Source organism: Chelmon rostratus, chromosome 7 (genome assembly GCF_017976325.1).
Source record: "Chelmon rostratus isolate fCheRos1 chromosome 7, fCheRos1.pri, whole genome shotgun sequence".
Lineage (NCBI taxonomy): Eukaryota > Metazoa > Chordata > Actinopteri > Chaetodontiformes > Chaetodontidae > Chelmon > Chelmon rostratus.
This window is the reverse complement of record NC_055664.1, coordinates 21733141-21953882: the sequence shown is the minus strand read 5'-3', so window position 1 is coordinate 21953882 and position 220742 is coordinate 21733141. Positions and strand designations below refer to the sequence as shown.

Sequence of the window (220742 nt, the reverse complement as noted above, 5' to 3'; positions counted from 1 at the left end):
ACATGTGGCTGTGGCTGCTGTGTTATCGAACTTACTGCTGAACGGTACTCTGTGTGAGCTATGTATGTGTGAAGAAACTGTTCTCTGGGACACTGGTGGAAGACCTGGGTCAGGTTTGGACTCTGCTGGGTCCTGAACCTCATTGTTTGGAAGCGTCTGTCTGAGCTGATGGTCCTTCTCTCCTGCACAGCCCATGAAATGGTCCAGTTTCTTCAGGAAATGCTGAATGCTGCGCGGAGAGAAGAGCTGCTGTGACCTCAGTCCAGGTCTCACTGTAAACCTGGACCTGGTGACAGACCCTCTGCAGCTGGAGCCATTTGAGCTCCTCGAGATGTTTTAGCTGCTGTGGCTGCTGTGCTCTGACAGGGTTTGTTTTCTTACTTGCCAAAAAAAGTGGGAGAACTACATTCCAGATCATTGCAGCAGGAGTGCTGCCACTTCTCATCCACGATGAAGGCCAGCTCCAGCAGTCTGGAGTCCACATGCTGCCTCCTAATGGGCCTTGTGGCGACGTGCCCACTCGTGAGAGATCTGTTCTGCAGCCCCTTCAAGCTGGTTTGTGACCAGATGTTTGGTACAGCAGATGGATTTGCTTTCTTGGTCTAACCTCCTGGTAGTTGTTTGAGTTTTTTTCATACACTGAAATCGATTGATCGATCGATTGGAAACACGACATCATGTTCTTTCTCTGAATTTGGGGAAATTTCATGTGCAATATCCAAATCACAGGAGCGCTGTTCTCTCATAATCTCCAGATGTAAGGGAACATGCTTGTTAACATATTAACCCTCCACCCAGGGTCAAAGCTTTACCATGAGGCCAGGTAGGCATCTGCTCGGGCACCTAAATAAAAGGGCCCCTAATAGCTAAAAAAAAAAAACGTTGAATTTTAATGTCACAATCATTGTGTTCACATATAAAATCATGTCAATCATTTCCTGCAGCAACCACTCAGAAAAGGCCTGAAGGTGATTATTTTATCATCTTCCTCACCTTCACCCCCAGAAAGATTAGTGGACTATTCCGGCTGTCAATCAAGCGCACCTGAGCTCACTTCCTGTCGCGTTTCAGCGTTTAACGCAGCAACTCCAAGCAAGTAGCCAACAAATACTGTCCAACAGCGAAACGATGCTATTCTGTGATATTAACAAGCGGATAAGCCTGCAGTCGGGCCGGAGTTTGGTGAGGAGGGAACACCTGGAGGCAGGTAAGACGCTGCGGCTGCGTGTTTGTTGATGACAGAGTTGGAGAGGCGCCATGACTGTTGCGCTGCTTTCTGTGACTGTTTGTAAACTCAGGAGCGGCTCAGAGGCCTGCAGTGTGTTGTCATGTCCCCCTGCTGCATGTTGCATCCTGCACTGACACAGTTTATGGGGCTTTGAGTGGAGATGCGCGGAAGCAATCTGATATTATGACTTTTTGAACATCCTTCTAAAGCTGATGAGTCCTGGGGGTGAGGGTGGTGTGCAGGGGCGGCATCTCATCTCGGTGTATGTCAGGTTGGTGCATGCCACTAGCTGGGATCTTTCAACATGTGTCTCCTCATAGAAAAGTTTAGAGACATTAAAGCCTTTTCCAGCCAATCGTGATGCTCCTGTATGAAAGTGGGCCCCACTTGTATTCAGCGGGTCTTTGAATGTTGGTAAAGCCAGTTTCGGTGGAGGGGTCTGCAGGTGAGCTGTCTATCCATGGTGACAGCTGATTAAATTTCACCTGCTGTCTGGTGCTTCTGCAAGAGGAGCTAGATCTGCTGTGCTTGGTGCAGTGTGTCCCAGTGTGGAATACGTAGGGTGGAGAAACGTGGGTGGTGGGGTCAGTCCTAATGCTTGTGGAATCTGGTCACTTTGGTTTGGTCTTGATTACAGAGCTCATCTGAATCGGCTCTATCTGTAATTTCTCCCATTATTTAGTAAACATGAGTGTTTTTTTGTGTTCTGGAAGCTTTTGTGCTGTGTGATTTCTTCTGCGGGGGCATTAAATCAGTGTCATTCCTCTCCATGACGAGTGATGGAGATTTTAAAGGTTACTCCTTCGCTTTCAGTCTATTAAACGAGACAATCTGCCGGCATTAGTGAGTAATGGCACGTGTGAAGCTGCCCGGTTAAGCACAGATTCAGTTTTCTTCGTCAGTTCCTCATAAAGATCACCTATTACTCATGTTAGTTTTCTGTTTGCTGGCTCTCATCTCACACTCACGACCCCCCCTCAGCTTCACTGTTCTTGGCTCGCCTCCCTCTGCCTGAAAAACATGTTTTTGCAAAAAAAAAAAAAAAAAAAAAAAAAGCAAGCAGATTTCTCCCCGACTCCCGTCCTTATTTTTGAACCAAGGCTGGCGTTTCGGGGTGACATAAAAGAGCGTATTTATGCACTTGTTTATTTGTTAGCTAATGCATCAGAGCATTTGATCTGACGCTGCAGCGGGGGGGGCGTGCTCTGTAGTCAGAGAGCACGCTGCTCTTCCTTACCGCGCTTTAAAAATAGCCTCCTGTTCATCCGTGCAAACCCGCTTATTTACACTTGTTTACTTTAGAGTCGGGTTTAATTTTAGCTGGATTTAATTAAATTCGGATACAAGGTTGGGCTGCGTGCAGTTGTGATCTTTCCTTCCCGGCCTTTTCACTGCCGTCATGGTTGTGCCTTTTCTCTTTAAAGTGTGTGAAACTGTTCTAAGTCAATCACATGTTTCTCTGGCAAAGATGTAGCTGTTAAGAGCTCTTTGTCTCAATCCTTTATAGCCCAATTATGAGACATTTTCTTACATTATGTGAAGGAACCCAGATAGATCCTTTTCTTTCTGAATTGGGTTCATTAATGCATAAAACGACCCCCGCGCGGGTCAAACAATAATGTTGCCTGAATAAGTCATTTTCATTACATTTCCATGGAATGGTTGGGGGGTTTCTTGCATTCACATTTAAAGAAAAGGTTCAGCGATCTATCGTGACCCTTTAAACAAACCCATCACTGCGGACTAGCGAGGAGCTGCTCCCATTTCACACCTCCTCCTCTGCCGGTGCCTGGGGGCCGGGACGAGTAATGACTGCTCCGCTCCTTGCCAGCAAAGCAACTTTCCCTCTCCGCTCCCATCTTTTATTTCCAACTGTTTACCAGTGTGCACTCATCCACCTCTTCCTCATTTCTCACCTCCGCCAGAATGTGCAGCAAATATGCAGTTTGCGGTGATGTGCCTGTTTGTCTGCGTGCTCCCAGAAGCCTGTGCTTTCTTGCGGCCGCGTGATTGTTGCATCAGGCGTTGGTGGAGGTGGTCTGTGGAGAGAGTAAGAAGCTGGTTAGCCAGGCAGACGGAAATAAGCTTTGCTCAGCAAATACTTCCTGCAGTAAGATACAAGTTAGCTGTGTGAGTGTGTGCATATGTGTGTGTGTGTGTGTGTGTGCGCTTTGATGTTTGTAGCAGTGTGTTTGCACTGGTTGAAGGAGCTGCTGCTGTGTATGTGCTTGCAAGTAGCTCCGTGTGTGTGTGTTTGATGAAAGGAAGCATCTACTGCTCGTGCTGCAGGATTTTCCCCCCTCCCACTTCTCCTCGCCTTTGTTTCTGGACTGGTGACAATGAGTGGAGGTGAGAGGGCAGCAGCACCAATGCAACACCATTCATCACACATGTCAAACATCCAGACCAGCTGCTGGGGACGAGCAGCAAAAATTAGCATTTCATCCCTCGCTCGCTCTCTCCGTGTCTGCCTTTATCTCTCTATATATTTCCGTCATAGCTCCACATTTGATAAATGGCTTCAGAAGCCACATCATTTTCCACCTGTTTGGAGGGAAACGCGCCGTTATTGACCAACACTTTGCATTTATTGAGCTTTGTGTCACAGAACAGACAGTCATTCACTGGTAGGACTGCGAGCCCAGAATGATATTGACCATGATGCTGGTTAATGTTGAGAACAGAACTGGACAATTTCTGCCTTAACATTTATTTTCATGGTTGATTAATCAGATTTTCGTCACTTTAAACATCTGAAATAGTGACAGATGCTTATTTCCCAAAGCCAAAGACCACACCTTCAGATGTATTATTCGGTCCAGCAAACAGCTTCAAACCTGAAGATATTGAATGTTTGCCATTTCTGCTTAAAAATCAGTCAGTTATTATAATCAAGAATAGTTAGTAATTCATTTTCTGTCAATTGATTAATCAGCTGATCGTTTCAGTTGTTCTCTTTTCTCACCTGAATATTCAGCTTCTGCACAGATGCTTTGCGTTCTGCATCCTGCACCACACAGTAAAAACTTTAAAAACTCCAGCTGTGATGGAGTGATTTCATGCTAGCTGTTAACCAACAGGAAAACCATGTTTCTATACACACACAGAGTCCAGAACATCCTCACACACACACACACACACGGAAATCTTGGAAAAATAGAACATTTTCATTTCTCAGAGCGAATCTGAAGCTTCGCTACACTCCGCTGTGGCGAGCCCACTCAGGAGGCGTTTCAGCCTCGTTTCTCAGGCGTCCGTCTCACGAGCGCCTGCTGGAACAAATACACTTCTAATTCAATGCATTCAGAGAATCTGCTCACATTAGCACACATTATCATACACATTTTTATACTTTAGCTCTTTTTTTTCTTCCCTTTTACCCGCGTAAATACAATGATGGTGTTTCGGGCTCTGAGTGCTGCCAAAATACAGGTGACCTACGACTCGGTGCTGCGCCTGAACGCATCCTGTGCAGCCGCAGACGGACGACTGACGGGGTGTGAATCCTCTCCATCATATCGTATCAGCTGTGAATCTATTTATGCGATCACGATCTTTCAGACTGTTGCTTCTGACATTTTAAGCGATCAGATAACTTTGCAGTTCACTCGCAGGTGATTTGGCCTCTTTGGAGCCCTGTCACTTGTTTCATGTTGCCTTTTTATAATTTGCATTTTAGAGTGCTCATTACCAGACCTCTTTGTGCTGCTAATTGGCATCATTGTCACCATTCTCAACCAAATGAGAACTCTGTAGGATTGTGTGTAATTCTCTTGTAAGTTTTGTCATTTTGCTTCTTCGGGAGTTATTTGAGTTTAAGTCATTTTGCATGAGGTCTTTATGTTATTCTGTGTGGATGGATGGATGGATGGATGTGGAGTGGGTGTGGGCGTTACATTTCACCTTGCAGTCCTTTCAAAGGGGACTATTCATACAGGCTGGGAGCAGGGATGTGCATGAAAGCAGAAAAGGAAACAGAAATAAGCAGTAATTGTCACGTATTGTAATGGCATCCAGGCAAGGTAAAAGCTGAAAATACTGCGTGCATGATTTTACTCTGTTGACTGGATCAGTGTGTGTGAGTGTGTGTTAGCGCCACACGTCGCCACTAGATGCTTTCCACTGTTTCTGACTGCAGACTTTTAGGTGCCAGGCGTCCTGTGTGCTTTTAACATGCCGTTTGCTGCTGGTGGGGATGGCTTGATGAACAATCTCTTAATCAAAGCTTAATTGTTTAGCATGATCCTGAGTGACCTGCATAATGGAACACACCCCCCCCCCACTCCTTCCCCACCCTCAACCCCCTCCTTGATTAATGATGTGTGTTAACGAACACAGTGGGAGACACCCCAAAACCTTGTCTGCCTCTCGTTAATTAAAGACTGGGTCCAACAATTATACCGTATAATATCATGGAAATAAAAAGAGGAATCTGTGAGCTCACTAATGTTTGTGCTGTAGCTGTGTGACTGCTGTGTGTGTGTGACTGCACTGTTTTATTAACATTACACCATCTTCAGCTGATGTCGGTGAGGTTTTTGGATGTTCTGTAAATCGCCAGAAACAAGAGATTTTCTTTAGCATGACACGATGATGTCCTGTAGTGTGTATCCAAGGAAATCAAAGAGTGGATGGAGTAAAAAGATGGATTCAGAAATGTTTTCTCTGACTGTGAGCCCAAACTACACGTGTCCCTCTGCCTGTCCTTCAAAAAGAAGTGTTTCTAAACCCACGCTCTGCCTTCTGCTAGAAAACCACACTGAAGGAAAAAACAGCTTTGCCAAGGCCAGCTTTTGTCTCTGGTTGTATGAAGTGGAGCGGAAATATGCAAAACTATCCTTTTTTTGCCTTTCACACACACACACACACACACAGATGCACAGGGCTAAGATGGATGAGACTGAGATATATATTTCTGAGCCCAACTTTAGTGGAAGCTCGCTCACGTTATTCACACAGTAGCTCTTCATCGTGTGTGATGGACAGACAGGAGTCGTTGCCAAGGACTCGCACTGAAAATCTGCCCTCGTCTGTTGGACTTTGCAAGGCTGTGGCTGCTTTCAATGGCGCTGCCACATAATAAACTTTCAAAAATAAACATTAAATTTCAGAATTAAAAAAAAAAACAGATTGAATCCAGTCAGAGTTTTTGGAGCACGCTGCACATGTTATTTAATTTCCACATATTCATCCTCTGACATATAACACGCTTGATTTCCTGCTGCAACATTTAACATAGAGCACAGTGGTGGAGAGGAAGCCCGGGTCTTTTTAATCCCGATAACATTCTTGCTTCTTCACCTGCTGCACGTTGCTATGAAGTGATGCGGCCGGGGAGGAGCACAATTACTGGCCTCGAAGCATGAATGTCACCACTCTCTGAGGCATAATCAGGTAATCACCCCCAAGGCGGGCAAGGTCACTGTGGATGCACGCTGCCCAAACACTTATCTTCTCCAGCTCAGGCCACATAGGAGGCAGGAGAGGGGCCGAAAAGGAGGAGGAGGAAGGGATAATGGAGATTATGTAAAAGGGATATTTCATATTATCCTGCATCTGTAATCTGTTTTTGGAGTTAAATGTCAACTTTGCTCAATTATACATCAGATATACTGTATAGGCTGCAAACCTGAGCATGGTTTGACCGCTCTTAGCACTCATGGATCTGTGGATCCCTGATGAGGCTTAAGATGTACCTGCACACCTTCTCAAAATCCCTCTTCAATTCCTCCTCTTTCCACTCATTACTTCGGTCACGGACAATAGCAGATGGTGCAGCTGCCGGTTTAATTGTCTATATTACCGAGGCATCTGCTTTCTGCTTTTTTAATCCAGAACACAGTGGCATTATGCAGGCAGTTTGTGAAATAATCATGAACCAACAAAAAACCCCTCTTTTCTCTCCAATTGTAGTAACGGCACTCTTGTAACTCTCGGCAAATTACAGCAAATTGTGCGTTTCCATTCGATGCCACAGTAACCTAAAATCTGACACCTCGGCTCGTGTTGCTCTGATAAAACGGCAAAAATAATATTAGGCATCATTGTGTGGGTTTGTTTTCATCTTGCCATCTGCCTCACATGTGTTGCTTACACCTGAACGTCTGTAAATGAGAGAGGGAGCATCCCTGTGGCTCTGTTCAGTTATTTTCTTAGCTGGTGAGATGTGTTGCAGCGAGCTGAGGCTGAGGGAGGAAACAGCAGATGTTAGACTCTGACAATCCTTTCTGCCTTGGATCTGCGACAACAAAGTAGCTGAGGGAAAATGTCATCTGCGCATCATCCCTGACAGCCCGGCATGAATGAATAATTACTCTGCTTTGACTCAGGTCAGGGAGAAGGAGGTTTAGGAACCTCTAACCCTCTTACCTTGAAACCCTTTCAAACAGGAAGCCCCGCATCATGGCATGTGATAAGACGCTGACACTGAGGAGGCTGTGACATGCCGAGATCCTTCGGAAATAAAAAGATTTTTCTTGTGGCGAAACGCTCGGGGAAATGAAACGATTCACCCCAGCGATTCGGTACGTGCTCTTCCTCAAAACGCAGAGATGGGGACACGGGGTTCATCTCTGAAGAGGCGGGGGTGAGGAAGACTGACGGAGGATTGGTCGGCCGCGTTGAGCTAACTGCAGTGGTGTCAGGAAGAAAGCGCGGCTCCACGAATGCATCATTGTCACCATTATGCTTAATAATTTGAAAGACATCTCTGTGCATGACTCAAAGGCACTTGTATAGGGGCTGGCGGGGTTATTAGAAATGACTCCCCCAATGATGCGTGTCACTGAAGCAGCAAATTAACACGAGGAGATGGAGGCATGTTAAAAGCAGCGGAGAAAGGGAGGGAGAAGCGGAGATGGAGGCAGCAGGGAGGGATGTGAAGGGGAACAGTGATAGATGCGGAGAAAGATGTTGCTATTTTCACCCTCTTTGTTAGCTGAGACGCTCTGGTTGTGGTGTTCCAGCTCCTGCTCTGTTAAGCTTTTTTTTTTTTTCTTTCTGAACACCAGGTGCTCCTATTGTGATAAATGATTCTCAACTGTGCCGAACAATAGCAGAGGCACCCAGACATATCCCTCATCAAATAGTTCCACAGCTCCTCTTCCACAAACTACACAATAAGCACACTGGATTGTGCCGCCGCTTGTTTTGTCTTCCCACCGCACAAGACTGAAGGCTGTTTTCATTTCCTGTTTGCCATGTTGCCCATGAGGTACCTGACAGTCACCTGGAAGCTCATTCATTGGCCGGTTTCTTGTCCGTCACCCCTCGTTATCTAAATTTCCTGCTCTCCTCTTCCTCTCTGCCGCTCATCTAACATCCCGCTTCCTCCTTCCTGCTCTTTGCTCAGCTCCTTTGTTTCCCTGTCTCCCGTCTCTGACAGCAAACAAGGCTTGATACATGTACAGTGGCTTCACCTTTTTCCACCCAGTAATTTATGCTGTCAGGAGTTTTCCTCTGTTTGGATGGCCGGGCTTTCATGTGTGTGCAGAGCAGTATCTTGGGGTGTTGACATGTTCCTCCGTGTTCAGCATGAAACACACTGCAGCGGGTAATTGATGGAGGTTTACTGCCACAGGCTGCACAGTGCAAACTGGGAGGAACCCCGTCAGTTTTTAACCCCACCAGTTAGATTAGCAGGTTGGGAACAGAGATATAAACATCAGCAGGGACCACACCGGTTTGCTGAAGATGCTGCACTGTGACACAGATGCTGGTTTAACACAGAAGTCCTGCAACAAACCCTTATCTCCACGAAGGGTCTGATCTTCAGTGTTTGCTGTGTCTATCAGGGAGAGTAGACTGAATATTAGAAGCACTTCTCAGGATAACACAATGCATCAAACTGAGCGTTTATTAAGTAGCTGTTGGCAAGCTTTCGATTACATCACATGATCTTCCTCAGCAGATGTGTTTGTCCAGTTGTCACTGGATTGCAGATGTGAGAATTTCAGTTTTTTCGAGCATTTTGAGGATTTCATGTTCATGTTTGCGAAGTCAAGTCCTTTACTGACCTCAGAAAAAAAGTTATTGAAGGTATATCAGGGCTTTATTAGATGTTAGCAATGAAGAAAAGGCAGAAAACAAAAAGAGTGAGAGATGCCCAAAAGTCTTCGGCCACATGCGAACCAGCGATGTTATTGTTTGGCGCTCTAGTCCCACAGGTGCCACTTTCCATCTTATCCATAAAGAGCCGATGCATCACAGTACATTTCTTACACTAATAAACCTGTGATTGAGGTCATAATGGTATGTGATATGACCACCTGTAAGTATGTTTTTCAATCACAAAATGCCTCGCTCGCTCCATAGCGCAGTTCCCTAATAATGAAATGCAAGAAAATATCAGCTGATTTTACCATCGTCTGATTTTTCTCAAATGTTGACATCTGTATTAACATTTAGAAATCCAGTATTTATTTGGTTCTTGGAGTTGTGCTGAATTTACTCGCCCATATAAAGGTTAGTCCCCCAGCTTTTCGTTTACAAAGAAAATGTGAAACCTGTGCCGACTCCAGCTTCTCAGGTTTGCTGCTTTGCTCTGATTTATGTTATTGTGAGTTGAATTTTCAAATATCACTTGAGCCTGTGGTCACATGTTTGATATGCCATCAACTAAGCAGCAATAATCAACAGGTTGTTGCAGCTGAGATCAAACCCCCCATCGCCTGCAACTTGTTGATCCTGGACTTGCACTATGTTCTCGACCCCCCCCCCCACCTCTATATATCTATGAAGGAGCTCGTATCCATCTTTATGTCACCTACAGTATGTGCTTCTAATGACATCAGGTCTCCCACACCCACATCTCCCATCCGCCCTCACTCCACCGCCACACAATAGTCCCGTTCAGCATTCAGCCGAGCACGCTGGCCAGGATTCTGCCGAAGTGATAAAACCCCATTTATCAGCTGGAAGTGTCCGCAGACTGCAGATATATCCAATCTCTCTGCTTTTGATGCCAGGGTCACGCCGGTATGATTCCGGCTGACTTACTGAACCCCCAGTGGTTACCCGCTCAAGCTCAAGATCTCATTACCAAGTGGTGTTACTTGCTAATGAATTTGTCTCTAATCATGTTATTTGTAAGTGCCTCACACAACTTTGGGTAAAACACGCCACCGCTCTCCCAACAGGAACAAAAATAAAACGTCTCTCTGTGGGATTTTTTTCTCAGAAAACAACTCTGCAAATACATATTTTTTGTGGTTGATTTGGCAGTTTATTTCAGACACATCTAATAGGAATCCTAATTGGAACAGTGTTGAAACAGTTGAGTGATGAAAACCATTTGGATTTTATTTTCATTATTTATTCATTCTCCATTCAAAGCAGCCAAAGCCACGGTTGTAAACTACAGATTTTCTCTTCCTCCCATCTGAAGCTAAGCTTCACGTACTACCTCCCACCTTCAGGCTGATTACTAGACCTGTTAACATTCGATCATAAATGTTACATGTATGTAATAAAGCTTTTGAAATTGTGCAGCAGCAGCATTGTTCTAATCGCTTTGCAAATATTGCCCCAGAGGAATAAAAATCGCATCACGCTTAGATCCAATTTGCGCTACACTCACCAATTACTTTCACGGTCCACTTCCCGTCTAATACAGAAAGGCCAGATTATCAGCTGGATGTCTGGGTGCTGCACACCCTAATTACAAACACAAATTGGAAAAACGCAACTTGTGACAAAAAATGTAGCGTGTGATTTGTCCTCTTTCCAAGAAAAATATTTGCACGACTTCAACTCTGTGTCCTCAAGGAGATGTCTGGCCTCCGAGAAACGAAGGCCCGCTTATGTAAACTGTGACGAGTTTTTGATCTTTACATTGTTTGTGTAATCAGATGAAGCTGTGGTATGGATGTGCTGCGTCTAATTGGGCTGATGTATAATTAATCCAAACAGTACCAGCAGTTCATTACATGACTGATTAAGAGGATAAACAGAAGAAAAGAGAACATTAGGTTATCAAATGTAATGAAGTGTTGCTTTGAAGAGCTGTGTAAATCTCCAAAGAACTAGTTTGAGTAGACTTTACATACTTTTAAGGCACAGTGACCCAGTGTAAAGTGACTGCTGCGCTCCACTTACAGCCTGTTTTACTCTTCAGAATCAGTAGCATTGAGTATAACATTAAGGCATGTGAACTGTTCTTAATGTGGACTCTAGTAGAGGGACACGTCCAGTCTACACAAGCTGAATCTGTGACACGGCTGAAGTGTTATGAGGAGCACATTAACAGTTCTTAGGTGGTTCTTGCAGCAAGTGTTTTAATCACAAAGGGTATTTGGGGCTGCAACTAATGATTTTTTTGCATTAATTATCAATCTGTTGATTTTTTTTTTGTATTACTCAATTGATTATTTTGTCTATTAAGTGTCAGAAAATGGTGACGATGCCCATTTCAATTTCTAGAGTCGAGGAGACATCTTTGAGTTCCTTGTTTGCAAAGTTTAGCTCCAGTAAGTTGAAATCATCGCTCGGAGATGAAGCCTGTCACAAACTCTTCAGGAATGACTTTGTGCCATGCTTCTCGTTCTGCGGAACTGAGTTCACACCTGTCAAATTCAAAGCAAACCCTCCTGAGACAAAAACGTTCAGATGGAGTCGCAGAGAGCCCAGGGCTGCAGGAACGACTGTGAGCGAGTCAGGGAGCTGCTAGAGACGGCAGACCTCCAGGAGATGGATGCGTCCCGCCACTGGATAAATTGGCTGCCAGAAACTTTGTGCGAGGAAAAGCTTGGATGTTAGCGTGGCAATGATGGAGAGATGAAGAGGAGGGAAAGATGGGACGAGGGTCAAAAGGGAAGAGGTAGTGAGGTGAAAATTTGGAGGAGGCCAAGGTCAGTGTTAAATGTCCCATAGAGGGCTGGAGATCGGCAGAGAACAAAAGACCTTCAGAGAGAGGAACTAATGAAGATAAAGATGGCTTAGATCCAGTTATGCACAAAGAAAGCCACACGGCATGGCTGGATTTATATTCTGGAATAAATCTACTGCACAGTCAACAACAAACGGTTATTAAAGCTGCTACAACTGCGACCATTACCATATTTATAATGATCGTGTTTTTGTTTTAAGTGCCTTATATGCTTCACTTGTGCCGCATATCTCCTGTGAACTACATCGTAAACACTACAGCAACCTCCGAGCCGAGCAATGACTGGCTCTCATTCAGAACAATAAAAGAAAGAGCCACACTCTAGAATAGCAATTATTCAAAGGATCTGGCAGGTCTGATAAAATGAATGAAACCTTATGACTTGGCAAACTAGCTTCATGGTTAATGCAGGACTTCCTGGATGGAGGGGGAAGTTATTGGAGGACCGTTCCCCCTGTGGGATACTGAAGTGATTTGGCCATACTCTGCAGATGTCTGCCATATAGAGGAAGAGATAGTAGCTGTCTGCTGCAGGATGGATGAGATGAGGAAATGAGAGAGACATAGACCAGGGGCCGCCCAAGACTAGTATGCCAATGACGGTATTAAAGGGGCAATGCCAAGAATGGCGACGGTTGCATCTCCGTTTCTGTTCCAGTTGCTGGAAGCAGAAGATCCTATCTGAGCAATTCAGAAGATCACCTAGTATAGACAGAAGATAAATTGGCGTCCCTGTAATTGCCTGAACCTTTAACCTGGAGGCAGGAAGTGATCACTTTACCCTGGGAGGTCTAATGTTTGGCCTCTATCATAGACCAGCATCAGCTATTGACACACTGCAGTAATGGTCTACCTTAGGGCTGGCAGCTTCGCACAGAGTAATGATGACCCATGCTCGCCTGCAAGGCACTGCTTTTCTTCTCATTGATGCAATTACTGCACTGAGGCATGGCTGGACAAAAGCCCCCATAGCAAGGCGAAGAAGATCACAGTTCCCTGCTGTTTCTCTTACTGCCGGTCCTGAAGCAGGAAACACCTCTGAGGACCACAGTGGCTTGGTGTTACAGTGTGAAGCTAATTGGTTAATCTGTAACATTGAAATGGATATAGGGGATGCTCTGCGCGCAGGTTGTCGTGATGCATTAATTATTGTTGACGCTCATCCGTGTTTAGCCCCCACCGGTGAAAAATGAGATGACAAAAGAGGTAATTTCCTCTTTCTCTCAAGATGGTGTGTAATTGTGTGAGCTACAGTGAGAGGGGGGGGGGGGGGGGGTGTGTGAGACCTCTCCCTCCCCATTCCTTCTGACAAAGACTTTAATTCACCGTAATTATACAGATGGATTGAAATATACAGCAAGACAGGGAATCACTCCAATTATGCGGAGTTGATTAAAACTTGGACCCCATGCCAGGGTGCTGCAGGAGCATGGGAGGAGTCGAGATGTGCACCGTGGAAGCGTCGAAGGCATGCGACCAGTTCACATCTGCACCAGGAGGACCAAAGTGTTTCTCTCTCTAAGCCTGAGCTGAAAAGTAACAATATACAGTTTGATGGTCCGCCGCATAAAGACGAGTTTCTGCTCTTGACGGGAAGCAAACTCCTCCCGTTGAAATCTCGCCGCCTGCTAATGAAGATGGATCAATGCTATTCATTTGCTGACAGCCACATACAGTGCACGGCACAGCCCATCTCCTGCGTTGTGTCACTGCGTATTGCCGCAGCATTTACGTGCAGTGGTGGGAATAACTCCTCGGCATCTGGAGACCACGGTCAGCGGAGGAGAACGAGGGAGAGACAAAGGCAGGGGGGAGAAAACGAGAGATGGAGAATAAAAGAGAGACAGACACAGAGACAAAGAGAATGAGAGGGAGGGAGAAAAAGATCACAAATAGGGAGGAACGGAGTGAAAAGGGCAAGACATTTGTCACCCTCTCCTACAGGACCATAGGAAGAAAGAACAATATCATTAATCTCCTGACATTTCAATATTGTATTAACCTTTCTTGTGGAATTCTCCGGGCTCATTAGTCTTTTTTTGAGGGGGAGAAAAATAATAATCGATAGAACAAGCGCTGGACACGATCTAGAAATATGCTGCAGTCAAATAACATACAACCTCAAGCCAGTCATGTGACGCCCTCCTGTCTTCAGCAGCCACTCCCTTTGTCCGCGTTTAAATCCGCTGGTTAAAATACAAACATCTCAAACGGAGAGATAAATGGAGGCGAAAGGGTGTAGCTGTTGCTCTGCAGCAGGTCATAAAGGAGAAAAATTGCCGGGCTGTAAAACAACAGCTTCAGATGGCGACGCGAGCGCATCAGCCGTCTCACGTGAGGAGGAAAAAAAAGCCCCAAGGCCACACAAAGCGTGATGAACCCATGTCTCATCTCCGCCGCTCAGTCAGTCAGCAGCCTGTCAGCAATGCAAAGATAGAAAGAGAAGGTGGGATAGAGGCGGAATGGTGCCCACACCCTTTAAAACTCCACGATCCTCCCGTCCATGTAACACCTCCGCCGCTTGCTCACCCATGTCCTCACCTTCCATCCATCAATGCCTGAAGAACACCAGCCATTCAAATCGCCGGCACTCCCCAGCTCGTTTGACTAAGAAAACAGCCTAATTCATCCCCATTATGTGCCCTCGCTGAACATCAAGCACCGCCGGCCCTTTTGTCTGTCATCGTTTAGCCTCTGTGATTGGTCGCATCACTGTTTTGTTATGAAAACATGGTGCGATTGTATGTTTGCATTCCTGGCCTTGGGGTGGAGTCACCTGGTTCAAGGCTTATTTCAGTGCTGTCATTACAGGTGCACCAAGACAAGAGCCTTCTAATTGGTTTCTTTGGATTCACATGGAAACTCTGTGTGTCTTTTAATTAGTGCTCTATTTTGTAATTTAGCAGAAATCAATCATATTTGAAGTGAAATAAATTTGGTTTTGGACAGGAGCCTGACTGAGAATCCACAGGGGGTAGACAAAATAACATGAACACTTAATGGAAAGAGGACTCAGAAGAGATGTCGCTGTGTAATCTGCACTGAACTGTCCATCCCGGGTTATTAGACCATTGCAGCCCTGTTGCAAAGCAATGAGCTGCTGTTTTTATGGCAGTATGGGATTAACAGAATGTTTGCATGAATGTGAAATACCTCGATAGGTATTTAATTTACTGCATTAACCCCCAAAACAGACTTTCCCATCTGTGTTTTTTTTTTCCTCAATTATATTTCAGAGAATGTGGATGGTCCTGTAGGTAGTGCTTAATCGATTATTTGAATAATGACAGAAGATTTCGATAATCAATGGTTTCATTTACTTCTGAAGCAAAAAAGCTGCTTAATATTTGCTGGTTCCAGTTTCTTAAATATGAGGATTGTTTTCTCTAGTCTGTGTCAGTGTACTGTACTCAGTATATTTGGCTCTTAACTGTTGGTTGGAGAGTGTGTCCAAACTGATATTTGATTGAATTCCATTCACTGTGTGCGTCAAAGCTTTCACTCCTGACCTTAATCCACTGAAATGCAATATGAAACCTAACTGGCCTTGAGCTAACTGCTCTTATTGAGCAGAAAAGTGCAAAGAAAATATTTTTTTGCTTCGTCCGACCAGAGTTTGTTTTGTAAAGTGTTGCAGTCGGTCAGCCGGCGTCGTTTGTTGGTGCAGGAGTTCGGTGATGTTGCTTTGTCTTTGCGCTGTGCCTGTGTTTTGAATATATTTCGTACATGTTGATCGATGAAAGTGTTCCTGTCAACACGCTGAATAATTCAGCATTATTTCCTGTCTGGTATTTGCACTTGCGCCGCCGATGATGTGGCCTCTTTGGCTTTCTGTTAGGTGCCTTCTCCACACCGTGTGCATCATTAGTGCAGCCAGTGTGGCAAATTAATCTGCTAATCAAAACGCTTACAACAGTATTCATAATTATCATGAGCACTTTGATTAAGAGCATTACTCAGCGGTGATATTGAGTGTTAGATGGTGAGATCAGCTCACAGATGGAAAGAGGACAGCAGAGAAAAAGCTGAGGGAGGGAAGATTCCAGGGACGGCGCGAGGAGGCTATATTCCTCTGGGTTAATTGTGCGGACCCCATCGGCACTAAATAAGGATGGTTAGAATGACTGGCTAAGTGACAAATGGATGTACAAATCACCCAGATTACTTCCCAGTTATTAAAAAAAACTGGGATTTGGCCGGCTTCCACACTGCCTCTCTCATTACGTCTGGCAGTCGCTCCAGTGACGGCTATCTTTTACGATAACTCATCTCAGTTCAGTTTTCGCAAGTCGAAACAAGCCTAAGTGTTTAACATTGATTAAAAACAACTTTTTGTAACGACGTGAAATTGCAATGAGTTGCTTGGTGAGCTCATTAAACGTAAATGAGTTTTGATTGATCGTCTGAAGAGGTGGCGTTTGACCTGCAGCTGTAGTGTAAATGGCTGTGGAGAGGTGCTGGTAAGCTGTCTAAACACTGTGCACCTGTGATGGCGGGTTCCTCGCTGGCGTTCTCGCGCAGGGGAAGCGACAGTAGGATGAGTTGTCAGATAGTGCACAGCTGTTCACTTAATTACCTCCTAGTTTGGGAAGGAGGTTAATGAAGCAGTTTGGCGATCAGAAATGAGACAGCCTGAATGTGCACAAAAGAAATTAGTTCCTGGCTGCTGGGACAGAGTTGAAAGCAACAGCAGTTTAAATTATTGATTGCAAAACAACTGAAACAGTGAAGGCTTAAAGAAAGAGGAAGCTGGAAGAGAAGGCGAGGTTAGTGTGCTTTACACATTCATACATGTTTAGCATATTTTTGTACAGAGTGATTAGGCCTCATACTGACATTGGCACATTAAATCGGATGAGTCTTTGTCTTTAAATTGACTTCCTTCTGAGAAATTAGACTCATTCATTCTCTCTAAACTTGCATTCTCTTGTTTGTCGGCTGGGAAGAAAATGAACCTCATTGATGCAGGTGCCATTTTTAAGACCTGTCATTTTTTTTATTTTGCCTCTTTAATGCAGTCTGATCCGCTGGGGATTATTTGTTGTTTTTAAGTTTGTAAAGGTTATTATTTATATTTTAACCTTGACTATTTTCTGCCATCTCTTTCCGTTTCGTGGTTAATCTACCGTGTGACATTTTTTGCTGTATTTTAGATTAGATTAGATTTTAAAGTTGTTTTTTTCCCCCAATATGCAGGAATTATACATTCGAGGCATATTTATGCATCTTAATAATGTGTTAGATGTGCCACAAATTGTGAGGAAACAGGCTAATTAGGGCTGCAACTAACATGATCCGCAGATTATCTGATTAATTAATCAGTTAACAGAATAGTTAAAATGTCCATCAGTATTTTCCACTGTAAGAAAAGCACATGCGTAGTGTTGCTGTTGGTTTATACTCTGAGTTTATTTACGAAATTGGTACCATAGTGCAGGTATTTTTCACACATAAGAAAACCTTTGAAGTCAGGGAGGAAAATCTATCCATATCGCTCCATTTTCATTCCCCTTCCCCCAGTTTTAATGTTGTCGACATGCCACTACAGCTGCGAGCCTTCCCCCGAGCACACAGGTAGTGTTTCTGTAAGGACCAGACCAAAGACCATCCAGCCTCATCCTGCATATTCATGCCATTATGGGGCGAATAACCCTGGCAGCCAGTGTATCCGCTTAATGTCCTTAATCACCTGCATCTCATTGTGGGGCCTGGACACACCTCCACTCATTAAAATGATGGATGGAGGCATAAGGGGATGCTCTCCCCTGTTCCAAATTTGTACTTGTTTAGAAAGGTGCTTATTAGAGAACACCTGGGGGAGTGAAGGGGGGGAAGGGAGCGCCAAAAGCTGAGGGAGCTGAGGAGAAGAGTGGGGATTCAGGCCCCACAGTTGTCATAGCGATACCATTATGAAAACATTACTGAAATACACTGATATGTTTCTAGTAGTTCATTTGTTATAAATATCAAAAGTCAGCAAAATTAGATTATTTTTTTCCTAAAGATAACAAGAATGCATTTTTGTAATTTATGTAAAAATGCAGCAAAAAGGTTGCTCTAGCTTTTGCTTAATTCCTGGATTTTTACATAAAAAAAACCAAATGTCTTTAAACGGCAAAAAGTCCACTAATTGTTGCAGTAAATGAGTCTGGTAGAGTCTCTCATCGCTCTGGTGGCTTTCAGCGGTCGGTCTCTCGAGGCTCCGGGATGTTGAGGTGGGCAGCACCAGTCATTAGCTTGTAAAAACAGGACTTCCATTCCCGTTCTTTGAGGCTCAGGAGGGAGTACAAAAGGGAGGAACCATCGCTCTTTCTTCATCACTGATGTTTGAATAAGCCAGACAGACAGCAGTTGACATTAAGGACTCCCATAGGCCAGGTTATTGCCTGTGTGAGAACAAGCAGTAGGCAGGTTAGATGTAATAAACTGGAACAAATGTATTTCGGTCTCCAATTAGGATAAGTCGCCGTCTCAAGTCGATCTGTGGCGACAATGTCATCTTCTGTTTTTATGGATATTTTGTTTAGCTGCGTCAGCAGCTCCCCCACCGACTAGTGAGTGATGAGAAATAAGATGAGCACAGTATCCGCTCTCTTATGTAACCTCATTGAAGCCTTCTTCCGCCTAATTGGCAGCAATCTAGGCCTGTCAAATTGAATATAATCCCTTCATCGTTGGTCTCGCTTCCCTCTATGGCTTCAAATGCCTCCCTGAATGACATGGGATGCTGATATTGTTAGTAATGGCGGACACTAATGGACTTGGCATCAGGTAATACATTTGAATAGCTACTGTATGGAACAGTAATCGCTGGTTAGCCTCAGAGCAAAGATATCGACGGTTCCCTCCTTCACTGCGATGTTGAAGCACATTGTGTCCTTTCGTGTGAGGCCAGCGCAGATGATTTAAAATTAATATGCAATAGATGCACTGAGCTTTATTATGATGCTTTTCAATTATAGCTACAATAACTGTGTCAATAAAAGACATTTATGAGTTTTATGATTAGTTTTGCACATCGCCACAAATGTTAGTGTACTTTTCATATATTGCTAATAACGGTCAGATAAATCTTTAAGATGCTTTCTTGTGTTTTCCACAATGTACAATGTTTTCCAGTGTCAGGCTGCTGTAGTTTTACATCAACAAATCTTGTGAAAATCCTAAAACCTGTGATGAATTGATCCTCCATTGCTCCATTAATTAGCCATACTGTTGCACTGGGCACCATGTTCCTTCATTACTATGAACATCTCTTTATGTTGAAAGTAAATGATGCACATGCACAAGATCCATCAATATGCTGTTGTTTTTTGGTTAGTGGGTTTCTGTCTGATTGACATGTACTAGATCATTACTTGTTTTAAAGACGATCAACGACAGTGATCACTGGTCCAGGTACATGTAATGTAGTTGTGATATGGGCTCTTTGAATACTCACATCTGTTTGTAATAGTTGCACATGATGACAGCTGCCTCAGCACTCAGATACAGTGCAATCAGTGAAATTGCACTACTTCTGTGCTGTTTTTCATGCACAGGTCTAAAGCCTGGAGCAGGTTGATAGTGTGTGTTGATATGCGAACAGGTGATTGAGGATGTATGTGCATCCACTTATGGTATGGCTAACTGTGTGAATGGATATGAGGTTTCCTATGCATACAAACAGCTTTATAAGTACGGTTAGAAAAAAGTGTGTATGAATGAGATTTTTAGTCAAACTAAAGACGCTTCTGCTGTTGCTAGTGTGTATTGATCCCCAACAACTGTGAAAAATGACTTTCTTCAAATGAAACCTTTTATCTGAGACCTGATCTTAAAGATATGCTTCAGTGCCACTGACGAGGTGCAGAAATGGTTAAATATTGTGTGACACATTGTTGGCTTTGCCTGTTTTTTGTGGGATTTGTTGAGATTAAGATACGTATAGAAGTCTAATCTTTCCCTTTTAGAGATTCTTTACAAATGACAAAAAGCACATGTATAGTTTGAACTTTTTTATTCATCTTTTTTTTTAGTTCTTTTTACTTTTTTTGCTTTACGAAACAAATGTTTGCAGATGTCCTATGAATAAACAACAGCACCCTTTCTCCTTAAAAAAAAACAGGGGTCCGTCACCCCTGCCTTATCAAGAAAAGAGACTCTTCTTGTCCAATTATAACCTCTCCAGATTCCCAAAGTGACTCTTATTTCCTGTATTTGACATTCGTTTAAGTGCATTAGTAGACAACAAAACCATTTTGATTAATGTGCAATAGCTGAGTTTATGGTCAATGCGAAAAGTTATTTACATTGCAGCTATGAATCACATTAACTGTCTTTTTCATCACTTGAGCTTGCGTCAGAACTGGAGAGGGAGACAATCACAACGCAAGGAGTCTCCTTTCAAGCACAGCCTTCGTAAACAGCAACCTTTACCTACATCATCATCATCATCATCATCATCAGGATTAACTAGACTCTTTTGTCATACCTGTTTTCCTCCAGTAAGACAAAAAGGTTAATAGATAGAATGGTTTAAAATAAAGTTTAGTGATTGTGCTTTTAAAACCAAAGTAAAACAAATAACAAACATTGACGACAACACGAAACGTAACAGTGCATTACAAAAAAACAAAAGAAAAGAAAAAAGAAATCCCAAAGTGGCACTTTCTTGGGGCAGCTAAATAATATAGCAATTTACAACATGGATGGAAATGATAAAATAATAATTATATTTACTGGCATAATAAAATTAGAATTCGCAAAATAAACAAGGAAGACAAATTTGAGGTACCACAATGGGTAAAACAAGAGGACATCATGTATACAAGTCTATTTACAGACAGTCCACCCCTCTCTGCTTGCAGCTATTTTATTACAGTAACCTCTGACTGTGGGGCTCCCAGTTCTTGTCAAGGCAAGCTGAGTCATGTCAATGTCTGGAGCAGGATTTCACTCCATATTGCATTGGAATTAAACATAAATATACTACTGCGTATTTTGTTTTGAATGCACCATTCTTTTATCTTCAGACACTCTTTCCTTTTTTTAATGGACATAGAAAATGATAAGTTAGAAAAAGAAACCATTGGTCTGTTTTTCAGATGTAAAGAAACACTACTGATGTACAGTATGATGGCAGCCAACATGATGGTGAAATACTGAGATATTTAAAATTGTAAGAGAAACAATGGTGCTCCACTCGGAAAAATCAGGACAGTCCCTCGTTTTCCTCTTCTGTTCTTCAGCTTTCTACCATCTGGGTAAAAAAAACAAACAAACAATAAAAACAAACATGTTGGTTAGCATCCATCTTTCATAACTAGAGCCCACTGATGTAACAGCTGATCAGCTTAATGCAGATATATTAGCATCTGTATACGCAGTATATCCACTGATATATAGGGGATTGCAGTACAGAAATGGCTACAACCCAGATCCCTGAAAAGCTGCTGTGTCAATCACAAAAATTAACAGACTGCAATGATTTTCAAATCATGTTCAGCCAATTCAGGCGTGCACCTGAAACCTCTACAGTTAATATACTGTACATACTATCACCTGTTACCAGTCGACCTGTTTACCTGTGGAATGTTCCAAACAGGTGTTTTTGCTGTCCCAGTCTTTTGTTGCTAGTGTCACAACTTGTTTGAAACATGTTGCTGCATTAAATTCAAAATAAGCAGATATTTACAGAAAACAATAAAGTTCATAAGTTTGAACATTAAATATCCTATTTTTATACTGTATTCAATTAAATATCGGTCAAAAGATTTGCTTTGTTTCAATTACATTTTACAAGCAGCCAACTTTTTTTGGACTCACAATTCTGAATCCCCGGAAAGCACTGACAAGTTGATTATTACTGTAAAATATTCTGCTTATTTTCTATGTGTATCTTGGTCACAGTTATGATAAATACCAGCGTATATTGGGGCTATGTTCATAACTGTCAGATGTGTTGAGGGTTAGCCTGTACTGTAGATGACAGTTTGTACCTCTAGCTCTTCATCTCCTGGTTGGAAGGCCCCCGTGGTGTTGAGGCCCATGTCTGCAGGGTTCCTGCGGCCTCCTTCTCCTCTCCGCCGGCCCCCTGAGCCCCTGGAGGACATGGAGCTGGAGGAGCTGGGGTCTCGGGGGCTGTTGACTGTGGGGAACTGTGGTCGGCTGTAGGGCAGAATGTCCTCTGAACCTGTGTGGTAAGAACAGTTTGCGAGTTGAGACTCAGAGCTCCTGCACACGGCGTCGAGGGATTCCCTCACATTGTACTCATTGTTGTACCTGCTTGTTGGCGTGCCTTGCTGCCGGTGCTGCCCTCGTTTTTATTCCCTTTCCCTCCATGAGCAGTCTTTTGTCTCTCCTGCGCATCTTTGCGTTCGGACGAGCTGGTTCTGGGGTCCGAGCCCTCTCTGGGCCGATAGCTCCCCGTCCCTCCTCTCTTGTCTCGACCCTCACCCGCTTTGGGGGAAATCACTCCCCGGCCCTCCAGGGCTGCCTTGGAGGGGTGTGTAGGCGACTTAAGCACTGCTGGAGGTGGGATGGGCGGAGGCGGGAGATCTGAAGGATAAACACAGGAAGTAAGAACACATTAACCGCCGACATCAATAACCAGGGTTTAGATAATTACACGAGACTGAGGAACAAGAATCTGCGTACTCTTGAAACTTTAGTGTGTATCATCTGTCACTCAGTTGTCTCACACCTGCAAGGTGATACACAAACACAGCTGCGGTGTGTGTACATAGACTCAGATCTGTACACACGGCTCCGCCGAACGGAAACTCCTCCGTGCAGACAGTAAACAGAACAGATGACATTAGAGATGCCCAATCTGGCCCGAGAGTTATGAGATTTGCGCGAGAGGCAAGAGAGGAGGAAGAGGGGAGCGTGACGGTCAGCAGCTGGCTCTCTGACCTGCTCGACTTCCCCTGTCGATGAATCAATGCTGCATGTCCTTGAGCCATTATTCATATGAGGCCAGCCAGCGGGCCGCCTAGCCTCTCACACATCACACAGCCATCTAAACAAAACGGCGAGAGAAAAGCCTTGTCTGCCTGCGATCGATGGCTTTTCATCTTCTAATCAGCTTCCGACCTGAACGATGGCTTTATCGGCGGGCAGACCCGTAATCCACAAAGGATTATAAAGTTAATAAATGTAAGAAAGCACCAACTCTCACACTTTGCTCATAGATCCTGAAGGCTACCTTAAGAAACTTTGCGAAGAATCAAAGCTTTCATTTTTTATTTTATTTTATTTTTTACACAAGATGGACTAATGGGGCAGGTGATGTCTTTGCTGTCTCTTGTTGGCAGAATGAGGCACTCTTCTGATTATCCTCCACCTCCGTCCACTCCTCCTGAATACAAAAGGGGGGCCGTCAATACCATAGAGCAGAGAGGCGTCTGCAGTTTTTTAATATCTCTCTTGCCTCCTGAGTCCTGCCTCAGCCCGAGTCCGATCAATGCCACAGTCTGTGAGATATAGCTCACTACACTGCAGGAGCAGAGCGCCTGTTAGATTTATGAGGAAATATCGGTGATGACAGAGCTCAGGTCTGAAAAGTGTCTCTGGGCTTGCCAAGGAGGGTGCAGCAGAGGGCCCGGCGGTTAATTAGGCAGACGAGGCTGAGACAGATGAAGACAGACAGGCAAGGGTTAAGTTCAGAGAGGAGGCAGACAAAGGCATGAGAGTCAAATGCAATATGAATCGGGGGGGGGGGGTATAACTTGGGTGTTTCTGCATCCACTGTGCAAACAAGAGAGAAATGAGTAGGTCAAAGAGGGCTAAAGGGTGGTGAAGGGGGGCTGCCTCCCTTGTTTGTTGACTTGTTTTTCTGGCTTTTTTATTGCCGTCTTAACTGATGTTATGTATGTGTATTTATCGTGATGCTGCCTCAGTAGTCTCAGTCAGAGAGGTGTGAGACATAAAACACATTATAGAAACACACATTCCAGCATATTGTGTGTGGGTGTAGCAGACGTGTGTTTTCATTCCTTTCTTCCTCCTTTAAATTTCATGAAATCACCTTCCCTCACCTATCACCTCAGCGCTAGTCTTCCAGACCACAGACGTGATGTGTAGGATGGGGGCTGAAGTGGAGACAGGGGTGGGTGGGCGGAGGAGGGAGGCAATAACCTCCAAATGAAAAACAATCCATTCAGATCAAATGCAATCAGCAGGAGGGCTGATGGACAGACAGAGCTGCAGAGCTGTCAGTCCGCCCCCTCGCCGCTCAAACAAAGACTGAGGAGAGGGTAGCACGGGAGAAGAGGAGAGGGATGGAGAGATCACTCCAGAGGGAGGGGCAGCGGATGGGGAGGAAGCCAGATATAAGGATGATGGCAGGAGGGGAGGGGGGGCTGGATTTTCTGCAGTGATATAGCTGGTCTGGCTCCCAGTGAGCTAGATATTAAATCTCCCTGCCAAGTGCTTCCAACACTCAAGGACACCTGACACTAAGAGGAGAGCCAGCTCCGGGACAGCACAGAGTGTACACAGCACAGCGAGTGTGTGCACACACTCACATACAGATGCGTTTAACAAAAAAAAAAAAAATCTTCCCACAACATCAAAGCAGAGGCGAAAGAGCTAGAAAAAGCAGCTTTCTGCTGGTATGCTGTGTGTTGTGAAGAATGATGCTGTAAAAAGTCAATTGCTCTTTTACTTAACAAGGTTAAAGCTTTTCCTTCTGTGTGCAGCTGCTCCTGTATTTAGCCCCGGTTTGGTTTACGTTCGGGCCCTGCTCAGTAAAAGGTGGCGCTTCAGTAGGAGCCACAGCACCTGGATCAATTTCATTAGTGGCTAGAGTGGAGAGACATCCCAGTGTCAGCACAGCCAAGCTGGGCAGAGCTCCCCCGAGACCACCCCCTCCACCACCACTCACCCGATCTGCTCAGCACCGTCACAGATTAGGAGTGATGCCATGTATGCACATGAGAGAAGATGATTAAAACTCTGGCTCCAAGCACACGCAAACTCAGTTGTTTACGGACACTACATCACAGTAAACTGCACTTTTCCCTTCGATATCTGTTGAGGGAATAGAGGGGGCACCACTGACACAAACTGGCCATCTGTGGACTTGTGGGATACGGCTAACCCGCTACCACATGTTTAACTCTCTACCGGTCTGTTGGCTCCATTGAGTCACTCATACCATTCACAGATAATCATGCCAACTGCAAACTCAGTTGATAGTAGAAAGTTTTTAGGAAATTGAGATTTAACTTGTGATTTCTCTTGAAATTGAACTCCATGCCTGAATTCAAGGTCTACTGCACATAGTATTGAACAAGACATGTTTGTACCAGCATCATCACAAACCTAGTGACTGTACAGTATCTAGTTTCTACTACTTAATTTCTTCTTTTTCTAAATCCCCTTTCCATTCTTGCTATTATTGCTGTCAGTACCAAATCATACAGTTGTTTTTTGTAAGTAACCTTACGGTATTCTATAGAAAAACACTTGAGCTCACTAATTAATCAACACGTACACAATTCCTTTCTTTTAATGCTGAAATGTAATCATATGTGCACCTTCATTATAGGCTTCACGTCGCTGGTTCCCTGGATGACCTGCAGGATGCTGTTTCTGCTTCTTAGGAGGCCTCCTGTGTACAGCTGCCATACTCATGTTACTGTCTGTGGACACCGGGCTGCCAGGACGGTGGCCTGACGGGTTTATTTGGTATTTTCGTGCTGAGAAAAGAAACAGGAACAGTTTGCTTTTACCATTCCTCAAACTGCTTGCGGTAACACTTCTTATGGATGTGGCCGACCGACCATATAAAACCTACCTGAAGCTCCTCCGACGTCGAGGCCCTGTGTGTTGGGATATTTGGCCACTCTGAGGCCTGAATACTCTGCAGCTGCAGCGACCGCTTGAGCAAAGTCAGCATCAGTGAAGAAGGATCCATCTGACGAGCTGACTGCGCTGGACCTCCCTGAGGAGACATTATCCTCCTCAGAAGCCGACCCCCATCCGTTGATCATGGAGCCGGTCACCGAGCTCTCCAGGTCGCCCATGCTGGACGCGGGCGTCTGTTCAAGCCCTCGTAGCAGCAACCTTCGCGGATGCATCTGGGGGTGGTGAGGGTGTGTGTGGGGGTGGGTGTGGTGGTAGTGCATCTTGGCCACCTCTGCATCTGTCTCGTCACCCTCCTCCTCCTCCTCTTCCTCCAGTATGTCCTCTTCCTCCTCCATACCGTCAGTGTCCAAGGCCAACGGGCTGGTGATGTACCCATATGTGTGTGAAGGAGAGAGGGGCCTTGGAGGGGGTGGGGGGCTCACAGCATGGCGCCTGCAAGAGGTGAGAAACACATGATATCAGGATCCCATCAAATTTTGAATATTTTGGTTGAATTATGTGGTCAAAGTTTGTAAAATACACCTGGCAGTTTTTACAGGACAATATGTTGATTCAGCATGTTTTAGCCAATTAACTACAAATCACATGTACTTTACATTAAATTCAAATTGGAGAGTTTACGGCTATGTTGTGCAGACATCAGATCCAGAAATTAATCAATGGGAAAACATAAATGCAAACAATAATGTGAATTTGATAGTTTCTTCTTGTAAAATGTTGAGTAGTTCAATCCTAAATTTATGATGTTGTGGTTCCTGTCCCTGCACAGCTGGATTACCACACAATGATAATATCACTCTGACAAAAAAATAAAATGGACTAAATTTAAACTGTGATGTATTGCAAACAACGTTCAAATCGCTGGTAGTTTATTTTTATGCTGTACCGAAATGAACCGAAACAAATGGCTCCCTGGAAGGTAAGAAATCAATCTAAAAACTAAGATACGCTTTTGAAAAATGGCCAACAGTGCTGTATAATATACAGAATTTGGAGTTAATGGGCTAAAACATGGAAAACGCTTGTGAATTTCAAATACTTGAGAGACTTCTCTATGAGGCTTTAGAAAATAGATATATTTCGTGAACATCTTTACAAAGGCCAACCGCTTCTTCTTTTGCTCTTTAGCTACTTGTTACGCTTCCAGTACCTGCGTTCATGGCTGTCATGTGCATCCTGGAGCATCGGCTGCATCTCCTCCTGGGGTGAGGGGGTGAGAGTGGCTGTGGACTGGTGACTGTAAGATACAGCAGCAGGGGAAGAGGCTGCCCCTCGGATGGGAGGAGTGGGTCCTCTCTCCATCTCCTCTTCCTCCTCCAGCTCATCAGGCTGCAGGTACATGTGAGAGGGGGGCATGGGGCACTGCATGTCTGGGTCACAGCTGCCAACAGAGAGAAACAAGCCTCATTACCTTCATATCGCTCACAAAAAAACATGAATGTTTTCATATACTGAAGCCAGGAAAACAAGCACTAAATATTCATGCCACCCTTCTATCAAGGTTTGACATGAGTCTAGCGCTAATAGATAGAAAACCCTCGGGGGCGCATGATTGCAATGAACGCGAGAACCAAGAGAAAAGGCAGGAAGACTGAGCTCGTATTTAAATACAGTGTGTGCATGCCTGTCAGATTGTCTTTGTGTCTGTGCAGACATGTCCCACCTTTCTTCCATCGATAGAGAGTACTCCTCTGTGCTCCGACTTGGGGGTGGGTTTGCAGGGGGAGGGGGCAGAAGGTCAGCCCAATTCATTGTGCTCTGTTTGGGTAGTTTGGGGGTGCGCACTCCTTTCTTCTGACCCTGACTCCCTGCTCAAAAAATGGGGGGAGAAAAGCACTCCATCAGTCACAAGACACCTACAGAAACACGGACTTACATTCACTCTGTCTCAGAAAAACACATCAATTATTAATGTTGAAGAAATCGCAAGGTAATGAGTAAGGAATTGACAGCGGATAAAATGCATTAACAAGACCGGCTGACAAAGAAAAGATCATTTTACATGTGTGAGTGCAAAGGCTAATGCAACCCTCCACTTTATGCAAGTGTGCTCACATACCTCTCGGTTATTAAATGATGAGAAATACTATAAAACGCAGTCATTTCCCTACAGCGGTATTAACCAGCACCAAGAGAGAAGGTAGGAAGAAAAAGGCAGAAAAGGGGCCAATTAATACCAAACTATTAGAATGGTGAACCAATGAGCTGTGAGGTGCAGTGAGCATTAAAGGCTTCTCCTTAATGGCTTGAACTTCAAACGCAATATCAGAATGGATACATGGCATTAAGGTGGCAGTGTTGCATGCCGTCTGCAATGTGTTATCATTTGTCCTTGTCCACAGACATTGAGGCCCTGATGAAATTAGGCTGCTCCATACTGGAATTAAAGTAAAGCCAATTAATGAAAGCAATGGAAACTATGCAAGGACAAACAGAGAAATGAAATAGGAAGCACAAAAACAAAACAGTACAAAAATATCCTTTTATCGAATTTTCTTTAAACATCCCTTGGATGACATTGCACCCAGACAACAAAAGACACAAGGAAATGCTGGGTATGGTGTTCACGCCTTTGTTTTGAGGCACTGTTGTCAGTTTCCTCTTCTCTTTATATTCAGCAGTTTTCCACTTTCTGAAGGCATCTCCCTTTCAATTTCTCTTCAAGATAGGCTGACATGGAAATTAATCAAATTACCATTTTAAAGCATGCATATTAGCGTCTCAAAGAGATTTATTGCTTTTGAGCAAAAATGGGATTTTCAAATGGAGCTGGGGGGGGGGGGGGGGGGGGGGGGTGTATGTGATTATATGGTTCACAACAATAATACGCTGGGAAAATACTTTGGCAGTTAAATTAAAAAGAGCACAAAAAAAAGAGTAAAACTCCAAACAACCTTAGGAGAGAGAAAAAGCCTTTGGATGTGTTGATTTCATAACCTCTCAATGCCCTTCTCCTCAGCGCCCCCACCCTCTTACCGGAGGTACTACTGCTGCCTCGGTCGGAGCTGTTGTAGGAGCCTCCAGTGTGGCTGTCATGGGTCTGGTTGTAGGGGATGGTTGCTGGCATTGGGCTGTCGCCTCCTCTGTAGCGGTCTGATGGTGAGGAGATGGCGTGTATGGTTAGTGCCAACTCGAAAACTTTCAAGCAAACCAACCACTTCGTAATGAACATGGAAATGCACTTTATCAGCTGTAGAAAACCACCTCTCAATGGGAATGAGCACAGTGTACAATGCTAAACATGACAAGAGGCGTGCAGTTCATGCTTCATCATTTCAGGTGAGTATGTGAACACATGCAGCATCCGCACACAAATCTCAAAACTATCACCCCAGATGTGGTTCCTCTCTGCAGGTACAACATGGTGATGATAGCTTTGTTCAAAGCGTCTAAAGATCCAAGAGTTATCTGTCTTTCCTTTAGAAATCTAACACCAGAGATAAACCCTCACACCTGCCTTCATTACAGAAAGACAACCCAGATACCGTTCGACGACAGCGACTCAGCCCTGGCCCACAGAGATTAAACATGATTGCATGGCGGGTGATGAGGGGTTACATGAATGCCATACAGACAGGCAGAAAGAAAGAGTGATGACGCCTATGTTGACTGAAAAGGAGCGAGACAGAACCAAGGAAAATATGAGCATGAAGCTCTTCTACAGGCTTCCACAGTGAGGCTGAGAGAGCCGGGAGAGGAGAGAACAGAGGGAAAAATCAAGTGGAGGAAGATCATGGCTCGGAGTTGACCTCTTTAACCATGGCTGCTGGGTATTCCACACACTCACCCTTGTTCAGCTTGTTTTGCTCCATGATGTTGTATTGCAGCTGGGAGCCCATTTCCTGTTTCTGCTGTTGGACTGAGGTGGGCTTCCAGCAGTGTTTTTCATTCACCTCCCCTCCAACCCCGAGTCCGCCTCCACTCCCTCCGGTTCCTCGATCTGAGTTCATGTTGTTGCCCATGATGGAGGACTGGATGAGCTGAGTGGTGGCGTACGGTGTCGGCTGGCCCCCCGGACCCACAAAGCGGCCTTCTTTCAGATTTGGGCTGTTGAAGGTCTTCATCTCATTGATCTTGTTGGACAAGTCTACATCTCCATAGACTCCAGAGTCTGGCACAATGAGGTTGGTCTGCTTGTTTTCCATCTGGTTGTTATAATTGGCGATGCAGTCGGCTGGAGAACATGAGGAGGGTATTTAGTCAATCTCGTCTACTGCTGATCAGCTTAGCAGCAGAATACCAGTTCGGTAAAAGCTTTGAAACAATAGGGCATCATCTGATCTACTGCAGAGCTGAAAGCACTTATTTGAGGAAAGTGAAATACATTTACATATTAATTTCAAGCTCTTGAGACATCGCTGTGCCCACCAGAGAGACATTTCTATTTCAGTTTAAAGTCTCAGTTTTGTTTGCCAAATGATGATCTACTTAAGGTGAGTGACACAGGTGGTATTACACCTTCTCAGTCTCACCCGTGACTCAGTGTGGGTGTCATCTCTGTTCTTTTCCATCTGACAGTGGGAGCGTCTTTGCTCATTGAGAGGGACAGAGAGACATGTCTGTATCAAAGACCTGGAATGAGGCGTGCAGTAAAAGCACAGCTCCACTGACAGATCCAATTTTCCCTGGCTCATAAAATATTCAAATCCTCCAGCAGATCTGAGAGCCAGCCTTGCAGTAAATACCAAGGACGGCCATAGGTGCATGCCGCTCGTGCCATGCGCCTCACATTTCAGCAGCACGGAACAGCTCGACACTTCAAAGGTTGATGTGTGAAAGCGCCCCTATGGCTGAGATAAAGGGACATTAACTCCTATTTCTTTGCTCTGTCACCTAGTCACTGATCCTCTTAATGTTCACAGAGTTTAGGTTTGGCACACACACAAAGCATGCGTCTGGCAAGCTCCTTAGTGTCATACAGCGGGGCGTCATGCGAAGAGTGAGGGCTGCCTTTAGCCTGTTATTCCCTGTTAAACATCTCGCACCGTGTTAAGGTAGGGTTAAACATTTCAACCTCAGAAGGGTGATTAGCACAAAGAAAAAAACGAACCTGATGACTATAAAGTGTACAAAATGAATTATTAATCCTCACTGGGAAAGGTTTTGATGTGAGAAGAAACTATTGCATGGCTGGACGGATATTAGGCCGAACAGCTGGATAGGAATTATGGGCTGCCCTTAAAGGCACAGTCCCAAAGTGCATAATTTAGAACATAAAGCATTTCATTGCAGTCCAAGTTTCCGAGGATCGAGTCGTTTAAGAGTTGGGTCACAGCTAAAAATTAATAACATTAAGTTCTGTCATCCAAGCTGAACTTTTTGGCTGCAAGTGTATCTGTTGAGATACGTCACTGTGTGTGTGTGTGTGTGTTGTAGAGTATAAGATCTTGAGGCCAGATTTGCTCCCTTTTGTTGACAACTGTACAAGTGCTGAATAAACTAAAAGGCCACCTGGTAGTGTTCCATAAGTCTCCTTCCCTTCTTTCCTTTCTTTCCTCTCCACCTACCCGGCTTTACTTCATCTCATTCACGCTCTGTACTTCCACGCATACATTTCAGTGTATGCCTGAGCATACACTTATTCTTCTCTCCCCCTCCTCCATCTGGTCTTCCAGGTGCACCTTTTTCCCCTCTATCATCCTCTCTTCCTCTGCTTATGGCCACCGTCTGCAGTCCAGCCTTGACCTCTTCGCCCGCTGCACATTTCTTAAATAACTGAGCACTTAGGGGAAATTACATTACCGGCTATAACAACAGTATGGAAATCAGCAGAGCAATTCGATTAGCAACAGAGTAGAGCCATAAGCCCCTCTCAGTGTGCTCCTTTTATTTCCTTCCTAAAACAGCTCTACTTTAACCTCGGATAAATCAAACACACAAGCACACAGCCACTCTTAATCCTAATATTTCTTCAGGTTTTTCGTGTGGAGACCTACAAAAAGGAGAGATACACGGTACAACTCTCCGGGGAGCTAACCCAGATATCAGATTTTACTTCCTTTTGCACTGCAGATTCCCCCAGCTCCTCCATTTCTTATCTCTACAGTTATTTTGTCAAGGACTGCACCACTGCGTTTGAGGGCAGTGTTTATTCTGCTTGTTGCCTATGCATGGTAGTGCCGACACTACGTACCTGGGCGGCTGTATGTTGCCAGGTTGCTGTCGCTGTTGCCATTGCCTGCAGTGCAGCAGTTGATGCTGCAGTCATTGTGGTTGGAGCAGGAGTTGGGCCATGTGTCAGCCAGCCAGGGCTGAGTGGCCGATTCCCCAATGTTTAGCAAACCAGGCCTGCAAAAAAATAAAAATAAAAACAGGAAAAAAAAGGGACCAAATGGTTTACAATAGTAAGAGACTAAGCCAACACCACAATGACATTTATGTGAATGAACTCAGACACCCACAATAACATAATATTTGAAATAGAAGATTATGTTGAGTTTATTTATCCAGCAGCTGAGAATAAGAAAAATAGAAATCCGGCTTTAGTGCTTTTTGCCTTTTGGATACACACACACACACACACAGGCCCAGGGAGCACATTAGAAAAACGCCCAGCTAAATAAATTGTGTGTGCTTGACTTGCCCACAGCCGATGACACTTTCCCTGAGCCCCTCGTGAACATTAGCGATCCGCCTGGATTAGACAGCCAGATAAAATTCACTCCCAACGTTGCGAAATGCGCGTCCTGAACAGCCAGTGAACCACAAACGCTCCCAGACTACATTCCATGGTGTCGTACAACGTCTTTATCATTTTAAAAGCTTTTTTAGCTGTACAGAAGGAAAGAAAAGAAGCTATGCGGTCCACTCCTTCACATCATCCTCTGGCGAGCCATCTCCATTGTTTCCGTGTCTTGCTCCGATTTCCTGGGCTTTAATCCCGACACAATACAAGATCAGTTGTTTAACAGGATTCTACTGTACAACCTGACCTCAGGCCAACCACTGAGTGTTAAAAGAGCTGAGAATAAATAGCTTCCTATTGCTCATGAAATGAATCAATCTAGCATACAAAGAGCATGCAGGCTACTCTACCAGGGCCATACATTGTTTCGGTATTCAAATCGCCAAAGAACGACTCCCAGTTTGCATATCCCAACACTGAATTAGCATTGAATTACGTTTCCTCATTCCCTCTCAAATGACTCATTTCTTGGATTCATTTTTGGTAATGAACACATTTGTCTTGTACAGCCAAATACGATCTCACAATAGCTCCTCAATCACCCCGGCAGTCGCGTGTTGATATTGAATAGCCATTGTCTTTGTGCAGAGCTGACACAGCCATGCTGCATATGGGATTCAATCACACAACTGGATAATATAATGAATATGGATTTACTGCTGATGGCTCCAAGCTAACTGTTCATTAACACATGAACAACACACACAAATGTACACTTACAAGTCAGTATTGTGTACATTCTGTACTCTCAAGAAAGAGGGGGCAACACATTAAAAATGTTTCCTCTTTTTGTGTCTGCATACTCAATTTTCACCATATCCCAGCTGTATGAAAACACGCCAAATGCCATCCAGTGGATATAAATGTGGATGTATTAGCAAATAGATGCAGTGTTTGCCATCCCTAATTCTGTACTGTCTCGCTGTTTGTGTACAGTGCACCATTCCTCAGCACCAAGAGGTGTGGCTTTACTGCTCTGTGTGTGCTACATTTATGTTTTATGGTGAAGCTATGGCACAGCCTTGTGGTTGGATGTGGCTCTCCACCATATAGGATGAGGATGGGCTCCTGGCACACTCCATGGGGCTTTGTTCCTGTTAGCATAACATACTTAATGCACCTCTGTACCCCTCCTCAGCTCCCTGCTGCCTAAGAAAGTCACAGCACTCCCCCTAGTGTTTGATGAAGAAAAGTACACTTGCCCAACCCTTCTCATTCAGGAAGGTTTGTATTTGTTTTTTAATTAGAATTGTTCATTTTCCCAAAATGTGTTTTAATATTTGAAATCATACAGGCTTTTACAAAAAAACAATAAATGAACTCTCACCTTCCAGCGCTGCTTACACCTTCTCCACCTCTCTGATATGCCACTGAAAAGAGAGAAAATAATGAGTTTCACAACTATAACTAATCACATCGCCATCTTTGCCATTGTTATACAAGGTCAGCATGAAATTACTCATTGTGTGTGTGTTATTGTATCAGTTGAAATGAGGCTATGAAGGATTGTGTGTTGCATCACTTCGGGTGAGTCACGCACACGCAGCAACAGGAGCAGGAGCAGGAGGAGGATATGTAAGAGGCTTATGAGGAACAGAGATGCAGAGCTCTTTGGTTTTCTGGCTCGGGGTTCAGTGCGTTTGAAGCCCCACATGCTGGAAGTTGGACTCTTTCAAGGAGCTCTAAGCTGCTGGTGTGTGAAGGAGAGATAAACTTCCAACTTTAATTACAATCTCTTCCCTGAGAGGAGAGAAGGTGGAAGAGGGGTAGGTAGGGCCTTAGCTGTGTCGATTCCCTGTCTCTTTTTCAAAACAGGAAGTGTGGTTTTGGTCTTTGCATGCAGCCAGAGGAGCTCATAGATTCGCTCTCTCTAATGCAAACCAAAGCATCACAACCTGGTTTTAGATTAAAATCAGCATAATGCACTGTAACGTCCTGGTTTTACACTGGGCAGGGCAGAGATTTTCTTCTTAAAGAGACACAAACCTAACCACACAAGCGAGGAGTGTTTCACCTGAGAGATTTCCAACTGATCATCAAACAAGCCTGCAACTGCAAAGTTATTCTAACCTGATTGCAAGCCTCGAGGCAGACAGAAACAACGCTGCCACTGTTTAGATACGACCTCCGCGTAGACAGGATCAGCCAGCATTGCCACAAACACGAACTCTACAGCATTATCTCTCTCACTCTTCTCCTCCCGCTCTCACTTTTACTTCCTCTCAGCTATTCCATGGCACGAAGCACTGCCAACACCCCTGACACACCTCTAGGGAACAAAGAAGTTCAGGCGGATGAAAGTCCACGAGAGAAAGAAAAAAAGGAGGGGAGGACTGTACATACAAACTTGAAGAGAGGCACAGAGAGCTTTTCTTTCATCTGTTTTGTGCTGTGTCACTTCAGTTCACAGATAACCTCTTTAGCTCTGCTGCCACTTGCTTACCTAATTGGTGTGTTGGAGTGCTGCTGGTGTGTCATTCTCTTAAATCCCATCTGAGCTTGCCAGCAGCCCTTTGATCAAGTTAGCACTAGTTTTAACAACTCCTCAGTAGAGTGGCCTGCTGCTCTGTAAGCATGACGCTCTGACACGGCCCAAACATTTGGTGGAACATTTATTTCTTGGTAGATGTTTAAGCAGTGCCAACATCGAGCCCCTTTCACTTACAGTTAAATGTTCTCATCTATTAGGACTGTGGCTGTTTCTGGCGTTAAAGGAATTGTTTCACAAATGTCAGGACAAGGCAAGCGCTCATGTACTATAGAGTAAAAATAGCTTACCTGTTGGTGTGAAAGTAAAGGATGGCACTGTGGGGACAGAAAAAATAAAGAAATCAAATTAATGTACATCAGCGCTATCTGGGATTAGGTCCTGCGACATCATGTCTCTGCTTCATCACCACATTGTTTCTGTGAAAGTACATAAATCCACGAAAAGTAGTTTGGCCTGTATTCACACGCTACTCGCTGCCCCCCAGTCTTTGATCCTGGCAGACATCTCCGGACCCCAACTGGGGGAAAGTGAGTGTTGAGCCAGCTGCTGGTCCAAATCCTTCCCCAGACTGTCAGAGGCCTGCTGGGCAGGGGTCACACACTGGGGAGATATCTGTTGCTATCTCTAACACTCACATCATCACCCACCCAGCTCAATTACTCACACTTTGGCATGGAAGGGGCCCTCATGCAGAACATCAGCCTACAGTAGGCAGGTTTAGATTCTATAATGGCTGTTGTGGTCTCTGGATATTTTCTATAAAGAGTACTTTGTTTGTTGTTGTCCTCTGAGAAGAAGTGAAGAATGCTCCAGTATTCACTGCAGTTGATGCAACATTGCACCATGCTTATGGTCACCCACTGCACTGCCTTAAATATGTGCATTTTAGAAATGTTGCTGCCTGCCTGCAACCCCCAGTATAAGCATCTGAGAGGGACGTCTGAGAAGAAAGACACGGCTGTTGTCAAACAAATCATTCATACAGAACCTGTGCCAACAAATGTCCTCTAAATGCCACAATCATCTTATCGTGTTCTCCTCTTGACGCTCAAACAAGTCTAAAGATATGAGCAGTATCTCTTTCATGCCTGCCTTTGAAGAAGAGACAGAGTAACAGTCGGTGGGCAAAACAGTCTGTGACAAATGTAAACGTGACTGAAATGCATAAATCAGGTTTCTGTTCTCACACAGGCTGCCACATATGTTTAATCCCAGGCTACATGAAGCTGTAACCGGGCTACGACTCTCTGTTGAGTAATTATTTGGATGCTGCAATCTCAGGCTTTTAGCTGATTTGCTTGGATTATTTCGCTTATGACATTTTTTACAGGACTTCTGCAGCATGGCATAAAATTCATATTGCACCATGTTGAAATTTGCATGAGTTTTGATCAACACAAGACTCCCATAAGGTGTGCATGGTTGCATTCATCGGCAGGGAAAAGGGAAACAGCATCTTTTGAGTTTCCACATTTGAATATGTAGTCTGCTAGAAGCAGCACGAGGATTCACTGCAGCAAGTCCCAGTTCAACCTATTTCACCCTGAGTGCAGACTGTTGCTTCATGTGGTTGCAATTATACTCTTTTCAAAACATTCTTAGTTACCAGTTCCAACAAAGACCATGGCCTCTTGTGGTCTGGGTGAACGAGGAGAAGGAGGAAGAAGAGGAGGAGGAGGGGGAGCATGTCTGCCTACTGTGCCCCTGAAGAGATTTGTGAGTTTATGTGAGCAACCATCAACATATAGAATCACAGAAAGTCGGAGGGTAACCTCAGTCTACACAGTCGGCTATACCGCCTGGCCACAGGTCGTTACTGCACTCATGAAGTCTCCAGCGTTGCTGTTCTTTATCACGCTGAATAACCTGTTTGTAAATTACTTTGATTAAAAGAATACAGGCACTGTTTGATTTTTTTTTTTTTATGAGGCTGTTTGGATGAAGATTTCTCAGACTGTATATGGTTTCCAGAGCAAAACAAGCTCTGTTATTGTATATTAACATTAGTGTGTTACCAGCCTTAAATACAATTCAATCAAGACATCATTTAAAATGTTCTGACCATCACAGACCACACGGTTTGCCTAAAAGCTACAAAAGAACACAGAGCTTACGGAAAAGCTTTGCTGACATGTCTCTGTCACATGACTTGCAATTCCCACTGTTAGAAGGACTGCAGTAGATCCAGAACACGGATAGCCTGTGTTTTCTATGTGACAGTCACAGATTAGCAACACTTAAGTCAGTCTATTGTCTGTGTGTGACTCAAGGTTGAAAAGTGGATCTCCTCTAACCCGAGTGGCAGCGGTAAACCTGAGCCCATGAGTGGAGCCAGTGCAGGTAGAGCTCACAGGCAGCAGCTGCACAGCCCAAGGCCACACATTAAGCCGGCTCTCACATAAATGAGACTCAGAAAGAAAGGCTAATAGCTCTCTTTATACTCCAACTATTGTGGGCAGAGGTTGGGCATGTCATGAACCCTGTCACTTCGACTCAAGTCAGGTAAAAACCCACCGGGTTACGCTGCAGCCCAAGCACATATTCTTTGATTTTTTTAAAACACATGTTGGGTAGACACTTTTAACAGGATTGCTCAGTGCCCAACTCCTCCATATCTAAACGGCCCTCTCTAAAAGGACAGCAAGAGCACTTCAAGCATGTGAAAATGTCGGTATGTCCTTGATAAAGAGGCATTACGGCGAGATATTCTCTCTTTCCCTGCACAGTCAGAAGGGAGCTGCTAAAAGGGGAGTTGTTGGACCTCAAAATGTTCTTTACAGAAAACACTCTTCACACACCCTTGCAGAATCAGCGTGACAGAGGTACGAAAAAGAAATAAAAGATGTCTTCATGCAGCACTCTCAGCGGGAGCTCACATCACATCTTAAAGTACTCTACTGGAGAGTACTTTCAGTTAGACTTCACCTAGAGCGCTCTACAAAGACACCTTTCTGTGAGTGACAGGCAGGATGTGAGGTGGGTTGGCAGCATTTGGGATGAAGAAGATGGAGGGGACTGGCTTGAAGCAGCAATAAACACAGAGCCACACTTATAAATAGCGATTTTCTCACCAAATTTTGTAAGTGTGGAACTTCTAACCATAAAACAGCGCTGCAAATCAGAAACTCGAGCGGACGTTCCTCGCAGCGTCATGTACTGACCTTTGCGTATGCCTGCATAGCTGCTGGAGAGGCCATTCCTCTTCTTTCGGTGTCTGTACAACCAGATGCTGAAGACCATGAGGATGATCCAGCAGGCAGCTCCTATGCCTGCTATAAAGGCCGGCTGCTTGACCACATCTGAGATCTGCTGGGACAGGGGGTTCTCCTGGCTCACAGACTCTGTCATTCGCCCAGATGCATCTGAGGATGGGAAGGATTGGAGGACATGAGAGAGCAGGATTGCAAAGGAGGCACATTTAGCAAATTAGGAAATAAAGGCAGTTAGGATTGTGACAAGAGGGGAGAGAAGAGGACAAGATATTATTTAAAACCTAAAATCAAGTGGAAAAACACGAAATAGTGAAAATCTGTTTTAAATAAACGCAGTGAGCGCGACACATAAATACGAACATTCCTGTTTTTTCAGACGCACAAAGCGATTCTTCATCTCAGTGGGTGCGTATGAAGCCGGGCTGCGGAAATGGAGACATTTCTCTCTATTATTCAAAAGGCTTTCATCGCAAATCCCACTCAACGGTGGCAGGTGAGCAGACGAAAGCAACCAAAGACATTCAAACACAGCCTGTGTGCCACACGAGCCTGATGGAGCCGGATAGGAAGACACAGAAAGGCATCATTTACAGCGAGCGATGGCTGGTTTCGTAATCATATAAATAAATCCAATGAGATCATCCCTCAAACACAGACACCAGGGTAATTAGCAAACTGAGGCACATCTGTGAAAAGCCGAGGTGCGAATGCCTTGAAGCTGTTTCTACTGTGAAATGCACTGTAAAGGCACCGTCTGCACCGCGGCTCACAACAACCAGCTCTCGGTCTGTTTTTCTCATCTGTCTATTCTCTCTGTGCTTCTCCCTCATGCGTGATACATGAAAGACTTCTCCGGGTTGCCCCACCCCCTGCCATTCTGAAATTTCTTCATGTTTGTGTTGCTTTGTCTTCGTCTCTTTTTCTCAAGTCTTTCATGCTGTAGCCACTCGTCTCTAGCAACTTTCTAAGCCAGAGGCAAAAACACTCCCCCCAATGAAACCGGCTCCCCGCCTTTCCCCTTCCACATCCTTCTGTCTTTGTCTCAGCCGCTCAGTCCATGTCTCCATTCCGCTGCCTGTCTTCTCAATTTGTGGTTCTGTCTGGCCGAGTGAACGGAGCATGCCAATGTGACTAAGCAGCCCACAAGGGACTGTACAGGTATCTAGGCGGTGATGACGCATACGAGCTCAGAGTGTGACAAATGCATTTGGGTGAAGCGCTCGTCCCCAAGGCACATTGTTCCACTCCAGTGTTGGAACATGGCAACAATCACCACAGGAGCTCTTCAAGGGAGAGAAATTGTATCAGTCACAGCCAGTGCTTCTTCATGCCCATCCCAGCCCACTCAATCACACATTAAAAACCAGATGGACTTCTCCCTCGATCTGCCTCATCCTGCTATTCATGTGTTTTCCATCCCCTCTCCAGTGTAGGCCAGCTCAGCGCTTTGGGGAATAAAACTGACAAAACATCTCAACACGTCTGTCCGTCTAGACTAAAAAGGACAAAAGACAAGAAATAAATTATAACAACTGGCCACAAAGCAGTCTGCACAGTGTTTCTTAGCATTAACAGCATGTCATGTCTGAGCCCAGAGAGCAGGATTCAGCTTTGCCTTTTGTTGTTTGCGGCGAAGCAGAGGCAGAAAACAGTGCATCCTTGACTGGAGAGTGGAGCAGGGCGTGGCAGCCAGCTCAACAGCTCCGCCACACAGGAATTTAATGTGCTGGTGTTGATCACGCTGCCAGCTACCGGAGCGAAGACGATTCAGAGTGCGCAGAAACTGTAAAAGTTCCCCGTCATTCAAACTCATCATGCTCTTCCGTGGCAAGGGTGATGATGTTTGTATAACAGTAATCACCTTGATTACAGTTTTTAAGCATCGCTGTTGATAATGAAAGGGAAAGCAGGCAGAGGCTTGAATCATGTCCGCTACTACAAAGAAAGGAATTACATAATTGTCTGAGCACTTGGCAGAAAGTCAAATTACTGAGAAGCTCTTAATTCGAGATGACTGGATTAATGCCATAATTATTTGTCAGATGATTGGGTTCCATTCTGTGTGCGGGGATTGCCAGAGGACAAACACACTGAAACACAGAAAATGCATCCACTAGAGGGAAAAAACAAAACAATTGTATGACCTCCAGTGAGAGAGAAATAAAGGTTGTTTCAACCCACCAAGCTGGAAGAAGGTGATATCGCTCTTGACTCCGGGACCCGCCCCGGTGCTGGCTGCTACCTCCACGCTGTAGCGGATCCCTGGGGCCAGGCTGGGAATCAGCACGGATAAGGTTGAGCCGTCAACTGTGCGGTTGATGTGGTACCTACTCTCATTCCCCAAGCACCAAATCTGCCATAACAGAGACAAAGAGACAGCGGAGATTGAAGCAGTGTTATGAGGCTTTCGTGACAACATTCAGCTTGGTAGCTGCCGCCAATCTGTGTCCTTATAATTGGTTGGCGCTGCTATTGCGGCGATTTGGCGCACTGTGGGTATTGTGTTACATCTCTGAGGTAGGAAAACATTTTACAGCGTGGCTTTATGTTTTACAGGCTGTGCTCAACACAGGGTCAGTATTAGCTGGGGTAGCCATAACATGTCTCGCTGTAGCCTTAAGCCCATGAAAACAAATGGGGATCAGTAATCACCCCCATAACCCAATTTCAGCAGAAGCTAAGTGCTGTCACTCCCAGGAAGCAGAGCGGTCTCGCAGGCCGACTCCAACCAGGGTCACAAAGAGAAGTACACATTCGCCTCAGCATGAGACCCGGAGTCCTCCACGTCCTGAAGCCCTGACATTCTGCTTTCTTTACCCCCCACCTCCTCCCACCAGTTAACCAGGTTAACATCCACACTTCCTTGGGTGTGCGCTGCACATGTGTGCTTGTGCGTGTTTGCACTTCTGTGATGGAACTACAAGGCCCTGAAATTTTCTGTGTATCTTAAAAATTGCGGTGAGTGCAAGAGCCGCTAGGGACCGGGCTCAGTAATGAGCAGGGAACGCTCTCGAGCTGGACTTAAAAACCATGAAATTACTCTAAAGCCTATCACCAGAAAACATTTACCTGGAAAATTAACAGTGGCTTAACTTTTTTACCAGCTCTGCCTCATCTCCCCTTCTGCCACTAACCTACATTCCCTGCAACACAAAAAGGCTTTTCAATTAAAATACAGGACTTCCACAGCATAATGTATGAGACGACAGCGCTGTCCAAAGTGGGGCCATTACAAAAAGAGCATACATTATCAAGGATGGAGGAGGACAACGGGACTATAGGTTGAAGGATGCATTAGCACAGACCCAGACCAAACAAATGACCAGAATTATAATAGTCGTCTGTCTCATTGTTATGTCCTTGGTCATACATCGCTTGTTGTCCTCCACACTCTATCACCTGCCTCTACATAGATGTCTCTACTAAATCATATAATACATACACTGTAGGTCACAGTTATGTAGGTTTTTAATCTCTACATGCTGAATTCTTTTTATTTCAATTTGTGTCAGTACAAGTAAATAGTTGAACACACATCTGTAAATGTCATAAAAGCCACACAATGATCTGTAATCAGCAACAACCATTAGAAGAAAGAAGGAAATCTATCACCACAGAAAATTCTCCTTACTGCTGTTCCCCTTTGGAGAGCCACAAGCTGTGTGAGTCTACCATCGCCACCAGATGGCACTGTTTCACAACAGTTCCCACCAGCGCCACTGATTTCGACTCCTTCACTCTCCTGTCTGAGTCTCTTATCCAACAGAGGAGTGTACAAAGGTGTGCCTCAAACAGGAATTCATTACCTTTCCACATGCATTGTCTCTGTATCTGCTACCCATTCTGTTTGTGTCTCCTTTGTGTCTCCACAATATGTCGCACTTGCACAGACCTGAGGTATCTGCTAGTTCTATTTTTTTGTTACCTTGTACTCCTGGACCACCCCATTCTGCTCCTCTTCTGGAGGTGGTTGCCAGGAGACCACGATGGCGGTCCCATTGTCCCCGCTCTCCATCACTGTAACCTCACGAGGTGGGGCGCTGGGGGCTGAGGGGAGTAGACAAAAGATTTTAAAAAACACCATATATGAGAGGGATTTTTGTTGATAACTGCATGTTGTCTTGCCCTGCCTCATCCTGCTTAGCTGCCAGAATTTGTCCTTTTTATCTCTGTGTGGGTCTGAAGCTGAGGTGAGAACAAAGGACTGATAATCAAAATTATGATGCTTTTATCTGAACACGGAGTTTATTTCACACAAGTGCTTTTGCGGCTAAACATAAGCAAATAACTGTTTACTCAAAACAGACAGGGAGTTATTATGGTGGCGTGTAGGATGGTGTGTGAACGTCAACCTGTGGTCCACCCGTAATTAAACTGAAATAATTATGAATGCAACATAAAAGACGTAATCACAGTGTGTCTGAATGTTGTAAAAAACAGGGTTTTTTCAGTTTATGGGAGAGCAAACATTATGTTAAGAGCTACGAAAACAATTATCAACAAAATTGAGAACAAAGGAGAATCCAGCAGAAAAAGATCAAAACACTCCCACACATGCAACATGCACAAAAACTCTATGGTAAACACTCACATTTCTCTGAACTGTTCGCTGCACATTAAAATTTGCAGTTGGGTTTCAACCAAACCTCATGAGAGTGCCACAACCACACCCTATGACAAATTAGTGTAACACTTGCACTGGAGTGTTGTGTATAGGTTTCCATAGGCCTTTTAAAGAGCTGAACATGCACCCTAGCATGCTTGAATACACCCCATTTGAACATAACATAATCCTGCCCTCGCTGCCTGCTGTGAACAGCTGCTGTATGCTCTCACACATACAAGCTGTGCATATAAAATTGTGTAAACATGAAAACATGCATGCACACACGCAAGCACTAAAGCAAGCTCGCACACGTACACATCCCCCCACCTTCCTCCAGCGTCTTGCCAATTTTAACGTCGCTGTCTGTCCCCTGGAATTCATTGAAGAAGGGGCGGACTTTGAATTCATATGTGACTCCCTTCCGAAGCTGTGGCACAACAGCGCTGTCCTCCCCGGGGGTGCGCACCTCGAACACAGCCCACTCGCTCCTCTGCAGCCCCTCCGGTGAAGGCCTGTACATCACCTTGTAGCCCTGGATATACTGCGACTGCTGCTCCACCTAGTGAATGGCACGGGAACGCAGACAGTGTCAGCTTGACTTGATTAGCTGCTTCACAGTTCACAGAGGAAAATGATACAGTAATGTAATGGATTGTAGCATCACTGGGCAGCGATGAACTGATACACCAGGCGCTGCGTGGAATGGGGTGCTAACTCATCATATCGCCCCTCGGTTTATCCATCCACATCTACATCTCTTTTTGACCGTCTGTCTATGCGCCATTTGGAGTAGCAGCGATTTGTGCAAACCACAGTATGAGGTCATTGGCCAGAGGTTCCTCTAAGTCTGGAGCTGGTTAAATAGGGCCCAGGCTCCCAGAACAGCCTGTCTCATCCTGTCCTGCTCTCCAGCGCACTGACTGGCTGCTGAAGAGGGGGAAAAGTGGACCTTTATACAGAGCACCAGAAGTTGAGAATACAACAAGTTAAGCGGCATCAGCTAAACAAAGAGAATAAATGTAATTGGAAAGGATTTGACTGTTGGTTTAATCTAAGGATAATTAATGTTGTTTTGTGATCCCACATGGTTAGAGAAAAGAATAACCGCTAACCAGTATGCTAATATCCCTACGAGTCCCTGTGGAAGGCAAGCAGCACCGACTTGTAAAGATTTTAGTGATTTCTTTATCCCCTGTAAAATATGCTGCCGGCTCAGGTGGTCTTCATTAGCCAGAGAACCGTGCAACCATTTACCACAACACAAAGGAAAATGTAAAACCAAGAAACTCCACATTGGGAATAGATTTAACCCACAAAACAAGGAAACCGTGGCGCTTAAGTATAATGTCAGTCTCCGTCTTGTCATGTTTTTTTCTGGAACATTCCAAGGAGACAGGGTAACTGGGCAGTAATGTTTTAAATCAGTCTTGACATGTCAGTATCCTTTTTTCCGTTTCCTCAGTCCCATTCATCACTCACTATGGCACTCCATTTTACCTGGGAAAGCAGGCCTTCCGTCAGAGGCCTTTCATCAAAACAGGGACCTTCAGTGAGCCGTCCCACAGACTAAAATCTACTATGTAAGGTGAACAGCCGTAATGTATAATCATGTATAACAATAATAAAAAGATACATCAACAGGTGAATGTTAGTACTTCATATCCAGCCTGTAACAGCACAGAAACACCACTATAAGCTCCCAGTTCGACTTCTTCCTCTCCCACCTATCCCTTTCAACATCTGTAAGCCATTTCCACTTAAGAGCATGAGTTGGCCACCTCTTCCTTCTCACTTGTATTATTTTAACAGCCTTCAAGTGTTTTCAATCTGAGAGGGCACAGACTGGCACGCCACACACTGCTATATGGTACTACATGGCCAACAGAAGGCTGGGCTCTGTAGTCTGGCTTTTGGGCGGATGAGGGGTCTACTGTGGGCAAAGCTGCAGGTTTTTGGGCTCTGGCCAGTCCACCAGTTCAGGCTCATGCCAGATGGACACTAAGAACACTTGGACTGTGTTCCAGGCTCCTCTCTGCAGTGTCCTTCCTCTTTAGGGCGCTAGGACGTTGGCACATTCGCTCGGCTGAGTGGCCTGACAAATTGACCGTAGGCATATCACTAAACTAACCTTGGAGCTTTGGTGACCAGCTATACCAATGATCCATCTGGCAATCTATAGCTGGCTGCAGCTGTCTTAAGAAAAAGGCGTGACAATAGTGCATTCATGGAGAAAATTATACTCACTGTCCACTGCACCCTGACAGATGAGGAGGAGAGAATAGTGGGATTGTGCAGGTGGATGACCACCTCTCCCAACTCCCTTTGGATCTGACGATGGTCCACACCCTGGCTGGTTGGAGGGATATCTGCATGCAGAAGAGCAGACAACAAAAATTAATGCTCTTGTCTCACACTAGAGAAAAACCAAAATGTTGTTTAACTGTACATCCAATTCAAGTCAGCAAGAAGGCAGTTCTCACCTTGTGTTTTCACAGCATCAGTGATAGGACTGGGATCACTCAGCCCGTAGGCATTGGCTGCCCGTACCAAGAAGAGGTAGACTGCGCTGGGCTTCAAGCCCTTCAGTACAAATGACTCAGTTTTCACATGCTCTGCCAAGGTCTGCCAGCTGCTCCCTGATGCATGACTGCGGACACGCAACAGAGAGAATTAAGGTTTAAAAAGTCTAATTCAAGCCATGCAGTTATTTTGGTTTATTGATCATCGAGCTGATTCGTTTTACCTGAAGGCCTCTATTACATAGGAGGTGGGTGTGGCTCCAGCATTAAGATTAGGTTTCCAGGAAAGGGTGGTGGAGGTGCGGGTAACGTCAGTGACCTCAGGCTTGGAAGGGGCACTGGGGATCAGGTTTGGGTCAGTAGGCCTGTTGGGCTGGACTGGGACTCCAAACTCTTAATGCAGAACAGACAGAAGGAAAAAAAGAGGAAGAATGTGGTTTATTGCTATTTCCAAGCAAAGGCATGCAAAACATCACCAATGGAAAGTAGAATAAGAATATTAGAACATATCAAGCAATTCAAAAGATGGACATGTGTCATTAGAAACCTGATGATGGACACTTAACGTCACTATTGTGCTTCAGCTTACCGTGGACCTCTAAGAAGGCTTTCCATGAGGCCTCTCCACTGGGTGTGGAGGCGATGCAGGTGTAGGTACCAGTGTCCCCAAGCTGGAGGAGGAAAGGGGAGGGTAATTGGTCACATGGAAATGATTAAAATGTGTGCCACAGTTGCCTGAACTGGTAGCTGTCTCTTTCCACCTCTTGCCCACAATCACTGCTCTGCTTATTGACATTCTGGTGGCGTCTGTAGCAGGCAGCTGTCACTGCCTGATAATCGCAACATTATCTCTTTCATAGCAGAAACTGGGAGAAAGCAGCTGGAAAGGCCAAGTGGCAGACGATTCCTAGTCAAATGGAAAAGACTTTCATAGGATCATAGACTAATTGGAGACCTTTTCTCTTGCTACAATCCCCTGCGTACCAAACATGGCAGCTCTGTGTAACAGATGTGGTGGCGAACTGCGCTGAAGATATATGGTTGAACCTTGATTTCTGCAGAGAAGTGAGGCTCACTGAAATTTTAAAGTGCCAGAATGCATCGCTGAACTACGGTGTAGTGATTTTGTAGCTTACTTACATTTTAGTTCAGAAGTTCAGAAAGTACTTAGAGAGCTTGTACCTCTCTCTACTAAGGCTGACATTTGTTATTTTTATAATAGAAAATCTGCATTAGATCTGGATCTGCTTCAAGACACATACAGTAAGGAGAGACAATCATGTGGTACTTTGTCAATGAAAGAAAGCTGGAAAAAAAAGTCCTTTCTCTCACTAAATACTTGGATTGACACCTGGATTTTGGATCCAGACCCAAAACAAACCATTTGTTTCTCAGCTCATAGCCTACATTTCCAGTTTTTCAGATATTCCTCCAGCCAACAGGATAACAAACATAACACAAAACATAACCCTGTTGGCAAACGTATACAGCATATTGTCACACTGCTGCATTTCTAAAGATGTCAACTGCAGTCAAAATCTGCGGGTACAACAAATAATTCTATTATGGTTTGTGGGTGATGCATAAGTATGCTAAGGGCTACTGTGCTGGTGTGTAAGCAAACTGGAGAGAGAGAAACAGAAGGAGATAAATTGTTTGAATAACTGAGTGTGAACATGACCCTCAAGGTGTGTGTTTGTCTGGGAGGTGAGAAAACGCATGAAAACTCAATGACAACGACGACACTCACGCGACCACATTAATAAATTACCTCACGCGTCAAAAACGTCTTCATTAAAAAGGTGTCAGGGAGAAATGACAAGTTCATTAATGTAAAGCGCCTGCGGAGTTTGCTCGGCTCCAGCAGGAGAGCGGCTCAGACGCATCGCCTCCTGCCTGCCTCGCACTGGCGGCCCAATCACACTGCAATCTTGTCGCCACAAGACATGCCAGCATTCATCAGAACGCCGCAAACTGACGTGAACTCTGACCCCGTGACGCCTCCATCTGGAAGACACGACAGCACCCCCTACTTCTCTCTCCCTGAGAGTGTGTTCAGCAATAGCTCGCTATTACACACACACATATGCTCACACATAGAATTACACACAAAACCCACTGTGCTTGCTGACTGACAGGAACTACAGACTGTTCGACTTCACAGACTCCATTTCAAACCCACGACAACTAACTGACAGCCCACTGAGGGCTGGTTGCTGGCAGGGAACACATGCTTTATTTACCAACCAGCAGGGATTTGCCCAGCACATTATGGATGTGATGTGGGCTGAATGAAACTTTGAAGTTTATTTGAATGGATTTAGACATTAAAGGTAGCCTAATAAAAACAAATCTTGATTAAAAACATAATTACATTTCCTTATAAATATATATAGAAATGCCAGGCAGGTTAGACATTCACAATCAAATTACAAACTCCAAATGCCACTGCAGAGTAATGGGTGCTGTGTTGTAGGTTTGATCGCAGTTCAAAAGGGATCTGAGCGTGTTTGTGCATGTGTGCAGGTTTCTTACCTTTGCGTAGCGTATCTGCAAAGCGCCCGTGTCCAGCTGTTTGACCCTGGAGTCGTGCGTGGACACCAAAACACCATCCTTCCTCCACAGGATGGTGGGGGCGGGGTTTCCTGATGCCACACAGTTGAGGACCACTGTGCCGTCCACAGCTACTGTCTGATTGGTTGGGCCCTGTCGGATAACTGGTGGCGGGCGGTCGGACACAACTGCGGGAGGAGGAGAATGGGCAATTATGTGGAGAGGTGGGAGAAGAAAATCTGTGAAGGTATTCGCATGCTGTAGCAGGGATTATAGCCAGCTTGTGTAAGGAAACGCACAAAAGGCAGAGCATCTGACAAACAATGTGTACCAATGTAAGCATGAAAAAACGACAAGGGGTGGGGGAGGATGATTGAATCCAATTTCAAGAACTGGAAACAATTTTCTAATCATTCAGCAGCAGGAGACAAACTTAGCCAAATAAAAGCAGCGTAATTAAAATGAAACAGTGTCGGATGCTTCAGGTTCCTCGCTGTAGCTCTACCAGACGCCTGGCACTGCCCACATGAACGCTCGCGGCCAACAATCCCCCAGCCCTTCCCCCAGGCGTAAAAAACACAAAACGAGGGAGAAAATGCTTACAAAAACATCCAGCCGGAACAGACAATGCGTATTAGCATGAGGACGTTTAAACTCCTCCTCCCAGCCTCCCTGCCTGTGAACCTTTAGTGTTCAACCAGTCGACACAAACAACAAAGTCAAAGAGAGAAAGAATGCATTTGACAGAAAGAGAAAGACTGTAATGCGGAGAAGAGACGGGAAGATGAGGCAAAGGGAGAAGATGTCAAAGAGACTTTATAATTACATGTACCCTGTTTACACTTTTATTTAGTCTCTGCTGTGTGTTATTCATCCTTGTTCCTGTTATTGGTTGTTTGCCTCGCTCTGATTATTAGTATCACTCATAGCACTATTGATGAGCATTGCTGTCAGCCCCACTGATTTAGTAGCAAGCTACATTCAGTGAGGAGCAATTTAATTAATATCAAACACTGTGTAAAGGCAACACATAATGATGTATGCATCCATGCATAGATCTTCAGAACGTTGCTGCGGTGTAATCTCTGGGCCGCTTTGTATTTGCTTTTGTGTCGGGCTGGTGCAATTACTAAAACATTGTCAGCACGACCTGTAATTACCAGATCTGCCTACGGAGAAGTGGTGGCCTCAGAGCGGCCTGCTCACTTTAATAACTGTTATTATTATCCAGAGAGCATGACAGAATGAGAGAGAGAAGAGGGGAGAGAGATATAGAGCATTGTAGGGCTGACATGAAGAAGGACATTTGGTACATGAAGAGATGAATCTAGGTGTGTTGTAGAAAGAAATAGTAGCTGCCCAGATCTCTGTGGGAATGGTGGAAATGAAGCCAAGGCTAGTCCACCAGGCTGAAAGGGATTGGCTAGTGGAGTAATTAGAGGACCCAATCCAGACCTCACCACACAGCCACAGTCTTCCAACGGTAGACAGCAGCAAGCCAGCCATGGAATACCAAAGGAGACATTAGCCAGCGTGAAGCCAGCGAAGCCAAATACTGAGCCACGGTCTGGGTGCACAGGCACCAGAGAGTCTCTACCTCTGACAGGAACACTCTGAACAGGCCAGACCAAACCTCACAAACCTCAATTTGGATATTAATATGCTCTGCAGCACTACCACAGCATTTCAGATGAACGGCATTATCCTCATGAGCCAAAGATTATCTGAAATACCAACATTTATCCACTCAAGTTTTCTTTCAGCGTTCCTACTGCCTCTGAGGCTTTTGCTGTGTGCAGAAACTTACTGTTAAAAGAAAGGTTGCTTACCATCAGTTACTTCGAGCAGAGCCTTGGTAATTACGCTGCCAGCGATGTTAAGGGCCTGGCAGCTATAGTATCCCATGTCTGAGCGTTCAGCATCAGTGATGGTCAGGTCCCCAGTCTGAGATACAGACAATCGACTGGAGGGTTGAGGAGGCTGGTAGGAGAACAGCAGGTTCTGTGGGGGATAACACAGATCACATGATGTCAGATTTTTATTCACAGCTATTTTGCTAGAAGAGGTCACTGGCCAGCTATATGCATGCATGCATCTGTCTTACAATATCAGCAAACAGTTCTTTCCAAAGCTTGGAATGAGGACGCTAGCATATTCTCTAAATGGATAAAGAGCGATTTTGAAATAAAAACCTTTATTTGAGTTTATTTTGTTTACCTGACTGCCTTCCTGCTGCCAGAAAATGGCTGGCTGTGGGTTTCCAGTGGCTTCGCACTGGAAGGTGACGGTTCTGCCAACCCCAACCACCTGGTTCCTTGGTCTCACCACAAATGCCGGGGGCACTGGAGGGCAGCCATGAGAATGGTTAGCCATTGAATAGACAAACATGCCATAGTATATTATTATAGCTATCATAATATTACAGTTACATGTGGTCTGGCTTATTTGAATGAAAGACAAAAGAAATTTGACTGCAGCTATGGTGCCTGTATTCAAATCTGTAACAATTCAGGCTCTCTTTCAAAACTTTGCATTGTGTGTGCACAGCAGATTAAACAGTATGCTGTGCTGAAAAAATGCAGGCATATTATAGATGTAATGACTATAAAAAAAAACAAAAAAACAAGGGTTACTCCCATGCCCCCTCATTTGCATGGGCAAGGGCATGGACCATCAAAATTTACATGGAAATGGGAAATAAATTTGAGCCATCTGTCCATGCTGACACCCTCCAATAGCGCAGGCCTCAACCAGGATGCAGTATCCATGCATCTTAATGACGAATTCCATCTCAGGCTAAGTGTGGTGTCGTAGCCCAATGTCATCCATGCAGCTCTACGGTGGTGCTAGGCCTCGCTGGTCTAATAGGCCATTTGTAGAATGTAGAGGTCCAGGGGCAGGCCAGCTTACACCTTCACTGTACTTTAAAAAGGACCCTGGATATGTCCTCAAATAACATAAATCAGCTAACATTTTAATTATTTCTATACAGCAGCTGTGCAAAGTAAAGCAATCTAAAAACTGTCATTTGAAATACAGACATAATCTGTCCATGAATAAGAACGGGGTGTTTGGTAATGCATAAAAGGAGAAAATAATAGAATGAAATGATGCAGCTTTACCTTGGAGGCCCAAGCTGAGCATATTTTTACCCATTAATGTCCTTTTGTCACTGTTGCCCATGACAACAGAAACATGAGTGCTGATTGGAAGGTGGAGAAGTGATGGGAGGAGGATGGAGGGGGGTTGTGACAGCTTCCTGTCTCTGTCAGGGCGGTGAATAGGTGACGGGTGACATTTCAACTTACCAGACACGACTAAAAAGGAAACAAAAACACAACAACAAAAAACCCGAAGATGAATAAATAAACAATAAACAGCATGACATTAAGAGGAGAGATAAGGAAAATAACAATGTGATGTCCATGGGTACAAGTAATCATGTTGTTATTATTCTATGAATAAAAGATATGTCATATTTCACCCTCAGCTCAAGCCCCAAGGGACCACATGATACACACAGCAAGGAATAATTAATAATAGTAAGAACATACTGAAGAATTCAACATTCCTACTAGTCTTGGGGTGTGTTCAAGGACAAGAAAAATGTCAGATTAAGTAAAAAGTCATAAAAAAAAGGACAGACAGACAAGACCATGAAACACACGAGACAGATGTTTGATGCTTAGCAACATCATGCTTTGTTTGCTTTCCTCCTCTCTTTCCAGGTGTTGTGTGAAGGTGAGTCTCCCCTGTACCCTTAATGAGGTTTAGAGCACCCAGAGGAGCAGCTAGATCACAGTCCTTCAAACACAGCCTTGCAAATATGAGCCCGATTCATAAAACCAAGGTGAATGTTAACTGTCGGTCTTTGGCCATAAATCTCCCCCGGCCAATCACTCACCTTATCTAATCTGTCTGCTTCAACGGCTCCCACGGAAACATAAATGCTGTCAGTCAGAGTAATGACCCACCCCTCCCCCCTCCCTCCTCCCTCCCTCCTCCCCCTGCTGGCCTTTAAAATGCAGATAAGACTCAGATCAAACACCCCCAGAAGAAGACACTCACCACTATCCGTGTGCGAGAGGCTCTAGACGCACACAATCATGAGAACGGCCACACCCACAGATGCACAAGCCCCCTAAAACACCGACGCACATCCATTCATGTGTGTCTGAGCCTTTAATTAGGTAACCCTACCTCCCCCATGCTGCTGTGATCACAGTCGTGGACCTGGAGGGAGAGGTGAGCCTTAAATCTGACCGGGCTACTTTGTTGTGGGCTTTCCGCTAGCTTACAGCGCAGAGGGGAGTCTCTATCAATAAGCTAATCAGAGCGGCTGAGGAAAACACACTGAGCATTGTGGCCTCCAGCCCAATAGGAGGCAGGCTACGTACCAAAGACCACAGCAGAGATATTAATGAGGATTTGAGCAGCGCTGCTGTTCAGTGGGCCTGACATCAACACGAGAGCAGGACTGCATGCGGAGGATTTAGCATGATTAATAGTAGCTCCCATTGGGGAGGCCTGAAGCATGTTTTAGATGTTCTGTCCCTCTCTCAGATTTTGTGTACTGTCCCTCAGCTGAAATGTGATGCATGTGACAGAATGTAGAACACAATGAGGGTCTATTTGGTGGTTCGGATAAATCTGATGCAGAGATACAGAGATAGAGCGACTTGAATAGTTCGACATGTGGCACTGAACCATGCTTTGGTGTTTATCATCTCGCAGGCTGCAGACAAGAAAGTTCCTCGCATTCACTCTCTTTTGGCACCAGCTCCAAGTCTCCTTCCAGACACTTTACATGGGTTATTAGCAACGCCGCTCTGGGGACTTCCATTCCATTCAAGACCTTTCTATGCATGAATCAGTGCTCATGGCAAACTTAACCAGCTGTTGACTCTCTGAATTCTGTCCAATGCAGTCTGAAATATTTACATTCCTATGGTTGAAGTCCACTGGTGAGGCTTAATTAAGAAAATACAGTATAAACATTATCTAACCACACCAGACCCAGATCAAAATGCCTTTGTGTTCTTACATCTCTAAAAACACACACTCGCATGTTCACACACCCTCAGAATAGCTGCACAGCCTGTCTCACTGCTACATTCTCATGTGGCTTAGATTAATGATTTTACGACGAAACTATAAAAGCGGCTGGTGACTTGGCCAATTATGACTGTCTTCCATCAATCAACGAAAATATTTTACTCGACATATTTATGAGTCCAGAGGAGGTGTAGTAGACTGACAAACATGTGCGTAAGACAATAATTCACTGATTAAGTTAGTAACGAGAGCAGAGCGCATTGAAAGAAAAACAGCCCAAGGCACCGCTTCCACAATGTCGACATTGTTCGCTGACAATCTGACCATGGAAGGTGTGAAAATCCCCCTCTGTCCACACAGCGCTGGATTCAACTCAGAGACTCTTAAAAGGGATTGGCTTTGTAGGAGAATATCTTCAACACTGTGTGTCTTGCTACATGTTTAATATAATCTGCACATACCGTATTTCATTGATAAACAAATTGCATAATAACACCACAGGGAAAGGCTTCTAAATTTAACCAGTCTTTTAAGAAGTCCTATTTTAATTCCGCTGGTTTTACAGTCCATTTACACTGCAGATTTAGCAGAAAAAGCTGAGTTCAAAGAGTATTTACATTAATTCCACTTCAGCCTTCAATATCGGATCACTGAAATTATATAATTCAGATGCTCAGTTATTCTTATGCAGTGGTTCGGCAGTCTTGCCATAGTTTAATGTAGGGCGACGGCATTGCCCGCTAAACACACAGGCTAAACTCCTGCCCCCCACATTACTGTTGTCTTCACTACTACAGCGACATCTCGCTACCTATACATCGTTTCTGCTACTTTGGCTTGTTTAGACCTACAATTACCCGTCTTTTCTTTCCTTTCTTATGCCCGCGTCTGTAATTAGAAGCATGTCATTTCCGGGCGTGGGACTGTGGCCTGCTTGTCTTTAATTAGCTGGACTACTCAGTGCCCACAGCCTCCCTGGCCTCCTCATGTCCTGGTCTGGTTCTGAAGCTCAGGGATCTGGAGACTAGAGGGAAATGGTTCTAGGAACTTTGAAAGCTTGGAGGTTCAGGCATCAGTCAGATTTAACCATAAGTAGAACGAAAATTCCACTGATTTATGTTATGCCTTTCACCTGATCTTAAACTGTAAGAAAGCACTGACATCCGTCCTCCTAAATCTATGACAGAGGTTTTTCTTTGCTGAAGTAAAATCAGTTTAAGTGCTTTTACTTCCGTTTTCACGCCTCTCTAACTCTTCTTATAACACGAGGGGTTGAAAGGTGTAATCTATGAATAAAGGGTCAGTGCTTTGCTTCTGCATGCAGGCAGCAGGGAATTGGCCTCAGGTTAAGACATTTCATTTCCACAGAGGACAAGGGAGGTTTTAGCATTTCAAATATGTTTCTAAGCCTGGAGAGGAGCTTATTGAACCGGTGCATCAATGCTGTTCCCTTTCATTAACTAAGCTTTCATCTGGGAGAGGGAAAGAGTGAAAAAAGGCAATAAGAGAAGTAGATATATTGATGGGAGTATTGACAGGTGTGCTTAATCTTGCTGTTCAAACCAATCTGAAGATTGTTGTCTTGTGGAGAAAATCAAGAAATAATTGTAAAGAGTAGCGATGTGAAGATGAGGTATCTGTGTGTGCGGGAGGAGGCTGGCAGAAGAATAAAACTGCCTTGTCTCTTTATATCTCTGCTGTGCTGATGGCTGGGAGTGACATTAATATGACTGAACTCACCACAGAAACCTCTCCCCCTTCATCCTCTTCACCACAATCACCCCCCAGCCCCAGTTCCCAACCCGTTCTGCATCAGTGGTGAGCTGCCACCGAGACCAGCGTACTCACTGTCCTTCCATCCAATCCTCAGCTCCCGTGCGCTAAGCCTCCGCCTCCTTCCCTCCATTCTTCTCTCACGCGACTCCTAACATTCCCATTAGTTTGCCGTTAAATGGCCCCTGTGTTCCTCTGAATCTCTGGAGGGTTCGGGGGGTGATCCCAGCCCCCGGTTCCTCTGAATGGTGTCTTTCTGAATGTTCGCACTGTGTGACCGGCTGCTTTATATTCCAACTGTGTTAATAAGATGTCCAGTGGAAAGGGCCACAGGAGACACAAGGATATTCCATAGGTTCAAAAATAGTACTGTGTGTCTTAAAACATGAAGGAAGACAGGCCTCCGGAGAAATGCCACTTGTATAGGGCAAACGAAATCGATTACTGTTGAGCTCCCATGTGCACAACTCTACAGCTTTTATGGATTTTTGCGTTTCATTTTATTAGAAATCAATCGGCTAATTGAGAGAGAATAGTTGAAAGTGATGACCGTGTAGTACTAAAGCTGAGGGCTATTATCGCAATGCGGCTGGGCTAAATTGCATTTGAATCAAGCTGCACAATAACCCAAAAGTGGAAATGAATTCAGAATAGCTGTGCAAGGGGCTGTAAATGAAATATTCGGCCAAGCAGAAACAGTATTTTGTATTACCGTGGACGGTGAGCGTGGCCGACGCCTCCGCCTTGCCCACCATGTTCTCTGCCACGCAGGTGTAGGAGCCGACATCCGCTGAGGTCAGGCGACGGATCTTCAGGGTGTGGTCTTCGCGAATCTCATATCTGGATTAAAACAGGTTCACATGTATCAAATGTTGTCAAACACACAAAAACTTTGCACACACGGCAACGTGCGTCAGCTGACGACAGACAAAAGCAGGCAGAGGAACAAAAAAAGACAGGGAGAGGGTGAGGTAGGAAGGTATTGTGTGATGAAAGAAGACCAGTCGGTGAGTCATACCTTCCTTTGGGCAGGTCACCATCGTCTTTCCTCCAGCGCACGGTGGGAACTGGGTCGCCACGGGCCTCACACCTGAACTCTACACTTTGGTCCACTAACACCACCTGGCTGCCTGGGCGACGTACGAAGCTGGGGCGCTCTGCAAAGATAGAAGCAGAAAGTCACAGAGCAGCAGTACTGGACTCATGTTTTGATTAAGTTAGAGTCATTAAATCTGTTGCTTTCATTTCCTCAATAAATCATGGTTTTGCTCTTTTACAGTCAGGCTTTAGAGCTAAGTATGAAATTAAATTGAAAATTGTAGGAAACCCAGTGGAAAAAGGCATTTTTGAAAATAATCCTAGTTTAAATCATTTAGATTTAGGTCCTGTGAGGTGTCCAGGAATGAAAACGAGGAAATAATTGACTTGAGTTTGTCTACAGAGCCTCAACAGGACAAAGTAATAAGCAATTTATGGTAATAACACACATTAAAGAAGAAGAAATATAGTCTAGACTAGACAGTAGACATAAGTCACAGGGACAGGAAATAGTTGCTACTTTGAGGTACAGTATATGGTTTTAATTACACAAGACAAGGCAGTAGATTAATTGAAGACAGGACACAGAGAGTCACAGAGAGTCCTCTCCGGTCACCTTGTTGACCTCATCACCCTCTAGTCCAGCTCTGATTCTCTCTGGTCACCAAATCCCAACAGCACAGGGACACCACAGCACTTCCCATGTTTATTTTTGTGTCGAAAGTCGAAAAGTTGCTCTGATGACAAAAACTAACCAGGGTGGTTTATGATTAACCTCAGTTTCTGGGTTACAATACACTGATGGACACACACAAAAGCGATGAGCTGGCCTGTTTTAAGCCCTGACAGTATCGCTTCAGCACAATTATTCATCTTTACAAAACCGCCTTTGTCGCTGCTCTTTCTGACACCTTATAAGAGGTCTCTGAGGAGAAGAGGTGGAGGAAGTAAAAAAGCTGCCAATAAAATCAGGAGTCTGGACATGTTCTCTGCTTGGATACAGGAGAGTATCGGGGTCAGAGGTCACTCATGTTGAAATAGGGTGCAGCTGGTCACAGGAGAGAAGCTGCCGGGGCCAGCGTGGGATTCATAGTTAAGTGTGAGATTGGAGGTCATCTCACACTCTATCTGATAAAGGTCAGCGACACCATTTAGCTCCCTGGGAGACAGACAATCAAAGCTTAACATCTGGATTCTGTTTCTCACTGCAGACGAACAGAAAAAATAAAAAAAGCATGTGTGTGCATGTTTGTGGGTTGGATGGTTGGATGTGCACAGACAGTAAAGAAGACGACAGATTGAGATACTCTTAACAGAAAAAAAGGGATTAATTACCAAGCACTGTAAGTTCAGCAATTTCACTTTCTCGTTCCCCAACCATGTTTGTGCCAACGCACACGTACTTCCCAGCGTCACTCTTCCGGGCATTCGTGATCATCAGCTTGCCTCCACGTATCTGAGGGAATAGAAGAGGAGGAGGTGAGAGGCTAAACGGGGAGAGAGAGAGGAGAAATATTAGAGTTTGAGAGACACTTGGGGAAAGTGGTTGACACGGAGAAAACAGAAAACAGCATTGCTGAACCATTACAAAACATTTCCTGATTGCATTTAAGAATGCCTGTGAGCATTTACTTACCAAAAAGTCATTACAACACCACGATGAAATGTACTCACAAACACATAATGGCTTGGTGCTCAAGAGTGTTATTTATTGGGCTTCTGCTCTGTGCTTACAGAGATAGAGACCGACTTTCCCGCCAGTTTTAGCTGTTCCCACTCAGCTCCCACTTGAAGTCTAAATCACTATCGGCCGGCCTCTTCCTCCTCAGGGTAAGCTGAGCCAAAGAACACTTTCTCAATCCAACACGACCGCAGGTCCCTGAGGGAACACCTGAGGCACTGCAGGACTGCAAGCACTTTTCCAGTCGCCACAAAGAGCTTCAGGACAGTATTGACTATTATTCCCCGGAGTGTTTCAAAGAATAGGTTTCTTGGAATTTTTTCTGTGCGCATGAAGCTCCAAGTGAGAGCAAGTGAACGTACATTCAGGCACACACACCCAGCAGTCAGTGTGTGTTTGTCCAGGTGAATGTCATGTCTGTTATTTCCCAGGGCTTTGATTACAGGCCAGAGGAGGTGCTTTGTTCTCAGGCAGTCAGAAAGGCAGCCCCGGCCCCAGCACAGGCCCCTCAGCCCTTCTCTCAGCTCACAACCATGCCAGTCAGCGCCGAGACAGACAATAGCTTGGTGCACCAATGATCTCTGTGCCTTGATGGGGCTTAAGGTTTTAAATGCACACATCAGCCTGCAAGACCAGGACCACCACCTGCAAGCACGTAAACGATACCCTCATTTGAGGGCCACTGACAGAGAACTTGACACACAATATTGCAAAAAATCCACTGCCACTACAGTGTTAGCTCAAGCTCTCCTGCATGTGTTTTCACTTGGAAGCTATGATATGTCTCAGAAAACCCTACACCACTGTACAGTCAAGTTTTCATCACCTGCACATGACAGACAATTTTAGTTTTTCTAAAGTAGCCGGGGTAAGTCTAAAATTCTTTAGGGACAACTTTACAACCGGACACATTCTTCTGGTTCTGACGCATTCCTCAGCCCCTCACTCCTGTTTAATATTCATGGTAAAGCAGGAGGCAGAGGACTTGAAGAGGCTGCGGAAGCCTGGCTTATTTAGGGAACCCCGCGGTGCAGGAGGGGTTTGAAGTATCATTATGTTACTGTTTGTTTGAGGAAAGGCTTAACAGCTAAAACACTGTGACATTCACAAAGCACAAGGTCAGGGCAGACCATGCAGCAGAGAAAGAGGAGGGGGGTGTACTGTTGGGTCCACAGAGCTTTGACATGAGGATCCACTTAAGGCCCAGTTCACTCTATCCATATTCTTACCTCTGTGTGTCTGTGGCAGTTTCCTATTCTCCACAGGCATATTTGGAGTGCCAGAGCAGCAGGGACTCTGAGAGCCAGCTAAAGTAAATGAATGCAGCAGCGGCCCTCTTTTCTCTGCATGCATATCCTCTCCACACAACACGGCGAAGCACACAGGCAGCTGAAAGCCCCAACAATCTGACCATTATCCCTGCATTACAGGGAGATGGCTCTATCCTGTCGCCTTTTGTCTCATGTCATTTGGCAATGCTGATAATGAAAAAGCCCCTATTCAGCATGCACTCTGACGGTATTCACACAGCAGTTCATTTTCCAGGCTGATAATTAGCCACAACTATTGCACAAAAGGAGGACAATGTGCTGCATTTTGGCCATTTATGATGTTGCCAACAGACTCTTGCTCTAAGCAGACAATGGTCTTGGCTTAGAAATGGGCATTTTTCCCGTTTATGTTTATTTATCCTTTACTCGTTGTTCCTGAAAGACCCATTTGATGAAGCTGAGAGGAGTGTGGCCAGCTGCAGACAGGGTAATACACCTACCTCACTTTTTATGGCTCAGTGGGAAACATTTCACAACCGCCCCACATGAAGTCATGAATATATGTGAGATGGCACACAGCGTGCCGTTAGTGTTTACATACAGCTGACTAAAACAGATAAAAAAACAGAAGGGTTCCCTCTGATGTGTCTGCCTCTCTCTGAAGTTCGCTCCCTCCTCTTTATGCTGCGGCAACCAAAGCCAAGCCGACCCATCCCAGTAAAGTGCAGAGCAGAGATAAAAAAAATCCCCACTGCAGGTGGTTTGGGACCTCGCTCTGATCAACAGTGATCACCAAGGAGACTGCACGTTCCAGCATGTAGCATGGGGGCCAGACAAGCTCAGCTGTTCATCGCATTATAAAGATTCCACCCTCTGCTGCTCTCTTTAAGGTCCAATATTCACTCATACCAAATTTACTATACCATAAACAAACTCTGGACACCCCCCCCATGATGTCCTGTTTCTAATACAGCTTGATCTGTTAACATGGGCGTCCACAGGACTGTCACCACAGTTGATTATACATACTTAGTGCTACTTCAAAAGTGGTCTTTTGGGAAGGCTCAGTCTGTGAGGTTTTGTGCTTGACAAGAAGTTTACACTGAGCAACACCAGCTGGTCCACGCAGCACTGTTAACTCCACCAGAATGTTTTCAGGTCCATGGAAGGCCGGCCACTGCTGCAGGCTATGAGGACACAACCCCTTTAGCCTGCTCTACAGTAACAGCGTTCACAGCGTTCACTCGAAGGATTTCACCCATCAATGCAGAAATACAGCAGCAAGAACAAGTCTTCACTCCCACCATGCAGGGGTTAGGATGGCCATTATTGCAGAAATTATGTATAAACAAAAGAAAAAGTGTGTTTGTGTGTGTGTGGTATTATATGCACCATCTACAGTGCGACAGTGAGTACAAGGTAGTAAGGTGTGCACACAGTAAATACATGACACATGTACGACTCAAATGTGACACAGGCCACACAAGTTTACTATGTGGCATAGAGCTTCTGTGCTTATCTGTAACTACTGTTAACTCAGGGACAGATATGACTTGATTCTCTTGAGACTAGATTATGTGCTTGTTTCTTTCAATTATGCTGCTCAGCGGGCAGAAGCAGACTCTCGATCTACTCCCTGTGCAGCTTAGAAAAGACAGAAAGAATCCTCGCATACTGTTTAGGAGTTTGAACTGCGATCAATGTGTCCAAACTCAACTGGCCTTCACCGGGCAAAACTGTGTTTAGTCAAGTAAAGTCCTTCGCTGAAGACGGCCAACAGCAATAAATCACTGTTTTAACTTACCGAGTAATGAAAATGTATTGAGCACAACTAGCCCGGGCTGGATTTCAGCACGACGCTACAGGCATACAGAGTGGAACATCTTTATTACTCTATGTTGTATTTATTATCTGGGGAAGATTTGATTTTCCATGACTGTACTGTGAAGTTAGTCATCGTCAGCACTCGGAGGCCAAACTATTCGACTGCTCAACAACTGCACAATGTGCAGAACCTTGAAACCCCACCAGTCAGATTGTGAAAATGGGATCCAGCCCCACAGCTAACTGCTCCCCCCTCACTAGCTGCTTGTGTGCTGAGTCAGAGTCGTATTTCCCTTAAGCACGTATCCAATCAGTATAATCAAACACAACTAAAAGTCTCTTTCTGCTCAAGGAAAACGGCTATGGACACCAAGTTGCGTTTGGTTGAAACAGTCTGAGCTAAGATAATTCAAGCGAGCATGCAGAGCTGATTGACAGGGCAGCACTGGCTGTGCTGTTGTTTTAATTAAAGCTGAATAATTGGTGGTTTGGTTGCAAGTCAAAGGTAGTAGAGTTGTTTGGATTCTGCAGGCGCTGCTGCTGCTGAGCACAACTTTCTCTTCTTCGATTCTCGTCAGCTCATTTCTCCCTCCTGATCTACGCTTCTCCTGGTTGATTTCATCAGCAGGTCATCCCTAATCAATGCCCTGCTGCTGACTGATGGAGCAATACTTATTCTATCTACCTCAGTCATTAACAGCTGTAACAACCAAAATGGGCTGCTTTGGCTTTGGTAATTGCTATACATGAATAATGAGCCAAATAAATCAATCTTTCAACAAACACTGATGTGCTGGTAATGACTTGACCTGCATCACTGCATTCTGTCTCATACATTTAAACACATCATCCTGATATATATCAGGCATGAGTAGATTAGCCTACGTGTCAGCAATAACAACGTTGAAGTTACTGAAGTTTCCAGAAAAAAAAAAAGTCTTACAGTGATCCTCTCATCTCGGTCGTCAATGTTTATTCCATCTTTTTTCCAGGATATGGTGGGTTCAGGATGTCCACGTGGAGGCTGACACTCCAGGACCGCTGGCTCGCCCGCTGCCACGATTACATCTGCAGGGTTTTGTCTGAAGTCGTCACGTAGAACTGCAAGAAAACAGAGAGGAAGAAAGGAAAAAAATTAACAATATGTCAACAGCACTTAAAGCTGTTACCTGCTACATTTACAAAGCCAAAGGCAGCTAGTAAAACAGCAGTCGAGGTGTTTTGAAACACAAAATTAATTCTGCACAGATGACAAAACATAAGGCACACATCACTACTGATTTACTGTGCCTAGCCTGCCATGAAAACTAACAATCCCACCAAAAGTTCCTCACAGCATCTAGTAATGGCTAAATAACAAAAGGTGGCGTCAGCCCCTGTGCTGGGCCTATATAGTTGCTTTTTTTACAGTCCTGCTATCTTCCATATAACCTTACTGTCAATAAGCTTTACAACAGCAAGATAAGGTGTGCCCGTCAACATCTCTACAAGAGATGACCTTCCTCTTTGTTGACTGAAGCACATAGACCTACATGTAATCATGCACACAAATACACACGCACTTCAATGCACCCTGATCACCGCCTCTCCATCATCGCTTCTTCATCTCTCCCTGACAGCCCATATTTACATCCCCTGCGCGCATACAACCATGCTAGCTTAACACTGATGAAAATCCACATTAGATCCAATCCAACACTGCTGCCTTGCTAAGGACTTTGGTAGGATAAGATTCCTATTTGCATTGATTTTCCCTGGTAGAGGTGCTGTGAAAAAGATGACACAGCAATGGATTTTCATTATTGGGACATAAGAGGCCCACAGCTTCTCATAGGTCTAATCTGATACTGAATAGATGTGGGGTTCAACAGATGAACTGAGCAATTCTGATTTTCATTTGGGGCTGAATGCAAAATTACAAAACTTGCCGCACCTAAATTCATTAGTCTTTCCCTGCCTGCCTTATCAGAATATCACATCAATATCATTACTAACCGGTAGCTCCAACAAAGCAGATCAATGCATATCTATTTTCTGAGCGGCAGAAGAACCATGTATCTCTGGAATCCATATCTCCGGTGTTAAAGATAAACTGGAGGTTTATTGAGAGGGGAGAAAGTAATGAAAAAGCAACAAGCTCCCTTCTGCACACAGTGTGCCAGTAATCATTTTCCCAGCTTTGCTGTATATACATATAAAAACATATGAAAATAGTGCTAGTAAATGTCAGGCTGAAATTCAGGCCACACACAAAGCATGCAAGGTCAGCGCGGTGTGTGCATGTGAATTGCTAGCCTTGTGCATGTATGGAAAAGTAATGTGAATGTCTGCTTGTGTCTGTGTTTTGGGGGAAAAAACAAGCTTTTGCCGTCTATTGTCTCACGCTCCTCAGCTTGCTCGAAAGTCACCTCAGTCACAGATCAAAGTCAAGCTCACCCCAGGACCCCTCACCTACTGACAGCCAACAAATTCCTCACTAAACCCTTTAAGCACTTAATTGGTCATTGCTGAGCCCAGATACAGCTCTCTGCTCCTTGTAGCGTGGAGGGGGAATCCAATCCAACAGTAGGAACCTGGTTTTCATGTACTATGGGCGGTAATAGCTTCCCCATTCCTTTGCTGCATAATCACACCCACATCTCTCTATGTATAGCTGTAACATTACCTAGTCTCAGTTCGTCAGCATAGGAAGAGCATTTATCAGAAACAAAGCAAAAGGGTTCCTCAGATATTCTGTGGCTCATACAGTATTGCTGTTGCCGCCTGTGAGTAGGAGGCATACCTCCACAGATAAATGCACAGTGTGCTCTAACGATTATGTGTGTGACCCCCTAAATTTTCTACGCTCACTCTGATCCAAGTCAAACCCAGCGGTGCAGCTGCACGGTGAGTGAGCTCATTTGGCGCGGTCAAAAGCAGATACAGCCATCCAGGAATGCAAATGTAAACACTAAACATCCGATCCATTAGAGCACCAGCTGCATCTGAAGAAACACTGTCTCAGTCTGTATCAGCAGGGTCAGCTTGTTCTGAAGAGCGCTATTGTACGAATCAGCCTTGAGTATCAAGGTGAGCGAAGCATTGGACATGCTGTGGTCAGATTCAAAAGGGAGTTTTTTCCTTCGCGTTTTTTGTTAGTATAAAAGCGTAAACATCGTGCATCAACTGGTGACAGTTGCTGGGAAATACTGGTTTGAGCATTTCACATAAGAAATAAAAGTAACAGAGTGTATGAGAGAATTCATGCTTTTTCCTGCACAGCTAATGCACAGCCTGCAATAAATGCTTGGGTGAGTAACTTTAACTCTGACATTAAGTGCACATCGTCTCCTCTCAGTGGGTCTCTACCCCCCCTGCTGGCCCTGCTGTAACTCTTTCAGCTAACATGCAGATGCATCTGTCCCCCTGGAAAATAAAAAGGGATGTGTGGTGGGGAAAAGCGGAAAAATAGGGATGCTGCGCTGACTAGTTGGAGGCCCGAGGGAGAGCTGGCATCATCCAGTGTTTACACCAACAGCGCAGTGACCTCCACCCCTCCTTCACAGCACTCACTCCTCCACCTCGCTGCCCTCTCTCCTCCTCCAAACCAACACCTCTTTGTTATAAACACAGCTGAGTGCAGCGCAGCAGACAGCCTCGCACATCTGCGTAGTGAAAAACAAAATCCTCTGGGATGGAGGCGGAATGAGCAAGAACGAGACAGAGGCAGCCAGACAGTCTGTCAGGCAGACAGACAGACAGACTCAGATCTGGATGGGGTACAAAGCCCCAACTCTTCCGCCAAAAGCCCTGTCAGATCCGGAGCTGTGGTGGAATCGGTTGCCTCTGGCCCCCCTGGTTTAAATAAGACATCCAGCGTCCCCCCTTCCTGTACACGTACTGCATAAGGCCCTGCTCGCCTGCCTCCCTGCCTGTTCCGTTTCTAGGACCCAGAATGGGGTGAAAGAATGGGAGAGGGAGGCTCTCACGCTGTGTGCTGTCCTTAAAATGTGTGTGTGTGTGTGTGTGTGGTGTGGTCTGTGTCTGTGTTTGGGATAATGAGCCTACTCTACCATTCTGTCTCTCTAGTGAGCCTGCAGCTGTCCCCTAGCAGATAATATTTCCTGCGCTATTAACAGGGAGGCCAACCTCAATGTGTGTGTGTGTGTGTTTGTGTGTGTACAGAGAGAGATTTTCAGTTTGTAGCTTAATATGTGGAAATGGGCCAGAGTCACAGGTCCCAGCATGAAGACGCCTCTTTGTCCGTCCTGGATTTGCTCAAATGCGCTGATGACGGGATGAAACAGAGTGAATATCCGGACCTGGACAGATATCAATACGCTTTGTCAAGGTGAAGGGATCTATTTTGCATTGCGCTTCTCTTTTCAGCACGCTAAGAACAAAACACATCCTATCTCATCTGGCTGACATGCCTCGCTTCAAGACAAACAGCTGACTATGCATAACACAACCATATCTATCAAAGCAGAGGTTTAGTTTGCAGTGGCAAGGATCTGTGGGGCCCTGCCAAGCCCACTCTAACCACACTCTACTGTACTGTGGGATAAATCGCTCCCCAGGTCCACAGTAGCAAATTGGAGCTGTGCTGAAGCTAACGCAATTAGCTGCCATCATTTCTTACATCCAAACCCTCCTTTAAAGGTCAGCTGAGATGGCTGCACTCAGCTCTGAAAGCTCCCAGGTTCATCACCCCCACAAACTATCCCTTGTCCACCCACCCACGCACACAGAGACACACACACACATGCACACACACATGCACACACACACACAAACACACACACACACACACACACACACACAACACACACACACACACACTCTTTTCCTCAGGAAATTGAAAACAGATGTTTAAATGTCAAATTAAAATGAGATTCCCGTGCTGGCCCTCCAACATTAATGAAAATGAAGACTTAATGCCACACACAAGTCTGGGTGGGAAGATCAGATGAGCTTTGTTCTGAGGAAATTAAACCAAGTACAACAAGCTTCCCCGCAAATCTTTGGAAGGATACAAAAACAGACCCACCAGGGAATTAAAGATTTATCATAAGGCACCCAGAGTCAATCCTGCAGAGACACAGAGCACAGCATGGGTCTTGCCTTTGGCTTTGGATTTTTCCTTCAAACGAAATGGACATGGCTAGCCTCTTACGGGAAACAGAATGAATGATAACAGCAGTGAAACAGTACTAAAGAGAGGAAGAAGAACAGAAGAAGCAAGTGAAAATAAGAGATAATCCATTTCTCTTCCTTGTGGTCTCTCCTCCTGGTTTGAGGGTAGTTCTGCTTCTTTTAAACACAACAAATTTGCTCTATTTGCTCCAAAAGCTGCCACAATGTCAGACTCTCAGGGGTCATCAAATATTACTTGAGGACATAAGGTGAGGGATGAATGGACAGTATAACAAATACTGAGAAAATATTAAAAGGCTAAGCAGCTCCAGATGTTCCTGTTTACATGTGCTGCAGTACTTTCATTCGTTTACTGTCAAGTTCTCTCTAGGATGCAGCAACAAGCCAAGTCAATAACAAAAAAATATATCAATGCATGGATGTTTCACTGATATTTTGCATGTAAAAGAAAACAATCACATATTCACAGCAGCTCTACCACATTAAAATCTGCCCCATTCTGATCAAATGACAAATTTCCGAGCATTAAAATAGGGTTTACATAGCCTGAGCTCCCCTCTAGTCCATTTCTACTTACGGCACAACAGAGTTCCTCTGCCCCTTCCTGAGTGTTGTTTGTGCCATAAGCAAAAATCTGCCTTATTCACAGTGCAGCTGTGTTGTGTGCTAAACCCTTCCATATCGATGCTCTTCACCTTGCCCCCAGCTCTGTCCTGTGGGACAAACACCTCTCATTCTCTCCCTCCATGCATCTCCCACTTTGTCTCTAAATTTCTCTCTCCCCTCTCAGCATTTGACCCCCTTATCTTACCTCTCTCTCAGCTCACACACACTGAGCAGCTTACATCAAAGACAGGCTCGTAGCGATGGTGTGTTAACCCAGGCCACTGTATTGCAAAGGCTGTTGCAGGTGGATAATTTGCCAGCGGCGTGCGTACACTGTGTGTATGTGTTTGCACTGCATAAATCTGTAGTTTTGCTAGTGGGTGTGAAGATATAACAGGACTCCTGCTGTACTCTGGAGAATCGCTGGCTCCCTGCTCTCCCTCCTCCCACTCATTCCCTTGTTCCCCCTTGACCCCACCACCACAGCGATGAGATTGGACACGGCAGACTCCCCTCTCTTTCTCAATCTGGCTCTCGTTCTTCTGCTCTGAGCTCATGCCCTCCTTCCCACCCCGCAGACACTCCATTCTGTCCTGCAGCTTGCGAGCTGCACTGAGCATGCCCATAACACTGTCTGGGGTGGATGATTATAGATATAAACTTCACAGCTATGTGCACATACACAAATACAGAGATAAAACTGACACGAAAGGAAGTTGTAAATAACAGTAGACATGACAATAAAGCCAACGTACACTTTCCGTGCCGAAATATTTTGTTCTTTTAGAATTAAATTTATAGTTTCACATTTATTTCTAAATGCTGCATTGATAAATCATGCAGAAAACAATAGCACCTCTCTAGACAACCATGACATTCAATATGAGGTCACATCTGCAGAGTCACATTGGTTAAAAATGCTTGACAGGCTAAGTGCCTGGTTGACCGAAAGACACCTTGCGGACACCCGTAAATATGTCAACAAGAGCAGACAGACTATTACCCGGCTGGCCTTTAGGGTTTGCACCTGCGCACCCTGAATGCCGTGAGGTCATCCTCCAGACTCAGATGTGATGTCATGTCACCGAACCGAGACAGGATGCCCCTATTAGCTCTTATAAACATTCAGAGCCGGAACAATAAACCATGTGAGTCCATTAGTAAATAAACAAAACGCAGGCATACATGTGCCTGACAGCCTGTTCTCTCAACTTGTCTTACTTGCTATGGCATAAAGATTGGACTTAACTGAGGCATGTTGTGTTTGAAAATCATTGAAGACATCTCAACATTTGCAGATCAGATGAGACCTTGACTGTGCTTTCATCAGCATCCACAGAATGAACAGCACATGTAGATGTATAGATCCAAATATAAACAATGCCATGTAGGGAAATGAATTAGGCTGGCCCTGCTGGTGTGTGGATTGAAACAGGGGTAAGGCAATGGGGGGGTGGAGGCATTTCAACTGTGCTGTGCCAGGTGATTACAGTCGAGGTGTCCAGTCCAGACCAAGTGATCTACAGTCACTCGCCATGGCCTAGCGAGGCATCGGAGGGCTGAGTGCAGAAGGTTCAATCTCAGCGCTTCATCCTCCACATTACACACTTCGGCAAACACATGTAGACCTCATGCGCATTAGTATCCAACAGCAATTATGTCTGTACATAAAGAAACACAAACATCTGCACACACAGGCACACACACACCACATAAAGGGAACCTTACCCCACAGCCGCTCAGACAGAGAGGCCATTGAGTGCCTGTGTTTGTTTAAATGGTCATAAGTCTTCTCGTCAGGCTCGGAGAGAGAGGTGGCGTTTGGCGAACACGGCGAAAGGCACAGAGGGCAGCGGGGAGGGCAGGTTTATGTGAGTGAGTGAGTGAGTGACTTGGCACCTCATAGTTCAATAAACAGTGCCTGTTTGATTGGAGTGCTGGGTGAGCAGGAGTTTGACTAAAATAAAGAGTGTTTCGAGTGCTGGGACTGAACAGGCAGGAATGTCGGAGGAAAAAAAAAAACGCAGCTCAAGAACGACTCTCAGTCCAGAAATGTTATAAAAAGGAAAAAATACAAATCCCATAAAATCCTGATAGGAACACCCGCCGCAACAATGCAAACTGTGTAATAAACATCTGTATGGGATTATCACATTTAAATGTAATTATTGAAAGACATAGACAAGCCATTTGTGGATTTGTCAGCTTCTGACAGATCAGTTTGTACGCTCCACATATGAAAGTGATTTCAAGGCGGTTTTATTCTGAGGGAGAGCGTGTTACCTGTTGTGGAAACACAACATCGCGTACATCATCAAGTCATGTATAGTTTTCTCATTAGGGGCTGGCCAAGCTAAATTAAATATTCTGTGTGCACAGCACAGAGCTGATGCCAATGGAATTCACTGTTTCCATAATCAAAACTGTGTTTCAGGAGTTTCACAAGGCAATAAAATAATAATGAGGGAGATAAAGGTTGGAGAAGCAGGTAAATCGACGTATTTTACAAGTACAGAATTCTTCATTTTGCAGCAGCCAACACTGAGCTGCCAGTACTTAAAGGACCAGTGTGCAAGATTTAAGGGGATTTATTGGCAGAGTATGGCAGACATGGGATAATATTCCCAAGTATATTTGCACAAGTGTATAATCACCTAAAAATGAGAAGCGACCTGAGAAGACCTCAGAATGGGCTCTTCATATCTACGGAGGGAGTGGATCCTCTTCCACGGAGTCAGCCCTGTTGCACTATCATGTGCAAGACTGGCTTATTGGCTCTTTCGCATTATTAGCAAGTTTCACAGCCACCGTAGGTTCTCCTTTTTTATGGGTTGGTTGGTAAGGGAGTGGTGAGGCAAGCGGTTTAAGTTGGTTGCAATCTGCAACCTCACCACTAGAGGCCACTAAATCCTACACACTGTTCCTTTAAAGAAGCATGTCTATGAAGTGTCCTAATTTACAGGTGGAGCGCTACTGCCTACTCCCTGAGGACATGGAGGAATTGAAAACCCCAGTAACCCAGCTCACTCTCATCACTCACTGTGAAGTCTTGAGCCTGAAGCCCTGTGCATGGAGATACAAAAGAGCAGATGTAACACTATAGTTCACACACACATGTACACCTGTACAGTATGTTCTCTCATTCTCTGCCTCTTTCTCCCTCTCACACACAACACAGACTGAGGCAATGGGGCTCTGGTCTGCCCTCTGTGAACTGTGCCAAGAGAATAACTTGCCTCCTGTGTCCTGCATGCACGTACGTATACAAAATGAAATCCGGTTGTTGCACCCAGGCAAATGTTGAAGGCAGGTCAAGGCATCAGTGCAATTTGCAGCTCGTATATGACGAATCTCCACATTCTAAGCAACATTTCTACTTAATGGAAAAATCAAAATTCAACAAGCCACAATATTAATGTTTCAGAGTTTGTCTGAATAGTGTGTCTGCATGTCGACTGTCTCCTGGCATGCCATGTGTCTGTTACTTTGACTATGATTGATACACCTCAGGGTAAGTCTTTTCCTAATAAGCGTGTTTCCTTATTGACCTCGCAGTAAATGTTTCCACTGGGACTACTTTCTACTGAAGAAACGGTTCCTATGCAAACTGATGACAGTGTGTTCTGTGGATTATCCAGAGCAATGGCGACATTGATTCTGGAAAGCGATGTTGCAGTTGAATGTTTTAAAATGTAGTTCTTCAACGCCGTGAGCACCATAAACAAAACCCACTTCTTTTGTGTTGGGATAGAAGCAGACATCTCTCAGATAGATATCTCAAAACCTGGCCTTATAAAACCAGCTATCTGCATGGTTACATGCTCCTTGAGGTAAGTGAGAAAATATGCTTTTTGTAATTTGGATGAACTGACCCTATATGACCCTCTATCTTTGCCTCGAAATTTTTCACTCCTTTCTCACTGCTGCTCCCTCGCCTCTGCCCGTGTTCAGCTTTACTGCACTGTGCTAGTCTGAGCCTTCACACTGTAATAGGATTTTACACAACACAAAACTGGTGAGTATATGCAGATTGCACATTTGTCACCATAGAATGCTCATTATAGCAAATCCCTTTACCTCCAGAAAAGCAGGCGAGAGCCATGGAATATCTTTATCCACTTGTGCCTAAATCCCGCTACGTGTTTTACACAGCTCAGTTCACATTGTGTCAGTTATGTTTGCTGACAATATCTCACTGTGAGCTTCCCTCCTGTCTGTGTGGCCCCATCGGCTAACCCTCTCCCAGCATCTGCGAAGATGAGGGCCTTATTAAAACAATCTTCCCAATTAACATTCCTGGCCCCTGGAGCCCCACCAGCCCACCCCATAGACCTCCTCCAGATCTGACCCCCTCCTCAGCTCTACAATGACAAAGAAGCTGTGTATGACCCAGACCAGCCACGGGACCGTTGAATATGACTGGACTGAGAGGGGGGATGTGAGGCAACTTGTTTTTCTTCCAGAGGAACCGAAATCTGTGCAGCTGTCTGTTTTTGCATGTGTGTTTGTTTGTGTGTTCATCTGTGGACCGCGTGTGTGAGGGGAAAAGAGAACGAAGGCGAGAGAGGGACGACGCAGGCATAAATGAGTTCGCAGTCGCCACAGATGCTCCTAATTTGATGTGACATACAATGATATGGGCTCATTTGCACAGGGTAGAGAGCTCATGATCCCGGGCTGGAAGGAGTACTGTAAGAGGAGCCTGTCAGCTAGCTAACTCACACCATCAGAGAAATCACATCCACAAACAAGGCCTGCTTTCCTGCAGAGTGCCATTTGACCTGCCGCTTACTCTCATCGGAGCCTTCTGGAACATCTGCAGCAGATCTTTTCACTCCTCTATTAGCCTGAGATCTCACAGCCAGATTAGAAGACGCTCCCCAGCCTCTTGCTTATCTTCCCAAAACAAAGATATATTCTCGACAAACAGCGGAGACTGATACGCTGTTATTCTGTAGTGGTGCTGTGCAAACAGAACCAGGGCAAAGGGAATGAGACCCTGGTGTGCAGATGAGAGCATCTACAATGACTGTGGGTTTTTCTTTACTACATGACAGAGATAATAGAGATCGCAAACATTATGCAGCTCCTGCTCGTCTCAGCTCAGTCGTACCTTCCAGTGGTTAGCATACAACAACTTCCCCTGCCACAGCACAGTTTGGCTGGGTGTAGCATGTTTGTGTGAGCACTCATGTGCAGGCAGGTGCGTTTGCTTGTGTTTTAGCTCTCCCTAGTGATTATGCTGCCAGTTTGTTTGGGCTACACCTTATTAATGCATGCTTAATGAGATCCAGCGGACATGCGGTACGCGGATGTTCTCTCTGTAGAATATGTCAAACAAACTGATTCAAAGCAGAGAAGTTAAAAGTCTCACTTTCATCTTAAATTGGTGTAATGGAAATTTTAGCCTAACACAGTTAGTTTCCAATGAAGGTCTAATTCAATAGAGGTTTAGGAAACAGTAGGAGTGAGCGATTGTTGCGGAGAACAGTGCGTCTCGGTCAGGACCATAAACTAGGATTACATCAGCGGCTGTTGCGGAGGTGACTGAGGAAGAGTAATATGATAGCGGCTGTGTGGAGGGAAACAGGCAGGCACAGAGGAAAACGGGGAAGGAAAAAACACAAGGGGATCCAATGTAATGTTACAGCAGATCCCTCAGCCTTTCGTCATGGCCACTTTCATTTCCACCATGCTGATCCCTCTCCAATCACTTTACCAGGCACAGGGGAGACGGGGAGGGAGGGAAGGAAGGAGGAAGAGGGACAGAGAGAGGAAAAGGTTGTACAGGTTAAGTAAAAGTGTGGAAGTGGGGGGGTCCTCCAGAGATATAGGGCGCAGGAATGTTAAAGAGGGTGAAACAAAGCAAATAACGGCACTGGGATCCAAACATGTGCTGCAGCTCCAGAGGGGCACATCTTTCTCTGATCAGTTGCCGTCCCCTTTTCAATGGTTTCCACATGGACCCTAAACTCTCCCAGATGGACCCTGGGAAGATGAAAAGATGTCCATATCCCTATCTAAGAGGGGATCTGTTACAGTGGGAAGAGATACCGAAAGGGACGGGGCGAGGGAATGCTGTCACAGATAGTGTGCCAGAAAGAAATAAGAGAGTTGAAATTTCATCTTTAGCACTTGCCCACCACGTGAGTGTACACGCCTACGTGATCACTGCAACACTCTGGTGCTATAGCTTTTCACTGCATTTGTCAAGTTGTCCATCATGCAATATCAGCGCATGGCTGATGCCAAGGAGGACGTTTTTTAAGTGTGGCAGAAATTACCCTGATCCCTGTGAAATTGACACTGTGTAAGGTTTCAGGACTTACGTTAAGCCCTGGATTTTCCATCTTTACATTTTCATTAAAAGAGGCACAGACACAAGAAAAGTGCCTTCATAGGTTTTTTTTCCTCCTTTGTTTTATGGTATACTTTGCTACTGTTAACATGGCTGAAACATCCTGGTGAGCTGATTTATGATCCTCTCCCCGGGGTACAAAGCCAAGCCCAGCAGCGGGAGAAATTTAAGGCTACTGCACCAGCTCTACTCAGAGAGGACTCTAAAATATCCGCTAGATTTATTGAAGTGGGACAGAAATCTTTTCCTCCTCTGAGGTACTGCGTTCCTCTTGCTACTATAAAGCTTGGCAGCTTGAGACTGGCCTGATGAATGTAGGGGAGTGTCAAGGTGCACTGTGTCTAAAAATATTTTGCGTGGTGATTTTGGTTTTGTAAACTGCATTTGTGCTTCAGCGTTGACTCAGCCCGTCCATTTAAGTCTGTCTTCTCCATCTTTTTATCCTCGGCAGTGCTTTCATGGAGCTCACCAAGAGAGGAAACTCCACCTTTATGTTTTTTTTTTTAAAATCCAACTCTCAAGTCGAGAAATTTCTCTCTGGTGAAAAGCAACTAACTCACACAGCTGTCCATTAAAATCACATCTGTTTATGTTCGTACTGCAGTGCTATGATGGCTGTGCAACGTTAAACAACATAAGACTGAAAAATTGCTAAGAGATGATGGACAACTGCTGGCTTTGCTGGGTGACATTGAAAGAGAATATTAAATACTGGTCTCATATCTTTTCAGTCCCATCCCCAGCTGGCTCTCTCTGTTATACCGTTGGTGATGGGTCTTCAAAACATCGCCCTCTGAAAAATGAATATATGAACACCTAATCAGGTTGAAGACGATTCCTCTGGCAGTTTATTCTCTTGGGAGGAAGACAAGCCCTGGCCTGTCCATCACCTGTACAATATAATGAACTTATTAAAGATCATTGGCATGTTTCAATTGTCTTTTAATAAAGGCAACTTATCCTCCTGGTTGTCCTCTCAGTCCTGTGTTGTGTCTGTTGCGGTTGTAAGTGGAAGTGTTATTTTAACTCAGACAAAAGTTTTTATTTTAAAATTTCACGCAAAGATCTGCAGTGAGGAAGCTTTAAACCCTGACCCGTAAGCCTTATGTCTTCCCCCACTCCTCCTCTTCTGCACCGTTTCGCCGAGCAGGTGTCTACAGGGACGACCACCGGAAGCAGCAACCTCTGGTTCACCCCTTCATGAAAATAAAATCCCACTCAACACGGATGCCATTCCCAACATCTAGAGGCATGTGGTCAGCCCAAAGCCCCCCGTGCAACGTAGACAGATTACTCTGAAAGGAAAAGAGGAGCCCATCTGGAGCAGGAGGGGCAGGGAGCGAGGGGAAGAGGAAATTTAAGAGATGCAGGAGAAAGAAGCGGTTGGATGATTTGGAGGATAAGGGAATGCGGCACAGAAAGACCGAGAAGTATTGGGGGGGTGGGATGGAGGCAGATGTTTGAGTTTTTCTGCCAAAGGCCGGATGCATTAGAGATCTGAACTGCGCCGACTTGGGTGTGCTTTATAAATCAGAAATGAAAGGGGCGAGACAAAAGGTAAAATAAGAGCTCATGTGAAGGACAAGTTAAACCTTTAAAATTTAAGAGGAAAACACTCAATTACATGTGAAGCATCAAATTAGAGCTTGATCAGTATGACACATAATGCCATATTGGCTGCTGGATACTTGGCTGAGATAGCAGTGTGTGTGTGCTAGCCTCCAGGTTCCACACACACATTCGAGAGAGTGACGGGTTCAGTGTGTGTTTGAGGTCAGCGGCCTTGTGTACACACACACACCAATGTGTTAAGAGCTGCTGGGTTGTGTGGTCAGTGGTACATCTCATTAGAACCTGCTGACCCAACCGGTTCACCGCACTCACAGAGCAGCAGAGCTGGGGCGTATAGCAAGCAAGCGTGAAAGCAAACATGAAACACTCCTCTGTGCCAGCAAACAAACTGTCCCCTGGCAGAAAGAGAGCGAGTATGAGCTCAACAAGCAGGGGAAGGAGCCCCCACAACCATCATGCCCTCCCGTCGGTATCTCTCCAACAAACTGAACATCATCAGCACAGAGAGGTCAGGACTCAGCGAACAGATAAACCCTTCCTCCGTTTTCCCCAACTCTCCTAAGATAAGACATGCCTATCGTGCCTCGCAAGGGGAGACAGTTTACCGCAAAATGCTGCCACCACCTCCCCTGTGGGCAAATCATCAAATAAATCCATGTTTAGTTTCTGCCAAGCCCAAATATGCCAACATCGCCGTGATAAGAGTGCGTGCAGCTAAAAAGCTACATTGTGCTCAACAAAGGGGAAACAAGCGAGTCAGGGTGAGGATGTGATGAGGCTTGTTGCCCTCTGGAGCAGCAGATGAGGGTGTTCAGTTTGTTGTGGAGAAGAGCAAAATAAAACAGCGTTTCATATCATGTGGGTGAAACCTGCCTGGGAGCACAAGCCATATGGGCGACATCAATATAGTCCATCCACTATTTCAAGTGAGCATAGTGTGATATTCAACAACAGTGGCACGGTGCAGCAGCATTAAAGCAGTATGCATGGTGTAATACATGATGCTTGTACTTTATTCCACCTGATTTGCATCTTTTTGGAATGTGGGATGAAACTGGCACACGAGGGTCGCATTATGTTGGAAGGAAAACTCTGCTAAACACTGCACATATTTTAACTTCCCCTGCAACCGACCAGATCTGCCCACAAAGTTTACCACTGATTACAAACACCCCCCCTGCAGTACCAGAGTCCACATGCCTTTCATTGTCTGAGTCCCAACCATGTTGTCTGTATCTGGGAGAGATAGCATCGCAGCAAGCCCTCTCTGTGGAGATCTGTGGCTTACTGAGACCTTCTGAGCCCGCGGAAGGCAGCACACCTGCACGCCAGACAATAGCAATGGCTCCTATAGATGATGGTCTTTGAAGTGGCGATGGATGCGAGCTCAATACCTCAGGCTCTGCGGTTTCAGCACGCAGCCTTTGTGATGAGAGACGGCTTTGAGATGAGACAACCAGCGCTTTTAAGGATGTTCAAGTGTTTGGTTGACCGGCCATTCCACATCAGACAAGGTGCTCGCATGAGACACACACAAAGCGAAAATTAGGAGGATGTCTGAAGGCGGTGCACGCTTCGGTGCTCACCCTCTGCGGTCTGATCTGCCAAATTTTCATAGCACAGTTAATTGGCATGGGGTCAGGTATCAAAACAGAGACAGTGAAAATATACATGTGAGGGGGACACAAATCATGGACGATGACCTGAGAGCTTCAGTATGTTTGGGTTGAGGAGGGAAAACACCACACAGACAGAACTTTACATTCCACACCAGAGTATCACAGCCACATCTAATATCTCTTCTGTCAGTCTGTGGTGTCATTGTCTCACAGACCTCCACAGAATAAACTAGCTGTGAAATATGACATCATAAAAAGCAGTGGGTTTTTCGATTATGAAGCAGCTATGAATTATTCAGCGGTGACTGATGGTGATATTTTTCTCTCCATCTTTCTGCTTCCATCCCTGTCTCACAGTTCTTAGTTTTTCTCTTTCTTACTGCTGCTCTCTACTGCTTTTCCTCTCTGCATCTTTGGAGCAGAGTCTGGAAAACAAGGGAGTGTAACACTGTGACTGACTGGTGCTAAAGTGGATGCCTCACCTCTTGACAAGGCTACAACAAAGTCAAGTGAGTGGAAACCTTGACTAGTAAACACAGACATCCCAAGCATGCCAAACGCTGGTTCGGTGTCAACACTGTCATCATGTGGCTAAAAACCCAGCAGTGTTCTTACAATCCCACCATCTGACCCTCTATCTGTCACCATCTATTTCACTGTACCTTCTTAACTACACACCATCAACACACGTCCTTAGAATATTAACTCTTTTTCTGCACATCACAGTGGTTTACTTTGCTTGCCTAAGCGTGACACTGTAGGAACCATTGGGGAATGAACCAGTCACAGGAGTGCATCTTCCCTCGGTGGTGACAGACAAGGCCATACAGTATGTCTCTGCATAGTGATGAGTAATGATCTCTCTGGGGTTCTTTGCCTTGCTGCATCTCATACATACATACATACATATATTTCAGTGTACATCCTGCTTTCTAGCCACACAACGGTACAAAAAGGAACAAAAGCAGACAGTTAATGATTCAACTACATGGCCTGCTATTGATGTCAGTACTTAAACAATACAACAGTACCTTACAATGTCTAAATCTAAGGATGTTTGGGATCCTTTAAGACTGACTGTTGCCCAAATTTAGACATTACGGCTACTTTACTGTATTACTGCATCTGTTCTCAGCGGTTGGTGCTGGTTATCAAGTGGTGGTCTGTTTACATTGTGAGTAAAACGGTTGAGGAAAAATGTCAGCTCATGATGTTAGGCAGATCCATATCCAAGTTGGGATTTTTAATCCACTCTCAATACTTGTTTTACATGCTTGAATACTGGAAAAGGGAACATGTTTTGCTTCAAACTTCTTTCAGGGGGTTAACTGCACAAATAAAAATTTTTGGCAGTAGCCTGCATAGAGCCAATTCATTTTAAGCCAGTGAACAATCTGACAAAGCCTACGTACCAGCTTGAACTCCAGACAGAAATCTGTGAATATTTACTTGGGCCGCTTCCAGTTAAACATTTTGGGCTGCACTTTAGGTCGCCAAGGAAATGTGCATTATATGTGTTTATAAAACATGTGCACTCCTAAGTTTTCACCGTCTACTCCCTCATTTGGTGTAAGTGATTACTGAGCCAGATGTTGGGCATCACTGATTTAAGCTGAGAGGAATATATGAGACTCTGTGCAAGTCATTGTCCTCTCCTTTATCTTCGCTGTGTTTTCTCCGATTCACAAAAACATGATCGTGTTGTGCCAGCCCAGTACACGCAGGCACAGGGCCAGCCACAGAGGAGGATGCAATCCATGAAAACTTAATTTCCTGATCCAAAACACATTTTTTTCTTCTTTTCTGTAATAACTCCAGTAATGAGAAAGAAAATGAAATAACTTCTAGGAATAGATGAAGCATGACAGCCATTCACCAACTGGGCCACGTGCTCCGACTCCCTGTCTCTTTCGTTCAGGCCTTCACGTGCACATGTACGCATGCACTTGCCGTATTTCAAATGCCACACAGATATAAGCAGGACAGCGGGTGCACTGCTGCAAAAACACTGCTGAGTCTCTCACTAATGCGCTCCAAATTATGCGCTTCACACGAGTCACCACCACTAACAAAAGCCATTGTTTAGAATGGGTGAAGTAAGGACTGGCACTGATCAACCTGAATGGTGGAGTAAGAGCAATCCACGGCCACTCCACGTGAAATAGCAGAGCAATGCCCCTGCTGATGAGGCCCTCCACCTTCTCATCTGTCCACTAAAAGCCCTCTGCCACTGCTTCATGCATGCATCCCCATCCACCCACGCCCTGCATAAGCCAATAACGAGCCCTGCACTAATGCATAGGAACAACACAATTAAATCCAAAACGGACAACTCCCCACTCCAGTCCAGGCGTGAGCATTCAAGAGAGTGCTCATTGTGCTGATGTGTTAGTGCATGCTAGGATGAGAGCTTGACCACTCGTGCATGTATATCGTGTGGCTCTGAGTGTGTGTGTTTGCTCTAAGAAGCAGAGCAGAGTTGACAGCGCCGGCCAGCAGCCCTTTGACCTGCGGCCTGAAGGCCTGCTATAAGACGGGAGTGCTGGTTTGCAGCAAGTTCCTCCCTCTGGCACAGAATCCTTGGCAGGTCACCATGAAACACAAAGGCCACAGGCACATGGACCTGATCCAGGATGCCACGCTTGGTTTGAACTCTCTCTTGACAAAGAGGAAAAAAATCATTTCCCTCCAGAAAATCCTGGAAGAAGGGGAGCTGAGGAACAGTTCAGCAGTGTGCTGCACTGTACTCAAAGAAATCCAAATCAGATTTCCGCTCTGACAGGCCAACCTCAGCTCACAATAATAGTTTCACAGAAGCAATATTTGCTTCCATCCACACTGTGTGTGAGTTAAATTGCCTACACAATGGGCCATTTGTTTTGGCCCTGATATATTTGTCTTCTTCTGTCTCTTTTTTCTTTGAGCCAAGAAGAAAATCATTCTTGGTTTCTGTGCTGCCTCGCCTTTCCCCATTTCTGTCACAGCTATTATTTCATGAAATCTGACTCCTGGTATTCCGTTTCTTTTCAATTTCCTTTTCAGCAAAGCCCAAGCATTCCCGCCTTCCATGTCAACCACCTCGTAGTTCACAGTACAACGTGCCAAAAATATCTCCGTAGCAAGAAGCCATCTTAAAACTACATTCAATTAAATTTGCCATTCCAGTTCAAAATAGAAGGAACAAGCTTTGCTTTTTCACAAAAATACAGAAACCACTCATTCTGGGATTTCAGTCAGCCTTTGTTCTACATCCCTGTCAGTCTGTTTATTTACTCCTCAGTGTTTCTGTTTGAGCACTTGTTTTGGACAGGCAACATGAACTCAACTGACTACCAAGGAGTTCCTGACAGCCCTCCCATCATTTCCTTTTCCCAAGGATAATATACACTCTAATGTAGAAGAAGAAAGATGCTAATTGACCTGAAATCAAAGCTAATTGGCTTCTATTTAGCCTCTTCCTGTCCTACAGCAGAGCGGACACTGGGGGAATATTCCATGGTCCAATTCACAGAATACCACCAACAAATAAGCAGTAATCAGCAGTGGGGAGCGTGATAGCTGCACTGTATCTGTGTCTGCAGGGCGTGGTGTGGTGAGCCCCTGGCTGAGCTGCTGGGTACAGACGACCTGACCTGTGTTTGCCTGCATGCTGCGGGCTTGCCTGATAGATATCTCTGTCGCCGGCAGTTCCCACCATAAAGTCTCATTCAAACTGCCATACTTCATCAGAGGAGTTACCCCGCGACCTGCCCCCAGCTCCCCATGGATCATTTTCTAGATTTCTTTCCGGCATGATGTTGTAACACTTCCTCTGTGTGTGTACTGGTGTGCGTGTGTGTGTGTATTGGTGTGTATGTGTGACTGAAGGCATGATTTACACTGGGGGAAAAATGCATTTCTCCCTTCACTTTTCAAAAAAATATTTTTGTTCTTCAACTTTTGTATTTTCAGTTTTACTCACTAAAATACTTCGGCAAGTCTTGCACATATTTTTCAGGAAAATAATCTTATATCTGAATTTTGAATTCTAGTCGACAGTGTTAAATTCATACTCGACTGCGAAATTAAAAACATGCTACAATTGAGCCGTGACTAAAGATAAAGTAGTAAAGGCTGGGGAACTTTTTATTTAACAATGCAAATACAAAATGTTAATTATCACGCATCTTTAAGTTGAATTGTGTGTGATTTACTAGGGTTGGTGTATTAATAATATAGGAAATTACAATGTATATCCAATACATTTTTAGACCATCATTATTGTACCATCATTGTGGAAAACGCAATAACAAATTCTATAATATGCTAGATTGAAAGGTATTAGAGTGATACAGTTCCAGTCTTGGGTTTTTTGTGTTTCTTTTCTTTCTTTTTTGGACAACGAATCGGGGAATTAATTTGCCGCCCCCACTTCCACAAACAAACTTGTATCCTATTCTGTGACTGTTTAGTGAATAACGTGCGTATGGCCCTGAGAGCGAACTTGATTTGATTTTATCCAAGCTGCACGGGTGCAATGAAGAGACAAAGCAGAGCAAGATACTCAATGTGATCTACGAGGTGCAAAGGCAGAAAATTCACAGTACACAGTGATGGGTAATAAAACAAATGAAGCAAGACTCAAATGCTGCTTGCGCCACTGTGGCTACATGACCTACATCTGTAGAGTGGAGGAATGCTGATCCTTATCTAATGTAGGATATGGCCTGAGGACAAGACAAGTCATCTTGGCACACAAACCTCTGTTACTCACTGCAATCTTCTCCTTCACAGTGTTTTCAACTACAAGAGGGAGCTTCAGAGTCGGTGAGTGTGCCGCTTTAATTGATGCGGCGATAGAGTTTGATTCATGTTACATTCTCCAAGGAGGACCGTGAAGTATCCGATGAGAGCCCGGGCTGGGTTACATTAAAGGCATTCCCGTGAACCCTCAGCACTCCACAGCACAGGATCCCAGTCTCTGTTTCTCCCTTCCAGACAGATGCCCAAGTCATTGTTTTTCTGAGCCTGCTTTTCAGAGAGAAAACCCGATCCCACTGGCTGCCAATGTCACCAGTGGCCCCCCGTCCTCCCTTGTCATTCAATCCCATCTCTCCTCCTTTCAGGAATGCACTTCAGTCACTCTTTCTTATTCTCCCTCTCTTTTCTCCGGACCGTGGTGCCCTAGGCAGTCTGGGGGCAGTGTGTGTTTGGCTGTCCCAGATCTATTCATCCTCACTGGTGAAACGGGATACAGTGACCTCCTCTGTGTCCGGTGGTCTCCATCCCAGGCTCCTGTCTGCTAAGTGTCAGAGATCAAGAACCTGTGAGGGGAGGGGGAGGTAACTCGATGGTTGGTCAGGAGACAAGCCAAGAACATGAGCCTGCTGGGCACCACAGAGAGATGACACTGGATCTGAGTGAATGGACCAGCAGGAATGTTCTGCAGAGAATTTATGTTAACTAACACTTTGGACCAAATTTTCGGAGCCATCTGTTGTGCTGTCATTGTTTGACTCCCTTACACAAAGCAGGAGAGTATATCCAGGATCCAAACCATGACTAATAAACAATGCGGATTGTGCAGCAGGGGATATGCACATAAATGTGTCCATTTCTATGCTATTTTAACACACTGTGACATACTTCAGCACTACGAACAAATCCCTCGCTTGCCATTAATGTACAAAACTAGGGGCAATTACACGAAGGGTTCCTCCATTATAAAAGGGGAATATATGAACCCCCTACCTCATGAAACATGACAACCTCTCTGCACCTCACATTAGCATAATGTACATTTACCACGTGAGACGCAATTTGTCTGGAAAATCTTTCCCCCCACAGGTTTATTATTGAAAGTGTGCCCATTAAAAACAACTGAATTTCCATCTCAATTGCCTCACCATAAGGTACAGTGTTGGCAGTCTTTGAAAGAGTAATTGGATCTATTAAGGCAGCAAAAAAACGCGAGAGACAGGAAGATGCATGTTCTTTGTGTGCACGGTTTGTGTGTATGTCAGTAGATGTCTGCGTAAATGCCAGCACATGTCAGTTTGTGACTTTTTCTGCTGCACGAGCAGAACAATAGTTAATTGGGACCATTTCAGATAAAGTTTCTTAATTTAGTATTTGTTACTGCATAAAGGCAGCAAGTCGTTTTAATGACCATTTTTGACAAGAGCAGCACTGAACAGACGTTTGAATGTGGCTCTGTCAGTCACTTGAATGTTCCTGGGAGGATTAATGACCATGTTGGAGGGATTTTTGTTGTTTTTTAGTTTTTTAAAAATGCATCTTTAACCTTGTTTTGTCACAGTCAATTATATTTTATAAGAAGTGGAAGATATAATCATCTAAACTCCGATAATTTTATTATTCTGTATGATCAGCTGCTGTGTCACGACCCAGTCAGGATGCTGATGAGAACAATCATGCATGGGCTGCTGCAGGAACACACTTGTGTTATCTGCTTGCTGACGGAGGGAAGAAGCAGACAAACAAGAGTCTGGCAACTAGGATGATCCATGGGTAGACTGGTCACATGTGTGCAGCAGCTTAGTGATGTGAATCCATTTGCAGTTTAGCCTCAATAAAAGTCTCTTTAACTTTGCAGCACCTGCAGCTCTGGGCAGCTCATCTAGCTAATGTTAACAAGCCAAACAGGAGCTTTGCTACGTGATAAATCTGAGCACAGTCAGAGAAAAGCTCCTCCAACAAGCCCTTCCCTTATGATAAATGAACAAGCCTGCAAAAGACCTTGAAACATGGAGGTTACTAGGCAATGCCACAAACCTATCCGTCTCAATTGTGTTCAGTGCCTGTGATTTCTATGGGTCCATGCCGGAATGAGTGTGTCTCTGTGTGTATATCCTAAAAAGAATGAATGCTGTAAAGCCATTACCTCTCTGAAATGGTGGCCCAATTATGACAGTCTCCTTCAGCATGCAGCCTTGCAAAACCAAACTCCATGAAATTGATTACCCGCACACCTGGACCTCATTTGTGACTCTACTCTCCCCTATCACTGGCTCTCTGCTGGGCCCTGTTCAATTCCTACAGAACAGAAAATAAATGCTTTAAAGATGCATACATGTAAAATAATGGGATATTAAATCCTAGACGCCGAGGCCACAAGTGTGTTGGGGCACAAAAATGCAAACGGAATTAATTTTTGCTGAGATGTGAGAAAATCCAACAATAGCTTTTTTTAGACCCATTTGAGACAAAGAGAGAAAGCCAGAGAAGGAAGAAAGAGAGGGCAGGAGATGAATTTCCAGATAATGAATAATCACCTGGCTCCAAGCACGGCCCTTCCTGCTATCATTAGCAGCCCGGAGTCTTTTATTCCACCATTCTATTCTGGATGCCTTCTTTACAAGACTCCCCTCCACCTCCGCTTCAGATTGACCTCCTCCATTAGGCTCAAGGTTACTGGGGCGGGCACGAGGGCATCCCTTTGAGAGAAGCAGCAACGCTTGGCTGCCACTAAATAAATAGAGATGTTTTATGGGTGCTGGTGACAGTAAAACTGTATGAGATGACAAATCTGCCAGTTGGGTTCTTCTGAATACGCACAGGGGAAATATGTTTTATCGCTGAAGTAAGGATGAATACTGAGAGGTTTTATAACAGTTAATCATCTTTGAAAATATACCACTGTATCCGGATTTTTATTCATTGAGAGATGGTTGAGGGAATGGTTGAAATATCAGCTCAGCGGTTACACGGCACAAATTCTGCATTAAGGATATACAGAATATACTGGCAGCCTGCACAAAGCCAGTGGTGGTATTTCAATGTCCCAGTTATTGCTCCATCCTGCGCCTGCCTTTGGTTTTTGTACTTCTCTGTGGTGTCTTATAATGAGCTCTCAGTTTTCAATGACTGATCAGGCAAGGAGGTGGAGGTGGAGGTGGAGGCGGAGAGAAGGGACTGTTGTCTCACTCCCTCACAGCTCCTGGAAAAAAAAAAAAAAATCCTATTTATGTTCTGCTGTTGACCTCCGTCTCACAGTGTGAAACCCTCTGGGGACTCCCTCCGCTCTCCATCTCTCCATCCTTCCGCCTGTCCATTCCTCCCCTCATCGCTGACTGCCTGGTAGCTATGCATATCTGCTGATAATGTTACAAGGCTTTTCCCCTCACAGGGATACCTTACGGGGAAGGGGGATGACAGCATAGTCAAGTCAAATTGCACACAGATGGCTTACATCACTGGCTGTTTTCAAGGAAGCACAAAAGTTGAGTTATTTTTCTCTGGGTCCAGGTTCTTGACTTGATCTTAGCCTTTTTTTTCTTCACTCCAGGGACCATCTGATCACCACACTCAGCAAGCTGAAATGCAACGTCTCCATTGTGCAATGGATTTACTGATACGCTACAGCTAGGAAAACAGTAGTGTTGGAACAAAAACTCAAGAATGGCAGCTGGTGGTAGGCATATACTATAACAGGGGAAAAATGACTGCAAAACAAAGGTTAGGCGGGGAATGTGGATGTGTGTGTGAGGTAAGACAAGTAGTCACGCGGTGGTGGGTCCCACGTAGCAGTAGCTGTTGAGTAAGCCTGGCGTATGGCTGACTGCGAGGCGACCTCTCCTGTCTCTCCTGACTGTTGTTTTGCATTCTTCATAATTAGAAGCGCCCAAGCATGCCAGGCATTCCTAATAGAGGTGTTTTACACCAGCGGCTGACACCATCACTCAATCTGAAGCCAGTGGTCCTTTCCCAAAGGTCAACAGCTCAGCCTTCTCTCTCCTTCGAGCTACCTCCTTCCCAGTGATGGGGGGGCCCACTCGTCAGCGTGACAAAGCCACGCGCCTCCTTCTTTTGTTCCCTACCTCTTGCCCTACCTCTGTAAACCCTGACAACCACCACTAGCGCTGGGTACTAGTTAAACCAAGGCTCCCTATCGTGACGGATGACTCCTCTGCTCCCCATACCGATGAAGACGGATGCTAAGCATGAATTATTAAGGGCCAGAGCAGAATATTTTGATATTGAACCCCTTATGAATAATTCCAGCAGGGCTACCCCAAAATGAATTACCTTGTTCTCCATGTACTGCGGAGGGAGATGCTGCTCTTTGTCTCCAGGGGTTCAGGTAGTGGAGGGAAATGTTTGCTGCAATATACTGAACATAAAAATCCATCTCATACTGATATTGGGTATTGTGAGCGAGAGGAGAAAAGCCTGAGCTGCAATGAGTTTGGACAGTGCAGGATTGCACATTCCCTTTGATCCAGTGGTCAAAGAGGGGTCCACAGAGAGACTCGCACTGGGATGAGAAGTGCACATGCGGAGGGGGGCTGGGGAGAGCCAATGATTGGGATGCGAGGGTTGGGGTTGCATGCCCAATTATCTAGCAGGCAAGGAGAGAAGGGAGCTGGCCAATTAGAGGAGAAGGGGAGAAACCTCTGCCACAGACCTTGTATATACCCCCACAGAGAGAGAGAGAGACAGGCAACCAGACAGACACCTAGCCTATAGAGACATAAGAAGAAAGAGAAACTGAAAAAAGGTCAAGAAAGAGATAGAAAGACAAAATATGTTTCTCTAATACCACGTTGAAAGGTGAAGGAAAAGAACAGCGAAAAGATGTTTTTCTGTGTGCGTGTGTGTGTGTGTGTGTGTGTGGGGGGGGGGGTAGTGTTGCTTCTTGTACATGACCCCGGTGTTGCCTGAGTTTATAATGTAATATATTACTGAATACTTTATCATGGAAGATTCATGACTAGTTCTGCCAAAAAACATCATTATATTTGCATGAGGGAACCTGTGTAAAATCTTACATTTCACCTGTTTTTAACTCCCTGGCGTCATTTCAGGACTTTGCTCTGCAGGTTTCCACTGTTAAAGTAGTATACTGTGTGGTGAACACTGGAATATAATTACTATTCAGTACACTGATGACAGTCAGCTCAAGAAAAAAAATGATGATTATAACCTTAGAGAAACTGCAGCCAGCCAAACACTTGATTGAATAACACTTAATAGGGTTATTACTTAATAAATAATGTCACGTATCCACCTCTACAAAAGCTCTCTGTGCCACTGCCAGTGAGGTTTACCATAATTTGGAGAGAGGTGGACTATAATTACACTCTCTCTTAAAGAAACTTGTCAAACTGGCTTGGGATTAAATCCAGGGGTAAACAAAGAGGAAGACAAAGTCTGCTTTTTACTAAGACAATGCCATCCTGTCTTTCTCTGGATATTTCATTTCCTGTCAAGTGGAAAGATGCTGTTTTAATGAGAGTCCTCCAGCACATCTGGAGCAGAGATAAATCGAACAATTAAGAATCATCCATTCTCACTTTCTAATTAAGGGGGTCAACGACTTATTGACTTTCAGAACATAACTAATTGCTCAGGTGAACAGTACTTTAACTCCTTGAAAGTCCAATATAAGGCAATTTGTTTCTTGTGAGCGGATGGTTGGAGATTTTGTAAAAGCGTCATTTCAAAGCACATGCTGGATTCTCAGGATTAACAGTTGTTTTTAAAGATATGCACTGAGGATTACTCATTTATAGTGCACAGGCACAGGCATGGAAAATGGAGTAAAGTATAAGCTCCCCTAACTTAGTCATTCACCCACAACAAGCACGACTGAAGTCACCTAAAACCCCCATCAGTTATAATACCTCAGTTCTAGGAAAACCTCGTATTCCAGCAAAGGCTGACAATATTTGTGGTAACCCATAAACCTGCGGCCTACCTTCACCATTCCTCAATTACTTGATCACTTTCATCTATCATTTCCATGCCCTGACAATAAAGAGTGATTCCTCACTCGCTTCAGGAATGTCTGGTGACTTCTCAATGTCTCATTTAAGTCTAAGCAAATTGAGGGGTTTTGAGCTAAACAGCCCTGCACTCCGTGGCCAAGTCAAGTCCAAACAGCGGATTTTGTCGTTTCAGAGCGACTGTATAATTTCTGACACCACAGGAATGAAGCCACAGCTCTAAACTGAGACAATGCTCACTCACTTAAAAAGACGAAGGCTGTCCTGAAGTCTGTCCTGCCATTCTACTATCGCACACACTCAGCAGTGTGGCAGCCTCTCTCTAGGCACGTGCATTGCAGATTATCATCTGTTCCCAAGACTGGAGGACATGTCCCATCATCATCAAAGCAGCAGCCTCTGTTTCTGTCCCTCAGGAATGCTCCTCTCTGATGCAGAGAAACATGTAGGTGCTGCAAACAGGATATTAAAGACCTTGGTCCTCTTGTCTTGGAGCTGGCTCCCAGTACAAAGGCTGTCGCAAGCCAATAATTAGCCACAGGTCCACTTCACACGCCTGCCTTGACCCCTGATCTTTTTTACTCACCACTACTTCCTGTGAGCATATTTAGGGTCCTGTTGTAAATGGCTCTTTGATCAAGGAGCAGCACAGATGTTTAATACATGCAAAGCCATTAGTCGTCCTTTGTGCCTTAATGCATCATAATTTGGAGTTAAGCAGACAAAGGTCAAGAGGGCACTGTGGCCTGACCTGGGAAGGCCCTTGGCGCTTGATCAGTGGTCAGTCTTTAACAAGCCTCTTCAAGGAGAGCTAGCGTAGCGGCTAAGAAAGGGGTGGCAGGGGGCTGCTTGCCGATGTGCAAAGTAATACAATTTACTTCACATCAGAACAGAGATTAGAAGTAAATGGGAAAAGGACAGGATCATCAGTCTTTTAGCCCTCAAGCCCACTCCTCCTTCTTGCATAGCCATTTCCATGGCACCTTTATAATTGTGCTAAATAGAAATCATGCAGAGAATGAGCTGAAATGAAGCACGTTGTCAGTCTTTCCACATAATGTATGAAAGAAGAAAACATTTAAGGATGGTGGAAAAGAGGGCTGAAGAGGTGTGCATTTGGTCAAGACTTTGCTCTATCTGCTGGCCTTCTGCTTCACTCTAATCATCTAAACATCACATGATTGATATTTTACAAATTAAATCTTAAAAGGGATGTATTTCCTTACAATATCACAAATTCTGTAGTAAAAAGTGCACACAGTGGGCCCTTTTCATTTGAGGTCACACATATAAACAGCTGAATTATTGTAGGCGCACAGATGGGCCCAGTGTAAATCATCAGAGGAGCAGCAGTTTGTTCAGTGTGCTGATGTGGATATCAAATGAAGACATCAATAAAAATGAGTACAAAGTCTGAAACCACATCATGAACTATGCTTTAAATAAATCAATCTACTTCTATGCGGTGGCAAAATAGCTATTTCTTTGTCAGCAATTACAAAGCTGCATGAGCATCCACTAAAAGTCATTCATCATCAAACGGTATAATATATGCAGAACCAAATAGCTCTAATAATTCCAGCCCCTTCCCTGGCACAGGACAGTGTAAAAACTTGAGACAGATAAAACAAGATGTATTAGCACAGTATGTGGAATGGGAGGGGTGGATTGGAGGGTGGCATCTGAACAGATTAAGATGTAGGAATTTTAAGGCCGAGCATCTGTCTTTTGTGTCCTCGGGCTTAAAGAAGACCTCGGACTGTGCATCTTTCTGATTGTAATCTGCGGGTGACTGCAATCAATGAAGGCCTCTGTTTGCCAAATCAATGGAGGACGACAGTAGGTGATAGGAATTTATCATGGTGGAGTGGTGTTGGGTGTGCGGGTACGTGTGACTGTGTGTGTTACATAATCACAATGCATCAGAACACGAAAGCCCCCCCATTGCCACTCATCTGATTGACTAGAAGACATGAAGGATGATCGGCAATTGTCCCTCTCACCAATCACACCCCAGGAACTGCATCTATAACCGAGCACCACGCACGCACGCACGCACGCACGCACGCACGCACAAAGACTCATCTATTTTTTAAAAACATAATTGATCAAATATTTTTTTATCTTTAAGTAAGTTGTGTTTTAAAAAGGATAAAATCCAAACCTCAAATACCCAGAATTCCAAGCAAGTTTTGCTGAGTGCAGAAGAACAACCAGAAGGATTATGTGGAGTCAAATAAAAAGGCAACGAGCAAATGAAGGGAGCAGTGTCCATCCATAAAAGGCTGGCCTCGAAGAGATGAGAGGAGAGAATGTAGGTTACTAATCCTCCCAAATTAAAGGCATAAAAGAGATTATGTCTACAAAAGCTCTCACTTCTAGGCCAGCACGCCGCTATCCCCTCTACTCGCAGCTTGACTTACTTTCTGTGTACTCAAACAATTTTCTCTATCCCACTCAAGTTTTAGCGTGCATAAAGATAACATAGATCAGATGTGTGTCATTGAAACAGAGTAATGAAAAGCCAAAGAAGAAGCTCATGGAAATTTATGTAAGCAAAGTCTTAAATCTTGCTCAAATTTACTGCACACAAACGCATGTACACACAGTGACACATATGTGCCGACGCGAGCGTGCACACATTGTGCCCACTCGCATAACGCCGCCATGAACACACTGCAATTACCATAATAAACTGTGTGGAAAGCACCATAGGAAAGACGCTGTTGATGATTTACCAAGGGAATATAGCCCACAGAATATGGTGGGTTCACTGGAATATGTGTGTAAACACTACTTAGATGCATTTAACTCCCTTCTAACACCTGTCTAAACACAGCACAACATCCAAATGGCTGTTTATGCTCAAGCGTAACGCCACTGACCTTGCTTTCATCCTTGGGAGAATTTTAAAATAGAAAACCTCATCCAGCTTGTGCATATGTTTAACACGCATGCATACTGAGCTAGCTTCAAAGGCAAGCACGTTTCAGCTATTTAAGAGGAGCTGTAGCGTCGAGGTGCGGAACAGACCCTCCCACGCTGACCTGACTATTCTGAGTCATGAACTCTCACCTTTAGACAAGGACGTGTCAAACGTTTAACAAAACTAAACACTAACCGGGTTTAACAGCAAACTACAAAAATAGAACACTTGGAAGACCAAGTGTTCTACTTGCAATTAAAGAAACCAGTCATTAATCACCCCGTAATTACATCTGACTGATCAGTAAGCAGGCTAAGCACTCTGTATCATATGTGGACCATGTCTAAGTGAGCGAGAGAATGCCCTTCCAGTCTACAGAGCATTGGCTGCGCCTTTTCATGTAATGAAGCTATGCAATGCGGCTGCTCGCGGCGAACGGTGTAAATACCATTCACTCCCAGCCGTGTCTGCTCGCCTCACTGAAGGAGCAATGGAGAGAGAAGAGAACGCTAACATAAGACCAGCGAGCAGATAACCTGGAGCAGTATGTGCTCCTCTAGCATGACGGTTATTTGCATGCGGGCCAAATAGAGGAGGAAGGAAGGGAAACTACAGAGAGCAAGACGCACCATGAATCCACCTCCGTCCCAGGTAATGACAGAGCAGAGCTTCAAAATGAGTAGGTGCGGAGAAACATGTGGAAAGACAAGTGACTTAAATAGGGAGAGAGGAGGAAGGAAGAACTCACAGATATGTAGCTGTGAATCGCTTTTTTTTCCTCCCATAAAGAAAAAGTTACCCAAAGTTCCCCTTGAAAAGAAATGTTCAAAAGAGAGAGGATATCCTCAAATGCCTGGCGCTCTTTTATTGTAAACCTAATTATCACAAACATATCTGTCAGAGAAAAGGGCCTCAAAGAAGTGTTTTGTCAGAGAAAATACATAAAAGATTAAAAGAGCGGAGACCAGAGGAAATATTCACTTTGATGAGAACACATTTATGCTGGTTATGGACGTCTCTCCCCATGTAGTATTTTCATTGCCCTCCCTCGTGTTTGGTGAGATTTTTAAGGTCTTCTGCAATCTCCCAAATCTCAGTCGGCAGGAGAGCTGCTCTGGGAGCAACCACATCCCAGGGGAAACGTATGATGAGAACGCTTTCATCCCTCAGAAAATGGTCTCTCTCTGTACAAAGTTTATCATAACACCGCTGCCTTGGATACACAGAGAGGTTCTACCCCTGAAGAGGCGGCGGGGTTCAGATGCTTCTGAACAAACAGATCTGTTGGTCTCCAAGAGGTGATGGTTTACAGGTGTAATAGCCGTGCAGGAAGACACAAATAAAAGCCTTATTTCTGTGAAAGTCATTACGTCTGATGATAGCACAGGGCTCATTACCAGCAACACTATTATCTTGTGTGATTATCTCTGCCTGTCTCATCTCTCACCCTCTCCCTCCCAGCGTTTCTGAAAGGTTAAGAGGGAGGTCGTTTGTTATAAAGAGGGGATTCATCTGGATGCCTGACCGCCACCTGGATGCGGGACAGTGCTGGTAACAGGTGCTTTGTGCACAAAATTGACACAGACAAATGAACTGTATAAATATCCATTTATCTGATAGAAAGGTAAATTCTGGTTCAGGAAAAAGCCGATGCACACAGATTCCACTTATTAATCAAAATCCAAAATCAAGTATCTCATTCTAAAGAAATCAGACAGATAAATACATAAAACACTAACATGTACAGATAGACCAAACATGTGTTAACACAATGTACAGAAAAGGCCAAGCACAGCACTGACACACCTGTCCTGCCACATAGCTCTACTCACAGCTCCAAACGACATGAAATCCCTTTATATGATAATTCGCCATGGTTGACATGCTGGAACCCAGATAAGCCAAGTCAGGCTGAGAAGATAAATGTGACAGGGTGTGCAGGGGATCACTGCTGACATATATGGAGTTTATTTGGGGACAGTCTGGCGTGAAAGTGAGGATATGGCCCAGTGATCCTCCTTGTTCCAGGTGAGGGCTTTCGCTATTACATTTAGTTTCATTACAGCAGCAGCTGACATCCATGCACAGGGGGCCACAGCAAAGATCAGGAGCATTCTCAAAAAAGTGATGAGGAGAGAACAGCACTTCGGCCTTCAATATAATGTTTTACAATGATTTAACAACCCATGACCCTTTGTTTATCTGGGGAAGGCTGATAAACACACATGCTCATGTTGAGCAATGCAGCGCTTCACACTCACACCTGGGACCTGACAACAGCCTGTGACTATTGGCCACTGACCAGCTCCACTAGTGTAGCTGAAAGTTAAACACGTCTCAACAGCAGCTGTCGAAAAAGCATAGAGCACGAAGGCAGCAGTGTAGCGGAAACAGAAAAATGAAACCAGCAAGCTTAGAAAGGCAAAATAGTCCGCTTTCCCGTGAAGAAAAGGAAGATTGAGGACATCAACCTTGGTAAAGCGAGCCAGAGACGCATCCTTATCCTGATGATGATAGGTTAGCAATTCCCTCCAATGCTCTTGGAGCAAATCCTGACAATGTACATAACTTATGTGACTGAAACTGTACAGCAGGTCATCTACTGTAGCAAGCGTGAATTATAACCTATTATGGATAATGGATCCGCGTATACCGCTATAGTAAAGATAGCTCAGGTCACAAGGCCAACTGTGGCAACCAATTTCACTGTTATATATATATATCAGTAAAAACAGCTTAGTGATGAAATAGATGATAGGCAGAGATAAAAGGTCATTCCTCTGAGTCCACGAGCTTGTATTTACTTCCATCAGTGGAGTCAGCCATCGGTGTGCTTTTTCTCCTGTCCCAGGGACACTTAGTGATTTCACTGAAGGTAAGACATTACAGTCAGGAATAATAGCATGACTACAGGCAGGCAGGGAAACTCAAGGATCTTCTGCTGATAGATGAAAAGACTGTCAACTGCTGTCGAACACTGCTGATACGCAGCTAACTGCAACCAAGGGAGAGCAATTAGTTATTAGGAACTACAATCATTCACACTTACCTGAGGATAGTGATTAAGTATCTTTCAGCACTCCCCATCTTAGCTCGGAGAGTGAGTGTGTGTGTGTGTGTGTGTGTGTGTGTGTGTGTGTGTGTGTGTGTGTGTGTTGGCTGGGGGGGATATAGAGGGAGAGAAAGATTGCACACACATCCCATCAGACTTTGAGGTATGGTGATGAAGTGTGGCAAACAGACCTTATTAACACAGAGCAAAGCTTTGAGGCCCTCCTCGGCCCATCTCCACCTAAACACAACAAAACAAACAGGGTGACCCCGCTGTAACCCCGGACCAGTCCATCCATCACCCAGCAGCGCACACACACACACACACACCAGTGAAGCCCATATCTCTGCATTGTCGACATCAGGCCTACCCTGTGGAGAGATCCAGTTCCAGCTCACACACACAGTTCACACCATAAGAAATCTAACAATCTAACGGTGCTCCCATATTTGAACAGGCACATATGATTTCTTCATTTTTAGAGGAAAAATTGCTCGCAAATTGAAAGCAAACTGCAAACTTGAAGATTTAATGGCTTCCCACCTGCTTGTTAAGAGAGCTGGAATAGTAAAAGTCAGCCGCATTAAAAAAAAAAAACAGCTCCACAAGAAATTTCCTGGAACATGTTTCGACTGTGAAAATGCACTTTCCAATATTTACCAGAAATGTCTTTATCTTTTGACGAGCAGTATTACCGCCAATGTTCCCTCTGAGCTCTTTGACTTTGTTTCTCCATCTCTGTTTATTATATTTCTTAACTGTGAGTATCAAGCAGGCTAGTTAGATGGTGCTTCCATTCCTCAAGACACCAGACAGACAGACAGATAAAAGATAAGGGCTTAGACAGTCAGACGTGGTCAGTAAGGCAGAGGAAATCCCTATCATTTGTCTGAGGCCCTGCAGACGTATGTTCAAGCTCAAGTCTCGACCCCCCGATCTCTCTCTTCGCTTGTCTCTCACTCGCATAAGGTTCATGCGGAGGTGAGGGTTCCTACCTCCCCTCTCTTTCCAGTGACCCCTTGCTCCCTGTGTGTCTCAGTGCAACAGACCCCCTCAGGGATTGACCTCTTTCCCCTACGAACAACACACACACACACACATTGCTTTTATGTGCTCTGCAGGTGTTGCAACGCACTGTCAAGCATACAAATTCCCAGCACATGCACACGAACACACTAAGAACACCAACAAAGGGCAAGAGACAGACCAGCGTGATGGTTCAGGCATTGTTCCTTTTCCAATAACAAAAAGTGATATGAGCTCTCATTGCTCCTATTCTGCATGCTTTTCAAGTTGGTAGGGCGGTAGATTTCGTTTGACAATAACTTTGCTGAGTCTGGTTGAAAAATACCCCTTCTTACCTGCGGCTGTTGATTCAAATGGCAGGTACGGTCTGTACCCTATTGTTCACAAGTGGATTTAGAGGATTTACACAGCACCCGATGCGGCAAAACCTTTCAGAGGACGTAATTATTGTAATTTGATCTTGAATGGTGCAACAACAGAAGAAAAACTAGTATTGTTGCTTGGTGGGAGGGCTTTTCAGGGCAAGGGGCAGACAGACCTGGGATGACCCTGTGATGCATAGAGAGAACTATCAGTCAAAATGCCAGAGCGACTTTAAATCACCAAACATTTCACTGGTGTGCCTGTTTCCTAACACATGTGTTGAAGGATGCTTCACAGTGTGACTGTCCAGGTCATGCGTGTATTCCCATTTACCTGCCATCCATCACCCCAGTAAATATATCCTGGTTTTCTGGACTTTTCCGCCGTTTCAACCATGTAGTACAATAAAAAAAACGAGTTCAGAAAAACCAAACTCAGCAACTATTTGTGTCTTTGTCATCCCCCCAAGAGACCCGACTGCCACTGTCACTGATGGACTGATAAATGTGTGTATCCTACAGCTGGTCATGACCAACCAGTCTTGAAATAGGGGTGCCCTCTATTATGCTATAGCTGCACATGAATGCATTTACCTTGTGCATACACGCAGATAACGTTATGCAGGGCAGAGAATCTCATCAATGTTCACCATCCATAATCAATAACAGAAAGCATTAAGTTTGCTCATCCATGAAAATGTAATGTGTGATTTTTGACCATATGCATTGTGTCATTGCAAGCAGAGACAGCATTGTGTACCGACCCAGCTGCTTCACCTCTCAGTGCCCTGGCAGCACCCCTGGGCTTGCAGTGGTAATGAGAGGGCAAGGGGACAGGCAGCCTGGGTTCACTCATGGAGCAGGGGGCAGGGGGCAGGCAAGGCAGGCCAAAGGATGTGCAGGCCTGAGGTGCATACTAAAAAGGCATCAATTACAAATTCTATTGGCAGCATTCTTTGTCGGTCCCATCATAGCTAATAGAAGAGCCCTGTGATCCAAAGACCCTGCTGAGCACAGAAAATCTAGGGGGAGAGTTCTGCATATCTTAATCCCTCCGTCAAAGGCAGCACATCTCAACACTAACTGTTCTTGTCACCTTTGGTGGGGGAAGGTTGATCAGAGGAGGGAATTCCTTTCCATCATGGACAAGTGTGAAAGGAGAGATGAGTAGAAAAATGCCACTCATTTAAATATTTTAGCATATAACAGTGAATCAAATTTATATCTAACCTTAACACACAGATGTTTCAGATGGCGAGAAAGAGAGAGTGTGTGTTGTGTTCTTTACTCCTGCAACTGCAGTTCATTCCCCCACAGGACTGTGGGATAAATGACAGCTTGGGCCCATCATTAAGATGAATGGCTCTGTCCTACAAGAGGCCTTTTAATTAGCTCCAAAAGCTGCCTTTTATAAAGAGCACACACACAGAAAAGCACCCGCACACACATGGTATTACGCACATGTGTTCACAAACATGTGCCCACAAGCAAATGCAAAGACACATCTATGAAAATACAAACTTTCGCTTTGGGGGAACTTTGAATGATACATGTTTTCCTCATTTTTGTGACAGTATGTGTAAAACATACATGCACATCAACAACAGACAGCAAATACCTTTGATTAAACCCCAGCCCCCATCTATGTATAACCAAAAATGTGGGCGTTAAAAAGCCATTTCCGCTGGCTGAGATCAATCCATCATCAATTTAGCGGTAGGAAAAGGAGGGGGGTTGCAGCAGTGGATTGGGGGAGGCACTGAAGGGACGAGCAGCCTGGCAACCAGACGGGTACCATCAAGACTGGGATAGGAAGCAAGAGATCACACTCCTCCTCCTCTGGCTCCTTTTCATTCCCTCCCTTTTCCCTTCTTCTCCTCCTCCAAGAATCTTGCTCCACACATGGTTGGGAAAGGAGAGCCCCATCCACCATTAGAGTGTGGGTGGGGTTATAACAGGGCCTGGGAAGGCTACAACGAACCACCAAGGGCTGTTCCAATTACAGAGTGACTGATACCAGATGATGAAGCTTCTGGCATCTCACATTAACATCCACCATATCCGCAGCATCTGCCCAGATGAAGGGCTATGGAGGGACACTGAGCTCCACGCACATGCAGTACCATCCAATTAGTGGGGCTGCCAGCCATCCAGCATCACGTTGGAGGGTGGAAAAAAGAAAGACTGCCTAAGTGGGACTCTGTCGAAGCTGAGCCACTGAGCAAAGACACTGCAACTGTGCTACATGCTTCCATTAGCAAAAGGTCTTTGTTGGGCAGCAGCATACTGACTGTTCAAGTGTGTGAGATGGAAAGTCATAGAGAAAGAAAGAATGCGAGAGACATCATTTGTTTTTATTTGATACAGCCTAAGACGGTCAGTGAAGTGCACATAATGGCTTGATCTGTCATGCTCTTCCTCTCGGAATGCTCCCCTTCTCTTCCTCCTCACCCTACTCGTTCGACCACTCAGGCACACACACACGGACGCAAAACACACAGACAATAAAAGCAGCAAACGGGCTTACAGTACATCTGTCACACTGCTGGAGCAAACACTGTAGCCTCACAAGACACCACCAGCTGTTATGGAGCCTGACTCAAGGTTTGTTTATGGCCCATTGTTTTCTCTGCCCTGTCTTTCTCTCCTCAATTTCAATTTACTCAGATACACGCTAACACAAAGGAGGGCAGTGTGTCAACGCCCACAGGCCTTTGAAGTGCAGGCTGAATGTTAGTTTAGACATCTGAGAGCGGCTTCAGAGTGAGCACGCTCTTCCCTCTGTCTGCTCTGCACCCATTTATTGCACACATTTGGCAAGATATAGGACACTCAAGAGTAATAGGAAAGGATGGAAAACACTCCACCGCTTGCTGCCCAATTGGACTGCAGATATGAAGGTACAACAAGAGCAGCTTGATGGGGAGAAAAAAAAATGAAGCACTAAAACATATTGAACACCTTGGAGTGGTGTGCCTTTCCAGCACTCATTTCCTAACCTGCACCACATGGAAATAAAATAATCTTTATCAGATCTACTTTGAATACTGACAGTCCTGCAAATCTTTCAGGTGTACTGTGAGTAACTGCATTCCATTCTCTCAATCCTGACGTTCTTTGCCCGCATGGAAAATGGTCATAGCTGCCGGGCAAGTCAAACAGATTTGATTTCACTCATATCTAGTAACAGTACGTTTTTCTTTCTCCTGCGCTGGCTGTAACAGAATACGCCTTGTTCCCCTTGGCCTCGGGAGAAATCTTCTGCCTAGCAGGGCCAGAGATGGACGGAGAGAACCCTGACTGACTGTGGCTGGCGGCGGGTCTGTGGGGAGCGGGCTCATCAGCAGTCTATTGGAGAGGGAAAGAGGGATGGATGGATAGAGAGGAGGGGAGAGGGAGGTAGGGAAGGGGGGAAATCAATGAGCCGGCCAAGTGAATCCTTTCTCTGGTGTGAGCTGGTCCAAATTTCCCTTTCCTCCCTTCCGCTTCGAGGAATGGTCCACAGCACTCCAGTCACAGAAACACTCAGGAAAAAAAGATATCTAGAGACCGACATTACAGACAATCTTGGGAGGACAAAGAATCCAATCATACCCCCACTAGGGTAGACAACTTTGCTTAGTTTTGCGGCAAACAGCTACTCCAAACTTATTATTGTGAGAAGGTTATAGTGCTAGATATATCTACAGGCGCAAATATATACCAAAACCAATATGGCTGAGAGCCATGGGGTGCTTCTTCAAACACATCCATATACAGTATTCTCCCATGAGGGATTTATTCATTTCATTAAATACACAGGCCTGCTCTATTTTCTTTTGTTTCCTCACATCGGCAATTCTTGCAAGCTTGTCTCAGTATGCGTGAAATCCTTCTGCCTCTGAGTTGTCACTATGTGCAAAACATAAAGTCCTGATTGTGATGAAACACAGAGAAGCTGGACTCCTGGGGGACGACGGTAAAAGACAGCATCCCCTGACAAGTGCCCCGTCACCTCTTTGGAGACAACTCAGGAAAACAGGCACATGAAAGGAGAGCTCTTTCTCCAGCTGAAGAAGTTACTCTGCAGTTCAGGCTGGAGGCAAAATATACCAAGTAGCAGTATCACCCAAGCCTGGCAAGGTCTGGATTGTAATCCCACTTCTTAGTCATGTGTTCAAAGGGCATCTCTGTTACGACCATCATTAAGAGAGAATGCATCAGTCAAGCCGGCATTAGGACACTTAACCTCTGCCCACAGAGTCAGCAAACGGCCTAATCGATTCCTTCAGATTAGTAAAGAATGGCAAACAATGGCCAACAATCACTGTGAGCTCTGTGTTGAGGGCAAGGCCGAAAGCCTCTCCCACAAGGTCAATATTGGAGCCACTCTACCCTGATAAGGAACCAACGGGAGAGATAAAGAGAGGGCAGAGGCGCTGACGAGTTGACACTGCGGTGCTTTCCAGTCAGCCTGATTCATAGAGATGATGACATCACATCCTGTTTGTGATTAGCCATCTGGCTAGGTTCAGAGTGCTGAATGTATGTGGTTGGATAGACTCGACTCAGACTGAAAGAGTTTTGACTTCTATTTGACGAAATATGGAGGGGATGACAAAAGGGCTCTGCCTCACAACCAAGATCTCTAAAGTTGGCAGCAGCTAAAATCATTCGTTCGGACTCTTGTCAACAAGACCATGTCACCGGTATTCAGGCTTCATCTATCTGAGAGGGCCATGTTTGATGAAAGGACAGCTGTCATAGTGGGGGACCAGCATAAGTACTGTGATGACAGAGTGATGCTGAGAGAAAAAGAGGTCATGTAGCTGAGGGGCACTTACGAGCCATGGACCAAGGGGGCCAGGATATTGTTCGTCAACGCAACTAACCCCACAGGGCTCACAGAAAACAGTCTGGCTCTCATTTAGCCTGTCCCTGTCTCTCCAGCTAGAGCCACAGTATCACAAACACCAGCATTAAAAACGGAGATTTACAGATATGCTGCGAGTTTTCGCTCCACATTTTATAGGTCATTAGGTCAAGAGCATGTTGATTTTAACTGGATGATTCAAACATTACTGAAACAATGTCCATATGAACTTACATGTCCATAAGATGAAACTGAGGTGGTCTTTACACCGTATGGAAAGGCCATGCCGATGACTTCATTGGAGTACCAACTGCTTAAATGGAAACTACTGCTTAATGCTGTACAATTGTACCAGTTTCACTGTAATGAGAGAAGAGTCTCTCATTCCAACTAAGACCCAGTAAATCTAGTCTGTTTGTCAAAGTAAAATTCATGTGTGAACAGTCTCTAGACAGAAGCCTCGAGCACTCCATCCAAAAAGGGCTAAACTCACCAGATCCTGATACAGTAAAGCACTACGGACTGGCTGGGTTGTTGAGCATAAGCATGCTATCTACAGGTCACTGACATTTTGTTGGCAATATTTCTGGCAATATATGTTTCCATTTTCCAGTTTTCACTCACTGCTATTTGAAGGCACCAATGTGTGAGTTGGCTAGCGTAACCTTAAGTCTAAAAAAAAAGGAAATGTTGAACAAGCCAAGAAATTAAAATTAACTGAGACAGTAGCAGAAGAAAACACAGCAAACATTGGCATGTGTCTTGTTGGTTTAGAGTAACATGCAATCAACTTGTTTTCTCCTTTTCATCTTTTTTTTCCTGACAATAGAGCCATGATTGTTGTGGGCATAAAGTGAAACTTATCTGTCATGTAGCTCCCTTCCAGTATGCAGCACTGAAGCCTTGAGAAGGAGAAGAAAAGCCAAAAAATGTCCCTCTGGTACAATGTCTGCCTTTGTCAAACTGCAGGCTGATACATGGCAAACAAAATGGTAAATGTTGTAGCAATGAAACTGAATCCCTGCTCATTGCTCAGACCGAGGCCTCACCTGCTCAGTTCTTTGGCAGGCTCTTTATGTGTCTTGGGAGAGGAGAGGAAAGTAAAGGTACGTCCAAAACAGCATTTTCAACGCTTAACAAAATACCTAGTTGTTATCAGTTCAAACTATTTCAATTATCCGCCTTTTCTTTTTGTCGGAGGAATGAACAATATGTGAAAAAAAATCAGACCACCATTATTTTGACAGATATTTGCGATATGAGTCCCAATTTTGGTGGGAATGGTCATTTTTGCGTTTGCACTGAAAAAAAAACAAAACAAAAATGATGATGATGTGATTTTTGCTGGGGTCTGTATGAAGCATGGTCCACTATATTTGGAGAATATGATTTGCAGGCCTGGGCACCTTTGTTGCACCACAATGCTTCATTTAAAATATAATGTATTGTGATGTATTTGACCTTACCTTGGAAATTGCACTTGGCCATATTGCAATTTTGATAACATTCTGATGAATTGTTCAGCCCTGGCTTGTAACATACATTTTCTACTGCTAACCAGATGAATCTGCAGTCTTTCGACATTTGCTCCTCTGGTGACAAGCCTATGTTTGACTTTTTTGGTTAAGGTCATGTGCTCTGTTTGGATTTGGGCCCCTGGTCTTAGACTGCCAACACATGCAGCACACATCCATAACTCACTCAGCTGGCTCCCTGCAGGACTCAAGGCAGCGAGTGTTTCTTTAGTCCAAGTGGGAAAAAAAGCAGAAATGATGGAGGCACAGGACAGATAATGACTACTTTCTCTGGTTGTCAAAACTATCTAAAGGTCCCCTAGATTTGGATGATGGCCCTCCAAGATGAATGGACTTTGATATTCACATGAGGAAAGCCAGACCACTCCTCCCATCTCAGGGGACAATGATTTGGTACCAGTCTTTGACATACTTGACCAGATTCAGAGCTCTGGCCGTGTTCACTCAGCCACTGAGAATATCCAGATTTATCCCCTTTCACAAAATCTCAGGCAGGGATACAAATTACATGTGACATCACATTGTAAAGACATTGAGCAGAACAGCAGCATGGAAGGAGGCATGGACAGGAGGAAGGAGAAGATGAAAGGAGGCACCAGGATGTCACAGTGAGTCTATTGTGGATTTTTTTCAAGACCCAACGTGCCCTATTGTAGAGGGAAATCAACCGTGCCTTCCTGTGCATGTCTGGTAATGAGGGTGTCCAACCAAGCTAACAACTACCACCCAAACAGACCAACACACACACACGCAAAACCACACACACAGCCAAACACATGCAAAGAAACATTGTCAAGACATTTTTATTGCTGAAAGCAGCTTTGCTTAGTCTACCTATTCACATTGTATAGTCCTGGTCCATAAATAGATGCGGCCAAATGGTACAACATAAACTTAAGACAGAGTCATGTCCCTCAGCAGCATCTGCCACGGAGTAAATCTGCCCACAGCCTGCAGCTGTCAACAGGAAGCCCAGAATGACCTCCACACACACACTCTCAAAGAGTCAGACACACACTCAGAATTACACACACCCACACACACACATACACCAGTCTTTCATCTGTCCATGGTTGGCCCGAGTCCAGCAGTATATATCTGTTCCACTCTCTCATAATAAAAGATAATATTCAGTCTTCAGCGCCATTCTGGGTTATTATTACAGGAAAAAGGAATTAGTGAAATAAATTCTGTCAGTGCACTCTCAGAAATATGTAAATGAAAAAAGTACTATTGAGCGTTTTGTAAACACATGCTATATTTAACTGCAGTGCCAGCCCACATACCCCGTAGCACAGCGCTGACAAATGCGTGTTCTCAAAGGATGGAAGGGTTTCTGGTTTTTGTCAGTGCAATAGCTACTAGCACTTCAAGTGCTATGTCTAGATTGTCAGTTTGCTCATATTTTCCCTCCAGACTGTTGGCGGAAAATTTACAAGAACGTTTTTAACAGTTTGTTATTTCATGGGCTGGCAGAGTCAGTTTTGCTAAGAGCCTTGTAAATGTCTTTTAGGACCTCTGATAATCAGGGGGACCTCAGGCACTTCAGAGAGTGGAGTACATGAAAGTAGCAGTTTCCAAGAATCCATCATAGAAAGACAGAGGGAGAAGAGTAAGGAGTAATTGGTGTGTGTACATGTGTGTAACCACCCTCACTCTTCAGGCTGTATCAGGAAGCATCATGTCATGTTTCATAAGTTTCCAATTTTCCTATCACATCATGAATACAAGACAGGCTGCCGCAGTATTTACTGTGCAGACGGGTTTTTGAAAAAGCGTTGTAAGTGACAACTGAGGCAACTGCCCTGAACAATCGCATCTTTCATTAGTCTTCATTAAATACACAACTGAACTGAACAGAGTCAACACCCTTGATGAAACAACAGGAAGCTAAAACACACACACGCCCTCATCTGCACTCACAACACACGGGTGCAGTCAAGACAGACGAACAGCGGTCCGTTAACAGTAATGAGCGTATAGTAGTCAGAGTGATCTCAGGGTCTGACAGCGGTAGAAAGACAGGGGGGGTGCACCCTGTTTCAGTGCCAACCTACCATCTGCACCAGCACTGGCTGAGTTAATGAGGGGATTAGGCCCACATGCACAGCCCTGGGACAGGGCCCCTAACATGCCACCAGCAGGAGCCCACCACACCAGCACTTTAATGTGGAAAACATGACAGAGGCAAGGTGGGCTACTGCACACATGCTGAGCAGAAACCCCGCTGACTGCCGACGTGCAAGGGCATGTGGGTTGTCTGTTTGGCCATTCCTTTATGCATGAGATTGTGCGTTTGTGTGTGTACCAAGTGTGCAAGGATGCATGTGTGCATTTGTGTGAGGATGATGTGATAATAAAGGACTAAAAATCTGAGGAAGAAGCAAGCTACAATTAAGCACTCGGCTCAGGGAACAGTGGGGATCAGAGGGGCTCTCTCCTCATCTGGCACAGACAAAAGAGCAGCTTGATTAAAGGAAAAGCAGATGGGAAAACAAACCTGTTCGCCTAGAAAAGATTAATATGAGGAAAAAAGGGACAATTCGTTGAACAAAGCAGGAAAATGTTAGCAGCCCTGTTAGGCAGTGACCCCAGCCAGCAATGGGAGCACACCACTATTTACACCCAACACACTATCAGCACACCCAACCACCTCTTGAGACTGCATGTCCTGAGGCAGCCAACCCCCTTTACACCACTCCACAAGGAGCACGGGGGCCTTAAGGCCATCTCTGCAAGTAGCGACACCTTTATGTGTCACTGGCTTCCTCCTTACAGACATCAGCACCTCGGCTCAACTCACGAGGCTGAACTAGTGTCCTGTTGCAGAGGAGGTGAGGAGTGGGGGGGCTACGGTCAAGGACTCAAACGCCAAACAGCGACAGATAAAATTACTTTCCAAAAGGCTGATTACAAAATAAATGAACAGATAAATGAATAAATCCACTGACCTTGGGTGCAATTAGCCCTTAATTACTGCACACTATGTGCCCTGGGAGATACATTAATTAAAAGAGGATAATGGAAAGCAACAAGGGAGGCGCTGAGCGGAAATACCTGCCAGCAAAAAAGATCCAACACGAGCATCCAGCATGAAGATTTGTGTGAGACCAAAGCTGTGCATCTCTATTGTATGTCACAGTGTAGTATGGAGTTGGTGCACTGGGGGGGAAGAGAACAAAATGAAAGTATAAAACATGAGGAAAAAAAGAGCGGTCGGCATTGCAGAGCAACACTCAAACCTCATGAAGCTTACAATTTATTATTACAGGTTTGGGAAGTAATGAAATGTGAAATTACAAAAAACGCTAATATGCCACCGAAAACGCCAGCTATTATAGGTATTATCCGCAAACATCTACCAGCAGTCATGTTGGACATTTTAATTCAAACCTTGCTTGCCCAACATTGCCTCCTGACCACAGGGAGGAAACTTTAACGACTAGTAAAATTGGTTCTTGGCAAAAATGTTAATTTGCCCTGTCCCCCTTTTTACCCTGTCTGTGTCTGAGCTTGTTTCTGTCCACAAACTGCTGCTGGTTCTGCTCCTTCAACAGAGATGGACGTTCTTTTCCTCCTCCTTTGCATTCCAGCTGTGGAAACCATCATTATCCTGCCCACCACCCACACTACAACACCAGACCGTATACAAATCCAACGGTCAGACGTAACCATAAGCTTTTCCCTTTCTGCTGTGTGAAGCTGCATCAGTCTTTAGGATTAGGTGCCAGTCTTCCCATGAAACCAAAGGACAGTTATGTTTATGTCCTGACCATCCCCTTCTCCTCCCCCTGCCCCCTCCGGTCTGTCTGTCTCTCCACACTGGCTGATCAAGGCCCTGGGAGCCCTGTAATAACAGTCTGTTTAGACACTCATCACTGATTGTCAATTAGAGCTTCTGTCTCCTGTGACCCCCAGCACACAGAGGCTTTAAGGACCTGTTGACAGGCTCAGTCGTCTCTACCTGGTTAGTCACCGTGCTATTTTAAGACCACGTCACCTCAACACATCCCCAAACTGCTGAGTGTCTCCAGAGCTGCTGAGACAAATGGCCACAGAAACAATGTTAGCAGGCAACCAATAAACAGCAGTGTACAAAGCCAGGGCCTAATGACTGAATGCAGTATGTGTTAAAAAAATAAAATCACTGGCACTCTCAGATATTGAATGAGTCATCACTATTTAACCAAGGCCTAATAAAGAAAAACAGACCCCAGAATACACTCAAATGGAATGAATGGCATGACTTTTCTGCGCCTCATATACAGCCTATCAGACGGCTGGCAGAGGTGGAGGAACATTGTCCAGCGGTGGTGTTTTATTGGGGGCTTGTATTTGTTAATGTGTCTCGGCTCCTACGCTGCTGAGAGAGAGAAAGCCTAACAGAGAGGCTGTTGTGCATGGGTCTGGCTGAGCTCCACTGTCCCCTCCAGCCAAACTACCATATTCACACTTTGTTATAAAGCCTTATGAACTGGGGCCACTCTGTGTGGGTGAATAGTCACTCTACCTCTTCACACACACAGCACTTTTTTTCTGAGTTCACAGTGTCAGCTGGGCTGAGAGCAATTGTTCCAGTTAGAGTGCTTTTGCTTTATTTCCATCACTTTTTCGTGTCCAGCCTTCCTCTGTGTCTTTCCGGGCTCCTGAATAGCTGCCTACACCCTCTCTTTCATGGTGCCCTCACTGTTGCTGGAACAGTGACGCCCAGGCAGGACCCGGGTCTTAAATAAGGGCTTGAGGCTTGACACATGTGGCCTGCGAACTGACAGCAGCTTTGTGAGGCAAAGGGGGGTGGGAGTTGGGGGCCAGGGGCCAGGGACACTTCAGGGAAGAGAGACAAGCTGAAGGAGCCCCTTGAGAAACAGGCTGGGCCAACAACCACCACAACACCTCAACAAGGGCTCCAGTCATCCAGTGGAGGGTAGCTGGAAGGAAAGGAAGAAACGGTGCCACTGCTAGATGCCAACAGGAATCAAGAAACCCTACGTACAGAGGGAGAAGAGGAACACTGGGGCAGAGGAAACCCTAAAAGGGAGGTTAGGCAGATGATGGACAGAGGGTTGGAGAAAGGGAGAAAGAAGGTGAGGGGTGAATGAAAGGAAACCAAACTTAACTGGTGAGATAAAAGCTCCAAAGAAACCCCCTTTCTGTTTGTCACAGAGAGGAAGTGGGAATAAACTCTGAGGGAAACAACCTGGGTACAGGCTCAGTAAAAGGGATGTTGTGAAGAAATAGGAACAGACAGGTGAGAGAGGAGAAGAGAGCAGAGCTTGAAAGTGTGCTGTGTGTCACAACACATTGCTGCACATACCGTGGTATCTGTGAAAAGGCCGGCAGGGAGATAAACAACTCCAGAAGACACGCAAAAAAAAAGCAGCCAGAAATAGTTCAATGCGACAGCGAGGAGATAACAAAGATAAATTAAAGTTAAGCTGCAGGAGAGAGTCACTTTTTTTAGAATTATATCGGGATCAGCAGAACGTCTGCGTCGCAGAAAAGTATTAACGACTGTATTATTGGTTATCACCTATAGGATTTCAGCGAAAGCTCTGCAAAGCTGAAAGAACTTCAGTGGGAGGGAAGAAGAAAAGGCGAGGAGGAGGAGTGGGTGGTTTTCCAGGACAGCAGACAAAGAGAAAGACAATTACAGAGGCTCTAAAAAATCTATTCAGTGCATTTTGCTGGGAACTGTTCCTCCTCCATCTCTCTCTCCCTCAGTCACTGTGCCCTCCTCTGGCTCGATCCCAGCCTAATCCTCCACTTCAGCGCTATCTCAGATGATTTCACAGTTGTCACTGAACGCTGAATTTCCTCTTTCTTTCCACAAACGTTAACTAGGGGACATGCCAAGATGGCGCCGATATTGTGAACTGGCTGGGGGATTGCCTCTCTAACTGGCAACCGTTTCCCTCACGGTTGTTAGCATTCTCCACAACAGCAAGTTAAAACACTTGGCCAATGCTGTCATTTAGCAGGTGAAAACATCCAGACTGGAGCCGCTGCGTGAAGAGTGGCCATGCCAGCTAATGTCCTTCACTTAATGTTAGAACCATCAACGTTTCACTAACGAGACAAGGGACCCTCTATGAAGCCGGGGACCCACGTCACGCCCTCATATGCGCAGGCAAACTGAAGGTCACGATGACATCCCCACCTGTCCCCAAGCGATCAACAAATGTCCACACATTATGATGGGAGTCGTGTCTCTGGCTGGTCTTCAAGGGACTGAGCCGGAGCAGACTCTCTGTCTAATTACAGTTAGCGGCCACTGTCTTTCCTGCAGCTAATGTGGATTTACTGACACTAAATCCTGCCTTAACGAGCCATGGAATCTATCTGACAGAAAGGGGAGAAAAAACATACAGCTGTGCATCATGGACAGTTTGGATAACAAGACAAGAGACGGTAGCTAATGGTTTAAAATGCCGCTGAACATTAAATCCCCTCTGTCATGTTCACAATTGTGTCCATTGATTCCCTGCTACAGCTGCAACACTGTTTTGTTCCCTACCCTTCAGATCTCTTGAGCTTTATGCCATGAAGCTATGCCACTGGTATGCAAGTACTCAGGGCAGCGGAGTGAATTAGGTTTGAAACGGGGTCAGAGTAACTACGCTGGGGCAATGTTCTTGGCATGGACAGCACCATGTGTTACCCGGCTGGTTACCACTACACACAGAGGAGCGAGGTGTGGTAACAGTAAACAGCCCAGACACAGGAATGCACAGGGCAGTAAAACGCTATACAGCGCCATTCATCACAGCACCCAGAGCTCGGCAGGGGCACAAATATCGTTTCCCCCACACGCCCTGTTCCACAAACAGATTTAAGCATACTTTCAGTCTCCCACTGTCTATAATTCTCCCCCATGTGCCTTACTGTCTATAAGCGACTGTCCGGCATTCTTCCCGTCCGTCGCTGATGTGCTTGTCAGTGAAGTTTTTTATTAATAGCTCAGTGGGTAAACAATTTGAGGTTTAGCGTAATGCCACATAGGCCATGGTGGTGGATTCCAGAGGGGTCACCTCTGGGACAGAACCTCAGAAAATGGCTCCAGAGTGGAGGGGTGCAGCAGCTGAGGGTTAACGGCCTAACACAAAATGATGGAAAACATGTTTTGAGGAGAGGCTGGAGGACAAAAGTCATCACTTTGAATGACTCTGCCATAAATTGTTCTACGCTGATAGGCAATGATGACAACATACGAGTCAACATTTGTATGGACTAACCTGGTCGATTCAATAAAAAGCAAGTGGCTGTGACCAATGAGAGGAGGTGCGGTCCATATACACCGCCATGGATCATTTAGTCCACCATCAACAGAGCTGGGCAGCAGAGGTAAAGCATGTGTGACATTCAGGAGTTGGAGGTGTGTGTGTGAGTGTGTGTGTGTGTGTGTGTGTGTGTGTGTTCATACCACGAGTGTACAAACTCCAAAAGCCTTTGGTGATAAATCCAAACATTTCTCGACTTAAACACAACATAAATCCGATCTCGGAGCAAGTCAGCAGCAAACAGCCTCAGGGACAGATGTGTAAAGAAAAAAAGCAAAGAGTGACAGCCGGCAATCTATTCTCTGCTCACCGCGTCCCTCCCCATGGTGAGGATGATCAGCGTTTATCTCACTAAAGGTTCTGAACTTTCAGCCTCCACTGTCTCCGGTTTCCTAAATGCTACATGGCAAAAAAAAAAAAAAAAAAAAAAAACGTAGCATGTGTGAGATCCAGACTCCATATGTAGCTACATGTAATGTGCTCTTTCCATTCTTTCAGAGAGTCCCGAGGATATTGGATAGGCAAATGGTTTAACAAAGAGCTGGGATTAGAATGGTGTGGAACAAGGTGCTTGAAGCAAACCCCCCCCCCCAAAAAAAGGAGACAATGAGCGATAAGGACGACTGTGCAGGGAAGATAATTAATGAATGGCTGCGTCAAATAATACAAGCTGTAACAGGGGGACCTCTTGTCCTACTTCTGCGGCGTATTACACACACACACACACAAACAAGAGGGAGGAGGAAGAATTAAGAAGCGGCTCCAAAAGGAATTCAATAGTGATTTACCAACACACTTTCCCATAAAAATGTCTTCAGGAAATAGAATATGGAACAGCATGGGTCATTGAGAAACACAATGAAAACAGAGAAAAGCTGGCAGACAGGGACATTCTTACAATAATGATGCTGAGGCCACACGGCACTCAAAAGATATTGGTCAAATAGCGGTAGAACGCAAAACTTCGGGTGATGTGGGGCTGGGGTCAGGAGGGTTCAGGGATTCTGTGCTGCAGTGAGGGTTTCCGAGTTCACTTTTATTTGTTGGGCTGTGTCAGCTAGTCGGGGCCACAGAGGAAACAGACATGCTCCAAAAAGACTGGACAGAGCCAAACGGCATGAGAACTATTTTATATGGAAATCCTGACACTGCGTTTGCAATGAAAATGCAAGTCAGACCAGGACACACAAAAAAAAGGGTGGGGGGGGGGGGGGGGGGGGGCAGATAATGAAGCCAGTTTCCATAGGTGCATATTTACTATAAGACCTGATTTGTAAATTAATATTCAAATATATTCAGTTCATGGGTCCTGGCTTGAATTGCATTGGAAGAGAGGTGATTTTTCCAGTGTTGAGAAAGTGCCTTATTCCTGTGGCGGGTAATTGAGAGCAGTGATGTGAATAGACTGTCGGATATGGTGAAGGCCTGACTCTCCCTTCAGCGTCAATGTCTCTCTGAGGCCCAGGAAAGAACCATTGTTCCATCAAGGGACACAAAAAAGGGATTAATTTGAATTTGGTTTACAATGCCATGCCTTTCAAGTTAATCCATCTGGCCTGTGCCCCGGAGTTGCCGGCTACTCCCTCCATTCCCCATTCACTCTGCCAGCGCTCTTTGTCTACAGGAGGGGTAAATGTCAACTCCACCACTGCTTGGGCAGAGAGAGCCCTGAGAGATACTGAGCCGGAGAGAGAAAATGAAGACAGAAAGAAAATAGCCAGCAATTACACAAAAAAAATTGTTTTCTCATTCTTTAAGTTGATTTCTGACAATTACTAATCAGAATAAAGCTTCACTTCCACAATGTGCTACATATTTATGCATATTCAATATTCACTCACAGCTATCCAATGATAATATATACAAAATGAAAATCTCTCTGAACGCAGAGGAATTATGCACAGCACTGCTGTAATTTGGCTTGAACAGATGGAGATCTGGCATTCAGATTTCGTAAACAACAGGCTGTATGAAAAAAAAAATAGTCATGTCCTTCCTTCCTGTGTAAGTTACTAAGTGGCCTGCATCAAGTGGCACCCCTGCTGAGAGCGTTAAGATGAGTCTGCCCATACATCCATCACGTCTGTATCCTCCTCTCCAGCCCAAGTCCACATCCTACCAAAATTACTATAAGGGGTCAGTGAGAGACATTTCAGTTGTTGTTTGCTTCTCTGTTTCTTCAATTACTTCTTGAAAATGTACTTTGTCATTTAAACTCGCTCCATCTTTCACATTTTCCAAATGCTGTGGCATTAAAAATTAAAAACACGCATGTGGTAAACTGTGCCTCTAAAAAACAGAGCAAAAATAAAAGAACAGAAATCAATACTTCATGCTGTCATTTCTACATTTCTTTCTAAAGCTCACACATTGTGGTGGTTTCAAGCAAAGTATCCAGAACTTTTTATGCATCCCTGGTATACAGTATTCAGGAAGCTGCAATGACCCAAAATCATAAAATCTAATTTTACTGCAGAGTGGTTTGGAGAATAGAGTGAGAGGGTGACTGCGAGGCTGCAATGGGAGAAGCATCTACAGGGAAAACATACTGAGCTCCGGGGCACAAAATGAAAGATGATTAAAAAAGCCCTCGCTACCATCACTGGCTAAGATAATAGCGCTGCCTCTCCCTTACTGTCTGCCTTATCCCGTGCCTGCTATCAGAGGGACGGTCAGACTCCTGACCTGTGTTTTTGCTGCACAGCTCCCAGTGCACCCCTGAAGGACAAAAACAGTTGCAGCAGACATCTGCATAGCAAATGCGATGTGGAGAAAGACCTAAGCGATGCAGATGGGGTTTTTGAAGTTTCCTGGCTGTTACCTAGTTAACAAGCCATTCAATTAGCACGCATGGCAATCTACAGCAACAAATATTACTAAACACAGAAAAATGGTTCATTTGGAGCTGAATTTAATTAATGCAATTTATCTTGGTCCCGAGAGAGCTCAGTGAAATACAGACAATACATACAAAGAACAACGGAGAGAAAACACAGATTTTAATTAGAGATGTTTTATCAAACAACTCTACCGTCTCAGCTTATGTCCTCGTGGCGCCACTTAAATACTCCTCTGCATTAATCAGGGAGCTCACTGTAAAGTACATTATGCATAGTAGATGTCAGCATAACTCTCCACAGATTCTAAAACATGGCACCAATTCTCTCCTGTTTCTTCACTTAACTTCAGCTCTAATAACAGTACTTCTTACTTTGTCCTTATTACAGTGAAGAGATTTTTTTTTAAGTAGCATAACAGGCCGGCCGAGCCAATACGAAAGAAAGATGAACGAAGCCTGATCTGATATTTTATTTATACATAGTTGTACGCCGTGCACAGAGACTTTCAAAGGCGAGGAGCTAATGATGCCAGATGATTCCTGCACAATTTTAGATTCGTACCAACTTAAAAGGTATTGTCAAATTGACAGTCAAAACAATGCAACCGTCTTCTAAAAGCATTTAAAAACCAAGCACAACTGTCGGTCCTAGAGAAAAACACAACAGAATGAAAAGAAGAGTTTGATAACCTAATTAAATTAGGATAAATACAATTGCAGAAGGCCAACTGTGATGCCTAAGGGGGGCACTGTACTCCAATTACAGGTTTGTTTGTTTTTTAGGTCAAATCTCAGTAGTATGGCGAGGATTTAACTAATATTCAATTACACAGAGGCTTAGTTCTAATATAAGCCAGCAGATTTAGCTGTCGGTCAGAGTTTGACAGCATGCAGCATGTAAAACCAGAATAAATGGACACAGTGTTGTGGCCATGACATGTGTTTAACCTACAAAGATCCTGCATCCTGCTCGCACTTCCTGGTACACAAGCATGCTGTCAACATTGTTTACGAGGGGTCTTTTTCACAGGCCTGAATGCGTCCGTTTTCTGGCCAGTGTCAAAAGTCAGATTGCACGCTGCATAAACTGCATCGTGGTCTCTATAATGCTGCTATTCTTCAGGGCTAAATTTCAAACCTGTATACTTCAGAGCCAGAAGTACAAGACATTGTGAGGCGGAGAACTGGAGAAACGCAGCATGCACAGCTCCCCACACAGTAAAGTGGTGTATCGAGGTAGACAGCTCATACCACCCCCCTCTCATACACCATTAGTCCTGGCGGTGTGTTGCACATTCCAGCCCCCCTGTGTGTGTCAGGGAAGTGGGGCCCCTCCACTGAGGATCCATCTATAGAGTGCTAATCCACCGCTGGGCCGTGCAAAACAGCGGACGACCAAACATAAATAAATAAGAATGAGCTGAATCTCGGTCCACTTTTCCCATTTCAATCAAGTGCTGGGATGGAAACCAGACAGCACGGTCACATTCAGGGGTCAGTCCAGGCTCAATTAGAAAGCCCCTCACTGAAAACAGTGACTGATTATTTTTAAGCCCGTGGAGTGTCTCTCCCTGCTGGCTGAGAAGAGGGGAAGTGGGGCTCAGGACAATAAAAGAAAAAAGTCCCTTTGCCCCTAAACCTCCCCACACCGGCTGTCAAAATGTATAAAGTGTAGAAACACAGACAGACAGGATTAAAGGTGCAAGGAGGGAGGTCAAAGAGAAGGGATACTAAGTCCTCCAACTCTCTCACTGACAGATACCAGTCACCAGCAAGCGCCAAGCGGAGGCTGATCACCAAGACCACACTGCTGCGGAAAAAAATACAGAGGACTGCAAGACCAGTAATGTCTGGAAACTAAAACCCACCATCCATTTATTCTTATCACTCGCTTAGCATTCAGTTCTGTGCCAGTATGCACAGTATAATGACAGGCACCACACTGAGGGAAAAAGAGTGGAAAGAGTGGAATATATGGTAGCGTTAGTGGTTTACATACCCCTGGAGCATTATCATATAAATGGTTGTTACTGTACAGTAAAAACCCAGCTTTTAAAATGATAGCAGCTGAGGCTTAGAGAGGGAGGGATGCATCCCGAACATAAGTGCTCTTCAGGGACACTATCCCTGCTTTTTGTCTACTACATCAAAGAGATGCAGCTGAAGAGCTTCCATTTCCATTGCTGAACAGTACGTACTTTGTCTATGAAACTTCCATATCACTTTCCGCCTGATGCTATCCATGTGCATGTGTGACAGGTGCACAGGTTTGTGAAAATGAATGATCCTGTACCTGGTCATGTCATGTTTCCAATGATTTCTAATCGCTAAGTCATTCTCAGCACGCATGTGGCTCCCATACGTAAATGAAGTGTCTTATAAAGCGGTGCTCTATTTGTGGACTGGGCATCACTTGGAGTATTTCATTAAAACTCTGCTTGATAGCACAGTTCATTTGATTACCTTGATGACATACGGCTAGTTTTATGCTCACCAGCTGTACAATATTAACGCACTACCTCCATCTACTTTCACTCATCACCCAAAGTGTAATTCCAGTCTGAGCAATACGCACAGCACAACAAAATTACAAAATTTCATTATCTCAATGCCAATCCCTGTAATTTTGGCAAATATGGTGATGACACTTCTTTGGATCAGGATCAAAGAAATTAAATTGGCAAAAAAAAAAAAAGGTCAGCTGGGGGGAACTGCAGCATGCATGGTGGGCGAACTGCAGTTCATGAAATATGAGTCATTTTTATTCTCTTTCTAAGTTAACCACCGATTACTGTCCGTGTCTCACTGTTGCTGACCCAGGGGCCACACTGTGGCATTGTCCATATCAGAGTTAAATGTCTCTGGCCTGGACCAATAAAAGAGGTACTCAGTCTGTCAGCCAATTACAAGCCAATGCTGTCAGCAGTGATGCTGAAGCTCCCTGATGAATACAGACGTGTCGAGGATATAAATCGGTTTCATCTGGTGTCTGTCCATACATCCAGAGTGCACATATCCACACTGAGAACACGCACGCACGCACGCACGCACGCACGCACGCACGCACGCACGCACACACACGCACACACACACACGCACACACACACACACACACACACACACACACCCCTGCTGAAAGATGTTCCCTCGGGTCTCATTCGTCTCACTTTGTTCCACAAACTCACTTGTGATCACTCGCAAAAAAAACCCTAAGTGAGCATCTGTTTAACTTAGTTCTACAGGAGTGCACCAGAACAGTCTTTTAACTTAACATCAAAGCTGACTGATGAATACGGTCCCTACAGTACTCAGCAGCTATGAGCACTCGCTGCAGATCAAGTGGACATATAGGAGGAGAGGAACTGTGGTTTCTGTATGGAAAAAGCTGACAATAAGGCATTGCACCTTGTGACAGGGTTCTCAACAGGCTTGGTTTAATATTTCGTGACTTTTCATAACTACAATGAAGAACTTGTGTGACCTAAAAACTGTATTCCATCCTGTGTCACAGTGGTTGCAGCTCAGATGTGCTCTAAAGTAAAAAACAGTTTCATTCTGCAACATCTGGGCTCCCTGAAGAGAAAATCAGAAACAAAACTACCATCTTATGTGAAAACGATGGAAAAACAATTCAATTAAAATTCCACATTTGAAAAATAGATTAATAATCCTTGATTCCAAATGTATTAAATCCACAGACATTCCCTGTCTGCTCAATGACATTCCAAAACCCGGTGACCAATAGGAGACCTGTATATAAAATATACAAGACTGAACTCCTCAGAAAAGCCAGATAGTCGGGGTAATACAGGTGTGTATTTAATGCCCAGTCTATCATTTCCATCCAGCAAACCTTGTCTAAAAGCCGGACAGACACTCATTCTGCATCTGTGGCTGAGAGGATTAACGGACGAGCTAAGGGAGAGCCTTATCTCACCTTGCACAGATAAATCAGACGGATACAGCGCTGCTCACACACTGCTCTGGAGAGCAGCAGAGAGGACGACAGGGGCATTTGAACAGAGAAGCCACACACAGCCTCCCTGCCAGACTGTTTGTTTAAAACCTGCTTTAAGGGTTTACGCTCTGCTCCGCCTGCCTTCAGGAATGAGCGGCCAATGGCCATGGGCTCCAGGCTTGTTTGGAATGGCTAAAATGGTCACCTTGATCTCTTCTCCTGTGACAGTTTCCAGACAACGTGAGACAAAAAAGCTGTCTGCTGAGAACTTGGCCGAGATTTTCTCTCCCTCTGACCAGCCTGTCTGATTTGTCACCTCTCTCGGGAATATCCTGGCACCCTCTAATGTGTGCTTGTCTTACAATTGGAAGACTGGCTGTTTTTACCAAGTCTGAAAACAACAATCTGGCATATGAACCTTCAGAATCAAATTCACACATAAACTTACGAAAATACTGAAATTACATGCTGCCCGTGCTTACACTCATTTGCAGCAGGCAACCAGGATTTCTACAAAACTGTGACACCGCCATCTGACTGACACACTGTGATACATACAGTGTTGTAATTCTTGTGTGCACAGACTTGAATGTGCAGTTCTGTATCACAAAAAAGTCACTGCTGACATTTCCCTTGAGTCGTAGAGTACATGCCAAAGCGAATTTTATAGGACTCCTTACAAGTTTATGGTCAGGATGAATAACAGTTGATGTTCAAAATGAATATATTTATAGTCATATGAGGACAGCTATAATAACGTCCGTGTGTCTGGAGGACAAAGCTGGCTTTATGTGGCTTTGCCTAAAGGGAAATAGTTGGAATCTTATGCGGGATGAAAGGAAGCCATATTTTCTGATACAATTCAAGCTTGAAAGTACTGCAGCAGAAATTCTTTTTGTGGCAAAGTGAAATCTAAAAAGAGTGGAAGTAGCATGTGATCTAGTCATTGCTAGAGCCTTTTTTCTCTATTTTCCAGAAAATAACGTTGCCACTCTTAGGAAGGACAGATAATGAACATGTGCCTCAAGCACGGGAGGAGACACTAAACAGTGACGCTCAGTGCTAAGCGTTGCGTGAATAATTAAACTACACAAGCATAACTGTTATTTCACTACATCCAAAGAAAAATCCCAAAAACAATTTCCATGAAGTGGCGGGGGTGTGTGTGAACCACCCCAAGCAATTACAAATTATTGATTTGCTGAATTGTCTCAACAACCGCTAATTACAAGAGCTTCACACCTGATGAGATGCACATTTCAGAGAGAATAAGCTAACGGGATTCTTGATAGAGTCAGTGTGCATAAATGATGACATATGTGTGGCCGATGGGCTGAAGGTAAGTGTAATTATGGTCTTGAAGGGATATTCAATGTCATTACGGGACTACTTTAACAGCTGATTAGATCAGGAATACATTCCCATCACTGTGATTTATATGTGGTGGAGGTTATAACTTGTAATCATGACAGGTGCGGAATAACGTATATAGGGAAAGGTGGAGAGTGAATACAGATGGTGCTGGTGTAGAGAGTGCTTTCATCTTAAAACACCGTCATTTATTTTTGCATATGAAAAAGTTCCCCCGCCACAAAGAAGGCGTCCTTGTAAAGATGACCTCTGGGGCGTGAAACATCAATGGATCAGGTGCAGGCCAACTGTTCCATTGAAGGTGGGAAGCTGAAAGGAATCACAGCAACTTCAAAGAAACCACTGGCAAAACACAGAGAAAAAAGAGAGCACTTATAACAGTTGACATCAATCAATAATGGTCAACGAAATGGATTCCAATTCTGCTGACCAAAAGCGGTGCTGGAGGGGAATCTCTATTCTGAGCCTCCACCAGAGCGCGATGGCCATGCAGAGTTTAAGAGCATGAATTACATTTAAGAGCAACTTCCATTGTGAACAAACTCTGCCGCGCCAAGGGGTGAAAGCCAGCTGTCAGGCCACAGTGGCAACTGAGTGCTTCACCACTGAGGACAGTGTCTGTTTGCCAACAGCAAATAACCGCCTCTGGCCCATTTAGTACCATCTCTTTTTCTTTTCTGCAAACAAAAGCAGTCTGCCACTGAGATGACACGAGCTCTTCTCAGTGGCTACCACTACACCGCCCGATCAAACACAAAGCTGGATGTGGAGCGAGCCCAAAGCCAACACAGTAAAGAACTCTGAACTAACCAGAGTACATGAACACTACATCCTGCCAGACCAACACAGAGGAATTTTAAGTCCCTTCTGTTTTGGCTCATTTGTTATCCCGGCATCTGCTTTGCATGGAAAAGTGTTCATTGGTCATGAAATCAAGTTTATGAGAAAAGCAAACTTTTTTAGACTGGAATAAAAAATGTTAAGCATGCTATTTGTCACTTTTAAAGCAATTCAATGGTGGATATAATGTGCTAGACCTGAAGTCATGGTGAAAATATTAACATTAGTCTTCAGCTGCATGGCAGAGGGAAAATCCAAAGTCACCTAAAAAGGCAGGGAGGCTGGTAAGTCAGTAAGCAACAGAAAATACAAACATCAGACTGAGTGACATGAACAGACCACTCCTTAAGTCTGAACTGGGTCTGAACAGGAATCAACCTGCTAAGCGTTCACAGATTACTGCTACACGCTGAAGCCATAACACAGAGGAAGAAAAATATTCATGTGGAACAGGCTGGTATTAAATGGCCCGATGCCACGGGGCTGCCGGTGAGCAGAAAAAAGAACAAGGAAGCTACGAAAAAAGAGTCTAGGTATGAGAGTTGAGACTCACTTTAGGGAGATATCTCAGCTGGCAAGCGCTCAAACAACCACCAAATGCAGGCACATGTAGCTATAAACACACACGCACTCACAAACAAATGTCGCACAAACAGGCATATCACACTCTCAGGGACACGCACACATACATTCTGTGGCAGCATGCGTATAGCAAGAGAGTTGCCAGCTGTCGGAGATCTTTGAGAGAACAGAACACCACCTGTCCCCTTATCTTCCTCTCTCGAGCCAAGAGAGGCTCTCCGTCCAACTGGAGCCACCTCCATCTACTCTCTCATACCAAGCTTAATTGCAGCTCGTCCGCTATGTTCTATTCAACAATTTATCCCCGTCTTTGTTGTTCCTTCCCATCGCTCCTTCTGCGCGTTTGATCTCCGAGCACCAGACTTCTTGCAATTATTTTAAATCGCATCAAGGCTCTTCTGACGAGAGTAATCTACATGTTGTACCTGGAGTCCTGGTGGTGATGAGACCTGATGAGGTTTAGATTCGGGTTAAGGTGGACAGTTTTGCCAGATGTTGCTGCTGTTGTTGCCTGAGAGGAATTTGGCTATCAGGTCAGTGACAGTGTGTGTATGCGACGGGGTGAGAGGTCAACATTTCTCTTTCTCTGTGTTTACATTATCTCATTCTTTCACCTCTCTGTGCCATTGTTTTGCTTTTGGTTAGCTGAGCGTTTGGGTGCAGACAGATTGATAGAAGGCAGGCTGACGCACGGGCAAACTCCAACCACTGCTGAACCTGGTTCCGCTGATTTCTGTGTAAACACAAGCCAATGTGATACCCTCACAGAACCTTGAGATTAAGCATGGAAGCAGCAGATTTTAGTCCTAAATGATAGCACAATCAGCCCTGGCTGTCGGGGTTAAAACCTGCTCAGCTCTGCTACAGTCCAGTGCTGAGGTTGAGCAGTGTTAATGGCAGCTTTGCTTGAAGCTGCTAAAATACGGGAACAGTCGCTCAATCTGTGCTGGCAGCTAGAGGGTCACCAGTCAAATGAAAGCAGTATGTGCAGTTTCCAGGTAACCAGCCGTAGTGAGAATGTGTATATGATGGCAGTGCTAATGGTCCAGAGTTCCTCTGAGAAACACACACACACCTTCCTGCTCATACTGTATACACACACTGCACAGGAGCACTTTAGCCTGGGAAGGAGTAGTGGAAGAAATGAGTGATGGCCCAACCAGCTGTCTGAGAGTTATGGTCTGAATCGTGGAGGCCAGACTGGTGTTTTTCAGACAACCTGAGCAGCACTGCAGCAGATGGAGGTCACCACTGGGTAGTATAGTTAAAATTAACCCGACAGCTTAGCATGAATTAAGCTGGGCCCCTGGGCAGGGAGCCTGCATCCCACAGGATTGAGGCGGGAGCTGGGCAGGGAGCACCAGGCCGGCGGAGACCAGACCGCAGCTGAGGAAAGGTTTCATGAACTCAGCAGGGTCCCCTCTTTCTCAGAGCAGTCGCTCCAACTCTGAAGGTTGAAAATGAATTTACATGGCAGTGGTGAACCTTGGGTAATGTGATTAAATCCTGGCAACATACTGAGCGATGATTAACTTATTCTCTACCCTCTCTGTGCCCTTCCATGCTGCTTCTTGCATCTCTGTCAGGCAATCAATAAGCTATTATAGCTCCAAACAGTGGGGCAAATTAACTTACAGCTCCACCTGCAGAGTCGGCACTCTTTACTAATCCCATTGGCAGGGAAAAATGAGACTGGATGCAAAGGCCAGGTCCCGGGATCATCTGCTACCACATTGTGATTATCGGCACGATGCTCACAGAGCCCTGAGTCCAAACACAGCGCTAGTGGTTACATTGTAAGGCTGGAGGGAAGCAGGGAGTAGCACAGTGCTTCACCTTATGACTGAGTAACACTGCACTCGAAGGACAGCCTGATTCCAAAAAGTTGGGCTGCTGTGTAAAACGTAAATAAAATAGGATGCAGTCATTTGCAAACAACCTGTTTTATAAAGTGTTCATACCCAGTCATGATACTATCACCTGTCACCAATCAACCTGTTTACCTGTGGAATGTTCCAAACAGGTTATTTTGGAGCAACTTTCCCAGTCTTTTGTTGCTCCTGTCTCAACTTGTTTGAAACGTGTTGCTGCATCAAACTCAGAATACGCAGATATTTACAAAAATCAATGAAGCGGATGGGGTAAAAAATTAAATATATTGTCTTTGTACTGTTTTTAATTAAGTATATGTCAGAAAGGATTACAGCAAATTATCACATTCTGTTTTAATTATGTTTTACACAGCATCCCAACTGTTTTGGAATCATGGCTGTACAAGAAAGGGATACTAGTAAAATTTGTATTGAAAAGTGCCATAGGTGAGCGTCAAATCCTAAGCTATTTTTAGGGAAGTGAAGAACTCTGGGAAAAGGACTTGCCATATCCTGCCTGGTCACCGAAGGGCTTTCTATCCCATCCATCAGATGGGAGCCAATCGGCTAAATGGAGCCAAGGCACCACTGACAGATTAGAATCTGATACCAGCGCAAGACAGAGCGAGAGAGAGGTCTGGAAGGGAGAATAGAAATGTCACCCCCGAGCCTAACAGCAGCACTATGGTCATACAATACCGGGCCTCACTGAGTCAGATGTCAGCTATTTCAAACTTACCCACAGCAACTCACTACTGTTTGAATTTTGAATGGATCCTCTCTATTTTTCTCCTTTTACACATGACGTCCCCCTGTCTGTCTTTTATCCGACTCTTTGCAGGATATGGTTACATGGAGATCCTTTTGTGTCCTTGCCACACCCTGTTTAGAAAGGTCACGCAGGCACAAAGAAGAGGTGAGAGTGTATCTGTTCTATTCATCGCTCAGTCAAGCCGCCCTTCTTTTTATGGTCCTAATTAGACTATTGTATATGTTTACATACACTCCACTGAGAACAATTATGTTCCCTGCACATGTACTTCAGCCTGAGGTGCATAAACAACATTCTCTAAGTTAATAAGATGAAACAGATGTTTAAACAAGTCAAACAAAAGATATGAGCTGCACGCTTTCAGTTATGTTCAGTGTTGGTTGATGGTTCATCCATTTCTTTTTATGTCTTCTGTCATTAGTGCGTCATTACTGTGGTAATGGAGTCAATCCCTTCATTTGTAACGTGAGCCCTAGTATGCTGAATATCTTGGGCTTAGAAATGGACTGCTAGCTTTACAGAGAGCTCGCATAAGACCTACACCGTGACAATGAGCCACGACTCTTCACTCATATTTTAGGACGCACCCTTGTGTCGGTGACACTACAAGGACAAACTCATTTTCTCTCAATTGTTGCTTTAATGATCAGATTAGCTCCCACAGCAACCAAGGACAATTAGATGACAACTGAATTCCATCATGTATCCCCTGTTTGCATTTGTCATTGACTGATGGCGCGGCTGCGACTATCTGTAGTCAGCAGCAAGTAGACTGCCTTTCATTTGTAGTCGGATAGCAGAAGGCAGATCGTTATCAGTGTTTGGGTCTACTGCTTAGCTCATCAGCTCTTCCTGTCTGTCTTGCTCCAGGCTCAGCAACATGCTACAACTCTGAAAAATGTCTTTTTACCCATCCCTTCTCCTTCACAGGGTTCTTGGAAACAAACCCTGTCTTTCTTCCGTTTATCAATTCACAGGAGACTGAGAGAGGGAAGGCAACAGAGTGGGGAAAAGGCAGAGGGAGAAATAGAAATAGAGAGATAGCATGTTTGAAAGGGAACATATATCAGATAAAGGCTGGTGCAGCACAGACACAGTTTCCTGCGTTATCAGTACATTGAACCTGAGCAGAAGCAGCTTGTCTTCCTATGGCTACTATTGGGCAACCAAAACTCTGCCTCTCAGCACCTCCAGAACCACATCAACAAATTACATTTGCCATCCAAATGTAATTTGTTTGTTTTGTACCCTTGTTTTGTACCCTTGCTGCACTTTCTTTAACCGCAGCTTGATGTCACAGCTAAATGTCTGCACTAGAGGTCAGCTGAAAAACTATCAATAGGTGATGAATTGTGGTCTGTCTTCTGGGAGTAAAGAGAACAGGACATCACAAGGTCCATGCAGGCTCACCTTAGGTGCACAGTCTGTGGCCCTTGAGCACATTTTTCTAACTTTGCCAAAATGTTAGCTGAAAATCCCTGAAGTTCCCATCTCCAAACCCCTTAATCCTCCCTAACTCCATCGTCTCGGATCGAGGAGCATGATAGAAGGTTTCAAGTGAGGGCTTAACCCAGGTTTAATAACCAGAGCATGTCCGCAGAGCAGAACACCTCGTCATATGACCAGACACCAGAATGCGAGCACGTACGCATGCACAAACCTCACAGACCCATAAACACGCATACACACAGCCTCTCTGGCCACAGGAGAGGCTCAGACCAAGAGGAGATTATGCCTCACAACAAGAGTAATACCCAGGTCTCCGCAGAAGAAGTGGAGATTAGAGTCAGCAGCATACATTCATCTGGTTCTGACACACAGCATACCACTGAGAGCATTTATCACATGTGGAGCAGAGGCAAAGGCACACCTCAAACAAATATGGAAACATGTTGATAAAAGATGCAAAGGGGGAAAAAAAAGACACTCACTGAAACATGTACACACTCAAACAATAAAGCTGTTTTTAAGAGGAGAGGAAGTGAAGGTATTCTGCTATCAGCAGTCCTCCTGAGTGGTGGTGCAGGACCACTGGACTCAAGAGCTCACATATCTTATCTGCTCTAGTCTAGCACTTCATAATGTTAATATCATACTTCACCATCTTGGGACCCCGCACCCATCCTACCCACAATGTTCTGTACTATAGCCAAAGGCAAGGATTACACAGAGATGAATATGCAGCCACTGTGACGACAGAGAGAAAAAAAGGCTCAGACACACAGGAGTTTAGGGAAGTGTCCAGGCACCCCAAACAGAAAGCGGTGCGGTAGCTCTAGTTTTTCAAAGACATCCCGAGAAATCTGTGCAACGTCATTGTGTGTAAATGGATGGAGCGCGCAAACCTTCGCAGAAACAGAGGAAAGTGCTTAAAGTGGTCCCCATATGTCAGCATTCCCTCCCTTGTTAACAGAGACCAGCCATTTCCTACATGAACGCACACGGAGCGGAGATCCGAAAGGCAAAAACAAAGAGGATGTCAGTGTGAAACAGCTGTGTTTAGCACATCTAATGCATTTCATTCTCTACCTTTAGAAAGACAGAAGGAGATCAATTATATATTTAATACTGACATATCTATCACACTAAAGGGACTGACTCAAGCTTACGCCGTCTGAAGAAGTATTTTATGATGCCATTAAAAGGTACAGCGTTCAGCAAGACTCTGTATTTATGGCTCAATTTCCTCCAAAATTCCACCGTGACGATCTGATAATGCGGATGATAAGATACAGAGTGGGAATCGCAGGGTGCCATCTCAAACTGTGCTCGGCTTTGTCTTCACCCTCTGTTTTCCGTAGGAGGAAAAGGGACAGGAGGAGGGATGAAGGGGGTTCTGGTGTACTTTTGGAGGCCGTGCCTCCCCTGTCTTCACTGGCCCAGTAGGCTGTCAGAGACGGGTGGAGCATGGAGTGATTGATGGGACTTTGAGCAGGCTGCTTTACCCCTGTCTGTACACCTGCCCCTTTAGCTCATGTACACCCTCCTTCATACAACACTCTGCTTGTCACTGTTCACCAGACCAGTGTGGACAAACTGGCAGATTGATTGAATCAAACACACACGCAGACACACTCACGCACTCCCCAAATGCAGGAAGTCTTGCCTCACCCAATCTTGTTATTTCCATGGTTTCATTCTGTATATGAACCAATCCATTCATACTACTTTCTCTCACTCTGCAGGGTGTGAGATTCTCTTTAGGCTTGGTGCCAGTGTTCGCTTTAAAACCACACAAAGCACCTAAAACTGTTAAAAAAAACTGCCCTGCTCTGGCTCTTATCCGCTGCTACGCTGTTCTCTTCCCCGTGGTGAGCATTTTCAGCACTTGGCCTCGTATCTAGCCAGCAGTATTAGTTTTGGCGGGGGAGGGCTATGCGTGGGCGAGGCTACGCTTTTGTGTTTGTGAAAACCACGCTCTAAAAATCCCAAAATCAGTATGACATTTGACACATTTTCACAAGAGTGAAAGAGACATGAGCATCGTCTTTTTCTTCACTCCAGGCTGCTGTCACTGCAGGGAGTGACATCTGCATTTTGGGTCAATTATGTCAGCCAATATCTTCCAGCATGTGTCTTAGGCATATTTAGACAACATGGTTAAAGTTTCAAGGTATGTATCCAGGTCACTAACGAGCACGGCATGCTATGAGAGGCATCACACATTTCTGGAATGCAAGTCTTGTTGCTTATTGCAGAAATTCTCTGAAAAAGGCATTTAGGTATCGACCAAATGCAGCAAATAGATGCTGCAGGTTTAATTACATGGATTGCATTGATTTATGCAAACACCCTGAAGTGCTAAATATGCTAGGTTCAACAGACCACACGCAACATGCATGATAAAAATCACTATCTGCATATATGGATTAATAGAAGAGTAATTGAAATGCATGTGCGCAATATATCTCAGACTGCAGAGGTCTCACAAAGACGGAGCTGACAGTTATGTGCTGGGGGGGTTAATTAGACAGAAGCTGGTTGTTTCCCATGTACTGTAATTTTGAGAGTAACAGCACTGGACTGAAATAGCCTTGAACAACAGCAGGCATGCCGCAACCGTTCACAGCAAGACACACTAAAACAAGCCATTTATTCAATAAACATGAATTTGTTGAAAAACCAATAGAATGCATGCAAAACTTTTTTTACACTGTATGAAAGTTGAAAGACTTTTCTTAGTGAGGAAGAGGTCAGTTTCGACAGCCACACACACACACACACACAAACACACGCACGCACGCACACCACCGGGCTGTGAGATTGTGGAAGGGTCTGCATTCCGACATGAAACAGATTGGAGTGGAGGCCAAGGAGAGTCTGTGGTGTGGAGCCCACGCCTCAGCTGCATGTTGACTCATGAAGCAGACCCTGGCTGTGCCGTTTGCACCAATTTGCTCTGAACCTCCCTGAGACAAATAACTGCCACAGAGCTGTAACACACTCTGCCTCCAGTCCCCTGGCAGCTTGCCAGCACACTCAATGCTGCTTCTGCTGGGGTTAGCCGTCCTGATTTTTCTCCTTCAGCTCTTGCTCTCTCATTCTCTACCTCATTTCTGTCCACCTCATAGAATCATTTTATGTTTAGAACTCCTTCGTATTTGCTGAGCAGGAAAAGGAGGTTAAAATAACAGAAACGAAGGGAGAGGTGTGAGCAAGTCAGTGAAAACAGAGAGCTGCTGCACTTGAATGCCACCCTTGTAATAAGTTAACGAAAGGCAAACACCATGACAAATGAATAATTACTCTGCCACCACGTATGAGATGCTGTTTCAGTCATAGGGCTTGTTCTCAACGGTGGAGAAATAATGAGGAGTAAAGAGGAGACATGGTTGAGGACAGGGATGAAGGAAATGTGAGATAGAGTCAACTCAGTTGTTATGTGCCAAGGGGAGGGGTTGTGCTGAAGGGGGCGACATAAAGACCAAGAGTCTTTGAGAGCCAACAGATGTCCTACAAGGGATTTCCTGCATGAGAGACAGGCAAGTGCTCAAATCAGTGGGAGGTGGCCATGCTGCCTTTAGACTGGCGCATGCCAGCCAACTGTCCTCCGCTCTGCAGATGACCCTCAGGCATGGCCCCAAATCTGTCAGGATGAACTCTGCCTCCTTCGACACATCCGAAGGTCCGACCTTCCCCCCACTAATCAGAAAGTCAGCGAAGCCAGCTGGCAGCACGTGGTGACAGAGATTTCACAGAAGCATCAAGATCAATGCGATTGTGCGATAAACTTGGCTGAATAGAGTTATATGCTGTGGACCAAATTTAAGTAAACATCCCTCCGCTTCTGTTGTTAGTGGCTGTAAAAAGTAAACCCTGCCTCTGGAGTGAGGAGTCTGTGTGTGGATATAAGGCCTACAGCCAACCCTGTGCGGTCAGCACTGTGCAGTCAGCCAGGCCACTAGACAGCAGGCCCTGAGGTTATCGCCTGCTCAAGTGGAGCAGTGTGCCGTCCATTACCTCACTTTGCTATCTCCGCATCCAGGAAAAGAGAAACGAGCTATTCATAGAGCCTCTCAGGGCCTCACGCAGAGCACCAGGGAAAGGAAATTACTGTGACATATCACAGAGTATACAGTATACTGCACACACATTGTTCCCATGTACCTGTCAGTTACTGCTAAAGAAGAGCGAGAACATTTCCTATTACTTTTAAATTCTCTTACAGATATTTCATTGTTTGGTGAAAACATGCACAAGTTACAGAAACATGGCTGCAATGTTTCAAATTCAATAACAACGAAGGACAAATGTCAACGTGGCCTTACTCTTGATTCTTTATCAACTGGCAGTCGTTGAGCACAAAGGAAGTTCATTATTTGACGTCAAACATCTATAATACAAAGAAAACAATAACATAATAGGAAAATAATCCTATCTTTAGCTTGTTCGAATACATAAGGCAAACAGGATTCGTGGTAAATGCATTAGCCCACACTCTGGGTTAAGAATCTGAGATAGAGAGATTGTGTGCTGCACTGTACATGTGGTTAATGATAAACCAAACAAACTGGGTTAGCTCTCCTGGCCTGACAAAACAGGACTTGTTGAAACTTGGATTATGTTAACAATCGCTGGTGAGTAAGGGAAACTGCAAAAGCCAGGCTCTTATAATAACATCTCCAAAACGTTGTGTTTTTAGCTTTTAAAGTGAAAACCTTCGAGGGGGAGAGCTAGGCAAAGTAAACACAATTAAAACCACGACTTCCTGCATTGGAGTTTGACTGGAAATTAAACGCCTGGATGTTCCTTGAAGTTGCACCGAATCCGAGTAAAACACCCCGTCTCACATGTTCAACTCATAGCAGTCAAGGTATGACAAGCATCTTAAATGACAGCATGGGATCCGAAATGCTCTAAAGCTTTCTTATATGGCCTCACGAGTCAGATTTATGGTATGTAGTTCCTCCGCTCTGGAGTTTAAACGCAGCCTTGTAAAGAAATTTCAGTGTGTCTGGGCCTTTTCTTTTTCTACGGCCTTTTTCCTTCGGCAGGGTTCCATCCCCGTTGCTCCGACAACATAATTATACGTAGTTAAGCAAGAGCTGCAGAGAGGGGAGTGAGAGACACCGACTAAGCGAGAGGGAGAGAGAGGGCTGGAGCACAGTGGCTTGTCATTATGGGTCTGTTTGAACCTTATACAGAATAAGCAGCCCAAACTTGAGACTGAGCCAATGGTACTCTGTACTCTGGTCCTCACGAGTCCCGCCAAGTGTCTTGTTTTTCTACTTGAAAACCCACCTCTGAAATAAACACTGTATATCATTTACTACTCGGGAAAATATTTTTAGCATTCTGATCTGTGGAAACTTGTAGCATGTGCCAAACACTTGAGTTCTCTTGTATTTTTTTATATTCATATTTCATAAAATTACTTTGCCTCTAAAGTAGTTTAGATAATTACATTTAAATTGTGCAGAGTTGTAATTTTAATGTTGAGAGGCTTGGCTAGCATTAACTAGTGCAGGCAACATGAGGACAGCACACCAGCTGGACCACCACTCTGTACTCTGTACTGCATTACTGCAGTTCATCTCCTCTCTGATCATCTGAAGGGAGACTTCTACTCTCAGTTTTTTATGGTGTACTCCATGAGCCCTGCTGGGCTCATGGAGTACACACCATAAAAATCCAGTGTATGAACAAGAAGCCTGTAAAAGTCTCTGATCTGATGCTTCTTACTTTACATTTCACTTAGCTGACACTGAAGATGGAAAAATACTGGAAACAGCATTAAGAGCAGAGCAGGTTGTTGCATCTGTAGGCTCCAGAGGCCCCAGTGATAAATCTTAAATCCGAAAATACTTGGCAAGCAGCGACCGACACCTTGTACTCAAGACCATTACCCTCCGAGAGCCAGGAGCCCATGCCCAGCCCTGCAACCGTCCACACTCCCCATCCACTCCCACACGCACACATTCAAACACACACACACAATTCTTTCTTTCCCCATCTTGATTAGATTACAGTGAGCGGGCTGGTGACAGCCTCTGGGCATACTAGAAGAGCGGCTGATATCTGAGCTCTCCTCCTCAGCCTTCACTCTCAGCGAGTCAAGAGAGCAAAGAGATAATATATCTGAAGAGCTGACCTCACCAACGAAAGCAGCCTTTAAATAATCATGGGAACAAATTTGTCAACACAGGTCACCACTCACAAAACGACTAAACGGCTCAGAAAGACTATTTTCTCTTCATACATTGCATATCCACTGACTGCCAAATATACCCCTTGATAATATGGTTCCAAGCCTGCTTGTTGACCCTGAAGATGCTTAATTCCACTTTACATCAAAACTAAACTGTCGTTGCATGAGTGTAGCAGACAATACAAGGAATCGCTAATACTTCACTTAAATGGGTGGGAAAGCTCTTCATTAAAAGATGACTAAACACAGATGCAATGATTGCATTCCTTTCGATATAAAAACTCATATCTATCTCTCTGACAAACAGCAGAAGCGGGGCCAAAACAGAAAGGGCTTTGTTCCCATTGTAGCTCCTGACCACCTACCAAGGGCCCTTTACAGAGGCACTCACCCTGGAATGATCAGGCCACTTCTCCCCCCAAGGCTCCGCAGGTCTACGGAGACCACTGGGCCAAACACATCCTGCCCATCTCCTAAGAGATTATCCAACTCAATGAACACATTGAACACAGAAACACTGGAGGAAACTGGAGCCTGCTATTCAGCTGCATCTAAACCCAAACTCCTCCATTCACACCCACACTAGAGGGGAAGAAGAAATAGGAAGACGTGCTGCACTTACTGGCTACTTCCAGTGAGGCGTTGTGGCTCACTGCCTCTCCCAGGTAGTTGCGGGCAACACAGACGTAGGAACCTTCGTCCGGCTTGCTCCGTCGTCCATGGACGATGCGTAGAAAGAAGAGGGAGCCGCTGGGCAGCAGCATGCGCTGCGAACGGGGATTGTCCCTGTCTGTTTCCACCCGCTCTCCATCCTTGTACCACTCCACTGTCGGGGTTGGCCGCCCCTCTGCTTTACAGTTGAGAGTGGCGGGCTCCCCTTTGGAAACAATCAGGTCAGATGGGTGCTCCACAATCCGGGGTGGGGTGTCCTCTTGGCGCAGACGGGATCCTGAGAAGAAAAGACAAAAAATGTCCACGTTTAACTTAAAATCTGCTAAATAGGGCCTTGAGGCCTGATGTCGTGCAGTGTGTTAACAACTATGTCTTACTCTGAATATGTCTAATTAGCAACCAATAATAGGCATCTTTAAAAAAAACCTAGCAGTAATTAGTATTCCATTCAACTGTGGTGGCAATTTCTGTTAAATAAAACACAAAGTCGAGTCTGGTCTTTCTGTTTAATTCAGATGGACTCACAGAGCAGTCAAATGAATGGGGGCAGTAAATGAGTCCCAAACATTGGAGACGTTAGTGTTTTATACACAATGAGGACTGCAAGGTCAGGGAGTTGGGGTGAGTTGCACATTATCTTCAACTGGTATAAAAACAGCATGTTACAGGACAATCCGAGAAATTCAGGCCATCTTATTCTGTCTGTTCCTGTCTAATCCTTGGACACTGAGTGCATGAATGTCTAAACATTTCCATTACATTTCCTTTAGACTTCCACATATACATTTATGTTTATGTTCTAATTATTGATTGTAAGGTAAGAATGTCAAGCCATCGTGCCTTTTTGTGCTTTTCACAATGCTCAACTTGTTGAGATGAGTAATGTATTATATAGACTTATGAATAATGATGCACCACGAGTGTGCGTCTTCACTCCTCCGAAGAACATTCTGATATATGTGTCACATTAACATACAGACAAAATTATCTGGATGTCGAGAAACAGATTTTTTTTGCAGCAGTGCAATAAGAGGTACTGCTGCAAGCATTGAAGACCAAATAAACTACCAGCCTGTGAGCAAAGTCACCCTTTAATTACAGTAACAGCTCCTTTAGCAAAGCTTAGCACTGCTCCAGCTCTGTGGCTCTGTCATTTCTTAGATCAAAGAGCAAAAAAGGAGAAAAAGAAGGCAACAGTAAGCAAGAGTATGACACACCTTTAAGGTAACAGGAAATGAAGAGATAGCAGATAAGATATAGATGCACTGCACATCTCAGTGACAAAGACGGAGCAAAGATTGCACCACTGAAGAAAGACAGAGCAGCCAACAGCAGTGCCAACAGCAGTGCCAAGGGGGTTAACACCTCAGTGCTATCTCAGGCCATTACCATTGCTCTTTCTGACCAGTCAGCTGTGGCTATCAAACCTGCTTTACATGCAAATTAGCTTCCTGTTGTTAATTTCTGAAGGGTGGGACTTGTGAATGCATTGTGTGCCTACACACATTGTGGATGTGTGTGTGTGTGTGTGTGTGTGTGTCTTTGTAAGAGAAAGAGAGAGTTTTTCTTAACTCGTCATATCTCCCAGGATAGGGCCTTTGGATCCCATTCAGCACCAATTAAAGAGAGTCGGGTCTAATTGGAGGCAGAGGCCTGCAATTAATTTACCCAGCATCCCGTGAACTTGCCACACTGCCTCGTTTCTCTGCCCTCCACCCATCCCCCCATTGCCCTGGAAATCTGGTGCTGAGAAGGCAACTTCTTGTGGTCGCTGTATCTTTTAGGTAAAGTCAGCATAATCATTGACAGCTCAGTGGAAAGATTAATCACTTCAGTGCAAATGTGTAGTACGGTGAATTAAATATAATTAATCCAGTAACCCAGTGAAGGACATCATGATCATAAGTCTATTCAAGTCATTGCTAAACATTTATGACAGGGCAGAGTTTTTGACTTTCTCACATCAGAGGGTTTGACTCTTGTCGTGCATCTTCTTCACCTGTTGTTCTTGCATGAATCCAAAGCAAACACAGGGTTTTCCCTTGAGACTCTGTGTAAGCTCCTCTTCTGGGACACAGTTTTGTGTTTATATGCTGCACATTTGTTTTCTCAAACTAATGGTCACAAACTGCAGCGGTTGTGTATGGCTGCAAAAAAAAAGCTACTTAATGAGCAACAATAAGAAACGCTACTGGTTATTCTGTCACACAAACACTTTCAGAAAGCCTATTGGTGAGACTAATTAAATTAGATTCTGCGCTTAAATTGGTGCAATATGACAGATGCAGTGCAATGGATTTTATGCCAGAGACCCCTGCATTCAAAATTTGCCAGTCGACTAACAACCACTCTATTTGTTGCGAACAGACTAAACCTGATGCTCAGTTGATGAATAACCATTTAGTGGCAACAAGACAAATAAGACAAAGTCTCAGACAGAAATCCCTGTAATTCTGCAACTGTTTCAGTCCTGCATGTCATTCACTCCGTGGGCATCAAAACATATCTGTTGAGATTAAAGCATTTCTAAAAGACAGACAGAAACAGATGGAGAATTAAAGAGAGCGGCATATAAAGCCTTTAGCAAGAAAGAATTCGTCTGCTATCTGATGCTGAATAATGTTTATAAAAAAATACATATCTGTGCTTCCTGGCTGCCCGAACCACTACGAGGCTAATTAACCCCCATTTGTAACCTGCTCCCGTCATAAGCTTTTGAACCTACAGACCATATGCTAACGAGGACCAGCCCTTTGGTCGGGCAGCACAGTGGAGCACAGAGCTGAGCTAACACTCCTCACGATGTGAGCATACGCAGGCCCATTACCACCACAGCAACTGCACCGCTACCACCGCCCTCCACCAGACAAGGCAGGCTAATATGTTTTATTAAAGAGGACTTTGAAGAGCTGCGCCGCTATCTGCTCTGCCTGTTCCCTTCCTGATTTAGATAGCTCCTCTCTAATTTGAAATGGTCTGAAGTTCGGGGTTTTATGGGGGAACCATTAACTATTTAGATGCGGCCCACTGCGAGGAGAGCTGTGCAGCCGGCAGTGCTGTGTTTGATCAGCGGCTGTTTACTGTAGATGATTACACCACATCTGCATGATTAAGATGGAGGCTGAGAATACAACATACAGTAGGTTACAGCATCCTGTTACATGGAAGCTGGTACAAAATAAGCTGGTGAATAAATATTCAGCAGGTCATAGAGAAATCTAATCAGTGTTGTGTGATTGCTAGAAGGGTGTGTTTGTTTTGAGCAGCGAGTGGGTACGAGCATGTATCACTTACACAATGATATTATGCTTTCCTCGTCCCTGATAGAATTCATTATGTGCATGTGTGTGCGTGTGTGTGTGTGTGTGTCGGATCCCCACAGCCCATTTGAGTGACCCACGTTACTTCAGCTCCATTACCCCTCATCAGGGGAAAAAGACACAGGCGGCGTAGAGGATTATTCTGTCATGGCACAAACGCCGCCATGCCCCGCTCTACAGGTGCACGCTTTTAGAAAATGGCCAGCGAGCTACCTTCACTCCTTCCCTACAGCGCGCGCTGGAAACCAAATCTATGACAGAAACGAGAGGGGAGCAGAGTTGGCACTCTGAACCAAGCTGTTCAGAGTCTCTTTCGTGCTTCGCTCTGAGTCGTCTAACCCTGCCTTTATTTCAAAGCGCTGCCCTTCCTTCTCCTCTGCTGCTTTCAACCGCCCTCACTCCTATTTTCTATCCCCCTCTTCCCCCCTTCTTTGCTCCAAGACAGAAAATGTGAGATGAGCTAACGCAATACACCGCCTCACCAAAGGGAAGCTGGGACTTCTACTGCAAGGATCTGATCGATTGGAGCCTGAGGCAAGATTCTCCTTCTCCCATAACCCTCTCACTAGCTGGAGCGCTCTGTGTCTCTTTTTTCTCATTTACTCACACACAAACACAAAGTTAAACTCTGCTTGAGGGAACCTTTGCTTGCTGTGGAGGTAATTAAGAAAACCTACAATTCTCTGTGACTTTTCTCTCACTGCCAAAAGCGATCTCAGTAATAAACAACAAACCATAAGAGCCCAACAGCAACGAGCACACTGAACTGAACAGCCTCAGATCCATCCACACAGCCACCGCAAGGGTACAGACCCAGACACCGACCCACATGCACACAGTTTCCCTATGCATCCTAGCATTCATGAAGACCTCCTCGGTAATTTGCCCTCCTTGGTATTCCATTAATAGACTGGGCATGAGCCGGAGATGTGTCGTGGTTCTCAAGAATTCAAGGTCATTCGGCTGTCCGCTAGGTCAGCCGACATACACTGACTGTATATTAACATTTTTGCTACCAGCTTCATATTGATTCATCTGTGTCTTCGGGCGATACTTGATTTTCACCCTGCAACATGAGCTGATGAACTGTGAATCTATATTGGACGAGATAAGCTTGGTTCCTCAATCTGATAGAAAAATAATGTGCATAAGAGATAGACTGCTACCTATCATGCAAATATACCAGAACATAATGTCGCCTATTGAGCGGGGCACACCTATTGATTGACAGAAACTCATGTCATACTTAATATTAGGTGACATTGATGGTTGACATTGACATTGATGGTTTCCATATTAATTGAAATGGGCAGGATGATTTAGTTTTGCAGACAGCAAACTTGATGGCCAATGCACTGTTTCACTCCACTCCACTGTGCATTCAACCACTTGTTCATATGAACGCTGAGCTGAGAGTCATTTGTTACCAGTCTGCAGTGTAATTCATTCACTTCACTGATGAACCTGAGAATTATACAGAGCTACATTACATTTTGTGATCAAAGAACTTTTTTTGTCTGCACATATGCATGCTCCTGCTCTGTCTCTCTCGCTGTAAAACCATTGCCAGGAATACCATAATGGACTATGACAATAAATGGATAGAAAACAAAGTAAATCCTCTTCCCTCGCCACAAATACTTAGGACACACTTATCCAATACCTCCCCTTGGCACCATTACTGGCTATCGAGACTATTGATACTACAAGAGCTTCACTATCAATTGTGTATAATTACATAATGACTCCCAGAGTTTCTAATGGGAGAATTTCACTGAGAACATTCAGTGTAAATGGCCAGGACGTCAACTACAACAAAAATCTAGTTTGTGGTGATACAAAGCTCATATGTCCAGGAGGAAGCGATCGATCTAACTACTCTGACTGAAAGCATAGATGACGACCCTGAAACAGCAACCTAGACTCCGAGCAGCCTCGGGACAGGAAAAACCCAGACAGGGTCAACTCTATCAGAGGCAGGGTCGTTCCTTAAACACAGCACGTTTGCCCTTTGCAATTAAAAGCTCATGTAGCCCCACAGGCAACATCAAGTGAGCTGCATTTTTATTACTAATCACTCTGCATAAAGATGCAGAGAAGCAGAAAGGCAGGGCAAAAAACAGACAAAAACAATCACCTAGCTGAGGTAATAAGTTCAGGTCCAGTGATTTTCCTAGCTTAACAAATAAATGTGCCTCCGTCTCTCACGGCTCTTTTCCATGGCTTCTATGTTGGCAGAGTGTGAGGTGCAGGAGAGGAGCCAGGCACCTGCCCTTTACCCTGGAGAACTCACAGGGGAGAGGGACAGTGAGGTGACTCAGGCCTGCAGAGGCCCCCCTGATGTAGGGAGGCAAGATAATGTGTCTACTTCCCTGAAAGATAAAACAAATGATCCCAGTCTAGATTGAAGTGCATGTGATTATATAAGCAATATCGTGGTAAACTTCAGTTTGCCCCATAAAGATACTCAAGGTCGCAGAATCTCATGAAGACAGGTGGTAGAATTGAGAGGTGTTGCAGGAGCTTGAGCCATATCATTATGCCACATATCAGATGTCCAGCTGAGCAAAGAAAGAGATATGGAATATTTGCCTGCGATAAGGAAGACCAAGCACAGTAGGGCACTCCCTATCTACAGTGCCATTAATCTGTGATTAGGGGACTTAAGAGGGATTTATGGCAGAGATAAGAGCAGAGGGTGTGTCCCTTGGGGTAGCCAGGCGGAGACTGGAGCCACGCCTGTTCGGGACGGTGCCGGCCAGTAAATGACTGAAAGCAAAAGAAAAGGCACCCTTTTCTGTTGAATTAGAGCAGATAACGGAGCGAGAGGGCAGAGATAAGAGGGAGAAACAGAGGGGACAGAGAAAAGGCAAGGTACCGTACTCCTCCTGATCAGATGACATTAACAGCAAAGTGAAACTGAATCTTTTACCGTTTCCACATCAGGATCCCACCGTGGAATGCGGCGCATGAATGACTTTGCCAGTTGCATCAGATCAGACCTGTTTTTAATGTTACACAAGGCTATCACTTACACTCCTAAGAGGCAGGATTAGAGGCCTGTGTGTGAGTGTGTGTGGGGACCCAGAGGTGGGGAGAAGGAGGGGGATGATGGATATCTTTATGGCCTCTTTCTTTCCTCATCTCTTTGTCTCCGTTTACCAAACAGAACGGGGTACGGTTACCTCGCTGAAGCTACAGCAGCACTTGAGAACAGATCGGTTTCCAAAAAATAGTACCATCATCCAATTTTGTGCTTTTTCAATCAAAGCAAACTTGAAACACACTACCCGAGAGTTTATACACAACACTGCAACCCAACACTACAATATTTGATTGTTTAGCGGTATTTGCTGTTATAGAAACTAAGCCTACACGCTCACAGATGATTACAATGCTCCTATTGATAGTAGTGAGTGTAATAAGGCTTCTGCAGACTGTAATGCAAACATGACACAAAGCTCCTTTGTTATCATCAAGGCCAAGACATTGAACAAAGTTAAGGAAGCAATCAGAAACAGTTCACAGACTGCAGCAATCCCAGCACAGTTTATCTAATCATTACTAATTTCAAACAACCAGGAATGTCTGATACACAGGAAATGTACCTTTGGTGAAAGACCAATGACTTTTAAACCGCAACACTTGCTCCAGGTTTCAAGTTTTGTAAAAGGGGACTTGTAGACTATTAAGATCTGTGAATGTCACATTATTACTGTTGCTGCCTTTGATATTCATTTGTCAGATACAATAAAGGGGTGATGAATCTGCTGATGATACCAAAATCAAGCAGCACTCCCTCCTTTGCTTAGGGCCACAGGTTGCGGTATAATCACAGTTGCTCATCAGTATGGGATCCAACAAAGCCCCCCTTGGCCTGGAGCACCAACCCCGATCCTGGCTGTGTCAGCTGGGGAACACATCCCCGGCTCTCCCCTGGTAATGCAGGCCAGGCCCGGGGTGAGACAGCCCCAGCAGAGCACTCCTTTGGGAGGCTGGGGTCCATCCTGCTCTGGGGCCCCCATCTGGAGTTATGACAATAGGAGCAGTATTTCCACTTCTGCTCCAGGCTTGTCCCAAATGGGCGTGACACATTTGGAAAGCACCAGGCATGAGCACCAGTATGATAAAGGAGTGTTGATGCTCACGAAACACCTCTTAAATCAACTGAGGACAACAAGGATATCTTTGTTTCTTCTGTCTTTAAAAGCTCTTTGCTTTTTACGTAAGCTCATGGATGAAAGGCATGAATGGAAACTCCATATAGACGGGTGGTTTGTTCATTAATAACACACAGCTTTCCTCTCATGATTTAAATATCCATAGTAGTTTCACATAAATTGCCAGCAACATAACAACAGGGAGTAACTGTGAAAAGACACGACAAGCGGAGAATATACTATACAATAATGAATTTCCAACAGAAACCCAGGGGACACAATTGTGGATGAGTTGTAGCTCCTCCTGATGCCAAGCTGCTCCAGTGAGCGTCATTAGACACAAATAAAAGCTGTCAAACTCTGCAGAAGGTCATGAGGGCAGAATTCATTCCTGCAGGATAAACGCAGTTCCTATGCTTTATTATATCCATTCACTGACACAAGGAGGAAACCTGTAGTGGAAGAGACTGGAATGCTTGTTAGGAAGCTGCCTGTCAAATTGGCTCTGGAGACCGTGCAGGCAGATGGGCTGAACAGAGCAGGGAGAACGCAAGCAGTCTTTATGTGTGCGTGTCAGTCTGTCTAGCATCTATCTATCAATCCGTTCACACAGCGCACGTCTGTGTGGGACTTGGAGCAGACTTGCAGACTCCTGAAGTTGACCCTGCATATTCAAAGTGATGACCCAGGAAGAAGATCGGGCCCACGCTTCTCATGACAGAAACGGCGGTGTTGAGGATGTCATTCCTTCAGCAGAGCAGAGATCCCAGGAAAAGAGGTGTAATTAAAATGTGCCAGGCTCAGACCCTCTATTTGGAAGCTTCTGCATGCAGTACACTCAAGTTTAGTACAGGGGGGATTATGGAAAAAAGAAGCACAAGGGAGCGCGAGTGGGCAATTACTTTTTGTTTTTGTTTTCCAGCATTGCCTGTTTTTAATGAGGTTTGACCAGTGCGTTCTCAGTGATACATCAAAGCAGCGTGCAGCAGCAGGATACGAGAAGCAGGGGTAATTGAATATGCTGGTACATTTATTTCCTAACAGGGGACAGCGGGTGTCTCACTGCTGACTTCTTCTTGCATGAGCTGCCTGACTTGACATCCTCAAGAGATTAATAAATTAGATTTCAGCAAAACAATTTGTTAAGTATTTTGAAAAACAAATATATAGTTAAAAGCAGAGATTATAAAGATGCTTTTAACACAAGCGGATAGGTATGGCTCTATTGCACGCATTATTATGCAGTGATTGCAGAGGAGTGGGAACACCACGGCTGGGTTAATGTAAACAAAACAGCCTGCTTAATTTAATTTAAAATCTGCTGTCTGCTCAGTTTTGTGTCCATTAACAATATGGTGTGGTGGTCTGCTCTTCCCAAGGTCACTCTCTGGACTTGCTGCAGTGTTTCTGTTCTGCGACCAGCCATGAGAGGAGTGGGATAGGTGGCAGAGAGTTGGGGAGGCTGGGGAGGGGCTGGCAAGCAGTGAGGGGGAAGAAGGACCAGCACACTCAGCTGGCACAGCCCAGCCACAGGGAGTATGGCATTTGGGCTCGCTGCCAAGAAAAAGAACAGCTCTGAAGAGATGCCAAAGTGAATCGGGGCAGGCACGGCCAAAAAGCACCTAATGCTTTTTAAATGTTATTTAGTTGATGGCAGCGGCTGATACAGGCCTACTGTTGGACCGGTGTTATATTACAGTCCCTGTGAGCAGAGCTGATGACCTTATGTAGGCTATTCTAAATGTTCGGCCAAACGCATTCTAAAGCAAATCTCAGACAGCTGGGTGTTGAAAGGGAATTTCAGTTACAGCATTCAGGCGAGGGCGCAACGGTAATGTCTGAGTGCAGAAACTTGGCACATTTCCATTCAGTACCCTTTAGGTTAAAAGGGTAAGCACGGAGCACATAGCACTGGGCTGTCAATGTGTGAAAGCTTGTGCATGTGCATGCATACTGTATATGTGACAGTGGTTCATAGAGTGTAGCGGTGGATACAGGGTATTATTAAAGTGAAACGTGGCTCCCAGAGGCATAGCGTAGGTTAAGACTCCGTGGAGCCAGTTTCTCATGTGGCAAGATCCCAGAGACACCAGCATGGGCCTGCTGAGTGGGGCATGGCCCGGGTCCAGCCAAATGGAACACAAATCGCCCCAAACTGTTCAAAACCTGGCCTGGAAAAATGAGAGTGGGATGTAAGGCATGCCATGTGATGCACAGTAAATATTTGGTCAAAATTAATGAAGGGGCGAAGTCTGCCAGGAAGCCTTTTTCTAGACGTCCATAGAGGGGAGACTGTGCCCAGTCTGGCATTAAAATTAAATTTCCTTCTGCAGACAACTGCTCACTGGCCTGTCTGCCTTCCAGGACCCACTTACCACGTCCTCTACTCAAAACACACACCAACTGTCCAGGTACACAGTGTATCTAACCAAGGACTGTTTTCTTTTCATGCGATAGCTAAAAATGACTTGATCATAAATGTATCCCAGTTCCTTCATTCCCATCTGTCTGCTTCCTACACCTGACAGCAGAAATACTGTCAGACATCTGAAAAAAAGAAGACCTGTCAGCTTCCGGAGTTGGATACGGAGGGGGAGGGTGAAATCAGATCCGCGCAAGACAGCTGTGATGACAAATGCAAGCGACAAAATATCCCTATCACCAACAGCATTTCAAACTGTTCCGTAAGTGGAAATAACCACTCCGAGGAAATCTCTTTGTCTTTCCACTCGATCGACACATCATCTCAAAAAGTGATAAACAGTGAGGCGGCCAATAAAGAGACGGGTTTTATAGATAACACTTTATATCCATCATTTATGCTTTATTAGTACCTATCGACAAGGCTGTAGTCTGCCCTGTCATAATAAAAGAGACAAATAGAACATGAGTGCAAATACAAAGCCCATGTATGTAATGGATGTCTGAATTAAAAGCAAACGCAAAGAAAGGAGGCAGCTCAATCAAACTCAAAGAGTTAAAAAAAAAATTGAATAATTCTTGTTTTGGTTACCCAGAAAGCCAAATACACTTCAAGATGCCGAAAGGTTGCCCATCATTATCATTAAAGCATTGAGCAGAGGTGGAGAAATAATTAAACAGCCCGCTCTGAATAGGGGACATAATGAGTGAAGGATAAACACCGGCTGTCAGCACTGAACGTCAGGAAGAATCACAACAGTCAAGTAGGACAGCATTTATCACACAGCTCTTTCAGACATTTTGCAACAATGCCTTCTGAGTTAAAAAAGGTGAGATTACTGAAGCCAAGTGCATGTAGGGAAATAGATGTGAGGCTCTAAAACCTAAAGTGCACTTCTAATAGTTTGAACTATGAAGCTTTCCGATTAAGACTTGGTGACAGACGTGCAGCCAAATGCAAAAGCAATCTTGTGCTTAAAGCTTGAAGAACCTGTCTCGCACCCCGTGACGACAATTGTTATTCAATTAGAGCTTTCATTGTATAAGCTAAGAGAAGGGGACGTGGGAGGGAGAGAGAGTGACTGCAGGAGAGGGAGGATTGTACCGTGAAAGGAGACCGGAATGGTGGTGAAAGTTTTTTCCAAATTGAAAAGCGTAGTTTTAAATCCCAAAGCTTTCAGCGGAAGTCAAAAGTATCATTCCTGTTCAAAGGGTTCGACGGTGTTTGCACTTTTTTCAATGAGAAGCAGCAGCATGTACATTATCTACAGCAAAAAACTGTTTGGGATTATTGTGTTCATTTCAACGGTGACATCAGAGTTAAGGAGAATGTCACCAATTTGCAGAAAGTGGGTAAGCCTGATAATAGATCAGGATTAGAGTTAATCTCCCCAACTCAGAGCGACTTTGTATTTACATGTTGGAAATTCACCCAGTTGTTTGAATCCTCTTCACCATGGTTACAGCTGAATGGTGGGAGCGGCTCCAAAAGCGGTCCTATAATAGTGAATTTCAAGGTCACCTTCTCATTAATTATGTTTTCCAGCACTTCCTCTTAAATAGAGCGCACCCCTCCTACTTTTATCAGCCTTTGTGTGACAGAATTAGCCCCCAGGAACTCACAGAAAGTTGCTGATGAAGCATCAGGATGAGAGTGTCTTGTGAACATAAATCTGCTAATGCATCAATTGCACTGTGTGGATTAAAAAAAATGTTTCAAATTTAAAATAAACAGGAATTAATGTTTGATAGGGAGGGAGAGACTTGTCACCAGAGGGAATCTTAAATACGACAGTATAGCTATGAGGGGGAGGATCCAAAGACATTAATCAACTAATTAGCAGTCTCTCTTTTAACTGCTAATTTAATCTATTCCTCTCAGCCTCTTTAATGGTATTTTCCCCTGTCAGTTAAAACGAAAGAGAGGTTTAGCATTTCAAAAGTGTATCCAGGCCTTGCAATGAGAGGGTAATAGAATGGTCACAGAGGCTGGGAGGAGGCCTGAGCTCGGCGAGTGAGAAAGAAAAGAAGGATACTGGGGAAAGGCTGTCCTCAATGCCACCTCCCAGTCTCCCCAGTGGAGAAAATGAAAGGGAGGGGAGGTCTGAGCCTTTTCAAAATGCACAAGGCAGAGCACCCCATGGTAGCATGGCTTCTCCACCACAGCGAACGCCAGGCCCAGAGCGAGCCCACTGGGAGTTCCTGAGTACGCAGAATTCAGATACATGGGGGATGTCGGCCGTAGTAAAACAAACCAAACCCTCAATGCCACGCTGAAGCTTTGCACCAATCATTTATTTACTCAGCACTTCTAAAACTCAACCTCACCTCTCCCCAGATGTCCACCTTCAAAAGGAAAAAATAAACCACAACACCAGCGTCCTTGCCTCCCAGTTTTCCACCACTATCACCCTAATCAGCACATTCTCTGCCATGAGGGACCAGTAAGAATATGCAATGCGAGCACAGATCAAGCGTATTCCCAGAGCTGGTGTATCATGGCATGTTTGACTGCTCCGTCCTCCCCTTCGTCCTCCGCTCTTCCCCCTCCATCCCCCCTTCCACACCCCGGGGTAGCCTTTGTGCAGCCGCACCCCCCCTCACACACTCCTCACACACCCTCAATCCCTCGTGAACCATTCGCTTCCCCTCCTCCATACCTTACAATCGCCCCGTGAAGGCGACACAATGCAGCCTCCCCATCCCCACAGGCTTTTTCTGCGTGGCGGCCTGCTTTATTTAAGAAAGGCGCTGCACTGACCAGCCACAAAAAAGGCAAGTCTTAAAAAATTGGGCCAAAACAAAAAAAAAAATGCGGGGGATGGGTAAGAGGATGAAGAGATTCCTTAAGCCCCCTTTCGCCACCCCACACATAGACAAACACCCTCCCACCTCTCCGTCTTTCCTTCTCGCTCACGTCTTTATTAGTGGAGTCACGGGGAAACTAATCCACGTTGATGCTAGATCAAGTAAACACTCATATTCAATGAGGAATTAAATGTGGAAAGCTCTACGTATTTCACTCACACATTACTGCGTCCGCGATACACTTAAATAAAAACAAAAATTTTTGCATCCTCTTTAACAGGAAGCAAAGCTGTGGGAATTCATTTCTGAACCAGACTACACCTTTCATCCTTTAAGGACAAACCATTTATAACTCTCATCAGGGAATGTTTGTCCTCCACGTCAACTGACAGAACAAGATGCATTTACTATACTGACCGACCCACGAGTCCAATATCCTGGACACGCCTGCTGCTTTCTAGTATCAGCCGGCTCCAGACTAAAAAGCTTATATGAAGTTATGTTCCACAGTATTCTTAGTGTAGACGGCTTAACTCTGTCTGGCTTTACGTTTTTAGAGCTTATACTGATGGACAATTTGACAGACAAAGTGATGCTTGCTAAATAAGTCATGCCAACATTATCAGCAAGCTCTAGGCAGAAGTTCTGACTGTCTGAACTGAAGCCTAGTGAGACATAGCAGCTAATGCCCGAGAAATTTGAAATACCGAGAGGTTGACACACTGGGCATTGGGATGTATCTCCAGTTCTACAAAATTTTCTAAATCCTCAGATTCTCCGTGCAGACATGCGTATCAGCCAAGCTGCAGCCACGGCGAATTACAAACTATTGACGTCAGATGGATTTGCTAATTAATCCAATTAAGCAGTGCTTTTAGGTCATTAAAGGAAGAGCAGTTTGGGGAAAGCAGATCATTAAGAGTCACTGCCTAATTATCTGCCCTCAAACAAACTGCTTTGAAATGTTTATATAGTCAGTCAGTCATTAATGACTTCAGTTCTCAGGAACAGGAAGAGGACATGGGCTGCCCTCCCACATTCCTCCATGCGGCTTCGCTAAGCCAAAGTCTGCCTAATCCTGGATCTTAGGGTGTAAAACCCTGCTTGATTTGGATTAGGATCAGATTAATGTGTATTAGTGGAAGTTATAGAGATATAGCTTTATGGGGATCGTCACCTCAAACAGGTGTGAGATTTTTTGTCACCTTCAGGAAAGAGGCGACACAGCAGACGCTTTCCTGTTCCTGTACTGCACTCACACAGCATCAGTTCAGAGGGTCAGACTAAAAGACAACATTACTTCTGGGCTACTTGGAAAACCAGAACACAACTTCACAAAACTGATTAAAAAACAGAAGCAGGTAACTGTGAGAGACGGTGAAGGGAAAAGGCCATCTTTAATGAGTATGTTTTCAGGCTGTGTGAAAGGTGATCGTAAGAAGACAGCAGACAGAGATGGGTCTCACCTGTGGTCTCTGGTCATTAATTGGCCCTGGAGCCTGCTGTGTCCTGTCAGATCATCATGATGTAGGAGGTGGAAGGGCTCTGCAATTTATCAGCACTTACGAGTCAATTTGTCAAGACCTCAACGGCTAGGTGCTGCTGAGGCTGGGGCTGATTACCATGGCAGCACTCCCACAGCCCATATTTTTATCAGCAATGCTACATACTCACACTGCTAGCCCTCAATATAACCACCCAAAAAATTAGCAACAATATGGATGTACATTTTTAACACAGAAGTCTGACATTTGCCTTCAAATAAGATCCTGCCTCTTGCTATGTATCAGGATTGGGCTAAAAATTGATTCACTTCAGTATCATGATTCTTTTTTTTAATTCCTGAATCATTTTATATATATATATATAAATAGCTAGCGCTCAGTCCGTTAGCTCGATGCTAACTTACAATGGGAATTACCATTACCATGCTAGCGGAAATTAGCATCGCGATATTATCTTAACAAACGTTCCATATTACTTTACATGCTAAACATAAACCATGTGTGCTCATGCTTACTTACAGGCATGTATTTCCTCTGTGACAATAGCTGCTGACTTCACATTGCTAACTCAATATGCTAGTCTGAAGCTCGAATACTAGACCAGCTACAGCAGCCTCAAAGGGTCAAAACTCAAACAACCCCAAAGGGTCAAAACTCAAAATTCCCAATGGATTTAAATACACAGCCACCTCATTAAATTACCACTTTTATATGCAGTCAGTTCAAAGATTTTAACTTTAGTTTCACATGTGAGGGATGTTTATTTAAGATTTAAAGACATTTGTGTTCTGAAGAGCTTCTGTAAGAGTGAATTTCTCCATTGTGAGATTAATTAAGTCTTATCTATCTATCTACATTTGTGCTTCATGCAGTTTTCAGAGTATTCATTTTGGCCTAACATCTCATTTTATTTATTATTTTCTTATGGCACTAGCAGGAACCGCTGAATGTAGCAGTTTACTTCAAAAAGTATTTTTTTAACCCTTTTCTAAGCAGTAACGCAATGACGAATCAGAGAGACCGAATGATATGTGATGTGCATGTTTTTTAGAAATATGACTCAAGATAAAGTCTCTAGAAATGTGTGATTCAACTTTTTCCCATTGTGTCAAAAAAGGCAAACAAAAATCAAAATAAATCGTAATAAACTGTGAAACCTGAATATCAGATTGCAATACTTCTAGAATCACAATCTTAAAGAATGGCAATACATATCCAGTAGGCACCTGCATATCATATTAGTACTGAATTGGGAGATAAGCATATTGTCCCAGAGCCCTTATCTCCACAAAGTATTCCAGAGTGTCATTTTGAGTGTGAGGAGTATAGTCACCTCTTGCCCTCATCTAAATGGTACCTCTGAGGTGAGTATAAGGTCTGACGAGCAGTTGGAGGAGAGATAACAACCATTTAGTGTACAGCAGGAGGACAGATCACCTGATAACAGGGTTAGGCATGATAGATGAAGGTATCAATTTACAACCTTCAGACAGGGCAAGGCAGCAATACGCAAGTCACCACTAGTTTGACAGGGACAAAGGTCATCTCATCTCTCTCCAGCTATTTCACACATATAAGTAATATAAAAATACTTTCTTGCAACTATGCCAGTAATGTGAAAATAACCTTGATATTATCCTCGCAGATGTTACTAAATACCATCAAGAGTTTACTTAAGAGATCTGATACCTTCCCTACACTGGAATGAAGTTGTTAGCCCACCAATTAGCAGCAAATATGAAATCTTTTCCTGGCAAGTGGCGTGTAATCCAATTTTCCTGACACTAGTGTCTAATCCGAGACCAATCCTTTGAGTATCTGCTGTCCAGTCCATCTCTTATTAGCAGGCCATATTCTCACGCCTCACCCCAGAAAACATCCCCACAGCTAGGCGTAATTGGAAACCCTTGTGTCTGCCAGTCTTTCTCACAGGACAGGACCATTAGTGGCTCAGCCCAGGCTCGGGATCTGGCCGAGGGTGGAGCAGATGGAGCCACCACCTAGCTCTAAACGCTCACCTCTGACCCTACTTCCTGTTTAGGTGCTACAGCGTTTCCTCAAAACGACTGTGGTGTCACAGGCTTTCCCCATCACCGCACCTCTGCCTCTCTACAGAAAACAAAGGCCCGATTCAGGAAACCAATCAGGAAGCACGATTAACATTTGAATGTGGATGATGAAACTCTGCACAAAGACACCGACTCAGGACTGGATGAACACGGCCACCAGACACAGAATTAAGACCTTTTAGTCTGAGGATGATTGAGATCCCTTGCATTTATACTCATGTAGACAGACTTCACTTCTGAAAACAGATTTTGGAGCAGTCCAAGAGTTTAGACAGGCAGGCCCTAATGGCTTTTCAGGTTTAAACTTGAAAACGATTACACTATTACTTAGGTAATTATATAATGTAGGTGTGTTGGAGCTATCAGAGTAGTAGAGGGCCTGGACGCCACTGTTCTTACTCTGGTACAGCAGGTTTGCTAGAAGTATCATATAACTAAATAATCTACTTTATAAATGTTGGTATCAAACAGTTCTTTCATCTGAAGAGATTTTGTGCAAAATGCTCCACTAGCTCCCATTCAGGATGCACTTTTCCTAATGTCTCATAATGGGGTGGCAGGCATTTGCTTCCTCATAACTCAGAAGCAACTGACCTGGAAAAGCCCAGCTATAATGGTACAGAGGCTCTATAGAGACATCCACGAGCTGGGTGAGGAGGAATAATGTGTAAGATAATAAGGGAGAAGACAAGAAGACAAAGACAACTGAAAGCAAGCTGTTTTAGCTCCACAGAAACAGCACAAATGGCTGAAAAGCTGAATTGAAACAAGACAAACACTCAGTGGAAAACGACATGGGGGAAGTTATTTGAGATGCTGCAGATTTTCATTTTAAAAACACCAACAAAATATTGCACTCAGCAGTAAGAGTCGCCCGTGAGCAGAATCGCGACATACATGGAAACATGGTGTCCATAGGGGCTCCTGCTGTCTGCATGAAGGATGATAGCTGCTCTCTGCGCTCATCCCACATGGCTTCGGCACTTTGTGTGTGCTCAGCTCTTAAAAGTTTGGCAACCCCTTTGCCCTGAGAGAGCTTTCGGTCATCTGAATGATCATTATTTCAAAGCATGGAGCTCTAAACGCAGCAGAGATGAGCCTCTGACACACATCAGACCAAGGCCTGAAACACACTGGCTGCTGGACAAAAGTCTCAGTGTTCAGAAAGTGCTTTCTTCTGGCTGGGAAAGTTTGGGTCCACATTTGACTTGGAAGAAGGCATCTACATTACAATACAGTATTGAAAGATTTTAAATGCACTGTAGTCTAACTGAATAACTGTAAAAGCTCTGTAGCCTCACAAATAATTAAAGAGGAAAACTTAGTGTAAATTTTTCTTCTCCTCTGACTTTTCTTTTTTCTTTCAAAATTCAACTTGTGCAGCTCAAATAAAAGACCACTGCTGACAAACTTCTGCTGAATAACCGACTTACCTGAGCACACATGGAGAATTCCTAACAGAAATACAAATCCAATAGAAGTTGGAGACATAATTCAACGTCTCTCTTATGAGAAATGTTCTTGTGTAATCCAAATTATTCAAAAAGCAATCTAGGCATCCGCTCCTTCATGTCAAACTGCAAAACAAAATCTCAGAATCCAGAGTTTAAAAAATGTGACACCCAGATTTTGGTTTGTGAGTCACAAAAACCCAAAATGTCATAACAGTCCGAGAGCAGTTTATCAAGAGCTCGCTTTGCCTTCTTGTTATGGATGAGAAGAAGGGTTCAAAAGATGGGAAAAAAAATAATATAAAACAGTTCCAAACAGCACGCAATTTCAACACATGCTCTGTTTCAGTAGTTGAGCTGAACTGAATGATCGCATGTGTTGAAACTGAGCTGGAATAGAGCAGAGAATTGGATCAGCTCTAGCCTTTCTTTGAATTCATCCCGTTGCAGCCGTGCGCTCACAACAGTCAGGCGATCTCATTCAAATCATTCAGCTCCTTTGTGCAAAAAAGAGGGGGACAAAATAATAAATCCACTGTGACTGAAAGTTGAGGGGAAAGTGCGTAAAATAACGCGAGCGCTCGCTGTCGTCCACGCTGAGAGGCTCTGTCCCAGCAGTCACATTATTTCAGTCCGATTTTGAATCTGTCACTTGAGATCGGAAACTTTGCGACTCGGTCCCGTCCTCCCTCATCCGCCGGATCCAGACACGAGATCAGTGCAACTTTTCCATCACTTTTCCGCCGGTGCGCCTCTGCCGCAACTCCGATTGATCCGCGCAGACCCCGAAGCTCAGGCGAGAGGGGCCGAATACGGATTCATATTCACAGCATTTCATTCAAGGAAAGCGGAGTGCCTCGTCAATTGGTATGCGAGCTCCTACCCCCTCCATAGACCCGACAATGTTTCCCAGAGAAGAAATTTAACCTCTTCCCGCCTGGATCCCACCGAGCAGCGCACATCCACAGCGCGCACAAGCAGACTGCACTGGGTTTTCTGCAACTGTGGCCAATAATAAGAGAAAGCTCCTAAAACTCCTCGGACATGTTGTTTTTATTCTTTGTGTGGTTCATGACTAAAAACAAATGTAACAGCCTACTCCAGTGATATTCCTACAGGGACTTCACAGTATGTTTTCGGAACTCAATAGTTATTATATAATAGTTAAAAATAGGCTACTTAAAGGTTTTATTTTGTCTGCTGTGGTTTCATACTCCATTAATATTTCAATATTACAAACTAAATGTGCTATTAAGTCATATTTTTATCATTCTGGAATGTATTACAGGATAAGAGTCATCAAACTATACAAACATGAGATATTGTATAAGTGTACCATTTTCATTCCACACAACACTTTGTTTTAGATGGAAAACCTCTTCCTGTAGACTACATACAGGTCTTCACAGTCTATATTATACTGAGAACTTCATTCATAACAACAAAAACAGCAGATGGCATATAGGCCTATAATATGATATATATGCTGTATAATGTGCAAATATGAATCCAAAGAAAACAACCCAGAGTTGATGCAGTCAGTGCTCTGTGACTGCATATGGTTAATTCAAATCTGGTTTGACAATTTATCTGCTGATCCATGTTCCTAATTTAACATTTTCCCCGATGTGACATAAACTCGGGACTCACCCACATAAAAATGTGTTTCTCATCTCTTTTTTCCCCAGTTCTGACTTCAATGAACCCGGCTTTCTCTGCTATGGTGTGATAAATTTATCCTATAGCCTCCTGCCATTTCTTTGAACCTCTGAGCACAACCGACTTTAGACACAGAGTATTAGATCTGGCGAGTATAATTTATAACTGTGCAAGTTATCTTGCATAAAAAGATCGGAAGTGTGGGGAAAACCTGAATGACTAATAAGAACAGCTGAAAGACTTTTACATTTCCACAGTTCAGCTCAGCTCAGAGCGCCTGGCTGAGCATTTGTAACCAAACAGCGCCCTCCAGTGATGGCTGTCTGAACTGAGAAGACCTGTTCTCATCAGGGGGCACTACATATGGTTTGACAGCTGAAGTGTTAGTGACACTTTCAGCCATCAAGCCCAGAGGTTTTCAGAGTGTGTCAAAACACAGTTTGAGCCGAACTAGCCTGTGCTGAACCCATTCTACTCCACTTCCTCAAACTTGAGCTCATGTGATTCTTTAATTACTTTTTTTTTAGATGCAAGGACTAATGTTTCAATACAATCTGCATCTTTATCAGACTGAAATAAACACCATAAATATCCCTCATAAGCAAATCTTTTTCAACAGGATGACAGCAACACTCCATTTAGCACATTGTACAGTGGATATACAAATATAGGCATTTTAACCACAGTCATTAACAAATGAGGAACAATTCATTCTTCTATTTGCTTCACAAGATGTGCAATCTGAATTTTTCTACCTCTTCAGTGACCTTTGTACATCTCTATGCACCACTTTGAGACCCTTCATCATTCTGACTGCTACCCGGCTGACATATTCAGACAAAAGCCTGTCTCTCACCTCTGAGCACGTTTTTATTTCTCATTCATCCGTGTGTGCATTATATTACAGTTTTACACACTCCATTCCCACTCAGTCCTCATGTGTCCTGTTTTCCTGAAAGCTTTTACAGACCTGGATCTATAAAGTGGCTGTTCAGCTGAATACCACCAATTGAACAGTAAAATTTCCTCTAGCCAGCAGCGGGGAACTGTAACATAGAAGCAATTATCAGCCAAGTCCTCACTTAGACCCACTAGGAAAGGAGGTAGTCTGGGTAGGCTTAATTGCTACAAGAGAATGTGAGGATTTCATATTTTTTGATGTAGCACAGCAAAGAAAAAAAAATGCAAAAATGAAACAGTGTCGCACAAAACAGACACTGTTACAACAGATCACTTGCAGAGCTCTCATCTCTTTTTTCCCATTACATGCAAATTGAAAGAACTTCCCACCCAAAAAAGGATGTACGTGCTCGAGCTACTCTTTGAACTCTGCACATGGCCCCACCTGTATCACCACATTTTCATAGTTTAATGTTGCATCAAAACATGTTGTATTCAGGTTCGGTTTCATCCTCCCTCTGTGGTTGACAAAAAAAGAAAAAAAATCCCACAGCATGTGCAAGTTATGGCGACCGAGCTCCATGAACAGGGAGGCTCCTCTGTCCTCTCTCTCTCCTCCCTTGCAAGCTTGATCAGACCAGCAGAGGCAGGAAAAATGACATATTGTCAGGGCTGTGATGGCAGAGAGCTTTTAACACCGCAGCCAAGAATACACAGGGTACAAAAGGATGAAACAAACTTCCCTGGACTGCAAAGCGCTCAAAGGCCTTAATAAGCTTTAATAACCACTCAAGAGAACCAAAACAACTTTGCATGTCAAAGATTTGATGAGTCATTATTTTTTGGATGCCACTTACGTAATAAAGCACTTTTTCTACTTACTGTGAGAGACGTGGTTACATTTGTGTGGTTTGTTGTGGGAGTGCCTCAAAGTCTGATGGTTTTGGTGTAATCCAAAAGTTTTAGGCAGCCGTTTGCACCAGTGAGACTTCTGTAACCCAGCGCGGCGATGGGCCCTGTGTGGACCCTTATGGTCTTTAGGAACTCCCAGCATGACCAGCATGGCAAACAGCAACACCAGCAAACACACAACCTGCATGGTGACGTGCGTGGACGACCCACAGCCAGCAGAAGTGCATATAACTAACCCGCAAACTTGCTACTTCAATGGCTGCAGTTTGGTATTCCTTCAAAAGTGGTAAATAGTAAAAAAATCAGCCCAGAGATCCTCTTGAAACACCAACAAACTGCAAACATCGCCGCACTTCCCACCATGAGTCCTTCATGCTGCTTCTCTTGAGATCTGCCAAATACATAAACCCCTGCAGTCTTGGCCAGTCTCCTAAATCCAGTGACAATGTTTCCCCCCAGAGTACGATGGGATCTTAATGAGGGCAGCTCTGTATACAATGTGCATGGTGAAGTTCACTCCCCTCTCCATCTCGCCGTCTAATCGCTCAATGGCGAGACTGCCTCTCATCTTCCCGGCGTTTTGATCTGTGATAATTCTCCTTTTAATATTCAAAAGGAGTTTGTGGACGTTCCGTCTTTTCTTATGATGTTTCTATGCATGCGGCGGGACGGGGGTTCCTGTAGGCTGCATGCTGTGCCCCTTTTCAGCTGTGCTGGACTCCTCACAAAACCTAGGCCCCCTCAGCACAGAGGTGATGGGGTGACACACACAGGCGGGGTGAAGGGAAGGAGCTTGCATTCCCTTTTCCCGAACTAAGGCTATTTAATGGCTTTCATTCCCATCTCACCAGCACACCAAACAAGATGGCATAAAACAAAACCTTTCCCCTTTGAAAAGATGCTCCCTGTTGAGAAGCAAACAAAACACTCTTTCCCAATAGACGGAAAGTAGGAACACTTCTCTATCCTCAGAAAAAAGTGACGAATTTTGGAATTTCACACTCCACAGGCTTAAGTTCTGCCTCCTGAATATGTTAGGAAGTAAACAGAAACTTGTCAAAGTTGCAGCTGGAGTCACCTTGGACAGAACGTGGCAGTCGGGTACAGTATGTCTGAGCTCCCTTCACAGACACTTTAGCTGGATGGTTACCATACTTCACCCGCCTCACATTCACTACTGCCTTTTATCATTCATGTCTTGTCCTTGAGGAGCCATCCTTTTATTTATTCATTGTGCTGCTTCTCTTTTTATAAGACAGCGATTCATATTTGTAGTCTCTGTGAGTTGGCAATGGGCAGCACATCTCCAAGGTGTTTTCAAAAGATAAACACAAATAACATGAGGTGAAAGGGCCGCCTTTGATTGGGCTCCTTTAACGTCTTCCAAGACAATCAGTAAATAGCTGCAGGGTAACTTTGTCCTGCTTCAGGTTTTGGGCTATGATCCAGTTAAACAAGCAACCCATTGCAAATCAGAGGCAGCATCTAGGATGAGTGAATCGGTCAGGAGTGCAACGTCCTCTGACAAGAAAGGGCAAGACTATCAGGGCTGTTCTATGCTCACAAACAGATCTGAAGCTGTGTACAATAGGAATCTGTATAAAACTCTGGCTTTTTCATTTTAAAGCGTTCGTCCGTTCTGTTCTGCTCACGAACCTCAGTGGAGGACCAAAGGCTTAAAATAGAGGAGTGTAAACAGATGGAATTGCATTTACTACACAGAGCCAACATTTATCCAGCCTCTTGCAACATATGGAAATCTCTCATTTTCAAAACTTCCTGCAAGAAGCAACTGTTGCGTGATGGATATGTGTGGTCGCTGGAATCTGCAGGATGTATCACGTTAAATGGAGACTGCCTCGTCATGCAGTGGGCGTGCGAGGAGGAGAAGGCTGCCTGCTCTGTCATGGCACTCTTGAGAATGAGATGATTTTCAGGTGGCGTGACAGATAGCTAGCATGGGACCGACAACGGCTGAGAGGAAGGGGCGAGAGACGAGAAGCGATGTGAAGGAGGAGAGGAGAGACGACCTGAACTCCTGAGGAAGCTAGGTCATATTGGTGTTACTGTGTCACTGCTAAGAGAGGCAACCCATCATTTCTGATTGGTTGCCGAGGGAGGGGTGAGGCTCCAGAAGCACAGACCGTGCCACAACTAACTGCACAAGCTCCTGCCATCATAACAAATCTATGTTTGACTTGAAAAGTATGAACAACATAGTTAAGGTTAATGAACTTAAGGGTAATGAACATGCCATCAGTATTTGACATTTGTCTTAAATCTAGCTATGGGCCAAAAGACTGAGTTAAACTCAAATCACAGCTGGCCTGACAAACTAAAACCAAGCATAGACCTGACACATATCAGCACAGACTGAAAGTGAAGCACTAAGTGCAGCCTTGTCATATTTCTGGAACGTCTCGGACAGAAATGTCAGTGATTGTCAGGCCATTTCCCCCCCATCTGTCCACTGTGGACAATATTCTGGCCCTTCAGCTCCACACGAGAGCCCAAGAATGTATCATTCTGGGCCCCATCCCAGAATAAATACAGTTAACCCGCTGAGATGAACCTCAGAAACAAGCCAAAAAGTCTATCAAAAAACTGGACAAGACTAAAAATGTCTCTTGTCACTATTATATTGAGAGATTGCCAGAGAGTAGAGAAAGGGCTAGGCGATACAAAGCAAGTAAGATGCAAAGCAGAGTGTGACAAAACACAAACAGAAGAGTGAGAACATTCTTCTTCTCACTATAGCCTCTCTGTTCAGCTTTCAGACATGATAAAAAAAAAGACAGGGGTCCGGCGAAAGAAAATGACGGAGAACTAAACAAATCTGTTTCTGTTCAAGGAATGCCCCCATGCATGACGCTGCTGCAAGAAATGTGAGGCGGGGAGGAGGGGGGGCGGGGGGGCACTGAGGAGAAAGAAAGAGGGGGAAGCTTCACAGGATGCCGCGGCGAGGTTTGCAGCACAAAGCAGAGTGAGGCGATAAACAGGCTGTTGCTTTTCCGCTTGCCTGCGCACACTGAATCCCTCTTTCCCCGTGTCTTTTAATGGGCCTCACATTAGCATCTGTTTAGCGTCAGCCTCGACATGGCCTGTGGAGGCTGATTAAAATAACCCAGCTATCACATAACATACTGGCAGCGACATCAAAATACAGTCAGACGCTGGAATATTTGCTGCAGCAGACGTTCAGGAAGTCAGCGTGAATATTCTGCACTTCTGTTGTCAGAAAAAAAAAAACGCTTCTCAGTGGCTTGTGTTCAAACTCTCCTCCTGTGAGATGCTGGTCTGTATGGAAAGATCTGAAGTTTATTATGCCAGTAACATGTACCCAACATTAAGATTACTTTGCAGCACTTCAGCGTTACAGTATTCAATTTGTGCATTTCCATGAGTGGCTGCACAATCATAACAAGAAGATTTAATCACAATTAGACAATATTAAAGCGTCTCTGACTGTCCTTGAATTGCTCTTCCTCTCATTTGTTGGGTGACCTGCGTCTCACTCCTTCCCTCATAGAAATGCATGGAGGCAGAAACAAGCAGCATTGTGTTTCATGCTTAATTGACTTAATTGGTTTAGAGACAGGAGAGCTTTAATAAGTGACAGTGGGGCTCAGGGTAACTGAGCCAAGAGATTCCTTTGTTCTTATCACCGCTGGACCTCAGCCAATCAGATGGCAGCGGGATGCACGGCAAGATCCTGACCAAGAGCTCAGCAATAATCAGACCATTATTTCACTGAAAACAACTGTTTCCTGGTCAAATCTCTGAATTATTTCTAATTTATCCAAAGCAGATGCATTATATGCTGTATGTGAGCTTTAGCTGTAAAGGTTTGGCTTTGAAAAGGCTCCTCGTTTAGACTGACTTTTCTTGGTCTTGTGTTCAATTGAAGAGAACTGTTTACTCATTCAGGACATCGTCGCCAGCGTAAACTATACAATTAACTTTTATTTTAATGTTGCAAACAAGTAAAACTATTAATATACTCCAGACTAAAGGAGGAAGAGCATCATTATAGATGATCAAATAATCACAAACCATCTTAGTTTAGTGGGTTAGCATGCTAGCATGCTGGCAGCTGAGACTGATGAAGATGTGATTAGTTTTCAGGTATTTAGTAATAAATAAAGTGTATAAATGAAGAACTAGACCTGGTGGTGGCACAAGAGGAAAAGTTAAGGGATCAAATTCATCCTGAGGGGGAATGAATGTGTTTGCCAAATTCTTGACAATCCATTCAATAGCTGTCGGGGCTCAAAATCACAAAGTCTACCTGCCTGTGGCTCAGGAGGCGGAGCAGCCATCCACATCTGTGAATGGTTATTGCTCGTGATGAGCAGGTGGCAGCGTGCCACCGGTGTCTGAATGTGTGTGTGTGAATGGGCGAATGCTGTCTCGTGTTGCAAAGCGCTTTGAGTGGTCCGTAAGACTAGAAAAGCGCTTTATAAATGCAGTTCATTCCATTCACTGGAGTCAGAAGACCACAAAAGTCAGTTGGCTTCATGAATATCTACACACAATTTCAGGGCAATCCATCCAGTAGTTGCTGAGATATTTCAGTCTGGGCCAAATTGGTGGACCGACTGACCGACAGACAGACAGACGTTGCCATATCAAGAGCCACACTGCTACTGTGGCTAAAAAGTCAGTTAGTGCCCATATCGAAATACTTTGTGAAGGTTTTATGGGCTAGATAAACATTCCAGTTTCAAATAATTTGGTTTCCTACATGTTTTATTTCATATTCTTGAAAAGAAATGAATCAAATAAGTAAAAACACAAATTGTTCTTTCAATATTCCAACAAACCTCAACTGCAAAACCAAACTCCCACAGAGCTGAGAACTGATGGGACATTAATATTTTTTTTCTCAAAGTTATTCCTCTCAGAAACTTTCCAGAACTGTACTTAAAATATCATTGTGCAGAAGTTGTGGTTTCGATGGGGACTTAGAGCCAGCATCGGTGACTGATCTCTCTCTGAAGACCCCGAGCAGAGAAAAATGCAAAGACGCTGCTCATGCTCCAAGAATTCCCCGTCCCTCAAATAAAAAGCCTATTCTTTCTTTCTCTTTGCCTGGTGCGATCAGCTGCCAAAACAAACTAGCACCGTGATGAACGTAATAAATATGATCGATGGGATATTTGGCGCTGCTGACCTCACACCACGCGCCGGAGTCCAGGGAGCAGGTGCTGCTCAGATTTACAGCCCCCTGCAGCCCCATCTCACGATATTCTGCTCCCTCACACAGACGCTGAGCCCTGCTGAGACACAGTCGCACTGCTGAGTCTCCGCAGAGCCTCCGAGATGCAAGCTTAATACCTCATGTGCAGCATGACTATGCATGAATCATATCTCCACTAATAAAGCCAGCAATGATTTTACAGATCGTCAAGCTGTCAGTCATGGCAGACAGTTATTGGAGTCATTTCCGCAGGGAGGAGTGCACAGGGCTGTCAGTGAGGTGTGTGTTTGCTCACAAAGATGGCTGAACAACACAGCAGAGACGCTGCTTAGGGTGGGTCAATTACAAAAGGTTTACAAGGGAAGTACAGTAGCTGTCAAAGTACTGTACATTACCAGCAACTCCAGTGAATTATGTGCTTGCTTCAATTTTAACAAGTTAAAATCAAAACACATGATGTATATGTGTGCTGTAAACAATAGAACAGCATATAAATGAGCAGGACTGTATCGAGAGTATACACTCAAATCAGTCCAGAGCAATCTGAGCTGGATATGCCGGTAGACCGGTAGAGTGCAGCCCTGAAAATGCAGGACTGGGAAACAGACCGAGGTTTTGGAACACTTCACACTTGAAGTGATTAGATTATGCTCTTAACACTCTGACTCTCTTTTGCAGAAATGACAAACTCTTTGTCTGATGAAGTTGTGGCTAAAATTCGACAGTGAAGCACGCCTTACACAAGCTCTCCAGCACACTCCAGCGGGAAGCTACAGCTGTCGTATGCAGCTAACATGATACCAGTCGTAGCTGTATGTTTCAGAGCAGTTGTGGATGCTACTAAGCTAAGAAAATATGGCACACACTGGTTTGTTGCCCTGATTGGACACTGTTCCAGATGGCACCCGATGCATTTGTATGAAAGTTGCTTGCTGGGCCTATAAGCCAAAACAATATTGCAAACTTCTTGCTGATGACCCAGAATACTTTACTGATGCAGCTCTTCGGGAGCAGTGTCACAGTCATGGCTTTTCTGAAGACTGGGTATGGGACAAAGTCACGTGGGGATCGTGATCTCTGTGCCTAAATGTGCCACGCTGTTTTGGAGGGCTTGGTATTTACATTATTGTTGCTTTACTAAAATTTAGTTACTCTTCTACAATTCATGACAGGAACAACAAAGTGCTTTGAAATGCAAGCAGATCATCAGAATCTATTTTTGAATGCACGAGGCCTATGCAACTCCTAATCTTGATTTTTTAAATACTTTACCAGCAACATGCTGGAGGTGCCTGACTCTGGTTTCCTATCTTTGGGCTTGTCAGTGTTATAGTAGCCTTTTCAACCCCTCAGTCTTGTAAAGCCAGAGCAGCCGCAACATTTCCTCCTCGCCTTTGAGATGGTGAAGAATGCGACCCATTCTTATCCTAAGAAAACACTTATTATCCTTTCACTGAGAAATTAAGTGTGTTTGACGGGGCAGGAGCGGCTGATTATTAGCACTTAGCAAAACCCTATCCAATCTTCTTCGCAATTATCACGAGGACACTAGAAACGTGAATCTGAATATTCTAATTTAATTCTCACCTCATAGTCTTTGTGCTTTCGACCCCTGCGCACTTGTGTTAACTCCCATCTCAAATCTTCCCCCCACTCCAGTGCCTCTTGACCACATTACTCCTCTGTCTATCCTGAGAGGAACGGCTAATAGGCTCATTTCCAGGGACATTGCTATGCTAAGCTGTGCGGGTGAGGGAGATGAAAAGATATTGGATGGGGAACAAAAAAACCTTTACTGGCCTCAGCAGTACAGATGCTGTGGGGAAGCTGCGTGTAGTACATTAGTACATGGTTATAACCAATTATACCTCAAGTGAATCGCTCTTCCAAGCGTGGCCGGGGATCTCTCTCCATTGTTGCACTGGTGGGAAATGATCGCTGCCGCTGCACTGGGGGATAATATGTGCAAGTACAGCTAGCTGAGCGTGCAGCGCTCTCTTTGTCTCCTGTATCATGATTACCATGGCACTAAGGCTGATGACCGCAGGTGAGTGTCATGGGGACGTGACACGCTGATGCTGTGGTGACTCTTGGGTAATATATATATGGGGGTGACACTGTCAAGGAAATTGGTTTTCAGGGTGTGGACCCAGGGCCGGCGCAACAGCAAAGTAATGAGAGCAAAGGACGAATATAGAGCAGAGCTCTCCATCTCTCTCATGGTAAAGCTGTCAGTAGCATGTATCCAGACACAGACCACTCCACTTCTCCATCAATAAGAGGAAAACAGTCACCTGGTCTCCACCCACTAAGCCTCAACAAAATGAGGTCAAAGTCTGCAATAAAGCTACACTTTGCTCACGCAAGCAAACACTGATGTTGTTTCTCTTAGCGTTGAATGTGCTAAGATTTACCCTGCATACAGTTGTGAAGGTGCAAGGAGCATCACCTGAATTAAATCCAACTGATATAAGAAATATTCATCCTTCTTCAGAACAATGGAAGTGCTGTGAATGTGAGGAACAACTTGTGGGAGCATGTCCCGCTGATTTTAGCTCCTGCTAAACTCGCTCGGCCGTGCTTGTACACATGTGAACGGGAGAAGCGTTTGATGTGCAATGAGGAGCTGCAAAACTCTCAGAACCTTTCAATTCGATTTAAATTTCAGTCAAATTTTATGTATATAGCGCCACATCACAACAGTGGTTTCGGGGCAGTTTCCATATAGAGCAGGTCAGGAGTGTACTCTGTGTCTACAAAGAGCCGACAACTCCCAGGAGCAAGCTTTTGGTGACAGAAGTGAGGAAAAACTTCCTTTAGAAATAATGAGAGTGTGGCAGGTTATGGTTAAACTTAGATTTTACTTATTTTTACTTTTTTCAGAGAAGACATCCATTATCATAGCACTTCTGCAATATTTACAATGTAAAATGTACATATCGAGTAAATATAGAAGTATTTGTAATCGCTTACGAGTTCATGAATAGGTGTCGGCAAACAAAAGCTCGCCACACAACGTTTTAGTGTCTGTTAACCACTGAAATCCATCTTGTTTAGTATTTGCTCTTTTCTGCTGGATGCTTTGGGGCCATCCTATTCTAACCAAGCTTTTCTCTATACAGAATTGACCACAGCTGCAACCTTACAAAAAGTAACACTCACAACTGGCTTTGTATATTGAATTTTGTGGCATATTGGATGACACATTCTTACTGAAGTATAAATAAGGCTTAAGGCTAATGTATACTTGAGTGAGAACGTGCCATCTGACAAAGTGTCAGCTGACAGATTTGTGTCACACAACACTCTGATTTCATAGTTCACTTATTGCATGTGTTCTTACTATGGCAGCCAGAGGTCAAGCTCAACTGGGGCTTGTTCATGTTGTTTGAGAGAGCTGCCAGCACCCTTAAATGTTGGATATTTAAAAAAACTGTAGAACGCTTTATGTTCAACCTTGTTTACAGGAAGAAGAGGGATCCCTATAAACCTCAAAGAGCACGCTAACCGCTGGTGCTTACACCAGTCTGGTGGATGTTTTTGGCACTTGCTGTTATCCTCCGTACTTTCAGCACATTCGATTCTCTCAGTGAATAACCCTACATTCAAAAAACTGCCTTTGAAACACAGCATCATTTATGTCCTGCGACATGTTGACAAGCACTTTTTCGCTGAAGTATAAATTAGGCTCGAGTGTTCTTCACATAAACTGTCTTCACCTTTATCACCTTTCATACTTTCAGCAAAGACATGTGGACTAACAGCCTGCATCTTACTGTGTGTGGATGTTTCCATGCTCTTGATCCAACCTCTGTGATTGTTCTGCAATATTAACCTTGACTCTCAATTACAGTTAACTTTGCTTTAACATGACCCATCTGCACATCCATCGCTACAGTCAATAGTTTTTTTGCAGACTTTCAGGGAGTGCGCTTTGAGATAAGAGGAAAATAGGGTATTACAGTAGTCTGGACCCCTTTATTCTGCAGCCAATCAGGTGGTGACAGTGTGGCAACCTTCGATTCCCTCTCTCCCTCCCAATCTTTATTTCCATAACCTGACAAATAGAGCAGCTCTCTGAAGTTGCCATCCTTTGTGATCTGTGACAAACGCAGGGGTAGCTGTCAGCGGAGGGGGAGGATATGAGCGCTGATGTGCTCTCTGAAGTCACGCTCAGCCTTTCATGTCGAGGCAGAAGAACCAAAGACCTGTCTCCTCCGTGTGTGTCTGCCTGCCAAGCGGCGGCTAGCAAAGTGTAAATGTGAGACTTTTAGTATGCCTCTCTAATCCACTGCCTTCGCACAGGTCAGTCTCATTTATTATGAATGTGAAGTTCTGTGCAAAGCTCTTTGATATCGGGAAACAATTTAGAGCTGGCTGAGAGTCAATGTCTTGGGGGACCAATAAAAAACACTTTTAATGTATTGCGAACTTCAGATCAGCATGTGGTTCCTTATAAAATTCACAGTAGGCTTTATTAATCCCAGGTGACTACCATGCAAGACATCACCGTGTCATTGCCTTGTACTGTGCCAGCTGTTTTTAGTTTTATATGAGGAAAAAAATGGGTCAGGTTACCGTATTCGTCACACTGATGCACAGTTCTTTTAATTTGACTCATTATTCCAGAGTTAAATAAGTGCAACAGGAGGTCATGATGGAAGGATGACAAGGACATGCTGCCCTTCTTCCTCAAGGTCGTGTGTCGGAGTGAGACCAGATGACCGAGTTTACTCATAAACCAATGAACCAGTTTCTGTTCACTGAGGTCACAGGGCAATTAAACACCTTAAAGATTCTTCGGTGTAACGCCTCAAGGTGCACTCCAAACTGGCAGCTGTCAAGATTATCCTCACGTTCCATCCGGTCACGCTCCCTGAAAATGGAGTCTTTGGCAGCCGCCCACTTTGTTCTATCAGCGGCAGACTGAGGTATTAGGGCACATTAGTCTCATTTCCAATTCACTGACTGGGCCAGATCAATTTCCTTCATTTTCATGCACAGATGGGATTAAATGGCCAGATTAAAGATGAACTCCTGGCACTGTCCACCGGACAGATTTATCATTTCCAAAGATGAAACCAAATGCAGTGAGGCAGGTATGACATGATTTTCCCCTTTAAACCCTCACAAGCAGGCCGAGTCTGTTGAAAACTGGGCTCTTGGACCATATGCTGACGCTAAATTGAAAGATTCCTGCACTAATAGTTGTTTGGGCTCAAACTTTTGAAATGTCTTGGCATCACTGTTAAAAGGCGCAGTGTGCTACTGATGATAATTGTATGGTTTTGTTCGTTGTCTGAATTTCAAGCAAAATAAAATCTAGAGCTGGCGAGCAACTGCACACAGAGATGAACTACAATACAGATTTGACAGTTCATTTGGACTTCCTCTTTCCTGAAGCTGTGTGAGGTCCAGTAAATCAGCCACGGAGGTCCTCGCTGGGACAGCACACTGAGAACTTTTACCTTCACTCTGGGAGACGAGCCCCTCAAAAAAAAAAAAAAACAACCAAAACATTCGTCATTGCTAATTTTCTCCAGACTGGAAATCCTTTGTGTGTGTGAGTCAGTCCCTCAGGTGAAGACCCCGTTTATGGCTCTTCATTTCCTTACAGAGCCCTGTGGTCTGGGGAGATGCCAACAACATGAACGGGTGCACATGAGGTGATGCTGTGGGCCTCCTTCCCCCACAATTCTCCTCTTTCAGCACCCAAAACTGAGAGACTCTGCAGCAGCCACAACATGAAGATCATGTTTGAATATATTCTGTCCAAAGACTTTTCAACTGTGGGGGAATTTCTGTTTGAATAATGGCTCCCCCAAGTACATTTTGTAATCCCTTTGATTACTATTCTCAATAAAGTATATATAGCAATACATATAGTAACAGGTTTGCATATCTGTGTCTAGTGTCAGTTAACACAGTCTAACTGTATCTTTGCAGTGCAAAGTTTGCTTTAATGTGACCCAAAGTCATTTAATCATCTAGGACCAAGGGGTTATGTATGTGTGCATGTATGCAAGGACACAGTACAAATCATGGGAAAGCAGCAGCAGTACCTGTGTAGCCCAAAGAGTTGTCATCCTCGTGTTCGGTGGTGGGAGCTGGTGTTGCCCCTTCGCTGGCCCCATCCTGAGCGACTCCCGTCTCTGTCAACAATAACACCACAGGGACTGAGAACCCAGACGCATTCTGCCAACTTTCCCCACCCACGGTCCGAACCTGCAGTCCTCTGCATCCTTGACACAAGCAGAGAGCTAACACGCAAAGAAGTGTCGCCCTCCATCCTTGTGAACTCTGTCTCCGACTGCAGAATCCAAACACCCACATTGCAGTAAACAACCAAACATCCACGATCACAACAGTTGTGAGTAATCCGAGTGTGTGTGTGAGGGAAACAAAATGATTCAATCAATGAGTTTGTTATAGATCCATCAGAGCGATGTGTCTCCGGGCTCAGCAGGAGGTTGTTCTGTTGTCCTGTGTTGGGCTTGAGTGTAAGTCTGTGGGTGTGAAACAGAGTCATCTCCCGTATCAATAGCCATAAGTGGCTGCACCCCGAAGGGAGCACATGGGCAGGACAGAGGAGGGAGGGCCAGGGCACACTCTGCATGATTGACAACGCCACTCTGCATGCACACACACCGCGCACACAGTCCCGATGCAAATACAATGATGCACCATTAATTGCTAATCAGCTCCTTTTGATTCGGGCCCGTCTTTGTGCCTGTGTCTTCTTTAGAGTGACAGGTTGAGCGTGTGCGACAGGAGGTGTGTGGGTGGGACAGTTGGGGGAGGCGAGTAAAAGGGAGGCCAAGAGGGCCGGGGTGTGTATGGCTTACGGGGGCGACGGGAGCCCAACTGTGCCCTTATGATGACTCTGTGTGAAATAAATCAGACTCAGCCATGCCCATTCTCTTTGTGGCCCACTGACAAGGGGTTAATTTGGGCCGGGTGGTCGGGGTGAGGGGGCGAGAGGAATCTTAATCAAAGAGCATCCAACCCCTTTAGCTAACTGAGTGGCAGTCTGTCGGAAGTATCTGCTTCCTCAATGAGATCTGGCATCACTTCTGATAAATGGCAGACGGGCAGACAGAATCGTTCACTGGAGAGTACTTTAGATCACCAGAGTGTGAAGAAGAGGGTGACCGGTCATTTCATTTGCCCCTCCCACCATTAGAGAACTGCCAGCGCAGATCTACGCAGACTTTTCAAACCCAAAATCCCACTTTACAACAGTTTTTAGGCTCATTTATAATAGTAAACACAAAAAAGACATTCAAAATTCAGTGATCATGCCCCCCTACTGCTCCTGTAGTGTTGCACTTAATGTGACAGTTAAAGGGCCTCATGCTGGGCAGAGCCTATTATCTGGCACTTCTGCGCTTGTCTGTTTATCCAAACAGCAGCATCTGACTGACAACACTACAGGAGAGCAGAGACTCTGAGTCACACAAGCAGTGAGTTGCCACGTAGGATAATCAGTCATGCACATGAATGAATGCGATGATACACATGAGATGAGAACGTGCCGGACGTGAAGAAACACAGACACCAAGCGTAGTCTGATGCACAGTCTGACACATACAGCACGACACCAGTCAGCTAAGTGTTCTGTTTTCAATCTGTTCAAAGCGGACTCATTAAACCCAGATGCAACATCTGCAAAAAAGTAGTTTGGCACTGACAACAATTATGGACTGGAGCAAGTATCAAAATACACATATGCTAAAAAACAAGGAGTCTTTTATATTGCAAAAAGCACGCATGCTACCGCTAACAAGCATGTACAATCCGACTCAAATGCAAAACTTTGATGTCTTCCAGCGTTTAAACAATAGTTGGACACAATGATTGACTGGACATAATAGTATCATAGAAACACTAAATTAATATTAGGCCTCAGTGAAGGATGAAAGTTCTTCTTCTTGACACTGGAAATAAACGATAATTATCTTAACTAAAACACTAACTAAACTAAAACAGCTACCCGAATGAGGATTTAAATGTTAATTTAGCACAAGATGTAGGAGAAGTTTAGGAGAAACACTGAACCCTTCAGCTTATCCAGAAATTTGCCACATTTTGATATACATGGTTTTCACTGGGCGGCCTACTAGCGTGTTCTGGAGCTTTCAGCCACATATTATTAGCCGCTTTCATCAGTTGTCATAGAGACCTTCATTGTCCACATCAACAAGAAAACTTGGACTTTGAGTTAAGATCATTTCCTCAAAGACGCTTAATGAATGCTAGAGGCCTCACCAAAACTCGTCGTACAATTTAGTTAATCTAACTAGTAAGACACAATTCCAGACAAAGCGTATTTGATGTATTCTGCCCTCATGCCTTTTTGTATTGTATATTCTTTTTACATCTGCATGTGGACCTCTGTCTGATTCCCTGGGTGGTCCACAGTCAGACGTCTAATTAGAGGCCACTTCAGAGGTCATTAACAGGTGGTGTACCCGGCTGCCCCTGGGGGACCAGGACAGAAAGTCAAGGCCTCAGTGTTGTCTCACTGCACCTCTTTTAGCCTCAATACCGGACCCAGCCCCAACTCCCCTGTCGACTAATTAATGGGGCACATGTGCAGATAACTGACTGCTTACCAAAAGATACAAAGGCCCCGCACCCACTCAGCCATTCCTCATGGGCTCAGGACTATTGGGGCTTTTCCATTGGCACTTTTGGCCCCGCTGAGTTAAACCATGTCACGTGGATTTGCATTTTCATTAACAGTATAAATGCAAACTGAGACTGGGGTCTGCAGTCGGGTCTAAGCACCCCCAACAGCCTCCAAGCGGGTTGCGGTGTTGTCAGATGGGCTTCATCATCAGTGAGGGACGATCCAGTGACTTGCTACAATACCCTCTGCTGCTATTGCCAGATCTAACAGATACTTCATCAGTTTAAATCACCCTGTCTCCATTTTTCAAGCAATCAGCAGTTGATGCCAAGCAGTCGTAACAACAGCCTGAAAATCCATGATGATAAGTAGCTGGCTGCCAGCAACCATTGCACAGTGCAATAGCTAACAGTGCTAAAGAGGGCATTGCTTTTAAACATCATCGACTCAAGACAAGCGGGGCAGTTAAAGTTCTGGAAGAGGGTAACGCCTGCCAGGCTGGGCTGACACACCGAGTCAAACCAAGTCAAGCCAAGCCTGCACATGTACATGGAAAAGGACCACTTAGGTCCTGGCCCAGAGCCCTCCTCAAACATGTCCTCTTTTCTGGGTCACAGGCCTTTCTTCATGGATGAATCCGCAGGGCGCCATGCAGGCTTTTGGCTCTGTTTGTGTACTGTAGTCATAAATTATGAGGTCCATTCAAGCCAGATTTGACTTGAGTGGCTGCAACACTGTGACGATGTGGACCCAATCAACACTTGAGCCCCTGCACAACCTGACATGACAATAAACCCGATGTCTAACTTATTGCCCCTGTAGCCGAGGCTGTTTAGTTTGACAAATGCCGGAGCTCTTAATAGATGTGCATGTAGAAGCTGGAGAGGCTAGCTGTTGTCTCATTGTCATCTTGTCATGTATTGGCAGCAGCGCTCTGGCCCTGGCAGCCTGTATAAGTGATGGATGGCCCTAAAATGATGAGTGTGGGGTGTCTGACTCTGGGGCTTGTTAACAGCGCTGACTGATTGTTTGCTGCAGGACAAGTTCCTTCACACAGCCTGATCAGAGAGGCGACATGTTTCTGCAATATGACCTCAAGCAGTTTCAATGATTAAATTGGTTTCCTGGAAAACGTTCTCCCCAAACATCTGTTTACTTTTTGTCTGATGACAGAGAGAAAATATGAACAGCCAACAAGAATGCTCATTGTGGCGCAGATTTCACGTCTTTCATTTGTAGCCTCCATTCTGCAAGTTGAACATTTAAGCTGCTGAATATAAGACCCATCTTAAGAGTATCTTCGTCATTTTGGACCTGATGCAGTCGTCTTCACCTTTACTGAAGCCAGACAAAAGGAGACAAACAGTACAAAGTCTTTCACAAAAAGTGTTTTTCGACAGAAGCCATCCTTCCCGCTTCATCTGTTTCCACAGCACCATTACACTAATTTCCATTTTGATTACACTTCCTTTGTTTTCTGCATGACTAATGGAGTTTTAATCTGGCCTTGAGATAATACATACACACAGTGAGTGCACACTGCTGCAGAGAAAACGAAAAGGACAAAGTCAAAGCGGAGGAGCGTTTTTTTGTCTATAACTCTCTCTCAAAAAAAAAAAACTTTGCAGGAAACACTTAACCACAAAGCCCTTGAGATTCAAGCAGAGGGATGAATAACGTGCTGTACGAATAAGTAGACGGTCTATCAGCCAGCAAAGAGCAACTCAAACATCAACATACAATCTTTGCATTGCTTTAAAAAGAAGACGTGGTGTCCAACCAAGCTGTTGAGACAGATGCCTTTAAAGGAACAGTTCCACATTTTCTTGCTGAGTTTGTTGTTTAGCACAAAGAGCTGGAATCTCTGCTCACAGCGTCGATAAGAGCCCAGGAAGTTACTGCTGCTGGCACATAAACCCCCTGTCGACCATAGCTTGTCATTTTCACACTTTATTTTTATACACATCAAACAAATGTTGATTGGTGAGCTTTACAGGTGCTGGTAGGTAGATTTTGTTACCTTTGGGGAGAACCACGCTAGCCGTTTCCCCGTTTCCAGTCTTTATGCTAAGCTAAGTTATCTGGCTGCTGGCTGTAGCTTAACGTTTACCGTATAGGCATGAGAGTGGTATCGACCTTCTCATCTAACTCTTGGCAAGAGAGTAAAGTAGTTCCCAAACTTTTCATTGAAGGCAAGAAAAACTTTAAAAGTAAAAAAAAAAAAAAAAAAAAAAAACAAGTCTCGAATCACTCATGAAGTTGTGTCACAGCTGTCGTGAGAAAGTGGAGCAAATGACACACACCGATTGACTGTTAACTTTCATCATGTATGAAACTCTGCCTTCACAGCCACTGTAAAGTATATTAATAGCTAATTGATACCTTTAACTCCAGGCATGAAATACTTATTTCACCAGAGTTGTGTCCCATATTCTAAATCACTTCAGAGGGAAAAAAAATGTATATACCATGATATGCATCATTACTGTATATATTTTAGGCGACACTGTCAAGCCCCACTCATAACCTGACAAGAAAGAGTTCTTTTCATGTCCTCATTATAATTGGCTGTAAAGGATTAGTCTAAAATTTATTAACCAATTAAAACATACAGATTGATTATTAGTATGGTGTAAGAGTGAGTGCGGCTTACAGACTGGAAACTTCTAGACACATTTTATGTTTTTTTTATGTGTTACTGAAAGAATGAGTGGAAGAGAGAGCACCAGTTTAGCTTTACACACTGTTATAATGTGTTCAACAGCTATTTAAGATTTTTGCCATGACTGCAACAATTAGGACTACTGTATATTAGTTCCCATGTGTGAACAGCAGTGATTTCAGCAAAGTTGAAATGATTTTGCAGATACTTTCCACAAAAATTGTCTCATGTCCTAACATTCACAGTTTGACTGCTCAGTGGTCCAGCTGGAGGAACCATCAGTACAGTGACGAGCAGAGAGCCACTTGGATCAGACGTGCAAGTTTATGAATGAACGGATGCACGCAGGATTTCACTGTTGACAGTTACACCTCACTGTTTTGCTGGTTACAAACCCCACGCCAAATGTATGCATGCCAATCCTCAAAGCTGGAATGTGACTCACCTCTGCAGGCATGATTGGTTGATTGTGGTTAAATAAAAGTGCAAATGTCATGGAAGAAATATGTGCCAATGCGCTTGCTGATAGATTTGCTTGGAGGGCATCAGCAACCAACCACAAAAAGGAAAACAGAGAGACAGTTCCAGGACAAATAGTGCTGATTGGGTTGAAGGGCGCTAAATATTGCATCATAACTTGACTGCTAGTCTGCTTGGAACTGAACAATTAAACAGAAGTTCAGTGAGTTAGCAGCTCTTGCTGTGAGCGTCAGGGTTGTTTTATCCCTGGTGTGCGTGCTAAATTGATAGAAGGGCCTTTTGTGAATCACCTTCCGCGGATATCTCGTTCCCACACCTCAGCATTACGTAACATGTATTATCATTCCTTCTTGAAACTTCGCTTCTCGGCTTTGTTTGACAACACTGATGTCAAATAAGTTCAAAGCCAGCGAGGAGTCTGAACTTGCTCTGACATCCCGGCGGAGCTGAGGCAAGCATCCTCCAAGCTGCCAAAAGCCCAGATGTCCATCCGCATGACGCTGGGATGCTTTTTTCTGGCCAGAGAGAGACGGATTCAAGGAAGAGGAACGGAAAGAGAGAGCATGAGAGGCTTCTCTTAGGTGAGAAAAATGAGGTCTCTCAAGGATTGAAAGTGCTGTAGCCAAGGTGAACGACTTCTGAATGCTTGTTATGTATCAGTCTGATCTGAAGTCTGCAGCCCATGAGTCACACCGCCACAGCCCACAGTCAAGTGACCTTCTGTGACTTCTCACTGTAAAACCTGCTTCTCGGAACTACTGTACCCTGCAGCCCACTCAAATAATATGAGATTTCTTTACATTTGGCAGTGATTTGACTGAGTAATGACAGTTAATAGTTGTTTTCACATACTTTCTCTTGTCCTACGTCTGAAAAAAAATGCCAGCCTTCTACCCCAATTAGAAAGAAGACAAGAGATAAAAGGAGGGAAGAAAGTCATGTGTAAGATAAGAGAAACTGGAGGATTATGACTATGGCAAATGAGTTTAGAGGGCAGTGGAGCAGATAATTCAGACCTCATTTCAAGGCTGTGGCACATCAGTGACAAACTACAATGATGCTACCTTTCCCTGCTCTTTGATTCGCTTAATCAGGCACATGTGCCCTAAACACATACACACACACACCCACACACATAAATTCAAAGGCGAAGGAAAGAGCCCTCAAACTGAATTCACATATGTTTTTTGTATAATCTTTGAAAATTCCATCAATATGTTAATGTGAACAATTCTTTCCCAAACCTAGAGACCAAAACCAAGCCTCTAATCTGCCATCCCTCCCAGCAACATTCACTGGAGCTGCTCTGCTGACAAAGTCTGACTTTCCATGCACAGGGAAAATTTCACTTGAGCTTTTATATTTAAATGAGATGTATTCCAAAGTAGTGGTAACTGTTTTCACCCACAAAATGTCACCATAACCGCTTGACTCGTGACTCCAAGACTTGTTTGTGACATTGTTTTTATGTTTTTGTCCTGGTTAAGGCTTAAAGATAGTTGTTTATCGCTCTCAGTTGGCCTGTTTTTCTTCCTCTAGGATGGTGAAGTCAGGTCATAAAGTGCAAAACGTTGCTCATCCAATCAAAGCGAGCAAACGCTCTTGACATCAAACCCGAGGGAGGTTAGGGTTATGGCGGTCGTTAAAGGGCACGACATCAAAAACGTTTGTACGCTATGATTGGATGAAAAACGTGACTTGACTTCACCATCCTAGGAAAACATATTTTGTTCACCTGTGCCCGCAGTGGCTGACAAAATGCCTGGTAAACGCCTCGAGGCTGTTTGTGCCACTAACTTGAGCCAAGGGGAATTCTGCAAGTTTTTAATTAGAGATCCAGAGAGAGGAAAAGATCCACCAGTGATGTATAGCCCTCAGTCTTTGATGTGATGACACCCAGCTTTCAGCTCACACAAGGCACACCTATTAATCTCTTTCTTCTCTCAAGCTGTGTTATGGTCAAAACAAATGAGCAAACACTAAATGCACCTCGGTTTGGAAATTATTGCCTCACACAAGCAAGCAATTACTGCTTCATATTGTGGCTTTTTCTTGACCCATTCTTTAAAAAAAAACACAGTAGACAATAGAGCTTCTGTTTAATAATACATCCATATATTTATTGGCACATTTTCTTTATTTCAAGGATCTTATTTTTTAAGAGAGATCATCTCTGTGTTTGTGTTTCTAATATTTCTAATATTTATGTGTGCCAAACAGACAATATCTAAATTAGGTCTATAAATAAATAGAAATGTTTTCATTATGGCCTTGTGCATTTTTTTTTACATAAAAACATGAGCAGCAGAGATACTACAAGAACTTTTAAAATCTAAAAATATCAATGCAATAACTTTGATAGTTCAAGAAAAGGTGGCTAAAAGTGATGCAGATGACACAAAAGCAATTTCTAGACATTGAAGGCTTTAAATCATGCAGACTCAGCTCTAAATTCAGCACACATTAGATGCCACTTCATTGTGGTAGATGTTGCCTTTGTCCTCAAGTCTCACAAAATTTATCTTTAATCATGTACCAACTTGACATTTAGCAAAGACAACGAACCTCCAGCATGCTAGCTGCTCCGTGAGGCTGCAGTCAGAGCTAAATCACCACGCTAACATGCTCAAAATGACAATGCTAACAGTTATAATATATTTACTGAGTTAGCATGTTGACATTTAAACACAAAGTAAAGCAGAGGCTGATGGGAATGGCATTAACTCTGCAGGTATAAATCAAAGTATTAGACAAAATAACATTTGAACAGTCAAATTTATTACAATTCATCCTGAGAGGAACATGCATCCATCCAATGCTTACACAAATGTCAACCTTGTGGTGGTGCAGGTGTTCAGCAAAGTCAGTAGGATTTATTGTCTGTGATCAGACAGAATTTCATAGTTGTTACTAATAGACAAAGAGCTAAAATATAGAGCCAACAAATGGCAGGTTTTTCATAAGATTCATATATTGGACCATTTCTGTTGGAGTAGACTGAAACTAGTGCTCAGATTGTCAAAACTAATATGCACTTGCTCCACAGCTCTTCTCTAGTTGTTGTTGAGAAACATGCACACGGGGTACTCTGCACACAGCAGTTTAGTCATGACTTCAAGGGAATGATTATGTTCATTTTTCTGTGATTGCCTGTGTCACAGTTCAGTCACCATCTGATCTGAAGTCAAGCAAATTGAACAAACAGCAGGCGCTATCTCCCTTTACCAGCCTCTGTCTCTCTCCCTGTGCCGACACACATACACACACACACACGCACACACACACAAACACTCTCATTCCACCACGGACTGGTGCTTGTCAGGGAGGAACATGTGTATGCTAATTTACTGGCGCACACACCAACTATTCACAGTCCAATGAGAGAGTGCAGATAAACCAACTTATGCTCTCAATATGTCTAGTTCTGATTAGAGGAGATGGAAATGAGGCACTGAGAAGATGTGTGGTGAGAACATTGCAGGCATGCAGCCAGTTTCTCTGCACTCCTGAAGAGAAAGCTAACAATCTCAGCAGACAGCCAGATCAATACCGGCGGCTTAGGTAGCAGAGGCAGAGCCAGGATCTCAGTGCTTTTTGCTGCATGTCCACAGATGTGCAGAGTAGTTTGTGAGACCACATGGGGGCCATGAAGGCGGTCCAAATCTGGAGGCTAACATGACAAGCATCGCTCTTCTTCTGTTGTTCTGGGTTACATTAGTTTACAGCTGGGAACAAGGATGAAATGTCAGAAAGCCTGTGGCATGCCTTTGATTTTGGTCTACGTGACACTGAATCGGAACACTCTGACACTTCTCAAGTGTGCCAAACAGTCGTGCACAATTTGTGATATCTTTTCTAGTCCAGGAAACCCAGGGATCAGTGTTTCAAACATCCACCGAGTCACTGGAGAGGAATGTAGGAGAAGTTGTTGGTAAGCCAGCTGAGATTAGACCCATTCATGGTCTTGTCTGTTGTTAAAAGAACGCCTTTGGCGTTGGCGGGATAGTTGTGCTAAAAGACAAATGATGTGTTAACGTATACAGAAATGAAATTCATTAGGCTGGCGAGTGAAAAAGGGCTCAGGATGAAGGACATGTGGGCTGCAACACCTAAGGCTGGATCAAGATTTGCAGCGTGAGAGCTCACCGTCTGCTTTCTCTGACAGCTTCAGCCGTACATTTTCCCCTGTGGTGTTCATAGAAACACTTGTAAAGCAGTCAAGTGTCTTTTCTTTTTTTAATGTCCAGTGGATTTTAGAAATAGATATCAATCCAACCACCTCTCAAAGGTAAGAAAAGACTTTTATGAACGACACTATGTGGCTGCAGACAATGTGACCTCAAATATACCTCTGAAACAAAGTCCTTCCATGCAATCCTTCCAACTTCACTAAATCAAAGCCAGTTTCCACCTAATATCCTGCCAGGGGGGGTTCAGATGACGACATAATTATAGGTTATAAAACAATTCAGAATATTTCATTACGCATTTGCCCTAAATCATGTCAGTACCTAATCTTGTCAGAGAGCATATATATTTCAACATATTTGTTGACCTTCTACTTTATATATCTTGCATTTTGCTAATCATCCACATAAGATGAATTGGTCTACATCTATGAAGACAGCGTGAAGTATTGTGCGTACAGCATATAAACTGCAGAATGAGTCACATGCACGTGTGTGGATGGAAATGGATGCATACCAGCTGTGATTTCCATGCCCACAATTCATATGGAAATGACATCAAGAGGAGCCTCATATGGGACCATATAACGTCTTGTTTGTTATCTTAGCATGCTTCCAACTGCCACGGTTCTTCAACGTGCAGTTGCATCAGCTGTTGTTTTCTATTATCCTCTCATTGTGTCACACAGCTGTCTTAATCGTCTTCATGGGGAAATTAAACACGTCCTTTGATGTTTCCTCTTAAATCAGCAACCCCTGAAATATAGATGCAGCTCCTGACATTAGCAAAGAAATGATAGAATATTATTCATTTCCAAAGAACCGCTGCTGTCCAATAAACCCGGCAAAGGGCTTCTTGGGCATGATGATTTTTGCTCGCAACAAAGCAGTGGTGTCACATGACACATGGGAATGCTGAAGCCAGAGGCTGTGAGAAGCGGATCGTAAATCCCGAAAAGGCAAGAAGTGCAACAAAAGACAAAGTGCAACTCTCCACACCTCCTGTCAAGGCCTCACACAGCCCTCCCCTTCTGTCACCCCTTCACCCACACAAAATCAGCCAGATTTATTGGTGGCAGGTGACTTTCTGGATTGCAGCGAGGTTATGGACTGATGTGCTACAGCGCAGGGTATTACATTACCATCTGTTTGCTGAAGCTCGGACACATTAAAAAAGAAAAAGAAAAAAAAAAAAATCAAGTGCACTTTTCTTCCAAAGAAGCTCGTCATTCTGTCCTTGAGAGCTGGGAATGCAAAACGTGGTTGCAGAATACAACTGTTCCTGCTTTATTGCAGCAAATCCACAGCATTGTAAATCACACAATGACTAACAACATTTTGCTACATTCATGCATTCAAGAGGGCTGCGGAGGGGGAAGCGAATGCCACGGTGTCAGACATCTGGTGGTAATATGTCCAATACTGCCTTCATGTGGTGTGGGACTATTTCTGTGCTGCTTCACTTTTCTCCTGCGACAGTGCAGAATTCTCACTGCTGAATAGTTTGTGTTGAAATGTTTGCACCGTTATAGGAGATAGCGCAAAAATAAGAAAGCGCACACAACAATGTGGTAACATAATTCTCAACTGGAAGTAAAAGAAACAGCCAAATGATCAAATGATCAACCTTAGATAATCACCACAGAGGTTTTACCCACGGTCTTTTCAAAATGAAGATACAAAGAGACGGCTCAGTATAATAATACTGACCTTGTCTTGTTCCAGATTTCCAATTAGTAAATTAATTAGAAGGGTTCATTTTAGGTTTTATGGCGTGAGGCTGGTCTGCCAGTCTTCATTAGTGCTGATTAGTGCCGCTGCCATGGCTGGCCTCACACTGAGTCATAGGCTGTGGGTGATTCCTCTATTGTTCTCCTATTAACGCTGCACTCATAAAAGTCAGCAATATATTGCTATCTTGGCATTACGGAGTTGAGCGATGTTACAGCGAGAGAGACAATATCCTCTAATTTTACCAGTTAATTCCAGCTACTTTATAAATGTTGAAACAGGCTTTCGAAACTTCCACATGGGCCTGCTGGAGAGTGAATACCTTGAGGTGTAATTTTCTGCAGTTAACTGTGAGGCTGCCACATATGGTGACAATGAGGCTCAATTTAGCATTACAAATGTAATCTACACTCAACCTTGGATTCCGCATCTCCTCCGATGGTGCCAATTGACGTCGACTTCAAACCCGAAAGAAAATCTCCTTTCCGTCTGTGTTGTGGAAACAGATGGCTCGAATATCTCCACACAGATGCAAAACACAAGCTCACCAGTGTTTTGTGAGCAATGTATTTCCATCATGACCGTGCTGATGCTGGTCGACAGAGCCGGGGATTGTTGTGAGGAAATGATGTGTGCAAACGCTGCGTCAGCGACGGAGGGATGCTGATGCGAAGACCGTCTCGCTTCCCGCCATGGGAGACCAACCACTGACACAGCTGGATTGTGCTTACGCTGACGTGGATTTGCCACAGCAGGCATCCATGCAGACAGGCAGAATTTGAAAAGTCATTAAGCTGATTTCCAAAAACATTCTGTGGGAGAAAATATGTTTTTGTTTATTCAGTGTACTATAAGCTCAATGGTTGTAAAAATGTATACAAAAAGCAAACATAAACACCTTCAAAGTAAATGAAAGTTGTCGTTACTCTAAACTTTTTTCTTCATAGTCAGATGAGGTCTTCCGTTAAAATCGTAAAGAACTGCCATCTGGGATCACATCAAATTGGCCAAAATTCAACAGTCACAACAACAGTAATCCCTCAGCTCCAATCTGGCAACGGCCATTTCTGCTTGTGCGGCTCATAAACCTCCACTTGCGCAACTCTCAGCCGCGATGCCTCTGGTCAACGGCGTGACCAGAACGTGCCGGAGACAGGCATAACAGCAGCGTGCCTTGGGCTTAAAGATGTTCTGCTCTCTGGAGGTGTGAGTCCTCTTCTGTAATTACCACTTCATCAGCAAAGTAAAAGGAAAACAGAGGCCCCAGAAGATTTTTGTCTGGGATGGTTAACAGCTCGGCCTGTCTGTGCTGTGGTTGGATGGTAGACTTTGCCGCCGTCAGCCAGACGGACTGCCTGCCTTACATGCCTTTGTGTTTAAGCGCTGTACAGTATGTATTTCTGGAACCCAAAAGAGAGGCTGTGTCATCAGTTCAAATGGTAGTGAAAGAGCTGGCAGGCTGTTCAGTTCTACTTCTTTGACAAGACACATAAAGCTAAAGACAAGTAACAACTACTGCTGAGAAAATCAGTGGTGCCAGCCTGCCCTCCATTCAGGACGGACCCACCTCCAGACTGAGGAAACAGACAGGAAACATCCCTGCAGACCCCCTCCAGGCATCCTGGACACAGCCTGTTCCAGCGGTAGACGCCACAGATCACTGAACGCCAAAACGACCATCACAAAAACAACTTCTTCCCACAAGCCGTCACCCTGATGAACAGGTAGCAGTCACGCAGTGTCACTAACCCTCTGACACCAAAACATCCACTGACTGGCCATTTATCATCCAATAATGCACAGTTTTTAACATCTATCCCTCACTGCCATTTCCAACACGAATAACTGCACATTGTAAATTTCATTATATATGTTGTTTATTGCCTCATCATTCTTTGTATATATTGTTTATTCTATATTTTTTTTGCACTCACTTTGGTGTGGCCAGTTCTCTTCTACTACACTTCTTGCTTACGACACCGTTGGCGTGGTGAGGGTGCAGACAGCCGTGTTTCTCTCCTGATGCACATGACTTTGGCAGTCTTTCAACACTTTCCAATGAGCAGCTTCACCATGAAGGGATAACACATCCAAAGGTTCACATCATCCTCTCCAGATCCACCAAGCAATGATCCCGCACTGGCTTCCCATTGGCAAACACATGCATTAAATCGCCAAACTGGAGCGAGTGGATAACACAGTATGTTTTAACACATGATGATGCCTTTGTTTCTGTTGCATCAATGTAGGTGCATTTGCTGCTAATTTGTTCGTTAAAAAGCTATTTTTAATACATATAAAAAACTATACAGCTACCCAATCCTGTTACCAACATTACCAGAATGCATTGCCCTTTATAACCAACCAATTTGAGTGAGTCATTATGTGGACTGTTAACGGTTAACTTCTAACCTCTCCTTGGTCTGCCATGCCACGAGCAATCTGGACAAATAAATAAATAAATAAAATGGCAGCCTCTTAATATCATCTCCACTATCCATATTTTTAATTGTTTATGATTGTGCTCTCATGCTGTTATGCAAATGCGATTGCAAATGCAGTACAGTTTGTCAGCATGAGAGCTGACAGAAGGGCCCGGAATGGTTGAAGGTCTACAAAATAAATGGCGTCAAAGTAAAGGCTGTCGGGCACTAAAGGAGAATATAAATGAGCAGTAAAAGCATGTGCCTTTTCTGCCGCTTTTATTTGTCATTTTATATGTCTCAGATCCAGATGTGGAAAGCAGGCCGTTCATATGTGCAAACATTTTCCTGTAAAAATCTTGAAGTGAAAGTGGCGTGAAGAAGGAGAAATAAAACATCAAGGAGTGGTAGGAGTGGCAGCATTTGATTTTTAACCTCTAAAGACCTGCCTCAGCTCCTAATGACCCCTGACCCTACACATCCTCAGAATCACAGATCCCTGCGCTTTCACCCCGGCCCACGCCTGTCAGAGCTCCATATTTATGGAGCGTGTCTGATCTCAGTGTCCACCTGTTGTTTCACTTCTCTCTGCTAAAAAGTTACAAATCTTCCAATAATTCACAGACTATAAGGTTGTTTTCCTTTATGTGGCTGCAGCAAACATCCAAGGACTAAACACAGATATTTCCTATAGCTTATTTTTTATGTATACTGAGAGAATTTCATGCACAGTTGAACACTCGGATACTGACCCCAAGGCTTTACCTGATTCAATCTCCAAAGTCTCCCTTTTCCCAGCCCACCACACCACTAACTGACCTTCCACAGCCTACAGTGATTCTCAACGCACTTAATTAAAAAATGCCTGAACCTCCTGGAGTCTTGGAGAGAGCGAAAGGGGAGAGACAGACTGAAAAAAAAAGAAAACATCTGGCTCTGGTGCTCGTTAACACGTCTAATAGTGAATTAGAGGGTGAGAACAAATGATGAGTAAGTTTTTATAATTAGATAAGATTGGATGTTTTCAAATATCACGTACAGAACAGAAAGTGACGGAAATTGAGAAAGCTCAAATAGAAAGAAAGGTTTAAGCTTGATGCTAATGGGATCCATCCGAGTAATCATACATTCCTTATACATGCATGTGCAATTAATGTTTTACACGGCCGTGAAGGTCTACTGGTTTGAGCTCTGATGACAGCATGTCTGTGGTTACGACTGTCTGGACTCCATCTGGCCTCTGACCCAAACCACAGGATTCAGTCCACAGCCCATTAGCACTTGTTCATTCCCTACAGCTCCACCAGGCTGCATGTCACTGTTGCCATCTATTGGATACATGAGTTCATATCACCACATATGCAACTCCCATGGACAATAATTCAAGTAAGGACAGTTAAAACTACTCTTTGTGTTGGTGCACATGCAAACACAAAGCAGAGACTCGCTTACAAGGAGGTCTGATCAGTTCAGGCAAATGAAACAACAGACTTATCCTTGCTGAAACCTACTAAATGTAGACAAAACGCACTTTCAGCTACACATGGCTCATTTGTCATGACAGCTCTCCAGACTATTTTTGCAAATGCAATACAAGACAATCGGCATACATCTTTCTTTACTTCTCTTGCAGTAATAAGCAGCAATGTTATCCAAATTTTAAATTGCTTCCATGAAAAAACTCTGGTATATCTGAAATAAATATGTGTGTTGCACTCTGATTGAATTCTGAGAGGCGGCCAGTCATATTTCTGTGGCTTCTATTAGCATCCCTGAGTAAATCAGCCATGAATCCTATAATCTTCCTCATCCATCATAAGGATGAGGCCATGTCAGAGAGGAGAACCAAAACCTCAGCTGGTGGTCTGCTCTCTGCACTTACAAGAACAAATCTGACCAAAGCTCGTAGTTATGCACGAAGACTGTAAATATTCTGCACTAATTAAGGATGATGGTGACATTTTGAGGGAGGGTCAGTGCATCTACTTGCAGCAACACAACTGACCCACCCCTGAGTCGTCCTTTGACTTGTCCAGCAAATCGCTGTGAGAACTCGGAGCGGGAGGATGTGAAAAGCGGAGGGTAAAGTTTCAGACGTTAAGGGAAGGATTGCACACGGGGACATATCTAAGCTTTGTGGACTCGAGGAGACAACTTGTCGCTAAAAATAGAAAACGGGATATTTTATTTATCATGTGCGCACACTCACACAGAAACACACGCGCATGCATACACACACTCAAATCCTGCTTTATGTATTAGTCCTGCTGTGGGCTGATGCACTGGCCGGTGTGTGTGTGTGTGTGATAGAGATGTCAGAGAGATAGAGACTTTGTGCCTACATGAACTATAAAAGTGCAAAATCTTGCTCTGCCTTGCGGTGCCTTAGAAGAGATTTAGTCTCAGGTAGCAAATAATAGCAGGTGACATTATCATTTATATCAGCAGGCGGCCCTCATGCATATCACCGCTTTCTTTGTGGGCCGCCAAATGGAACGTTTGTATGCAGACTATAGCATGCCACATCCACTATCCAAGAGATGAGTGAGATAAACCCATGCACTTTTTTATTGGTAACATTTTCACATTGTAGTGGCTGTTACAGATAAAGCAGTTTTTCTATTGGTTGGATAAAGTAAAACAATTAGAAAACACTAACATGACACTCTGCCACAAGAAAAAGCTTGTGGTGATAATATCATGTCATGGGCTGGTGTGTGAAGAATAACATTAATAAGACACATTTAATGATTTTTGAATGCCTCGGACTCCATCCGGTGTTGTATCGGTTTGTGCTCCACCAACTCTTGAGGGAAATATCTGGCTTTTTAACAGCTAAATGCTCCACTGTCTTTACTGCTGTCTGCTGCATCTGGAAACGACGCTGATGAGAGTGGCGGGAGAAAACCAAAACAGCGAGGGCTGTAAAACTAACCTGCCTCATGCACACCTGTAGTCCGTTGATCCACCGTTTGAAAATTTGATTATAGCAGCTTTAAATAACAAAGCTGAAAACACAGAGCAGCTAAAATTGCATTTGTCAGAAAACTGTCCCATGTTTGAAATGTGATCCTGGATTCAGAGCTAGAATCCGAAGCAGCACTGCACACCTGTAGTTCCAGCTAATGTTGACTCAGTGAAACTTGTAACTGCATATTAAAGTTCATAAGTGTGAGCGTCCAGGTTCACCGAGAGGTGCTGGTTCTGGTTAACGACGGCACAGACTTAAAGCTCGAAGCCACGTCATAGATTTATTACTCCTGCTGTAAAAATGCACATGTGATCAAGGAAATTGATTGACAGGGATTAGTGTTTGTGTTAAACACTGCATGAGCAGTGTCTCTGGTGCAAGAGAAGAGGTTAGGGTACAGAACAACACGGCAAAATGTAACAAAGCAGTAGGAAGAACATTTTTCAAGCTGAAAAATAGTCTTTGCTTTTTTATTTAATCAGCAGCTTCAAATCAAATTTTTACTTTGCATAGTATATCTTACTGCACAGAGTTTAGAAGTGGTGCAGGTTTCACTCCCTCACTGCTCTATAGAAATCCAGATAGACTATTTTCAAGTATGAAAACCAGTCGTAGCAATTACAGATACTGTAGAATCCATGATTTTTTTCCTCACCAATCTCTGAAACTCATCTTTCAGCTGTGTTGAGTTAAACATTATTCCCAGTAAGCTGAGAAGAACTGTGGGATTTGAGACCACTGTTGTACTTGTGCTGGCAGAATTAGCAAGTAAATCTTCAAGTAGCTAAATATAACAGCAAACTCAAGACGTGCAGTGCCATTGCCATCTAAACCTGCAAAAGATTTTGCTTTTCATGCCACCCTCACACCAGCTCATGTCTCCTTGGGAAGGCAAGTGACCTGCTTTACGTTGACTTAGTGCCTCTTCCATCCCATTCCAGTCATTTAATCTTGGAACAGTATCAAGACAGCGATCTCCCTTTAACCTCCACAGAGGGGACGGACACAAAGGGACACACTCGCCACTTCATCACTCAGCGTCAGGCAGTGGTGGCATGCCAAACAATCCCATTAGCCCAAAGCCAAACGCTCAGGGACAGCAGCTCCGTATGTCCTGAATCAACCGCAGCTCTCTGCTCATTTGAACATCCCCTCTCCTCCCAACATCCATGCACTCATGTGTCAGCATGTATAATGAACACACTCAGAGCTGCACCCAGCTTTTACTCTGAGGAAATAGGCAGCCACATCACTCTGAGTAGCTTTTTACAACTCAACACTGATCAATTAATGACTACGAATGAGACCCTGAGAGATATTCATACAGGAATATTAGAGTGATGCTGAGAGAAAGAGGAGCGTGGGGAGATGGATAATAAACTATGAATTGCAACTCACAGCAAATCCAACAGCAGAGAGGCACTTTCGCAATCACGTCCATATTGATACCTCTTAAAGCTGGCAACTCAGGCCAAGGTCGCTGGCCTCATATAGACGATTTATTTCACTCTCATATCCAGGTGCCATAGAGAAATGAGCTGAGACTCAAGCAGCAACCAGAGTAATCAAAGTGGCACACAATGTTTAGTGCTTCCCGGATCGTACTTCACGAGTCCAGGGAATGAAAAGGAGTTAAAAGTTAAAGGAGGAAAAGGTGTTTGACCCTGTTTGTCTGTCAAAAGCTGAAAAAAATGCAAGAAAAGAGAAAGAAAGGACGCAAAGGAGAAGGAAATTGTAGCAGAGGGAGGAGGAGTTACTCACGGCTCCTGTCACCTTTCCACCTCCAGCTTCCCTTGTACTTCCCCGAGCCGTCCCCAGGTACACAGACTCCACTCAGCACCCCCGCCAGCACCAGCAGCAGCAGCAGGGGCATCCGCCCGCCGGACATGCCTGCCTCTGAAGCTTGCATCGGGGCTACAGCAGAGAGGCGAGGGCCATGGGGAGTGCTGTCCCACACTCTGTCATATCTCACACAGCTCTATGGAGAGATCCACAACAACAACAGCGCCTCCTCCTCCTGCTCGGCTTCCCTGGGAGCGTCAGCCCTGGCCCACGACACTGGAGCCCCAAAGGGGTCACACACCCACCGCAGACACCCTCCTCCTCCTCCTGATGCTTTGGAATGATCCTTCTGAGGGCAATGACTTCACAGACCGACTGTAATTCCAGCATTGGTATACAGGCAAAGTAAGCCTGGATTTCTGGATCTTCACTCTGATAAATTGATCTGCTCTTTTTTCTCTCTCTGCATTTGTCCTCTTCCTCTTTTTCAGTGCCCCTTGGAGATTGGGAGTCCTGGTCAAAGCCTCAAGCTGAGTTCAGTAGTAAGCAAACAGTTTTCCCTCTTGCAGAGCAGGAGTTGTTCAGGTCACAGCGTGGACCGCTGACACTGATGGTGACACACTGATCCGGCAGCAGCAAACTCTTGTCACCTGCACCAGGCAGTGACTGAATGAGTGAGTGAGTGTGTCCGGGGGTGTGTGTAAACGCATGTGTGTCCTCCCTCGCTCTCTTCATCCACCTACCACTCGTCTCAGATCACATGAGGAGGCAGTGTTGACATGAAAATAAGGAATAAATCACAGAGATCAGTTCTGCACAGAGCAGCCTTGACTTTGTCAACAGAGCGTCTGAGAGAGAGGGAGAGAGAGAGGGGGAGAGAGAGAGTACATCTAGCAGAGGAGGGAGGGAGGGAGGGAGGGAGATATGGAGGAGAGAGACTGAGTGAGACAAGCATGGGGGGTGTGAATAGCAATTTCTCAAGTGCAATGGCTCTTGCGCTTTTGCACGCTCATGATGCTCGTTCATGAGTATTGTATTCTCATCGTGGATGCTGTCACAGCCTGACTGAGCTCAACGGTCGTAAGCTGCGCACGAATGTGTGTGTGTGTGTGTTTGTGTGTGTGTGTGTGTGTGTGTGTGCTACTGAAGCAGGATCACCGCCGCCTAGCACGTTCCCAGATTTAAAACAAAACAATAACAAAAAAAAAAAAACTGTTGTTCCTGCATTCCCAACCGCCCGACCTGCCCAACATGCACCTGTATAGACAAGCACACAGACCAGTTTGACCGGGAGTATGTGTGTGTGTGACAGTTAATCTGTAATTGCTGCAAATTGATACCTGCACCGCAGTTTAGAAAAGATTTATTGGCTTTACAAAACAGTTACACCTTGATACAATGTGCACACGTAAGCTAAAACAGCTTATTTAAAATGTAGAGCTGAATCGAGTGTTTACTTTGTTTGCACTGTAGGTGTGTGATGAGCCTGATAACTCGCACTGGCTTCCTTTTAATAACAGTGTTCAACTAAAACTGTAAGTTTAAACGTCTTTAGGCTGATTTAGGTGTACTTAAAGTGAAGGGAATGTGTGCTAACAACCTAAAAATAAACTGCACTGTATGTTTATTCTGTATAAAATAAATGAATCACACTTTAGCTTAATCTGTAAAACAAGACAGAGAGTGAAGTCGCACAGATGTTTGCACTTGCAAGACCTCATTCAGGAACAAAAGCAAGTAACTACAGTCTGTAAGTGTCTTACTATTGCATAATACTGTGTTCAAAATGGGTTCAATGCCTATATATATATGCAGTATACAGTATGTACAGTAAACACACTGTGTATGCAATCACACACACCACAAATCTATTTTTGTAAAAAAAAAAAAAAGAAAAAAAAAAACAAGCTCAGCAAGTCTGGGTTTAGAGTTACACCGCTCATTTCCTCCGCCTGTCCGGGCTGTCAGGAGGCAGGTGAGTGCAGGTTAACGTGGGAAACCGGAGGTGTCAGCAGCAACCCCCCACCTCTGCCCTCCACCGTGTCTCTCTCATTTGCCCTTCATTATTCATTGGTGTAAAACGCCATCACCGAGCGTCAGCTGCTCCTAAACAAACACGATGTAATCCAAAATAAGCGGGAATTTACAGTGTGTGAGGGCAGCTTGATGAAGAAGAACACACAAATCTATGTAGTGACATTTGTCAACCAATTATACAATATAGCTTGTCAGTGTCTCTCTACCTGCTAATTCTGTTCTCAAATTAAGCCTTATCGCCTGATGCTCTTAGTTTGTTGAATAATGTGGACGATGCCCTACAAAAGTGTCCCTATTCGTCAGTCATGTAATCCTGATGTAGTGGCCCTTAAGGACCATGCTACTGGAGATGTAATTAATCGCGTTACATTAGCCACTGATGGAAGTCTGATTGAAACAGCTCTCTAATGATTAGGTCTCTGGAATAATTACCACTGCAGTGAGGACAGGGCACTTCAACGCCTCAGGACGCCAGTGTAAAACTCCTACAACCTGCTAAATGTCACCGCTAATGCCAATAGCTTCGAGAGTTGGACAATGCAATGCAAATTCTATGCAGGGAGAATAAATGGTGTGGCAAGTTACAACCGAGGCAGCATAACACAAATGTAGCCTAATGTGTATGTTTTTAAGGTGGTAGTGTATCTTCCTTAATACGCAGCCTGAGATAGAGATTTGCCTCGTGTTTACTCAGAGCCAAAGGGCGGATAGCAAAAACCAACCAACAGCTTTCTCCGTCAGGTTACAGAGAATAGATACATTGATAGAAGATGATTGCATCAGCTCTCAGCAGTTATTATAGACTTATGTTGGGTTATTTGGTTTTGTGCGTCAAAGTGAGGCAAGCATCAACATGTGAAACTCATATTTTATTGGATCCCAGCTGAGCTGCACACATGTGAGACACTTGCGGTTGTGCATTTTCCATTTCTTACTGCTTTACAATTCAGAATACTCCCATTTTGTCCTTTCTCAGCAAATGCTGTATCTACTGTATTACTTATCTATTCAGATAGGTCATTGTACATTAATCAGAGGGTTATATATGTAATGCTAATATGCATTGGCCTGACATGACTGCTATATTTTGTGTTTGTTCGTGTGTGTGTGTGTGTTTGTTGGGCTGGCAAAAAAGCTGCACAGCTGTGTGGGCACTTCACTGAAAAATTAAAAACAGTGCACAAATAAATCACATACATACTGTATAAACTCACTCACATAATCGCACATGGTGACTAGCTCTGGCAGTTTTTCTAATTAACATTAAAATTATGGGTTGTCTCACAGCTGGCTACCATGAAAGTGCTGCCAGGCTACATGTAGTCTTCACTTGTGCTTTAAAAACTGATCTCGAGGTCACTGAAACCACCTCATCCAAAGGGCAGTGGTCAAATAGGAAGTGCAATAAACCTAAAGTAAAATGTTGTCATTTGGAGGCTGATTCAGTGATACTGCTCCTCCTGATCCTGAATTAAATATTGAATAGAGCAGCCTTCTCTAGTGCCTCCATAACTCCATTAGCACTGCTGGCTGATCTCTGGCACATCCTTGGACTTGTTTATCTCCATTTCTGTGCTGCATCTGTCAGAATTCTCCTCGTCTCTTCAGAGATCACCGGTCCTGCACACATCTTGGCAGCCACGGTGCCCCGAGGGGTCAAACCTCTGCCTTATCTTGTCATCCTCTACACGCTCCCAGTTGTTTGTGTCAACAATAAGGCACATGTTATCTTTCAGCCCCACGCCGCCCCCTTACCAAACTGTATCTCAAAAACTGGCTGGAAGGGATGAAAGCATGGGTGAGGCACAGTTGTCCTCAGCTGAATACCAGGTCTTAGACTGCCCCATAACCTGCTTCTCCTTCTTTGTTCTCCAATTCTGTCATAAGTCTTGGTGGAAGGTTTGATGCACAATTACCCCTTGAGAACAACTTCAAAAACCTTCATAGACCTCCCTCCTTGACATCTCCAAGCTCCATCCCACCTTGATCTCAGCTGCAGAGGAGCCAGTCCTCCAGGCTAAACTACTGTAGCACACTCATCGTCGGGATCCTTGTCCTAAGTTATATTCAACACAATGCTGCAAAACAGAGAATGAAAACACTCTCAAACCCTTTGTGCTCCCCGTCACCTTCACCCGACTGTTCGGTGCAGCTATAGACCTGCAGCACCGTCCCTGAAACTGCTCACTCATGCAATCCTGCAAACCACCCGTCAAATGACTACCTCCAGGACTAAGCATGATAAAATGCATATGCTTAGAAAAGTATTAAATGCTTAGTATTAGTATTAGTGTTATAACCCTGGCTCATGTTGAAGTGGAGCAACAGTAATGTACGTGTTCTGGCTGGAAGTTGCTGCTTTGAATAGCACACACACATATCACTTCTAGAAGAATGAGATATTCTCTGTGTGACATTCTGGGTGAAAATGATGACGCCTAGCTGTATATGTAACATGCTCTTGTCAAAGTGGTGGAGGATTTTTATTTCTTATCTTACCTGTAATTTTAATTTCTTAGTTTCTTAGCTTTAACAATATTACTATTGTGTTTGTGTTTAATATTTATTTTCCATCAAGCAGAAAGCGGACACAGAGAAAAGGTAATCGAAGATTTTTGCATGGCGGTGACTCAGAGCATGCGTCTCTCCACCACCCCTTTGTATTTTCTTCCTCTCTCTCCCATGGCAGTATGGTGTTTGTGAAGCTTGCATGCTGGCCCCTTGTAGTTCTGCCAACGTGATGTGACAGCAGGGTGATGGGTGGAACAGAGACACCCAGCAGGGACGAACAGGCGGATGACCGGACATTAGTACACAGCTTGGAGCACAGCAAGGGATTCGGGGGGGACTGGCACCCACTTTGTGACACTCACACATGCAGGAGAAAGCTGGCCCATGGGAAGACAAACTTCAGTAGAGTCAGAAATTTTGATCTGAACACTTGAAGATTCGACTTTCTGGTGCTGGACTTGACACAAAGAAAAAAGGGTGAACAATGAACGTCCAGCACAGATAATCAAGTCAGTAGCACCCACAGGAGGCCACATCTTATCTTTTAATATGAACAAATTCAAGAATATCTGTTCAATATTTCAATAAGTGGTATTAATCTAAGCACTGTGGCTGTTAATTTGTTGTTATTACATACATACATGTATATTATTGCTTTATTTATCACGCCACCAAGAGAGTATGGTCCTACTCTGGTGGAAAAATTTGACATTTTGGAAAATATGCTTATTTTCTGTCTGAGAGTTAAATAAGACTGACAGAACGTATGAAGCTACAGCCAGCAGCCACTTATCTTAGCTTAGCACAAAGACTTAAAACAGGCAGAAAAGTCACCTCCTTTTCGTATAATTTCAACAATTAAGCTATAATGTGTTAATTAGTGAGCTTTAGAAGTGCTGGTGGAGGATTTTGCTACATTTAGGCAGAGCCAGGTTGGCTGCTTCGCCTGGTTTCCAGTGACTAAGATAACCACTTCTTATTCAACAGACAGACAAGAGAGTTGCATCAACTCTCTGCAAGAAATAAAAGTCTTTCCCAGTATGTCCAACTATTTCTTTAAGTTAGTAGCACCCACAGCGGTAAGTATGTGCTTTTGTAACTTTGGAACACAATAGCTTACAGTACGTCTTTTTCAGTGCATTTGATTAGAATTTTAATTATAGTGCTCTGCAGGAAGGCAGATGGAGCATAAATTAGCCATCAGGACTCTGGTTGAACAGTGCCACTGTGTGATGACAGATTTTTTTTTCCAACCTACATACCAGAGATCCAAGTGGGTTCGTATTTCACTGCTGTCCCAACCTCAAGAATGCAGAGAGAAATCAGGATCCATCCACGTTTATAGAGCTGGGGTGTCAACCTGAGCTAAGAATTACTGCATGACATGCAGCTCAGTGACATCTAATCTACAGGTTGTAAATACAGTCCAGCACAGGGTCTGCGCTGGTACTTGTGTGCGTGCATGCAGTAGTACTGTGCTGCGCTTGGAAACACATATTAATGCATCTGCTGCAGAGCCCCTGCTGTTTCTGAGTGAGTTATGTTCAGCATGTACGGAGGATGATAAACAGGACCACACCCAGCATTCCCTGCACGGCCAGGTTACGGTGCCCCACTCAATCAACACCACTGTCCCACCCACCAACCCCACCCCCTATCTGTCTCCTCCAATACACACACACATACCGCCACTTGCCGATCAATGGGAGGTCACAGGAGGAACCTGGCTGAAGGTTAATGTGTGGAGGGAAAAATGCACGTGATCACTTGCAGAGACATGGAGGGGGAAAAAAAAGCCTTGCACACATTTGCTGTAGCAAAATGGCTTGAGCCTGAAATGTGTTATTTCTTCACATTCACTCACACACTTCTCATGTTCCCTGAGAAATAATACAGTAACTGTGCACGGGGAGGAGTTGCTCCATTTGTGCGCTTGTAGTTTCGCCTCTGTATAAGGTTCCGTGGAGGTTAGCTGTGATTGCAGCAGTTTTGGAGAAAAAATGTGTCCGTTTTCTCAAATTGCAAGTCAAATAGCAAACTGAAGCTTGCTGATAGGAACACGTGTTCATTATATTACTCTGATAAAATACTGATCTTTCATGAAATCTACAGTCTGCATGCTTTGACGCGTTAAGATTTATCCTAAAACTGACATTCAAGAGAAAGGTAGAATGACTGAATACAGCAGATTGTTGTTTATATCACAAGATTTTATGACAAAAAACTGCTGTGCTTATACTAGCATCTGCTCTTTTACAGAGACAAACAGGGCTAATGCCATTTGCCTCCACACCCTCCACCCCAAAGTCCTGGTTTCATTCCCTGTAATGGCTGTCGTCAGCGGTCTCACCTTGCAGCGAGATTCCAGCCTGCAGCACTATCGGCCAGATCGCACAACACACTGTGATTTACAGCTGCTGCTGCTGCAGGGCCATCTGGACCATAACCACTCCTGAACACTCAGCAGTAGACTCTCCATATCTGCCTCCCTCTCTCTTTTACCCTCTCAGTACATGCTCCAGGTTTGCTGTTTGTCTACTCTTCTTTAGTATAAACACACATTCTCCATTTCTCTCAAATGCAAACTCTCCTTTTGGATATTCTCTTCTCTCTCATCTCTCTGTCTTCACATAGGCTCTACCCAGAATCATTCGTGCTCACTTTCTGTTTGATTCCAAACTGTAGCTGGATTTGGATGCATAACAAATATAAATTTACACTCAGAACTTACACAAACTTAAGCTCTTGCTTTCTGTCCCTCTCTGATAAAAACATACTCACACAGAAGAATGAGCTAACACTAAAGGGCAAATATGTTCATCTCCTTTAAAAACTTCACACAAAACGATCTGCCAGGGGCTGTTAAGTTGCAAATCATGTTTGATGTGAGCCTTAAAAAGTCCACTGTTATCACTGCAGGGGTCCCTTGAGTGAGGTTGTACTAAGCCACCTGCACGCTCCAGAGTGAAGTCTTTTGCAGAGTCCACACAAAATCCACAGAAACACACCATCTGAACCCACACGCACTGGTGCTGGCTTTCGCCCAAGTACAGGTGATAATCACAAAACCCTCAGTGTAAATGCTCCTCATTCATGATTATGAGAGTGTCATAACTGTGGATCTACATCTTTTAATGCTCCGTACCTCTGATTCAATGTGTCTCTAAGGAGCCTCCTGCTGCAGTTCGTGCTCACTGGGGTGTGAGATGAGAACCAGGTGAAACATCTGGTGCCATATAAAAGGTGTTAGAGCATTAAGAGCCGAGTCGTACACGTTTCAAGAGAGCTGCCAAACAGCAGATGTAAGGAGGGTGCTTGTCGAGGTCAGCAGCTGTAATATGACTATCGCCCAGCAGGAGGCAGTGCTGGATTCAGCCAATATTAAAACGCACTACTTCAGCCACTGGTTCGACCCCAGGGAGACGAGGGGCACTTGAGGCAGATCAGGGTTGAGGTGTTGAAGTGACACCTGGCAGCTGGATCCGGAATTAGACCCCTTTAGATTAGACTGTAAATCAGCTGCTCTCTATCTACAAGATCACTTACACCACGGATTGATTGGAATAAATTATTCACAGATCGCGTACGTACACAACCCTCTGTCCCCTACGAGCCTCAAGGACGAGCACTTTCTTGAGTCGATCAGGCAGAGGAGAGGAGCTCGGGACACACATTGACAGGGCTGCGATCTGATTGGTTAACCTAAGGACAGTCAATGCAGATACAATGCAGACCAATAAAAAATGGATTTCTCTGGTAATTCTTACTTTATACTATGTAGCTGAAAAAGTCTGAAACACAAGTGAGCTCAGAAATGGAGCTCAGTTGTCTTTCATGGTGAGCTGTGCAGGCAGACAGAGCAGTTGATTTAGGAGACGAGGACAGTAGTTTCATTTTTATGATCATCTTTATTTCTTTCTGGCTTTAAATTTGAAAACCTCAGCAGAAGATATCCTCGTGTGAGTGTCCATATATATATATATATATATATATATATATATATATATATACATACACTGTCTCATGAGCGTGTGTGTCTTTCCTATTAAATTTTGTGTTGCACAGAGGGACACTTCAAACAAAACTGCATCTCATTGTCTTTTGTGCCACAACTACAATATTGCACACGCTACAAAAGAATCTCTGAAGGGCTGCAAAAGTTATCCACATAAAACATTTACATCATAAAATTGTATGGGAACCCTCTCACACATAAAATAAAAATATTGAAGCTATATTTATTTGTGAATAAAAACTTTAGCACCTGCTGTTGTGTGAGGAAGAAGATAATGGGAAGGGTATGTGAAGTGCAGCCTCTGGCCAGAAGGTGGCACTCTCTGACAGCAAATGGATCTACATTTTAAACCAGGGATGTGGTGCTCACAGTTTCACCTGGTGTGCCTGTTTCCTGCCTCATTCAGCACCTATTGTTCACTGAAGTTCAAACTGAATTATTTAAACCTTTCAGTATATAAGAGAGTTAAATGGGCAGCAGTGATAAAAGGGAAGATACGGCGGAAAGAGGACATTACAGTTGGATTAATTTCTTATTCAAAATGGCAGCAGAGTATATTATTTAGATATGTACCTTTAACTCGTGCCACTGTGCTGGTATTGATGTCAGGCTACAGGATGCATATTACTTCACTGTCCTTTTTGAGGTTTAATACTGTACGTGTTCTCATTTTCCATTGCGTCCATCAGCTTCAGTTCCAGCTTACGTTGTTTAAAAATGACGTTCCCTCCACTTCCAAAAGAGGGCAGTAGAGTCTCATGTTGTTAGGCTGTTCGGGGCTGTGACTGCTCATGCTTGTCTGTCCTCATGGTGTTTCATTGGGACTAATTACTGTGTCCTTCATGAACAGAAAAATGTTAATGATTGATCTAGTTTGTTCCCAAACTGATACCAAAATGGCTGCATTGGGCAAGAGTTCACAAATTGGTCAAAGTAAACACACATGCATACCTAAAGTGTTTGCTGACATAATGATTACATTGAATACTCAAGTCTCTCTCTCCTCCTGTCCCTGCAGACCCCCTATCTGCTTGATTTTCCCACTCTTTTACACTGTTTCCTCTTCCTCTCTCTCTGAATTGACAGACCAATAAGCCTTTAATCCCTTTAATACAAACTTCCAACAGAATCGCTTTTTAATTGCATAAAATAAACAGTGAATGCGTAACCAGATCTCCTCTCAGGATAGATTTAGCTCGGTTACCGACAGCGGATTAAGTTGAAAAGTAAGCCTGCAAGTTATTTTGAGGAAAAAAAGGATGAAAGGGAGCGGCGAAAAGCACAGGATGTCACAATAATTCCTGTGCAGATAGGAGTTAGCCAACACATGAGGAGAATAATCATATGGAGATGATGGTGGTGGCTCTGTGATTAATGGGCCCATTTTCTTTGCACAGCTTGGATAGTGGGCCTACTTGGCCCCATTAGGAAAAAGCCTAAAGCCACCCGGTTTCTCTGTATGCCATTCATCAGGCAGATATGAGCAACAGAAAACGTTTATTCTCACACATCCATGAAATATGCACTATGGACTATACAGAAACGCGTCCCTGTTTCCGCTTTATGCTGCTTTTTGATATGATCTATGCATCTGAATGCCTGTTTCAGAGGCTATCATGTCTCTAGTATTCAGACTGAGATGGGAAGTGGAGACATGGCCAAGCTCCTTCCTCCCATAATTGGTTCTACCTGCTGTGCAGAATTGGAGGCAGGAACATGCTTGTGTATTTCCCTCCTTGTTTGATGGACTGCAGGGAGCTAGAGCGGCGCACACTGGCCAGACAGCCACCGAGACGTGCCAGTGTCCCTTTTAGAGCAGTATGCAAATCCACTGTTAAATTTCATTTTTCTAATCCCTTTAATCAGAAACAGGGGAATAAAGCCAGCTGGTAGGAACCCATGTTAAGATGTAATTAAGCATCTGATTGAATTTCAGTGCATACCAGAGTGTGTGTGTGTGCCAAGGCGAGAGCAGGAGTATGAGGAAGGGGGTGGAAGATAGACGGGTGGGGGGGAGGGATGGGCACTTGTACACCAGATTGAGCGTTGGGGTTGGTGGGGGGACACATTGCCCGGCGACGGGGGACCTGGAGCTCGCGGCGGGCTTGGTATTTTCCAGCATGCTCCACTGCATGAGTGAACAGCGATCAGAGGCACATTTTTATACATTACTTGGAAGGCTCCCATGTCAATCATCTCCCTGCTGGCATTGGAATGGTTTTCTCCTGCTTGAATCTCAACATACGCTCCCAGAAAATAGACACAAACGGCGTCAGTAGAAGTCGCCTCTATCAGCAAATACTTGCAAAAAGGAGTGCAGAGGTTGTTATGGTGCATTGTTTGCCTGATAAGTGAATTCTGACACAGCATTGCCTCTTCTGTTTCATTCAACATCGGTTTGCTATCACCACAAACTACTCTTTTGGGGTCAATGCTGACAGATATACTGCATGCACACATTCCACAGCCCACCTGGGAACTGGCCGAACATGTAACCTAATCCACGTCTAGTGGGGAAAGAGCACACACACACAAATAAAAAAAAAAAGGGTCTTTAATGAAATTCATTCACTCAAAATGTATTCACTCCCAGACAGAGACAATATAAAGGCTGGTCTGTGGAGAGGGAAGAGCTGTCACACCAGTTTAGTTGGGTTTGGATATAGAAAAGATCCATTACTGAGGCCTTTCATCACCAAACATCGCATGCAACCTGTGGGGCTCTGCAGCAGAGCGGGAGCAGGGGAGGGGGTGGGCCATGAAACGAAAGAAAGGGGGACACAAAGACAGGTGACAGAACTTGACAGGTCATCATGTGTGTGCCCTCCCACCGTCCTTTCCCAGCCATCCTTCACCCTTGCTCTGTCAGCGCCCGAGGCCCATCTGGTGAGCAAGCTGCCTGCCGATGAACAGGGTTAAAGGCACCCCGACTACACACCCTGACCTCAACTAGACAAAGCTACTCAATACTGGTCAAGGATATTATTGAGATTTGGCATCATTTGCACGCATGTAATCATTTCTAACCTTACGTCTAATCTTTATGAGACCAATCTTGTCCCAACAGTGCCATTTAAAATGGTTTAAAATGCCTAAAACTGCATTTGCAGTGGTTGCACCTCTCTTCAGCCTACATCTTGAATCCATTAAATGAACAAATCTTGATAAGCTTCAAGTATACATGTATTTTCTTACGGATCAGTTTGACCGCCGTTTGAGATGTCACTATGTGCACATGCACCCATCACTAAGCAACTTGCTTTGTTGTGGTAATAACATGCAAGACGAGAGTGTGACATTGAAAGCCTGTTTCTGTCTTTGCATTGACAGATTTAATGCCGTGTTTTCTCAAGCATTCCTTGTATGTGTTAGCAGCTGTAGGAAGCTCTCTGTACACAAACCATAAAGAGAAGAGGAACTATTATGTGTTTGTTTATGATTCATTGTTGGAGAGCCGCTGCCTCTTTCAGGGAGACAAAAGGACACAGGTAAGCAGTAGTTCAGAGGAAGGTGATGTATGATCAAACGTGAAAGCAGTATTGATTTTCCTCAATTGTGTTTGCTCCGTTTGCCACTATTAAATATGGATTCTGTGCAACTGCCATCTTGACTTTGTCTTGGAATTGACACTCTCTCTATAAAGGGCTATAGCTTTTTCAATAAAGCCCTGTGTCAAGAGAGAGATCGGCCTGACACAGCCAGAGACTGCACGTTTGATTTGCTTCAGAGGCAGCACATCAATGCCACAGCAGCGCTCAGGTTAAAGCATGTCAAGACCAGCAGCAGAAAGAGAGCGCGGATGACAGAAAACCAGCGAGCGGGAGGCGGGGAGTGTTGTCTTAAAAAGGACATTTTTATTGAGATTATTAATACCGTCTGTCCATGTGTGCACACAGACACATGTGGTTTAATGACAAAAAGGTTATGATCGGAACAGGCACGGTAAGTGCTCCCCCTCTAAAGACTTGCTCTAAAAATAAACATACAAGGCCCAGTAAGTGGAGGAGATTAATCTTTGTTAAATTGTGCTATGGCACTGCCCCAGTCCCCAGTGATGGTGACACTATACATCTCTGTTTCCCACACACTCCTCAGTTACTGCATAATAACAATAATAATTATTATAATAATAATAATGTTAATACGTTTATTTAGAGAGAATCTTTCAATAACTGACGTCACAAAGTCTATTCACAAAGGAAACATAAAGGGGAGACCTGGTTAACTGCTGAGGAAGGAGAGCAGGAACAGTGGGCTTCAGAGTTAGAGTTTTTCAAAGCATAATATATATATTTGAAAATAAATATCATTTTATGGACATAAGTGAAACAGGCCCCTTAGCAAAATAACAGTATACATCAAAACACGGTGTTCCTTCTGTGTTAGAACAAAAGCCAATAACACATAAAGCGACGGAGTGGCTGTTAAGTAAACACATTCATTTCAAAACTGCATCCTGGGGTTAAAACATCTTTTACCGATTCCTCTAAAGGAAGAGCATGTCGATGAGTTGTGGCCGTGGCCACACAACAAACGCTCTCTGAAGCATCCATAATGGCTAAAACATCCCATTCACTGCCGTTCCCGCCTTTGTCTGGAGATGTATAAATCCAAGCTGATCTCCATCTAATGTGCCATTTAAAGCCATTGCCTGTGACAAATTGTGCATTACCCTGGATGTCATGTCCTTGTGAAGCTGTTACTGCATTGTGGCATCTATTAGACATGTTTGTTTGATTAATCAAAAGTTTTTCTGACCGTTTTTTTTTTTCCCCCAACATACACTTTGATTGCCAAGTTAGCAATGAATATTTAATGCAATAGAGAAATAGTTAGGGTTAGAAACTCCATTTTTAGGGATCTTAAAGCAAAAAAAGGAATGAATCACATTAAAAACTGTAGATAAGCAGAAACAGGGAAAATGAGATGTTCAATAATCACATCTTGGTCTGATGTTTGTGTGTTCATCCCGCACTGATTAACAGGTCTTCAGACTAAAACTTAAAGTGTTGTTTACATCTGTTGTGTTTGTAAAATTAAGTAAGCATGAAAATTCAAATATATTCAACTGTGAGAAACATAAAATACTGATTTTAATAATAAGTGCAATAGATGTAACCGCAGAATTTAATATCTGCTGCAGCTGCAGCCTTCGTGGCTTGTAATCTTCTTGTAAAAGCAGTAAGCAATGTGTTGGGCCAACATGCTTGATGCACATTTTGACCTTCAGATTAGTATACGTGGACTCACAGATGTGTCAGTATTGAAATATGCAGACGTACACGCACACACACACACACACACACAGGCGAGTATATGGCCATACAGGTATGTTATCCCTACAAAACCGGTCTCATTATTCTGTGTCCCCTGACATTTCAGCACCGCGGAGAGCTCCCATATTAATCTTGAACTGCGCGTCTCCTTTTCCCTGCACATTCCTGCCCCTAATGACAGTTTTATCATAACTTATTATTACTGGCCCAAACCTGAGCTGAAATTATGTAAATGCGGCATGTTTGGTGCGGAAAACATCTTTATGTTTTGCTCAATGGTCGCTCAAGCGGGAATCTAATTCTGCTCGCCGACAGCCTAAATGAATCGGCTTGTTACAGTTTGAATAATGGTCTATGCAGCGGGGTCGGCTGGCTGAAGGTTGAGAAGGAGAGACCCACTTAGTTAGGTGCCACCTTATCGGATTGTACCCCCGCCTCATTCATTACCTTCCATCACTTCTCTCATTTGCAATAAGCAATATCATTACAGGATGATTTGCCTCAAACGTGGGGTTGAAGTAACATCTCGAGGCAGGAATAACTGCTCCAAAATTTGTAATTTGGGCTGCAATATAGGCTGGTAATAAAGCTTCAAATTCACTCTCACCCACACACCCTGCCCTCTTTGTTTTGCCTCTCTCTCTCTCTCTCGCACACACATCAAGACAGGCAATAAAGTGGAGAATAACACAGCACCTTGGTTTAATAAGATTTTCTTGAATGAGCTACGTCTTAATTGCTATAAAAGCATTACAGGTGTCCAAAGTCTCTGCTTCTGTCCTGTCTTTGTGGCGCTCATTCTCTCCATTTATCTCTCTGTTTGTCTCCCCCTCCTAACAGGCCTATTTGCAGTCAGTGGCACCAGACTCTGGCCATCCTATTTATTTAGGTAGTTAACCGAGCAGCCTCACAAGCAGCAGGCCTGATTTCCAATTACGCCTAATTCCTCTGGCCTTGAGAAGCCCCTGTCTTCATGCGTGAGGGCCCCCAACCCTGGAAGGCTACGCGAAGATTATATGTTCAACATGGGTGATTGGATCTATACATTGAAAGATTTCTCCACTTCCATTTACCCTTTGATTCATTGTTTACTTGACAGAAAGTAGGTTGACTTAAAACCAGTAGGCAGGGGTTCTGAGTACAGTTAATTCTGCCTCATTTTGACAAGTTGGACTGGCTTAGCGAGAGCATATCCCTCAACCACTCCTGCCACCATGTGGTAAACCATTGGTGGGCACGTCTAGCATCTTAATGGTATCCCACATGGTGAAATCCAATCCTCTGTAATTAGATAAATGCCCCCTAACAACTGTTTCGGCGCGTGCTAGCACGGTGAAGTGTGTGAGTCGCAATAAATTATCAGCCTGTGATGAAATTAGAAAGATCACACACCTATTTTGATAACTAAGCCTCCTCCCCTAACACTCATTACTCACGAGTTCACCCAGGGAGCAAAATAAGTTGAGACAAGAATGCAAAGTATGACTTGTGATATGTCTTTCTGGTTGACATTTAGCACCAAGCACTTCATTCTCTGCCTGAAAATGTCACTCGAAGAAATTAAAAGTTTCTAAATCCCTGCCCTTTGCTGCATGGTTGACACTAAAACAGTTGTTTTGGGGATGGGGCTGCTCAGGTGAGACCAAGAAGACACAAATATTATCAGGTATCACTGATATGAAATTAAACTGAGGCAAAAGAAAGTTTAGAAGAAGATGGAGTACAGGGTGGAGCTGGTAATGCTCATGATGAACCCATACTGTTTGCTGTTGTTTTAATAATCACTAGTGCAAACACTACACAGATAGTCTCACTGCTCCCTTGTCTGCTGATGGGGGATGGGGGTTTAGTAGTGGTGGTGGTGGTGGTGGGTGTGGGCTGCTGGGGCAACAGACAACAAACACAGGGGTATAAAGAGAAAGACAGCCTGCGAGACAGAAAGGCCCCCACACATGCAGACTTGTGAAAGTTGGAGGTGGATAGAAGTGCCTGTTGGAGGAGCACTGCTCCCCTTTCGTCTGCACGGTCATTGATCGTGAGGCAGCTGAGGATCGGCACAATAGCCCGCAGGCGGGGACAGATGGGTCGGTGCCGCTGGAGCACACCGGCACCTCCGACTCTGCCTCTGCTTCTGGGGCCAGCCAATCCCAGATGGGTGGGAGGACAGGGGACATTGAATTATGAGTGATGCAAAACCACTGGGTAAGCATGCCGAAGCATTTGTCATGATTTGAGCTGGCGTGTGGCTATGGGAATGGCTTTTCAGTGCATGGCGGCACTGACAAAGTGATATACAAATAAATGCATATCCACTGTGACTCTGAGCTTGATTTCCCTACATGCTCATGGAGACGCTCACATCGGGTGTGGAGGACAAAGCAGGTCTACTGAGAGAGCATTTCAAATTGTGTTCAAGCTTTTCCAGTCTTTTCCTCCTGTGTCTGTGTCAGACGTTCTCTAAAAATAAACAAACAATGGCCTCTCACCTGTCTTGGCACACGCACAAAACCATGCTAGCACACACATATAATACAGCCTCCTCTATCGCTGCTGAACCGGGGGCAACTTCTTATTCTGTAGGCACGTCTGTATTTATAGGTGAGCGGAGCTGGAGTGCTTCTCCTTGGCTCTAGGTCAGGGGTTTTGTCCGCCAGGGACACAGACTTCTGCAGGCTTCTCAGTGCTCTAATGGGGCACAGAGGGAGAAGAGGTTTCAGCCGGGACTATCTACCTCCTGTGGCAGGCTTAATTGGGTATAAAGAGATGTAGCCCTCCCTGTGCTCTCCACCTTAGGGTGCGATATGTTTAAGTAAAAGCTCTAGATTTGGTGCGGGGGTTAAAGCTTGCTTTGCCTGGAAGGGAAGGACAGCGGCTTTATTCTTGAAGTGTGCAGGACATTACTCTCAGATGAGCCGTTTTCAGTTTTTCCAGATGACCACGGTGGTGCACTTAGGGCTGTGTTGGAATTACCCCTGTTTCAAGGGGAAACTGGCCTTTACATTGATGAATGGACTGGAAAGTCACCGCTCTCCCGCTTTCCTCAATTCCTTCTTTAAACAGATAAATCAAGTCAGAGGCCATTCGATGTGCAACAGCACTGGGGCATTTCCAGGGGTCCTACTGTACATAAAACCTCCACACACACACACACACACATGCACACAGAAAAACAATCCCAATAAAAAGGTGAATAAATCACTCTGAATCTGCAGGTCAATACTATTGAACAATAAACGTCTTTTTCAGCATTCCTTCATCAGCGGCCGGAGGAGGGCCGGCAGGTGGAATGTGGTGAGGGATGGCTCGGCATGGAGGAAAGTGTTAATGTGTGTTAATACACTAAAAGCCATGGGGCCTTTTCAAGCTGATGGATTGTCACTACTAAATTAGTGTGTTTGACAGCTCTAGTGCTGCACTATAGGTCAGGGAAGAGCTGTCAGTCATGGCAGGTAAAGAGGGCTTTGTAAGTTAGGTTCTGGTGTATAAAGCAGGCAGTGACACAGACGTGCAGTCGGCCTAAATTCATAGATACATGGGAATGATGCACTACCCCAAACAGACGGTTACACCGAAGTGAAGCACTACAGCCAGCGGGCAGCTGCTTCCTCATTTTATGTTGTTTTAATATTTAGGAAAACAAAAGAAATGTCGAACAATCTGAAATCCATACTGAATAAAAGTGAAAGTTTGACAGCGGTAACGTGGAGAGTAAATTGTATTGTTGCCCCTGAGTTCCATTACTGCTAATCAGCTGAAGAAGATAAATCAGGCGGAGCAGTAAATGTTGTGGTAAATTAAATAAACTCAGTTCATCCTCAAATGAACAAAGAAAATGAAAGACTGGCTGAAATACTGAGAAATCAAGAACACACCTGGCTGTGAAATGTGCTAAACTGCAACCTGCACACCTGTGCACCAGAGGCGAATTTCACCGTTTCTGAATTTAAATAATAAATTACAGTTGTGACAGCAAGATACAAGAGGAGTGGAAACATACTGATGCAAACCCCACCCCATCAAAACAGGAATATGAACAGGCAAGTGTGCATGTAAACATGGATCAACTCAGTGAATTTGATACCAACACTAAGAGCCTCAGCCATGATAGCAGCTCTGTACGTGTACAATTTGTCCTAAAAGGGACATGAATGCCTCTGCATAATTTCCTGGCAATCCATCAAACAGTTGCTGAGAAATTTCAGTCTGGACTGACCGACAGGGTGACATTACCATCCCTTGAGCCACACTGCTCGCGTGGGTAAAAGCACAAAGAGAGGGGAGTAGTTCAGATATATAAAGCAAAGATAGACCCTGAAAGATTAAGAGCAGAGAGCAGCTTCGGAAAAATGCCGATTTGCACAGAGAAACATAATTTTGATGCCATTTTGACGCACATTAGGGCAGCACGTTCCGTCTCCTCGTTATCTATCCATTCTGTTTCCAGACACGGGGAGAATTCCTCAGCGCTAGGCCGAGCATAACCACATGACTGATGGTAAATCAATGCTAAGCAGCCCAGTTCGCATTGAACATATGGCAGGAGAGCAGAAACATCTGGAAATGTCAAGACTTCTGGAAGCTTCCGAAGGCAAACACCAGCCAATCGACAGGTACAAATACAGCACATGTAAAAAAAAAATGGGTGTAGTTGATTGGAACAAGCTGACCCGGCTAACATGTCACAAGCCCAGCAGAGAAAGTAATGGAATGGACTTGAAACCAGTGTAAATCTTTACTGCAGACGTCTGGAGCGCTGATGTGGAATAGCGGTGAGGGTGTTTGACGCCACGTGTCAGACGTACTGAGGACATGTCATGCTGGAGTGATGTGAGCCCTGTCAGCGCCCGGCCCCGTCCCGGCGTGCTGCGTCAGCTACCTCGCTATTGATTGCCAGGCTCCTTCGGGGAATTCGGCTGGATTCGTTGTCACGGGAGCAACAAAGCCGATTGAATTGAGAAATCAGATGTATAAATAAGCAATGTTCTGCATGAGGGCGCCCAGGAATGACACAGTGACATAGTCACCTTGACATAACCCTGCAGCTCCCTCCCAGAGCAATCAGCGGTGACCGGCGCTGAAAAGCCCTTACACACTGACACACTCACGTCCCTAATGACTATCCATGTGCTTTTAAATAGACAGAGTGCCAGTGTCGTTCACTGGAGGCTTTTTTCAAAATGGCAGGGAAATTTCTCCATCGATTTATATCGCCACTATAAAATTATAAGACAAGTGCTAAATCTGTCATTAAAGGCCTCATTAAAGTCTGTAATTGCTGAGCTGGATACATTTGGTGCTGTTAAAAAGAGAGCGTCCTGCCATTCATTATTGTTACTGTCACGGGGTATCTGGGAGCAGCACTGTGACATCCACAACCTTCTTTAAACAAACCTCATTCGAGCTCTGCGAAAGCGCCTGATGAGGGCCAGGAACCTGGACCTGTGCCTCGAATTTCTTCAGTCATTTAACCGAAAGTGACAAAAGTAGATGGATGAAAGACTGAAATATTGGATTTATTCATCCCACAGGTGGCAACGTGCTATTTAAGGAGATCCCAGCAGCTTGAGCAAAAAGGCAAGAAAACCACCTCCATTAATTTCCCTCTGAAGGTAAATCACACTTCATCATAGCTCATGAGCAACTTTCTCTTTCAATTCGGTAATTCATCCCTCTGGTTAGATAAACACAGGACTCTTTCCTCAGAGCAAAGATTAAAGGGCATTGTCTAAAATGGGAATTCACAGCTAGAGTGAGTTTAGCGCCGTTGAGTGATGGTGTAGTGGTCCTCTTCTCATCACTGTGCTTTGCTTACTGCTGTTGCTGCTTGCTGGGTCAGGAAACATGAGCTCAGCACCTCGGCCTCTCCCTCCGACAGGCACAGAACGGCCACGTCAGCACACTCTGAGGACAGTTTCTATCACGGTCCACTCGTTCAGCATGCAAAGACGTTTACCACTCCTCACTGTGGCTGGACAGAAAGCCAACATCATTTCACAGGATACTTCGCAAAGCACAAAGAGCCTTTAGTGAGACGACACGTCCACTGTGCAACAGTAGAAACAAGGCTAAATCTCAGCTTGCAAAAACAAGAAAAAAAGCTATAAAATAAGGGAAATAATACTAAGAATAAGCAAAATTATAGGAAAATTTCAAGATTTTAAAACAAGTTAAAATATCTAGCCTCAAAGAGCCCACAGTTATCTTAAAATCAGTGCAGCCAAACATATTTGTCTGGATGCAAAACAAATTCTGAGAAGTTTGTTAATTCTGGAAGTTCTAGTTTCAAGCATCAAGTTACTCCACCAGTAATAAAATCCCAGTAAGAAGTTATAACGTCTTAGTAAGATAAGTAAGGACAAACAAGCCTTAAACGAGTGAAATGCTGTAACACTAAAACTGCCTGGTAAGAAAATAAGTCTTGTCGGTCACAAGCCAAGCATATATCGCCTTGATTTAAGAAAATTCATCTTAGATTTTGCCTTTTTGCTCAGCAGTATGGTTCTCTAGTAGTCCTGTTTCCAATCAGTAACAGGTAAAGATGAGCCACTCAGCACCTCATCATCAAACACAAGTGATTAGGTGAGTGGTGTATGGGCGGAAGCCTCAGAGAGCCCGGCCACCCTTTCCTCTGAGCTCATAACCCCGGGAGGTCAGGATGAAGAGAGAGAAGGGTGAGAACAAGGCAAAACATACTTGGAATGACAGTTCACTGACAGCAAGATTAATGACCCAACACACAAACGCCTGGAGCAGCGCTGCCTTTTTGATAAGACACCCCGGACCCCCTCCGCCACCTGGCCGCAATCCTTATAAATCGAAGTTTTGTAGATTCCAGTGGGCAATTAATGAGCGGCCCTGGCAAACGATAGTGTGGCTCGCACCCTCCCCGTCCCCGCTGGCACTTCATCTAGATAATCTGATACTGTATCACAGACGGAAAGAAGAGAAAAGACCTGTCAGAGATTGTGAAGGGCAGTTATCTATGGTAATGCGCCGGTTTTAGGACGGGCGGGTGGAGTGGAATGTGCGTGTGTGTGTGCGTACGTTGGCGTCGTGCAATTTATGAGCAGAGCAGAGGTAAGTGGGCAGGTTGAAGGCCTCTTCAGCGCTGTTGTTCATATGGAAATGAGAAGTAATGAAGTCAACACTGTCAACTTCACATCTCTCTGCATTGTCGAAGTGATAAAGGGCACGAGAGGTAATTAATTTCAGTCAAAATACTGAATGCAGAACGGCGTGGAAATGATGCCACAGACACTGAAGTGGCTGTATTGTGCCATTGTCAAGTTTTATATCCTCACAAATCTGTCACAGTACAGAAGTCTTGTACCACTAATAACGGCCCATGCTGTCCATTTTCACATAAATGTATGCAAATGAAATAAGAAAGTGTGGGTATCACAGCCTTGCTAAATCTCTGGGGCCAGATGCAAAAAACTCCAGTAAAAGTCTGTTTATGCACAAAGGCAGCATGTGCATAAGCAGTGTTTGCACCAAGTGTGTAATCCTCTGCATACATATTGTTATACATCTCATTATAGGGTGTATCTCACTCATCATGCAGCTCAATCATTGGGAAATTATGCACATGTGCAGGAGGCCCACTCCCACAGTCAGCCACAGATGGATGCTGACACACCCACATTTAACCATGTTTGCACATAAAACAGACTCATTCCGTCCTTCATCTGGCACAGCGACGCCCTTTAACGCCGCCACGGCTGTGAGCTGTGAGCCACAACGGCCTACTGATTGATGACATGTGATCAGGTCAAATTTGTAATTCATTCATGAATTACAGTGATTTCACTGACAACATCTAAACCTTCTTTAAGCAAAATGGATGAAAGTAAAAGTAAATGCATGCAGGTAGTAAAGCCTGTTTATCCTTATTCTTACACATTTGAATTCTTACGTACATTAAAGTTATCAGCGGCTGTAATTGTTCCTCCTGTTCGCACTGGTGCTGATCTCCTCGTAGTGCCATTCCAGTGTAAGTTATGAGGTGGAAATCTGCAGTCTTTCTGTGCGAATATGCATTCTCATGCTGAAATGAGGCTTCAGGAGTGAGTCAAAACAAGTGGTTATCTTCAAAAGTTATGGTCTTTTGTAGTAGAAAATTGCCTCTGTGTGTTTCTCCACCGCAGCTCAACAAGTACACAGCCCTGAGAAGCACAAAGAGGGAATTTTGCACTACAAAGACTCTAACTTTGGTTTCTAACATCAAAAACCGACAGACATCGCTTTAAACTTTATTGAATCAAGATCTGGAGATAGCTCTTGATGAGTTTAACATTTTACAAGAGATCTCAGAACTAAGAGGCTTGCGAACATCTGGGGATGAGAATTCAACGTTTGAACGCATGAGGCTAATGAAGCTCGTATCTGTGTCGGTACAGGACGGCTAATTGCCTGAATGCTGACTTTTTAACAGCCACCAGCTGCAACTGTTAGACCTAATAAACAGAAATTCTCAAACAGTGGCAATTAACTATCCATCAAATCTACTCAGGCATAAAAATCTGTGACTAATACTAATGTTATACCAGCAAAATGGGTGTGAAGGATATATCAATATATCAGTTTGAATAGCTGCTGCTCGCGGGGCACTGTAACCTTCAAGCTACGCCTCGTGCAGTCAACTCCACAGAGCTGATAAAAGTGAATGCTGAGTACACAGCTGCACTTGTGCACCAAAGCCTGAAGGTGTGACAGACACAGGCAATAAAACTCAGCAAAGAATGGCAAGACAGTGGAGGCTGCTCTGCTCTCTCTCTCTCGCCCTCACTGTCAGAGACATGACATTAATATGAGGAAGAGGTGCATCATATGGATTCAAGAGGAGGGAGAGAAGGAACAGAGAGGCTGACACTTGATGTAAGTCACCTGAATGCAGCCGGGGCTCGGCCAGCATCAGCGTCATCATCATCGCCATCACCATCAAGCTGTCTGTACAAACAAATGTGTGTTGACTGCACACTGGGTGTGTGTGTAGGTGTGAGAGGGTTTATATAGTGTGTGCACATGTGGGGATTTTCCCTTTTCTTTAGTGTTGTGGCCCAGCTGTGTGTGTTTAACCCCCCATACTTGGCCCTGCCCTAGGTCTCCTCATCCAGGCGATCACATGACAGAGGCCAACGTCCTCTCAGCATCCTTGAGCGCCCGTGATGGGCACCCCGCCAGTGAGTGATCACTCGCTCGTTCCCTCTCGTCAGCACTTTCGCTCATCCAGCTCGTCATCGGTGCTCGGCGGTAATAAAACCAATGTCATTCCGCTCCTTGAAGTTCACATGGAGAGATAAGGGTAGAAAAGCTGCCACTGGCTTTTTGTTCCAAATTAATTTCCCACCGTCTTTGTGTACACCATTTCCTGGGTAGCATTTAGTGCTGACAGCAAGCTAATCTCGTGCTCCTGATTTCAGCCTTCATTAGCAAAATTTGCCGCTTTAAAGTCATTTCCCATTTTATCGTCAAGTGTGTGTATATGTGTGTTTCTAAATGGAAATAACTGATCGGGTGAGGTTGTTCTGGAGCAACAGGAGCACCTCTTTCGTTAATTAAAGCTGCATGTGGCTGCCGTAAACATTAGGGAAATGGGTGCGGTATATCAGGCTTAATACCTGGACACGATCATCAGTGCAGGGACTTTGTCCGGGGAAATCTCTTACTGGCCATCAAACAGAGGCTTTGCTGCAGCTTAGAGCACGTCGCGCATCCAGATGAGGAAGGTATGATGCCGTGATGTCCACGTGAGAGTTCAGGAGAGATAGCAGTCATACATTGAGTGAAAAGTTTTGACAGCGTCTGGCCGTAGCTCACGTTGGAGCTGAGACAGGCCTATTTTCTTTTTTAATCTATCTGCCTACCTACCACTATATCAAAACAGGAAAATGCTTAAAGTCTAGACAGTACTGCTATCTCTCAACATCCCCTAACATTTCTTATCCAAATCGTTCCGTGTGCAGTAGACAGCAGTATGTTGGAACTGGGCTAAGAGTGCCTGTGGAGATTATGAGGGTGCAGGTGGGACAACAACATTAAGAGGAGATAAGGAAAACTCATAAAATAGCAACGCTTCATTTCCTAAAAACACAATAGACGCCAGGGCTGCCTGACAGACTACTATCAGCGGGACTGTGGAATCATAGCCTGGTTATCGTTTCTGTAAATGGAAAGGTAGACCGGTACCATCGGGGCTGTGGCTGGAATGTTGATGCTGACACGCAGGCAAACTTTTCATCAAAATAGCGGGCAGTTCCACCCAATCAAGCTTAAACTGTGGGATAAGCGCTGTATGCGGAGGTGAAGTTACCACATTCTGTTCTTTCAGACTGCATCCATATTCTCTCCATGCACCTGACCTTCTGCTTTAGAAGCACAATGCACATTAATATTTCATGTCACAACCGCAGATACTCAAACACACCTCGGTGTTGGGAAGTCTCTACAGCACAGCATACGTCACGGCTGCCTCCTCAGTGTGCTACAGCGCGCTCACACAAACAGACACAGCGCCTATGAAACATGTTTTACGACTTTGACTGAAAGTGGGATTTAACGCATCGTTTTTGACATTAAACAACATAAAAAAAAAGACTGAGATCTCTGAGAAGTTCATTTTATAAAATAAAAAAAAAGTATTTTTACCTTTGATCGGACACAACAGCCATGAAGCCACTTGGTTTTAGAGGTCGCATAATTAGCTACATAGGCAATAAAACAAACTTTAAGTACTTTTAGGACCCTATATAAAGAAGCAGGCAGACCCGAGAAGTCCTGACTGGGCAGTCATTTTCTCACATTGCTATTGTACGACAAATAAGGAGGTAGCTCATTTCCCAACAGCTCGTTAGAGTTATATTGTAAAGAATTGACCGGCCTTTGCAGCAAGTCAGCGTTTCCTTCATTTTGTTTGAGCTACTTTTACATAATGAGTAGAGAAGAAAACAAGCATGTGCTTCATCTTCACGAGGGAATCAAAACAAACCTGACTGGTTGGTGCTGGGTTGTCACTCCTGTGCAGTGATCGTTTGCATGAAGTTGTGAACTCTTTCATCTTTTGCGTCTTTAAATAGTAGCAGTGGGCGACGTCGGCATGCTGTTTATTGCTAAAGTGACTTTTGATCCTGTTGCATCTCAAGTGTTTAAGTATTTGTACGAATAACGGGGACGCAGCACTGAAACAAGGCATCACATGGGTTTATTTTTCAGTGGCAGCTGCTGCATTTGGATGGAAATTTATGTCTAAAAGATCTGTGCAGTGTTTGCTTAGTGGAGTCTGTTAGCATATACATCAGAGGGTGTGGATGCTTGTTCTATCACTAAACACTGAATTTGAGCTCAAGAACCTCCAAAAAGCTTTTATTGGGTGAGAAGAAATATTTACACATTAGACTAATTCTAACAAAAGCTGCATGATGAAAGATCTGCCCAATCTGCTTCACCATAGATGGATAGTGAACAAGGCAACCACAGGTGGACCCAACCCCCTGAGCTGGATGTTGCAGTTTTCACTTAGACAGCAGCTAAAAAAAAAAAGAGAAAAGATTGCCAGACCCCTCCTTCCTCTTCTACTCTTCCTCATCGATTGTCTGCATGTCTGTGCCTCTGTGTCTCGTGGCGGCAAAAGCCAAAGTGATGGAGACAAAAGGCGGTTTGGGTATTAATTCAGCGCTCACGTCCTCTTTCAGAAGCCTTTCACATGCAAAACGCCGGGCTGTGCGTTGGGCAGAAGGGGACGCTGACAATTACAGCCTCGCATTGAGCCGCCGTTGGAGACTCACACTTCAGACTGATTGACAAATGAAAAGGGCTGAAATAGCTTCCATTAAAAACAGCCACTTGCCAGAATAGGGGGATCATCTCCAATATCTTGTCTGAAATGGGAAACGGAAAAGATGAGCGTGCATTGGAAATTGCGCTCACAATTCAGCATTTTACAAAGGCCATTTAGGCTGCACGCACAGAATACCCAGTGGTAATGCAGAGGCTTTAAAGCTCAAATTCAATGCAACGTGAAGATAAATCAGCAACTTTCTGGGGAGGATCTGCATCCAACTGTTCCTTCCCCTCAATTTAGAAACTCTTCCTACTGTGCGAACTAATCCACTCCCCTGTACATGCACAGATGGACATAAATGAGGGGCGCACACAAACATATATTGATTAGCCAAAATTGCCTTGTTCATAAAGCAAAAGTCAACAAATATGTCTGGAAATCCCTGCATGTGAATTCTGTGGGAGAGACGTTCATTGTCCTGCCAAGCACGTAGACAGATAGATTTCCAATCATGGATGTTGCTCAATTTGTCTGCTAGTCCCTCAGTATACCCAATCTACACAGCGTACAGAGCGCAGAATCCAAATCAACAGTTTGTGGAGACGGATGCCTGTTGAGCGCCTCATCACATGTGAAACCAGAATGACATGGCTCCCGTGTGTGTGAGAATTGACAACGTTTTCTTGTTGAGACTGGCCTTGTAATACTAACATCTAAACTCTTTTCAGTCAGTGAATTTCCAGTTCAGATGTGCCTGAATAAAGATATGCTGCCAATTGGAATAAAACAACAAAGACATGCAGAGCTGTGTTTTAGTTGCATAAATATTTCTTGAAGGCAAAGAAGCAGCGGAGTGGAAAGCAGTTGTAATGTTACTGTTTGAGTTAAGCCTCAATTAGAGGAAAAAGAAGAAAATACAAATAACACAGAAGACAAGACTATGATTTAAAGTTAGTCTTGCTGTTTGCGTTTGCCCACTGTAAACATACTTTGGCCCTCAGGTTGTGTAGCCTGAAGACAGCCTCCACAGTGATTCTGCAAAAGTCCTCAGGGCAAAGACGTATTATCCATTTACATGCATGAACAAAAGTGCACCAAAATAGTCAATATGGCAGGAAAGAACCAGCCATACTGCTGAGTGCATGAGATGCTGGTAGCCAGAGACACAACACAGGTATAAATAACAAGTACTTGTGTCTGCGAGCACAAACAGCTGCAGGGGAGTGCTGTGTGCTGCTGGAGGAGCACAAACAGGTTCTTTAATGGAGAGAGGGATGTGAGGAGAAATTCATTTGCGAGATGACACTCTCCTGCAGCCCCACAGCACAGACCGCGTGAGAGGGATGCTGTGGCTCGGAGGATGGGGAGCGGTGGCAGGGGGGTTGATGTGTGTGTGTGTGTGTGGTAGCGTATGTGTGTGTAGGGGGGTGCAGATTGAGGAACGGGTCAAAAGATGCAGAGGTGCCTGTGTCATGTCTCTATGGAAATCAATAAACTCTGCTGTGCTGCATGCACAGCACGTCGTTTTGCACATGCATACATGTGTACACGCACACACACACACACAAAGCACACGGAGGGAAGAGGCATAAAGGCGCTGCATGCAGAAAAATGTGCAGCACTTCTGTTTCTGCATTATCTCCTCCCAAATTGCCTTGTATTTAATTCAAAAGCAGTGACATAGGATGGGAGGTGATTTCATTCTGGCTGTCACATTCAAATGCGTCCAAACACATTTTTATCAATAAAATCCTCAATGAAACCCCTCACTGTGTCACATCGTATGAATATTCAACAGAAAAACTTCACAATGCTGCTTGAAGGATTTTCTGATTTAGATGAGGAAACGCCTTAAACAAGGTTTCCCAACTGTTAGTTAGAATGCGTGAGAGATTGTGATGCATGTGTAGGTGGTAATGACTATTAAATTAGTCAGCATTTTTTTTGATGACATTACAACTTCAGCCATTTCTGTTGATCTTGCTTAAACTGCTGGAAATGGCTTGCACACACTTGTGGGCTCAAATCATCTGCTGTTGTTAAAGTGTCTAATTAGGGTTAACCTTGATGTCTCTTTATTTTATTATTTTTCTTTTTTAGGAGTGGCGATTTATCTTCTGGTCCTTCACAGGAAGTGAGAATCTCACCTTCCCCTTGGACTAACTTTGTAGGTCCAGCCTTAACAGTAGTGAGCTGGGGTTCAAGGTAAAGTCACAGAGGATACGTGTGAAGCTGTAGCCGAAGGAGTGGAATAAAGAAACAGCACACTCAAGCTCAGGACATCAAATTTCAAGCCTGGGAGCAAAGTATGAAAAAAAAAAAAGGAGAAGAAGAAGCTGGCTGTGTACAAAGACACCCCCTGACACACAAACATACACCTCCATGACAAAAAGACAAAAACCCAGAAAATAAAAAGGAGGAGAATAATAATAAAACAAATGTCCAAACCTCCTGGAGCAGATTTTTCATCATTAAATGATGGCCTGAGGGCAGAGGGAGCGTGATGAGGAAACACTGGCTTGTGCCCTGCTCTGTAATTAAATGGCGTCCGGATGGAGTGCGAGGCAGGGAGATGATAAGCACTGGGCTCTGTGCCCCAGGACAGAGGAATATTGTCAGATTCTTTAAACAATACTGTTATCTGTGAGAAAAGTCGCTTTGCCAAAACAAAGATGGAAGACAGATTGCAGCAGTTCTCTAATGGAATCACTGCAGCCTCTCTCTAAGAGAGAAAACCAAAAAAACGTAAAGGACATGTATTTACATTAAAAAAACCCACATGTAAGAGCACAACACAGAGAAAAAAACATCATAAATAATAATAAAAAGAAATAATGTTGATTTGAAACATGCCCAATAAAACAAGTCATTTTGCAGATGAATTGGCACACAGGCATATTTAAAGCGGGTAACAAAAATAAAAATCTATGCGGAAGCTTACAACTGTGCGCTTTAAACGATGAAGGATGTGTCAGGAAATGTTCCTTTTTTCACATGAGACACAGACAAACGTGGAAACCATTACACTGTCTGTGTGCAAAGTGTGTATAACTGTGAGGTAACGTAGCTCACTTCCGAGATTAGACCTTAGTAAACTTTATATACCTTCAATGACAAGTGAAGGGTTGAACCTGAATTCCTGTTCAATAAATATGATCATGCAGTAATGTAACACCAATGATGCACTGCATCTACACCACAAATATACTGTATTTAGCAGTGGCCACAGCCATAACACACATGTGATTACATGTAGGTAAGAGTCTACAGCCACGCTAGCAGCTCTGTCTGGTTGTACTTCGGCACAGCGCTAATGTCAACATGCTAACATTCCCGAAATGACAATGTTAACATCCTGATGCTAAGCTGGTATAATATTTACCATGTTCACCGTCTCACTCAGTTAGCATGCTAACATTTTGAATTTCCATTTCCAATGCAATTAGCACTCAACAAGAAGTGCAGCTGATGGGAATGTCAGTAGTTCTGCAGGTATTTGCTCATGAATTTTAATAATCGACCAAATGATGATTCATTCAGCGAAACATGAATGTCAATCCATCTAAACAGTTGCTGAGATATTTCACTTTCAAACTAAAACCTCAGGGCCACAGAGCCGTGCTAGAAATCACAAAAATTCCTTCAACAGTTCATCGCACAAGAAAACAATTCCCATCTTAGTGAGAGAACATGGATCAGAAACTATAAGGCCTTCAGATCAGGGTGATGGGTCCTGCATCAGGTCTTGAGTGTGCATATCATTATACAGTGCAGACAGAATCCACACTCAGTCACCAAGAAGCAGAGATCTCCTGACATGTGACTCAAGTCATGTCCACACACGCCCCAATAATGAGTTTAGTTCCAGTGCAAACAATTGCAGCCACACGCCTTGATTTGACTTCATTAAACACAAGCGCAAACATGTTGCTCCCTAAACACAAATACTACCATGTATCATACTTAGCGGTGTTGCAAGAGATTAAACCACCAACAGGAAACAACACAGTCCTGAATGCATAATTGGAGAAACTATAGTGTTGGGAAAGAAAGTGAAAAGGAAAGCAATGCATGGAGTGACAACCGGGATAAGAACATGTACAATTTCTACTGACAAGACTACGATTGGTTTGCTATGAGAAATTAGTGCGGACAGCATTCAGAGAAACGGCCTTGTCTCAGCCCTTTTTTTTGACAGAGCTTTTTAATATGTCTTAATGGAATGAATGGTATCAGTAACTTGTATCATTCTCCAAAATAAAAAAAAAAACAGTCTGTCAGAAGAATTTCATTATACGAAATGCCAAGCTTTCAATCCTTTTCCTTCTGCAGTAATGGCACAAACTCCCTTGAGAAAGAGGAATAAAACACAGTGGTGAAATGAGGATTTTTCACCTTAATACAATCACAGGGCATTTTGCAAAGTGCTGTTTAAAGCAATAAGGAATCACTCTCGAAGGTTGGCAAGAAGAGAAATACTGTGTTTTTAAAGTCTAGATATTTTACTTTGACTTTTTCATTGGTAAAAAGCTTTCGTCAGCCCTTTGCCAAAGCAAAGATTGTTGTATCGCTGCCAGTCAGGTTTCGAATTCTCTCAATGGGGACTGAAGATGAGTACAGTCGTCCCTGAAAAATGGCTGTGGCTCCACGCGACTGATGCCAAAGTAGACCGCTTCATTTTTCTGGCTTTAGCTTCAAATTAGATCAGACACCAGAAACGACCTTCAGACATCAGCACAGCCAATATGCTGACTAGGATGCATCCGAGAAAAAGGCCACTGATCAAGATTTATGGAGTGAGGCTACACTGTGTGTCAAGAGTGATACGTGTCTCATCAACGGTGAAATGAAATGTCAAATTAGTTTGTGTGAGGGCGTGTGCGTTTCAGCCTGGCTGCAAGAAGGCTCTAATGGCTGCTCGTACACAAGACCGAGAGACAAAGAGACAAAGAATTTGCAGTCAAATAGGACCCAAAGAGAAAGAATGGACGGAAAGTGGGAGCGTCAAACAGGGTGCTTATAGTGCAGAACACTAATAAGGAAAACGTCAGCAGGACAGCGGCGGCAGATCCATTCTCCTCCAGGCTCCATCTTGGCAGTACCTGTTATAAACTTTCTCTGCCGTCTTGCACAATTGGTTCTGTAATTTAAAAAGGTCAGCATGGCTCTTGTGTAATTCAATACTCTCATGGCGCTGTATTAACCACATATTTAATCACCCTGGAGGTGGTGTGCCAGCTGAATACTGAATGTAAAGGGGAGACGTAGAAGCTGCAGTACAGCTCTCTCACCTGATATATGTGACTCACTGTATGTAGGAGGAGGATCAGTTTAGCCATGACTGTGTTTCCACTTCAGCTGAAGAAAACATTCAGAAAACTGAATGTTTTAGGTAAGAAATTCATCAGCGGGCATGGCTTAAAATAAAACCTTTATATTTGGTGGAAAGGAGTTTTAATGTGTTTGCACAAATCAAGAAAGATGAGTGAATTCAATTGCAGCGCTGGATGCAATACCTTGTGTTAAGGAGTTTGGTGGTCTAGACGATCACATTAAAGGGCAGGTTCACCAATGAAAAAACAATCAGTAACATGAAAGAAACAAAATTCCCCATCGTGAGACACACTGAGCCAAAAATATTGCACCTTTCCTGTAGTATAATTATCCATAAAAGACAAAAGTCTACATGGTTGAGATAAATAATACCATTAATCCCACAATTCAGGAAAAATAGCACCAAATCCTTGATGCAAAGCAGATATTTTAGGCTGAACTATAAAACACATTTTATATGGCTGTATCCACCCACCCCCAACTTGAAAAATATGCAACACCTGTTGCACTGAGGCTGGCAGAGCATTATGGGAAATGAATGATTCTTTCCCAAGAAAAGCAATCGGCAGGTAAATTACCGTGAGCAGGGAGCCACTTTATTATCTTTAAATCGAGGAGTCATGCATGTGGCTCAGTATGCTGCACATATGGGGTGCTTAGCTGAGCAGACGAAAGAGGTCGAGGAAGCTGCGGAGAAAAAGATGAATGAATGTGCGCGTGTGTAGAAATGAACGGCAGCCACTTTACCTGTATGTCTTCTTCTAATGTGGCAGCCATATACAGCGGAGATCGAAGACAAGAATGTCGCTACGGGACGATTCTGCAAAACCCATAATTACGCTCACTGACAGTGAGCTTTTCACAGTATGTGCATGGCAACTGCTGTGTGGTTAAGGTAGGGGCAGACTGCGGTTATCGCACACTGGCTATGGTTAAGGTGGAGTTAAAGTTATGCAGCTTGACTTGGTTTAGTCTCCTGCCCATAAATCAGATATACTGCACACCATCACCCTGACCTCCCTGCAAAGTTACAAACAGGGCACACCACTTCCTGTATTAGCACTGAATGTTGGCACTGGATGGGATTTATAAAGTACATAATAGAAATATAATTCCTTGCATACTGGGCTGATATCCTCCCATTATCTAAATTTTCGCCACAGCCAGACAGCTTGCTCAGGATAGCGGCTCATTACTCACCAACCAGAGAAAGTTAATAAAGTCGCTCAGACAACCCAGAGGATGAAAACACCTTTTATAAAAAGGGAACAGGGAGGCAATGCTTTTGGGAGCTGCAAGCATTTACTTTAAGGCAAGGAAATTAAAAGAGCTGTCAGTCTGCAAGTGTGCAAAGGAATGAAATCAAAGTGATGCTTTGACATTCCCCTCTCATTGAGAGACAGTGGAGGGAAGACACGCGGTCCTGGCGGGATTCGACTTTTCCGCAACTAGATATTTGTGACAGTTTCTTTACTACGCTGACACATTTGCAGAAAGTACAATTCATGACTTAAATCTGACATCCCTCTCTGGTTTGGGTGAATTGTCACAGAAGCTGAACACCTTGCTTGAGGCATCAAGTGCCTTACATAAGAAAGAATATCTATTTTCAAATCTTTGTTCCCGACTCCAAAACACTCACAGATACGTCATTCTGCACTTACAATTCATATGGGTATCACCTTGTATCTTTTTAGCTGTAACTAGAGCAGAGTATGAGTAGCACGCGATAGAGATAAGAAAAGCCCTTGGTTATTACACTCTGATGCCATTGGAGTGTTAAGCAAGTGTCATTTCACCACGGGCTGAATTCAATCCTAATATAGCTCTAACTGCTGCCAGTCAGAGATCCTGCTCCAAGGCTGTGATTGAAAGCATTTTTGCCAAGGTAGTGATCCCTCACCCGTGCACACACATGCTCACACATTAAACCAGAGCACAGGGAGCCACACGCTGCTCTCTGCTTGACAAGTAAATTGCTTCCTAGATCGTGCTGGCAAAAGAAAATAAGGAGAGAAAGAAGATGCTGGCATGAACATGGTTAAAGAAACTGAATGAGAAGGAAAGAGAATGAGGCGAAGGAGTCAAAATAAGGAGAACTGAAAGCAGAGAGTGTGAAATGCTCCGCTAAGCAGGAGTCAACACGGTGTGACTGAGACGACTGTCAGTCATGGTGACAATGAAAGCCCATAGGTGATTCTCTTATCTCCGGCACGGAGACATTCAGTAACATGAGCCTTAAATGACAAGAAAACATTTGTTTAAAAGCCAAACTGAGCCATGCAAAAGCAAGCATATGTCAAACATGACATAGAAAATGTAGATTAATCAGGACAGAGCTGAGATAATTGGAGGAAAGGCATCTTTAGCTGGTAAAAACTTTTATGATAGAAAAAGTACACATTTCTCCCACCTCAGTGACACAACATAATGACATATTGCTCTGCGAAAGTGGAGCCAGGAATTACTTTTTCTCATTTTACCTCTCTAGCTCTAAAACAAGGTTTCCTATTTCTGAACTTGACATGTTGGGAAGATCAGAAATCCATTGTTCACCTTGTGAACTTGCAACTTTTTGGCAGAAAAGCCTCAATAATACATTTCAGATTAAATACCTCAGTCAAACAAGGCCCAAAACACTTCACCACCAGATACCAGATCCATTCAAAACTCAGCACTACAGCCACTCAGAGCAGTCAATAAAACTGACCAACATGACGGTTATTTTAGGCATTTCTAATTCATTAAGACTACATCATTAAGAAGCAGAGTGGATGTTCAGTCAGAGCTTCATAGTACCACTTTTCCCAAATTCTTATGATTCTCTCACATATATGCACCACATTCACATTTAAAATCATGAAGACAAGCTTAAGAAAAGGAAGGAGGACATCAATTTAGGATGTTTTGGGGGATTCTGGGGGACTGAGGGTCAGACATGATGGTGGGGTTAGGTAGGTACCACCTCAAAGAATTTTAATGTATACAATATCACTTGAGCTTGAGGCTCACTGTAGATTTTCACCATGTGGAACAGCTTTATAATAATTTTAACAAATGCCACAAACGCCTTGGAGAGCCACTGTATCTTCTAGCCAATCAACAATGGTTGTGAGCTGCACAGTTGCGAGCTGTGCAGCTCATTGTACTGTACAACGGTGCAGCTACACAGATGAGAAGTGAGCTGTCTGACAAAAGCTTTTGTTAAAGACTGTAAATCTGTACATGACAAAAACTGCTGATACGTGCTAAGAACAATGTTGCCATTCTGGTGCCAAACTCCTCACATTATAAGGTTTAGAGGTACATTGCAGAAATAAATCATTAAAGCTATAGTGACAGGGTGTCAAGACGAAATAGTCAGACAATCACACAGACTGACGGACACACAGTGACAAACTATGATGATGGAGGCAAACCATGAAGTCTTTGGCACTGATGAGAAGACATGCCAGTGCAGAGAAATATGATACGTCTTACCTGGGACTAAAGGAACCTCTTGGCCCTGGGCCAGTCTGAGCAGAACCATTATGAGGAGGGGCGTGGCCCCTGACCACGTGCCGTGCATTACGACGCTCACTGTCCTGGCATCACTAGGCGTCAATCTGTGGGAAAAACAAAAACATGAAACATTTAGCAGAATGTTTGTGTGCTGGATTTCCCTCCGTTCACCGGGTAGCAGAAAGAACAAAGAATAGTGGATATTCAATTTATCGCACAAATTACAATGAAATGCCAGAGTGCAGGAGAAAACAATTACTGCAACAGCATGACCACAATACATAAAACATCTCATTTCTAATGGCATTTAGAATTAGTGAATACAAAGCAGCTTTCATGAGAAATGACTAACAATCCTCTATCGAGACCCTTTACGTTGTAATAGTACGCAAGTTGAATCCATAATTTATAATCCCATGAGAGTTCAGCCTCAGAATGTTAAGAAGACTGCAAATTGACTTTCTCTGTTGTTTCTCTTACTCAGTATCTCCTTTTGTTCCCCCTCTCTCTCTCTCTCTCTCTCTCACACACACACACACACACACAGCAAATGCCTGCGTGTCAAATAGATTTCAGACAGGTGAGACAAAAGCGTCAGAGTTTAGTGGTGTGTGCGAGACGCCGCCGCCGCGCTGACATCACCTGCACACTGTGACAGCGACCGTCTGTAGCATGGAAATAAATCTGAGGATTCTCTGGATCAGCCATCTGTGGAACAACCTGTTCACCCTTGTTTGATTACATCCAGCAGGCCGGGCAGCCTCTGCTGCTCCGTCTCCTGGTCTTTCTCCGTATCCCTCGCTCTCTGTCACCCCCCCCTGCACTGTTATGCACTGTGATTTTCTCTTCGCAGCCCTTTTTCCCAGGCATGACATACCCCCTTGAATTGGATATGCTTCAGCTAAAATATGATGGACTTGGCTTTATCATGAATTCCAAGGCTCTACAGTGGTGACTGAGTTTTGTCAAGCCGTGCATCTTTTGAGACGATGAAGAGCGTTTAACATCGCCTCTCCACGGTAAAACGGTGAATGTACTGTATGCGATAATGCAAACAGGGGGAAATGCTAACTTTGTAGGGCTACCAAAGGATTCCACACCACATTTTCCCTCATAGTGTTTACTATGTTCGCCTTGCAATCGTGTCTTAAATGTGCCTTTAATTCTTCAAAAATGTCCACGTCCTTTTAATTCATGCAACGCCAAATGGACCCGCTATTTGCAGCTTATTACTGGCAGCTTTTTCTCTTCGTGCCATCCTTTTCTTTCTGTCTCTCGCTCTCCTTCCTGTAATAGGTCTGCAGGAGAAAGAAGGCACAAGCATACCAATTTGCTCTTATAGCTTTTTTTCCCTCTTATCTTCGGTTACTCAGTGGACACTCTTGCACTCCTTTATATGCATTTCTTGTTCTCAGAATTAGAAGAGCCTCTGAAAAGGCTGTCTGTCAGATCTCAACCACGGGGAGCTCATTGTTGCAGGGGGGGTTATCATCACCTCTCATTCCTCCTGTGTCACGGCAAAGCCGAAGAATTATATGTTCTATTTGCACGATTGCTCCATTTGCATGTGATGATGACGAGCGTATTCCCAGCTAAGTGTGCGATAAAGAGGTCCCCGCGGTTGGACGGGAAAGATTCCAGCGCTTTCACTCTGCCTGGCCACCTGAACCAGCAGCACGGCTGCGTCCTGGAGGAGCAGCAGACGAGGTTCCTCCATTTTTCTCGATAATTGTGTCAGATAAACTCGCTGCATCATCCTCTCGCAGGCAATCTGATAAATACGCAATTACCAGTCAGTGGATGGTTGTGACAAGTGGCCACCAAGGGTCTTTGGATTGGGAATGTGGGATACGTTGAGATGGCCTCCTCGACCCAGAGGCAAGTGCTGCGGAGCTGGATTGGTGATTTAACTCCTCACCCGTTTCCATTTGATTAATGAATTGACAGATTAGAGATAAAGCAAGATTTATTTTGGCCCTCCCCTCTAGAAACCACAAACACGTATGTGAAGATGCATCACAGTCCAATCAATGCCTATTCCCCTGTACTCATTATCAAGCCTGCTTCCATCAAAAGAAATGAGCATGTTTTACAAGACTTGTTTCAGTGGCCTCCTCTGTATTCGCTACAAATTCAGTACGAGAGGAATGAAAGGCCCTTATTGTCTCCCTTTATCTGACTCAATGACTGCTGAATGGATTGAAGCCAATTAATCTGGCAGTGACAAGGAGCATTACTGCTGGCTCAGTGACCAACTCCCACAAAAGACAGGAACCAACAGCAGAACAGTCACTGCCCACAAATTGATTTTCGGATGCCTACTAAACCAAGGCGATGTCATTCAAAACCTGCGGTTTCTCACTGTGACTCTTCCACGTGACCCAAGCGGCCGAACTCAACAGAGATGAGACAGCTGTGGACAAGGTATCACTGTAAACACGGATGAACAAACACATAACTTTTCCCATTTATCTTCCAAACGCCCGAAGTTACTCACTGAGATGCAGTGCTCATGTGCAGCGTCCTTGAACCCCGACAAAGCTCGGATGAGACGTCTAAAGGGAGGATTTGCAGGTAACTTAAGGGGAAGCTAGTTGGAGGCCTCTGAGAATATGATTGAGCTTCATGTTACCTCGGACTGGGACCTCTACTCCTCGTTGCTTAATCTGGTTCCCTTTCATCTTCTGCCTTCGCGCTTCTGAAGCACATTCTTACCCTGTCATACCAGAGGTAAGGCAGAGTAGGAGACAAAAATGTGGAAATGCAGCAAAGAGGGCAGGAGAACAAATACAGCAAGTACAAACACACTAATGAGCATTTGTACAAAGTGGCCATTTTATTAGGTACACCTGTGAAGTCTAATGCAAACCAATACGACTTCTCTGCCATAAAGTCCACTTTTATGATGCCTATAATGTTTAGTTGCTGTTGTCACTGACATAGGTGTAGGTGTTACATGGCATTGATGTCATAGTGATGGTGTTGTACATTATGTGTTGTGCATTACATTCAGAGGTGTTTCTCAGTGTAATGTAGTCCAATGAAACACCACTGTTAACTATGACCTAATTAATAAACATATAATTGAATTAACACATTGCTGACAATGTAAACACAAACTAAACATGACAACGTTGTAAAGGCAGAATATTTGGCAGAGCTGTTGTATTGAATTGCAATAGATTACATAGGCGTACCTAATGAAGTGTGTAATTCACTGTGACATGAAAACAACATATTCTTTTGCAATAACAACCATTTGACAAATAGCTTCAAATTATGCAAATATATTAGTAGAAGATTATATAAGACTTCAGCTGTGCCAGGTGACCAATTCAACTGCATGATAAAAACTGGCATTTTCAGTATAGAAACCCATTTTTAGTATGAAACTGTTTCTTCTGCAGTGCAGGGATACATCCTGGTAGTCAAATGTCAATTTGTATTCAGGACAACACCAGCAATAAACCTACACACTACGACCAGCACAAAGATGCCCACTTGATTTTGTTGACTCAGGCTGTTGAGTATTAGCTTGCTGAAATAATTGGGAATGCATTTTCAGCATGGAGCGAGGGAGACGTTGGCCCTCATTTCCGAGAATCACTTCATGTACAACTACAATCAAAAAGTACAATCAAAAAACTCTCTCTGAACGCGTCTGCGTTCTGCATCTGTATAAGGCTATTCTGCTTTTATCCAGCACAGCTTGGGACACCTGGAACTGGCCCTGCCTGTATGACTATTATAAAGTGAGCTATCATTTTCCAAGTTGAATATTTGTGCTATACTGCGCTTTGCTGAATAAAAAAAAAGTCACTTCTTTACAAGTCCTGTACAAACAATATTGCATTTTCCTGCACTGCGAGTACTCACCCACCCACAAGAGAGTGACAAGTTTTGTGAAATTCAAGTTCCGTATTAAGATGAAAGTTTTAGACTCCAGAGTTCGGCATTAATGTAAGCCTCTATAGTTCTATAGGAGTGTCGTAATATAAGATATATATAATATGGTCCCCTAAATATGACAACCTTTATAAATATACTGTATGCATGTGCATACTGTACATGGACAGATGTTAATACTTATTTCTTAATGCAGCTACGAGTGAGAGAGACATCTCATGTCCTTATTTGGTGGTAATTTAAGGCATATTGTGTTATTTCATGGCAGATAATTCAATGGTACTTAACTAAATCTGTGCAGTTTCTTGACCATTCAAGGCCTATCCAGTCAAAACGTGACCATCCTTGAACTCTTCTACTGTAACAGTCTGCTGCAAATACAGCTGTTCCAGTTAGCAGGTCTTAATACAACTAATCCTTATGAAGGAACTCATTTGTGTTTTGCTACCCATTTTTAATTAGTGATGCTCAAATCTCCACTTGTAATTTTCAAACTATTCCAGGTTTAAACCTACAAGCTGGTGCATGAGATGAGAGAGCAGTAGAATGAGGGCTGTTTGTCTTTAAGTGTACACCCACATGCAGATCTCCTTAAGTGTGTGTTGTTGTGTTGTGCTATGTCAGCGTCATATTTTGACGGATGGTTCCTGTGCCTCTCGAGCACTGTGTTCTCTATGTCAGCATGGCTACTCCTTCCTCATAAAACTGCCAACACTGGATTAAGCATCTCACATTCACAGTACATTATGCCCCCTCACTTCATTACAATAAAAGGATTAACCTGCCTGGGATCTGTAAAGTGATCGGCGGGGAAGGTAGACGAGATGTGGCCGAACTGTCCGTCCCTCTTAACGTAGCTCACATCTCTCGTGCTCCTCCAAGTTGTGCTTCTAATCATCCGCACTCCTGTGGGGGCCACGGCGCAGACAGTGGCAACACACAGGGACCAGAAGCAAATCTGAAGCCATTAGGACGCCCTGCAGTTGACTTACATAACAGCATATGCTCCATCTATTCCACAGGGAAAGACCTGCGTCACTGTCCCACTTTCTGTTCATCACTTCTGTATGTCATGTAGTGTAGGCTTGTCACCGGAATTGTTTTTAATGGTGGAAACTATTTCAGAAACAGCTTGGTTTGGCCTAGATGGAAGTTTTATATTCTGGGATAGATGTTAAAATTTCTATGATTTAATTGGGGGAAAAGGGTCTCCTTATCCGAAAGTGGCAAAATGACAGAGATATGAGAAAAAGTCAAATTAGAATAAATTAGACAGTGCCGAAAGCACTCCAGCGTGACTGAGGAGATGGGCCTGGTCACACGAGGCCTCCCCACGGCGAGCCGTCGTCTCATGAATGTGATCTGTGATAAATTAAAAGCTGATTATTTCTTGGAGGGAGAAGCCAAGCGCTTGGCCCCCAGCCCCCTCGCTGGCGGTGATGGATTAGTCCACAGTCTGCACTACGGACCTGTCCCCACTGACTGCACAGCCGTGGACGCCACAGGCCTAAGTGCCTCCTACCAAGATGCCATCTCTGACAACTCTTAATTTATTTGAATAAATGCTCCGGCATCTCTTTAAAGGACAATTCCATTTGTTCAGGAGACAGATGGATGGTTCTTTGATTTTTTTTAAGCAGTATCACCATACAAACATTCAACCCTATTTAGCACAGATACACTATATAGACATGTTTGCAAAAGCTGGACAAGAGTTAGCTATTCCCTCAAACAATGATAGATTTCCTGTTGTCTAGAAAACAGGCCTGTATTAAACACCAACCCAACTGTATTCCACTTGAGCAACATGAGCGTATGAATGGTGGACTTTGTGATTGAAAGCAGAACGTTTGTCATGTTTTGTGTTGAATTTCTTAGCTGTAGCATGATATGCACTAAGAGCTGCATGAAGGGCACAACAGACAGGCTGACTTGCCTCCCTATGAAAGGGTATTAATGCAGCGAGAGAGCTGCAGGCAGCTGTAGGTTCTGTGCCCGAGCTCAGTTGCACAGTCCATGAGCTTCCACGATGCTGAGGCTTTTACATTATGGTCCCATTCTCATGTGTCCTTACCACTTTCCCCGGGTCGGCATCATTTGGACGGCCTACAGTGCAATTTGTCTGCAGTGATTGGCTCTGCCCGAGTGGGAACAAAGGCGGTCAGTCTGGCTGTTGTGTCTTTTTGTGTCCCATATGTCAGAAGTCTGTTGCACAAACAATGCAGCAACTGCCGGGAGCACAGCAATCATTATCTGCTGTTGAATGCCTGTCATTATCCTGCCGCAATCATAACTCTAATTACAAAAGTTGCTTTGTAAGCAGGTGGATTATGCAATGTTAATTGCTCGTGCACAATGCAGCCAGCGCATGTTGAAATGCCACTCACCATTGTGCCCTGCACAAAAGCAGCACAGGTTTTACCCTCTGCCGTATGCGAAGCAATGCCACATCCTTTGATGGCTGGTTTGAGCCCTCGTGGTACAATCACATAGCTTCTTGTCATTAACGACATTTCGTTGATAATAGTTGTAATGAATCACACTTAACTAGATTATCTGACAAGATCCAATATGTCTGTGCTCATAGCTCTAATTGATGAACCTCAACCCATAAACTGGTGTATCTCATCACTCAGTCTCATCTACACCATCAGCTGTAGGAAGTTGACCTTGTAGACACTGTATATTCAGGACTGTAGACAAAAACATTTCATCTTTTTCATTTTCAAGGTTCCAATTCCCCTGTTCAGATGCTACAGATGCTTCAGTGACCTCCATCCTGATTTACTGGGCTTTAAAATCACCCACAGCCACCATAAAAAGAAACTAAAACA

At 44.3% G+C, this 220742-nt stretch overlaps 1 protein-coding gene across 2 annotated transcripts; it reads right to left on the bottom strand.

The window, feature by feature from the left end:
* Window positions 1-20115: 20115 nt before the first annotated feature.
* Window positions 20116-179716, bottom strand: robo1 (roundabout, axon guidance receptor, homolog 1 (Drosophila)). Of its 2 annotated transcripts, none has more exons than XM_041940053.1 (30): window positions 179529-179716; window positions 128227-128553; window positions 61619-61776; window positions 57235-57355; window positions 55880-56018; window positions 55574-55701; window positions 51342-51350; window positions 50251-50375; window positions 49863-50034; window positions 48016-48221; window positions 46070-46151; window positions 45705-45873; window positions 45442-45608; window positions 45206-45327; window positions 43289-43520; window positions 42281-42402; window positions 40537-40708; window positions 38305-38505; window positions 35431-35457; window positions 33980-34022; window positions 32101-32255; window positions 29755-30141; window positions 28944-29060; window positions 27631-27775; window positions 27118-27348; window positions 25897-26399; window positions 25637-25798; window positions 22377-22652; window positions 22094-22287; window positions 20116-21354 (listed from the first exon to the last, which is right to left on the bottom strand). In XM_041940053.1, exons 1-30 carry the CDS (start codon window positions 179674-179676, stop codon window positions 21340-21342), a joined length of 5055 nt encoding a protein of 1684 aa, XP_041795987.1. In that variant the 5' UTR covers window positions 179677-179716; the 3' UTR covers window positions 20116-21339. The 2 variants fall into 2 exon arrangements, with proteins under 2 accessions (XP_041795987.1, XP_041795988.1); XM_041940054.1 differs by lacking the exon at window positions 179529-179716 and adding an exon at window positions 145993-146766.
* Window positions 179717-220742: the final 41026 nt, after the last annotated feature.

Coding starts and splice junctions, on each gene's coding strand:
- robo1 (XM_041940053.1), bottom strand. CDS start 179,676: ATGCAAGCTTCAGAGGCAGGCATGTCCGGCGGGCGGATGCCCCTGCTG. Junction 30,142..32,100: donor GGCAACATACAGCCGCCCAG/GTACGTAGTGTC, acceptor CATGTTCTCCAG/CCGACTGCATCGCCAATTAT. Junction 22,653..25,636: donor ACGTGAAGCCTATAATGAAG/GTGCACATATGA, acceptor TTTATCCTTCAG/ATCTCCCGCCTCCGCCCATC.